General features: G+C 39.3%; 11 protein-coding genes across 24 annotated transcripts in view; 5 read left to right on the top strand and 6 right to left on the bottom strand.

Moving 5' to 3' along the window:
• Positions 1 to 5,715: 5,715 nt before the first annotated feature.
• Positions 5,716 to 10,021, bottom strand: elovl7a (ELOVL fatty acid elongase 7a). The gene is made up of 8 exons (XM_044112651.1): positions 9,942 to 10,021; positions 8,463 to 8,552; positions 8,176 to 8,366; positions 7,739 to 7,819; positions 7,559 to 7,615; positions 7,375 to 7,480; positions 7,156 to 7,292; positions 5,716 to 7,061 (listed from the first exon to the last, which is right to left on the bottom strand). Exons 2-8 carry the CDS (start codon positions 8,524 to 8,526, stop codon positions 6,813 to 6,815), a joined length of 885 nt encoding a protein of 294 aa, XP_043968586.1. The 5' UTR covers positions 8,527 to 8,552; positions 9,942 to 10,021; the 3' UTR covers positions 5,716 to 6,812.
• A 951-nt stretch (positions 10,022 to 10,972) lies between these two features.
• On the bottom strand, positions 10,973 to 24,157 carry ercc8 (excision repair cross-complementation group 8). Its single transcript, XM_044112650.1, has 12 exons — positions 23,761 to 24,157; positions 22,917 to 23,012; positions 22,490 to 22,591; positions 22,162 to 22,285; positions 20,263 to 20,344; positions 19,285 to 19,353; positions 17,909 to 17,975; positions 17,089 to 17,192; positions 15,829 to 15,953; positions 15,087 to 15,284; positions 13,210 to 13,305; positions 10,973 to 12,230 (listed from the first exon to the last, which is right to left on the bottom strand). The coding sequence occupies exons 1-12, from the start codon at positions 23,835 to 23,837 to the stop codon at positions 12,165 to 12,167; spliced, it is 1,206 nt and encodes a 401-aa protein (XP_043968585.1). The 5' UTR covers positions 23,838 to 24,157; the 3' UTR covers positions 10,973 to 12,164.
• A 25-nt stretch (positions 24,158 to 24,182) lies between these two features.
• ndufaf2 (NADH:ubiquinone oxidoreductase complex assembly factor 2) lies at positions 24,183 to 42,327 on the top strand. Its single transcript, XM_044112632.1, has 4 exons — positions 24,183 to 24,420; positions 36,594 to 36,683; positions 37,977 to 38,017; positions 40,276 to 42,327. The coding sequence occupies exons 1-4, from the start codon at positions 24,306 to 24,308 to the stop codon at positions 40,516 to 40,518; spliced, it is 489 nt and encodes a 162-aa protein (XP_043968567.1). The 5' UTR covers positions 24,183 to 24,305; the 3' UTR covers positions 40,519 to 42,327.
• Positions 42,328 to 42,678: 351 nt separating this feature from the next.
• Positions 42,679 to 45,871, bottom strand: smim15 (small integral membrane protein 15). Of its 2 annotated transcripts, none has more exons than XM_044112633.1 (2): positions 45,764 to 45,871; positions 42,679 to 43,072 (listed from the first exon to the last, which is right to left on the bottom strand). In XM_044112633.1, exon 2 carries the CDS (start codon positions 43,038 to 43,040, stop codon positions 42,819 to 42,821), a length of 222 nt encoding a protein of 73 aa, XP_043968568.1. In that variant the 5' UTR covers positions 43,041 to 43,072; positions 45,764 to 45,871; the 3' UTR covers positions 42,679 to 42,818. The 2 variants fall into 2 exon arrangements, with proteins under 2 accessions (XP_043968568.1, XP_043968569.1); XM_044112634.1 differs by lacking the exon at positions 45,764 to 45,871 and adding an exon at positions 43,414 to 43,573.
• A 3,242-nt stretch (positions 45,872 to 49,113) lies between these two features.
• Positions 49,114 to 109,879, top strand: LOC122828770 (zinc finger SWIM domain-containing protein 6). 3 transcript variants are annotated; one of them, XM_044112630.1, is made up of 14 exons: positions 49,114 to 49,710; positions 86,798 to 87,154; positions 89,041 to 89,189; positions 91,268 to 91,418; positions 92,735 to 92,905; positions 93,543 to 93,713; positions 93,828 to 93,974; positions 94,694 to 94,840; positions 95,450 to 95,710; positions 96,619 to 96,754; positions 104,438 to 104,595; positions 105,015 to 105,178; positions 106,205 to 106,286; positions 106,382 to 109,879. In XM_044112630.1, the coding sequence occupies exons 1-14, from the start codon at positions 49,278 to 49,280 to the stop codon at positions 107,245 to 107,247; spliced, it is 3,393 nt and encodes a 1,130-aa protein (XP_043968565.1). In that variant the 5' UTR covers positions 49,114 to 49,277; the 3' UTR covers positions 107,248 to 109,879. The 3 variants fall into 3 exon arrangements, with proteins under 3 accessions (XP_043968565.1, XP_043968566.1, XP_043968564.1); XM_044112631.1 differs by having other exon boundaries at positions 92,735 to 92,914; positions 94,694 to 94,804; XM_044112629.1 differs by having other exon boundaries at positions 49,115 to 49,710; positions 92,735 to 92,914.
• Positions 109,880 to 135,624: 25,745 nt separating this feature from the next.
• Positions 135,625 to 138,222, top strand: LOC122828769 (transmembrane protein 252-like). Of its 2 annotated transcripts, none has more exons than XM_044112628.1 (2): positions 135,625 to 137,202; positions 137,360 to 138,222. In XM_044112628.1, exons 1-2 carry the CDS (start codon positions 136,865 to 136,867, stop codon positions 137,577 to 137,579), a joined length of 558 nt encoding a protein of 185 aa, XP_043968563.1. In that variant the 5' UTR covers positions 135,625 to 136,864; the 3' UTR covers positions 137,580 to 138,222. The 2 variants fall into 2 exon arrangements, with proteins under 2 accessions (XP_043968563.1, XP_043968562.1); XM_044112627.1 differs by having other exon boundaries at positions 135,626 to 137,202; positions 137,357 to 138,222.
• A 1,392-nt stretch (positions 138,223 to 139,614) lies between these two features.
• pgm5 (phosphoglucomutase 5) lies at positions 139,615 to 159,631 on the bottom strand. The gene is made up of 11 exons (XM_044112626.1): positions 159,082 to 159,631; positions 155,866 to 156,028; positions 155,629 to 155,775; positions 155,386 to 155,511; positions 155,105 to 155,295; positions 154,265 to 154,419; positions 148,973 to 149,088; positions 145,436 to 145,571; positions 143,917 to 144,100; positions 140,404 to 140,541; positions 139,615 to 140,031 (listed from the first exon to the last, which is right to left on the bottom strand). The coding sequence occupies exons 1-11, from the start codon at positions 159,337 to 159,339 to the stop codon at positions 139,942 to 139,944; spliced, it is 1,704 nt and encodes a 567-aa protein (XP_043968561.1). The 5' UTR covers positions 159,340 to 159,631; the 3' UTR covers positions 139,615 to 139,941.
• A 2,197-nt stretch (positions 159,632 to 161,828) lies between these two features.
• Positions 161,829 to 164,609, bottom strand: foxd5 (forkhead box D5). Its single transcript, XM_044112620.1, has 2 exons — positions 164,540 to 164,609; positions 161,829 to 163,174 (listed from the first exon to the last, which is right to left on the bottom strand). The coding sequence occupies exons 1-2, from the start codon at positions 164,595 to 164,597 to the stop codon at positions 161,829 to 161,831; spliced, it is 1,404 nt and encodes a 467-aa protein (XP_043968555.1). The 5' UTR covers positions 164,598 to 164,609.
• Positions 164,610 to 164,694: 85 nt separating this feature from the next.
• On the bottom strand, positions 164,695 to 177,787 carry cbwd (COBW domain containing). Of its 4 annotated transcripts, none has more exons than XM_044112621.1 (16): positions 177,633 to 177,787; positions 177,238 to 177,347; positions 176,654 to 176,740; positions 175,879 to 175,975; positions 175,372 to 175,463; positions 173,548 to 173,607; positions 172,948 to 172,985; positions 171,524 to 171,570; positions 170,957 to 171,043; positions 170,810 to 170,854; positions 170,190 to 170,246; positions 168,393 to 168,444; positions 166,510 to 166,578; positions 166,342 to 166,407; positions 166,106 to 166,232; positions 164,695 to 165,148 (listed from the first exon to the last, which is right to left on the bottom strand). In XM_044112621.1, the coding sequence occupies exons 2-16, from the start codon at positions 177,335 to 177,337 to the stop codon at positions 165,075 to 165,077; spliced, it is 1,098 nt and encodes a 365-aa protein (XP_043968556.1). In that variant the 5' UTR covers positions 177,338 to 177,347; positions 177,633 to 177,787; the 3' UTR covers positions 164,695 to 165,074. The 4 variants fall into 4 exon arrangements, with proteins under 4 accessions (XP_043968556.1, XP_043968558.1, XP_043968559.1 ...); XM_044112623.1 differs by having other exon boundaries at positions 177,691 to 177,756; XM_044112624.1 differs by lacking the exons at positions 164,695 to 165,148; positions 166,106 to 166,232; positions 166,342 to 166,407; positions 166,510 to 166,578 and adding an exon at positions 166,662 to 168,313.
• Positions 177,788 to 179,127: 1,340 nt separating this feature from the next.
• dock8 (dedicator of cytokinesis 8) lies at positions 179,128 to 237,484 on the top strand. Of its 3 annotated transcripts, XM_044112611.1 has the most exons (48): positions 179,128 to 179,442; positions 189,450 to 189,549; positions 195,142 to 195,317; positions 195,601 to 195,672; positions 195,788 to 195,896; positions 198,986 to 199,195; positions 199,428 to 199,513; positions 200,179 to 200,245; positions 203,790 to 203,939; positions 204,130 to 204,210; positions 204,373 to 204,538; positions 205,247 to 205,383; positions 205,646 to 205,739; positions 206,082 to 206,244; positions 206,841 to 206,958; positions 207,059 to 207,129; positions 207,573 to 207,717; positions 207,821 to 207,922; positions 208,227 to 208,322; positions 208,464 to 208,698; positions 208,843 to 209,007; positions 209,113 to 209,291; positions 209,724 to 209,816; positions 210,347 to 210,442; positions 211,411 to 211,560; positions 211,832 to 211,945; positions 212,066 to 212,221; positions 212,490 to 212,623; positions 213,411 to 213,574; positions 213,928 to 214,079; positions 215,401 to 215,583; positions 215,782 to 215,908; positions 216,257 to 216,344; positions 216,463 to 216,559; positions 217,604 to 217,738; positions 217,957 to 218,109; positions 221,552 to 221,710; positions 221,798 to 221,898; positions 223,168 to 223,360; positions 223,876 to 224,019; positions 226,428 to 226,559; positions 226,784 to 226,918; positions 227,277 to 227,366; positions 227,927 to 228,163; positions 229,311 to 229,454; positions 231,384 to 231,490; positions 235,345 to 235,515; positions 236,050 to 237,484. In XM_044112611.1, the coding sequence occupies exons 1-48, from the start codon at positions 179,390 to 179,392 to the stop codon at positions 236,099 to 236,101; spliced, it is 6,282 nt and encodes a 2,093-aa protein (XP_043968546.1). In that variant the 5' UTR covers positions 179,128 to 179,389; the 3' UTR covers positions 236,102 to 237,484. The 3 variants fall into 3 exon arrangements, with proteins under 3 accessions (XP_043968546.1, XP_043968549.1, XP_043968547.1); XM_044112614.1 differs by lacking the exons at positions 179,128 to 179,442; positions 189,450 to 189,549 and adding an exon at positions 189,003 to 189,012; XM_044112612.1 differs by lacking the exons at positions 179,128 to 179,442; positions 189,450 to 189,549 and adding an exon at positions 192,354 to 192,508.
• Positions 237,485 to 238,865: 1,381 nt separating this feature from the next.
• LOC122828765 (aminopeptidase O (putative)) overlaps positions 238,866 to 247,486 on the top strand; it is a 93,651-nt gene continuing 85,030 nt past the window's right edge. The window contains exons 1-6 of one of the 5 annotated variants that reach the window (XM_044112617.1): positions 238,866 to 238,934; positions 239,142 to 240,665; positions 242,030 to 242,199; positions 243,661 to 243,880; positions 245,840 to 246,053; positions 246,438 to 246,562. In XM_044112617.1, coding sequence (XP_043968552.1) covers positions 239,986 to 240,665; positions 242,030 to 242,199; positions 243,661 to 243,880; positions 245,840 to 246,053; positions 246,438 to 246,562 — 1,409 coding nt within the window. In that variant the 5' untranslated portion in view covers positions 238,866 to 238,934; positions 239,142 to 239,985. Of the gene's footprint in view, positions 240,666 to 242,029; positions 242,200 to 243,660; positions 243,881 to 245,839; positions 246,054 to 246,437; positions 246,563 to 247,486 lie in introns of all 5 variants that reach the window. The other 4 variants (XM_044112618.1, XM_044112615.1, XM_044112616.1 and 1 more) reach the window with 4 other exon arrangements.

Raw genomic sequence — 247,486 nt, 5'->3', positions numbered from 1 at the left:
TCAACTCACAATTTTACTGAACGATATTTGTCCGTTCATTGTCTTCTGTGCAACCGAGATCAGGTCACAGTGATCACAGATCCAGGACGCAGATGTTCCTGGTCTCCATGACACTCTCAAGTTCATGTTGGGGGATCCAAAGGTGTTCTCAAGCTGGAATAGACATGGTGGGTCTGTCCTGGTGTCTCCTTCCAGGGGGAAGTGGCTGGAAAGCCTTCAAAGAGAGGCGCACCGCAGGGACACTGATTAGATGCCAGAACCCCCTCAGCTCCCAACCTTTCAACCCTGAAAAACAGTGGCTCAACTTCAAACCTCAGCACCCTCCGGCAGGGGCTCATTTGTATTTCATGCCTTCGCTCATGTTCCCTATCTCGTGACCACAAGTGAGTGTTGGAATATGGGCAGACGAGCGCATCAACCGACAGGTGAATGAATAAAGGCAAGATTGGATGACTGAGAACATAGTGCACAGAAAGGTCTCCCCTGGCAAGAATAAAGATACTTTCCATAGGAAACAATGATGAAGTCCTTTTTTAATTTCTCACTCAATTCAGTTATTCAGGCAGGAGAGTTGGTAGGCCATCAGGGAGCAACCAGGCAAATGGGCAAAAGCAAAGCAAGCAAGCAAGCAGAGTGCTGCTGCACCAGTCTGTCTGGCCCCAAGGTTTGTCAAACTCACAGGAGCGGAATGGGTATTACGCCTGCAATATTCAAATAGGTTACAACTTGTTCCTTTTTATTCGCTAATATGTGTAAACACCTAGAAATAGATATTGTTCTAACTCGACTGAAAGTCACAATAATGGGGATTCAAGCTGGGTGAAAGGTTACTTGAATGAAAGATAAAGCTTTTATTACAAGAAATGCATGGAGACCAGAGTCACTCAACTGAAGCCTTCAAGACTGATCAATAAGTCTCCTATGGGACTCATAATACATGGCTGGTGCTGCAGAAGCGGACTCCGTCCATTGGGCCAGAACACATCACGTTTGTTCCACTGCTCTGAACGCAGAGAGCCTGCAGAAGTTGTTGACAGCAACCACCTCCGAGGAGGGGAGAGAGGTGTTCTTCATGATGCGAGGTGAGAGGACACCGTGTTCTGGAAAATCCTGCCCAGAGGAGCAAGCACATGCAATTATTGCATCTAACGATGTAAAAGTGGAGGTAAGCACTTAATGCTTGTGAGGCCTGCAGAACCCACACTGCTTAGACGAATAAAAAAGAGCATCATGCATGTAATACAGAGGTGGCGTACATTAGAATGTCAAACACTAACACAAAGTTGAAATAAAAAGGAAAAAGTTCATCCTTTTTTGTACTGAGAATGTCATGCAGTAATCAGATAAGCCATGCACTGCAACATCTTCAGTTAAGAGTCATTATAAAAGAAAGCAGACTCTGTTAGAGTGGTGCAAGCCGTACTGGCAGTATTTCACTCTCTCACCACAGATATCCTTTACCTCTAATAAGCCAAATTACATTGAAAGTTGTTTTTTACAAGAAGAAGAAGACCAGGTTAGCATTAGTTGAAGATTCTGGAACTTATGATTATCTAAAAATACCAACAATTACTGTCACATTCATGTTCGTAAGTCTCAGTTCAGCAAGTCCCTGGAGCTTAAGAAGATCCTTAGTTTGACCTCCTTTTTTATTGTTTAAACCTTTTAGTCTTTGCAGTCTCCAGCAGCTGCTGTTCTCTCCCACACACTTTGTACTTCTCAATGTTCATTGTTCTCCTTGACTTGTACGTTTCCAGGGTGCTGCCAACCCCTCTGTAAAGATAGAGGCTCAGAAGGCACAAAGACATACACCGTCCAAAAAAAAAAAAAAAGAAGAAAAAAGTGGTCATGATTTGTTCTAAATCACAAAAGGAGCTGAGCTCCTGAGGGTGGCACTGCCTCGGAGAATCGTGATCTGGTAAATTACAGAGTCCACAAAGGCAACAATTACTCTCTGCTTTTCTTTTCTTCTCTTATCTGCAATCACTTCTTCCTCAGAGCAACAAATCTGCCATTTAATATCGCAACCCCACTGTCATCAGAGGACAGCTCAGGAGACAAATGTGTGACGCATCATGTGTATATAAAAAAAAAACATTTGCTGTAAAATGCACAGAAATTGTTGAATATCTTTATTCTATTATGATACGTGATAGACCAACACATATTATTACATAATTATACAGTGGAAGAAAAAGAGAGACATGGCTTCTTAAAATGTTGCATACAGCTGTTCTCAGCCCCTTTTACTCTAATGCCCCTTGGTAAAATCCAGTTTAGTTAACTGCATTCACAAGTTGCCTCCTTAATGAATGGAGTCCACCTGTGTTTAATCTGAGATGTCTGTTGGAGAACCCTTAGTGAACAAACAGAATCATGAGGACCAGCACACAGGTCAAAGAGGAAAGGTTGTATAGAGGTGCTACTCCCAAACTAACAACATCCATCAGAGAAGCAGCACATGTGTCCATGCATGGTCACTCTGCAGAAGTGTCAGGAATCCTCAGCTAAGGTAGAATATGTTGACAGGAAAACTGTAATACTGCAAATGCACTTCACAAAACTACCAGAGGAGCAGAAACAAACCCATCGATGAAAGAAAGCCACGAGACGTCCTGATTTTGGTTAGCCACTAACCACTCAGGGGACACAGCAAGCATGCAAGCCAGATTTAAGCCAGATAAATCAGGCTTGTATACCATCATCTTCATCTTCTCAGTATTCATCTTCAACTGAGAAGATGGATGCCATCTTCTCAGTTAAACATGGTGGTGGCAGTGCCATGCTGTGGCTATGCTTTTCTTCACCAGGGAAACATATAGTTGGTAAGAATTTATAGGAAAATGGCTATAGCTAAAATAAAAAGTGAAACTGACAGAAAACAAAGCAAAAGACATGAAACTGGGGCACAGATTCAAATAGTGTTAAACATACTGCCAGTGCCAGTGTGTGTATCAAAACATGTTCCTGTGTCAGAATTATCCAATAAAAATCAAAACCAATTGAGAATGTTTGGCAAAAATTGAAAAGCTGAAACATATCCTAACATGCAGCTATAGCTTACAGTGAAAGTTCCATGAATACCGACTCAGGACGGCTGAATGCATATACAATTCACAGAATTGTATCTGTTATTATTTTTGAAAACCACAAATCACTTTTTCTTCCATTTCACAATTATCTACTAATTTGTGTTGGTCCATAACATAAAATCCCAAGAAAATACATTCAAATCAGAGACTGTTAAAATATGGGAAATAAGGTATGAATACTTGAACTCTAAGCCCAGTAAGTGACCCAATATAGATTCAAGTAAACCAAAGCTGTAAGTGATATAAAAATCCCCCCCTTGGTTAATCTGACCAGACAGTTTCAGGGAATCCCTTTATAACACAACAGTGATTAGAGACTGACTCTTTATTACTAGAGTTTTTGTTTACATTTCATTATCATTCTGAAGACTTTTTTATTATTTTGTTGCCTTCTCCAGCTCTAATGTGCAGAGAAGGTGACAGTTCATCTGGCTGCAGCTACTCATCAAACAATTAACTTGAAGCCTCTGGCAATTAGATGAGACATAAATGTCACTGAACAAATACAATTAGAACTAGTGGCACTTATTAAAGCAATCAGTTCAACAGACAGAAAATAAAGCTAACTTGAATGTTTATTTCAGCTGCTCTTGAAACTTAACTTAAGTTTGACATGAGATGTGCCACTTTTTTTTGTTCTTTTTTTTTATTTTTTTACAAGTGTTAAAGTCAGTTTTAGTCAAGAGCTGGTCTGGTAATCATTATAGGATTTGATTTGTGAAAGCACTGAAATTGTCAAATGCCATTTAATTCTGTCCCAAGTGGAAAAAAAAACAACAAATAGACAAAACATTACCGTAATTAAGAAACCGTAAAAACATTTTGAGGTGAAAAACAGTAAGAAATCATGCTCATTGCCTCCTCTGTGGGCCTTTCTATAGATTCACTGTGATAATGACCCAGTTCTCTTGCACTAAAACCAGGAGAAGAGCTGGAAGGGTCGCTCGAAGACAGACAGCCGTTGTTGAAACTCATCATTTTATGGAGCGATCATCCATGCCCTTAAACGGCTGAGTTGTCCTGCTGTCGGTTCTCATCCCATGGCTTGAATCCTTTAACCTCTGCACCCAAACTCAATGTTTGTACATATTTAACATGAAAAACAAGGTGGGTCTGGTGCCACTATGAGTTCTTTTCATCTATGAATGGAAGCTCAAGTTTAAAGGACAGGTTTTTGTGTTGCTCTGTTGCAGTAGAAGACCTAGTATGTAAAATGTCGTTCTTTAAATTTTTGGCTTAGAACACTACTTAATGAGATATATTTAAATGTGATCGATATTAAATGTCAGTAAAATCTTTCAAACCACTTTCTGCACTGGTGGGCTTTCGGTACTCATAAGGCTGCATGGAAACAAATCTGTTTTGACTGTAAAAAAAAAATAAAAAAAATAAAAAATGCAGACATATGGACAAGTTTGATTCTTGTTCAGCTATCATTTAGTGTAAACATCTTACAGAAAGTAAGTCTAAAACCTTATTGTTAGAGAAAGGTTGAAATGAAAAATACCCTGTTTAACATGTATTACAGTTATTGCTACTAATTAAAAAATTAAAATGCATTTGAAATTGTACGTATAGCAAAATACATTGGATTGCAGCAAGTTCTAGCCAAGATAATAAATTTAAGCTTTTGTTCATTATGGCTGTAAAGGGTATTGAATCAAACCAAGTTTAGTCTTATAGCACCTCCTACTGGTGACAAGACTTTATTACAGTGACAACTAAGCTGCATTTGTGGAAAGCAAATATTTGAAAAGTTTACCAAGTCAGTTTTAACTTTAACCTGGTTTTATCTCTTGACTTTTACAAATTTTGCCAGAATATTGTCACAGACTGTAATAGATGTCATAGAGATTCAACAGAAATTGCTTACATCCACAGAAGAAAAATAAATGGTTTGCAAACGTTTCTAAAAATGATGCTGCCACCACTATGTTTCATTTAGGCAATTTTGTTTTCAGGGTAATGCACTGTATTAATTTTGTGAAGAGGACAAGAGGACTTTTAAAACAGATTTTCCCTCAAAATTACTGTTTTTGCCACTCTTCCATAAAGGTCAGTTTTTCACACCTAACCTGTGGATGTGTGCACCCAACTTCAGGCCTGTGAGGCAAATGTAAAATTCTCCCAGACTTTTCCCTCAGACGGCAGACGGTACTGCAGGTAATCTTTACGCACATTGAAACCATACATTTACCTTTTCAGGACATAGGTTAGATCTGTTATTAGACAAGAAAAATAAATAAATAAAAAGAATCATTGGATATTCACAAACATTTTCAGAACTCCTTTAATTATGGCCAAAATTGGGTCTTATAGTGTCTGATCAGTTCAAAACTGAAATGGTTATGAGTTCTTTTTCTCATGAAGTTAAGGCACTTTAACCGTGAATAGTGACCACTATTCATTATGACCATGAATAGTGTTACATTCATGGTCACGATTAAGATTGATAAAACGGATATATGCACTTCACTGTTCTGCACCAGGTAGTAAGTCAAACTTAAATTTTAAAGTTGTTAAACGCTGCGACCTAAAATGTGGCAAAAATTTAACGGATGGCAGGACGTCCGCAAGGAACTTCAGGTAATGTGTAATTTGAATACATTAATTGAGAAACAGCTTCAAAGTACAATCATTGTTTATTTTTTACATTAATACATATAAAATACAATATAAACAAGTGTCTTTACAATATTGCTCATTGGTATAAATGGATCTGAAAAAATACTCATCAGTAAACCTTTTGTGAAATCTTCATGCTTCATTAAAAGATGGAACTCCTTCCACACAAAGCTCAATTCTGTGTCCTCGGTCACCATAGCGTTACATTCATGGTCACAATTAAGATCAATAGATATAAAACTGACAGTCAAAGGCACTAACCATGGAAAAACCTCATTAGCACACAGCTCAAAAGTAAGAGTGCTCGGCCTAAAAATTAACTGTTATTGTGCAGTATGCCTCGGTCAAGACTGCAGCTGTGGTTTGATAGGCCTGTTCTGGATCCTATAAGAACCACGGCAGTCCATTAGGTTTACACTGGGGATTCACAACGTTGCTTCATAGGAGAACGGAGACAGGAATGAAAACCGATGCCACTGCAATCAGACTTGGCTTTTCACTGCATGTCTGTTCCATCTGCAGCTGCTGTGGAGAAGTGACCGTACATGCTTTACCAAAAGTAAACAGCGTGTAGCATGCTGACATTGTTGTCAGAGCAAGTGAACTAAACAAACTTTAACATCTCAGTGCACCACTTAAGAACAAATATAATTGAAGTCTGAGGAGAAATGGAGATGAACAAAAAAAAAAAAAAAGAAAAATAGATAGGAGTAAAATTTTAACAAACTCCAGTTGATCTGTACAACTGAGGGTCATCCAATTTCACCTTCAGCAGCTCTATGGTCAGTTTGAGACTTACATTATAAAAAAAACATGGATTTAAAGTCTCTGTAGCAAAATTTCACCTTAAATATAAACAGAAGTCAAGTAAAAGCTTTTAGCCTTTCAATATTGTAGGTAAGGGTCAGGTTTGGCTATAATTTAAAGATTGTCTTTAACAACAGATATAGAAAACAGCCAGCATAAATAGTCCAAAAACAACAACAAAAAAATTGGGAGGCATCCCAATTCACTACAGTGATTTGCTTGTGTGAAGAAAGTCAACTACACAAAAAAAAAAAAAAAAAAAAAAAAAAAAATCACCAGAAATATGCATCACTGGTATTTGTCATGATCTACATTTCCATTCATGACTCCGTTGGTGTGGTGTCCCCATGTCTGAGCCTGCAGCACTTTAGGCAACCTCTTGCCCTTGGTGTAGGCGTGGTACCAGAAATTGAGGAAAAGGAACAGGAAAATCAGGCCGTATAGGCCGATGATGTATATGAAGATGGGGAACTGGTATGGGCAGTCTTCCATGAAGAAGTACTGAGAGATGTGGGTGGTAACCAGGACAAACTGGATCTGAGGAAAAGCAAAGAAAATAAAGTTGGCATCCGGAAACTGGCTGAAGAGAATTTAAAAACGGAATATTTTAACAAAAGTTCAGGGTACACACCAGCTGAATCGTAGTGAGGTATTTCTTCCACCAGAGGTACTTCTGGTAGTTGGGGCCCATGGCGGTCAGCCCGTAGTATGTATACATGATAACATGGACAACACAGTTCAGAAGGGCGTGAAAAGTTCCCTGTCCACCTGAAACAAGGAGTGTGTCTGGATTAACATCACAATATCACAAATACTCTTACTGTGACATCACAGGGAAAATCAGTTTCACCTGCAGAAAAACGAACACCAAACCACCAGGTGAAGGGCATGATGGAATGATGATAGACATGAAGAAATGTCACCTGACTGTACTTTTTCCTCAGCACAAAGAAGATCTGCAGAACGGGATTCAGTTTAATAACAGCACAAAGAAACATTTATCTTGCTATGCAGTGAACAGTTGTCTCATTTACCGTGTCAAGCATCTCAATGAACTTTGAGAAATAGAAAAGCCAGCACGTTGCTGCCATCTGGAGGAGAAAGTTCAGATTTAAACACTCTTACACGAAAACAGATTTACATTGATGAGGAGCTTAGAATAATTGAAAAAAAAAAAGGGAGTTAAACTAGTTGGTGTAAAAAAGTGAGCTTACCCTCACAGCCTGCGGCGAGTCAGAGTAATCAACAAGGTCGCAGCGAAATGTATATCCAGTTCCCCATCCTGACATCACAAACTGAAGGGAGGAAAAAAGAACAGCAAGAGATGAGCTAAGAAATATATGCAACTCATTTTGTATTTAAAAAAAAGAAATAACACAAGTTCGTTGAAAAACAAGGAGAAAAAAAACTAACTAAGAAAAATATTGACATGTTGCAGAGCAGCATTTTCAAGAAAGACTAAATCTGGTTAACAGTTAAATCCAACTCCCCAACAGTGCAACAATGACTCAGAAATCCAAGATGAGGAAATACTCATGTTTACTCATCACTCAGACCAGTACTACAGACTCTGACTTCATTCAATAGCAATTTATTAGCAGTAAAGTTCCAGGGCCGCCCCATGTGAAGAGAAACTGAAGCCCAAACACACCTCATAGCACATGTAGAGTGACAAAGCCACCACACTGAAGTTGTAGATAATAAGGACTCCTTTCAGGTCAAAGCCTTTCCGGTTCTCCATCAGTCGAGGGCCCAGTGAGGTGACGAAGTAGATGTAAGCTGCGATGATGATGGTTTGGGGAAGAGGAGACGACATGAGAAGCCACTTTTCTGTCCGTGAATCTGCAACAGAATAGAGAGATTAGCAAGGCTTACATAAAATGAGCAGACTGAAGATTAAATTATGGGGAAAAGGGAGCATTTATCAGCAAGACTTACCCGCATTTTGGATGAACTCATCATAAATGTGTGCAACAGAGGTCTTAAGATTAAAAATCTCCATTTCGGGCAAGATCCCAGCAGTTCAACCTAAGGGGAAGAAAGGCAAAAGGTTACAGTGTCAGTTTGTTTCCCTCAAGTTCACTGACATTTAGAGAAAGGGTAGAGCATATACATTTTTCTTCCACCTACAAAAAAAAAAAAAAAAAAAAAAAAAAAAAAAAAAAAAGTATTTTCATTTACCGTTAGAATATGCAAGGACATCTCTGTGAGTGATGAAGAAAAGACAGCTACACTGACTACGCTAAACAGTGAAGTCTATAAGAAGTCAGACATACATGGAAAACTGACAGTCTTCTTTCGTTTAATGTAACAAAGACGTTTCAGGAAGTATTTTAGGAATCTGGTAAGGCCTGAATTCTGTTTAGTACCCCATTAGTCACACATAAAGGAATGGAAAAATACAAACCGTCAATGTGTAGGAAAGGGGCATCTTTCAGCTTTCCAATTAGGAAACCGTTCATTTACAGACAAAATGAATTTGTAGTATTTCTTTAAAAGTCAAGTGAATTAAATCCTTAAGTAAATATCCACTAGTTTGTGTGTATTTTTATATCCATAAATACAACAATTCTGTCAATAAGAGTAAAAAAATATATATATATTTTTATGAGTGTCAGCAGCCTGGCATAAAGAGCAGAGTCAGTGAGGCAAACAGCTGTACTTCAAGTTTATCCTGACAGGTTTATACATTATTCCAATAATAAATTATAGAAATTGTGTCAACACTGAACTTCTGCCACTTGACAGGTCAGTGCAACAGGAGGGGGTTAAACAAAACTCCATAGCAACTAATTTACTCTGGTCTAATAAAGCGGTTGGGGAAACTGTAAATCACTGAAAAAGCAAACATCCCATTCAACACCCTTCTGGACAGGTTTCTCAAGGCGTGCCTCCTTGATTGCAAAAGAAGAAAAAAAAGCCTGTCTGAGTCTCATCCTTAACGAACTCAATGACATGTCGTGACACGCGAATTCACGTTTCCCCCCTCCTTTTCTTTTCATGGATGATGATGATGATGATACAAAATGCTCCTGCTGCCATGGCTCGCCTAATTACTAAGATGTGCACAAAGTTCACCAGAAAATGAAAACATTTCAACTTAATGCAGAAAATCTACAAAACATAGACAAACCGACCTATGAATGCCACAATTTGTGCTTTAGCAAAACATATGATAAGCATACATGTCAAGCATCCAAACAATGAATTCACTCGTAGCTCCTCACGTTACTACGGTACTCCTCAAACACTGTAGCTACTGAACCGAGCAACTATTCACAACCATTAAAAATACATGTTTAATGTAGGTTTTAATATATGTTCCTATGATGTCGCGTCAATACCAAAACTTACTTTTTACACACTTTTTAATTTTCAAAAATTGAAAAAAAAAAATTTTTTTTTTAAAGTACACACCTTTAATGAACCAACGCTGAATCCCGTCGAGTTATCTTTCCACCTGTTACCTCTTGGCAAATATGATCCCCTCTGCCTCACAGTCTGGCTTGCACGGTCCTTTAGATCCGGTAGAAAGGGGCGGGACTATCTGTTAAGCAACGCCCCTTAATTTCGTTGATTGGTCAATTTGTAGTCCAACAGGGCCATTCTTGAGCGATGTCTCATAGAAAACTATGTACGATTTAGTGAAAGAACAAATCTTCAAACCACGTAAATTCTGGCTTGCGAAAACACGAGAAAAGGAAAGAGCGAGAGAGAACGTGAGAGAGCGAAAGTGCTTAGTGCCGGTATTTTCCACTGCCTTCTTTCTGTCACAGCACGATGACAAGAAAAGATTGAAGAAGATACGCTAAAAAGTCACAATATCTGATCAGAGCAAATATTCCTATCAGCAGTTTGGGTTTGATGTTTACACGGTCACTTAAGACAAAGTGTAATACTGAAAGGCGTGTTGCCCAAATGAGAGGTTTCAGTCCTTGCTCCTAGTTTCCAGAGAGGTTAACAAAAGAATCTTAGAAACAGATGTAAATTTCCCCTTGAAGGACAAAGGCAGAATTTGTGCTTTTAATGAATGGTAAGTCTTTTCAAAAACCACCTGCAAAAAAGTCATCTGAAAAGACCTCTAGAGTATTGATTCCCCTATTTTGCCCTCAGGTATGACATCATCAGATGGTTCATGGTTTCTTCCCGTGAACCATTGACCTGTCCAGATAGTCACAGTGCATCCTCTTACCCATTCTTTGGAGATAAGTCACCCAACAAAATACACACTAATCTGTCCAACTTGGGGAAAAAATAAATACACTGACAAGAAAGACACATTTACTTTCTCCAACATAGAATGCCTTTAACTTTTTCACATTTTGTCATATTTATTAGATATTTTATGTGAGAGACCAACACAAAATAGAGCATAATTGTGAAGAGGAAGGCAAATGATACATGGTTTCAACGTTTACTGATAAAATAAGTGGATGTTTCTGTGTTTAATTGCTGCCAAAATTGCACTGGTTTTAATAAAAATGGCAAGAGTAGCCATTGTTGAAAGAAATCCTGTTTGCAGTTTGTCCCAAGCCACATAGGGGATACTCCAAATATGTAAAAAAAAAAAGAAAAAAAAAAGGTCCTCTGGTGAATTGATACTAAATTTACACTTTCTTCTCCATATACAAAACTCTATGTGAAATATGTACCATTGAACATCTCTCTGAACACACAGTGGTGAAACATGGTAGTGGCAGCATCATGCTGTTGGAATGCGTTTCTTCAGAAGAGATATTAAAGTATGTTAAAGGTTACAGGAAGGCGGTTGGAGCTTCGCTTTGCAGCATCATCATGTAAACTTAATGAAATTGTTTATATCAAATTATTTTTATGTTAGAATAGCCTGGTCAAAGTCCAACAGACAGTTTGTGCCAAGACTTGAACGTTTATGTTAACAGGACATTAAACATCCAATCTGACTGCACTAAAGTGATCCTAAGTCTGTAGTTGTCCAAAAACGGTAGAAACATAATCTCAAAAATACCTGCAGCTCTGACAGCAGCAAAAGGTGGTTCTATATGTTGTGCTGGCTCAAATGCACACTGCATGTTAGAGATTTTTATTTGTAAAAAAATTAGAAATCCATGTATTATTTTCCTTCTACTTCAGTTAGGCAGTGCTTTGTGTTGGTGTATTACCAAAAGTTATCATAAAATACATTGCGGTCGGTGGTTTTAACATGATAAAATGGAAAAAAAGTTCAAGGCTTTTGAATAGTGTTACAAAGCACCACTGGTTTTCAAAATACAAATGGAAAACACCAAAAACAAAATCAAATTACTTTTGAAAATAACATTTTATTGATGTAAAAAAAAAAAAAAGTGTGAAAATATGGGACTATAAAATGAGCTCTACCTGTAAAAGATCCCTTTGGTGCCACTTTAAAATAGCGCAGCAACGGAAAATGTATAATTTAGTATCAAATGTTTCCAAACATAGCATTGATTATAGTTCTATACAAACAACAAACAAATACTTACATATTTCTACAAGTTTTGAAGGCTGTTGTCTCTGCTGTCGAAGTTCTGACAACAGCAGTTTGCATAAACCCAAAAAGAGAATTCCTTACACTAGCTTTTAATTAAATGCACGTTTATTAGGCATGTCTCGGGTGTCCACACGTTCCGATCCTTCTTATTAATCTTCATCACTGCTCCAATTGTCTTGAAAGGCAGGGTTCACAGCAGAAAGGCTGGCAGCAGCCTGCGAGGAATTAAAATATCTACATCAGCTTCGCAAGCGAAGACGACACATTTCTCTGAATAGAGCCTTTACAAAAATAAGACATTTACATAAAATACACTATACATGTAACTTACGTTAACACAGCAGATATTTGTGACATATTACAACTGATGAGTGTCACCTTGTTCCAGACAGAGCTAACTTGACATAATTCAAATTCCCAGGATGACATCTGTGGTTTCATTCCTGTTCCTGGAACAATGAAACCACTCCAGCACGTTTCTGTACTTCACAGGAGGCTCTATTTTCTGCCTTTATCACCACTCTTCACACAATAACGGTTAAACAAAATTAGATGGATATAACAGAAATCTTTGTAATATCAAACTTGAAATGCCATTTAAAAGATAAATTAGGACACCTGCAGAATTAAATTCAAAGCACTGAGATTCTCACAGGCTTTTCTTTAGATACATTTAATTTTTTTTTTAATTAAAATATTGGCAATAGGCAAACCATGTCTGTAAAAGGAGTGTTGATACTGTTGATGTTTAGAGCTGAAATGTAGTTACTGTTTAGGCACTGAATAAATGGCAAACAAAGGCAGTTGGATTTTCTTATGGGATACAAAAACTGTATAGCATCAATCAAAGTAAGTTACAAGCTGATTCAGGCACGTTGTGCACTAAATACATATGAAGTGTTTAGGGGTTTGTTTTTTGATTACGCACACTGGAAGCTGATTTGGAAAGACCTGTTTAAAGGCAAATGGGAAAAAAAGAAGGAAAAACCTGTTTGACTATTCTCATCTGAGCTTTGAAACCAGACCTACAGCCTATCCTTTAAAAGGGTGGAGATTTTCCACTGAGCTTAAATCTCTGCTCTTGTTAATAGTGAAAACAAAAGCAGACAATAAAGTCAGCTCTATCTTAAACGTTTCTTTAATTTTCAGAATTCTTTCTTCTGGTGACACTTTCAGCTTTTTAACGGCCTGTACCTTATTTTCACCATTGGGCTCTTCTTCCACGTCTGCGGTGCGGACGACGGGTACCCACGCCAGCAAGTTACCGTCTTTACCTCCGCTGTACAGCTCCTGCACACAAACAGCATCTCTACGTGTCACCTTAAAGTCCCCACAACAACTTCCCAGTGGCACCAGGCTTTGGGAAGTTGACTTGGGAAGTCAGTGTATGGGGCCAAGTGTACAGTGATTAAAGGACCTAGAAACATCAATTTGAGCAAGATGTCTCCTCAGAGACATTGAGTTAGCTTTGAGAATGATTGAGTTCAATGCAATTGAACAGGAAGCAAGGAAAAGTACGTTTTAAGGACTAAATATCCTTTCCTGAAACTCTGTGGTGACGAGCTGCTAAACAACATTCTTATTATTCGTCACACGTTGAAAATGTGTCTGTGTCACCGGATGCACAAACTACCAAATAAGGCTGGCATGGGTCAAATGACACTCAGTCTGCGCCCCTCCTTAAAGACAACTAATACGTCTGTCTGTATTATGTAAACAGAAAAGTAAAGACAGATAACTATCATCTGACTTTATTGTTAAAATATATTTAGGTTCAAACAGAAGATTAGCAATCTAGTTGCTCTTTTGATCATTTATCAGTAATATATTTCCGTTTGTTTAAAAGTCCAACATGGTAATAAGCCTACATGATTAATCAGAATTGGTCCATCTCCAAAACAAAACTTTATTGACATTTAATGTACATAAAAGTCAGCAGAAAACTGTTCATGTTTACCAACGTGCCATGCAGTTTTAGAGGTTTTGTACCATAAAATATATGACTGTTACGCAGAATTCATGAGAATATTTAAAAGCTCCAGAGTTGTCTTATCTTTTTTCTTTTTGCCGATTTTTAAAATATACACGCAAAATTTCACAAAGAATTTAGGGGAGATATTTCTACAATGAAAAGACTTTAAATGTGGCAAACTAAAAAAAAAAAAGATGGAAAGAAAACAAAGACGAAGAAAGAAAAATAAAAAAAGGACTTAAGATAGAAATGTCAAAAGGAAATGACAAAGTGAGGAAGAGAAACGTATAGTAAACAATTTTGGGGCTATTTGACAGAAAATAAAGTTTGTGAAAGCACATTAACATTTGTTTTGAACCAAACCAACCTGGAACAATGCATCAACCACTAACAAGTACTTTCTGTACCAGAAGGGTCAAACTATCAAGTTCCAGTTTTTTTGTTTTTTTTTTTAAATAATCCTTTTTAAATGGAAAGACATGAATATGAGCTTTTTGTTTCTATTTCATTTGGTGATTTGCAGCTAAGCTAGAAGCCGAAAATAATTAATAATTAATATTTTTGCCTACAAGTCCAGAACTGCGTTCATTTACTTTTAAATGGCACAATGGGAATTTTAAAATAACACAATCAAGAAAATGATGAAGCATCAGTCACGTCGATGCTCCGTTCATTCTGCTGTACAGTCCTGAACTGTCAGTCAGGCCAAGCAGATGTCAGTTGCAGATCTTAGTAGTGATGTAACAGACTGAAATAAAACTGAAGCACTAAACTTAATGTGTGTGGAAACAGACTAACTGTGGGAAATTATGAACAAACGGGAACAAACGACAAGCAGCCTGGGAGTAACTGCTTCTTCAGCTCCACAGGAACACCTGCATTTAAATTTATGGATGCAAATGTTGACACGGCAGTCTTATCTGTCAAAGGGAGTGGAAGTCACATTGAGAGCTGAGTTGATGGGTTTATGAAATAAGAAGACAGACAGCCTGACGTGAATTTTCCAAGCATACAGGAGAGAAACGTCGGACCGATCCAGAACAAAAAACTGCTGCTGATACGAGGCCACGTGTCGCCTGGTTACTTTGGAGAGTCTCACCTGGTAGTCTGGGTGAAACTCGCAGCAGTCCACGTTGTTGTAGTGACCCCGCAGCATAGTGATCAGTTCTCCTGTGTGCAGCGCGTACACTGCCACCGAGCTGCCGCATGGCACAAACACAAACTCTGGGCTGCAGCCGTGCGACACGGAGAACTGCAGCCGTTTACGGCTCTCATTGCAGACCTTCCCATAATTCACCTGAGAGAAACAAGAAAAGAAACTGGATGTGTGGGATGGTTGAAATATTATACACCGATTATGAAACTAAATCATTCTCCTTGCTAAATGGATAAAAATGTCATTGCACATAAACTAGAAAAATACATACAAATGGGCATAATACATCCTCACCTTTTCTCTTTGGGTCAGATTCTTACTTACTGTAGCTCTGATTCACTCCTTTGACATCTGGCTAAGGTGGTTCAAGGTGTCCTATTACATAATCGTTACTGAAGTTTGACATTTGACCCCAAAATATGCTTCTTTTGGTCGTTAAGTAAAGGCTGTGCCTCAGTTTCATAAGCTTATTAACCATATCACATACTTTTATTTTAGATTTTAGTAGCCAGGTTCTCAGAAAAAGAAAAGGAATGCAGTATGTTTTATACATTTTTACTTGCCATTTGTACATGTTTCGAAAACACGTCCAGCAAGTTAAGCTGGTTTTTTTTCTGCAGCTGTATCTTTCGAAATCTAAATCCAGGTTGGCTACGAGGACAAAATCAGGTTTTGTGAATCTTACCAGTGTGTTTTCCCCTGTGGCGCTATTCCATAGCCTCATGCGGTCATCTGTGCCGGTGGTTAGGAGGTAAAGGCCGTCAGAAGTAAAACACAGACCATTCACTCTGCCGTTATGGGCTGTGTTTTCTAATCAGAAACATGCAAAACATTTAGATTTTAACATTTCCCTCCACTTCTGCTGGACATATACAACAAAGTTATTTTCATTTCATAAACTTGTTTCAATAGAGAACTGCTGGAACTGAATCTCGTTGGGAAACTCAATAGACGAGTCACAGCTGAGATGTGTATATATAGGAAAACTGTGTGTCTGCAAGGTGAAATTAAAATTTGAAAACACTTAGAAAGTCAGCTTAAAAATAAAATCTGTAAGCCTAATTTCAGTTTAGCTTTAAATATTAAACACATTAAATATTAATACGTAAACGTTAGAGGAGAATAAAAAATAAACAAAAATACCACACACATAATAGATGGTGCCCCTTTAGCATTTATTTTTAAAAATTATTAACTTTCCCAGAGTCAAATTTTCAGATTTTTCAGCTAGTCTTTAGGTAATTTTTTTATTTCTCAGTAAAAGCATTCCCTACAGATTTTCAACATATTTATGGGTCACGTTCAAGCTGTTCTAATCTGGATACCTCAAAAACAAAACAAAACAAAAAAAACATCAAAAACACGACAGATTAAATTCATCAGCTGAAACTTGAATTTCAGCTGATGTGAAATTCAGAAGTAAAGACTGATGCCAAAACGCAGATGTATTTAGAATTTAATCTTTTACAAATGTATCTTTTAAAAAAAAACTGGCAAAGACAAAATAATTTTTCTACATATTACAATTTATTTCTCTTCCATATTTATCCAGAATTACTAAAATACTGATAAATTATATCTGCAATTTCTAAATACTGTAGAAATTCTGTTTAACAGAAACACATACCTCAGAGAAATTAACACGAGGAACCAGCTGAGGCATGCATCAAGTTAATGCGGTTCAAACACAAGAAGGAGTCGAGGCCTTTAGGTATTTTTATGGGTTCAGTCATGTGTGCACCCACAGAGCTTTCATAATTACAACTATGCAGTCATTTTCCTATAATTTATATTGGCTTATGATATATTTTTATAACATTTATGTACAACATAGTACGATTGATGGTCAAAAATCACTGGACAGTGAAAATAGTTATGATAATTCTTAATGGTGTCTAAGCTCATAATAATTTACTATAAAGGTTTGAATACTTGGGAGACTAACCTGCTTGTGACGAGGCTTTCGACTTTTCTTCGTTGTGCTGATCCAAAGTGAAAAGACTACCTGAAGCTCGCCGCACATCCCAAACGTTTACCTTGCTGTCTGCACTTAGAGGAAGGAATAAAAGACATTATATGCACATTTACTTTCTCCTTGTTAATCCATGACACGTCAGTCCTAACAAGCCAGTGTGTTTTAATTTCAACTGGCATCTGCATGAAAGAGAAGAAGCTCAATATTGTTTATTTACAACAGTGTTTGTAACCTAATTCTTGTTTTTAAAGGTCAATTTTCTGTTGGGAATTGCCACCATGCTGGCTCATTATAACAGCCGTACATTACTCTAAGCTCCTCGCTGTGCCAGTAGTTTTCAAAATCACTTACAATCCAAAGGCAGAGTGGTGCACCGATCCCACTGGGTTAATTAGCAGGTCTAATGTGGCATGAAAATAGGTGGGGACTGTATCCACCATATGCTAAACTGACAGCGCCACTAAACCACCGCATGGCCTGTCTGGTAGAGATGTGTTACCATTATCCTTGACTCTAAATGTGGCCAGATGGCTGGGATGTCATATGCCACAATCAACTGGGCCACAACATAGTGGAGATTGTGACAATTTAAATTAGCATTGTCTTAATACGATGCTCAAACTGCAAACTAGATTCAGTTTAAAAAAATTATATATATATGTGTGTATATATATATATATATATATATATATATATTTGTATATATATATATATATATATATATATATATATATATATATATATATATATGTGTATATATATATAGGTACTGCTGCAATGCAGAGCTTACCTGGCAGTTGCTAAGATGTTCTCGTATCTTGGCGACCACCGCACGGCCAGTACTTCTGCTCTGTGACCTGGATATGCAAATATTATACTGGTTAACACTTAAATATGGACGCAACCACACATACTGTGCAAATAGACAGCTTACAAAGTTTTAGAAAATTTCCATTAGAGATGCATCGATCATTTCTTCAGAGATTTGAAATGATGGTGAATTTCCTCTAGGTTGACTGATTTGTGATTGCCAAGTCCCATACTGATTTTAAACTTTATTCATCAAATGCCTCAAAACAAACTCCAACCATTTTGAGCTTCTAAATCAATAACCAATAGCTTGTCCTTTGATAAATGTTTTTTGTGTTCACTGTAAATCAGATAACAGATAAGACATATAACCTTTGGTGCATTTATGGGTATAACATTAGAATTCCTACTTCTTTATTATTTCAAAACTGCTACCTGTATCAAAGAATTTGCAGTGCATTTATTTTTTATCTTTTAGACGTTAACAGCTTTTTGGAAAAGAAAAATCGGAATCAGTTAAAACTGGAAAAAAAAAAAACTTAAAAAGAGAAAAATTTGAACTAGTCAGGAAAAACCTAAGATCCCTTTTTTGTGAATGCATTTAGATAAACCTTTAGCCACGTGGCTGGTTAAAGCTCTGCTAACAACTTAAATACCTTTTTCTCTGGTGGTTCCTCGCATTGGGGGTTTGAGCAAGACTGGTTCTTCTGCCTTTCTGAAATGCAAATTAGTGTCCAATACGACTTCTTTAAGGTCCAATAAAAATGAAAGCACTTTCTTTATTATCCTGAATTTAGTCTATGTCACTAATCTATGTAAAAGGATGTCAACTCTGAGAAAAACAATCACCATTCTACTTTAAGAATGTTTATTATTCAGGACTATCAACTATTTGGGTGCTTTCTTGAATTTCTACCGCAAGAGTTCACGAAATATAACATTTGACCAATTCTGACTGTTAAATCTATTTTAATACAGTTCTGTTTATTTACACAGAGCAATGTCGCAAAAAAAAAATTTAATCTCAGGGCTATTCACAAAACATACAAATTAAAACCATAACCAGACGTCTACAGTCCGGTGCGATCCACACTCAGTTTTGATCACTCCAAATATTTAGTCTAATTTAGCTCCAATTACATTTAGTCTAATTTTATCCCAAATATAACAGTGAAGTCAAATTCATTTGATGATTTAATGCCAACAGGTAAAAGTTATTTATTTAAGAAAGTCCAGATGATTACATCAGTTTTAACAAAACAATTACATTCTATGTTGTAACTATGCCTTTGTCTTATGCACAGAAAGATCAACCTTATTTAAAAAATGTTTTAAATTGTATAAAAGAACACAAACCCTGAAGTACGTGGATCCGTGAACCAGATTTCAGGTCACAAAGTTGAATTTTAGGGTTTTTGGTACCAACTAGAAGCACAGACACACACAGGTTTGTCTTAAATTACAACAGTGACAAAAGAGAAACAGATGATAAGCAAAGTATATGATGCCAATCAAAGTTTATTTACATAGTTTCAAAATAACTTTTCTTCCTATTAGCATCCAGCAATTACCCTCATGTAAATTGTCGGAATATTTTTCACAACATTAAAATTCTAGAATCTTACAGATAAGATTTGGTTAAAACAACTGGTGATAAGTGACAGACTCACATGCCCTCTTCCTTTGAAGTCATGAAAAAGGGAAACATAGATATACATCATTCACAAAACCAACTATTGCTTTAGATGGTGGTTAAAATATGACTTGATACAAAACATTAAATACGTGAGATCAAATTGTTTTTCAGGAAGTTTTCCTTAAAAGCCTTTGCTTCCATGGAAACAAAGCCATGGTGTGGGGGATGCATGTAACCTGTTTGACAGGCCTATCACCTTTGGAACACCTATGGTCTTAAACCAAGGAGGCAGGCTGAAGGAACTGGTTTCTGTATGCGACAAGGAACTTATCGGTGTGTTTGTGAGAGCACACACTCAGCCGGCCCGACGAACCTGCTGGTCCTGCTCCGTTACCAGGGAACACCAAGATTCCGACAATGCTTCTCCGCTGAAGTGTGCCCATATGTAATCAGTTTCTGAACCTATTCTGTCCCCTCAAGGTTGATGTCATTTTACAGCCTGAGGTGCGTTATGAGGGGTTCAGGTCTGTGTTGTTTTGTGGAGCAACATGAAGCACAAAACTGAAGAGAGACAGATAAACTAATGGGATTTCTGCCCTAGGTTTTGTGTTTGAACACAATGCAAAAAGTGCAAGAAAATTCTGAGGACATTTCCTGTTAATAGGATGAGCAACAAGTCACGGTGAGAGAAAACACACCTGCGATGAGACTGTGCTTCCTGGCAATGGGCGACAGGTGGTGACTGTAGACATTCCCCTCAAATTCAAACACTTCAGCTGGCTAAAAAAAAAAAAAAAAACAACAACAACAACAAAAAAACAAAGAAAAAAGGACCAATTTATAATCGGGTTTGTGTATATTTAGATAAGTATGTCGAGTGGAAATATAATATAAAGATTAATTGAAGCCTTATGGTTTAGTGAGGATAAATGTCAGCAGAAAATGAGAGGAAAAAAAAAGATCATTGAAAAAAATGAATAAAAGAGGGAAGGCACAGCAGCTCAGCGCTCACTGGGGCAGCCACTGGTGGCTACGATGCAAATTCTTCTGCAAACATGAAAAGCTTCTCTGTGCTCCATCTGTCAGTGAGTGCCAGCACGAGCATGGGCTGTGCCAGTGGGAGGAGGAGGAGAGGGTGGGGAGTGAGGGGGACTGAACAAACACTCAGTCACACACATACAGAAGAGGATCTGTTTGCATACAAATGTCACACACAAAAATAAAAAAAGACAAAGAGAACAACAATGCAAAACACACAACACATTTGAAAAAGGAGACAGCATGCATTTATGTGGCACTCACACACAAATAGAGTAAACTACTTAAAAAGGTTAGTGGGTGCTTTTCTGTCCCTTCTGCGACCTTTAGAGGCAACCGTGGTGCCAGAGTAATTCTAGCACAGCTCTGGGCCTGCCATATGGGACGTAGAATGGTGGGATGCATGAAGCAGAAAAGAAGAACGACAGATCGAGAGGTGGAGGGAAGTGCAAAAAGGGGGACGCAATATGCTGAACTTATTAACGTAAGAGGTAGACGGTGAATATAAAAAGCTTAGAAATTTTCTCCTACAAGGAGAAAATTTGTGGCATAGCAAAAGAAATCAATTCAGAAAATGAACGTGATCTATAACTCGGAGAGCTAAGTTAAAAATCAAACAGATGTTTAAGGTGAAAAATTAAAAAAAAGTAAAGTACTGTTGTTGTTGTTGCATAGATGTCCATGACATTAATATTTGGACAATTTTCTTTGAAAATATTATCCAATTTGTAAACTTCTAAACTAATGGCCAAAATCAAAAGTGAATTTTTTGCCAGTATCAATTGTGGCACAAAATGACTTATTATTATTTTTTTAGGAAGGTAACGGTATGTCAGATTGTGCAGGCATCTGCAGGCATCTACTGTGCCATTTGTTCACTGATTTGGTGATTTGATGCTCCGAATAATTCTTGTGATCACAGATAAAGTTCCTCTAAACAGTTAGTTTTCTAGAAGAGGCCTGGAGGTTTTTTGACTATGTGGCCCGACATTCATAAATCCCTCCACTTTCACTGAGACACCAAATCCAGCTGAAAAACAACTGCCCTAAAGATAGGGCAGCTGATAACAAGTATTTTAGTAATCTATTATTCTATCAATTATTCTGACAATTACTCAGATATAAACACTGGCACATCTGCAGATTTACGGTAAACACGTAATTCAAAATTACATAAAAATTGCAAATAATTTTGTTATTTTTTTAATAAGCAAAACATTGCTGTTATCTAAGGCGCAATAACAGCATTAATTTAGTGAAAACTTGATTATTTGCAGCTAAGTGTGCAACTACAAAAATACTAACATCAACAAGTGAAAAGCTCAGCCATTTTTGCTTGACTTAACCATCAAAACAGTGTAGGACTGGTCTGTTTATTAGAAGGTTTTTCTATTTTAAATGCAGCATCTATATATTTTTTGTAGTTTTGGCTTTAACTCTTGTGGGGACTGATACATTTAGACAATGAGATCTCTTTGATGCGTTGGAAGCTTTGTGCAGACCATAGCAAACACTATGAGGTATTGTAGTAAATAAAGTTTGTAGACATCATAGCTTACTTTTAAGGTCTCTGTGTCCCACACTTTCATGGTCTTGTCAAAGGAACTAGAGACAAACATTCCTGTGTCATAAGGATACCACTGAACTGTCTCCACACTGAATTTGTGGACATGTCGACTTGACCTGTGAAGACAAAACTCATAGTCAAACCCTCCTGACATAACTACAGTAAATGGTGTTTTCTGTTCATGCTTTAGTATTGGTAGGAAATGAAAATTAGTTACTGTGTTGTGTTACATCCTTGCAAACATCTTGTGAGCAACTTGAAAACGGAACAATAATAGATTGCTGCCCTCTAGCGGATGAAATAAATAAGTTGACATTTACCTTCCAACAGTCCGGACAGGTCGGCAGGTGTACTGTTGTTTCCCACTGTGGTTCTGCAGGTCATAGATGACAATAACTCCTTCTGCCCCTCCAGACAACATACTGACAAATGATAAAATATTAATTCTCAAAACAAATTACTTTGTCTAAATATGTATGATTTTTACATGACTCCCATTCCTTAACATAATTCACTGCTTGTAAATTGACATTTAAAAATAGAATATTGGAAACATGTTGCCTTATTGAGATCTTATCACTTTTTCCACTATTTTTTTCAATTACGTTAGCAGACAGCACTGATAAACTACAAACTCAAGTCTTAGTCATATGTGCAACAGTACAATGATAAAACAAAAATTTGAACTACAATAACATTAAACTTGTACAGTATAACTGTAGTAAAATGATGACTGAGTAAACTTACTATCTGCCTTCAATTGCATCAATGTCAATGGTATTAATCCCATTCCCATGGATCCGGTCCACATCTCTGTCGGAATTTAGCTTCAGACTGAGGACTCTGACAGATAGAGAAAGAGTAAAATTGCATGAAACCTGATATTAAGATGACAGATTTTGAAAACAATCTGCTGAAGAAACATTGGGGCACCGAAAAAAAATCTGCAAGGTTATCAGGTTAAAGGCAAAGCTATAAATATTTGCCACAAGATGAACGATTCTAGTCCATGCACGTTTCATAATATTCTTCACACATATACTAATAGTACACATTATAATTGTAAAGCAAGATGATTATAATAATCTAATCATCTAATAGATATTTGATTCACATCATCACTTTCCACAACGATTTTTTGAAGATCTCATTTAATTTTCCTTCAAGATGAAGAAAGTATTTAGAATTCAACTTCGATCATTACAGCCCGACTTTTTAGACAAGGGGTTCCTTCACCTGTCTGTTTATGACTTACAAAATGAAAAATGTATCAGGGTCATGACCCTCGAGGGTATAAGAGCAAAATTATTTCAAGAAAGTAGCAAAGAAGAATTTAAATATACCATTTTGGTACGCTTCCTTTGAAATATTCCAGTTAGTATACAAAAATGTATTTAGCATGATGATTAACCAGATGTTTAAATAGCCACTAAATATCACGGCAAATACTTGAATTGGAAAATCTAATTTATATTAATTTTGAGTCTTTAGAACTTTCCCGCACAACAGTGTTGCAAACCATTTAACTTAACCAGCTATCTACCACAGAATACGTCAGCATATTTAATAGCCATCGTATATTTTCCCTAACCTTCTCGTTGACTCAGCACGTCTAAGTCGCAAAGGGTCATCCACACCGGCCTGTCTTGCTGATAAGAATCCCAACATTGCATCAACGTGAAGAAATTTGGTTGTAGAAATTAAAACTCAAATTTATTTCGACCAGTGGTATCTAAAATAGCTTAAAGGCTAGCATGTCACCGAAGCTAAGGTGAGTTTACAATCCATGCGGAATATATGCGAATTATATAAAGCATTTTATAGCAAAACGATTTGCGTTAAACCATTTTATGCATTTAAAAACGTCTAAGTACTGTAAAGTGCTATTATTGCATTTTTGATTGTTATTTTGAATTAATCCTAACTAGCTTCACATCGGTTCCAAACAATAAGCAGCCATATTGCCTAATGACGCAAAAAAAAAAAAACAATAATAACGGCTGTGATTGGTTGGAGTAATGTGGCTGACCAATCACGAAACGGGATGCTCGCCGTAAAGTGAAGCTGTAGGAGAAGGCAGAAAACTGTCACCAGACAAACCATTGCTCTTCAGAATTCTCGGGGTGTCCTACAAAAATGAGCAGGATTGCTGGCCTTCTACGGCGAAGCTTTGGAATAGTACGTGAACATGTCGGGACAGATCACTTGGGGAATAAATATTACTCTATTCCCGAACAGAAGACGTGGACAGGTATCAACACTTTTGCTAAAATTAGCTTGTCCTAATTTCAAGTATAAAACTTACACATGCAGACATATGAAGTCAACTTTGGAAACCGTTCGGTAAAGCTTTTAATACGCCCTGACACCGAATCAGACAATGTAGGTCTTGCTCTGTTACCTAAGCTTCTGTAGTTTCTGCTCCATTTTAATTATCCAACTTTCATTTAATTCTTACGAAGTTAGAAACAACAATTGTAGATATCTAACTTCTTCATTCTCATTAATGTGTCATTGTTCTCTTGTTTGCTGTAGATTATGACATTACCCTTGCCCTGAAGCGTTCTGTCCTTACCCTTTTACCGTTGTAGTACTCAATTATCGCCGCTAGATGGTGGAACAGTCCAAATAGCAGCCAAGCGGCAGTTCTGCGTCTGATTATTATTTATAAGGAGGCCCTGCTGAAACCTGGTATCACTCACTCCAATCAGGAGAACTATGTCCATTGGAATGTAACAGCGCTTCCAAACTATTGCGAGAAGTAGGGTGAGTTTTTCCAAGCTGAAATTGAGTTTAGGCTCCAATTGTCTCATAAGGTGAAGACATTGATCATGACAACCACAACAAGGTGATTGAATGTTTGTTGGCATTAATAGAGTTCTTTGTTGTAGTTTGAGATATGTTGCAGCTTAGACTGTTAAATTATTTTCAAAAACAAGACAATGCATTTAAATGTAATTGTGAATCCACTGTGGCTGGCAAAACTATTCATTTCTCTTGGAAACATGGATTTTATTGGAATGTTATGTGACTAACCAACACAGAGTTGTGCTAAATTTGTGAAATGGAAAGACAATGTTGCGTGGTCATCAAAACAATCCATAAATGAAGAATGTTAAAAGTAGCATACAATTGCAATCCACTCCATTTTGCTTTAGATAAAATCCAGCACAACCATTGGCCTTCAGAAAGCCACTCAATTAGTCTCAGTATAGATACAGCTGTTCTATCAAGGCAAACATGTGGATGAAGGTGCCATGGTCAGGTAAGGCCAAAATTAAACATTCAGAACAATATGTGTAACTGGAAAAACAGCACTGTACATTAGCTAGAACACACTATGGTCAGTGTGAAATAGTAGTTGGAGTGTCATGCATTGGGAGTGCTTTCCTCTTCAGGTGCAGGGCAGCAACTTTTAGATATTTCAAAAGAGGTGCAAAGACAACAACTCTAAACATAAAGTCAAAGCCATAATGAAATGGTATAATGCATATTAATGTAAAAACAATTTCTTCAATACAATTCAGGAACTATAGATTCTCAAGCTTTCTGTTTGAGAGTCTGCTGCGAATCTTGAACATGGATGTTCGGTCTTCATCCAATCTGACACAAGTTTGTTTATTTTTCAAAGAAAAATGAGAAAATTTCCATCTCCAAATGTGGAAACCTAGTAGAGATGCACCCCTAAGAACATGCTGCCGTGATCACAACAGAATCTGTGAAATATGGCCAGGGGCCCATGCATACCAGTTCTGGTTTTGTAAATAAATATGGAAAGCAATGTCTTATTTTTCTTCCGATTCAAAATTCTGCACAACTTTGTGTTGCTCTATCACATAAAAGTGGTTTTGCAAGGCACTATACATACTTTTTTAATCCCAAGTGAAAGAGCAGGGCTTTTGTATCTTTCAGTCACCCGTTTCTAGCCAGTTTAGAAGAAAATGTTTTGCCATAATTAATATGATTGAGTGGAGTTTGCTCTGTTGTCAGACCAACAGAGAATGACATGAACATATTCTGCAGAAGAAATGAAACCACTATCTTTGCATCCTCTGTTTTGCTGTGGAAGGATCCACCTCTTGCAGGTTAAGCTTCTGCTTTTTTTTTCTGCCTGAACATGACTTTATTTTTTTTTATTTTTTGGTTCACCTTTTCTCAGCAGTTTTTTGTGGGGGAATCTTTCACCCGCATCGTATTTATAATTCATTACAAGGCAGCTCCTCCACCCCTGCCTGTCAACCTATTCAAATGAGACATCACAAAAGCTGCTCTCTAGCATGCTTACAAGGTAATGTATGCACTGTCCCATCGCTGAGACTCACAACTGCTGATAGGCTAGCTGGTCTATGTAAAATAATAATAAAAAAAAAAAAAACTGTTGAGCTAAACATAAGTCTAAGCAGCAGGCGGGCACAAATAAATGCTTGTATTAGCATTTATAATAAACATAGAAAGCAAGTGTTGCATCCTCTTGTCTCCATTCAACCTTGTGGAACTAAATCATATGCATTATTCAGTCCATATGTCTTGCAGAAGCTAGCGTTTGATCTCAGACTGATAGGCCAAGCATGGGCTCAGGGCCTGGAGGCACAGACCACAGGGCTTTTCACTCAAGCGCATAAGTTTTGCTCGAAATAGGTGAGGAGTTTTTCTCTCTTTTGTCTCCCTGCTCTGTCTACCCATTTGTCCATCTCTCCACATTTATCCATGCTTAGCTGCTTCCATTTTCTACCTCTCTCCATCCGTTAACTTTTGAAAACTGGGGCGTAAGCAATTCTATGAGCCAGAGGTAGACTGCGTGTTCGCGCTATAATGGCTGCCATGATAGGAAAACGTTTTACTGTTTGTTTTATCTGCATTTGTCTGATTTGATTTCAACAACTTCTATTTGGGTTGTGCTTTTTTCTTTTTTTTTCTTTGTTGCCCTTCCCCTTGTACTTCTGCCTCTACATTTTTTCCCCCCCTTTGAAGTAAGTCCAGTGAAGATTCTATTCAAAACACTAGTATAGAGAGATAGACCCAGCAGAGAGCCTTCTAAATCCCTATCCTCAGATGTTGCTCCTCATCAAAATGAAAGAGCATGGGTATAACAGGGACTTATAGAGGGAGAGTGAAGGAAAGCGAATCTCGGCTTCTGGTCCAGCAGCTTTAAAGAGCTCACAGAAAGAGCTGCTCTGCAGGCTGCGGGGTTCCTGTGAGTCTCGCCTACATGAGAGCTGCTGACAATGTGGCCACTGGTCTTAGAAGGTCTTTGCCTTGTCGCTGTTTTCACTGTGCTGTGCTGAGAATCTGTATTCTCACCCGTCCTTTTTACGTGCGCGTCTGTCCCCCAGGCCCAGCTCTGCCTCAATCTGCATGGGGGCACCGTGTCACGCTGCCCAGATGAAAGCCTGAGCGCTCTCTGGATGGGCTCATTCGTCTTCAGCGGCCCGACCCAGAGCCCCGACGCCCGCCTTCTCTTCCCTTCCCTTTTTTTTATTTAGGGAAGTGAGAGGCACGCTGACATTATCGGCTGCTGCAGGCACATTTGAAAATAATTGCCTGTATGATTGCTATTTTTTCTTACCTCTTTGAGGAGGTGTAGCCTTTGTCTTGGAATCAATGGCTGCTCAATACCGGACAGGGGAAAGGCAGTTTCCTTTCATGTCTCAGTGAAAGGGATGTATTTTTAGCGCTGTTCGTTTTAGCTGTTTGTGTGTGTGAGAGTGTGTGTGTGCCATGCAGTTTTAATCTATTGGTCCTCTTTTGCTGTGTGGAGAATGGAAAAGATTCAGAGGTTCTTCAGAGGTGTGCCACGCAGGCTGGAGAGAAAAGAAGCATTGACTTGTCGTCCTATCACTATCTCCTCTCTCTCTCTTTGTCTATTATTTATTAGTATCCCCAGCTTGGTTCTATGAAGTGAAAAAGTACTCAGTTCTGCTATTTTCAGAACGGGGCGACTCTTGGGGGCCGAAGAAGGAGGTGTGTTCTTTTGTATTAGTGCATGTGTTAATGCACCATGACAGCTGCACACCTCAAATTTGTATTTTTAAAGAAAATAGAGAGGAGGGAGGGGAAAAAATATCATTAGTTGTGTGTTTTCTCTCCACTTCATGCCCTAACACACTTAACACAACAACAGATGGCTGTGTGTCATCAGACCGTTGATTCAAGCCTCATATTTCCACCCAAAGACTCACAGCGGAAAGAGACGAGGGTCCAAATGGCTGTTCATTCTGCCACAAGTCATCCCCTGGGTGTGATGAAGGAAGGTCTATCCCGCCATAGGACACCGAGTCAGTGTTTACAGGAGCGTCAGTGTCCAGAACCGCCACTGTAAATCATGCTAATTGATCAGCGGCGATGCAATGCGTGGGGGTTTAAATGAAGGTTCTTTAATCATTATAGGGTCTAGCTCATCTAGCTCTGTGCGCCCTGCCAAGAGCGTATTTGCATGCGTGTCTTGTGGCCCATCATGGAGTGACTTTGCCTGTTCATTAAAAAGACATTTGAAGAAATAGATGCTGAAAATGAGAGAGTGGCCACATATATTTTCGATGGCGGAACAACCCAAGTGGGCTGTGATCCAGCAATGGGGGTTCAAGTGTTTTGGAGGTCCATTAACTGCTGCCTATCTGCAGTGCAGCTGGAGTTATACAGTGCCTTGCAGGAGTTTCCGTCCTCGTTGGCATTTTCTCACCCTAGAACGACAAATGTCAATGGAACTTATTAAGATTTCATGTAGCAGGATCAACAAAAAGTTTAACGAAAGGATAAAGTTAATGTAAAACCATGCATGGCTTTCAAAGATTATTTTCCCCAAGAAAAAAGTAAAATAAAAATGAAAACCTTTTAAAGGCAACAGCAAGTTTAATACTGATGAAGGTAAAGCCAATTGAAAATTGATATTCACATATGCTGACTGAGCTTGAACTTAGTCAACCTACTTTAATCTAATATACATACTGACATATAGTCTACTTTGTGTCAGTGTATCATATAAAATCCCTATAAGATACTCAGAAATGTAATTTATGAAGTTTTTTTTCTTTGTTCCTTTTTGTAGCCTACATTTACTGTATGATTTACAAAGAAAAGAAACCAGAGCGTTAATGTAAAAATAATCATATTCTGCTAGGCTAGATGTGTTTTGACACCCGAGGACTCTTTGTCGGTCAGAAACTCAACCTGGAACACTGACAGACAGGTAAGGCACAGCAGCAGACGGCTCCTGGAGCCTGCCACTCCTTATTCAAGTCAGAATATTTTAATAAAGCAGACAGGCAGAGAGAAATCAGGCAAAGTGGCAAAGGAAAGGAGAAAAGATAAGACCAGGGGAAACTATTGGAGGGTGGAAGGAAGAAGGTGGCGTACATGGAATGAGTGACAAAGAACAAAGAAGGTGCTGACATATTGGGGTGAAATTATAGAGCGGAGTGGAGGAAAGAATGGATGGAGTAAAAGTGAAAGGAGGGTTTCTTGACAGGGTAAAATGAGTAGGTGGATATATGGAGGGGGGAAAGAGAGGTGGTAGCGATAGGTTAATGGTGAGAGAGTGGTGGTTTTTGAAGATGTAATGGAGGGAAAGGGATGGAGGGAGCATGGAGGATTGGAGGTGAACAGAAAGGGGTGGACAGCTAGGTTTGTGAACAACACGCACATGGGCCTCAGAGGAGATGTGGAGGAAGGAAAGGAAAGGGGGTTCCAGACCGCTCCAAAGCCTCACAAAGGATTCTGACTTCCTGCCTTACCGTAGTTCCTTTTACAAGCCATTTAGGGGTTGGTGAGTAACTTTGTAAGGATGGGTGGTCTCAGACAGAGCAGGCCAAAGGATCACTGCCACCTTTGTGTCTGCCCGCCCTTAGGTATATGGTAACAAACAGACTAAATTGGGGTTTGTATTTGAAATTAATAATTCTCCTACATTTTATCATAAATTGCTCAAACCTCTTTGGGAACAGGAAAGCCTCTGACAAATTAAACTGATCATTACTTTACACTCAAGCTCCTCCTCTCTGTACAACTGACGGAAAACAATGACTGGCATTTTCCTTCTAAACCTCATCCCACATCACTAGGCTTTAGTATAATGGGTAACCATGGTTACAGGCTTCACACATGCCTTCCATGATCCCCCCCCCCTCCTGGAAAAGAGATTGGGAGGGAGAAAAAGAGGGTGTCCATATCGGTGCATCGTCACCCCTATGTATCAGTGATGCTCATTGGATCTCTCCATCTTCATAAGGCTGTCTGTTATGATGCAGGCATTCACCCATTCCCCACACAAGGCTCAGCTGGAGATAAATAAACTTGGCTGAATGCGACCTGACAGGCCTGCTCTGTCAAGGAGGCTTATTTTTATTTTTGCTGCTTTTTTTTTGTTTTGTTTTTTGTCCCAACACTGTGAGTCCAAAACCTTCCCCTGAGAATGCCGCTTTCTATTGAGAGATGGTAACATTGAAGTTGAATGCTTTTAACACTAAAAGTTCTTATTTAGACTTTTCTCCCCTTTTTTTAAAAGAAAGTTGCACAATGTTTAAAATCAGTCTAGATCACTGTGTCCATTAGTAATCACAATCAGCAAGCAATTTAACATATTCACGCTTGGCATACCGCTAAGGTTTATTGAGTACATTGGATGGGCTTTGACTGATCTGGACAACCGGACCTGAGTAGGGGCCAACTCTCATTAAGAGCGAGAAAAATGTGGGTTTACCACAACCGATATGGTCCTTGCAATATCACAATTGCATGTTTTCTTCATATATTGCAACTATATTTACAATAAACATGGACAAAAACTGCTGCCTCATTCTTCACTTTGGAATTGCTGCTTACAGTTTCAGGAAATCCAAATGATCAAAATAACTCAATCAGTGGGTGATTCAGGGGAGTCTAGATCCAGAAATTATACTTAGTCAAGGGCAAGCCGGGGTTGAAATTCAGCCCTGGAGCTGGCCAGATGCGTGTAAATTGGAGCAACGAACCCGCCAATTTGAACAACAAAAAAGCTGCATTCAGTTTGAACTTCTGCCCAGGGTAGGAGTGGCTGACTGGACTACAGAACTGATAGAGCGGCCGCCTTGTAGCATTTCTCCATCAGGTTTGATTGGAAGCAGTCTGCTGCTGAGGGGAGGGATGGAGCCAACCCATAGTGAGACACGAAACGAATGCTATGAAAGAGAACAGCTATTGAAAGCTTTTCAAAAATGTTTAAAAATGACTAGATATCTACACTAAATACTATCTGGGGGAGTTGTAGCCAAAATGTGGAAATGTTCAACATAGGAAATGATTGCAAGAATGTTAGGGTTGTGTAGTTAAATTTACTACTAGTGAACTTATTGCACTACACTTCTGTTAAGGTATCAATGCTTATTTTATGCTAAATTAGTTTGTATATGTACAGTACATATGTATGATAAACTTATTGTCAGTAAATTGGTTTTCATAAAGTTAAGAATAAATCATATGTTTTATGTCATTTGCTTGTACTGGTGGGGTTTGTAATTGAAAGAAAAAAAAACAGTGGCTTGTGAAATGTCTGTGTGGCCGATGGAAAAATTTTTATTTCCACCCCGGCTTTAATCTGATTACACAAAGGAAAAAGGTGGAAACATAATTTTAAGACAAATGTATAAATACACTATATTTTTCCCAACAGTCAAAACTACTGCATGTTCGTGTTTAATGACAAAATTTAAAAAAAATTTAAATATATTATGCATAATATCATAATGTAATGTTATTAGAATATTAGGGAACAAAAAAGTCCCCAACGTTATAAAGACCTATTACATCTATTAAGGGAAATTATAGAATTTTAGACCGTTTCAGATCTAATAAAGTTTGGACCACAATCCTTTGACTTTAAAATGTTAACACATAACATCCCAAGTTTGCGACAGAATGACAGTCATGTAAGCAGTGCTTGCTAGTCATGCTGCTTGTTTCTAGTTTTGTCACTGACTTTGCCCCCTTCATCACAGAAAGTATCTGGTAATTTGATGCAACTTGTCGAGTCCTGCAGTTTTTTGTTCTTTTATCCCAGTTTTTCAGCCCCACCAATGTTTTCTCCTTACTTTTTTTTTTTTTTTTTTGACAAATTGGAAAGGACCGCTCATATCTCCATTTAGTATGGAAACTATCAAAACTGCCTATGAAATGCCAAAGTGGTCGTGCTGATGGGCTTTATGGTGTAAGAAGAAGCAACAGGAACAAACCACTCTTTTGGGAAGCATCATGAACCCCTGTACTTACAACAAAAAATATATATAAACAAAAAGTTAGTTTCAGTTTCCTTAAAAACCAGCCCCTTATTGTAGTTTTTTTTTGTATTTTTCTTCCTGTGAGCTATATAGGAATTTGTACGGAATTCCAGCTGTGCAAATTCCTATACATATATTTCTTGCAGGAAATCTTCCTGCAAGAAATTTTTTGTCTTGCAAGAAAATTTCTTATCGAGTTGTTTGTGCTCCTCTGTGGAAGTGGTCATTTGCATCTAAAAGGTAATTTATGTATCTGGTAAAGGTTATGTCTGAGAGCTACGCCAGTTGGACGATGACAAGGGTAAAGACTAGGTGAGGATGGTCTGATTGGAGTGGGATGTTGCGTTCTGGTACAACACAAATGAACACGGTGTTATCAGCTGTAGATGTCAGTGCGCTGATAAAGGGAGGGTGTGACAGAGTCCACCTGTTGTGGTCTGGTGCAGAGCGTGTTTTCAGGAATGTCTTCCGCAGTTGTTGAGCGACGTGTTTTCCCCTGACATCTTTCTCTGCAAGAAGAAGTTAAAAAACAACAACAAAAAAACCAAGACACAGCAAAAGAGATGGCATGAAGATGCCGGGGATGACATTGTGGAGGTGAACAACCTCTCTGGCCGCCCCCAGCGGTACTCACCTGGGAGCTGATGTGTGAGATTGTTGGGGGGAGAAATGGGGAGTGAGGGGTTTGCGTGTTGTAGCAGGTGATGGAGTTTAGTGGGGTGTGTTCAGGGTTCAAAGAGCAGCCCTCGGAGCGCATCATGTCTTATTTTAACGAATGGGAAGGATTGAGGTACGGCTGCCACGGCAACCCCCTCAGCCATCCTGCTCCTCTGCTTCCATCCTTCCTTCTTTCCTCCCTCCCTGCCTTCCTTTTCCTCTCCCCTCCCCCAGGATTCACAGCCAGCCTCACAGATGAGTTGTGCTCAGACAGGTGAGATGGCTCATGAATATTTATGCCGTGGGATTTCATTCCTCCCTGCCGCTGGACCCTCCCCCTCCTCTCCAAGGCGGTGCTGCGTTTGTCCTTCACGGTAAAGAGGCAGCGTCCTCGCTCCTGTCCCTCAGGTTAATCTGCCTTGCTCTCTAGCCAGTTGTGTGGTGGTGTGTGTGTGTGTGTGTGTGCGTGTACAGGTGTGTATTTGACTAGTAAATAGGCTTCCCCCTAGTGAGTGATGAGAAGGCAGACATGTCACAAGGGGGCCCACTGAGATTGTGAGCTCCTAACACCCTTCATACCTCTCTGGGTGTCTTAGTCAAGGTGGAGAAAGAACTGTGGAGCAGACAGATTACATATTGATGGCTGGATGTGACAGGAAGAAGTTATTCTACCATCAAAACATGCAATATTAATATTTAGGTATTAAGATTTATTCATTTATTAGATTTGGGATTCTTTTGATGAATCAGATGTGATCCAGAGACATGAAGAGGCAAAACTCAATGAGCTACATTTAAAAATCCTGGGCACAACTTCCTCTGTAATTGCATTTCAAATGAAATCTGTAATATGTTGTTATGAAAACGTTTAAATGCAAATTCACTGGTTCTGGGAAGCAACCTTGAAAAAAACCAGCACAGTATGGTCTGACCTTAGTAATTTGTGGATAGATGAAAAGATGTGCAAAACCCTTTAACTTATTCACTTTACATTCTAGAGCAGTGTATTTCACTGGGATTTTCACTGGATTTAGTGTGACAGACCAACAGAAAGTAGTTCTTAGTTGTGGAAAAAGAAAGTTTCAACAATTTTGAGCACAAATAAATCTGAAACAAGTGTACATTAGTATTCAGGGTTATTACTTTTGTAGAACCACCTTTGGCTGTAGTTCCAACTGCGAGTCTTTTCAGGTTCGTCTTCGTCAGCGTTGGAAACGTTTTTTGCAAAATTTTTCTTTTGCAGAACATCTCAAGGTCAGTCAGGTTGAATGGTGAACTTCTATGAAAATCAGTTTTATGACTTAGCAAAGATTCTCAGGATGTTTTTGCCGGTTGTCTTGCTGGAAGGCAATCCAGCAAGACAGTTTAGCCCTCCAATCCAATTTAGCTCCTCTTATCTTCGTCTAAACTATGCCTACCTTTTACACAGCATGATGTTTCCTCCACCATGTTCCATTCGGGCAAATTTTTCAGGTTGATATATAGATTTGCTTGGGGTTTTTTTTGCATGGAAGGACAAAAAGAACAGTTTTGGTCTGATCTGATTAGAGAACCTTTTCCAGTTTATTATCAACTATAGACTCTGCAGGTTGAACTCAAGATATGAAAGCACCCAATATTGTTTTATAAACCCATCTCTGTATTAAGTCTTTCCCAACTCACCGGTTTGTGGTTGGGGAAAATGCAAATCCAAATAAATACTGTTTGTACAATACTATTTGTTCATCACAAACATGATGGGAGGATCCAGAATGGATGTACAAACAGTATTTGTCACTAAAATCCTGGGATAAAACCTGTATTGGAAGTGGGGTTTAGTCATGCCGCAAAATCATCATTACAGGAGTGGAAGCATGTTGGCGTCAAACAGGAAGGGGGGAGTGGGAGGGGAGGGAGAAACACAGAGGAGACAGAGAAAGGTAAGCTCTTCTCTTTATGCTTATTATTTAGGCATTAGCTCGCTAAGCACATTGCATGTGGGAACTTTAATGCAATTTTCCATTTCATTCTGCTGCCACCCACTCCTGATGCAAATATGGATATGATCTGTTTATAATTAGCATACCTGTTAAACGCCTTAGTTAGTATTGCCTAGAGAATCGCAGCCTTTTGTTTGCAGGCAGTTGTCTTTGCCGTGCCATCTTGGGAGAATTTCAAGGAAGCATTTTCCCGAGAGACATCTAAGATTGGTTTTTGCTAGCTAATTGAAGGATCACATTGTTCATTTTTCTCCTTTTTGCTGTAATTTAGCAGAACAGGTGAAATCTGGTGTTTGGATATCGGCGAGATCCATCTGCGTGCTGAGCAGGAGCCTGCGAGGGGCCTTTTGTGACAACCTAGTGGGAACCAAGGCAGAACTAAAGCATTACTAGCCTAATTAGCTGACCTGATTACTGTACAGACTGGATGGAGTGTGGAAAAGAATCATCCTCACAAGACATAATTACAGAACAGCACACAGGCACTGATTTTCGATGGGGAACCGAGGGCCGTGAACAGAACTCGCTTCGTCACTTTGGAGAGCCATCGTTTATCCATCCCAGTGCCAGAGCTATATGTTATGGCTGAAGTAAACATTAAGGCCATCAGTCTGCGCTGCTTGCATCCATTTGTCTGTGTCCAGTGAGCTGCGGAGAGACTGTGATGGAATCCTGACAGATTGTCTGTGTTTTGGAGCGTGTTGTTTTCTTTGCCCATACATTTTTCTTCTTCAAGCCATGTTTGCCATGCATCATCACGCTCTCTCTCTCTCTTTCTCACTCACTCTTGCTGCCTCCCTGCTTCTTCCTCCTCCCTCATCGCCTCATCCTTTCTCAGATAGACATCTGACTACCTGTGAGGAGAGAAACTATGGAAACACAGAACTTGTTATTTGTGAACACGACTCATGTGAAGACGACGCGGCAAAAACAGTGGGCTCTTTCTTCTCCTGTCTCTCTGTGGTTCCCCCTCCCCTCCTTCGGTCACCGTCTCCGTATCACTGTGTGCCAGCCAAACCTGTCTAATCAGCAGATTTGACCAAAATAATTGGCAGTGGCCTTGCTGCCAGCGAGCATCGTGCTGTATACAGATAGGGAGAAGGAACGCTTAATATTCCAAGCAGCTCGTGCCTCTCCTGTTCCCTCTGATATCTGACCTCTTTTGTCTCATGCTGGGCTTGATGTTGATTTTGGAGGGCATTGTTAGCCAGGGCGCTGTGATTGGAAGAGGTACCCGGTGGAGGGGGGCCGTGGTTGGTTGGGTTAAAGGAAAAGCCCATTTGCATAAAGGCTTAGCCCAGATTTGGAGCCACTCAGCAAGATCTGAGGAGAAGGGCCCGAGGGCCGCGAGGTAATCATCCATGGCCTGTCACAGCGCTGTCATCCCCGCGTGGATTTGTCTGTGTGTCTGGAGAACATTGTGTCTGGACTACTTTGTGTTTATTTCCCTTTGCATTTGGTGTGCAACATTGGCGAGCACCTCCATCAAATCACACTTGCTGTCTTTTTATTTTTTATATATATTTTTTTTCCCTTTCCAGGGAGGCAGATCCGTGCCAAGCGGATGGTGGAGCCAGCCAATTCTGCAGAGTATGAATATATGGAGGGCAGCATTCCGATGGAGTGGGAAGGTACGTTTGGGCTGCAGAATCTGTGCCGCATATTGTACTTATCACTAATTTTAAACAAAAAAAAAAAAGGAGCTAAAATAAAAGAGAATAACAGATCCATGGCTTCATCTTCTGGGACCTTGGCTAATCCAATGATTTAGTTTTGTTTTTTTCTCTCCCTTCATCTTGCAAGATGGAATGGGGGCTGGGAATGAGTCTATCAAAGATGCCTTCTGCCGGCGTTATACAACCGTACCATAAAAAAAGTGTTTTCTACAACTGGATACAAACTGTTCCCTGTGTCTCAGACTGGCTTTATCCACCTTAAACCCCCTCATCCTGCCTCGCCCCATCCCTCATGCATTTTCATCAGGATGCAAATAAGAAACGGATAAAAGAGGCCCAGAATCCCCATGCTAGCTGGAGCAAGAGTTGCAAAATCTCTCTCTCTCTTTTTCTGGCTCCCTTTAACCTGCTCTGCTGTGCAGCCAGCTCAGCCTGAATAGAGCTTCCTCAACAGAGGGAGGGAAAAGTGATGTGATGGAGAGAGTTTTGCTGAGGAGTGGAGGGAGGGATGGAGGTGTGTATGAGGAGTGACGGAGCATGTGCTTTAAAATCTGAAGATCACGGACGATGGACGTGTCTCGCTGACCCGGTTCTGCCAACACAAAATCCGAACTGAAGTCTTGTATTTATCATAAACTATAAACTTCTTTAAAAAGTTGAATAGTTTTCCACATTACGCCACTTCATATTTACAAATTTCTGTTTTTGGTTGGTAATTTTTTGCGGCTGACAAACATTTGTGATTTTTTTTATTTTTTTTATGAGATCTAGACAGTATTTGTGTTCACTCCGCTTTTACTCTGACCCAGCTGAATTAAAAAAAACAGTTCAACCAACTGCATTCAGAAATCGACTTTATAATACATAGTTCATTTGTGAATAATTTCAGTGGAAGTCCATTAGTTCTGTGAAGGCTTCACGGAACTAATCCCAATGAAACGCAGACATTTGTTGTCCACTAAATGTGAAAAAAAAAAAAACATTCAAGCGATCAGAAGAATCCTGTTACAAAGCACAGCAGTTCTGGGCGCTTCCGGTTTACAAAGTCAGATAAGACGAGACCAAGTAAATCAAAAGCTGCGTATCAGTCCCCAGCAAGCATGGCAGCTTCCTCAGTGATGCCGGAGCTGCAGCCTTTAAATATGACTGCAGGTTTTGTTTGTGCAGCGTATGTTCGTGTGGGTGTTCTCACTCTTGTGTTTTTTTTTTTCTTCTTCTTCTTCTCCTTCCTCTCTTCTCTCCTTGCAGCTTGGATCCGAGGTAGACGGAAGGAGCCTCCCTCCATCGAGGTACACTCTTCCCACCCCTCCCACCCCACAGTTTCCCCGCTGTGCTGATGGTTGGACTCTGGGGGACTCGTTCCAAGGGAACGGCAGAAGCAAAGCTGGAAAGAAATGGCTTTGATTTGTTTTATCGTACTGGATCCAGGAACTTTAGGGGACAGGTGTTAAAATAAACAGCAGCTGAAGTGCCTTGATGGTGAGACTGAGAGCAGAAACAGCCTCCGAACAAGGAGGCTCACTGACACCGTGTCCCAGTTTACGTTCTCTTTTTCCAACATTAGCCTCCATCTCGGCTTTTTGTATTTTATTTCTGGCACTCTCCGAGACGGCAATGGTGAAAGCGTGCAGTTTTTTGGTGTTTTTTTTTCCCCCCCCAACACACACTCCCTGCTCCTCTCTCTGGGTTTATTGCTCTTTAAATGCGAGAATGCTGGAAATTATTTGGCTGGGAAAATGTGGGCCTATAGGAAATCCCTTGGAAGGCCGGTGCTCAGGCACTCTCTCTGTCCCCCCCGTCCCCTGTCCCTGCCAGTAGCCGGTGCCATCTCCTGCCTTTCTTTTTGCCAGAACATTCTCTTCCAATTTTCTGCCTTACTTCTGCCCAATAGCTGCCATCGACAGCTGGACGGCGGAGATGCGGCCAAGGCTCCACTCCCAGCACATTACCCTGCCCCTTGTCACGCTCCCTCTTTTCCTGGTCCAAATCGACATAAATTGATTGGATTAAATCCTGTCATTAACAGGCTGGAAAAGCAGCTCAGTATGTTTGTCTCCCTCCCCAAAGCAGGACTTTTTGGCCATAGATCTCCCTGTTTCGTTTTTTTTTTTTTTTTTTTTTTTCCAGTCCTTCAGTTTTGCCAGCACACAACAGCATCATGCCCAGTCCTCCCTTCCTCTTTGGCTCCCGCAGCCAGGGCAAGGCTAACATCACTGTGAACACTAGATGCAGGGCTCAAGTGGGTAACTATTCCACCAGTGGACTGTTCATTTTATAAGCGTTTCCAGGATTTAAATTGGTTTCCGATAATGCAGTATAAATGCCTCCTGTCCTTTCAGTTTACCAATCTGTTCCAAGTGCTACATTTTTAAGTAGTGGTTATTGTGTTGCTGCAGGTTAATGGAAAGTTACACTTCTGGCTCAACAGAAACAGCTTTTCATGCAAGGACTGGATTAAAACTTAATTTCTCCTCTGATTTGGACAAGTGCGAATCAGATGCTCCAACAATAAAGAGAGGTTCTTGGTTAAGGAGGGAAACTATCATTACTTTCATTTGAATGTTCCGGCCAGTTATCTTGTGGTCACTATTCTGATTTTCTGCAGCGTTTTTGTGCTCTCATTTTCTTAGAAGTTGGAAGCTCAGCACTTTAACCAACACAGATATTTGTTTTATGATGAAAATTAATGAATAGTCTCAAGATGCATATGCCAGATGTTTGAGTTTTTTGTTTTGCTCTTATACTAAGAATAATGGGAATTAAAGCTAGAAAAAAAATAGCACTTGTTGAGTCATGCCAAAAGAACATTTCAAGGAACATTACATTTATTTTCTAATGTGTTATTTTTGCATTTAAAAATCATTGTTTCCAAGTCATACAACAAAATGTTCTAAGATTTCTTTTTAAATGTTCTGATTATTAAACTTTAGTTTTGTTCCTAAAAGAGAGATGTAAGCATCTTTAAAGCAGTAGTGTTCTAAGTAATTGGGATTGCTTCAGCCCGTGAACTGCAGCAACTGCAAACAGTGCTAACCTACAGTCTAAAAAAAAAAAATCAAAGTTACTTCATAATTTCCTTATTTAAACAGCCTGAATGTATTTATTATGCACCTACGAAGCCTGACATTATGACTTTGTGGTATATAGGTCCCAGGTTTGCTGCCAAAGCAGCCCAGATCTCTCAGGGTTTGGACTTTACTGTCGATAGATACAAATCGCTGCAGACTGCAAACCCTCCACCCTCCATATCAGCTCCGATCCTTCCCATTCCCTGTTTTACCTCCTAACACAGAAACTTTGAGCACATTACTGCCCTATATATTTCATCCACTAACGGGTGTCAAGATGAATCGGTCTAATTCATCTCACACGTCGGTCAGCGTTCATAATGTTTTGCCTGACCTGTCATTATCAGCTGAGACGTCATTACATTCCGAGACGGTGAAAGTGATTTTACGCCGCTTTCTTCTCTAGAAGATTTTAGAAGTGTTTAAATGTTCCTGATAATCTGTGTAAAGAATGTAAACGCATGTGGTTTGCTACTCAGGAGCTGATGATGCATGAGTCCCAGAGGAACGAGGTCAAGCTGAAGGCGAAGGAGCTGGAGGAGAAAGATCTGGCACTACAGGCTAAAGACTACGAGGAAGGCCTGGTGGCGACTCCTGCCAGGACTGTGGCCAAGGGCCACGCATCCGCCGCCATCTTTGGCAAGGAGGAGCTCAGTGAGGAGCCAACCAGCACTGCAAACAAGTTCCAGCCTGGTTCCTGGATGCCCACCTCAAAGAAATAGCTAGAGACCTCCACAGAGACTGAGACATGAGGCAGCGCAAAGTAAAATACAGTCCAAACGTTAGCAGTGAGTACTTTGATAGAAGTGATACTCTGTTATCAAATTGAAGACTATTAACTAAATATACAATGATCTGTTTTGAAGTTTAAAGAAAGCCTGAAAGAAATGAGTGTGATTTTACTTTAAAACTGATTGATAGAATCAGTCATTCTATCACACTTTATTTATAGAGCACTTTTCTTACACTCAGGTGTAACACAATGCTTTATAGATGCTAAAAACAGAAAGAAGGGACAACAGACGCAATGAGATTTATCAAAATGATCAAATCAGCGCAAGTGCAGTTGTATAATTATATTGATAAATCCGATTTAAACAAATGGTCTCCATATTTCTACTACCAGAACATACAATAATATGTCATTATAATTTTCATTTCATTCATTCCAGCAGATTTCTCTCAAAATTCAGCAGAGAATCAATTGGGAAAAAATAATTGCAGTTGGAGATGTATGTATTCTTTTGTAAATGCTGCCTAAAGATACAAAAATAAAGTTTGCCAACTTAAAAATTGACAACAGATGCACACCTCGCTGTTTTGGTTTTTAATGACAAGTACAATATATAATTATTTGAAAAAAGGCTTGGATTTTTAAAATAAAATAGTTTTAAATGTTGTCTGGTTTCCCCTTTTTTTTATCATAACTGATAGGATTCTGTGCTATAATGACAAAAAGGACAGGGGCATTTAATACAAATAAATATGAAAATAAAGCAGCTGATGTGCAAAATGAATGTGCTAAAAGCATAAATGGTTAGCTCAATTTATAAAAACCTGAATGTTTTAATAATTGCTTGAATCAAAATGTTACGAGTTAAAAAATAGGTTTTTAGAATTAAGTAAATTTAACTTTAGCTGCACAACTCATGAAATATTGCCGTGTTTTTCAGCACTGGTTCTCAAGACAAAGGGCCATGCAGGTTCAAGCAAACCTGATTTTAATTGATGGCTGATTAACACGTTTTTGCTGAACTGGAATCGTTTGAATGAGGTTTTGGAACAACCAAAAGCCGTGCAAAAATGTAGAACTGATTCTGTTTTGAAGGCAAACGGTGGTCATTCTAAATATTGTTAGGTTTAGATTTCTCTAATATTCATTGTTTGAAAGATTTTCATCCATCCATCCATTACAGCTGCTTGTCCTTAAGCACATCTGGACAGGTTGTTCTAAATCTTCTGTTTTTTAATTCCATAGTTTTTCATATTCAATCTTCAAGATGTTTTCTGGTTTACTTTTTAGACACAATAGCTGTTGTGATACAATTATCTACCAGTCGTGTTTTATTAACAAAAACAGCAGCACTGAGTCAGCAGTGTGATGAAGGGCGAGTTCACAGGGTTTTATTAGCAGGCCAAATTTAGCTCAATTAAAACCCAGAATACAATCAGAGATCAAAATCTTTTCTAATTTCCACAGGTCTAACAATACAAAATATTTTTTATATATCAAAACTAAAAACTGCCGTCGTTTTCTGTCAAACACTTTTACAGCTTTTAAGTAAAAACTTATTTTTTTTTAGTTTGATATTCAGATAGAGGTTAAAGATATTTATATTGATGCATAAATGGGGATAATCTGTTAATTCATTTATTATCCTTTGATACAAAACAGTTTTCTTTTTATATTCTCCTTAAAAAAAAAAAATTAAAATAGAGTGGTCAGAGCAGTTAAAGGAAACCCAGTATAAGAACCTTAAACAGTCAGAAATAAAACGATCTCCGTCATCAAACACATACAGGATGCTCCTCTCGATTTTATCTCCACCTGGATTTATTTAGAAATATTTTTCAAAGTATATCTTCATTCAGATCTGTGACTTACAGGATCAACAGAACCAATTATTAAAGGCATTTAATTCTACTAACCATGAACATTTTATTGATCAGAAAGTTTGAGTTTTGGTAGCAAGTAACTAATACAAGACATCATCGTCGTCATTATCATCATTATTATCAGGTTAATTCAGGAGAGCAGGGATGTTAATATGGAATGCAATGCTTTAGCTGCTGCACAGATAAAACCATTGATCTCTGTAGAAAAAGTGAACCAGAGGACCACTGGGCTCCTGCTGACCAGAGTCCCACAGGGACAGCACTGTCCACTGTCAAGTTCAAGGGGCCAGCGTCCTTCCTCTTGGACATGAGGCATAGCAGCCCGGTGTTGACAGCAGGGCTGGGGTTGAGCTCTCTCGCTTCCTTCACGCCGCCCCCATCAAGACCCCCCGTTCCTCCAGCGCCTTCAGTCTTTCTTCCTCTTGGCCTTGTTTATGTTTTCCTGACGCTTCTGCTTTCTCTTTTGTTCGCGGTCACGTGCCTCGATCATCTTGGCCAGTTTCCAGGACAGCAGCGCGCTGGCGATGAACAGAGGGGTCAGAGCCAATATGACGGTGGTGAGGAAACCGTAGGGGTCTTTGGCAGCCCACTCCACAACATACTCTGCCCATGCTCGCACATCAATCATCCTGCTCAGCAACGGCCAGCGTCAACTCAAACCTGAAACAGAGACGACCGTGAGCAACAAATACACATAATCAGCTTTCCACAACAAACTTTAATATATTTTACTGGGATTTCATTAATAGACAAATATGAAGTAGCACATCGCTAAGAAGAGGAGTAAAATCAAAAATTGAAAAAAAACAAAAATAATTATTCGTTTACAAATGAAGTTTAAAGCAGGATTAGATTATAAAGCAATATATTTAAAAAGCTCAGAAAAAACCCCCCAATTTTTTTAAAGTTCAGTCATGCAAGTATGTGGAAGAAGGTGATCCTAGATGACACCAAATTTAATACCGAATGCAATTTTCAGATGCGTCCCTGTCCCAATCTACCTGAATCAAAATGACTGACTCATTATCAAGCCTCCGCAGTAATCAATTAAGCACCGGAGCAGCGAAGCATCTAGAGGTTTTCACACAGCAGCTTCCGAGGAGACCGGAGTTGGAAAGCCCTGATTTGTGTGTGAGCATGTCCATTCAGTCTGGCTGAGCTCAGGCTGTTTTGCAAAGAAAAATATCACTCTTTAGATATGCAAAACTATTAAAAGACACACCTCCAAAGACTTGCAGCTGTTAATTTACAGAGGATGAATACAAATGCAAGCCTCACTTTTCAGATCGTTTTGTTGTAACGTTTGAAAACCATGGAACCTTTTGCTTTCGCTTCACAATTATGCACAATTTTGTGCTGGTTTGTCACATTAAATTCCAGTAAAACACATTGAAGTCAATGGTAGTGTCATGACAAAAATCAAAAGAATGTTTTACGACACTTTTTTCCAGGACTCTGTATAATGACCAAATATGCTCAACAAAATAAATGAAAAGCAGTTTATAGATAAGTAGAACCGTGATTTATTCGTAAACGGAAAATCTACACACAAAGCATGGCTAGAAATGTGTTTATAATCTGTATCTTGTTGAGAGTAACTGCAAATCAAATAGTTTCGGTCTGTGTGCTCAAATGTGTGGGTTCAGCTGAGAATCAAGCTGACAGAGCTACACGTTTTGACAACTAGTTTAAGTAAATTTAGATTTGAGAAACATCTTTGTTTGTGAAAGAAACAACAAAACGAGGATTAACAGGTTCTTTGTTCTAATCCTCAATAAGAAGCAGTCAGTAAATTTTATCAATAACATAATATGATGTAATAAAACGAGCAATAAAGCCTTACTGCTTCCAGACTATGACTATGAAAATTAAAAATGTCAAATTTGAAAGAATGTCAGTTTTAAACCTAGAATTAGTCGTAATTAGGAGTTTGTCCCACTATGAGGAACAGGCAAACTGAGTCAGGTGTACTGCACAGCTCACCCTCGGACCCCTAACGACAGGCCCTATTCCTCCATCTGATTCTGAACAGGATTAAACAAAAAACAGAGATATTCATCACACCTAACCTAACATTTAGAAAGCAGTTTTGGTAAGTAAGTCACGGTGCACCAGTACATCAGCAAACTTGGGAGTTGAAGAGGCGGCTGAACTTGAATTTGACCATCAGATGAGGACATTTGTGAAGTCCAGTTTTTATCAGTTAAGGGAGTTGGCCAAAATAAAGAAAGCTGTATCTAAGAAGGACTTTGAGACAGTAATCTATGCTCTCATTACAAGGTGACTGGATTACCTTACAGGCACTTTATGTGTGGGTTAGTGATTACCATATTACTCAGCTACAGCTAGTACAAATTACTGTGGGATGTTTTTTTTGTTGTTGTTGTTGTTTTTTTACAATTATTATTTGTTGGTGCTAATATGAGAATATCCCTCTCTTTTTAGCCTCACTCCTCCATGTCAGTTGATCAGCTACTCCTGAGTCTGCCTGAAACAAGCGGAAGCTAGCGGGGAGCATGCTTTTAAAATTTTATAATGACTTAAAACTGCACATTAAACAGGCTACTTCACTGTCCGTTTAAAATCACGCCTTCTTCATATTCCATGTTGTTTTTAAAAATTTTATCTTTGTAATGATTATTATTTTATGTATTCTGTGCCTTACTTTCGTCCCTCTAACAATGTAAATTAAGTTGGACTGGATAACAACTCGAGCTCTAGGCCATTTTCTTTTACTTCTAGCTGCTTTTATTTACAGCTTATTCGAACAAATATTAAAGAAGAATGCATAGCTAATAGTCTTGATTATCATGAAACTACCGTGAAATCATGAAAAATTCGTATTACAATCCAAACTCCTGTGTTACTAGTCTTCCTAAAGAGAAGTTAAATAACTTTGCTTATTAAACCTGACCGAAGCTTAATATATGTAGGCATGTATGACAAATACTGTAATTTTTATCAACCAGCTTCCTGCTAATGTTCAGAAAACACATGACGACCATTTGCTAACTAGCATTATCCTACGTGGCTGCTAGCATTTGCTTATCAAAAGCAGAGCGGTTCTATTACACTGGATTAAATCTCCAACCAACAACCCAAAACCGAAAAGAATCCTCTCTGTTATGAAGACTGACTACGGATTTTATTAATTTGATGAAAAATTGTTTAACATTTGCACTGCGACTACTATCGAAGCTAATAAGGCCAATCTGCAAGGCCCCATCTTTAGAAAGCAAAATCACTGATTTTCGGCCAAGAAGCATTGCAACATGAGAAAATATTATCTATTTAAGATTTCACAGTAGTAATAATGGTTTAAAATCCAATACAAGAAATAAATTAACTCACCAAAGTGCATAAATATGTGTTCACATCCGCGATAATAACCACCAGCTCCTCCCTGTTTCGCTTAAACCGTTTCAACATTTGGGGCGTTCAGGAAATTTCCCCAGCAAGGGGAAAATCAACTTACTTTTTTTAAATTATGAGCGTTTCTTGTATTTTGTTTAATAATGAGCACTTATTAAACAAATAAGCACTTTTTAGGTATTGCATACCTTTGAAACATGTACCAATGAAAATGGTGTGATCTTTAACAGAGATGGTGCATTAGTGTCCAAATTGTGAGAACGACTACAATTTTAGGAAATCCGTGCCATAGTTTACCAAGAGGCCGTGAATGCAGCACAAGTCTTCACTCGTGATAGGATATGACCTATACCTTGGCTGATGGGCAATGTAGTCCTTTAGCTTTGAAAACTAAAAATATTAACAAGTAACCCTAATTTTACCTTTTTCAGCGTTTTAGCGTTTCATCATCACATTCTGTCAAAACAATAGTTTAAATGTCTGGAAATAAAACGTTCATTTATTTCAGAGCTTATAAAGAACAACTTTTACGCCCGCTTCCAATGTTATAAGTTAGCAATAAACCCAGATGTTGGGTCTAATAAAATAAGCTTTTTCAGAATATGGTAAATGTAAGAATCAGGGTTGTTTTTTTTGTTGTTGTTGTTTGTTTTTGTCGGTATAGAACATCAGGAGCTCTGATTTACTACCAATCACTGGAACACCATCTCACTTCTGAATTTTGGAACCACAAGGATATAAATAAAGGAAATCAAAAGTGTTTTGTTTAATTTCTTTTTAGGAAAAAATTAAGAATTTGAACATCTGTGAACTAAAACACAAAGTGTGTGTTTTTTTAGTGAGTCAATATACTTCATTATGTAGACCATAAGTGTGACAAAATAGTTTCAAAAACAGGATGATTACAGTCTAATGGTACACAAGACTTAAATAACAGACAAGTGAATTTTCCTGCACGACACTGAACAGGATAACATTTATATGCTGCTGAAACATTGAATAATCTGTGAAACAGTTTTGGAAAAGTTGAAAAAGGCAAATTATATAGCAACAACTGTAAGGGAAATAAACATAAGGCTCCAGTGGCCCTCTGAGAAAAATTACTAACATAACAAAGGAGGACCTGCTGGCTTTGTGAACTTCCTGTGGGGAAGTATTGAAACCAAATCAGGTTAGGCCACATCTGCTCTGTCCATACAGCATGGATCACTTTCAGAGCAGTTCAAAGGCCAGCCTTTTTAGACTTACTCAAGGAGGATGGAGAGGGGCAGCTGAGAACACATGCACCAGATAGAGGCTCTGCATGCACACATCCTGGTTTACCAGCATAGTTTTGGCCAAGTTTATAGACAATTTAGAAAAACATCCCCAAGGTGGTTACTTTTTATTTTTTTTAAAGTTGCATTCCTTTTAGCTTCACATGTCTAACCACACAGTAAGATCCAAAAGGTAAGCAATGCAAAGTCGCCCCTCCCTATAGATGTTGGTTAGTGTGTTATTAACACAAAAGTGAGGCTCTTTACACTATCAACATCATTTTAATAATTAAAATTAATTGATCATGTTTGGATTACTGGATCTAATGGGTAAGTATGGGTAAGTAGAAATGCTGCACTTTGAATTGCAAAACATAATGCATTTAAACTGCCTTGCAAAGAGTACTTAAACCCCTGTAAATGTTTTATTTTGCAGAAATCATTGTTATTGTACAATGTCCTTGTCAAATAAACTGATAAATTGAATAACTGAAATTGACTATCATAGTAATTGATTCAGAAGTTAAAGGAAAACTGTTTGTGATTTACTAAATTTTTCATGAGTGGAAACCTGAAAGATGTGGTTCACATTTGTGTTTTGCCCTTCTTAGTCAAGACTTTGCAGACCACTTTCATGGCAATTGCAACTACAGATCTTCATCTTGAAACTCCTATGCCTCCGAATGCCTTGATCTGAATCTTTCCTTTGTACTTCTGGCTATAGGGTTTCTGCTGACTTGTAAAGCGAACCTCTGCCTCAGTCTTAAGTCTTTTGCTGCCTCAAACAGGTTTGCCTCCAGGATAGACAAATCAATTTTACCAAGGACAATCATGCCACAGGATGGTGCTGCCACCACCAGGGTTTATTATGGGGATACTTTATTTAGAGTGATGTACTGCCTTAGTTTTCCTCCACTACATGTAGCACTTTGCATGTAAATTTTGGTCTTATCAACCCAGAGCTCCTTTTTTTTTATTTTTTATTTTTTACCAATATTCCCCTGACTTGTGAGAATGCAACTTCTTTTGGGACAATGGCTGTCTTTTCCTATCTCTTCCATAATAGGCAGATTTGTGCATAAATAATGATGACCTTTATCAACATATTGTCTCTCCTGACCTTGCAGAGTTACTATGAGTCTCTTAGTGGTTGTTCTGATAAATCTCCTGCTTGCCTTGTCAGTTCAGTTGAATGGCTTTGGAATGGAATGGTTTGAAATACTTTCTCCATTTTCAAATAATGGATCAAACTGTGTTCTTTGACATGCTTAAAGTGATATTGTTTTATAACTTTTATAGCTTTACTTTATATCCAAACAAAATATATTGAAGACTGTGGTTGAACCAGAATGAAATGTGAAAATTTTTTAGGTGTGTGAATATTCATATATATGCACCAATCTTTAAAACCGTCAGCGTGCAACCCATTTTGGTTTCTGAAGATAGAATGGTGACTCCTTTCAAAACACATGTTCTCACATGGAGAGTAGCTGTTGAACTCTTTTTCTTATTTAAATCACTGTTTTAAAGCAGTCGGAATGAGAATCTATCTCTTTCTTGGTTTCTCGGCATTAACTTTTTAACTTTAACTTTTTGCAAATGGAAATAACAGTGTACCAAACAGCTGACCTATATATGAGTGATGTGACCAAAGTGGACAGGCGTGTCCACTTCATATCTTAATGTTTCTCCTCCTCCTCCTACGCCCTTCTATCTCTGACAGCTGAAAGTCCTTTTAAACCCAAGCTAGAAAATCAACCATCAGTTATTGAAGAAACTGGAGCTCTGGGTGATAGCTGATCCTCCAAAGATGGGGGAAAGAAAGTCAGTTTTCTTGGCCCCTTTTACCCCTGTGGGAAACTGCTAGGCCGCCCCTGGATTAAGTCCCCGCCTTTAAACTCAAATAAAAAGGAAACTTCAAAGCCCGTCGGCCGCCGGGGCTCCGCCCTCGCGCTCCCGGACGGCTTCACAAAGGATTTGCCGACGTTCGGGAATTCCGCCTCCAGTTCCTTTTATAGCGCCACTCGTGCGCTGGCTGCCTTCCAGGGCCCCGCCCATCCTCGTTACTTTGACAACACAAAGGACTTCACGGAACTCACAGGGTCCGCCCACTTCTCCAAATAAGGGCAGCCTCTCCATGTACGGCAAACAATCGGTTCGAGATTGCCCTTTTCTCTTCCTTATCCCGTTTATATGATCGGAGAGGAACTGCGCTTCAGGTTGGAAGCGGTGCGATCATGGCCGAGCGAGTCCAGCAGCCCCCAGCCAAGCGGCTCTGCTGCCGGCCCGGCTACAACCCGGCATGCAGGCAGGGGCAGCGGGCTGGAGGAGTCCCGTGCGGCGGCGCGGGGTCCGCTCCAGGAGGGTCCGGGAACGGGAAAACGCACAACCCCGAGTCGCTGCTCGACATCGCGGCGCGCAGAGTCGCGGAAAAGTGGCCGTTCCAGCGGGTGGAGGAGCGGTTCGAGAGGATCCCGGAGCCCGTCCAGCGGAGGATCGTTTACTGGTCATTCCCGAGAAGCGAGAAGGAGATCTGTATGTACTCTTCTTTCAACGCCGGGGGAGAGGAAAGTGGATCTAGCGGGGACAATAATGACGAGACCCAGCTGCCTTTTCTGCGGGGTGTCACTCTGCTGGAGGGTGGCTGGGTGGACAACGTATTGCAAGTCGGTGAGTGGACTAAAGCGTCACAATAATGCAGGAAAAACAGACTGTAAGAAAGAAAACATATCTCACTCGCCCTGTTTGCTTTTTCCCGTGGACCTTCCACGGGGTCTTGTGTTTCTTTTCCACAACCGTGCCTATTATAAACAATGCAGGGTATTTCCACACCAGTCTACCCTATAGCAGTGTGAGAAAAGCCTATTTTCAGATAAGCCCGTAATTTTAGCCCACTTCTCCTTGTTTCTAACCACTGAGCTGTGCGCATTGAATGGCCCCCGAGCAATTCCAATTGGAAGCTCAGGACTTTGTTCCTATTTTTGTGTCTTTCCAGCTCTCCATGCCCCCACCAATGGGTACGCAGACAAAAGCCCCCTATATCTTTTCACCGCTGGCTAAATAGACGATATTTAGAAAGGCTGGGGAGGGACGGCGATTTAAAGCCACAGTGCTTCTATTTTGTTTGCCAAACATCTTTGTGAGATACACTGAAGCTGATTTTTCTTTCTTTTTCCCCAGCTTCTCCAACATTTATCTGAAGCCCAAGCTGCATGCACCTACACAGACAATGATATGTTGTTGTTGTTGTTGTTTTTGTCTTCCAGCTGCGTTATTTGTGGTACAGCTAGGAGTAAACAGAGGTGCTTCAGGCTCAGCAAACCCCCTCTGATTCCCTGCCCCTCTTGGCTAGCTGGCTTGTCTTTGCCAGAGCCCGAATATTTCACTAGATTCGTCAGCGCAATAGACTCAGCTGTCAATCTGACTCCCCACCCTTGGAAGCGGTTCAGGATTCTAATCCCATTACCCTCCCCAGTTCATCTGAATCTTAATGCATTCTGTAAACAAGATTTTATGCATGATCTTCCTCCCTCCCTGCCTCTCTCACCATCTCCATCTCTCTCTCTCTCCCCTTGTTCCCCCCCTTCCCTTCCTATCTCACTTCTTGGCTTACTATCTCCCCCCTAAAGAATCTGTGGAGATGGCTTCAGCTCTTGTGGGCTCAGAGAATGTGCAGTGCACAATAGTAGCCATGGAGCAGACAGACAGGCAGGCAGCTCTCCCTCCTCTCTCTCCCGCTCCCTTTCTCTCGCTGGCCTGTTTACCAGATTCCCCAGCATTAGGCTCATTTATGTGCTCACTCTTTTTGGGGCTTGAGGAAGCTGAACACTCAGCCCGGGGTGAAATAAAAAAAGTATGAGGCATCACTAAGTAGATAAGTGTGTGTGCTTTGGGTTATGTAGTCAGAAAGAGGGGAACGAGGTCATTTGCAACTAGAGATCCACCGAAGCGTCGTCCAGAGGCTGGAATCAGCCAAGTTTTCCCTGTTTGGTAGGTAAAATGTTGTGGGGGGAAAAACATCAACACCAACAACATATTTCTGGTTTTTAATTGATGCATTAAAGCTAAGAATTCCCACCTACTGTGCTCTTTAAATGCGTCGACTATGTCCGTTTGTGGACACACTTTTTTTTTTTAGTAAAAGAAAACCTAGTAAAGACTGAAGATGTGTTTTGAAGCATACACAGAGGGAGAATTTTCTAAATCCTTTATTTTCTGTTGGTTTCAGAACTGCCACCTCTACACATGACTTTGCCCATGTGTTATAGTGTTCAGATAAAGAAGAAACAAACAAAATCGGAATAGATGAGTCAAAGAAAACCATCCTGATCAGTCCAGCTTCGCCGTTTACCTATTGTTTTGACTCTTCTTTAGGATTGTGAAACTAAATGGGAAAAACACAAAAAAGAATCTCGACGGCTCGTTTTGGTAATTGTAAGTTAATAAATCTTTTATCATTGGATCTCCATGAGTTCTCAGTTTGGATGTATTTTTCTTTCCTTTGACCTTTTTCAATTCAGAGCCAGTCCTGCCACCAGTATTTGTCACAAGAGAGGAAAAAAACATTGTTGACACTCCGTTTGATCGTCCAGAGACTGGAATCAGCTTCCCCCCCATATTTCAGCTTTAATTGGTGATTGGCAGATAAAATGCTGAAAAATCTGACTTTTTTCCCCCCCTTAACTTTAAAGCCCATCAGAACCAGAAACTCTCACTGTTTTTGGTTTATAAACTCATCAACCCGGAGCGTTGGTGTTGACACCCTGTTTCTGAGGTCAGTAAAAGCCGATAAAGGTTAGGGAGATATGTGCTTTAAATCATGAATGATTATAATGTAATTCCTTAATTATCAGTTTGATTCAAAACTACAATTAATAGACATCTATCAGTAATCAGGGTCAGCAGGTCAGATCGAAGAGAACATCGGTATCGGCCAGGAGGAGCCGGATCGGTGCAACTCTGTTTTCTGTGGCCGTCTGTGTGGTTCTTCCTTTTGAAATATTTTTGGTGAAAACACAGAAAGAGGTTGTGCACACACTCGCACACACGCACGTGTTTGCCTTCATCTGTGCGGGCTGTCAGTCTCATCCCGCATGCTCACAGAGAGTGGAGAATGACAGGCGAGAACACAGCAGGGAGGAGGGCATGTTATGCTGATTGCGATTTTTGCCCCAGAATTTCTTACACTCTCTCTCTTTCTGTTTTTTTTTTTTTTTTTTTTTACTAGCTGGGGAAGGATAAAGCCAAGGAAGAGCAAATGATAAATAAAAGATGCAATCTACTACAGGGGACAGGCAGCCACTGGAGGATGAGGGCTTAAAAGCAGGACGAGCTCGGGAGGGTGGGGACTGGGGGACGAGTGGGGGCGAGAGCTGTGTGTGTGTGTGTGTGTGTGGATGTCAGCCACATCACACACCACATGTATTGGCCCCATCAAACACATCCAGTGGGTCTGGCCTGTAAAAGAAGCATGGGCTGATTGCGAGGGTGTGTGCAGGCGAGCGTTGGTGCATGCGTGGCTTTGTGCGGTTCCTCCTGTGTGTTTGTGCTGTCACTGGGATGGGGTTCAGCACTGATGATGAAAGACAGTAGCGCAATAGAATAGACGAAGAGGTTATTGTGTACGGAGGTGGGAGGGGGGAACTAATATACTTGAATGGATCTGCTGTCGCCGTATTGCTCTCCTTCCTCTCCAGTCTCCTCCTCCTCAGCCTCCCTTCGCTCCCAAGTGAGCAGCTATAAAACTCTCCATATTTACTCCCCTAAGGCCAACTACCAGCCCCCAGTCTCCTGTGATTATTTATCTTTTTTCTCAACGACATTAATCACACGCTTTTTCCTTTTTTTCTTTTTTCTCCCTTTTCTTTTGCTCCATCTCTTTCCATGCATCAGTGCCGCGAAGAAAAGAGATTGGAGGGGGTAGCTTTTTTTTTTTTTTTTGCTTTTTTTTAAGGAGAAGAGCAATAGATCGGGTGATATCAAGAAAAAGAGGGGAAGCCTAGAGGGAAAATGTGGGTGGAAAATGCAAAAGAGGAAAGAGAGGCATTGAAATGGTGATTGCAAGTGAAGGGAATGTATGAAAGTAAAGAATGAGGCTCAGAAATGGGGAGAGAGTGAGATAGATAGCTTGTTCTTTCTCCCATGCGAGCTCATCTGTTCCAATGCCAGCCTTCGGGATAAATATTCATATACGAATGCAAAGTGTTATCTAGCAATCCGCTGCTCCTCGTTTATAACGGGCTCATACAAGCCAGCTTCAGCCCACTCTTCCGACTGTCAGATCACTGATGAATTTGTCACCTGCCGAGTTGTGGAAGCTCAACCTTAACAAGACCTGGTTCCAAAACAGATTTAACTCTTGTTCATAGTTCACCAAACATTTCTGGAGCCTAGACATAAAAATAATTCATGTTTATTCCTGTTTTCTTTCCCCTACAAATATACATTAATCACTTACTAGCATGTCTAGTAAGTTATTATGCTTTGACTGCAAAGCACTTTGGTCCACATTTGTTGTTTGTAAATGTACACATATAAAATTGACCGCTTGCATCTGAACTCTGGGCTTTTCCAGTTTACTTTTTCTGCTGACCTTTCTCCTGCTCTCCTTCCTCACTGAAACTGTATTAATTTGGGCAGATTCTCAATAAAGCCTTTTCCTCGTCCACATATTTATATCCTTTAGTTGTCAGAAGGCATATTAAGTCTGAAGTTATAGTATACGTTTGGCAGATCAGACTATTTGCAGCCTCCCGTAAAGCACCACAAGGTTGGTGCTCCTCTTAAATAGAGTCCTGATTGCATTTTAACAAGCTGACAAAATGTTCACAGCAACATTTGAGGTATTTTTTTTTTTTGGCCCTTATTTACCTGTGCGATTGTCAGAGAGAAAACTCAGAGGAATATGAATGTGTTAAAGTGCAGGTTTGTTCCTGTGCTAGCCTCTGCAAGCTTACAGCTTGACTCACTCTCTGTCTCCCTGTCAGCAGCAGGCTCCCACACAGAACAATTACAAATACTGTGCAGGCATAACTTGCAGATTGGATGCTTTGGGCATGAGCCTTCTTTAATAGGGAGAAAGGCATGCATTACACCCATGATTATCGAAGTGTGGTACAAGTCCCCCTGGAAGAACTTGAGTTGTCTGTAGCTTTAATCAGTAGAAATTTAGATAAATCAAATCTAATTAAAAGCCAAAAAGATGAGTTGTGCAGCACATTCACCTTTTCTTTGAAGAGAAACTTCTCAAAAGAGAGCTGCAGGGGACGATATTTCCAGATATCTCAGTATAAACTGAAAGATAACAGTGAACAAGTAGCAAGTGTTGGTGACAATATATTTACCTCATAAATGCCACCATACCCAACCTACCTAGTATGTTCTAGTTGGAAACCAGAGCTAAGCTACTTTTAGCAACACTTATTTATACCAGTATGTATTTGTATGAAGTTCAATAGTATTGGGCATTTATTGTCACTGTGAGAACTTAAATACATGTTTGAAAACCCCCAAAAATGACGGTGTTGTTGGGATTGTTACTTTTACCATTTTCTCCACTGTTGATTCCAGGAGAGCGTAAATAAATATAATTAATTTGAAAAACCAAAAAATATGATGAAATGCAATTATTGTGTCCAGTTTACTGATTAAGAGAATCACACCCCTTTGGCTAGTTATCTAGTTATCTGCTCACACAGCAGTTGCGAGTTGTATTTTTGCAGCAGTGTTACATCAGTAGGAGAGATGAACAGGGATGCTTTACTCCCATGCCGTGTCTTTCTTGTTATTTTGTGACGTGAAACATTTTCAGCAAGCCAAAGTAGTATATCATCTAAGCGAGAAAAAAGTTTAGAATTCTTCTTTCAGCCAGCTGACCAGCAGCGCACAGCAACGGGTGAGGGAGGGGCAGTGATCCATTATTCTAAGCTCTACACAACTAGAGAAAATTATCACTCTTGCACTTTCTCTCGCACGATGTCGTGTAAACTTTTGTGCATTTTTGAGTCTGTAACTTTAAAACTTTTTCATGTACTTTGATACCAGTGACCCACTTCGTACCTGGACCTACCAAGCCACCTTGTAGGAGGAATTGTCATGAGGTGATCAGAAATATGCTCCTGTTTCTCGCCGAGTTTCACCTTTTTTGAACTTATCAGTCAGTCCGATCACTGTGGCAGCCGAGCATCAACCCACTGTTAAAGCACAACTTCAAGACCTGCCTGCTCTGATCCCAGCATCTGTTCTCCTCTTCCTTTGTGCAGTTTAGAGTCGGCGGCTCATCATGCTTGAAAAGAAAGGCTAGCATTACGGAGCCCCATCCTCTAATTATAGAATTCTAATCCTATGGCTCTAGCATGGCATGACAAAGCATGTTTGCACTTCATTACCTTCCTTCCTGTTTCAGCCCTCTAGTCAGGGTCAAGTTCATCTCCTCTTGTCTCATTTATTCAGAACATAGACAGCCCTGCTCCGCCTCCTTTTGACCCTTCATCTTCATATCCCTAACCCCCTCCCACCTTCTTTGTTCTAAGAGGTTAAAAAAAAAACCCCATAATGCCAAGCATCACACACACACAAACACCCACACACACTCACGCATACACACACACCCTTACTATCCTGTTACGGTAAGCCCCATGTCCCCAAGGAGTGACATACTGATGCCTGGCATATGTCGCTCTCTGCCATATCATTAGCATAGGCTACATGCTACAGCCTATTTATCCAGTTTTCCCCGTTAAGCTAATTTTTCACATGAGGCTGCATGTCATTTTTATCACGTCGCTGCCCCAAATCAGAGTGATGAGGTGGACACTTCGAGGCTGCTTCAAATTCAAGTAGAACGGAGAGCAGAGTCGCATATCCTGTCGACTATTTTTGGTGTGTTTTCCACGGTGGTGTTGCTGGAAAAGATAGCCTGTAATAATTTGCTTCTCCCCTGCCTAAAATATCGCTGGATGTCCATGGCGGTCATGCCTGTTTGAGTGTGAATGTCATCCTCCTCTGCTCCACCTATTTCAGAGACAAATTGGTGTGTGTGTGTTGCGTGTGAGCAGATCTGTCTTTTGCGTCTGCATGCTCATAACTCAGGTTAATTTGTTCACGCTCTGGAGAATCTTAATTAGGTTTCAGCGTCATCTACTCCAGTTCACCCCCTTTTCATCATGATGTCAACGGGATTGTGAAATAACAAGCACAAGGATGCTTCTTTTTTTTTCAGACAGTTTGTTTTTAAAGTCGTTCATCACGTAGACTTCTCTTTGGTTGGATTTCATTTTTTAGGGTTGTCCTCATCTAAGCCCTTCTCCACTTATCCCACGGCATTTAATTCAGGTAATAAATATGAAGTGCTCCACCTGGTACATTATTTGATCCCTCTGATTACTGCATATGGATAGTAGATATGTTATATAAACATAGCACTAACCTGCATGAGCTTCTCATCATACGATACCTAAAAATACCATGATTTCCCTCTCTGGCAGTTTTATGGTATTTAATTGCTTCTAGTTAAAACCAGAAAGCAAAAGTTACTGGTGCAAAAGTTGCATAACTTATGTCTTGCAGGTATAACAATACTTATTTATTACACTTGTTTATTATTATTTTTGATTGTATGCAAAAATGTAGAAGAAAAATCCATTCAATGTCTTGCTGAGCAGAATATTGTGTATTTTTTGTTGTTTTGCTTGAGTAAACGGGCTGATATTAAGTACCGGTAGTTGTTTTATTGGGCTGTCTGCTTGGGGAGCCATCTTTAACAACTAACTGTAGCTTAGACAGTGTTATAATAAGAGTGAAGGGTTGTGCTCAAGAAAAACCAGTCATGTTTTTCTTGATCAAAAACAAAAGAGTATAATTTGTAAAGGTGCTGTACCATTGCTTTGCATCTTGCTATGTTCCGTGAGTCTAAATGTAAGGAAATGAAATGGACTTTATGGAACTTCAAGCCCTGTCAACGTTTGTAGTGTGACAGAAAAGGTCATGTTGCTTTTGCTATGCTGTCAGTTACTTATTGATGTCTCCCCCCCACCCCTAAAATTTCTAATTAAATTTCAATGTTCTGTGAGTGTACACAATCGGCCAGTTAACTATTAGTTGAGCTAATCAGAAAGTAGGCCATACCTTCAGTTACACAGTCGTAATAAAATTGATACCATAACGTAATTCAGCATTAAAATGCAAGTCAGTTGCACAATAGGGTTGTGGATAAAAGCATAGAAAACATTTTGTAGCCTTCTTTCAGCTAGCTGAATGGCAGGGTGCAGCAACAAGTTGACACCAATAATCAGCCTGGGCCTCCCGACAAGATATTTGAGACAGAGAAATATGGCTTTATTTATTTATTTATTTTCAGTTTTATTGTTTTCAAGAAGAACTGAAATGATAATCATGGCTGTTATGACAATAAAATATTTTATACTAAGGTATAGTCAGTTTGTTTTTTGTGTGTTTTTACTGTTTAACAGTAATTAGCTGTGACACCCAATATGTTATTTTGTTACCTAAAAGTTAATTGAGAAAATATTCATATTTGAAAGGATTTTTGTGAGTACAGCTCTTATTTCTGAAAATACTTGTTTAGGGCCAACAAAGATATTTCCCTCTACCCTCCCTCTTTGCAGAAACAATAGCAAAAGTATTCCCCTTAGAAATGTGGGGTTGAAGACTAAGAATGACGGACAATGGGTAAAATGGGATTCAACATAAAACTCTTATTCATCTAGAAGGAAAGCTGTGAGAACACATGCCAAGCTTTGGCGTTCAGCATTCTTCTGAAGATATATGGAAGTTTCTGACATTGTAATACAGCATGAAGAAAGACAACAAAACAAAGGAATGATGAAGAACACTGTGCAAACTAGTTGGTTATTGTTTGTGTGAAAAAGCTCTAAGCCAAATGCCAAGGAGAAATTTGGCTTCCGAAGTTAAAGCAACATTGAGCTCTTTTGTGAAAGAACACATTCAATTTCCCTAGCAAGGCTTTCAAAGGGCTTCTTGAGGACCCATATTGACTTCTGAAGCATTTTGCTCACGAAGGTGCAGAATTTGAGATCCAAAACTTGAATCTTGCATGAACATGTCTTCTACACAACACGGGCAGGCTATGCAGAGATTTTTGTGTGTGTGTGTGTCTGAGGGCTTATTCTCCCTGTTTGTGTGTGGGCTGTTTCTTTGTAAGTGGGTGGATCTGGTTTTGTTTTGCTGTTGGACTGAGCAGTTCTTTTATCTTTTTACAATGCCCATTGAGAATGAGCCCACATGCCTACCACTGACGACAAGGATATAGAATGCTGTAAAACATTCTGTTGTCATGTGGGAAACCATGTTTTTCAGGGACAAGACTTGTGACATTGGAGCTAAAGAAATACTGGCATGCTGTGACGTATGGTTTGGTAAAATATTGACAACCCTAATTGGATCTTAAATATCCTATAGTCAAGAGAACAGATATAACCTTTAGACACAAGTCCATGTTGAGCCTGTGGATGTAGCAATTTGGTCCAGGATCTGGCGCCTCTGGTCTTCCCTTAGGCATGTGACTAACCCTGAGCTTGTATCCTCATGGAAACATGGCTTAGCCCAGAGCAACTATAAACATCTGGCCGTCCAATAGCAAGGGGCAGCAAATAAATGCAAGCGAAGGTTCTTTAGAGAAACTGTCCTCTCTGTCTGGCTCTGTGTATCTTAGTGGACGGGAGAAACAGATTCCAGGCCTTTGTCCCCTTGGGTTGGCTGAATGGAAAGACGAGGGGATACCTTTCAGCTGTTGTGTAATGGAAACACATTAGCCCAGCCTGGCTTTGTGTCGGCCTGTCGGATCCTGCACATGTGGCTGTGTGAATGTTAAAGTATGTCCTCTTTATGCTATCTGTGAATTAGTACTTAGTTTTTAGTATTTAGTTCTAGTTGGACATAATTATTGTTTAGAAAACATTGCTCTGCACAATTATCTTGTGTGTAAGAAAGTATTTAATTCATTCAAAAGGAAATTAAATATTTCCAATCCAAAAAGAAAGGCATCTAGGAGTGACTATAAATCTGAAAATGTATGTTTAAAATGTAGTTCTGTTGCATAAAATCAGTTTGGCTAACCTTCCTAACCTTTCATAACATTAAGCAAATTTTTTATGACAATGCCACATTGCATATATTGAGGATAAATGTTCCAGAACATACCAAGCTTTCTCTGCTTTGTCCCCACAACCAACAACGTCAAAATACATACATTAGAGAAACTGCCTCATGATCAAGAGACTTTAAACTCAGTGAACCCTAACTGTGGACTCACTGGACAGAAACTCTGGATTAGCTATTTTCAGAATCAGCGAGAGACTTCATATGTAAATTTGTAAACACTGATCCATAATAAGTAGCCTGTAATTCAGTCAGCCTGATGGTATGCAAGAGACAGCATGATTTTCAGTAGAAAACATGAGCAGCGTGCAGCAAAGTGTCTCTGTTTAATCTTTTTGAACTTTCAGCCTCCGTCATGGAACATGCTGAATTCTGGAAATGCTGGCAGTTGTTTGGAAGTCTCAACTTTACGTATTTACACACTGAGAGTGGAGTTTAATTGTTCTTGCCATGCTAATGTCAATATAAAGTGCCAAACACAATTTGAAAAAAGGAAGACAAAAATATTGTGACTAATATATTATGTTGTATTTCTAAATAACTAATCAGAATGCACTAAAATTGGTTTAGGCAGCTGTGATAAAGTGGTGATCTGTCCAGGAGAACAAATGATGAATGGAGCCATCATTGCCTCTCTCTCAATGATGGATGGATGGATGAATAGATGGATAGATAGATGGCGTTACAAAAAGCAGAGATTAGAAACTTGCTAGAAACATTTGGTCAGTGCACCTCAGAAATGCCTCTGGTTATATCCTTCCTATTTCAAAATGTATTATCCTGTAGAGTGCCTTATTCACTGTTCTACAATCTTTTCCTCCTGTTTGTATTTTCAGCAATACTCTACCCAAGACATACAGTTAGACAGCCCTGGCATCCAAATGTATGCCAGGGACCACAGAGACCAACGTCTGGTTCCCTTATTTTCCCAGCCTGTCTACCTGACGGGAACCAACCTCTGTCCCAGCACTATTCCTGGTCCCAGACATAGTCATTGCCTCCCTTCCCCTCTTAAATCATCACTCTGAAGACCAAGCCTATCTTCCTTGAATCTGCCACACTGCAGGGCTTTTGCAACCAATGCTTGAGGACCTCTCCAAACACACACTACAAGAGTTGCATGCATTAGGCCCTAATTAACTAAACCAGCTAAAGTAATAAAGTTCCAGCCTGATCTCTGTAATGTCTGCCCACGTCCCCTACCCCAATCCAGCCTGACTTGTCTCCTGTCCCAGACTGTGGCTGCTGGGTGTGCGTCAGCACAGCTCTTCGGCTGGCTGAGTCTGTCTAGGAATCCAGTCCTGCTTCCACAGAGCTGCTGCCCCTCTGGTCTCTGCCAGGCATTGAGGCACAGGGAACAGAGGATAGAAAGGCTACTAAATTCACAATGACAAGGGCCCTATTAAAAGACGTTTTTTTCTATTTCATTTAATGACTTTTATTACTAGCCGCCCCTCTCTCTTCGATTTGGCAATAATAACAACAGGGGAATGCAGCTCTCAGCATTCTCCTATCTGATTCTGCCGTTTGCTTTTATTTTATTTTAATGAATTCCTCTTTGCACCAATGGGATGCTGAAATAAGCACAAACGCCCGATACTCTACCCACTGCAGCGGAGGATTCCTGCATTTTTAAAAACTTGATATGTATGCACATGATGACAGTATATGTCAAACAGTAAACACTTCATATTCTTTGACCATTACCAATAAACATCCTCTCTACTTGGTTTAGCTATTTTACCTGAGGAGGCAGAAAACCCCCCAAAGGTTATAAATGTTGCTTGAATTTTTTTTTACCTATATTTTTAAATTACATCCCAATCTCTTTGCTTTTCTTGTCCACGGGTAAACCATTTTGTGCACATTTACTTGGCAATTGAATATGACTTTATTTTTTGTATATTATTATTATTTAATTTAAAAATAAATGTACATTTTCTAATTGTACGTTTCTGAAGTATGTCCTATTAGTAATGTGCTTGACTCACTGAACTCAAATCAAGCCTAATAAAAGCAAAATACCTTTGACGACCTCTTGCTGGTAGATAATATTTATAGGGGTCCCATAACCTATATTGTTTTGTTTCCTCCTACTTTTGTGTGAACTTTATTCTTCTATTCTGAGGCTGTTAATGGATCAGTTCAAATATGCCAGAGGGACCTTTTGACAAGCGATGATTTAAAAATAATTTTAATTAGTTTTTTTTATTTATGGTTTATTGTAAGGAAATGCTGGCATTTGATTCCAATAAATATCTGTCAGCAGAAGGTCACTTCTGTGATCGGGGGCTATAATCTTTCATATTTCATAAACGTCAACTGGCCCAAACATCATCGAAAGGTAATGTGCAATATTATTAAGCTTACAAAAATAATATTAAATTCAATTCAATTATACATGAATTTGAGCACTGGCAACATGCCCAGGATGTATTCTCTCTCTAGTCCAATGACTGTTTGAGATAACCACTGTTCAAATCCCTCACCCGTCCCGCTCACGACCCTGCATGGATAAGTTGTTATAAAGGGTGGATGGATGGAAGAGATTCAAGTGTGTTTATGATCTACTTAAATCACAAAACACTCATAAAAATACACAGTAAGAAAATGAATTGGAAATGGTTTGCTTTCCCCTATAATACCAGAGCTGTTTGGGCATTTGGTTATTGTGGGTCAGAATCAAGGCTCATCTGAACTCTGGTTTAGACAAAAACTAATGAACTCTAGTCCACCTGAAAATGTTGGTCGCATTTCACTTAAACCAAAACCGTGACGTAATTTGCTTTAAGTAGGTGACATCTCCTAGACGTACAATATGATTTATGAACATATATATGAGCTGGAAAAATTTAATAGTTGATCAGTGATTTTAACATTTAATGGGTAGGAGGGATAAACCAATTATCTATTATTCTGTTTTCTGGAAATCAACATTTGATGTTTTCAGAATTGTTTACTTCCGATGCCCAATGACCATTTCAGCTACCTCAAGAATTAGTATTATCATTGTCATTAGCTGAAACTAAATTATTAAAAGGAGGAACTTTCATTTCAGGTATGACTTCAAAATTAAAATAAGAGCTAGTTTTTTTTTGTTTTTTTATTATCACTAAATGCTAAACAGATTGCCATACCTGTCTACTGTCTCCTCCTCATGCTGGGCAGCTTTTTGTGATTGAGCAGCTTTAACTGCATTAAACCATCCAGGCAGTTTGGTTCCTTTCAAAAGTGCAGTGTCAAAGTGAACCAAGCCAAATGAATGCATGACATTTTTTGGCAATAATTCCTGCCTATCAAAACTATTCCTCTGAACTATTTCAGCGTGTAACAGTCCAGAATTGCTGTAATTTAAAGCTTTGTCCCATTTAGGACAATAATTTTCTAAGTAAAGTAATATCTTTACACAAAATATCAATGTTTGTATTTGTGGGTGGATTCATTTAGTACCTTAATAAACTCTTTCAAAGACTCACCCAGCTGAGTAAAGTTAGACTCTTACTGTTTATTTTACCTGAATTCAAGCATGTGAGTTTATGAGTCTGTGCTAATGGCTCGGTGGAGGTGTTTATGGCCGTGAGTGTGTCAGACTGAATGAAGGTGAAACATGTTAATGATAAGAGGGTGGATGACATTCCCGTCTGTCATCATTCCCACCCTATCTCATTTCCACCCTTGTGTGCACACTCTTGTGCCAAAAGGCTTTAAGACACACACCAACGAGGCGCCTCAGAATAAACACCGGCTGAGGCCACGAGTTTACCTGCCACTGACCCTCTCTCTTTGATGGAGGTGTTCACTCATTGACTGGCCTCTCCCCCGGTTATTGAGCTGGCCCAGTGCTGACCTCCTCACTTGACCCATAGGGATTTACTGAAGTCAAAGGTCAAGCTGGTCAGACTGTCCCTCCAGTGGCTGATTACTCTGCCTGAAAGACAGGCCTGTGCTTCCATTATTGTTTTCCAATGAATAGCACATGACCAAAGGCAAAGATCACTTGCATGATTGAATGTTGTGCTTTGCACATCCCTATAAGCAGTTCTTCACCTGAGAGTTCAATCTGGCAAAGGACGATGGGTATGGCGTCTCCGTTTGTGAAGCACTCTGGAATCTAAGCCAGATTGAAGTGGAGAGAGAGAGAGAGAGTAAGGGGTGTTTCACCCCTCTTCTCTTTTTTGCTCAGCAAGCTCAAGTGCCATGTGAGCTATGTACTGTAGACTGAAGAGGAGGAGGTCCTGGGAGTGGAAGGTGCCTCTGGCTGTGCCTGGTCCAACGATGTCGTGGCTGTGTGGCATGTGAGACATGCATTCATTACTCCATTGCAGAGCCAGGCTGAATAGAGCTGGAAAGGCTCTCTAGCCATGAGAGTAATGGAGACAAAAAGAAAGAGAGGGATTCAACAAGAATGAGGTCTAGGATTTCAACTGATGAGGGAATTTAGTTTGCCTTTCTAAAGAGTTTTGTCTTTAAGGACTTTCTACAAAAAATTCTTTAGTCATTTGCTTTTGTACTTAGAGTTTTTGGGCTCTTTAATTCTCTTGTCATGTTCCTGCCTTTTCTTCTCCTCCTGATTACTTCATTCCCACCCTTCCTACCCTCTCTTGCATCGCCTCCTTGTGTTTACAAGTTCTCATGTTTGCTGTTCATCCTTTGTTTTGATTTTCCACTTGTATTTTCGAAACTGTAAAACAAAAACTCAGTGTGTAAGCATGGCTTCCATCTAGACAGAACATGATCCACACTCTGTCTTCTGTCTGCGCTCCCCAAACCAGGTTAGTAGCCTCGTTGCTCTCAGTGCTAGTCTGTATCCAGACCTCTTCTTTTTGTATGTTCTTTTTTTTTTATTTCTCCCACTTTATTTAATAATCCTGAAATTACTGGTTTCCTTTAAAATTTGTGGCTGAGTTTCTTGAACATGCCAATACAGATAGTCCCTGAACAGGATCTTGATTTCTGTTCAGGGAGTATCATTCGTAGCACAAAAAATATGTCTGTCTAGTCTTCCTATTGTAAGTCATTAATTTTTAGGAGCAAAAATGATGTCATACTGTGTCTCTCTCTGTGTGTGTGTGTGTGTGTGTGTGTGTGAGAGAGAGAGAGAGGAATAGAGTAGTTGTTCACCCTTCATGTTATCTGTTACAGATTTTGCTCTCCCTTGGTCTCTCCCATCCTGAATGAACCATCTCTCTTCCTGTCACCTGCCTTGTCGTGCCATAGAAAATAAATTTTCCCGTTCAACAGTTTTATATCCCATTTGTGCTTTTTATGACTTAGTTTTTAAACGCCTGAATGGAATAGGATATTAGTGTCCATATGGAAGAGTGTTATCAATATGACTTAGTTGTTTTTAGGTATGGTGGTTACAATGATCGGAAAAAGGGTTTGATTTTTAACTGAATACAACTTTTTACTGTAAAACTTTAAGACTTTCTGTTATCTGCTAAAATTGGCAATGGATCAGTTTACTCTTTTGACAGTTCTACAAAAGAACAAACTTTTAGCACACCAAAAAGTGGAGTATGAAACAATCAAAATCACAAAGCACAAAATGGCAAAAGAGAGAAATGACTAGAACTTAGTTGAATCTAGCTTTCTTTCATAACAGCTTGTAGAAAATGTGGTTTCCTTTTATATGGTTTCTTACATCCGAAAATAAATGTTTTTATTTTTATGTTTACGGATTTCCCAGATGCTCTTATTCACAATAACTCACAAATCAGGTTATAACAATGCAGTTAATATCAAAACAGTAAACAGCTTAGAAGCCACTAATCAAGTTCTATCGACATGACAGGTGTGACAGTGTAGACATAGAGTGCAGAAAGAAAGAGCAGTAGGATGGATGACTCAATTTTTACATACTTCATTGACAGTTAAAAAGGTAAGTTTGAGTCTTCTATCTGTCACAACTTCAAGACTAAACTGTTGTTGCCGTCTGGCAGAGCTTATGTATTGTGCACGCACTAATTAGAAAAAGTGTATTTTCAACATTTTCTGACCAGTTTCATTTTAAATTTCCTCTTAGAATTTCTGATTCCTCTAACTTAATTTTAAAATACCTCATTTAGACTTAAAATATCTAATTTCCAGCCTTCTTCCCTCAGTAAGATCTTCCATACCTAATAGGGTTGTTGCGAGTGCTAACTGGTAGACCACAAGTATGGTAGGGTCAAGGGCTGCATGCACTCAGGAAAATATTTAATTGCAATATTAATGCTGAAAATTGAGATTATAATATTGATTATTATTGACCAACATTTTACTGAGAGTCTCCTTTGTTCATTGTTTCACAGCGTCTACTTGTGTTTTAGCATCTCCATTAAGATAGAAGTCAGGTTGGGCTGTTAAAGGCAGTCAGAGCCACTTCAACTGGCCAAATATATCATCAATATGCATTCAAGAGTGAATATCTGAGACTTGTAATTCAATACCCTGTGAAACACTGTGTCCAAGCAGCCTTTTGAAATTGTAATCTAACATGCACTGAGATTCTGATGATGGTTGGGATTTGATTGATATAGCAGTTCTAGTGTGTTCGCTGGTTGGAAAATAATCAAATGTTTGAGTTTCAAACCAGCTAATCACCAAAAGCTCCCAATTCCTGTCACCAGCATATTTCGCTAGTGACTCTCTAGCTGTCCTAAACTCTTTATTTTTATTTTATTTTTTTTTACCTCAAGTGCATAGTTCAGCTACTTTTTCAGTGAGTTATAATATAGCAGTTGCTTAAAATTTGAGGTATACGTTACCAAAAAAGGGCGGAGGTCACTTTCTCCCCTCAGTGGTTCATGTGGAAATACATCAAGTTGAATCTGTGCCATGTTTTGAAGAGTAAGTAATTTCCATTATGGTGGAATAAACTGATGTTTTAGCTTGGCTTTGGAAAGAAAGACTGTCTGCCACAATGTGTCATTACCACTTTGTCTGCATTTTTGCCCAAACCCCACTATCCTGGCCTGGCTGTCTTTCTAGCCATGAGGTGGCTTGCTGCTGTCCCTCCTGGGTGGCTACATCATTTACCCCCACCCCCCACCCCATACCCTCCTCCACAGCCAGTGACAGCCTCAGCCCAGGGAGACATGGGTAATGGTCCCCTCTGATGTACACCCTGACTCAATTGAACTGGATGGCAGACACACGCCTAAAATAACAAAAGGAGAGGAAGGAAAAAGGGGGGGTTGAGTGGGAAGAAGGGGAGGGTAGGATCCAAGCGATCGATAAAGCAGGGACACACTGCCTAATAAAGATTTATTTCTTTTTGTCCCCCTCGCCATTCGCCTTGGCAGGGCTGAGAGGGGGAGGAGAGAATGTGATTAGTGGACTTCTTCTCCCAGGGTGCCTCTGATAGCGTGTGCATCTGCAGCAGTACGTTTGCCCCGATGCGTTTTGTGTATTTTTACATCTCTCGTGAGTTTATCACATGTGTCTGTCTCTCATCCCAAGAGCTAAGGGGGTTAAAAACAGCCTCTGCCGTTTGTTCAGCCAGCAGTGGCACTAGCAGCTGCAGCTGTGTCCCTGCCCCTCTCTGCCTCTCTTCCTGTCAGCTAATATTTAGTTAATCTTTGGTCTGGGACCTACGGGACTGGCCGGAGCTCCTGGTGCCCCATCCATCTCGCACTGATCTATATTCCACGCTGGATCCCTGTGCCATTAACCACCACCGAGGGGGAAGATGGAGCCGCAGAGAGGTAGAGCACCGAGGAAAGGGCAGATGGGTGGAGGTAGAGCCGCAGAGAGACAAGAGAGTGATGGAGAGGAAACTATAGAAGGAGGAGGGGAGCATCTCAACACTAAATGAGAAGAAAAAGCTATTTCAGTTATGGCGGAAACCTTTACTCCTAATATTAAGGGGATCTCTGTGCAAAAATAGTGTACTTGGTTGCGTTTTTAAAGAATTAAAATCCTATTTCCACTCTGGGAGGGAATGCTGCCTCATTGTGTGCGAAGGAGCAGGTGAAATTACAACCTGAAGCCAATCTTAAGTGTTTTTATGCACGGTCGGGTTACTATTATCCAATCATTCAAAGATTTTAAAAAGTTATTTTTCTAAACCATTATAATTATGTGTTCTGCTGCTCCTCAGGTTTAATGTAGTCAGTGAGAAGCCAGAGAAAGGAAGGAAGTTTTTCAGACTGTATGGAACATAGAGTAACATGGCATTGCCCCTCCGCCACCTGTTGACACACACTGCCAGTCAGCCACCAGGAAAAAAACTTTACTACACATTTCTCTCACATATAAGTAAGACAAATTTGACATTATAGAAATACTGTCGGTCCCAAAGAACATGCAAACCAAAGCAACACATTCCATCATTCATTCTAACCTAACTGGTACCATGATTGAGTTCATTACAGTTGACCATTTCTAATTATAACATACACAATATATGTTTTTTTTTTTGTTTTTTTTAATCAGGGCAAGACAGATTTTATTTATTTATTTATTTATTTTGTTTGTTTGCTTGATCTGCAGACTTTCATTTTGACCAATTCCCACTTTTTGGTTTCTGGGAATATCAGATATGAAAGAAAACCTGTTTTTAGGTATTTTAATATAGGAAGTGGATTTGAATCCAGTAGAAAATGAAGGAAGTACAAGCTCGTTAGCATTTTTATCTCCCTAATCTGCTAAAAAAAAACAACAACAAATTAAACTCAAAAGAAATTGCATCAAATCATGTCCTGTTAGTTGATTTGTTTATTATGTGAAAATGTTAGGAATTTTACGCTTTGATGCATGAGACGATCTTAACGGAGCAGAGGCAATCTAAGGAAAATTGCCTGATTCTGACATCTGGCTGATTGATTGGTGGCTTTTTGTTTGAAACTACAGTTGGCAAGCTACGAACAGCATGCGTGACTGCAAGCTGGCTACCTCAGCAGATAGCGCGACTAATTCAAAAACTGAAATTAGCTTGTCATGCTTCTTTTATAGAGTAAAAGAAGGATAATATTCCATGCACACGGTGGCCAATTCCAATCCTCAAGACCCAGTTGGCTGCATGTTTTAGACGCTTTTCTTGTCCAACACATCTGTATCAATTGAATGGCTTATTAGCAGGCTCCTGCAGGATGTGAAGACATGTTAAAGGGTAATTCAGTCATTTGAATTGCCTTTGTTGGAGCAGGAAAACATAAAACAAGAAGAATGTTGGACCAGGCCCTCGAGGGCTGGAGTTGGCCACCTTAGTTCCATGAGTAGAAAAACTACTTCTAAATTTAGCTGGTGACTTTTTTTTTTTTGCTGAAGTCAATGTGTCAAAAAAACCAACTAAATATTATTGATGCTGCATCAATGAAAATGTTATAACATTTTAATAACACAAGGAGTATTTCTAGCTAAAAGCAAGGTCAAGTCATACATCTTTGTTTTAACATTTCTGCAAAAATAAAGGATGATACTGTGATACCACAAGAACCCTCATGCAGGGTGACACCTGTTATTGAATTATGTTATGGAAGTGATTCCAGGTGTGACAGCCAGCCTGGGAACTAAAAGGAGCACTTGGCATTTACAAGTGGATACTATAAAGATGGAGGCGGAACAAGGAAGGCGGAGTTGGACCAGGAGACGGAAAAAACTGAGGCAGAGAAGCAGGAGTGCATGGACTGTGTGCAATGAGTGGGCCACTTGGTTGATATGCATTGTGCAGTTATCAGAGGATCCACCTGCGAGGGCTCTAAGTGCTGAGTCACTTATGAAGGTGAAGACTTAATGCTTCTCTGCCAGATGCATGGTCCATCTCAATGGAATATAATAGGCTGTAAAGTGCTTTGTAAGCAGTGACTGCTAGCCCCATGGCTAACCCTCGACTTTCACTCTCTTGAGCCCTGCTCCAAACCTCATTTCATCACTTTTTATGGAAGCACGGTGTGTATTTTTTCTCTTGTAATGACATTTGTTTTCCATTCCCGTTCGTTTTCCTGCTTAGCACCCCAGTCGCCCACATGGAGATGTCTCTTCTCACGTCTTCATTCTGCACGCCCCTTTCAATCTTCTCTCTGCTGGCTTGTGCACATGTGTTTGAACGCAGGCACCTGTTCGAGATCTTAGTGTGTATGTGTGCGTTCAGGGTCATGCCTGCGGGTCATGCGTAATGAATAGCAGGGCTGTTGTTGAGGCACAACTGGCTGAAAAGGCAGCAGCCAGAGAATAGCTCACCAGTGACGGAACGTGAGGAGGAAGAGGGGGTGGCTGGATGCAGAAAGGGAGGAAAGGAATGAGGGAACCAGAGAATCACAGAGGAAAGAGAAGAGCGGTTGCAAAGCCACTGAGCCCTAACCACCTTCTGTCAGCCTGTCTGCTCTCAGCGCTGTTTTCTCTCTCATAGGAATCTAATGGCTTTTCCACTGTCCCCTTTCCAAACCTCCACCTCCCTCTTCTCCTCCTCCTTTTTCTAGTGCTGGATTGTTTTCTTCCTTATTCCTCCCCATCTCCTTTGCCAGCTTGAATTCTCACATGCAGTCTATGTGCTGCCTCCCCTCCCATTCAGCCTCTTTTTGCGTCCGTCCAGCTGTTGGCCAGGGGAACAGCTGACTAAATCTAAAGCTTGGGGCCCCCGGCTCTGGCCTGGGCTCCGGCCCCAGCTCCGCTCCCCCTCCACCTCTGGCCTACAGCCCTGGCTCCTCTCAGCAGCCTCTGCTCAGCCCTGGCCCTGCCTCTGAGCTTCGACTCAGAGTTCCCTCTAACCCGCCCCCTCTGTCCCACCTTGTGGCTAAGAAACCTCAAAACCCTTTATCCTTTGACCCTGCCCTCATTTTTGTCCCCACTTCCTACTTTTTTGTACTTCATTTGCTCTCTCTACCCTCTGCTTCCTGCTTTGACAGGCTGTAGCTGGGCCCCTGGTACTGTCCCAACATATCTGGACCTAGGCCTCCTCCAGGCTGGCAGCAGTTCAGTTCTCTGGCTCCAACAGTTAGCCACTGTAGCCAAGCATCTTTCTCTCTCTGGCTAACCACGGTAGCTCGTTGCTTTACTCTAAGCAACACTCAGCTTGCGCATTTGGTTAATTCTGGCTCGGCATTACCCCGCAGAGCTTCCCGACTCTCTATGCATCTCTTTGTTTCCTCCAATCTTGTTTCTCTGCATCTCTTTAACTCGAGCAGACAGGCTCAGCCCCGGCACAGGCACAGAAGCGTGCATCCAGCGAGAGTGCAAAGCATATGACACATGATTGGCAGCAGGGGGAGGACGGGGATGAGCAGTGAAAAGGGGAAATGGGCCTTGTCACTTCTCCAGACGAGCCGCGGGCTTGAGTTTGATCGCTGCCCAGGGAAGCGAGCCTTTGTCCCTCCTCCCCAACCTCTGCGGCTGTCAGAGCAAATGGAGCAGGCTCGTGTGATTAGGTGCAGGCCCAGGTTCTGCCATCATGCTTTGCGAACAGACACCTTGGATGAAAGACACATGTCAGAGCCCTTCCTTCTCGCTGACGTCCAACTGCTCTGAAATGACTGACTGAGGGTTGACAGACTAAGGTTCAGAGTAAGCCCCTTCAGCTACGCTGGGATGCATGTTCCCTTTGATTGAAAGTGGGACAGCCGAGCTCAGGCAAGAAGATACGTTCATTTGGCACAAGCTGAACCTCATCAGACTCTTCCATTGAAAACCTCTTGGCTGTTCACAGTTTGGAGTTCAGCTTCTCCCCATCTGTCTAATGCCTGGCATGGCTTTTCCTCACCCGTGTTGCTACTTTTTGTTGCTGTGTTTTGTTTCTACATACAGTAGGTTTGTGGAGAAGAAACTTGGAAGTAGTAAACAATTTTCTTTTGGTGTCACCCTTTTTTTTTTTTTCTTTGACTGACAGATATGGGGAAAATGAAAGCAAACCACAGCATGACACTGACTTCAAACATTCCTGTATTTCAACATTTATTAACAAGGATGCAGAACAATCTGAGGTATAATGGGACATCAAGACGTTGCAGGATTCTAGTCTTTTTTTGAGGGGGGAACTGGGAATAGTTAATGTGAACTTAAAATTTGCAAGTTGAAAGTTGGAAATATTCTTAGAAATAATGCTTTTTAGGATCTTATATTACAGTAGTTAGTTGGACTGCTGAGATGAGTAAATAGAAAATTCCCCGGTTTTCATACTTACCACTAGAATAAGATTACAATGTCATTCTCAAATTCAGACATTATGAAGTAAAGGAAATGCTGGATAAGCAGCCAATATCACTTGTTTTTGGTCTACTGCCATTAGCTTTAGTTCATTTTGAAAGTTCCCAAAATCTCTTTGAAAAGGTTTCACACAAAACAAAGATCAGTGTGCTTGATTAGCTCATCTTTTTGGTTGGTGGTGGTCACTGAAAGTAATAAGGCCTTATAGTTCAACCTTAGGAGGTTGAGAATCTGGAGCTATTGAGACCAGATAAAAGCAATTGAAAATACTAACTTCTTGCATTTAAATAAGTATAATAAAGGTTCCATAAAGCTCAAATATGCATGAGAATCTCTATTCAGTTTTGAATGGTCCAGTTCAGCTTTTTAATCAAATATTCAACAAATTTAGTCCAAATTCCTTAAAAACAATAAAACAGCTATTTGCTTTGATGCTTGTTTGCTAGCAGTTAATAGGCAGTGTTGATATTCTCCCAGTTCTTACAAATCATTCATATCTTTTCTTTCACTCAGTTTTCTTGTACTTCACAGAAAAGATTTCAAAGTGGTGAAGGCTTCTTCAATACTTTGTAGCTAAATGTTATTGGCAGGCATGATTAGCAATATTTATTAACTAACTGTATTGTCAATTAACAATTCAGGAACTGCTTTATTCTTCACGGTTTCAGGGAAGAATAAAGCAGTTCTTGGCAAGCCACCAGACTTGAAATAAACCATAGTTGGTTTATTTCAGGTTTTTTAACCCTATTTGTGTATTTATAATAATGTCTGTCAATAACACATGATTACCTAGAGATATTTTCACATTTCCTGTCAACTTCAAATGTAGGTTGCTGGATGACTGCCCTGGTGCCTCTACTATCAGGCTTTGCAAGGTTCTTCGGGGAAACCCTGATTCTTCATTACAAAATAAAAGTCTTAAACATATATATGGTGCCAGGCTCAGAGCATCTCATTCGCTAGATACATTAGGCAAACTTTTATGCTGACAACAACTGGATAGTGCCGTCACTGGAAAAATATTGTGTCATTTTAAATATAAGATGTTGTTGTATTCCTAACAGCCCAAATCAGGCAGGGGAATGCAAACTTTCTCATCGACTTCAGATGTGCTCCTATTCTGATGCCAAGGATGTTTTACGGACCAGTGGAACATTAATTACCTTGGTGTAAAAGCCAACATGAACTAAGCCGCTTGGTCACGCTCTTCTAACCTTATAGACTTTCCCTCTGTCTTCCCTTTTTATGCTGTCTCTTGCTCAGGATGGTATCCATTGACTGCCACTGACCTAATTTGGGCAAATTTGACTGACCTACTTCATGGGTGAATGCTGACTTGCAGCGGGAGGTGATTCTCTCACCCACATTCACACGTACTATTCTCCATCCTCATGATTATCATGCGGCCCCTCAACCTCCTGTTGCGAATGCTCTACTACAGGGCAATTTGTGTGCTTAAACACACCCTCCTGTTCAAATTTCATCTGCACTGTTCCCTGAGCAATCTGCCTTCCCAAATGGATGTAATGAGGATCTAAAAGTCCAAGCACATCATAAAAATACAGAAAGTATTTGACTTTTGTTTCGGATGGTCTCAGAGGTGACATAGTCCTTCACTTCATGAGTCACCCATGAGACATAATCAGCATAATTGTGTGAGGATGTGATTATTCACTGGTCATCTGTGCAAATGCTAATTTGAACAAATTTAATGAAACAGTCTTGAGAGCATTCGAGGGTACAGTTACAATTGAGGTAATTCTTTTATGAAGTTGGAAGTGTAAAGACTATCTATCAGACATAGTAATCCCATTGGATGATTGTATTTTTAACCGCTTAAAAATTAATTTGTGGGTCAATTAATCTCAATTCTCAGAAGAATGGACATGTTAAATTTCTGGAGTTTTCTTATTTTTGTTGGCGCATTCCTCTCAACCCCCAGCTTTTTTATATAAAAGCCATAAAAAAACCTGTTCAATATTAATGGAATACAACCCTAAGCCCTAAACTTTCCCACTACTGCTTACTGTGCTGGATTGGCACAGTAAGCAACAGTGAAGCTGTTATGCTGCTGAAAGAAAAACTACATCTTTGACTGTAAAATAAGATCTTGAGGAAGTCACATACTGTACAAATAAAATAAAAGCACTGAGAATACTGAGGTATTCTTAATGCCTACTGGATAGCAATGCAGTCTGGAATTAATTCACACAGACCACAGTGAACGAACCAGTCTCAAAGAGTTTTAGCATATTTGTCACCTTTACCAAGTGCGGCCATAAAAGACAGCGTAAATCCATCTAACAAAATTCATTATTTGCAAGTTCTATTTAAATGCATGATATAAGACATAAAGTAGCCTTATGTCTTATAAGACTATCTTATAAGACATAAGGAATGTCTTATAAGGTAGCTAAATCCTAATATAGCAGTTAGGATTCAGTGTATTTTGTATATTTAAATTATGTACAAGATATTAGCATTTCATTTGATCAAATTACATCTACGATGTTATCATAATTGTCTATAGCAAAGATGATAAACTGCACAAGCAAGAAATGGAAGTGTCAAGATTGGTGCAAAAATAAAAATAGATTATGAAGAGAATTGACTCAGGGCGACCTAACTCTGTTTTAGCTGTTTGCTATCATGATGTATTTAATATCAGCATCATTGCCTCTTGTAAGCGCAAGAGAAGTGTTGCCCAATTTCTGACTACAATTCCAGAGATTGTATAGATGTTTTCAAAAACAAGGGAGCCCAAATCTGTTTCACTTAAACACAGGTAATTTCTTCCTGGCCTTGTGGAGCCAATCTAGTTCTGTGTCCGGAAAGAAAAAACAAAAGAAATTTGTATTTTTGACTCGGCATGGACCTGCCTGCTCTACTTTGTACTGTAACATGTATGCACAATAGGAGCATCAACAAATAAAAACATATGAATGCAAACAAACTCATGTATATATACAGAATCACCCCGGGCAGATATGTGTAGTCATGGTAACACGTACAGATGATAACAAAAGAGGGGAGGGGGAATTATTGTCTCCCTCTTGTCCAGCAGGGTGCAATTTATCTTAATGTAGCCCATGAAAGGCAGCTATTTACATGAAACGAGAGCTGTTTCTGGGAAATCGAGGTCTCTCTGAAGGTTTTGATGTCAGCTGCCCGCTTTTAGCTTGAGAGTGGAAACCCTAACCATCCAGTGAAGGAGAGGAGTAAGAGCTGTAAACCTACCGAAACGGCTTGCTTCCCTTGTGCTGCTCTTCACCCCTGAAAGTCTCTCATTGTTTCTCTTCGATGCACTAGAAAAGGGGCCAGGCGTTACGTGTGATTTCAGGCGCTTGCTGTTTGTACTGAGCGAATCTAACCCTCTTGCTTTATAACTTATCCTTTGGAGAGTGATGCTAACATCAACGTCAATATTTACAGGAATCGCCCGCAGGCAAGCAAATCGACCACCTCCATTCAGCAGAGACATGTTCAACCTTTTGCCCGCTCCCCCTCCTTTCCCCTCTCTTCCAAGCCTCACTCGTCTTCATCATCCTGTTTTCTGCTCGACGACGTGGATTTTCTGTTGTTTGCTGACTTTGTCCACTTGTTCTGGTGAGGTGCGTCCGGCATGCACGTGCGAGGGATTTCTGATGGGGCCACCATGGCTTTGAAACAAGGCTGAGCAGCTCGCTGTGAGATGCTGGATGACGCATGTCAAGCGATATTAAGCCTTTCCTCCTCCCTCATTGAATGCCCCTGCGCCCATACTCCGTCCTCTCGCCATGTCTGCCATGGTTAGTGTGAGCTATGACACTTTTCACTGGGGCTTTTCGGGGAAAGAGGTGCCACATCTGATGCACAAGGCCTCACGCCTTTGTGGAAGGGACAATTCAGCTAGCTAACCCAAACATCTGAAAGGCAGACCTGGGAAAAAGGTGGAATTGGACAAAATTGACGTCAGATGTCAAAGTAAACCTAAAATCGGCACAGGCATATCTCATTACTTCACAATTTCTCCCCTAGATTTGCCAGAGTATAATAAAAAGAGGTGGTGATACACTACCTTTGCCTTTTTTTGAACGTTGAGAACTAACAACAGTAAGTGTGACCTCATTGACTCCAGAGAGGGAAGGGTTAAACACGAGTCGGCATCGTTGCGTTACGCAAACTGGCGGCTGGCTGGAGCTGAAAGGGGAAGTGCTGAGCTCAGAGAAACACTGGCTCAGAGCCATCCCTCCCTCCCTACTCTGAAACTCCCCTCCTCCCCACCACACAACCACCCTCCCCCCACGTCCTCCCCGCCTCCTCGCTACAGCTGAGCGCTCCCCATGCTTCCCACCGCCAGGCGTGGTGATGTGTGTTTCTGTGTCTGTGTGCCTGTGCAGGAATGCAGCTTCCCCCTCGGCTGGGGCCTTGCATTTGTGTGTGTGTGTCTGTCTGGAATGATGCCTCCCCTTGTCTACTGTGTGACGTCAGTACACACAACGGGTCAGCTTAGGGCTAGGCAGCATTCTGCGTGTGTGTGTGTGTGTGTGTCATGGGGGTTTGGTTGGGGGGGGAGTCTGTTACTGGAGAGAGAAAAAGGAAAGAGGTGGCACTGTTTGTGAGCAGAAGGAGGCTGACTGCAGGGAGTCACTGAGGCCAGTATGTGTGCATGCATGAAGGCACCGTGAGTGTGTATCAAAGGGTGGAGCCATGTGTGTGTCTCTGTCTGGTGGAGTGTGTCGAGTGACTTTCCAAATGAAATGGGAAGGGTAAAGAGTGTAAAGTTATTTCCCCGGCATGGAAAAGTAGATGTGAAAAAGTGCACAATATTTTATATGTGCTTGAGACCATTGTTGTTAGCGGCCTGGCATGTTATTATGCAGTAAACTACCGTTTACTTTTAGTGTCCTTTTGTGTGCTGTGTTAACTTAACTGATGTATTTTACTAGATCTTGTTACGGTGTGACATTTTTAAGATCTTTGGCATGAGGCTGTATGTGTAAGGCTTCTAAAATAATTTTTTTTTTTTTTTTACAGCTATACTAATATTAAATTTTTTGTTGTTTTGATTTGATATTTGGAGAATACATGGAAAGGGGTTGATGTATTGGCACCACTCTGACTTGCTAAAACATGGGTTTACCTTGTAAATGTAATATGAATGCTGTAAGAAGCTGATGTTCTGAAGGAGCTGAGCCGGTGCCAAAACACTTCTTGGAGAGAAGACATTAGCAGAAATACTAGAAAAACAAAAACGGAAAAAAAAAAGAAATCTGTTAGGCAAATATACAGCCGAGAAGAAGCTGAAGCATATAATGAAGAAGCTAAATTGAAGCAGAAACTCATTATAGACACGATAAAGGAAAGTAAATCTGTCAAGAAATGTTTTAAGTAAATATTGCCGAAGCCTGGTCAATAGCAGGAGCAGTAGAAATCCAAAAATGACAGAAGCTGAAGTCAAAGCAGACAGGCTGAAAGGTTTTCAAAGTAGTCCCGGGTTCAATCCAACCTGGGACTACTTTCTCTTTGGACTACAAAATGAAAGTAAGATCAGCGGCAAAAAACTTTGTTTCATTAGTATACTTTGGCAGCAATAAACTTGATTACTGTATAAATAATTGAGGGCCAGAATATATTTTTAATATAATAATTATCTGATTTTTTTTTCTTGCTTAGTCTTTACTATTTTAAAAGACACTTCCTCTATCTTTGACTATATATCGGTACCATCACAGCTAACTAGCTAGCACAGTCTGGTCTGCTAACAATGGCATATGCTATGTGGTAATATTGGCAAGTTAGTTAATGCTAATTTACTTCATCTACCATTGTCACAACATCTTACTTGTTATTATTAGCTAGCATGTTAACATTGGGGTGTCGGGCAATGTTAGCATGTCAGCTAACTACTTTCAGCAGAGGAGCTTACATGGATTTCAGAAAACTGGAGAAAGATGTGGTGCGTTTCGTCTTTTCTGGTGGCATGTAATTAAAAGGAATTTAAGCCACAGGACGTGTTGGAAAATTTAAGCAAGTTTGAAATGAAATATCTGTGTGTTGTGATACTCTGTATTCGCTGATGGCATCTTACAGCTTTACAAATTTCACTCTGAGACGACTCATTGAAGAATTTATTAGTAAAAATCCCTGCACAGCATCAGCTGCATAGGTTTGTCATTAAATGCATAACCTAGCCCTGAAGTAGCAGACAATGGCTTTTCGATGGATCCCATTACCTTGGCGTATAGGATGCGTAGCTCTACTGGGCTCGAACTTTGCTAATTGCACGCATTTATTCCCAGCCAGCTATAATTTCATGAACCTTGGACACGGTCGGGCATAATGTATAGTTAATGCACATGCAAGAGATGGAATTAGCAGGCATCTGGCTTCTCCAGTGTCAGAAATTTGTTGAGCTGCGACCTAGAGTGACACAAGCTACTAAATGGTAAAATGAGATGAAATTGTTAAACAGGTCCTTACAGGTCCCTCAATAGCCCAAGTCCCTGATGTTATTGACTTTCTATACTGGTCAGCTTTCGACAGGCGTTGTGATCCATCAGCCAAGCAGTAACACCACCCCTGCCTGACAAGCCCAATCCAGCAAAATTAGAGTCTATTTTGCAAGTGATAGTTGGGGAAAATTGCAAGTCATTCCTCATGTACTGCATGGCAACTAAGTGGCAGCAGCCAAGCAGTTGACTGTCATTTTAACCGCCAGCTGATGACAACTCCAATCACCCACACATCCATCAGTGCATACACAGACACATACACACATTCGAATATTCCCTGCCATCTCTGTGAATTGCATTCAGACTTTTTTTTTTTTTTTGCTGTCAGAATCTCAAGCGGAAGTAAAAGCATTGAAATTCATAGAATATCTCAAAACATTAATTTATGCTTGCCTCTGTCTGTCAGGATAACTGTGAGGGTGTGTGTGTGTGTGTGTGTGTGTGTGCGTGTGTGTGTCTGTGTGGGTGATAAGAACGCACCCACAGAGGGGAAAAAACGTATCACTCCACCAGTGGGTTCAAGGCATAAATACAGCAGCCCCTGGAGCTTGCCGGTGTTATTCCAGCCTGTCCCACACCTAGGACACACATGCACACATACGCCTGAAGCAAGGTCTCCTGCAGAAAAGCACTGATCTCTGTTTATGGTCTCTGTATGAGTTCTTCCTTATAGGACCACACACGCATGCAAGTATTGTTGCAAGTATTGTACAGACCAATCCTCCAAGATGCTGAAAGGCCTTGTCTTGCCTTTGTACCCTTAATAATTGGGACAGTTCAAGGAGCCGCCATGCAGGAAATACTCTCTTTAGCTGTGGGTGGGATGGGGCTTTGGAGGTGGTTATTGGGGGTGAATGTTGGGGCTGCCAAACAGTTCTTGACCCTTCCTCGACCTACACTGGAGCCTTGCTTTTCTTCAATTGTGGTTCAGATCGGCTTTCACTGGGGCCTCTCAGTTCAATCCAACCAAATGGATTAGATTCCAGTCCAATAGCCTTCCCTCTGTGAGGTTTTAGCAGGCTGTCTTTGGTCAACAGAGAGTGGGATCCAATGTTAACGCTCCAGCTTCCGCAGGTGGTCCCCTTTGGATCAGAGAATCAGTCAGATTTAGGTGTTGATCTGTTTTTCTGACGTTCACAGGGTAACTTGATTTATGTAGAAAGTTACATTTAATCCTTGCAGTCGAATAAGTCCTAAATATAAACACTTACCAGTCAGTATATTGGGCATAGTTGTTTATTTAGTCAAAGATAAAAATGAAAATCAGGCAATCACATGGCAGCAATGCATTTAGCTAGTTATCCAAGAAGGCAACTTGCTGAAGTTCAGACCAAGCACCAAAATTGAGGAGAAAATGGACTGACTTTAAATAGCATCATTGTTGGTGCCAGACTGGCTGCTTTTAGTATTTCAGAAACTGTTCATGTACTTGGATTTTCATGCAGAGTTTACAGATATTGGACCAAAAAACTATCAACTGGGATGAAGTTGTTTAGATGTAAGTGCCTCGTTCAGTTGAGAAGTCAAAGAAGAATGGACAGATTTGTTTACGTTGATAGAATTACACTTGCACAAATAACCACTGATTACAGCTAAGTAATGCAGAATACCATCTCTGAATATTGAACTTATTAAACCTTGGAGAAAGATGCACAACATCCACAGCAGCAGAAATCCACACTGGGTGTCACTTCTGTTAGTTGAGAACAAGAAATCAAAGCCGCAATTGACATTAACTCACCATAGTTGAACAATAACTATTTGGAAAAATGTTGCCTGGTCTAACAAGTTTCGAGTTATGTGTGGACATTCAGATGGTGGGGTTAAGGACTCAGCATGCTCAGGCCAAAATTGAACTGTTGACGTGTAGTCAAGCAGTTGCAGAACATTTGTTTACATACACACTCTTCAAGGTTCACAAAACATATCGAGCCATGCTCTGGTGAACCCGGACATTCAGATGGTGGGGTATATGCCAGTATATAGTGTTTTGTCATAAACGCAATTTACAAACTGTATTGTAAACACAGTGTCCATAGCAGAGAGGAACGACTATGATGAGTTCTCAACTTTGAACAAAATAATGATTCTGTTCTTTTTTTTTGGGCAAACCTACAAAAAAAAAAACCCATAAAGCATCGGTTGGCTTTTTGCTTACTGTCTAGTATGAGAATTGAGTGGAGACACTTCAGTGTTTTGATCTAGCAGTGTGTACTTCCTCATGACCTCGGACAATTATTTCTCAAAACTATCCGTGCTGAAAAACCGGCTTCTTGAAGTCTAGTAATTGGGACTGTTTTTAAACATACCCGCAAAATTCTCACCAATCACTCAATGGTTTTGCACGAAGGAGGTGAAAAGTTTGCCAGAGGTTTGTGACAAGTAGGGGCGGACGACATGAGGCTGAGAACAAAATGATGCAAATTTTGTCACGCAACTGCAAAGATGTGAGAATTAATTTTGGCACTTCTGCCCGACCATGGAGAGGGCTTTGTACCAACTGAACATCGTTTTCACTCTTCCTCAGAATTGTTGCTGACCATGTCTGTTTCTTTATGACCACAGTGAACCCACCTTCTGATGGCTACTTCCAGCAGGATAATGCACCATGTTAAATGTAGGTGACAGTCACTCATAAACCAGTACAGCCAATAAACTAAATGACATTCCCACTGTTAGGAGTGAATTTTCTCCATTGACTTGGAATCTTAATGTGGTTGTGGAAATATATGTATGTTGCAGAATCGAATTTAGTTCAGTGATTTTGCTGCACTGGTGAGCAAACCTCTGAGGCCAGACCCTGATTCCTGCCTTCATGTGGGAAGCCTAATCTTGTTTTATAAGGATGTTATGAAAGTCATACTCTGATACCGGTGTTGAACTTGCAGGTTTCGGGTCCTTCTCGTTCTTTTAACAATAAGAGGAATCCAACATTTCTAGAGCTTTTTTTTTTTTTTTTTTGCTGAATGGACTGAAGTGCTTTAAGCAATTCGTGGGTGCGGTACAAAACTGCAGTAAACACTCATTTGTAAGATTTCTCTCATGAGGGTCCCTTAAGAAGTCGGTGGGCCACTGGTATTTGTGGAATCTGCACACGGGCACACAAAATACTGTGCAAAATAATTAGGCCACCCCTAACATTTTAATACTTTGCTTTAGAGGTGCCTGGCTTTCTTGTAGTCTTTTGAAGTGGTCTAACCAATAACTCTTCTGGCCTTCTTTAGGTCTTTCAGAGTTCTTCACAGTGTTTTGAACAAGTTGTGAACAAAATAACTAATTTCATGTTCATGAAAGTCATGTCTTTGAGACTGAGGAAATAATACAGCAAAGACCTGAGACAACATTGAAGAGATTCATCATGCCTATTGTCAACTGTATGCCAAGTTTTCAGTTAATAGCCCTTTGGGAATGACCTTATTGGAGAGGATATATTTGTTTCTCTCTGTCAAGCTGTGGCACTTTTGAAAAAAAAGTTCCATATACAGAATTTGGGGGAAATATAGTATTACTTAGTGCTAGTCATTTCATCTCCCTGAGAATTTGAACTTTTGTACTTCTGGTTGTCTTGTACCTCTTTTCTTTGAGTGAAAAAAGAAGCAGTTTGCAAAGGAACATTTTATACAGACCTTGAAAATCAGTTATTTGTGTTATTTATTACGTGTACTTGGAAGTCAGGTTTTTTTGTGTGTGTGTGCTCCAAGTTTGAAAAGGAGTGAAAACATGGGCAGAAGTTGTAATCAAAACTGGAAAAGTTGGAGGTCTCTGCTTCAACCTTAATATCTCTTATTAGTGCTACTTAAATAAAACGCTGTATAAAGTATTTATTAGCACGTTTGACAGTTTGCCCATCTTTTTACACGAGTGACACATCAACTGTTTTGTATTTATTTATGTGCATATTGTTTTTTTTGTTGTTGTTGTTGTTTCTTCTTGAATGGATAAAAATGACACAATACATTGTCATTTTACAACTTGAGTGAGTCTTCCTTCCCAGATTTACTACAATCTACTCCCAGTTAGGGATGTCCCTGTGAATCCATTGACATTTTGCAGTGGGATATTAAATAAAGTCTTCTTTAGGATGATCAGGAATTATAATGTCATATATAATAAAAGTCACCATTGGCTGAAATTTCAAATATAAGAATCTCTCAAAAATCTCATTTAAAATATTTTTTTTTTTTGTTTGCACATTTTTAGCCCTGTAAGATTTAAAACGTTGAACTACCAAGAGAAATTAAGGTATAACAAATGGCAAACAGTATTTTATGGGTGACAAATGTCAGAAAGGGAGCACAATATGGTAAAGAGGAGAATTGACCAGGATTTAAGCTCCAACTTTTCATATTGGGTGAAAAGACAGCCAGATTTTCAAGATACTTTTTCAAAAAGATCTTCCAAGGGTTTGAAGAAACATCAAAATAAGAGAAATATGGATTTCTTAACTAAAAACACAAAATGATGTGGCATGACGCAAAACCTTAGCATCACAATGTATAGCCCACATCTTCTCCATCTCGCTCCTTCGGTCACACGCTGTTCTTGCAACCTTGCACTGTGCTTTGTGCCAAGTGTGATTTCACCAGGGCGGTCAGAAGGGGTTTCTAGGGCAACCTCACAGAGGCCTCGTTCTAAAAATGGCCACCATGGTTACTTTGAAAGCCAACTCTGGCCTCTTGAACATGTGCTGAAAAGAGCCGAGAGCGCCACTCTGGGAAGGGAGCTGGGTGGATTGGGTAAGGGGGAAACCAGGCTCTCTAATAGCTAGCACATGAGACACTGAAGGTTTCATACCCACCCATCCAGGAGTTATGGGAGGTGTGTGCATGAGTGTGCGCGCCTAAGCAGTAATATCCCTGTACTCAGCGCTTGGCTAAATTAAAAGGGCATTTCTGGCACAAGGGGCATTTTTTGGTGCCCAGACGATTGGACGGGGAAAGGCGAAACTCATTACCTACCCATCTGTCAGAGAGTGAGAGTGAAAGAGCTGTGGGAATGTGGACTGACGGAGGGAGGGATGGAGCAGGGAGGGGTTGGAAGGTGAAAGAGTGAGAATGTCCGATAAACTAGAGGGAAACATGACAGAATCACCCCCCCACACCACCACCACCTCCAGCTTCAAACCTGCGAGTCTTTTATCACCGGTTAGAGTTTCCATGTGTTTTGAATTTTACAGTGCATCGCCGTTAATTTTCCCTTTGAGAAAGAAAACATTTGCAAAAGAAAGTGCAGCTGCCTTTGTAACCTTCTGCTCAGAATGTGTGTGTGTGTGTGTGTGTGTGTGTGTGTGTGTCTGTTTGCTTGCATCTGAGGGTGATTTTTCTTTGAGCTCTCTCAGCTCCCACATGTTTTTGATGTTCTCTGTTTCTTTTTTCCTCTCAACCGGGGGCCACTCTTGAAATTCTCTTCACACAAACAAACACGCACTTGCAAACACACACATATCCATACAAAAGGTATCACTGATTATCAAACGCTCATTTTGTCATTTGTGAGTCGCGTCGCAGTAAAACGAGTTTTTTTTTTTTCTTTCTCTCCTCCATGGGCCAGCTGCGGCATGTGAACCTTTTTGTCTCGTTTAGGATTGTTTCAGTGCGGCTCCTTGTTTCCCTCCGTCTCCCGCAGCTGTAGACATCCAGGCTTTGATCACAGCACATGCGAGGAGCTGCCATATTCGATCCACACCCCTCTTGTGTGGATATTGTTAACGAACATGTGCTTCCTCTGCCAGCTGGCTTTCAGAAGGGGAATGCATATCTCTGTGGCAATGTTTTGCGGCTCTGCCTTGCATCATATTTGCAGCCAACACTTTATAGTTCTGCGGATAAAGAATTAACAACCAGGCTAACTGGCATATTCTGACAGTGCAGTTTATATATAATCCATCCATAAATTCAGCCATATTTCCAATAGTCACTAAGTCCTTGCAGTTCTAGCACAGTGGACAAGAGGGAGTTTACTCTCCAGATAGGCTTGGAGCTGATAACTGAAGAGATACATTGTGGGACTTGGGGAGGAAGCTGGAGTATCCAGAGAAGATGCATGGATGCCCAGGGAGACATACAAACTCTGCTCCAAACAGTGTATTGCAATTCTTTTTACTGCTTAGTAGAAAACTCAGTGAGAACGTTCAGAAGACACACAAAGTCTTGCAAAAGTAATTGGGATCCTTGACCACTTTTTGCTGCCAAAAGCTTCCATTCTGGGATCATTTTATGTGAAACCAACACAAAGGAAAATGTGGTTTTGAAGTCAAAGAAAATTAGTATTGGCTTTTAGTTGTTTTTATTATTACAAGTCAGAAAGTTGTGATGTGGTTTTTCTATTGAGTGTCCTGAGATGGACACTTTGTAGAACCACATTTGTTTTGTTGCTATAGTCTATTATTTTATACATCTAGATGTACATTGCGAGAATTTCTATTCATAGTACTTTGCATATAGCATATGCATATCTTGTTGTAAACTGCCAGTGGAACTTCTTTTGGTCTATCAACCAAGGCTTTCTTCTAGTCATTCTCCCATAAAGGCCAAATCTATGAAGTCTACCCCTAATAGTTTTCCTGTCAACAGATTTTCATACCTAACATGGGGCTCTGTATAGCTCCTCCACAATTTTCATGCAATGGCTTCTTCCCAGATTAACAGTCTTCTTGCATGGCCTGTTGCTTTGGATTGAAAGCCATGTTTTGGTAGGTTTGCAGGAGGAGCACGCTCTTTCTGTTTTCAGATGGTGGATGGAACAATGGTCCGTGAGAAGTTGTTTTATAACCTAACCTTGCTTAAACTTCTCCAGAAGGTTATCCCGGTCCTGTCTGCTGTGTTCCTTGGCCTTCATGACGTTGTTGGTTCACTAATGGTTTCTTGCAGTGTCGACATTCTTAATAGGACAGCTGCATTTAAACTCGGATTGAATTACTCACAAGTGGCTCATCTAAGCATTGGTAGATTTTAGGGTAAAATCTGAGTGAAATGGGCTAAAATAAGGGTACAACCACTTTTGGGGAAGTTTGTGGGGTTTTTCTTTGTAAAATATCCACATATGTTTTTCCTTCTAGCAATAAAATATGTAGAAGGTTTTGGTTTTTAAAATTACAATATGTGCAGATGTTTCCAAAGCAATGTATAAGGTCCCTCAACACCGTGCTTTATTTTTGCGTGCAACCTGAGGGCATAAGTAAGGGTTATGATCTTTTGTTTACTCTCCTTTTTCTCATTCTTCACATCCACCAGCGTTCTGACTGCATCTCTAAAGCACAGAGGATGGAGAGCCACGTTGACCTGACCTCCGTTTAGCTTGCTTGTGCACTCATTTCCATCTATAACCCATGAAAAATTCAACCCTTGCTCCTCCCCTCTCTCACCAGAAAAAAACCCGCCTTTGATGTAGATGCATTAACACATGCTTTACATCGAGGCTAGTCAGCGCTCAGCCCTTTGATAAACACATTAAAGATATGTGTGTCTTTGCCTGGTGCACATGAATTGCACATGTTTCTCCTGAGTACATAAATGCATTCATAAAGCCGCACCAAACCCCTCCCATTATTAATAAGTCATGATCTCACACTGCGTCCCGGCACTTGGGCGCACGCCTCAATCTTTCATGTGCTCACGAGTGTGTGTTTTACGACACAGCCGGGGGAGCCCACCTGGCTCATTCATATTCATCCCTGCATAATGAGTAGCCACACCTTCGGATAACGCAGTCAAAATGAGATCAAACAACATTTTGGAACAAGAGGCTGTATAATTCATGCTGGTACAGGCGTGCTCACCGCTTCGTTTCTTTTCCCAATTCCACTTGTCGTTCATCAGAAGTTTCATCCATCTGGGTGGATTTCTGTCAGATGAATCTTGATTGTCATATACAGGTGCATCGTATTATAATCTAAATATCAACAAAAAGTTGAGCTGTTAGTTCAAAAGATGAACTAATAGCGCACATTTTATCAAGCTGTGATTAATGGGCGCAGAGCTTGATAAAACACATTGGACCAACATCAGGAGATGAAATGGCTCCAAAAGTTTTTACTGTTTGTGGAAAATTCACATTGAGTCTAATGCAACGCAGACTGTGTGCCTCTTTAGGAACTAAGGCATTTGTTTGGAAATTTCTTTGAAATTTCCAAACAAATTTCAAACATTAGACTAAGCTGAAAACAAGACTTTGGATTACTGAACAAAGGATCTTTTTTTTTTCAAATGAGATGTTGCTGATGTCTCTGGTTCAGGAGTTGTTTAACACAAAAAAAATAATGGGATACAAATGTGTGTGGTGGCTTTTGAAGCTCTGGTTCCAGCCCAGTCCACACTTTGTAAAGCTCCCCAAACTTTTGAATGGCTTTACTACACAATCATCTTAAGTCTACAGTCATACTTGTGAACTTTTTTCTTCCGTCTAACTTTCCATCCAAGTCTTAGGATGTAGCAGTTAGCAATGCCCTTTAGTGATTTGCTCCCATTGGGGAGAGTGTCAATAACTATCTGTTGAACATCTGGACAGCCAGCTGTCCAAATATCACGTGCTTTAATATTTTCACAAAAATATTCCTATCTTAACAATCAGTAATTTTATGCAATATTCTAATTTTCTTATAAAATATTTTGGTCATCAATCATCAGAATGAATCGAAATAAAGACCTGAATTATAAAACTCTTTATGTCATAACTTTTCAGTGCATTCGAAATTGTTGAGCTGCACCTGTATTAACACCCTGAGAGTGTTTAGTCTTCAATAATGTCACTTAAAAAAAGGACACATTCATTGAGTTGATCAAGCGATTCAATTTGCAGGTAACTGATTCTGGATGCTGTGCGAACACAGACCTCCTGACATTATCGAGCTTCTGCCTAGAAATGATTGGTTCAAGCAGCAAATGCAGCAGTAGGAGTAGAAACTGGTCCTGAAAATCACTTCTAATAATAACAATAACAACCCCCATCTATTGAAAAACATTATTTCTATAAAAATTCTCCTCCCTCTTCCGATCCTTCTCCAGGTTTCCACCTGAGCGGCACGGTGACAGATCCCGCCACGCCCTCGTCCCCGGAGCTCGTCTGCAGCGTCAGCGTCAGCTTCGACCGCTGCAAGATCACCGCCGTGACGTGCACCTGTGGCAACAAGGACATCTTCTACTGCGCCCACGTCGTGGCGCTGTCACTTTACAGGGTGCGCAAGCCTGAGCAGGTCAAGCTGCACCTGCCCATCTCGGAAACGCTGTTCCAGATGAGCAGAGACCAGCTGCAGAAGTTCGTCCAGTACCTGATATCGGTCCACCACACCGAGGTGTTGCCCACGGCGCAGAAACTGGCCGACGAGATCCTGTCGCAGAACTCTGAGATCAACCAGGTTCATGGTGAGGAAACCAGTGTGCCTTAGAGGATGGTTAGGATAACATGCCCATCTGCAGTTGACGTGTACCTTCCTGCCCCTACAGTCATAGATATTGATTGTCTGATGAAGGTAAAGTGTGTCAGGATCAATGTTACTTATTAATGAGATCCATGTAGCAGAGCAGAGACTGTAATCAACACTGTATACCAATTTAGGTCGTAGAGAAAGAGGAGGAAAATAAAAAAGCAAAGCAAAAGATGGAAAGAGAAACCCACAGGGGCAGGAAACATAAGACTACTAAGAAAGAAGATGAGCTACTGCTGAGTAGCTCTGACGAGAAAAAAGAGACATTAGAAATAAAGACACAGGAAACTGACTTGGAGGAAGGAAATATGAGGAAACCGAGGGAGGGGGCCATGAAGAAAAGAGTTGTCAGAGGAACAGACAACATCAGCAAAGAGATCAGCGAGACCAAAGAAACCTTTTAACCTTCTGAGAAAATCTCTGTAAATGCAAACCAAAGGCATTTTCACAGTCTGGAGAATGAGTTTCTGTCAGGGTCCAGAGCTGGCCTGTCACACATGTGCAAGGGATTAGGAGATTGTTTAGTTCAAATGCATTCTGCAAGCTAGAAACAATCTGTCTTCTCGTCAGAAGAAAATGCCGGATCCCACATGATGCTTGGCAGTACGTACTTTTAATTGCTTCAATGTCTACCATCTAGCACTGTACTGTACATATTAACTTCTCAAACAAAACACTTTATTAGCATTCTACAAATCCACATGGAGGAAACTACCAACATTTTGTACTTGGAAGCTGCCAGAGTAAAGTCCAGTCAGTGGATTAAACATATTTTCAATAAAATTAGAAAAATCAAACTTTTAAAATGAGTACATTGCTAAAAGAAATTGTCCCATGTTAGTTTGTCTTTTTGTTTTGTTGTTGTTGTTTTTTTGTTTTGTTTTTTACAAGAATGCTAGCACCTTATTTATTGGTGTCCCTAAACATTCCTCTTAAATAAATATAGATTAACCATTCTCATCATTAACAATTTTTTGGACCAGAGAATCAAGTAGCCTTGTAATAAATGACTTCCTGTTTCTCTGGGTTGTACATGTGAGATGGCAGAGTCCCACTTCTTTCACATACTCTTCAAAATGGGAAAGACAAAGAAACAGAAAACAAGTAGGTTATTTTTAAAACAACTAGGTTTGTGACAAGGAAGCCTGGACAAAATGTTAAAGGAGGCAAAAACATCCAGGTCACTGTTGGAGAACTGCAGCAGATAGGAGGATCCCGGATGAACAAAATGGCTCAAACAGAGACACTGAAGCAACAGTTAACAGTTTTGTGAATTATTTTATGTTGCTGTAATTTTAAATCAGATGAATACATGTTTGGATTATTCTTAAATTGTATTGTACTTCTAGTTTTAAAGATGTTTCTTTTTATTTGTAGTTTTAAAACTCACCAAGGACGTGAACTAGACTTCAGACAGAGTACTTGTGGCTAGGATTACGGTTTTTTTTTCATGAATGTTGCATTGTTTTAGAAATTGATCAAATAAATTCTAAAGAAATGAATAAGCTTGACATCGCCAAGTCTCCATAACAAAAATGTATTTTACAGGTCTTACACATCTTTACCAGGGAAGGCATGGTCATAGAGATCATAGAGATCAATGCTGGTGAAGTACAGTACATTTAGGAAAGCCTTCTGTTTCTAGGTTGCTGGGGGTTTTTATCTTTAAGATCAAACAAAAAATATGCAACACATATCCTGCCCTGGTGTGAAATAACTTACTCTCCACCTCTGAAGCTATATTTGTCATCAAAACAAAAAGCTGTCGGGGATATCCAGGTGCTATGTGCTTTAAGTGTGTATGTTTTTTTTTTGCTCGTACAGGGGCCCCGGACCCTACAGCTGGAGCCAGCGTCGATGACGAGAACTGCTGGCACCTGGACGAGGAGCAGGTTCAGGAACAAGTCAAGCTCTTCCTGTCCCAGGGAGGCTACCACGGCTCAGGAAAGCAGCTCAACCTGCTCTTTAGCAAGGTTGGAACCGTGTTCAAGTTGATTCAGGCAGAGTCAGAACAGAAAACGCACTCACACACAGCCTGTGTAGGTTTACGTCCCTCCTTTTGAGCTTTCTGGGGTCCTTTCAATAGATATTTTCTCCCACTCGCTTGTGCATTTGCATCATCCTTCACTCCCTCAAGAAATGGGAATAAAAGAAAGCACATAATGCACATACATTAAAGGGCAGGCCGTGTCTTAGCTCAGGCTAATTGTAGGAGTGAGGGAACAGAAGGTAAAGGGAGGGAAAAAAAACAAGGTATAGAAAGTGGGAAGCCTTGCACTACACACTGTATATTAAACGCTTACATGAGAGATGTTTGCCTCACTCAGTTGCCTGCTATTACAGTGGCTGAGCAAGGCCAGCATTAATGCATTGTGTGCTATGTAAAGACCGCAAGCCAAGGCCATTATCATCCAGCTCGCCTGGCTTTTAGAATGTCTCTCAGCTTCATGCACTTTGAAGCCAGTTATCTTCTTTAATATAACACACACACACACACACCCACACATTTACACACAATGACAGGCACGTTTTCTCAGCCACCTTGCACAGATCCTCAAGCGCCCACACAGAGCTGCGTCTGCACACTTGTAATTCAACAGCATCCTCCCCAAACAAATAAGTGAGTAGCAAAAGTTAGGAATCTGTTCTCTCTCTCTTTCCTTATCCCACACCTTTTTTTCTGTGATCTTTTGTTTTAAAGAATATACAAACTCTCTGAGAAATAATAATAGATAAACAACAACAACAAAACAACTATTCAGGCAAATCTGAAAAGGTGTTTGAGGCTTATTTCAAGTAAAGCAGAAAGGAAAAGGCAAGGACAAGGCTAAAGAGCTCTTGTGAACAAACCCAAGCTACATAAAATGAGAAGAATTTAGTCACGAGACTCCTTGAACAATTTTTTATTTCGCAGAATAATTTACTGACTTGACCATGAAAGGTCCTGAAAGCTGGCATGTATTTGATGCAAATTTTGCACCGATTTTGATCAAGACTGACAAACTTTTTTTTTTTATTGGTTTGTTTGCAGTCCTCAACAGCTTCAACATTTTTTATTAAAACCAAAATTAAGTCAAAGTTTTTCTCACTCTGTGAGGTAATTTAATAAATTTCCTCACAAGTGGGCCTTGAAAAAACAAACGCACAAAAAAATAGCACCTGTTTTCTACTACTGAGCAGCAGCAAACAAAAGTACCACTTTTTAACATATGAAGCTTCACGCATTCGTGTTTTATGTGTTCATTAGGCATACAGAGTTTTCAGGATTTTAGAAAGTTTTAAAACTGCATTCTGGTAGATTTATGCCCTACTAGTCAGAGAACACAGAAAGTGTCTGACAAGGAGATTTCTCCAGCTACCTGAAGCATCACAGCTCCTCCTTGTTGAGCACTGCCGGTCAGCTGGTTGAACGAGACCCGCTACAATTTTTTGCTTTCAAAAAAGCTTGTAATAGGCCGTTTGGAAATGTTTCTAGTGACATTCAAAATTTCAAATATTCTGTCTAACAAGAACGTTAAAAAAAAAATACATTTGTCAAGTGTTCTAGTGGGATAGCTGTTTTTTGGCATTAAAACAGTCAAGTGCTTCTTGTCACAACTAAGAAGTAGTTAGTTGTGACAACTAACAACTAACTTCATCTTTATCCTGTAGCTGAAATTCAATAATAACCTATTTTTTCATATCACACCATGATAATCTCATACCAGCCCATCTAGATTCAAAGTAAAGTAGGATTAATTGAACCTTTGGATAAAGTCTGTATTGTTGTTGCTATTTATTGGAAAATTTCAAAACTTATACCCAGCAACGTACCATGAACCCACCATAGAAGAGAAACCTCAGAGGAAGAGGGAGCTTATAAATTGCATCAAACCTTTACAAAGACAATAAATGAAGTAAATGTTCCAATATTGTTTTCCTAGTCTAAATTTAGTCATTGTAGCTGAAGCATGACTATGTTCAGCTATCATGTCCGCTGCTTGTTGTGCATGTCCTGGTATAAACTGTGTGTGCGTGTGTGTGTGTTTCTGTCCCCTCCCTTCCTGTGTAGGTGAGGGAGATGCTGAAGATGCGCGACTCCAACGGAGCGAGGATGTTAACACTGATCACAGAGCAGTTCATGGCCGACCCTCGGCTGGCGCTATGGAGACAGCAGGGCACCACCATGACCGACAAGTACAGACAGCTCTGGGACGAGCTCGGTGAGGGGGCCGGAGGGAGACGACAATAACATACACACACACACACAAACACACACCTCTTCCCCTGTATACACAGGAACTGACAGATTTAGCAAGATGGGTGATCGAACCCAGACGTTGACACAAAGGCACACAGGCATGTTTTTGTTTCTGTTTGTTTTCTTGTGCTTTTATGTCCAAGAAAGCCCACAGTCTCCGATGCGCTGACTCGTCGCTGACAGCCCGGTTCCTCTCCCTCCCTCGCTGTGACTGTAGCTCTGGCAGCTCTAGATGAGATCTTCTTGAATTAAAAGCCGTTTAATGCAGCACACAGAGCCTCACCTCTGCAGTGTTTTCAAACATCTCTCATTATATTTGTGGTAGATGTGACAGAGAGCCGCTCGGCACAAGCCGACACGGTTTGAACCCTACAAGCCCGTCAGCGGGACGGCAGCCGCAGCGTCTCCCATCATTGCTGCTCTCCCCAAGCGCTCCTGTTGTCGCCGTCGATGATGAAGATGGTGTTTGTCCTCCTCTACACTCTGTGAAGACAGCGCAGCAATCTCATGTTTCAGTCCCACGTATTTTTGGACTCTTTGAAGTCCGCACTTCAAACCTTTCTTCCAGAGTCCTTATCACTCCACCTGATGTGTGAATACTGCCTCTCGGCATTGCAATCCCCGCTTTTGTCTTTCTCTTCTTTTGAGTCTCAGCTGAGCCACAACCACTTGTCCTTGCCCATGTCTCCGTTATATTTATTTATTTAATTTGCTTTTTTGTGTTGCAAATCATTTCCACTCTTGTTTCTTGTGCTCTTCTGTCGCCATACTCTGCACATTCCGTGGGTTTCAGCCTTCGCATCCCTTCTCTTGCCGTTGTTTTGGGTTTTTCTCCCCAAAATGTTTCTGTCTGTTCACCCGCGCATCTGTATCAAAATCACACGCTCACCGTAGAGCGTACGCATCTCTAGCACTCTTGAGAGTAAAATCCCTGAATGTTCTTGCTTCCCCTGAGACTGTGCCATTTTTCACATTCTGTTTGTTCCAATTTACTCCAAAATGATGTGTGTGCAAGCAGCGTTGCCTCTGGATAACCAAGTCTCATTCTATCTGAGCAGAAAATGGCGGCAGCAAAGAGAAAGAGTTCGAAAGGATCAAATCCACTGGTTTTTTTTTTCCTGAAAGGCAAAGAAAATACAAAAATACTGCTTTAAATTTTTGACCTTACATGATAGCTGCTGAAAATCTATTTAAAGCTCAAAAGGCACACTTTTCCACTTATGCCGATATCATCCACATATACATTAGATTAAGTCTGTCCGTTTGCTGCATGTACAGGCGCCCTGTGGATGTGCATCGTGCTGAACCCCCACTGCAAGCCTGAGCAGAAGTCGTCGTGGCTGCGGCAGCTGCGCCGGTGGAACAGCGTGGACGTCTGTCCCTGGGAGGACGGCAACCACGTCAACGAGCTGCCCAACCTCACCCACTCACTGCCCCAAGGCGCTCACGGTAACCAAGGTTAGAAATCTCATGTGTCACATTGTCACAAGATTGGTACAGATTTCATCACAAACGTCAAAATATTACCTTGGGATTTTGTGTTATAAACCAACAGAGAGCGGCACCTTATTGTGAAATAAGAAGAAAATGAAAAAAGCGACAAATTATTTCCAAAATCTTAAAAAAAGTGTGGCATGCATTTGCGCCCTTTTATTTGGATATTTTTAAATATGATCACTTTTTGTTCAACGGAAATAAATACTTTCCATTGAACATTTCATTGAAATTAAAGGAGTTATTCTTCAACCTTAGTTTAACCACCAAGTTAATCAACCAGGTTATTAAATTTAACTCAATTTATTCATGAAGCATCAATTCAGTTCAACCACACATACAACTCCAACTCAAACAGGTCTGAGATTTTCTTCTTTCACCCTCAAAATATTACCATAATCACAAATATTCTGTCCAGGAGTGACACTGAAAAACTAGTCCGTTAACATGGTATTTCATTTAGATTTTATTTTATTCTCATGAAAATTTAGACATTCTCCCTAGAAACTGATAAATGCACAGCGGCATAAATAAGCAGATTTTAAAATAGTTTTGAAGGTGTTTGAGCTCAAACTGTCTCCTTCCTCTGCAGAGATGCGTCCCCACCGGACTGTGTTCACGCGCGCCATCGAGGCCTGCGACCTGCACTGGCAGGACCGACACCTCCAACACATCATCGCCAGTGACCTCTATGCCAACTACTGTTACCATGACAACCAGGAGGGCTCCCTCTTCGACTCACGCGGCTGGCCTCTGTGGCATGGTGAGTCTGCATACATATGTAGGTTTCAAATGACTTATTTAAACACTGAAATTGGGCTCTGGCCATCAAACAGCGTGAGCCGGATTATTAAGGTGGGATTTGTCTTTTCCTCAGAACACGTCCCTACAGCCTGCGCTCGGGTGGACGCCCTGCGCTCACACGGTTACCCCAGGGAAGCCCTCCGTCTTGCCATCGCCGTGGTGAACACGTTACGGAGGCAGCAGCAGAGGCAGCTGGAGCACTTTCGACGACACAAAAAAGGTAGCTGTGGTGCTTTCTTTATAGGTTGAAAATGTCAAAGCTGCTTTAAATATTCACATTTACACCCGTCTCTAAATTAGCTAAGCAGAAATTTAAAGCTTCTCTTCTGAAGAACCACCTTGCTGAGAGGATTGTTTTTGATTTGTGTGTGGTTTCATGCTAAAACACCAAGTGATGAGTAGAATCGAAACTGATGATTTGGATTAGGACAGAGAAAAAGATGCACACGCGGATCGTAATTCCCGTAATTCTGCTGCTCCTCTGCTCTTTGGTGGTTTAAAAAAAGAGCTGAAAACAAAAAAAGAGCTAAGCTCTCGTTTTCTCAGTTCATCTGCAATCTTTCGATGCCTAAAAGAACGAGATGCCTGATAAGAGCAGCTGAAATTAGCTTTCACTCTGGGATGGTTGGACTTACCCTTTGAGACAAGGTGAGGACATCAGAGCATCAGGCATCAACATGAGTCATCTGAGGTAATTCAGGCATCTGATCAGGATGTTGGGGGATTTTCCAACTGTAAAAATAATTTAAAAAGGAGACCCAGTGTAGTAGGCCTCAACCTCTATAGACTATATGTCCCTTCTGGGCTTGGACCGTCAATGGAATGATCTATATGGTGTCAATTTGGAGAGGATGGATGGATGGATTTCCAAGTAGATCTTGTATCACTTTATAAAATAAATCCCAGTCATTCAGCAATTGCTTGAATATCTGTTCACAGAGTTGCTCCATAAAGGGCACACTTCCATAACGAACATGGAGGGCTGGGTGGGACACCCTCTGGATCCCATCGGCACCCTGTTCAGCACCCTGACGGAGTCGGGACGAGCGGGTGAGGAAGGCTCCAACACCTGCTTAGACCTCTCAGGTACTGATGAGTCACATGAACAGAATTAAACACTAGTTTCCACAACAGACCCATAATACGTCTGCTTTTATGGAAGCGTATACAAGACCATGTGCATTACGAAAAACGTGTGATTTCTATTGAGGTTTTCTATTTTAAAATGCACCAAACAGAGATGGGCGACACAGACTTAAAGTTTTATTACAATATTTTGTGGCACTATTGTGACAATAAGAACTATTTATTTCTAACTGTTAGACAGTTGGTAGGTAATCAAGCAATAATTGTAATTTAAATTGGCAACAATAAATTTAGATCCTTACTATGATAAGAAATGTATCACAGAAAGTGTGTTGTTTCATCTTTATATCCGTTCTGGGTACTAAAACTCTTCTTTCCTACGCGTGTGGTTGTTCAGTCCCTTGTTGCCTCCTCTGCTAACAGAAATAGCCCTCTACACTAAAGAGGAGCAGTTAGCACAGAATCCCTCCTAATGTGTTCATATGCATTTTAGATGCCCACTTAGCGCTCCTTTCGTAGGCTCTGCAGGGAATGTTCATGTAGACTAGAGTCATCTAGCATCCAAATCCCCCAGAGAGGGACACAGACATCACGACGTTGTGTTCGCAGACTGCTCCAGCGTCGTGAGCCGAGCCGATCTTCAGCGGATGCCCGTGCAGCGGCTGCTGGGAGACGGCGAGTCGTACATGGCGCTGGCGGTGGAGACGGCTCTGATCGGCCTGGGCCAGCAGCGGGTGATGCCCGACGGGCTGTACGCTCAGGAAAAGGTGTGTCGCAACGAGGAGCAGCTGTTGGCCAAGCTGCAGGAAGTGGAACTGGATGACTCCCTGGTCAAAATCTTCCGTAAACAGGCTGTGTTTCTGCTGGAGGGTAAGGAGACCCACAGATTGATTCTTTCAGCTTCTTTCCGTCTGTTGATTTTTATTTCCCTAAATTTCCCTGCAGTCCGCTCTGGTACGAATGCACACAAATATATACACAGCAACGCCTCCTCCCTGTCATTTCATAACCTACCCACACACGGAGAGCCAAGGCATTCCTGCTAAAACAGGAAAAACACATTTGACTCTGTCTCACTATTTATTATCCTTTCATTTTGTGGCGCAAATAGAGGCTGAGCCGTCCTGGGCCAGACCAAAATGAGCTCTTTACACAGCAACGTCAGGGGTATTGTGTCAGCACACATATGCCGGTACACACAAAAGTGTGTGTGCGTTTACAGGAGCTGGAGCTGGAAGAGAGCGAGTGGGTTGTGGGGAAGAGGAAGGAGGGACAGAGGTGGTGGTGGTGGTGGAACCGACTGACTCTGCTGCAGTCCCCACCCAAATCCCAGCCCTGCCTCGTCCCCGGCACGGCGCGACCACCCACCTCTGGCTCCTTCGCTAATAGAGCAGCTCGGGTCTGAGGCCGCTGTGGGGTCCCCAGGAGGCCTGCAGCCGCGCCGCTCTGTGATGTGGTCTGCGGCTTAGAGGCCCGTGGGGGTTTAAAATAACCCACCAGAGATGAGGGGACGCGTAGGAAGATGCGGAGGGAAGGAGGAGGGCACGAGGCCAAATCCGCACACACGACCATATGTGTTTTGACGTCACGGTTTAGTTTAAATGCCGCGTGGCTCCCCTGCTTCCTGTCTGGAAGGGAGCGTCACTCCTCAGCATGCCACAGGAAATCATGACTCAGTCTTTTTTATCAGCATGAAAAGCTAAAATTCCTTTAGTCTTGGTTTGCCACAAACACATTTGTTCATCAGCGTGTTGCCTTATGTCGGTTCTTCTCCACAGCTGGTCCGTACTCTGGCCTCGGAGAGATCGTCCATCGAGAGAGCGTCCCCATGCACACCTTCGCTCGCTATCTCTTCACCTCTCTGCTACCTCATGACGCTGAACTGGCGTACAAAATTGCACTGAGAGCCATGCGGTAGGTCTTCTTGTAAATATCGTTATTCCCTGTGAAGGTTCATTAAGACTTCAAAGTTGGAGTGAACTCCTAAAACAGAGTCCTGCTGGGGTTTTTAAAACCTAATGTGAAAAATAATTAAAAAAAATATAATCAAAACAAAAAGTATTAAAACCTAAATTAAACACATATATCTTGTTTTTGTGTAAATAGTATAAAAACGTGCTATTTCATTTTTTGAAGTCCATTGTTTGTTCAAATGGGTTTGATCAAATAGGAAGAGAAAAGTTGTTTGGTACAGTGCTAATACCCTTGCTACGACCAAGTTAAGCGGAACCTCTCTCCCTATGTTTAAGCTGAGCTCACATCAGAGCGGCCTTTCCTCCGTTTCCATGTCTGTTCTACGTTGAGCCAGGGACGCCCCTCTTGGCTAACGTGTCCGCATGATGTCCGTCTGAACTCTCCATGTTTAGCTCCTGTGTGCTCTCAGCGGTGGACGGCGTGCGGAGCATGCGCGCGCGCGCGCGCGCTAATCGCCCTGCGCTGCTCTGTTTTGATGTTGTGACTTGTGGGAGATGGATCCGTGAATATTAATTACATTAATGAGAGTGTAATTAGCGCAGCTGTAATGAGGAGGAATCACACGCACAGATACTCGAGTACACACGTCGAGGCGACGGGGGACAGAAGGTGGGGTGTGGAGGGGGAATGTTTGTCTTTCCGTGAAGCTAAGCCGAGCTGATCAGGATAGTAGGAAAATAAACGATCATTTTAACGGTCTTTCAGACTGACTCAATGAAGGTACTGGTGAGAAATGAAATGTTCTTTTCTCGTGTGATTGGAGATTCTGACGTTAGTGCAAATTCATTTGTTGTTCTTCTCGCTCCTCCCAATGAGCCGGGACTCACAGCCGGCCAAATCAGTGTCCATCCCAGCGGTAGCGGACAGGTGGTGTTCACCTCTCCACACGTAATGAGCGCTTGAATCACTGCTGGCTCATCCCTTCAAGGCAGTTGCGTCACTTTCTCACACTGCTATTGACAGTTATTTTCTATTTTTGCGAAATATATGGAACAAAAATCATTGACGTTTTACTGCAACATGTTAAAAACAAAGCCAGTATAGAGAGAAAAATAGAGTAAAAAGCTAAAAAGAACACAAAATGAATGTGTTCAAAAATGCTAACCTTTTTCTCTTGGGTCACTTTTACTTTGTAGTTTTAAAACGTTTTAAAACTCCAAAGAACATTAACCCCCCATTTTCCACCTCTTGGCAAAGATCATTGCAGTGGTAACACTTTATTTGACGGGTTGCTGATAAGACTGTCATGACACTGTCATAAACATGACATAACACCTGTCATGAACATGAGTAAGTCTTCATGAATATGTATGACTGTTTTCATAAAGTGTCATTTGATAAATCATGACACTTTTAATACAAAGTTGACATTATTCAAAATGTCTTCGTCATGACAACTTGAACCAAGAAATCATGATCTGACGTAAATTTGTTCTAAAAGTATTACTGATTACACTTTAGCTTTAATAAGATAAAGCTACATAATTTTTTTAAAGTTTAATAAAATGTTACCATTGCAGTTACATAAAATTTGAACATTATGCAAATGATGTGATGATGTCATTTAGTAACTTTTGTGCAGCTGAGGAATTAGCAACTCTGGATCAGGAGGTGAGCGTCTTGAAATATAGCAGAAGGATGACAGACACTTCTACACATGTTAGTATATAGAAAAAATAACATCCTCCTTATAGCAGGCTGACAGGCTCTGTGTTTTATCCAGCTGCTTGCCTTCAAACCAGAGTTCCCAACCTGTTTTTAGTGAGTCGGTCGCTCTCTTTCCATCCTCACCACTTCCCCTCACCTTTTCCTTTTTGTCCCCTTGGCTCCTCCATCCTCACTCCTCTGGTGTGAAACCGGCGATTTAGAATAATACAGCCACTTACGGGCGCCCCTGGGAACCAGAGGTGTCTACTCAGCACATAATGAATGTGTGTAATGTAGCGTAGTGTAATGTGATAGCATATACCTCCTCGCTCCCACGGGACAGCGGACAGTTAAATATAGAGGAGGAGGTAAAGTAACCAGGTCTCTTTTAATGGACCTATTATAATACTATCATTGGTAAAAGAGGAGACAAAAGAGTCGAGCTCTTCCTCGACTCACATTGTTTCCCCCCCGCCCCCCCCCTTTCTCCTCGCTTTTTTAAAAATTTGTCTTCTCTGTCGCACTTGCTCCACAAGTAACTGTCTTTTTAAATGAGAAGTCGAACTGGCAAAGTATGCGGATTATTCAAAGCGCTGTGTGTGTTGCTGCGTCTTGGATGAGGTTAATTAGTCGGTGTGACACCAGCATATGCCGGCCGATGGCTTGGTGCGAGTGACCAGCATTAAAATAAATAAGTAAATAAATGAAAAGAGGATCTGCCTGCTGGTTCACAGGCTGCCCGCAATTTGATTTCCGCCAGAGAAACAGAAGAAAAAAGTCACTGCCTCTTCAGACTGTGCTCATCTTAACTGTTTGTGAGCCAAAGAGAAGAGACCTGCTGTCATCGTGGGAGAAGTCCAAATGAGATGCAAGTTTTCCAGATCTAGTAGTGCTAGATTTTTACTGCATAATACATGGTCTTTAAGCAGGGGGAATGTTTCCTACAGATTGCCAGAATTCTAAAGCCAGATATCATAGGCCTATTTAAATGTTTACTAATTTTAAATAATTTGATCTTGTTCCAGTTTTGGCCAAATATTTGCGATATTAAATGGAACAATCAGAGTGCTTTTGCATGTTTGCCAGGAATGTATCAACACTTTGCCAGGATTTGTAGTTCATCCTAAATACATACACTGCCTTGCACAGAAGCATAGTCACTGAACTTTGGATACATGAGCATGCAGTCACATGATTTCATCCTGCACTTTCTTTCTTTACAACTGCAAATATTAATATACTTAGTAAAAGAAAAAATGATGCATGCATTTAATTCCAAGCATTTGTATTCAATCCATCTTTACTCTTCTACATGTGTGATATGTCTATTTGTTTTGCACCATTCATAAACAAGGTCCTTTAAAAGTGCTTTGCAGAAAAATAAATGAGCAAATAAAGAAAACTGCCGCCCGGTGCCATGCGAGCATAGCAACCTGCTACAGCAGCTCTCATGAAGAAGTCTGTCACTGATGGAGCTCTAAAATTCACCAACTGTCTCCCACCACCCATTCTTCCATGCAAAAAGCTGTTGTTGAACTGGAAAGCTCCTTCAGTGACAGACTGTTGCATCCTCATTATGTGAAGAAGCGTTACCATAGATCCTTCCTCCCAGCAGCTGATGGGCTTTATAACTATCAGTGCTTCCAACAAACTCAATAGGTGTTTAATTCTGAAATTTGCACAGTTTTTGTCATTTCAAATAACATTTCTGCTGGTATTTCATTTGCAGTGTTTTTTGAAGTGTTTGTTGTTTTAAATGTGCAATTACACAAACACATTTTGTAAATTTATTTTCAATTATCCTACTCGGTTGCTCATTTCTTTGAATTGAAGTACTATTTTTAATAACTACAGTGTTTTATGTTGTAATTTTTCACTTCCTGTACAGCAGGTAATTCTTAATGCTGATTTTATATTTAATTTTTTTCTACACGCTTTAATTGCCTGTCAATTTGCTGCTGTTGGACTGACATTTTTCCCCACTTTGGGACAAAAAGGGTATATCTAATTTATATATCTGATGAAATATCATCTGATTCTTATGGGAAAGTTGCGGTAAACGGTTGTCAGTCTTGATTTGAAAGAGCCATCAGTTTCTGCACATTCTTGCTGAAATAACCACTTATGCTGTATGTGTTGTCCTTCTGCTTTTAAAGAAACTTTGTAAAGGCTTTTTAGTCTTTGAATAAAACGCTGATGACAAATTGCCGTTTTAATCATCACGTACACTTTGAAAAAGCAAAAGAAAGATATTCCGTGTTTGGTCATGTACGACTTGGTCCTTCTTGAAATTCTCCCCTTGAAAGAGTTTGTGTATACAGTCAAGGTCTTCCACCGGATGTGTCGCAGGTAGCTGATAGATGTGCGTTTGATGAATGGTAAAAGTGAAGGCTGTTTACAGTCGGAGGGGGAAACGCAGCATGAGGTAAAGAGGTCAGTCGTCATGGTGATGCAGAGCAGAAACCTAAAGGGCCTCAGGATTTAGGTAAAAGCTATCAGGACTGCTTTTTCCCATCATCTCAGTTGAGCCTCTTTGCTACAGATTTTCCTTATAGTTGGTCCTGTTTGTGTCCATAAATAAACTTTGGCCATCAGCAGGCTTACTATTTCGCCCTCTATTCTCCTACAGCACTGTTTATGAAATGTCTAATTAATGTGTGTATCCTTGTCCAGGGACTGCCTCTGTCTTTACTAGGGGTCTAATCGTACGTCCAGCTCACAAATACCAGAGGTTGAACGTTTCTGTCTCACAGGCAGAGAAAATATTCCACTTTGTTTTAAGAAATCTACAATGGCTGTCTCATAGTCTTGTGCAGATTTGGGTACTCTGTTTTGTTTCTAATTCTGAAGTGGTCCTTGTGAATAAAATATTGAATTTCACATTGTTTCTGTTTCACTAATATTATAAAGGCTTCATTAATTTAAAACCGTAGTGTCAGGTTAGTCCTTCAGCTTAGAACCATTAGGAGCCTCTGAAGCAAATGCTAACTTTTAGTATTGTTAGCAGACACCAGGGTCAAACCTTATTTCTATGACGAAAAAAGAAGTTGAGGTGGTGGAGCATAAATGCCTCGGTTTTCACCTGAACAACAGGCTGGAATCTGCATGAAGAGAATGAGCACAGTTTAATTCTTGAGAAAGTGTATGTGCTTCAAGATTTGTAACAAGTTGCTATGAAATACTCTACATATCTCTTGTGGAGAGTGTAATCTCTTCAGTCATTATCTGTTGGGGGAGCTGCGTCAGAGTGAGGAACTTAAAAAGGCTCAACGACCTGATAAAGAAGGCTGGTTCTGTTCTCGACTGTGGAAGCTTTGGAGATGATGGTGCAAAGAAGGATTTGACATAAAATCAAGAAAATTAGACAAGGCAGTACTGGGCGTTCTCTTCATGAGACTGCTACACAACAACATTGTCTTCAGTCGTAGGCTTCTTCAGAACCACTGTAATACTGACCGCTCTTTGAAGGTAATTGTGTAGTACGTATATTCCCTCTGGGATTAATAAAGTATTTTTGAATTGAACTCATCTGAATCATCTCAACTAAGATATTTCAAAAAAATCTAGGTTGTCAAGTTCACATCATTGCTTATAGGGGCTAAGAAGCAGATTCTCACGTTAACATTGTTAGCACCTAACAGTTATCTACTCGCCATATTTTTAGTGCTCTACAAATCATTATTAGTTTGGTTCTCATTCTGTTCCTTTTTAATTTCTTTCTCTGAGTAACCAAATGCTGCCAGATAAAGGTATCAACAAAGATTGTCAGCATGTTTATTAGACAACTTTGTCAACGCCTCAGTGGTATAACTCAAAAAAATGCTACTTTTTGTACTTCAAAATAAGTGTCTCATAAATGCAATGTATCAAGTTTTTAAAGAATCTGTTTGCTGTTAAATCAATAGTAATGATGGCAGCTCTGATTCCAAAATTTTTTTTTATCTTGTATGTCACTCTATCATTTATTTTTACTTACAGATGGATAAATACAGTAACCAAACCAAAAATATTATTTGCTGACTTCATCAACACAACAGGGCAACATTTCAACATGTGTATAAAACATAGACACAGGCAGATTTAAATAATCTGTTCTTGTTCTTGGTTCTTCAGCCTTTTAAAAAGTCCTCTGACAGATGATAACATTAGCATTGTTAGCTGCTAAAATATTAGTCAGTCACAATACAGAGATTTAGGATTAAAGCATTTACTTGGACTTATTTCAGCAGATGATGTTATGTGCTAGCAAATGTCACTTTGACAATATAGTACTTTAATATTGCTTCCATAGTCTTTATAGTTATTGATGACACATTTCTATTTCAGCATGTTTGTAAAGAAAAGCGGATTTAATTTGTTTTCATCACACTTGTCAATGACTTAAGAGTTTGTTTGGCAATGTCCCAGCGTTTAAAACGTGTAAGCGCTGTCTGGCAGGGGGTGCAACATGCTCAGTGAGAATGCATCACTGAATAAAATGTCCTTGTGCTATTTTATCAGGCAGCCCACAAAGACTTTTTAAGTCCTTTTTGTAATCAGTTTTTTCTTTTGTTTTCTCCTGAACAATAACCTGGTACAGCTTTTTCCTCCCAAACCTTTTGAGGAAACTATTTTTCAGTTCTCTCAAGTTCTTATCCAATGGAGGCCTCTGGCTCTCTGGTGAAAACCAAACAAAGACAGGAATGTTGATGAGGCCTCCATCTTTACTCAAGGCTCTTTTTTTTTATACTCTGCTTTGCTTTGCAGTTCTGCACCCCAGGAATCTTTCTGAAGGCCCCAGTGTGGTAGAAGCTTTTAGCAGCTCCTCAGTTCTATGTGGCGTGAACTGTGCCGTTGCTGGAGCTCGCAAGCATCTCCATTTTGCAGCATGTGCTGGTGTTCACACTTTTGTTTTGTTTTTTTTTTCAGCACTTTTGCTGTCTGAGAGCTCGGCCCTCCCCTTGTGCTCTTGTGGGCAGAAGTGAGCAAAAGACAAGACTGTTTTGTTTTTTTCTTGTTCTTGTACATGCCTTTACTCACGTGGCAGCAAGATCACATGCACTTTGCTCTGAAATTGAAACTGGCATTTAGCATCACGTTGCTTTTACCAGGCAGCTTTGATGTGTTTTCAAAAGGGCAGGTGTGTGTGGGTGTGTGTGTGTGTGCAATGTGGGTCTCTTTTCACTCATGTGTGTTGGTATTTGTTTGATGTGTGTCCAGCCTTACAGGGCTGGAAGGTGAATTCCTTAATTTCCCCATGGACTCAATTAGCTTTGTGATTGGCTGAGAAAAGGCCAGGTTGTGCCGTCTTCTGAAGGAAAGAAGACCTTTGAAACTGAGGTGGGAGCGGAGAGAGGAAAGAAAAAAAAAGTGAAGTAGAATAGGAGATGAGCAGGCCACAGTGGTAATCGAATGGGGCTCCTCATGCTCCAGAAGCCTCGGCCCCGTCTGGATTATTATAATAAGAGACAGAAACCTGAGAAGCTCTTCCATCCTCCAGCAGGTGTTGCACAACTCTGACTTCATTATGACCAATTAGAGTGAAGAAAATACTAATTATACTTTAGTTTCTAGGTGATTAAATGGTAGGTTGAAAGTAAATTGCAGGGATAGGGTAACTGAAATCCCCCCGGTGGCGACTTGAGTCATTTTCATTTTGAAGTCACACTCAGAGCACCATAATGAAGACGTTTTCTGTCTATGCAGTATTCCTGTCTGACTGCTTGTTACACTGGGAAGAAAGAGGTGATTTCATTATGATGTTGATCATTTGAGCAACTTTAATGTGGTTCTCTCTGATCACCAACCCTCATTTATACTTCTTCTGCTTTTTCATATCCAAAGTTTTTTTTTTTTTTTGTCCCCATAATTTTGTGAAAGTTTCTAATTATTAAAGTAGCAGGAAAACTTTAAAAGTAATGTCATATTTTTAAAATGAAAAAAGTATCTCACAAAGAACACCCTTTTCTTTTTTTTAAAAATGCGTCTCTCCCTCAGGTTGCCGGTGTTGGAGTCCACGGCATCGTCCGGTGACCTCTCGCGACCTCACCACATTGTGTCTGTAGTTCCCAACCGCTACCCGCGCTGGTTCACCCTGAGCCATATAGAGTCTCAGCAGTGTGAGCTGGCCTCCACCATGCTCACTGCAGCTAAAGGTGCAAATTCACTTGCTTCAAAAAACAGGCTTACTTTCTTGTAGGCATTTCTTTATTTACTAAGATAGAGACACACCTAGCTTACTTGAAGGCCAACTTCTCTTGGCTTTCCCATTTTAAGAAATATGGAACTTCTGTGTTACATCAAAACTATACCCAAGAAAAAGAGGAAGTAAAGCGTTGCTAATTAAAAGCTTCTACACCTTCGGAACCAATTTAATTTAGACACAAATTGCAGTAATGTCTGAATAGATTAACGGTACCAATAATTGTGGCACAGCTAATTTTGTTGACAATTACTTCTCAATCTTTTGTCCCCTACCAAATGAAAGTTAAATAACAGTCCGTTTAAAGTTTAGATTTAAGTTGATTAAGTGATGATCCTACTCTAACTTATTTCTCCGCTTGTATCCTCGTAGGTGACAGTCGCAGGTTGGAGACGGTCCTGGAGTCCATCCAGAAAAACATCCACTCCTCGTCTCACATCTTCAAACTGGCACAGGACGCTTTCAAGATCGCCACTCTCATGGACAGCCTGCCGGACATCACTCTTCTTAAGGTTTCTCTGGAGCTCGGACTGCAGGTGTGCAGACACATCGTCACTGGTGGTAGAAATGATGACCGCTTCTAGCAGTAATCACAAATCAGACGGTTGGTGGCTCACTTGTGTTTGGCACCTGAGGCTAGTGACTGATAAGCAGGTGAAAGGGGTTTTATCTTCCTAAAAGTTCCAGTTTTCTGTAATTCCTATAGTTCTCTCTCTCTTAACAAAATAAAAAAAATAAAAAAATCCATCTCCTGTAAACTGAAATGCATTTGTACACACACACACACATTAGGAAAGGTTATTTTTTTCAATGTCTGGACATGTTCGTGCATGGTTTTAAAATTGTGTGTTGACTCAGTTATTTTACCAGAATGACTTCTTTTTTGTAGTATTAATTTGTTGCAGGGCTGCGTCTTATATTCACCAGTTGCTGTGAATGATGTCATCATGCAAATTCTGCACTGATTTGTTTTGCTATTAGGAATATTTGTTCTAGAAATTCTACCAACACGGTTTTCCTGGACCATAAGCCTGTAATCATAACTAAGCAAATACCTTTCTATTTTATTTCATTTTACCCTCAATATGTTTCATTTAAAATTATTTAATTCCTGCCTCGAATGAACATGGGCATTCTGGCACCTTGAATTTATTTTTATAATAATTTCTTCAAATATTTATTTTATGTGTCAGTTCTGTTTTAAATGTGTTTATGTATTTTGCTGGAAGAAAATCTACGAAATAATGCCTGAAAAAATAAGCAAAGATCATAGCAACAATGTGTTGCAATATCTAAATCAAAGTGCAGACGTCAGTTTCACTGACATTAACCTCTATGAACTTAATCAAGGTTGTTAATGAGATTAGTTTGGACAAACGGTAACAAAAATGTTTTTCTGCTTGCAATGTTCTTATGTGTTTTGGCATTTTATAAATCCATCTGCTTCTGCTCGACAGTCTGCTGCAGAAAGAACATGAACTGGAAAGAAAAAAGTTCAGCCCTTCAGATAATGAATTAACTCACCTGTCACTCCCTTCTCCACCACTTCTTGCCTTCTTTAGGTCATGAGAATAACTCTGTCCACGTTGAACTGGAGGAGAAGAGAGATGGTTCGCTGGTTGGTCACGTGCGCCACTGAAGTTGGTGAGTCTTAATCCGTCATGAGCTAGACCTGCCATTGTTCTCCACATTTAACCTCATCTATCATTTTTACTTTTCCTTCAAAATGTGTCCTCCAGGTGTCTATGCACTGGACAGCATCATGCAGAGCTGGTTCACACTCTTCACTCCCACAGAAGCCACCAGTATTGTGGCGACCACTGTCATGTCCAACAGCACCATAGTTCGCCTACACCTGGACTGCCACCAGCAGGAGAACCTGGCCTCGTCCGCCCGTACGCTCGCCCTGCAGTGTGCCATGAAGGACCCCCAGAACTGCGCCCTCTCCGCTCTCACACTCTGTGAAAAAGACCACATTGCCTTCGAGACAGCCTACCAGATTGTACTGGACGCTGCAGCAACGGGAATGAGCTACACGCAGCTGTTCACCATTGCGCGCTACATGGAGCACCGCGGCTATCCGATGCGAGCGTACAAGCTGGCTACGTTAGCCATGGCTCACCTGAACCTCAGCTACAACCAGGACACGCATCCGGCCATTAACGACGTACTGTGGGCCTGCGCGCTCAGCCACTCACTGGGCAAGAACGAGCTGGCCGCCGTCATCCCCCTGGTGGTCAAAAGTGTGAAGTGCGCCACCGTTTTGTCTGACATTTTGCGGCGGTGCACGCTGACCACCCCGGGCATGGTGTCGGCGCTGCACAGCCGCAGGAACTCTGGGAAGCTGATGTCGCTGGACAAGGCGCCGCTCAGGCAGCTGCTGGACGCAACCATCGGGGCCTACATTAACACTACGCACTCGAGGCTCACGCACATCAGCCCGCGGCACTACAGCGAGTTCATCGAGTTCCTGGGGAAGGCCCGGGAGACGTTCATGATGGCTCACGACGGACACATCCAGTTCACCCAGTTCATAGACAACCTGAAACAGATTTACAAGGGCAAAAAGAAACTGATGATGCTAGTTCGGGAGCGGTTTGGCTGAGGGTGCGGCTCCTCTTCCACTCTAGTACTTTTCTATTAACTTGAGTCTGCCTTTTGAACTTCTTTTGAACTAATAGACAGGTAAGAGGGATGTGACTTGTAGAATGAAGCAAAACGAGAAAGGAAAAGATGACAAAAAATCAAGAGCCACATGCGGTATTATTGTTCTTGCTGTTGTTATTGTTATAAACATTATTGCTATTATTATTATTATTATTATTATTATTATTATTATTATTATTATTATTATTACTATGTGTACAGAAGCGTTTTTTATTTTTAAGGAGAGAGGAAATTTGTCACATTGTGAATGTTGTGTGTACTTCTCTACATGTGTGCAAGATGAAAATGAAACGTGAAATGGCTTTTTGTTTTCTATATTTTTTAGGATTTTCAAGCATCTTTTTGCTCCCCCGCCCCCATTCTCAATGTATATTGAGTTTTATGTTAATGAGTGGCTGAAGCCTTTGTACAATAGCGCTCATGTTTAAAAAACAAACAAAAAATCAAAAAAAAAAAAAAAAGAAAAGAAAAAAAAAGCAGACCAATTTCAACGTCTCGGTATCCTCAAAGAGAAACTAAGGCTTTAAAATGACACAGAGCACCTCCCTTGGTCTAGGCCCCTTCTGATGGGCACTGGGCAGCATTGCACAGCTTCGCTCAGCTCGGCACAGCTTGGGTTAGCACTGACTTAAAAAAGGCACCATCAGCATTTCCTACCACACAGCAGCAGCACTTGAGCAGCCATTAGCTTTCTCTGGGTCACTTCCACACAACAAGGCTCTTAGCTAACTCTTGTCATTATTATTACTGTTATTATTATTGTCGTACAATTTTACCCAGGCGCCCAGTGATGACACATCAAAAAGTGAAGTATTATATCTACATTATTGCAACGCGGTGCAGGTGGAGTTCTTTATTGCTGAAACTGGACTGCGTTATGGCGCTTTTCAAAAGAATTTATACCTCCTGAGCTTTCTCGCATTTGGATAGTGTTAGAGACGCAAACGTCAATACTTGATTTTATGGTTTTTGGCCCAGCACAAAGTTGGGCATATTTGTGAAGTGAAAGGAAAATGATTCGTGAGTCTCAATTTTTTTCCGAAACAAATATCTGAAATGTTTGCCAGTCATATGCATGTATTCAGCCTCCCTGAGTCAATAATTTATGTAGAGTTTGTTTTGAGGTGTGTCTACCAGATTTATGCATCTGGAGATGTTTCTTCTTTGCAAAATATCTCAAACTCAGTCAGATTGAAGGAAGCATGTCCTGAACAGCCATGTGAAAGTTTTGCAGCAAATTATCAGTTAGATTTATGTCTGGATTTTAATTTGGATTTGAATTGAACCATTGGTGTTGCTTAAGATCTTTGTTCTGCTGGAGGGTGAACCTCTACCCAAGCCTCCATCTTTTATTTCTTCCAGAATTGCCCTCTATTAATCTTGGTCAATCTTATCCACTCTGTCAGTTTTCTTTTCCTGTTGTCAGGATATTGTTCATTGTCAGTTTTCTGCCAGAGATAGTGTTTTAGATTGCAAGCTGAATGTTTGATTTTGACCTCATCTGACCACATGTTTTGGGTCTTCCTCCATGATTTGTGGCAGATTGCAGCTGGGACTTTGTTTTTATGCCATTCTTTCAACACTGGCTTCCTTCTTGGCACTCTTCCTTAGAAGCCTTACCTTTGGAGTGCACAACTAGGTCAAGGACAGTTTTACATAAGGTATTTACATAAGAATGTTGTTCCAAAGTTTTTCAAAAGTCAAACATGTAACTACTGAAACTGTATACCGGACACATCAGGGAAACTATAAAATGTTTAAAAGCAGAGACTTGAATTAGAACAAAAATATAAGGAAGAATCGTAGTTGTCTTGTCTCCCACCTGAGCTGTGGATCTCTGTATCTCCTCCAGAGTTTCCATGTGCTTCTTGACTAATTCTCTGAGTAACACTCTCCTTGTCTGGCCTGTCCGCTTAGGTGGATGGTCATAACTTGGCAGGGCTGCAGCTGCACCACTTTTTTTCCCCCTCTTTTCAGATGTTTGAACCTTGGAAATCTTGATTTTCCAGAACTTTATCCCTGACGTGTCTTGTGTGTTCCTAGGCCTTCACTATACTCTTTGTTCAACACTGTCCTCTGGCACTGAGTAAAGAGGGGCTGAATACATATGCACACCACACTTTTGAGACTCAGAGTCAAAGGGTATGAATCCTTTTGTAAGCAGCTGCAGTTGCGGTTATTTTGTGCAAGGAATTCCAGGAGGGAGAAGACTACCTCATGATGCGGTATTGAACCTGCTCCCAGTTTTTGCTGTCAGAATATTTATTCACTATGATAGCCGACAGTGTTAATAACATTTTTTTTTTTTGAAATCCAGCGTTAAACGGAAACAGAGTCAGAATCCTCTTGAAGACCCTTCTATGCTCTGCTGCCCCTTCCTCTTCCTCGCAGCCCCTCACTGTAAGTTGTTTTCAGCCGAGGCCAGTGTCACTCCGCTCTGTGCATGTGAATCACAAATATTTAGACTTTCTACTGTTATACTTCGTCACGTGGAACATTCAGCAACCGGAACGTTCTCAGGGATTTTCTCTACGCAGGAAGAAAAAAAAAAAAAAAAAAGGTGGAACAAATCGAACGTCTCACTTCGAGGATGAAAAAGGAAAAAAAAAAGAAACACGACATGAGCAAGCATTTATTGTACTCTGTATATATGCCATAGTATATGTCTGAATATGGAGGATCTGAAAGTATATGTTAACTAATTTATACAGAGTATTCTATGTAATGTGAAATACTTGAAGCCGCTGTAGTTTGCTCTCTCTCTTTCTCTCTCGCTCTCTGGCTCTCCATCGCTTTCTCTTTTTTGTCTTTTCTTTTTTTTCTGTTTTGTTCCTCTTCTGTTCAAATTAACATATCAGAAAGACTAGCATGACCTCCTTGAAGGTATTTTTTTGGACTTACAAAGCCACAAGTGTTCATGTTTGAGACCCTGGATTTTTATCAGAAATGCAAGATTTCTCTCAGAGAGGATGACTGTACTTCATTCCTGCTGATTGATGCGTAGAACGGGGAGGGATGCAGACTGCTTCAGGTTACTGGTCTGCACAACCAAGAGGTTGTGAAGATACTGAACCATTTTTGCTGTTATACCATAAAATTATTTTCAATGGCATAATGTTTTTGTCCATGCATTTCAGAATATTTCTCACCTCCATCTCATTTTGGAAAAATATAACAATTGCCAGAGCAGTTTTGTCTAAAGAAAAAGTATTAGGATCCCTGTCTGTAATCGTACACAGGTTCAGAGCTTCAGTATCACAAATCTAGCTTTTAGAAAATGGAGTCTCCTCAGTTCTCCCTTCAGTTGCAGCAGAATTTCCAGAGTCTCCTCTGCAAAGTTCGCCGCTCTTGTCCCATAACTAGTTTTGTTTGGTTTTTTTTCTTTTTAACCGTACTTCTGATTTTTCTGTTTTTATTTTTTGTCTTGTCTGTGTTGTGTTGATTAAAGATAAAAACAGCCTTTTCTCTTGCCTTGTCTTAACGCTTTAAGGTAACCAAACAGAAGATCTGTCTAACAACCAAACGCGTTCGAAAGAGGTGAGAGACAACCAACCTTTTGGTCCGAGCTTTAGTGTCCTTAATTAGTAAGTGAATGGCTGTGTAACTCCATGCTTTAACAAAGCAATTCCTCACGCGTGTTTGATGGGAAAAAAAAAAGAAAACGTCGTCCAGTGTCTCTTGTTCTCTTTGGAAACAGTTTCCTCTTGAGTCGTCTAGCTGTTTTTTATTTTCTACTTTTTTGGTTTGTGTAGGAATCTTCTGCGCTCTCATTTTATTTATTACAATGACCCATGTATACATGCTTATGAAATTAAGATTTGATACACCGATATCAATTTATTTATGTAACTAAATCACTGTTTTATAATCTTGTTAATGAGTCAATAATTGATTTGTTTTTTGTTTTAATAAAAGTTAGTTTTTTGAACTGTAAATTGTTTTAAAGCATTTTATCTTGTCAACACACTGTTAAAAGAAAAATGTCTCTAATGTACGGTAAAATACCAGCAGTAAGCCGCTTTACATATCTGCAGCTGGAAAGTGGTTATTTACTATAGCTTCAGATAATTTAGTTAAGCCCAGGTGACAATGGGCTGATTCACCAAATTTGAGTTAATTGGAGGCGCGCTTTAGCATGTGTTTTAAGGCAACAGTTCATTCCCATTGCTGTCCTGTGCGACACTATTGAAAAATGCAGCAAAGAGATCAAGCAACCCAATTTAATCCTTGGGTTAAATTTCCAAACAGCTGAAGTTTCCAAGTTCATCTTTTCAGACAATTAACTGCAAGGGAAAGTTCATGAAGGAGATGAATTCTGTGTCCCATAGATGAACCGATTTGGTGCAAAATGAGTTTATATCAACCCCAAACTGAAAGCCAGAGGCCTTGAGAAGATGCTGGCTATAGATGTGAGATGACTTTTTAAAAGTATGTAGATCTTGTAAATCTTGGAAATGGATTTGGTCATCCTGAGCTATTTCAGAAGTTTTTATGGTTTTATTTGACATGCACTTTTTTCTTGAAGAGGTAGGAAAAGAGAAAAAAAGCAGTTTTCGAGAGTATTTGAGATCTGTTGGTATATGTTGGGCACATTTTCCTGCACTCACATTTTGTTTCACGACAAGTATATAATACAAAGCTAGTGTATGTCTAAACTGGTAATTATCCATGGCTTGTTTGAAATATTACGGGTGGAGCAGAATATATCCTCAAATTCTGGAGTAATCCTGAACCTTTTGTGAATTAAACAAAAGCCACAGTAGATTTCAGCTTGTGCATTCAAATGCATCACTTATTCATCATTCCTGGAATTAATGAAGAGATATAAATTTGTAATCAACACCGTAACATTTTGTTTCAGAATGTTTGTCACGGAGAATTATGGTACGCGGCCTTTGAACCCACAGGCTCACGCTGAAGCCAGAGCTGGTCAGGTCTCCATCACACAGCCGTGTCAGAAATAAAGGCAGAGATGGATCGCTCTCACTGGCAGCGGCTTTCACACTGTCATCTCAGGCGAGCTCATGAGGAATATGAAATGTATCAATTGATATTCCCATGGTCTTTGTAGCTTCTGTCAGGCAGCCAGGCTCAGCCAACCACAATAACCTGTTTACACATTTCCAGCACTGACAGTGGTGCCACAGGATGACTAAATCAGTGTATGCAGTTTGTCAAGTGTGTGCCCGCTTGTGTAGACATGCTTTTTGTGTGCTGTTTTCTTGTTTGCATGCCTCTGTATGTCTGTGTATGGTTTAATATGATGTGTGTGTGAGTCTCTGTGTTTAGGTCTTTAGGGAACCAATGGGAACAGGTGGTAGCTCCAGACTAAGGGAGCTCCTGACAGCAGCAAGGTCCCCAGACTCCCAGCCCCTCATTAAACATTGACACAAAAACACTGCAACTGTCTGTGTGTGAACAGTAATGAAGCGCAGACGGCTACACCGGTGTACACACTGCAACTTAGCGCAGCACGAGCCCTCGACTATGGGTTTGCCTGCATGCGTGTGTGTGTGCGTGTGTGTGTGTGTGTGTGTTGTCCATCTGTGGGTACTCATTAATGAGGTACATTTGTCTACAGAGGTGTCCACTCAGATATTGAAGAATTTGTCAGGTTTAGTAACAAAAGCAGGAGTCTGCTGTCGGACGCCAGACAGGACTGTCCATTTCTTATGTGACGGATGCCTGCCTGTGAGAGATTCTCTTTGTGTATTGATGTGAGTAAGCATACACTTACTTTGTGTGTGTGTGTCTTAGCCTACTTCCTGTGTGTCTGACCTGTACTCAGGTCCCTGCTCACTTCCAGTTGGTAATGACGTCCCCTGGGTGCAGCACAGTACAGCAGCCTCCTCCAGTCTGTCTTATTCTATACTTCTAATGACATCATGATCACACACTGGGCCCTTTCATGACAAAAGCCCTCTTCCTCACCATCACCATCAAAACTTCTTCTATCTGGAGCACTCATCGTCGCTTCTCTTTGACATACACTCTCACTGCACCATGACTCTACATCATCGTCTTGACATTTTCTCATATAGTAGGTCCTTTATGTTGCATGCTTCCATACATAGAAAGCATCCATTGTTTAGAGTTTCTGTGCTGCACTGTGGAAAAGTGTTTTGCCCTTTACAACTTCCTTTTGCTTTTTTGTTGCATTGAAATGTTTGAGATCATCAAAGAAATAGCAAAACGTGGGTTAGAATGAAGTACAGTTTTTAAATTTTAGTTTCTTTTATTAACCAACCTATGCAAAAATGTCTCTTGTTAGATCACGAATTTACTGTGATTAGCAAACTTTTGGAAAGCTTCATTCAACTTCAGTAGCTAACCATAGCAACCAAGAAAACTCTTAACAAGAACCTACCTGACAACCTGAAGTAGACAAAAATTCCTCAAAAACAACAAAAAAAGAAAGAACTATTAAAAAATTCTTTCATTAACATCTATCAGTCTGGAAATGGTAACAATCAACTGCTTTGAGAAATCGGCTAATGGTTTAATGTATTTGTGTGTAATCTAATCAGTATAAATCCAGCTGTTCTGTGGAAGCATCTGATGTTGTTTATTAGAGAACATTAGTGATAAAACCGCATCATGAAGACCAAGGAACACTGCAGACAGATCGGGGATAAAGATGTAAAGAGGTTTAGGCTAGGGTTAGGTTAATAAACAATAACCGAAAAATTTATCACACAATCCATCATATAAAAATTAAGATACTATTACAAAGATTTACATGAAACAATATCAGCATCATGCTGCGCAGAAGCTTTTATAAAGCAGAGACAGGAAAAAATTGGCCAGTGTAGAATAGAAGACGGCCAGAGGTAAATTTAGGACAGTATTAGAACAGAAACCTGCAAATGACTCTAAAGTCTAGACTCAAGCAGAAGCTCCCCTTTCAGCAGGACTATTACTCAAAAAACACAGCAGAGCTCCCAAGTTGGCTTAAATAGAATCATATTTAAAGGCAAGAATGACCTAGTTGAAGTCAAGACCTAAATCCAATTAAGGATTTGTGACAAGACTTAACAGACGGTCACAGACACTCTTCACTCAATCCAACTGATCCAATTGAACTTTAGCAATTTTTCAAAGCAGAATTGGTAAAAAGCATGTCCCAAACAACTTTCAGGCCCGTTACCACAAAACATTTTCTACTTTTTGCTAATCTGTAAAGTAGAACCTCCTTGAAGTCTGTGGTTGCAGTGAGTGAAAAAATGTAAAAGGGGCTTGAATACTTTTGACAGATAAGGTCATAAAATGCATTTGATGCATTTGACATTGAAGTGTTCGTGGCGTCTTATCCTGCATGAAAAGCACAAAAAGCCTCAATGTTTACCATGGTTCCAAAGTTAAACTGCACTGTAATAAACCTGAAGAAACAGTTGTATAAAACTGTTACTTGTTAAATATATTCTTTCCATATAAAGAAGGAATAAACAGAAAAATAGTAAAAAATAGTCCAAAACATAATTGAGAGTGAGTCCCACAGGACACCTCGGTGAAGTTCAGCATTTGCATTACCCAACTAATCATATAGGAAGAGAAATCAGTTTTGGTTTTCAGATGTTTTTTTGCCCTTTGAGATGCTCTCCTTCTTATTCCTTTCACTGAAGCATGCCTGAACTCCATTTTCCAGGCTGCAGCTGTGAGAAGCAGTTTAGATTTTAGATTCTAAAGTGCTTTCTGCCTCTTACAAACTTTTCATCCTTGCAGGCAAACAGCAGAAATCAGAGGGCTACATAATAGCTGTTTGTTGTTGTAGGTGGATGGAAGTCATGCATTCTAAAGAGGAAGCCCTCGGACCAACTGCAATCCTGAAAATATTAGGTTCAGTTCAGTGAGACTTTAAATGTCTGCAGCGCTTCGACCTTGTAATTATCACAATTCTTACCAAGCTATTATTTTTCTGCTTCTGACACATAAAATCAAAGAAAATGTAATGCTTCCTTTCATATACCGCCCACCATCTAATAGGTGGCTAGGATCATTGACATCTGTGTTCAATATGTGCCTGATGGGTGTATACAATGTTGACAAAGAAAAGCCTTAGGCAGGGCCAGCCAAAAAACTCATGTGCTCAGGGCCTCCAAACCAACAGGGGACAAGCAGCATTGCCATGCTTACAACTGCAGATCTTTCAGATCATTTCAAAAATAAATCTTAACCTTAATAATTCAAATGTCAACAGATTTTGGCTGAAAACCTTGACTATTCTGCTACTACTCCCCACCTGTCTGCAATCTTCTCATTGTCTGCTGAGGATTGGAGGCGCTATGAGACAACCTGTCTTCACCAGATGATCAGTCTTTCTGCTATAGTCAAGCACAAGTATGCCTACCTGTTGAGTAGTTTACCATCCTTAAGCTTCTTCTCTCCTTGCTCCAGTTTATCCCCCATGCTATCTGTGCCAAATCTCTCTGTGCCAGATCATCATCCCCTTCACGGCTGTCCACAGCAGCTTTTTCATTCTCAGCTATCATTTACCTGCCCACTTTCCAACATACTCTGTTCGGTAACCTTCAGAATCTCACATATCATCTGCTTTGTTTGTGGAACACAAACTTTCACCAAATACCTTCTGCCAAGATCTCCTTTTCCCCTTAATATTAGATCACCTTTCCAACACTAGAAGCCATTCATCTCCATATCATTGTTGCTATTTATAACTGCTCTTCTCTTCCTCCAGATCCCACCAAACAGAGAATCAAATCTTCCTTTGTTGTGGATGTTATTTTAAATAAACATTACTCTCATTCTGAGAGCTGCTTGTCAGGAAATTACCTGGAAACCTGAGAGGTTATGCTGGATGTACATGGCATAAAGGTTTGAATTTGGATGACATAAATAAGTTGTTAGTTGAGTGGTGATGATTGATGTTTTCCTTAAACATGACACACTGTTGTTTCCTCTCAGTAGTGGTACTTACATGAATGGTATGTCAAGCACAAGTAGCAGTGCTTGAGTAGGAATAGGCCTACCTACTCCTACTCCAACATCCCACAGACATTGGAGTAGGAGTAGCTCCAATGTCTGTGGTCCCAAACTAGTTAAAATCTTAGAAATTGTGAGATTCTGATATGGGGTAAAATACAGCTTGGTTCTGCAAAAAGCATGAAACATATTCTACCTTTTCTCAACACAAATGGGTGCAAACTCCCCTTTCAATTATGCATGCAGGTATTAATGGTGAATTTGTGACATTGAACTGACTTTAAGCGTGAGTATGATTGTGCATTGACTGATGACCAGTACAGGGTGTAGCATGTTTTTGCACAATTGCTTCTAGAATATTCTCTGGGGCCACACCGGGCAGAATAGGATGATCAGGTTAAGAAATTGATAGATGATTCATTGAGAGATGATTGCACTTTAACGGAGAGGTTCAGAAACCCACGAAAAACAGACATACAGAAAAACAGTAAGCAAATTGTGATATTAAATGCCCAGGATCTTGATAACTCACTTCAATTCACAAGCATTCAATGATTTATGCAAAATCAGAGGGATTTTCAAGCACAAGGGTTTTAGAATAAGCTTTATTACCACCAAATCCTCCAGAGTTTTATCCTTATCACTGCTCATTCACTGATCTACTGAAGTCTAGCTAGGAAAAGCTCTCAGCCAGAACAGTATCTGCGAGTGCAGTCTATGTTCATCCAACTCTGCCTCTGTCGACAAAAGGTCCAGGGCCTTTTCGGTGCTTCGAGCTTGCTATCATTACAGGAGTACAAAAAGAGGATCATAGACATGTGTTCTTCAGCACAGCCTCCAGCATCGGCTCAGCCACCACAGGGACCGTCTCTCTTTGCTTCTCTTCACACAGAAGGCCGCTAGAGTTTGATCTCCTCTCTCTTCCCTCCATTGGCCCCGAGGCGTCTGATTAAATGCTAATTAAAGCCGTTAGCGCTGCTATCACCGCTGCTATCACCGCTGCTAACTCCCCTCTCTCTGTCACAGAGATTAATGCCCCTCGTTCATCATCCTACCTCTCCCAGCCCGAGTACCTGCCTTCCTTGCAAAACCTGATCAAGTCATCAGCTCCCCCAAAACCCCTTCTCCCTACGCCCCAACCCGTCGCACGAAGATGGACGAGGGGTTTAAATTTTAATTTGAAAATTGCCCTCAATTACTTCTGTGCCGACCACTTGCCGGAGCTGCTCGTGCACTCGAGTGGGAAGGGGTTACAGCAGCGGGTCAGTGGCCGTGATGAGCGATAAGAGGACATTAATAAGAAAGGCAGAGGTTCATTTAAAAGCAGAAAGGACAGTGGGAGCAGCTTTCTCATTATTTAACTCCCCCAGCTTTATTTAAAGGACTTTATTTAAGGATACCAAGTTAATGTGTCCTCCAGGACAGACGGTTAAAGCGCCTGACAGAGTGAGAAAGTTACAGCCATAACTTACACCCTGAGCACACACTGCGGTGCCATCTTTTTTTACCTCTTCTGACATTCTCACCGTTTTCAGCCAGAGCACAACGAGCCTCAGAGGGACATAAAATCTCAGAACAAACTTATACACGTCATTTAATTTTATTCTTTCACAATTTCTGGCCCACAAATGTTTTACTGGTTCCAGTACTGGTAATTATTATAAGCTACTGGAATACACAGAGCTTTGTGTGACAAGTCAGCCAAAAGTCACTGGAGCTGCTCTTGTATTATGTGAGGTTTGGCCTGGAATATGCTGTTACTCTGAAGAGCCTCATCTAGTTTTTGTTTCATGCATGTCAGCTTGTCTTATCTCCACTCAACTTTCCTAAATGATAAAATTTCTCTCCTTTTATAGTCAAACTTGGGTCAAACAGAGTTTTGTTTGGATTGAAGAGCCACAATTAGCTTGAATGAAGCTTTAGTTCAGAAAGTGCTTTAAAGGAAATTTTTTAGGATTTTTTAAAGTGAGGAGTGACATTGCCACTTGGCGAAATAATAAACTGCCATTAAATTTCTTGTCCAAGAGAAGTCTGTCTGAACAATTGCCTCAAAGGCCTCCTACCGCATTTTTTTCTGGTGAAGTAAGAACAGTCGTAACCATCATTATTAAAAAAAGAAGGACTGAAAATATCAGCCTGTATGTAATTAATAAGGTTGAAACCAGATATTTAGATACACCAAAGAAAAAAGACAAACACACTTTTTTATTGTCTGAAGTTAAACCATACTAAACTTTTATTGTTTTAAGTCATTTAGAATTACCTAAATAATTTCTATTTGCTAAATGGCTGAACACATGAAGTAACCATTTTTTAGGGACTGTTTTGTAACTTTGTTCAAATTCAGAAGTGTAAGTACACTTTTAATTTAGATGATTAGCTGCTGACGTCATAGAGATGTGACAAAGACTGTCCAAATTCAAAGGCTCTTCCAAATGCACCCTACAAATGCATTCACTAAATATAAAAAATGCATCTGGTGTATCCTTTGTAACCTACCGTATTGCAAGATTAATCTCAGGCTGAACAAAAGAATTTTGTTCTTGTTGTAATGATGGATGAAGGAGGAGAGGAGTACAGTTTTAAAGATAAGTATATTAAAAACTGACAGTCCAAATATAAGAGCTTAAAGTAGTTGTGTTGTTCAACTTTCGCATAGGCAAATATGCTCTATGTTTGTGAAACATGCTGAGAGTGAAACATAGAAACTGTCAGATACTAAATTTATTAAGCAAAAATGCTATGCCACATTATGTATACTCTGTTTCTTCAGTGAAGTTTTTACAATATCTTACCTATGTATCAGACTGCTCATATTATGTGTTTCTGGAGTTTTCAGTCTGAAGACAGCAGAAGACCATTAGTTTCATCCTCCGGTAGCAGGTTATGCTAAGTGTAACCTTGTCTTCTGCTTGTAAGATATTAACCTAATAGAACCTCGTGTCAAAAATCCAAAAATATCCCTTGTGTCATGCTTCACATTCTCCTGCACCTAGAAAGAAAACCGTGCCAATAATTTCAACATCCAAGTGTTTCCAAAGACAATTAACAAATATGGAAAGATTTATGCACCTTGCCTGCTCCCAACCCAAAAATATTTTTCATATCTTGCTGTTGTTGCCAACATCTTGCCGGATGGCTGTCCAGAGACCCTAAATCTATCTGCCTGTGTTTATATGTTGTCACACTAAAAGCTGAAAAATGGAGGAAAAACCCACTTCACTCCTCTTTCCCTCTCCAGTACAATATTCCTTAGATACAAAACATAAGTGGAACTGGTTGCAGAACATTCATTTCTGTATTGTTGACCAAAACTTCATATTTAATATGACCTGAGACTGCTTACTGCTGCATTAATCGCCATCAGGGTCAAGGTGGGAAGGCTCCACAGGAAGAGAAAGTCCTAACATTCCAGTGCTAGTTGATTAAAAGCCTAAATGGGAAGCAACATAATGTCCCCGGCTCACTCCATCATCTCCTCGCGCCTTCTTCTTCCTTTCTATCCGGCAGCAGCTGGCAGCATGTGTCCAGCAAAAAGGGAACAAAGAAGGAGGAAGAGGGACGGGGGGAAAAATAGAAGGATGGAGCGACAGGAAGAGGAGAGAATGAGAGCATATATCAAGGCCGCTTTCACTGACATTTGTGCTCTCGGTGCGGAGAGGCCCTATGAATATCAATATGAACCCATGGAGAGGAAACATAGTCCTTTTTTCCCCCCTTCTCACTGAGCTATTCATGCACACAAGAAATCCATTCAAGTCAGCGTAATGGCCAGTCTGTGAGCCTGTGCACGGCTGTGTGAACAGTGCTGCTTTGCCTCAACAGTTTCCCTCTCATGACTGTGGCTTGTGTTAGTGAAAAACACTCTATGTCAAGTGCAACTGTGGTGAGCACTACAGTATGTAAATCAGGTTGGATTAAATAGATGGCATGAGTTGCAGAACCTCGGCTACAGCTAGCAGCTTTCTCTGTGTATTTTCTGGTGCATTCACACACTCGTTCCTCTCCTCTTCCTCTGGTGCTCAGAGATATACAGTCAAAGGGATGCAAATCTACCCACATCCTTCCTCCCACCCTCACCCTCCCCCATCTGCAAGCAGATAGCCCCAGGCCAGTCCCAGGCCTTTCTATATGCAGAACCAGTGACAGGAGTTATGCACTGTTCTCCCCGGGTAACAAACTGCTCCTTCCATAACAAGCTGCAAGCCCGACTCTCTCTGGGCGGCACATACGAAGCCGCGTGTGATTGGTTTTGCACGGAAATAACAACACAGGAATTGTGGGATTGCTGCCTCCGCCCTGTCGCATTTAGATCTTTCCTTTCCCCTCACACCTTCTGCAGCCGTAAAAGCGTGTGCAATTTTGTGATTGCCGACGTTCCAATCCAAACTTGTTACTTTAAGTTGTCTCCAGTCTTGCTACTAATCCCTGCCTTCTTCAGGGAGGGATAACGATAATACAACAAGATCCAGAGCTCCTAATGAAGTCCTGCAGGGTTCCTGAATGTGGGAGAAAATGAGAGATACTGAGAAGCGTGAAGACTGAGAGAGTATTGATCGCGCGGAGACCAAAGCTGGACCAAGATTGGAGGAAATGATGGGGGAACGAGAGTCCGAGAAGAGGGACCTGAAAAGTGAGTGCATAAACAGATACAGAGCGTGGTGGAAAATAAATTAGAGCGTAAACGGACGTAGAGGAGAACAAAGGCGAGCTCAAGAGTGGATGTGAAAGTTGAGCGCAGACACAATGTTTTGCTCTTCAGTGACCCAGCATAACAGCAGCTGAAAACACATCAGCCCTGACTCGAATGGGTTTCAGACCCAGACCGATTCCTCCTCCTGCATCTCCCCCGCCAGACCCACAGTTCGCCCCTGGGATTGAATTAGGCCTGGCCCATTATGCTGTTGCCATGGGGACCCTGACACCTCCACTGACGAAGCGAGAGCCACGCAAGACAGAGCCGCTGATCAGAAAGTGTGTGAAAGTGTGTGACAGTGTACGTGGGTTTGTGTCAGTTGCAATCACTCAGAAGAAGTGTGTGTCTGTAGATATCACTCAGTTCGGAATAGACTAGAATCAGTTGCTCCTTTCTGATTCATACATCCAGATTTTTCACGCTTTAATATAATACACAACTGCCTCATCAAAACCCACTTTATTCACATAATGTCATTCAAGACTGTTTTGCTTTAAAGCACAACTAATTAGGTTTGACATTTTATGATATGCAACAGGAAAATCAATGAAAATCCCACTGAAACGTATTATTTTTCATAGAGATGTCACACTTTGAGTCCTGCCATTATTATAGCAGTACGTTTAAATTCTAGACTGACAGCAAGCAGCTGAAGCCACATAATATCGCCAAGCATTTGGTCACAAGAGTATAACTATGCATGGATTAAAAAGCACAAACTGAAGTTGTTTATTTCCACTTTCACCACATGCTTAGTCAGAATGAAGGATTGCTGCAAAATCAGTGACATGATGCAGTTGGCTCAGCTTCCTTAGATAACAAACGCTTTATCAGTTGGCGTCATTAAGCAAATCTGAGTGCATTATAACATGACTTGGATTAAACTGGATTGTATGAAGATAGATTGTGATGGACGGATGGGTGGGGTCAGGAGGAGAAGTTTGTCAGGGCATCATTTGCAGAGGAACCACCACGGATCATAGCTGTGAGCTTTGCAGCACAGTAATTGTGTGATTTTGGGGTTATTGTCTACAGTTTCTTGATTATCCCAGTTTTTTGTTGGGGTTTTTTGTCTCATTTTGGTGATATCCTCCTGGTCTGATTTTTATGTTGTGATATTTTGTGACCATGTCCTGTTTTATTTTGTGGACTCTCTTCCTGTCATTCCTTAAGAGTTTTATTGAATCTAATTTTTATTGTATTAACCTTCATCAGCCTGCCTCAGGAACCTGGGTCTGCAGTAACTGAGCATACCTCACATTACATATCTGACATCTGTCCAAGAAACTGTGAAAGTAGTGAAAGTGGATCAATAGATGGGAAAAATGCGACATTTTTAGAAGGTTTCAAAAGATAGCAATCTTTGATCTTAAATTACTATATACATAACATTTTATGTTTGCTTTAAATCTTTCGGATCTATTGCTTGAATAAAAATTTGGGTTTTTTTTTCAAGCAATTAGCATGCATTTGTGTTCAACTCCCTTTCCTCTGATGGCCCTGAATAACATCAAACTTTTTTTGAGAATGCAGCTGTTCCTGTGAATGAAGACAACATTAAGCAATCCAAACATGTTTAGTTGTTGTAAAGAGGACATTTTGTAGTTAAACAGAGAATCTGTTAACTATTGTGCAGATCCCAGAGGAATTGTGCTTATAACATTTAGTATTTAGTGAAGATGCTGCACAACCAATTCACTTTTTTTTTTTTTTTTTTTTTTTTTTACAAAATCTACATGTATTCATTACACTACATCTGTCCCCAAAGACTGCATTTGCGGTACACATCCCAGTTATCCACATTTAATGTTGTCAAGCCACTCACTCACACGCACACACACCTATACACAGTTGGATGAATTCTGAAAGTGGAAACCTTGTCTGTCTTTCCTTATTGGAATCTTGTCACCAACGCAGTCCTAATGGATGGCCAGAGAAAGGATGCCACCCACAGCACCATCTGGCTAATGCCCCATCCTCTGCTTATGAATTACGCTAAATTGTGCCCAAGAGAGAAAAGCCACATGTTCATTATGAAAGCTGCAGGGGTATTAGAGATCCCCAGAGTCGTGCCAAACGAGCTGCATGTCACAGGACGCCGTGACACACAACATGGCGCCATGATGGGGAGGAAGTGAAAGAAAAATCACAGCCTCCACTGGTTTAATAGGATGCATTCATCAGAAGACCTTGACTGAGCTCTGACAGGGTTGGTTTTCCATTGTTTCGATGATGATCAACTGCTTTGTCAGGGCTGAATATTTATCGTGGCCATTTGGAAAGTCATGTGGTTTCACACTCCACCTGGACTGTTGTGAGTTGAAATCAAATCAAGTACACTTTAAATCCTTGAACAGAGTTTATGCTGCATTTTATTTCAGTTGGAAGACCTTCCTGGACTTTGGATTATGCCGCACTCACATTAACCCTCTTACTCATGCAAATCCTATTTGCTAATGGCAGGGTTTGTACCCTGAGTTTGGTATTCTGATGCAAAAAATCAGAGGTTTTTGACCTCAATGCACAATAAGGCTGCCTGGTGAATTAGGTATGGGTCATTTTGTCATGAAAGGATGAAGAGCAGAACACAAATCCAGGGAGCAAGCAGATGAATTTTTTATTTATTTATTTATTTCTAAAAGAGGAAAGTCTCAGGAATACAGGGAACAACCTGGTGGCAACACCAAGAGGATGTGACACTGAATGAGAACCAAGAAGCATTTGAGCTCATCAACATAAAAAGGGGAATTCTAGAGAGGTGAGTTAACAAGCGGATGGGAGACAGCTGGGGAGTGCAGGCAGCTGAGACTCTGAAGGAAGTTGCCGCGTAGATCAGGGAATACTGAAAAACAAAACGAACAACATACTAAGAGAAGTAAACAGAGATGCAAACGTAAGAATACACCAAAACACAAATACTGTACAGCAGACTGAGAGATAAGTGGTGAGAAATGCTAAAGTACAGAAAACAAACACAATGAATCTTAAAACAAAGTAATGGGGTGTCAACCAAAGTCTTATAATGCTAGAAACGATTAATATTCTCCAGCATATTGTCCCTCAGTTAAAAGTCCTTTTGATGATGCCAGAGAAAATTGCCCTTAAAAAAAACTGCCCCAAAATTTGGTATTATTCCTTCAATTTTCATCAAAGTTCATAAACAAGGTACATTTTTTCCATCTCTTTCTATATATATATAAATATATACACATATTGGCTCTTTTTTAAATTGTGTACTCAGACTACAGGGTACACAGGTTGTAATCTAAAAGGCTTTGTTGTTGATGCAAACACATTTTGTGCCCTAAAAAACACAGTGTCATTACTCAGGCCGCAGGCAGGCTCTAAACTGAAACATGATAGCCATTTTGAAGCACGATGCTTACAACATAAGCCAGTGTAGGCAAACCACCATTAGGTGTCTTTATCTGTGCCCAGACCATCGTGACACCAGCCCAACAGCATCTGTCAGTCCCTGCAAAAACTCCCCTGGCACCATAAAAAACCGAGCCTCCTCAGCGAGAGAACCGAGACTGGAGAACCCAGTGGGGACCCATACGATGGTAGGGAGAGAAATAAAATAATCTTTTGCTTTTTTTCCCTTCCACTCTTTTCATTCCACCACAATGTGCACCATGCATCGCCGTGAAGGCAGATGGGGGAGGTGGAGGTGGAAATAAAACATGCATGAGTTGCCTGCAGCCCAGGAAAATAATTACTGTCATTTAGCAGACATGTAGAGGAGAACAGTGCAGCCCAGTGTGCCCACAGTATATCGCCACGCCGCCTGCATACCGATGAACTGGAAGGAAAACTAAGAGGTGGGATGCCCTGAGTAGGAGTGTGAGTGTTTCCCTGCTCGATGGTAATGGACGCCATTGTTTATTTATGTGGTTGTTTTCTTATGTCAATCACATATGATAGAATCCTGCTGCAATCACTGGAAATTTGACAGACTTTTCTTTTTATCTGTTGCTCTGACACATTACGGTGAACTGCTCTGGCTCCGGAGGTCTCACAGGACATGAGGGGTGCTGTATATTTTTCAGAAGATCAGAGAGAGAAAGAGAGAGAGAGATTTGACCTTTGTGTCTTTGCCAAGGCTAAATCATCTGCTCTTTTTCTTTCTGTTTTCCTCTGTCACTCATCTCTTTTCTGCCCCATTCCTTCACATCTTTCCATCTTCCTCCTCTTCTTTCCTCCACCATCACTTCTCTCTCTTTTTTTGCCTGCAGACAGAGCACACCAAAAAATTTATAGGGGGTGGAGGAAAGCCAGCGGAGGTCAAACGCGTGAACGGCTTCCCGTCTGCCTCTCCTATCATTCTTTATGGCCGATGTAGTGGCAGAGCCTTCATTACCCTGAATTATACGCTGTGATTATTACCTCTCCCCCTGGTCTATGCAGACCTACCCTGGCCTTATCATCTTATCATCTTACCCAGGAGGAACATAACGCACCCAGCTATGGATATATAACACAACATCTGCCTTCAACATGACTCCGCTGTGTTTCTTTGAACTTTACAGGCTTACATCCACAGCATATGATGTATGGGGGTGCATGACTGGCATGGGTTTATTTACAGAAAGCTATATTGGGCTGCAGAGGCAAATTTCTGATGCGGCTGTGGGACTCACTGCTGTGTATAATCTATGGGTTAAACAGATCCCCACATGACTGGAAATTTGAAGTTTTGCTCCCTGGTGCTAAAGTGTAAAACCATTCAAAGTTGTTCCACAGTTCTCTATGATCTCACTGTACCTCAGAGGAAATTGTATCCAGTTCCTACCTTAGAGTGGCTTGAAAAAGTACTTGCACCCATTGTAGACTGTTTTATTATTATTATTATTATTTTTTATCACATTTTAATGTCACAGCCGCAAACATTACATTTTCTTAGGGTTTTTATGTGATAAACCAAGACCAATGTATTGTATAGTTGTAAAATGATAATACATGGTTTGCATTCAGTGCCCCTGAGTCAATAGTCTTTAGAAATATTTTCTGTTGCTATTTCTGCTTCACTTACTGTAGTGCTGTGTCTCAAACAGAGTTGCCCACATCACGTTTTTTGCACAAATTCTCCATTAGATCTAGCTTGACAGGGTCACGTCAATATGACTGGATTTGTATCTCTGGCTGTTTGTTTCCAGTAAACCTCTGCTCCAGTCAGAAGTCTTTTCCAGGCTCTAGGTTTTCATCTGTGACTGTACTGTATTTAGCTCTGTCCATCCACCAATCTACTCATCATCTCTCTTGAATAATAAAGAGCTTTTTCAAGGAATGATGCTGCCACCACCAGGCATCACCATGTAGATGTTGTGTTTTGGATTGTGTGCCATAAGGGTGGACCAACACTTTAGTTTTCATTTTGTTTGGCCAGAACACCTGGTCACATGTTTCACATGTTTCAATTATTGCAAACATTACTTTTTATTGCCAGGATCTCCTCTCACCCCTTAATATCAGTTCACTTCTTTGAAACAACAACACTGAACTCTGATCCAAGCCTCATTTCACTGTACACATTGTTTTATCTCTGTAAATATCCATCCATCCATCAGGAGAGTTACTGGTGCCTATCTCCAGCTACGTTCCGGGTGAGAGGCGGGTTCACCCTGGACAGGTCGCCAGTCTGTCGCCGGGTTCTCTGTAAATAAACTTTATTTATTTTTTGTTTGTTATTTTTCTCATCTTGGTGTATTCTCAGCATTCTGCTTGTGGTTCAGGATGTTATACAAAAACATGCAGTGCTTCCCTGTCTTCAGGATGCTGTTTGTTCACTGATGTTGTCTAACAAACCCTCTGGGACCTTCAAAGAACAGCTGGATTTATACAGAGATTAAATTACGCACAGGTGAACTAGGTAGGTATTTACTAAATAGACGATTTTTATTATGCATGTTGATTTTTAAATTCAAAAACACATTAATCACATATTTGTTTCTTCAACTTCACACTCAAAAAAAGCAGTGACAAACAAATACATTGCAGTTTGCTGTAAAGACGCACAATGTGAAAAAGGTTTAAGTGGTATGGGTAGTCCTTAAAGGCACTTTATAGGCTTTGTTTTGTGAGATATTTTCCACTTGGACCCACACGGACTTCCATTTGCCTGTTTGCAGTTGTTTTGATTCTCATCTGGTTTTGATGTTTATGAGAGAAATACAGTGATGATCCAACGCCAAAGAAATCTGGCTGAAAAACTAAAAGTCTTGTTCCTATTTGTGAAGAATTTAAGAAACTGTGCAACGGTGCAAAATCAGAAGGTCTGGACTCATGTTCTTGTTGCTCCTTCCCTCATATTTGTTTCCACTACTGAGGAGCCTGTGTGAAGTCTGATAATGTGGGAAATCAGCGGGGTGCTCAGTGAGCAGCGAGCTCCGGCGGTCCTGATATAGTGTACTTTTCACAACTCATCTTTTGAGTGGGCACCCTGAGAGAATCAGTGTTGTATCAAGGAGCACATATCAATGCAGACACAGGGAGGGGTGTAGCTGTCAAAGAATAGATGACACAGACAATGTGGTAGACTTCAATATCAAGGCGAGGTACCAGAAATACATCTCTGGGTGAAGATTTGTCTTACACACGTCAATGTAATATAAGACAAACAGGATCAAAAACTGTGGGCCTCGAGAGGTTTGAAAACACACCTGGTGCAACTTTGTGTGTGCTTGTATTTGCTTTTCTACATGGAAAAGTGTCATCCAGCTGGATTTGTAAGTGTTGCAGCTCCAGGGATGTAAAAATTAATATATTTAACTTGAAAGTATTCATCATATGTAAAAAAAAGAAATGATCTATCTATCTATCTATCTATCTATCTATCTATCTATCTATCTATCTATCTATCTATCTATCTATCTATCTATCTATCTATCTATCTATCTATCTATCTATCTATCTATCTATCTATCTATCTATCTATCTATCTATCTATCTATCTATCTATCTATCTATCTATCTATCTATCAGTCTTTATAATACAACATTTACCAAAAACATGTGTGAGGATGGCCTTTTTGGATTTCAGTTTGGCCTTTAACGCCTCAACCTCAACAAGCTGGTGGATCAGAGACTTTAACAAACAGGCACCAGTGTGTCCACATAGGTTATCCCACCTCTTCCAACCTCACACTCAGCACAGGAAACCTCCAAGTGCTCAGTTGTGGCCTCTGCTCTCTGTTTACCTATGATTGCAGGGCAACCGCAACAGCAACATGACAGGCCTCATCAATGATCACAAAGTTGGGGTCTGCAGAGAGGAGGTGGCTGGCAGTCTGGTGCAGGACGGACAACTTGATCCTGATTACTAAAAACAAAGCAGATGATCTTCGGGGACTTCAAGAAAATGAGGACAATCCATTCAGGTTTGAGCACAAACAGCCAGCAAGTGGAAAGAGTCAGCAGCTTTAATGTTGGGGTCCACATCTTGAATGAGCCTTAACACTTTACACCTGATTAAAAAAAAGTTCTAGCTTCAACAAAGCTGCCTATGTTATTGGCAAAGAAGCTCCTGACTAGATTCCACTGATGCACAACTGAGACTGACTTCCTGTTGCACAGTGTGGTACTCTGACTGCACTGTGGTGGTGTAGAAGAGCCTGCAGTGAGTGACTAAAATGGCCCAGTGGATCATCAGATCCCCACCGCCTGGCATTGAGAACATCTACTCAGCACGCCTGCACAAGGATGCAAATAGCATCCTAAAGGACCCCGCACACCCAGGATGCTCCCACTCTTCCGCCCTCCCATCCGGCAGAATGAGGGCTCACAGGACACACACAACCCGGCTCAGAAACAGCTTTTAGATGGTAGATACTGTGTTAAAACAACCACTTTGAAAATGGATGAGTGAGAAACAGAGGGCAGACTTGCTGTAACTCTTAAATATGTGCATCCTGCTTAATTTATATATTACTTTAATGTATAGAATGACACAACTGTCGTTTTAATTTCATTGTATTATCCTATACATAAAATGATAATAAATCTGTTTATCTGCTTACCTGCCAATTAGCAAACTGCAGTTACCAGTTGCAAATAGTAGTTTATACCACTAGATGTCAGTCCAAAGCTCAGCACTGTATGGATCGTCATCTTAAACTGCCCATTTGTAATCGGCAAAAATACAACTGACATAACTTCTAACAATGGAAAATATTAAGTGAACCACATGTTTTAATCTATTTTTTAATAAGTAGAACCACGTTTATCAAGACACTTTTAATGAAAAGCCAACTTTCACACACAAATCAGCTTTTATTTTCATTATTAAACTTGACTAAATATAGCAAGCATATGAAAGGAAATAACCCAAGTCTTTCTTATAATTAAAAATAAATTTGTTCAATGGAGCCCGAAATAATTTAAAAACCTAAAAGGTTTGGACGCTTCCTTTAATAATGTATACCACACATTCTGTCATCTTATTTTCTCATATGGGAACAGAATAGCAGATCACTTTTCATAATAATTTCTTCTCCACAAATATGTTTCTTTTGTTCATCAAAGCTGTGTGAGGTACGTCTTCTGTAACTTTCTTTTTGCAGGGCCTTTATCATCATGTTTACTTGTAATAAAGATGAAACTGAGCTCAATATGGTGCTTTGCTGCACTCACAAGGCAATCACCTCCATCAGTGAGTGCAATTACCCAACGTGTTGTGCTGTATCATGGCCAAAGTGTAAGTACAGACTCAGCGGGGCTCACAGCCATTATTTAGGATGGCCCACACACACACACACACATGCACACGCTGTCGTCTGCCCCCCCAGTGCGGTGCTATATCAGGCAGTCAGGCAGGGAGTCAGGGTGCAGTAACAGGGCTATTAGGACTCCCAGGGACCCTATCGATCTCCTCATTGATCCCCTCCTGCCTTGGCCGATCCAGACAAGCATGTGGGCTCACACGGCTACCATCTGAAAGAGCCATGAAGCACCACAGACAAGAGCACAAGGAGCACCTGAAAAAATATTAAGTGAGGCTTGAGAGTTATCTGTTCAGGGGGCGTGAATGACAACTTTTCAACATTTTGCTGAGTTGTCATTGAAAACATCAGTTGTACTCTATTGAGATTTTATGTGAGCAATCCATATAAACCAATCCATAATTATGAAGTGGAAGGAGAATGATTAATGGTTTTCAATGGCTTTTACAAATAAAATACATATTCAACCCCCACTATTGTGATACTCCTAAATAAATATCAACCAACAGCCTTGTGAAGTTACCTGTTAAATCTCAATATAAATCCAGCCGTTCTGTGAAGGAGTCAGAGGTTTGTTAGAGCTGCTGACATTCACAGCTCAGGTGGGAGAATCTGTTGAAAGAGCTGCACAATATCTGGCATTTATATGCTGAATAGTAAAAGAAAAAAAAAACATCAAAAGTTCTGTTTGAAATTATCCACAGGTCACGTAGAAAACACATAAAACATGTTGAAGAAGCTGGTTCAAAGCTGAATAAAATTCACGTACATGCAGAAAACATTACGTGTAGTAGGAGAAAGTGACTAGACTAGATAAATGAACAAATCATGTCACAATAAAACATGGCTGTTTAATCAGGTTGCATTTTATTCCACCGAACAAGAAAGCTGTTGAGAGTTAATGGAAAGATGGATGGAGCAAAATACAGAGCTGTTGAGAGGAAGCTCAAAACTTCAACCAGGACAAAACCCCTAAACATAATGCCACGGTACAATGAAATGGTCTAAGTGAAACCATGCACCATTCAAGTGTTAGAATGGCTCAGTCAAAGTACAGCCCTAGATCCATTTGAGGATTTGTTTCATGTTTGAAAATATATGTTCACATTATGCTCTCCATCCAATCTGACTGAGCTTCGGCTAATTTGCAAAGAATAAGCAAAATGAGACCTGGAGAGACCTCCCAAAGTGATTACAGCAAATGATTCAGGGTGCATTTGTAAAAAAGAAAAAGGTTTGAAAATGCCCTTCCACTTTACAGTTATTAGCTAATTTGGAGATATGTTGAAGTTTGTAAACATAATGTAGCAAATCTAAGTAAAACCAAAACGTTTTAAACCCTCATTTCCGCTTTTTGTTATCTCCCAATCTCCTCCCTTCCTCTCCTTCCTTTAAGAAAATCTTCTAAAATGTTTCTTCCTTCATCACACATGGCTCTGATTTGATAAAGCTGCTATCTGAAATCATCTCCAGATCCACAAAGTGACACTGCTGATTGAGACCGGAGTGAAAGGTTTCACCATAATAAAGATGTTCTCTTAAAGTTGAGAAGATTTACAATCTGTGACAAAATGGGCAGGAAAAAACTTGGCCACAGTTTTCAGAGTGAAGGAGCATCCTGGTGGTTATTGAAACCAGGCAGGCTGGAAACTTCACTATTCCTCAGGCTGGCTCATATTAACTTACATACATAACTGAAGGCATCAGGTATACTTTAGCACCTCAAAATGAGCTCATCAAGCTGCTTGAGGTGGGGGAAAACTGCGTGTTTCAGACAGTTGCTTCAAATCATCCCAAACCACATGATTGCCAAGCAGCACAGAAAACTTTCCCTCTTGCATCGGCGGCAGTGGTCAGGGAAAAAAAAGTTAATGCAACACTGCCACAAGTGGAGCATCAGTGCAACTACATCTGTACCTCTCCTCCGGTCTTGCACACACTGTGATTTATGTGCATAAATACAACACCATCGGCTAAACAATCAAATTGCTGATATGTATTGAGTTAGTGACCATATAACAAGTGAAGTTGTGTTCTGCTGAGCATGCAGTCTGACCCTGATTGATGACGGGGGGTGGCAGGTCCTCATCAGGGTCCATCTGATTAATATCCGGCCCTTCACTCCTTTCCTCGCTACTAATGGCTCCCTGCTTCATCCTGTCTATTATTATCATTCAATAATGAGATCTAAAAGAAGGTATGTGTGTATGTGTGTGTTTTGTGTGTGCGTGTGCAGTTGTGTGTTGCGCATTGAATTTGTAAGCAGTGTACAAGCATCCACTTTTGTATTAGAACACGCTAATAAATTTGATCATTTCACAACTATGTGCAAAATTGATGTTTAGATATTTATTAAAAAGTTCACTGTTAAAAAAAAAAAGGCTGAATACTGAGGGTCACTTATAAGTCACCAAGTAAGGAAAGTATATTAAAGGAGCACCCTAAATTTGCGTATTAGTTCATTCCAGCATTGAGAATTCATCAAGCCTCAATAGGTAAATACATTCAGAGTAAATAAACAAACTCAGAGGACGTTATTCTTTAAAACACAATACTCCAGAGGGCAGGGCCGCACAGTGGAAGAATTGTTAGCAGTGTTGCGTTGCAGAAAGCAGGTCCTGGGTTCAGATGCCAAGTTGGAGTCTTTCTCTGTGGAGCCTCCATGTTCTTGTTGTACACGTGTGGATTTTCTCTGGGTATTCCGGTTTCTTTCCAGAGTCCACAAACAGTGTTTTTCCTCATGTGTCTTTGTGATGTCCTGTGAGGGAACAGGTTGCTATAATCGATTAATGTATTAATTTATTTAGATATGGTATCTGCCTTCAGTTAAAAAAAAAAAAAGTAAAATGAATTGTGCATGTGTAATGACTAAAAACCCTACTTACAATTGTGCTCAGATACTAAACAAACAAACAGTCAGGAATTGACAAAAAAAAAAAACTGTGCTGAGACAAAATGTTTCTTCAGTGCAGTCAATTAAAATGTACATTCAGATGAGCCTTATTTGTCAGATTAAAGTAAATGTTAAAATATTATCCTTTAAGCAGGTATTAAACGTAGTTTTTAAAGCCCACTTTTCTGTGTTACATTTTTTTCTTTATTGTTCTGATGCTATTTTCCAATCTTAAATGTTTGGAAAATTGCTTTAAATGTTAAACTTCTCCACTTTCAGTAGCTGGAGGAGAATATTCTTATTATAATAAGGAGCTCCTGAAATATATACATTTTTCAATAATACTTTCAGTTTTTCGAATATGACTGTTTGTACATTGTATGGCCATGGTTTTATTTATTCATTTACTTATTTTCACAGATTGTTTTGGCTCAACTGTCCTGTATTAGAGCCCGGGCATGGATCGTACACTCCTTCTTGCACCACCGACATTTTCCATGATTCTATAACTTAATGTGCTTTATGATATCTCATCAATTCAAAAGTGGCCATCAAAGCCTTAAAAACAAAAGCTCCAACTCAGAGCTTTTCCAAATAAATAAAATAAATTCACTATGGGATAGGATTTCTCACCTGCAGTAAAACTGTTGTAATGATTCAGACATCAAAGTCCCTCTAAAGACCCACAAATTCCCAGGAGAAATCAGATGAAACTTGCCTCTGAATATGTGCTTAATCTGTGGTATGAACAAGCAGAAAACTGCAGCATCATTCAAGGATTCAATTTATGTCCTTAGGGCAACTGACCAGGCCAGATACTATGATAGCTGTGCTAAAGATAAAATAAGTCGTCATCATCTTCAAAGCACTGTAAAGTTCCTGGGCTGTTAACCACAGCTCAGTATCGCATCTGTCATGATTTTATATGCTGCACCAGGCTGCAGGATGTGTGCATCAGCAAGTGATGTATGGCTTGCTTAGCAATAATTAATGCCTTGATTCAGACTTAATGTTTGGCAGCTTCTGCATAATCTGGTACTGTGTAGAGTGTCTTGTCAAAAGTCTTCAAGCTCCTTGAATTTTTCCAATGTTTTCATGTTACAACCAATAATGGATCCATAAGAGGTTTCATTTTACCACGTTTTCCTTGTTTGTTGTTTTATTTTTTTTTTGAGTCATGTAAAGCATTGCAAATTGCCTTGTTGCTCAAATTTGATATATAAATAAAATTGCCTTCAAGTAACACACCATCACTGTGCATGTGTGCACATATGCACACATGCACATTTGGTTGCATGTGACACACCGTCACTAAATGTGTGTCACATGAAGTACACTCTGCACTGTATCTTTCTGCAATGGCTCCAAGCAGCAAACACATTTTTCCCCGGTTTTCTTTGAAAAACAGTTCAAACTCAGATTGGAAAGACAGCAGTTTTGAACTTTTTCCAGATGTACTCAATTGAATTGTGACTGTGGCACAGGAACACATAAATGGGTTTTGATCTGTATCTGTCCATCGTGGCTGCACGCTGTATGTGGTCCTGCAGAAGCATACATACATCTTCACCCCAATCTCAAGTCTTTTCTCATCTCAAACAAGTTTTCTACCAGTTTACGGAGGGACCCATGTGTTGGTAGGTTTACAGTTGTGCCAGAGCGTGGATATAGTTTTTTAAAATTCAACACCACCTCATTCCTGACTTGTTTGCTGTGTGGTTTTCTTGATGCACTAATGTTCTCCAACAAACCTCTTGGAGCTACGAAGAGCATAGATTTATACTGAGATGAGAACACACTCACACACACACTCGCACATATGCACACATGCACAATTGGTTGCAATGTAAATTTATTTAGAAACATCAAAGTTTCTTAACTTTGATGTTCTAAACTATGAATTAATATCCCACATTTTAATTTGTAAAAAATACCCATTTAAAACAATTTTCTTGCACTTTACTACTTTACACTTTTCTTTGTGTGTGTCTCTCACATCAGTACAAGTCATGCTCATCATTGCATCAATGTGTGCAATATCACAATCACAAATGATTACTTGGATGCAATATTTGGTGGGTTGATATATTTCAAGTGCCCTGTGCACCAGTTCTCCATGCCAGTGATATATTTGTCCTGTTGTGTGGATTTTTCATTGTCATCTATCGTCACAATGTTCAGCAATTCTATGGTAATTACATGTTTCCCTTACATTATGCAGCCCAAATTCGAGGGTTTGGACTTGTGTTAAATGGTTTCTATTTTCAGATGATTAACTGAAGATTGCGCAATATGAAGCTCAAGGCTTAGAAATTGTTTCATAACCTAACTCCACTTTAAACTTCTCCATAATCTGATTTCTGAAACATCTTCAGTCTTCCTCAGTCTTTGTGAAACCGTTTAATCACCGTTGTTTTCCAGCAAACCTGTGAGATCTTCACAGAACAGCTGGATTAATGCACAGATGAAATAACACCAGAAATATCACTTATCAGATTGTCTGATTTGTTGTCTAATTTTCCTCCCTCTTCACAAGAATGGCCTGCTTTTTCTTAATCAATTGTATGAAACATATTATGTTTGCTGTTGCTAAGTGAGAAAATTCTAAAGTTTCAGTGGTCTGAATGCTCTTACATGTCACTGAATGTCACGGTCCTGAAACACTGGGGTGTGTTGATTAGAACGACATTGCACTGATGCAAAATCAAGACATTTCTCAAGCTGGACTGCAGTCTGATATGATTGATAAAGTTTAATGAGCAATCAGCCTCGATGAGCATTGAGGAGGGTGGCGACATTTCATTCATAAACATGAAACTATTGATGAGGGCTTGAAATGATACCATGATGATATTGTGCAACATACCAAGAGCAAAGTGCTCTACTGAACGCAAATGACAAGCAATGAAGGAAGGATCTGTATCAAATATGTAATGCTTTACAAAAATGTTATCCACAAAACATCCCAAATAACAAACCCCTTAAGCGCTGCACGGAGTATCCATATTTCTGCAGAGACTCATGACAGCAACATAAAACTTGTTAAACTGACTTCATTTTTCTGCCACATATCCTATTTAAATGTTTATTACTGTCTTTTTTTTGTATGACAAAAATGTTAGAAGAGTTTCAAATGGAATATGTAACAAGCATCAAGACCAAAGGGTCCTGAGGACTTCATTGAACATGTTGGGTTTGAGTAACTTTATTTAAGGATGCAATTAAGAATACACAGAGTGCAATAAAAAGAATAACAAAAAAAAGAAGAAAATACATTTATAAAAAGGTTAAAGATCTTTAACATAAGCATTTACAATCCAACCTCAAATATATGCTGACAGATAAACCAAGTGTCTTCCCAGTCATCAGAGAAGCTGGAAAATGTGACCTTTGGTTAATGAAAACATGTTTATGGAAACATTACCCATGACCTGTGCAAAGTGTTGTGTTGAAGTTCTTCGAGAAAAAAATGTTGTGCAATTCTGTGAGAGTTTAAAAGCACAAAACGTCTCAACCTGACAGCTTTGTGGCAGCTGTGGAGCTGAGGGGACAGAAAAAAAATCAGTTTATTGAACTTGGACCATGTACCATGAGTATAAACTAGATTGATAATTGTATTTCTGTCTCTTTATTTGTATTATAATATTTAGCTTACCTGTTTTGTAACGTACAGACCAATACGTTTCAGGTGTTATAAAACCAGCAGGATATTAGCAACTGAGAGCTTAAGATGGAATATTGCAATAAGAAAAGATGCATCTTTATCCTTCTTAACAAAATTGGCAAAAATGAAGATTCATAACATCTACCAAGTCAAAACAATTGAGACCTTCATTGACTCTTGCTCCCCACTACCTCGCATGCACACTGAGCCACAGTCACACTTGTTAGCCTTTTAACATCAGTAAATGATAACCTAAGTAAATGAAAAGCAGTTTTCAAATGATAAAAAAATATACCAAGCTAGGGAATACCAAAGAATAAGATTAATGCTAAATGACTAATGAGACACAAAGTCATTAGAATCAGCATTTAAGTGCTTCACAGATATAAAAGAAATTGCAGAATAAAACCACATCATTAGCAAACTTTAGCCTTTAGCACTAGCATTATTGTTTGTTTTTTCCCTTTGTGTTTTTGCCAAACCACAGGCAATATCTCTCTCATACTTGTGACCTCCCTGCGTTAATATACAGCCCAGCTGGGAGGATCATTACAGACACTTCCTTCTACAACTGAGGAGGATTAGCTGCTCAATGAGAGAGGTGACGAGACATTTTTTGAGCACATTCATTTATCTGAGATGTGAATGCACTGTTATCATTTAGAGGACATCTCCAACTTGCACCGAAGAAGCAACATACAGAACACTTCATCGATCATGGATGTGAAGAAACAGCTGTTGTCCTTTGCCCGCATGTTCTTACCTTCTGTGGGATTTGTATTCACATGCATCGGAGCATACCTGGTGTCCCAGCAGAACAGGCAAGGCTTTGATCACAGGATGGTCCCTGTTTACATCATGATCGTCTTCGGCTTCCTGGCCATGCTCATCGGGGTGTTCTGGAGCCTCTGCCACACCATGAGGAGCAAGATGTACCACAGAAGAAGACACGACAGTGACATCCAGATCTTCACAGTTGAAAGGTGAAGCAGCCTGTGAATGCTTGCAGTGATATTTTAAAAAAATATCTTTTTTGCTCAATCTTTACGTGATCACATTTGCATGTAAAAGAAAATAGTTAAAATTGTTCATGTTTTTGATAAACCCACTCTATCTGAACCTGGATCTTCTCTTCAGCAGGCCGAGCTCCTTTCCTCCTCCGTACGAAGAGTCCCAGAGTCCCTGCCACGTCTGTCCAGGCAGCATGCATGAGGTGGTTGTATCAGTTGATGGAGTTCCCGTGGGTTTGGGTGTAGCGCCTCCACTGTACACCCAGAACAGTTCAGAGAGTCCAGACTGCAGGTGGAGCTGGGAGCAACCACCTCGATACAGTCAGGTGGTCCATACTGAACCCAGATAGATGGATGCATGGGAAGAGATGTTGCATCCAACACCAAAGGAGAAATGGGTTTTCAATCAACTCCCTAAGAGCAAAAACCACTAACTAGGAGAAGGTTCCTAAAAAATTATGGACATCACTAATTTTGTGACTTTGCTTTACTGCAAAATGACATCAGCTGCTGTGTCAACACCCAATCTGCACTGTCTCAGTGGACACTGTTTTCTGGGAATTACTGGGTGAAAACCTGTTGCGTTGGAACTGAAATGTGTGTTTAAGTTACTTGAATGATTTTGATTCTGGATCCAAAAGCTTTTTTAGCTTTTTTAGCAGTCCATCTTCAGTGCAAGTTGGACTGTTTGGTTTTGTAACAAGTAAGTCAGAGAACTGAATAACACCTCTGTTATATTTGAGACGTTTTACAGAGTAAGATCATAACATTTCCTAAAGATGTTGCACACTGTCGTACTGCTTGTTTGTGTAATGATGCATATTTTGTTCCTCAGATGTTCTTTTATCAAGGCTCAATATTGTCAATGTTTTTATATTTATTTTTAAAATTTTTATGTTGCAACACACTAAAAACAGTTAAATTGTCTTTAATAAATCCTGTTTTATGTTAAACCTGAAGTTACTTTAATTAAAACAAATCAACTACCTTATTTAGGCTACAACTAAATAACCTCTAAGTAACACAAATATATATATAAGTCTGCATTAAGACTAGGGAACAAAGAAAAAAATAAACAAAATACTGACGCTGAAATGCATGAGTGAGATAAAATTTAATATATTGTTTTGTTGGAGGATGTTTTGTTTTGATTCTCAATCAATTTCACATAAATAGGAACAATACAGATAACTGTTTTCAACCTGTTACTTTTAGAAAACATAAAAAGATCAGATGAACCAAGCAATCCAGGGAAATGATCTGAAACTTTGTCTCAGAGTTCAGCTGAAGGGAACGTTGGGGAGCTAAAAAAGATCATTTTGTTTATGAATAGTCCCACAAAATGACTATGTCTATATTGTTTAGTCAAGTTATTCAAGTCAAAGGTTGCAACCACAACATTATACAAGCAAAGAAAAGATTAACTAGTATGTCAACAGGACACCGCAGCTCAGCAGTGTTTGTAAAGAAACTTCAGGAAGTGTCTCATGAATTTTATGTATTTAATTATATCTCCTTCAAACATCACACCATTTCTGTGCGTGTGTCTGTCACGAACACCAGACAGGGCGCTTAGGTCCAAAACACCTGACGGTTCACTTCAGCTCAATAAACATTCAGGTGAAACAGTAACCAGAACTTCATAGCCAACATGTTTTTATGAACTGTGAAATGTGATTAAAAAGACTTTTTTTAATTACATGATTATATTAAAATATCATTTTATAACGTTCCTTATCATTTACACGCTAACATAAATTTTTTAGAATAAAGGATTTGACTATTAGCAGCACATTCAATAACACCAGTAGTGACCCCTGATAAATGATAAATGAGTCAGATGGAGCAATAACCTGTAGGGACCGACAGCTACAGTCTGTGTGGCTGAGTGAAATCATTCTTTTGAAAATCCACTGGCTTTATCCTCAAATCAGAATGACGGCAATCAACATGTTTATGATGTCCTGCCCTCAGCGTCTCATCTGAGCGGAGTAAAGATCAAACCTCATAACTTCTTATCACAGCTCAACAGCTTCAGTTTGTTTCCTGTTCAGCTGGAAAACAAGAGCTGCAGCAAATAAGTCCAGCAATGAGGACACCCATTAGTGAAATCCCAACATGCCAAAGGGCAACAAGGAACTTTGAATATGTTTTTACTTCCTTACAATCTAAATGTGCACAAAGGTTGATTCATGAGAAAGCTATAACTTTTCTTTCTGGTTTTGGTAAAGAAATTACTTGTAATGTGTAATAATGACAAATTATATGTGAACTGTAAAATGTTCAATATGAGTAAAAGTAAAAAAGAAACAATCTTGTAAAATGAATAAACTCACACTGAGTAAGTTGTAATCCAAAAAAAAAAAAAATCAAGAAACTTTGATATTCTGTCGTCAAGTTTGTGTTTATTGCTTTTATAGCTTCCACTGTGTAACTACTACATTATTTAATTTTGCTTCATGTTTATCAATATCTGACTTTTTATTGTGAACAAAAATGAACATAGATGTGCAGCTGTGACATTTTTGTCTTTGAGAGACAAATTCCAGCACACACACAAAAAAATCTCGGGTTAATAGCTGTTTCAAGCAAAGTGAAGCTGCAGAAATAAGTATAATTTATCAGTGTGGGCATAATAGATGCAAATAATGGGTGTGTGCGTGTGTGTGGGTGTGTGTAGGTGCGTGTGTATCTCCCTCATTCTCTTTTAACTCATGTGATGACGTTTGGGCCGCGCCGTCCTGTCCTCTCATGAATGTTGGAGAGCTTCAGGGCGATGGCAATGAGAGGACCCAGCACCACCTGCAGAGAGAATATTTATACCAAATACACACCTCCAAACATTTCACAATACTGTTATTCCTCAGTGGTAGGAGCTTAACTCCTCTTCAACAAATGAATAAATAAAAAATGGATAGCAAAATAAACAAATAAATGGCAAAATTAATCCACGGGTGATTTGGTTTCTTATTCGTGCATAATTCTTAATCTCTTAAATGATAATAATCCATTCACGACAGAACAGTTCACGATACTGAAGTCAAAACAAAATGTTTTAATGAAGACAAAGTAGTTGTAAAGCGCTTTGCCCCTGTTCTGAGTTGCAGGTGTGCGCAGGTCCTTCTGCGTGTGTAAACAGAACAGGTATAGACAGATAACACACAGCTCCCCTACCTGGGTCTCTCTGCTGTGTCTCTCAGGGTCTCTCTCAAAGCTCTCAGCATAAATGCGTATGGTGGCACCCGTCCCTCCACCGCTGCCGCTCATCCGAAACACAAGGCGGGAAGAGTCGGTGAAGATGATCCTTAAACCCTAGAATAAAATAATAATAATTATAACCTTTTCATTACATTTTTCCAATTAATTTAAATGAGTCTTTCTGACTGGTATCTAGGTAATTTTCTTTCGTTAGCTTTATAATTCAGTTTACAGAACATATATAATTAAAGGCACTTTAACCAGGATTCCTTATATCTATTTCTACAGTTGCCTCCCTGATGTGCATTGAAAGCAAATTTCCTCTAGATGTCGCTGTCACCGTGCCGTTTGTTGGTAATGAGTCATTTTAACCATGTTCAGCAGTTAAACACAGCAATATTTTTAAATGATATGGTCCTAAAAAAATTTCAACTATGATGCCAGATTTTTTGGAGCTACTGAACTAACTCCAGTTTTTTTCTTTTCTTTTTTTTGTTTTGTTTTGAAGAAAAGACCATTCAGAGACCCATAGTTTGTTGTCGTCATCTATTGAGCAAACAGGATTTGACTGTGATAGGTTAGTAAACCATATCCCCTGCATGGTAACACAAACATAATAAGTTTACTTAAAGCATTATATTTGAGAAAAAAATTGCAAGTACTTCAAATTTTGTTTCTGTGCTGGTACGTTTAACAATAGAACACCTTTATTTCATCTGTTAGCTTTTCAAAGATTTGTCAACCATATTCCCCACCTCAGGCATCAAAATGTAACAACAGTTCAGTTCAGTTTTATGGATTATTTTTAGAACAAAAGTCACATGGGCTCTCCATGCAGTCAATGAGGGGAGAACATTTTAGACCCTTTGCTGATAAACAGAAACCTCTAGAAAACTCCAGTTCTTCTCCTTTATCGTGACTCTGGATGTTAGGAGGGAAGTGGAAACAAATGTTAAAAGAGAGTCGGTGATAATGAGAGATGTCCGCCTGTCTGTCTGTATCTGGGAGTGTGCCGGCTCATCGCTAACAATAGAGCAGCAGTTATCAGCGGGCTGTCAGACTAATGCTTGTTAAAAACACGATCTGCTCCAGTGCTCAGAGGTTACGTCTTTAAATGATGTGGATTTTTCAAAAGATATTCACACCCATCAAGATTTTCCACATTTTGTCATGTTACAACCACATCTTTCAATGTGTTCGATTTGGATCTTATGTTTTTACGGACAAACGTTTTCCCCACCTTACCCTGATACTATAAATAAAATCTAGTGCAGCCAATTGTGTATGAAAGCACCCTTCACCAGGCACAAAAATTGTAAATAAAGCCTACTAGTGTGACATTTAATCTCAGTTTACATCTCAGAGGTTTGTTAGAGAACATTAGCGAACAAGCAGCATCAGAAAGATCAAGGAACACAGCAGACTTCTCAGGGAGAATGTTGTAGAGAAGTTTAAAGCTGGGTTAGAACTAGCTTTGAATACTTCACAGAGCACTGCTCAGTCCATTATCTGGAAATGGAAAGAGTTTGGCACAGAGGCCCACATACCCAGACAAGGCTGTCCACCCAATTGACAACTCTAACTAATGCATGCTATGACTTAAGAGGCAGGAAAACAAATCTAGTGGTCGAAAGAAAGTCAGAGTGTTCTCTGCTTTTAGTACCCATGTAATTACAATGACTTGCTGAGAGATTATGCAACCTTACAGTGGTTAACTTAAAACATCCAGGTGAGCAAATACAAATCAAAGTAAACAACAAAAAAGCTGACCCGCCAATGCAAATGCTTTTGTCTAAGACGAGTTGATTATAAATTTATCTTGTGGAGATGAGAACTGAAAGATGAACATGTCGGTGCCACATTTCCCAAAAACAGACAGCTGAATCTAGGGGCTTAAATCCATCCGTTCTCTGTCTGATATGCAGGCAATGCCAGATGAATTCAGTAGCCAACAACAGAGATGCTGCCATGCAACTGCGGTGTAAATCCTCCAAGCATTGTCTGGCACATTTCTGTTTGAACGCGTTTGTCTCTGCGCGCCTACTTCCTCCCCCCTCCGTGATGGAGACACTGAGAGAGACGACAGCTGATACAATTTTGTCTTGAGAGGAATGTGAGTCATTAGGGGGTGACTGGGTTGCTGGGGATTTGCCATTTTGGGGAGACTGACTAACTAGTGGCAAGACCTGCTGTATCCATACTGAGATGTGCTTTTGCTTTTGTAACTCTAAAGCGAAACGCTCAGAGTGTGTGCATGTATGTGGCTTGACAATATTCTTGTTGGGAGGAGCTAAACCTGCTGAAAGGAGATCGGGTAAGTACTAGTTGTTGTAACATTAGTTTCTAAGAAATAAAAATGATCACACCTTTATCTGCGGAATAAGAAAGGGAAAAGTCGATTGTGAAAACTTGAAAGACAGCAGGTGAGTTAAAAGGGTTGTGACAGGAAGGATGTACTAACCAAACATGTTACCAGTGTGTGTGGAGACCTAAACTGTATGCTGTGTGTATATGGACGAGTTTATGATTTAAAACTAAAGATAAGATGTGCATATCCAAACAAAGCCTCGCAGTGGGTGGTCTGCAGGGTGGGAAGAGGGAGAACAAGGGCAAGTGTGAGACCTTCTTGGGCCCCTTTACATTTTTTAAGATGCTTTTTAAACATTTTATCTTGTTTCTCCAAACCCTTACCAGTATATACATAAACGTCATAAAATGTGGTTGAGTTGTGTATTATGAATGCAATTTTCATTTCACTTTCCACTTTTTATTTCTATGTTTTCAACATGCAGTCTGTGTTCCTTGTAAGTAACACTTTCATTGAAAAATTATTTTTGAATAAACAACCTTTGCCAATGGATTTCCGTTTTAATTGTTTTTAAGAGGTTTTTTTTATTTTTGTATGAAAGAAATGCTGCCAAATCACATTTTAAAACTCAGAAAATATGACAATAAAGCACTTTATTTATTTATTTATTTATTTATTTATTTATTTATTTATTTATTTATTTATTTATTTATTTATTTATTTATTTATTTATTTATTTTCAGAAGGGGTTCAAAAGTTAGAAAACATATTATTGCTTATTTAAGATGAGAGCAGAAGTTAATGATGGCATTCACAAAATGTACTTTCTGTTGCTGTCTTTAAAAGAGCCTTATTTGTATCCATTACAACCACTGATTGGTCAACCAAATAATACTCTTTAGACTGTCATTATGGCAACTGTTAGGATGAGATATATTAGGCCGTATCCAATGAAAACCAGATGATAACTGCTATGTTTCTTCCCCTTTGTTACATATAAATTTTGTCACACCTTATGGTGTATATTTTTAATAAAACCTTATTTGTTTTAACATTTTTGGGAGTTTTTTTTTTTTTTTGTAGTTTGCAACTATTCACAGTTTACATTTCTTCAGTGCTCAGTTTTATCTCAGCTTATTTTGTCATGCGACATCCTACATCTGGAGCTGTCTCACACTGACCTGGTTCCGAGCGACTGTCCCGTCCACTGGGTCAATGTACTCAAAGTTCTCTGCCTTCTCCACGCTGTAGACATGATCTCCAACAGCAAACTTCTGATTGCTGAAAGCCTTGTCTGAGATTACTGTCTCCAGATCCCTCATCAGGTAAAAGGCTGCACGTGGGTCCAAGCCTTCATAGTCAAACCTGAAAATCACAAACAAATGGACACATATATTTAAATGAGACATCGCTAGGTTCAGGGGGCTGAAAAAAACTGAATTCTCAGAGATGATTAATGAGGGTGAATGACTTATATTTTTTCCAAATGCTGACAGATGTTTTAAAAATCATGATCGTGCATGGTCCTTATCCTAACTCATTTATCCTTGCCATTTATGTCTTGTGGGAAATATTCATCAGTTTATAAAAACCTTCTGTGGGAATATGCAGTACAAAGCTAGAGCAACTATCACTGGGGACGCTTTCTGCACAGACTGTCACAGGGGGAAGGGTGAAATAAGGACAAATTACATCCAAGCGAGACGTTGGCGTACAGTACTTAATTAGCTTTGGTAGACTGGTAGGAGAATCGAAAGCATGGTTACTTTAAAAATAAAAATAAAAATAAAAAAAAGAAATTCTTGAAGAGATTTTAATGGACCCCGTCACCTGGCATCACCCTGTCACTCCTACACCACAGTATAGGGGCTTTGGTAGTGAACTTGGCCGAGCAATTCTGTTTTAAGTCAGAGATCATGTTATCAATAGCAACCAAAACACAAGACTTTTAGCTATACATTTTAAACATCAGCAAACCAGCTTACATTAGCATGCTGCTATTAAAATAGTCTTGCAAAAGTAAAAAAATGCCTGACATACTAGAAATATCTGATTAAAAAGCAAACTTTGAGCTAACAGAATTAAGTTATGCTATGTGCTATGCTAACATCAACTAATATCCTTTTGCTAAACCAATAGAACCCGATATTCCATCATTAGTCTCACCTTTTAACTTAGACAACATTACATCTAATATTGTGATAGTAGCATTTATGCTATCAGTGACCATAAAATGCTAACATAACCTACAGCAGCAGCATTAGCATTATGGTTAACACGTTAACATATGCTTCAAGCAGATTTTTTACTATCAGTTGCTTAAGATGCTAAAATTAGCAAACAGCAGTGTTACAATACAGTGTAATACTGTATGTATTAGGTTCTGTAGATCCTTTCTGCCAAAGCAGCACCGTCCACAACAAACTTGAACATACTTGGATTATGTGAATTATAAAACATTTAGTTTTACTTCAGGATAAATAAAGTATTATTAAATCGAATTCAATGTGAAATCCATTCCTAAAATGTTGACATTAGACTTTTGGATTTGAATTGCAAACATTTACTTGTTAGTTCACAATGCACTGATTTGCTCTCGAGCCATTGCTATAGCATTCACAATTTGACTGAAAAGATGAAAACACAACATTATCACTGCATTCAGAAACAGATGACTGAATGTCTTTCAGAGATCATCACCTGCAGAAGTAGTTGCGTCCAAATCTGGCCCAGTGCTCCCTGACAACCTGCTCCACGCCTTGTTTCCTGGCTGCTATGATGGACAACCATACCAACACTGACCACAGGCCATCTTTCTCACGAATGTGGTCAGAACCTGAGGAAGAAAAGGAAACAGAATATCACATTTCTTGAGAAATTTGTTTTATAGTTTCTGACAAAGCATCCAAAGAAAAGCATTTGTCTCCCATAATCTTGATGTTAAGCAAACTATGGAGAAACAGCTTATGCTACCCTCATTAAGATAAATGACAATATTTAAGCAAGAACGCAGCCAATGAATTCCTTTAAAACATTGTTGATACAGTCTGCATTAGATTGCAGGGTGCTCGACTGCCCAATGCATGGGTGACTTCCATACATCTAAAGAAGTCACAGACAGAAAAAAAAAATATTGAAATTTTTGAGAAAGTCTGAGATAGATCCATGGTTACTTTAGTAAAACATTGCGAAACCATTTTGTTTATTTAGAACAGGCAGGGTCCATAAACAACCTTCCTGTGTCAGGCCAGCCTACCTGCAGCTTTTTTCCAATTAAAATATTACGTCTCATCTGATATAGCCGAATGCTGAACATGGACTTAGTCGAAATGGTGAGGGGCAAATCTACCCATAATCACTCTCTGTTGGGAGTTACAAAGAGTTGCAAAAGACAACGCCAAACATGCCAACACAAACAAAGTCTGCTGCTTCCACTAGATAAAGACACACACACACACACACCAAGAAGAAGATCACCCCCAAAGTCTCTTTCACAAGAAGGCTCTCAAGAGAGACAGCTGCACCATAAAGGTATCTCAAAGGTTAAGAATGTGACAGTAATGTTTCCATGCTAGAGCTAGAAGTGGGAAAAGGACTCCAATGTTTATGGGTGTCTTTCTAAGTTCATTACATCTGTGAACAGGGAAAAAAAGCATCTTTCTGTCTCTTCTACTCTGTAAATTAGCCTATACAGTTATTTTCCTCGTCACGGACCGAAAAGATGAGAAGAACTGTTGATCCCTGTGTCCGGCTCCATCAGCATACAGTTGTTAGGAAACTGACAGTTGTGATTATCTAAGCCCAGCTTTACTGTCTGTCTACCCTTTTGTCTGTTGCTCACTTTCAAAGAGGGTCACCCTGTAAAACAGATTCAAGATCTGTATCGTCAAAGCACAGCTGCACTCATTAATGAGCGCTCGTTGCTGCAGCGATTTTCTTTTTAGCTCAGCTCTGCCCCTTCATCACCTGCTGCTAAATAGCCCTTAAAAACATGTTAACATAACTTTTCTCCAATGTTTTGACGAAAATATTTTTGCACAAACTCTAGCAGATGATTCATTAATAGTTTTGCTTTTTTTTTTTATCTGAAGATCAAAGGCCTGGATAACGAGAATCCCAGTGTGCAGGAACGTTGCAGTTCATTCTAGTGAAGAGCGGGAGCGGTGCACAGCTCTAATGATTTACTCTGCAGGGCTCTCTCGAAGCTTTTTGCCTTACAAGGATAGACAACGAGTGAGCTCCCAAAGTCCTCTGGGCTCTCAAACTCTCTGCTTACTTTCCTCTCATCTCGGTCGACACGTCTTCAATTCAGACTCAGCCACCGTCTGTTTTCTTCTCTCATGTTCTCACCTCCTAGAACCTTCTGCTTTTACCTCCACGGTTTTACTCTTTGACCCATAAAATTGAGTTGACCAGAAAAAGACAAAATAGAAATGTACACTATAGTGGGTCAGATTTAAAATGACAAAGGTCAACAGCAACAACGCTCATTATTTTCAGAGTTTAAATTGCTAAAATATAAGTTGGAGTTAAAATAATTTCAGGCATCTACAGTGTGTTAACATGCCTTTGAATTTGCATTTACTAAAAAACATTTCCTGTGGGGGTCTGTCGGCATGTTGCGGTGATTCACGAAGCCCCTGTCTCCTTTTATAGCAGAGGAATGAGGATTATTTACACATGCGGTGAGGGTCACAGCCCTATCATCTATTAGAGTTCTCTGACTAGGGCTGAAGGCGACCAGGATGTACTGCTTACAACTCTAGACCTGAAATAGACTGAAAGAGAAGCAAAGCTGTGACTCTTAGGCTGACATATGATATCACATATCACTTGCCCGTTTGGCTGTTCCTGCACTGATTATTAGATCCCATGCAGTGCTTTGCAAAAGTGTTCATATACATACCTTGAACATTTGCACATTTCCTCCAATATACAATCACAAATGTCAATGTATTTTTCAGAGCTTATGTGGTAGAAGAACACAAAGAAGAAAATAATTGTGAAGTGTAAGGAAAATTCTTTTCAAATCTGAAAAGTGTGGCATGGTGTTGTGTTTAGCCCTTACTTGGATACCTTGTGTAAAATCTAACGTAGTCAATTGAACTCAGAAGTCAGTTTTGAACATCTCAGACCTCTGTTCAATCTATTAACCAAAAAGATAAAAAGTATGACACAACTTAAAACCTACACTGTGACCTGGGAAAGGAGTGAGGCAGCCAAGAGGCCCAATGTAACTCTGAGGGAGCTGGAGAGATTAATAGCTCAGGTAGACAAAGGTCAACTGACTAAACCTCCACTCCACAAACCTGACTTATAGAGTCAAGAGAAAAGTTCCTTCTTAAACTAAGCTATTAAAGTCTCCTCTGAAATATATTGTTTAAAACGTAATGGACACAGGAATGGTGGAAGATGATCCAATTGGAGAAGACAAGAATTCAGCCATCTGGCCAACTGCAGTAACACAGTTTGATAGAAAACTAAGCTTTGGATTCAAATGTATTGACAGGATTATTAGTTATTGCATTCTAAAAATTCTGGCAGACTGGAAAGAAAAAGAAGAATAACTGAAAGAAATCCATTTCATTGTCTATTTTCAGTCTTTGCCACAAGCCGTGTAGAGAACATAGCATGCATAGAGGAGAAACAGGTGAAACAAAAATCTGAAATGTTGTCCTCAATGCAAGCAATGGAAAACAAACTCTTCTGAAGTCTAATCCTATGCTGGACTCTTGGGACTTTGATTCTTCTGTTTCCACTGATGCAGATTGTCTTATGAGGTAGTATTAAACAATATAAAGCAGCAGAAAGACTTTCAGAAAACCTACCAAACTCCTGATCAAAACTCAGAAACTTTACAAGAAAGTATATATCCTTAGATGAAAAACATATCCGATTAAAAGAGGTTGAAGACTTCTGCACAAGTAAGTAGTAAAGTAAAAACAACTCTGTAGAAGCTGATCAGTGCAGTACTAAAATGTAGGATTGTTTTTAAGGCACCTTGACAATAGTTGATCCACTAGGAAAGGGGGTGAGGGGAATTTCTCAAGCACAAAACTTCACAAACTCTCCAAGCCAATCCACAGATTTGCATCTATGATCCTTTCTTTCCTGTCCAACAGTCCGGTTCTGCTTTTCTTTTTTATTATTTTAACTGCACAAGACATTTTAGCAATCACAAATCTCTCTTTATGAGCCTTTTATGTTCGGAGTGTGTCCTTGTGTGCTAGATCGTACCAGTTCCAAAGCTCTCCTCCCCACATAGGGAACAGCGCCCAGAATCCATCAGGTTCCCATAGTACCTCCAGCCTGTGGGAGTCTCATAAAGGGCCAGCTTCATGGCTTTGGCTACCCTACAAACAGCACAGAAGAGAGAGAGAGACAGAGAGAGAAGCAAAAACAAAGTTTGTACCTTTGCTTTTATCAGATCAGAAGGGTGAGTGTTCAAGCAAATCCTCTGACCTTTCAAATAAAGCAACCCAAATGCTGCATGACAGCAGTTATCTGTCAACGGTTCGTCCAACAACTTAATAAGGCAAAACACTGCAGGAACAAAATGAGTCAACCTTTCACTCTATGTTCTCTGAACACAGGCCATGTAGTCACCAAAGAACAGGAGAAAAGAGGGATTATGAGCCTGCATGTTTATACATCCTGTAATGGGGTCATGAGGAGTGAGCTATGTGTGTGTGTGTGTGTGTGTATGTCAAATATGTGCAAAAAAAAAAAGGCAAAGGAGAATCAGGGGCTTTCCCCAATTGCAAACCGTTTTCCCTATGAAATGTTTATTTCTGTAAGAAGAAAATGGCAAATTTCTGGGATTAATGTTTCCAATTACAAAACTGAAGTCAAATAAAAATTCAGAGTTGATCAAGTTTCAAAAGTGCCAGAATTCAGTAAATAAATATAATGCTAATTAAATAATTATGCGTGGTCATTTAAATAAAATTGAAACACACTGCTGTACAAAAATAAAGTCGGGAAGCTAAGAAATGTAAGAAGTTATTTAAATTTAAATTCTGGCTTTAATTTTTATGACATGTATATGGTTCTTTCAGGCTGTGAGAGAGAGCAATACTTCAAGCCGAAAACAAGGTGGCAAAATAAAATATAGCAAAGTTTGGCGACAGTAGGAATAATAAAGTACAATGTTATCATCAATACTACTTGTTGCTACCCACACACCACTGATACGTTCTCTATGATCACAGCAGAACGTAAACACACATGCCTTCTCCAAAATTTCTTGAAGCAATATTCAAACCAGCAAAACAGATGTTTCAACCAAACGGGCAAAAATGTGAACATGTCAGTTCTTGAAAACCCACTGGACTATTTCTGAATGTGGGTGGCTTTTAGGGGTTTTAAGTGGTGGTGAAAACATCTGCATAATAATCTTAGACATAAATAAATCCCTGCAGTGTTTGGTGCAGTTGTTTACAAGTAGAAGGGATGAATTACCAAATATGAGTAAACCAGCTTGATCTCCCTTTGGGGATGCAAGCACTGGAACGGAAAGCCTGGCATTCCTTAAAAGAAAACAAACAGGCCCCTCTGATGAGCCTGTGCCGTTTTAAATAGCACGTCCACCGGCCAAAATAAGCCAAGAGTCTCAATGCAGGGGGATCGGCTTTCAAGCTAAATTGAAGACAACAACAAAAAGTGTGAGAATCAGTTCTCTTTTGCCCTTATAGCAGCATTGATTGACTGAGAAAAGAAGTCCAGAACATAAACAGCTCACAGTTAAAGTAACTGCACGCCCCTTCGGTCACCGTGGTGCGCTCAGTTTGAGCAGCTGATGAGTGAAGGCAGAGCTCTTCATTTTGCCTTGAAAGAGGAGCAGCAGCTGGTTCCGTATCTTATCACACATTTCCAGCACCATCTTCAGGGTTGTCTCTACCTCTTATGTGGCTCTGGTTTCAACAGCGGCTTGATTATATTGTCCTGCTGCACGGCCCCAAAATCAGGAACCTTTGAGCCAAGTGAGCCTTTAGGGCGGGGTGGGGGTATATCTGCTGTATACCACCTTAAGCATATTTGACAAACACACCATGCTATTTTAGTCAAATAAACAATGTTTGTCAAAGAGGAACAATAGAAGGTTTCTATTTACATATCCAATCGTCTGGTGTTATTTTGAAACCAGTTTCTCACAATAGCAAAGGATATGCTATGAGATAAACGTCATACGTGATTTTGTTTACACTGGTTGCCAAATGTGCACATGCATATTTTAAAATTTACAGATTTTGTGATGTAGAAAATGATACCCAGATAAATCTTTTCAAATGCAAAAAACAAAACAAAAAAAAAACAAAACAGTACAGACCAAAAGTTTTGGTCTGTACTGTTTATAAAAAAAAATTGGTTGCAGGGAAAATACTAAAAGATAAAAAAAAAACAACCAGGATGCATAATCATGCACAATCTTAAACAATATTTTGTCATCCTACAGATCTGCTGTCAGATATAGTTCTTGATCTCATTTCAAAACTGTATTTTCTTATGGTCACGTTATTGCATTACTTAGGAAAAATAATGCTTGATCACACTGTAGAGTTGAAAAACAAAATAAATCAAAGGTTTTGGGTCAGATCTGGCAGGAAATCAAAAACTATTCATCAATTTTAACCAAAAGAGTGGTACTTCCACCACAATGCTGCTCTCGCCATTTTTCACAGTGTTCATGTTATTCCTTTGCAAAAGTACAGTGTTCCTTTTTGTCCCAACAATACAGTTTAGAATTATGGCCAAAAGTTAAAGTTTGATTCAATCAGACCATAACTGAATTAAGGGAGGTTTTTAGTCAGACCTGGATGTTTTCTTTGTAAGAAAAGTGTTTTATTTTACAGCCACACTCCCTAGACCAGATATTTGAACAGCTGGTTGTTGTCACATACAGAGAACCTGTATTATCAGGAAGTTTATGCAGCTTCTGTGTCTTGTCTTTTAATCAATTCTAAAGGAATGTCCAGCTTAAGACAACATTGCACACACTTCTGTTGACAAACAAAACAAGGAAACATTTTAAAATTTTCAATGGTTTCAGGAGTTGATAATACAGAGCACTCAAAAAAAAAAAAACACCGTTTGGAAGACAAGCAGACCCGCAGTATCACACATCCTTCACCATACAGTGGGCATGAGGTGCTTTTTAAATGACATATTGGTCTAATTGGATAAAAATGAATGATTCCAGGAATAGTCTAAGTAGCTCTTAACAAACTCAATATGTATATTTGTAAGGATAAAGCACTGCAAACAGCCAAATGGCATGTAGGTAATTTAATTTAATTTAATTTAATTTAATAATGCCAGTTGAAAACTGGAAAATGGCTGTTAAAATTTAAGTGGTTGTCTCTCTTCTAGAAAGATTTTGTTCCCTCTTTTACCATCCCGCTCTATCTGGCAAGATAAATGTAAATCCTCATCGAGCCCAATGACCATCGATTAAAACAAGAGAACCTCTGTCTCGTCTCATATTCAAACTCTGAGAAAAGAGAAAGACGGATTACCAATTATAAGGTCCTAGAAAGTCTGATCAAAAAACAAAAGTATATACATTCTAAAAATCTCTTCAATTACGTTCATTTGGGTTGTTGAACATAAGATTCCCCTCCTCCTCCCACTCCAAAAATTGAACTAACGTGCAGAGTTAGATCATGCTATTATAACAAAAGTGTCATGGATTTTAAGTGTGTGATTAAATCAGAAAGTGAATAAAAAAAACTTTTTTTTTTTTTCATAAGTTGAACCTGATCGACTTGTTGTAAAATCTTTCGTCTTAAGAGCCAGCTTGTTGACAAACAAGCTCATAAAATGCCACCAATAATGCTTGAGTGTATAAAGCACTGCTTGGACTTAAACCTTACAATGTCACCCAAACAAAAGCTGCAGCAAAACATGAGCCCTTTTTGAGCTTGATGTGAAACATGTGCCTCGACAAAAACCTTCACTAAACCTCTGGTCTTATTGGCCGTTGAGCTGATGGACCACGGGGTCAGGAGCAGGGAGAAGAGGAAGAGAGAAGGAAGTGACCCATAGCAGGCACAACACAACGGTAAGAAAAACTTTAATTTATGAGATGAAAGTTAGGAGGATACAATCGCTTTTTCTGTTGTTCTTTCATTCTATGCTCAGGATGTTTTCCTGTGACACCCAAAATGGTTATTCTTAAGGATTGCTATAAAACAAATTAGAAATATTTTTAAATTTTTTATAAATTTTGTGGTAATTCAGTCATCCCCGTAGGGGTTAAAGTAGCTAGAAAAACATGTCACCTTTTCTGGCAGATAAATTCCTTACGTTTCTTGAATATGACTGTACATTTTTCAAAATATAAACAATTGCACACAGAATGAACACGGTTGCGTTTCTACAACACTGTGCTTGACTAGCCAGAAACACAGAGCGGGTGTGTGTGTGGGGGGGCGGGAGGGGTCTCAGTCGAAACTCCCAGAGACACTATCCTAAAAAGGCTCACACTTGGGTTGACTCCAACATTGCACACACCACACCACCAGGCATATCAACACTTCCTGGAGTTTGTCAGAGACATGCAAACTTTTCCCTGAGTGTTACATTAGGAACATGAGAGGTAGCAGTGCAACTGAGAGCTGAGCAAAGTGAGTGTTGCAAGTGTAGTGGGTATAAAACTATAGGTATGTGCTGCTTTGTGAGAGCACAGTGCAAAGGAAGGTAAATTATTCTAAGGGATATTTCTCTTTTTGAAGTACACAAGAAGTTGCATAAATGCATTGCAAAGATGAGAAAATGGGCTAGCATTTTCTTTCACCGGTACTCATTGTTGTCTATTTCTTATTCAGCACAACAAACACTGTCTCTAAAACCACTTTGAAGCTTTTCAAGGTCAAATTTTAAATAAATGCTTAGCTTTACAGGTATTTCATAAATATGAAGGTCCACCAAACCCATAAGGATAAGATCAAATATGGTCTTGCTGACAGGGACAGGATGTTTGTATTAAAGCAGGACATGATCTAAAGTTCTTGTTAAAAATAATCAGTAAGAGTTGAGGTTGTATCTACGTTTAATTACAGAACATCGGCCACTCATCAGTTTTAAATGATAAAGACTAAGGTTTTTTTGTAGAGTTTGCAGTCAGTAAATTAGATTTCTACTAATCTTGTTAGAAACACTGTTTTGTGACTATATTTATAGGTCTGACTGCCTGACTTGTATCCCTTCTGATTAGTTAACTCTATAACAACCAGCACTCAGAGGAGAGCTCCGCTGGGACTTCTCCAGCTGAGAAAAACATTAATGGGGATAACTTTAGCTTCATCACATGCGTTCAGTCAGCACTCTTTGCTCGACTCTTGTTTTAAATGACAGGCAGTATTTATGGACAGAAATAAAATCAAGAGTTTGTAGGAGATGGGGTTTTAAGTGGACTCAACATGGGGAGTATCTCTTTTTCAGATTTCGAGCTCCTTAAGAGTTCATGTAAGAAGCCATTGTATCCTCAGACGACTCCTTCCTTAGTGTGGGTTTGTGTGTTTGCTGTACCTGTCGAGGGCTGTGCTGGTGGCCATACTCCTAGCAAAGCCCCTGGTGCCATGTTGTCTGAAATAAGGGATGGTGGAGAGGTTCGCAGCTATGACTGCAACCGAGTCCGAAGGGTTCACAAAGAAGCCATTTTCTCCGAGGATCGTGTACCGGTCCTGGTACAGACACACCATGCAGAAAATCAAGAGTCACATTTAGAAAATACATATTATCTTTTAACTCCTTTTAAACAAAAACTGCAAAAATTATATGCATAAAAAACGAATCACCACCACACAGATCAGATCTTTGATGCTCAGACACTGATTCAGCACTACAAAACTGGCTCCTTCTGTAAAGTATTTTAGGTATGACCTGGGCAAGCCATCTGACTGCCATAAATACTTACCAAATATGTAACTGAAAATATTCCCTCCATTTATTTATACCATTCATTCTCTGCTCATTAAACACAGGCTTGTATAAAGCTAGGAATGAGATATGACTCTGTATTCCTCCATACAGGGCATAATAGCTACATTTCAATAAAACAGAAAAGTCTAACGAAGGAGAATCTACCCTGTCAGATCTTTGAATAATAAACAGCACAGATATGATAGAAATTTCATTATGATGTGATAAACAGAAAATTTTTTTTTGTATTATTATTGACAAACCCTCATTGGTTTTTCTGCCTTTATGAACAAGCAAGCAATTAAAAATAAGCATTAATTTCTGTTTTGGACCTGTAGGCAAGTGACTCTTGTCTCTGTCTGACTTAAAATAGTCAAGTCTGATCACTATCAGACCTGCAGCTGATTTCGAAGCCAACAAGTTGGAGTGTTGATATGAACACCTTACCCCATCTGCATCAAACGCCGCTCCAAATCCAAACTCGCCCCCTTTCATAGCATCTACCAGAGAGGTGGCGTAGGTCAGGTTAGGCTCCGGTGGTCGACCACCAAAGTCCTCTAGGGGGACGCAGTTGACAGCAGAATTGGCCGGTGCCCCGAGCTCGTCACACAGAATCCTTCTTACATAGGGACCCATCACTATGCCAACCAACAGAGGGAATATGTAAAGCAAGTAGTGAAATTATCTTGATTTGTTGTAAAGTTTATTACACTGGGTGCCTAACTCACCTCCATTCATGGCATCTATGTGTATCTTCAGCTGATCTGGTCCTGTGAGGAGACTTTTAATGGCAGAGAAGTCAAAGATGTTTCGCAGCATTTGTAGGTAGACTTCAACTGAGTCTACGATCTCCACTGTAAAGACAGAGGAAACTATGTAGGACTGTGCAGAATTGATATCTGACTTATCTCAAATACATATTATTCCACTTAGAGGAATATATATTTGCACATCATGCATGAGCTTTGTACCTCTAAAAGGTTTGAACTTGTTCTCAAGATCAAACTCTTGTCTTCCAAGCCTTGAGAGATCAATGCGCAGATCTGGGCAGATGGCATACTCCTCCAGAGTCCGGCTCACCTGAGAGATTCTCTCCATCACCGTGTCAGTAGACGGCCCTTCCAGGCAAAATTTTTTATTCAACTTAACACCCCAAAACCAATGGTTTCAACTACTTCTGATGTCCAAAACAAATGCAAAGTCTTCACCTCCGTTAGCCACGTTGAACTTAATTCCAAAGTCTCCGCCAGGACCTCCGGGGTTGTGGCTCGCCGTGAGGATAATTCCACCAATTGCCTTGATTTTCCTTATGATGCATGACACGGCAGGAGTGGAAAGAAGGCCATTGAGACCGATTACCAGACGACCAATCTGAATGGAACAGATGGCCGTCAGAAATAAAACATCTGCATTTTACTTGTTATACAGCACCTTGAAAACTGTTCATCCCCTTGAACACTTCCAGATTTTGTTGCGCTACAATCTCAAACCTCATTGTATTTTGAGGGGACTTTATGAGACAGACATCAAAGTGCTCCATAGTTGTGCAGTGGAAGGAAAAGAACACAACAATTATAAGCATGTATTTTGAATGAGTTTTTTTTTAACTGATGTGAAATAAAAGAAAATGAAGATAGAAATGTGGGAGGCAAGAAAGGAGTGTGGAAGTTTTTTTTTTATCATTAATGTTTCTAGACATTTTTTTGTTGAGATTTTACAAAGACCACCACACATTTATCCATAATTAGGAAGCAGAAGGAAAATGAAACATAGTTTCAAACAATTTTTTTTTCAAATAGCAAAAATAAATGTAGTTTGCATGATTAATACCCACCAACATGCATCATAATAGGATGGTGTGTCCAGTGTGGATGGACAGCGGTAGTTTTTCAACAAAACGTTTGATTTTCCATGTATTTAACCAGAACACACCTCCTCATAGTTGTTGTGTCCTCTTCATCACTTGTAACAAACCATGACCAATTTTCTTTCAACAACATTTTTCTTCTTGCTGCTCTTCCAAATGTTGTCCCGTCATGAGATTCATCCACCAAAGTTGTGGATCTCTTTATTTCCTCCAGAATTACTATGGTCCTTGTGGTCACTTTTCTGGTTAATGCTTTCCTTGACCAACATGTCAGTTCAGGCTGATGCCAAAGTCTTGATCAGTGATGGATCAAACACAAATCAATTTTTCAGAACTTTACCCCAGACCTGTCTGCTGATGATACCATTTCTCAACTCATGCTCTCTAACAGACCTCTAAAGTCTTCGGAAAACAGCTGGTTTGATCTCTTTCTCTCCACTTCTCAATTATGAGCTACTTTGTTGGTCTGTCACTAAAAAGACAATAAAAGTTTTGTAGTTGCAATACGACAACATTTGAAAAAGCTACTGTTAATACTTTAAGAAGTTACGCTATAACATATATCTACGTAAAAATCTTTGTTTTGACCCAAAAAGGTTTAAAAGAAAGAGCTCCCAAAATTGTATCACTTTACAGAGCCTAATTTACTGTAAGCTTTATCAAGTAAATGATCTCCATCCAAGTAGGTGGGTGGACACTCTCTATTTATACTTAGCGTGCTACTTATAAAGTGCTAATACCTACATCCTGCACATCAGCTGCTCTAAATAAGAGAGCCCTCAACACAAAGGAATTCATCCTCCTGAGAAAAAAGTTGATTTTATAAAGGATAGCTTGGGGTAGTGAAAATCTGAATTGGTGTGAACTCAGCTATGAGAGTAAATTAGAAGGAAATGGAAGGCCTGCGTTTGTGTGCCAAGTGGTGATGCTTCATAGTTGGGTCTTTTCCACACTCTGTGACAGGGGTATCCCCAGTGTGTACAGTTCAGCTGTGGAGAGGTGTGACGGTGCTGCGGGGGCGAGCTGCTGGTGCGGCCGAACGTAGGCAGGAAAAGGAGCAGGATGGATGGAAGTGCTGATAAGGCTGACATCAGGAGACATTTGGCCAAGGTTAGCAGAAACATAAGGACCGATGTCAACAAAAAATTATATTCCCTTTAGCTCTTTTTTTTCCCCCTTTGGAAATAGTCCAAGGTAAACTTCTCACAGCACAGAATTTTGGAAGCGGCTTGGGGAGTTTCCTCTGAGTTTTCTTAATCTCTCGTCGTATTTTTGTAATCAACAGCTGACATTGTTACAAGTTTCTTCTTGTTCTGTAAGTGTTCTCTAAGACACCTCAGACACCTTCACACAATAGCTGTATTTATATTGAAATTTACTTACACAAATGAGGACTCTGTTTAACAATTAAGATATTTTTTTATTACAATTCCTTGAGCTAGATTTTGTTTGTGTCACCTAATCTGAGTTTGAGGACAGACCAAAGTCCAGGTTGTAGGTCAGGAGGCTTATGATAAAGCATATTTAATTAATGATAATAATTTAAAAAAAGTAATCTGCAATTGCTTGGGAAGAACACGCAAGGAGTCAGGTCACCAGACCAACAAAGGGACACCAAAACAACAGTGCAAAAGCAAGAACCCAGTAGTGTGTGACGGAGAAAAAGGAGCTTAAATACTGTGGAACACGATTACTAGACGAAGAAAAGGCTGGAAACAGAATGAGGCTGAGGAGAGACTAAGCAGGAAGGTTGAGGAAAGGAGGTAAATATTACCAAGGGAGAAACACTGAGCAAAAGAAAAGCAAGAATGAAAGCTTAAACAACTAAGTGATCAAAAGTGGAAACAGAAACAAATTCAAAACCTCAAACACAAGATCATGACAGTTTGGGATTTTCAGAGTAAATATATGTCTCAGGTTTTTTTTTTTTTTTTGGTTGTCATTTTTTCTTTTTGAAAAATAATTTTCTTCCCACCTCACATTACTCACTACTTAGTATTTTCTTTCCTCCACATTCCTTAACGAACACATTTATTATAAATAGGATAACTAAATGTGAACCAACCAGCTGTGACACAATGTGGGACATGTGCTGAAAGGTGGTGTGAAAATTTATGTTTCCAGCCTAAAAATAAACACAATCGACAGGCCATAGTCCTTTAACACTAAAACCCACAGCCAGATGATCTCGGTCTACTCATTTACTTTTAGTGTAGCGATTGTTTAGGATTTTATTATTATTAATCTACTTTATATTTCCTGATTAATTTTATAGCTTTTGGAGGGATTTCATTGGTTATTGTGCTTCCAGGATTGTGTGACTCCATTTGTTTTTTCGTTTTCTAAATGTTGGCCTTTGGGCGTTGGAGACTTCCCTGCTTTATTCATTTACTGGATATTAGCCAGATATTAGAACACAACTTATTCTTATGTGCTGCTTAAAAAACGTAGAGCCAATAATTAGGTGGGACATAGTTTGAACAACGGACCAAATGACTTAAGTACTGCACACCCAAATGATGTACAATATTTAGTGAACTTCTCCAGCCCTCCTTACCCCATTGGCAGCTGCCATCTGCACTATCACCTCGATGGCAGCCCGGCTGAAGTAGCGGCCGTCGCTGCCCACCACCATGGTGCAGCCCTGTCTGTCCCGCAGGTCGATGGAGGACAGGAGGCTCTGGATGTAGTTCTGCAGGTAGTTCTTCTTTCCCTCAAACACCGCAGTCTTCCTCCGCAGCCCGTTGGTGCCGGGCCGCTGGTCCTCAAAGGGGGCGGTTTGGACCGTCACCACCGGGATGGGGCTCGTCTCCATCCTCCTTCTTGTTTTCTATCGCGACCCAGCGGGGCTGTAGCAGGCAGCTCGGAATAACCGATTACGAAGTAAAAAATTAGGAAAAAAAAAAAATAATAATAATAATGAAGTTGGAAAGCAAAAAAATTGTGGAGTCCAAGTGGCTGCTTACAGCTGAGGAGGAGACCGAAAAAGTTTATTTTCACCTTGACAACTAAAGCCAAGAGAGGAGCATCCCTCTATCCTGACTGAGCCCAACAGCAAAGCTCCCTCTTTTCCTAATAAGAATGAACAACTGACGACAAGAGGAGAGGAGAAAATCAGGGAGGGACTGAGCTTTCAGTGTTACAATCAGCTGAGCCTCACGCCAAAAATAGACATCTGACTGAAGGGAGTAGAGGAATTGTGCTGGGGCCCGGAGTGCAACCGGACACTATATCTGTGTCTGTACTGTCCTGCCACCCTGGTGAGAAAACACACTTAAAAAACAAGCGGTTACACCTTAGGCAAAAAAAAAAAAAAGGAAGACTGTCACGTTTTCATTTGAGTTGTGAGGCTCTCCACTCAGGATGGCACTGCCTAGGAGCCCCATAAAACGAAAAATTTTAAATCATCAGGGTTTTTCACCAAAATTAGTTTTCTTTACCTTATTTACATGTCCAAGCATTGCAAATGGGCATCTATAGAATAATATTGCTATGGGCATCTATAGAATAATATTGCTATGGGCATCTATAGAATAATATTGCTATTCACCTCAAGTGACCAACGGCCCTGAAGTTGGTATCTAATTTCCAGCTTGAGATTTCGCCCCATATTAAAGGCTTCCTTCTGTACGCAGAGAAACTACACCCATTTTAAAAATGTATACTGGTCATACCTGGTCATCTCAAACAGTCTTTAAAGCACTAGCTATTTGAGATTTATTAGCCCCGTATTCTATTGTTAAAACACAAAACTAGCATTTGAAAAGCTCTTTTGGCATTTGGATTGATCTATTCTTCACTGATTGCAGATGTTTGAAACATAGTTTCATTTATTATTGTTGGGTAGAGCTACTTTGGTGGTGAGATCAGTGTGGCTGGTTGTGTAGAGGAAGGGACTTCCCCAGGACAGCATTCATCCAAGAACCACTTATGTCTTTAAAAATGTGAATACTTGTTACTTAGATTTGAGTGAATATTTCTTTGCGGAAATTTTGCAGTTTTACCAGCTAATCATAAATCCATATACCTTGCCAATATTTCAACAAATTGTTAACAAATAGTCAAACATAGCTTCTTTAACAGTTAAGACATCTGAGTTACTTATCTCCTAGTCTAAAGGACTGACAGGTAGCAGGAATAATAAAGTACCACCATCAACACAAATAAGTCATTTTCACTGTGACATTTTGGTTTAAATAAACTCACAGATGTAGATAAATGCAAGAGGAACAGAGTGAGCATCCAAGAAGTTGTTCAACCTCACAATATGCGTGAGAGAATATAGCAGTCCGCAAGGCGTGATGGATCTAACAGTGAGGAATATAGATGTTTTAACTATTTTATGTCATTCATTTTTGTAAAAGTTAATGCAGCAACGTTTTTATTTATTATCCAGGGTTTGTACCCTGGCCGCTCATCTTCAAATCTATGGATCTGTTTTAAGAAACAGTGCTACCTAGTGGACGATTAGAAGAAGTGCATCTTTTTTTCCGTTCAAAAAAGATGCATTATTCAGATTGGCTAAATGATTTCCTAAAACCCAAACAACACTGAAGAGTTTATTAAAATCTTGCACTTCGCTGTCTAATTGACAAATAAAGTATAAAAACGAAGAAGTATGGCAGCTAAAACTTCAAGAAAAAGCTGGTAAAGACTTGGGAAATCTAGCAACCTCTGTAGCCAGAATGCAGGTTAAAATGGTTTATCAATGCTTCTGTTTCTTCTTTAACATAAAGGCATGAACTTACCAACTTCAGTTCTTTCTCTTTTTTTCATTTTTGTGTTTCAAACTTCATCACATTTGCATTTGGAAATATTTTTTGATATTTAACTGTGTAGTTTTTATTCTGTATGTTCTTGTTTATGAGTAGGTCTCTGTATGTGTTTTCTATTTAATCATTACTACCATTGCTTCTACATACTAAAGTAGTAAACACAACAAATATATTTCTAACTTTTCTCTATTTTTTCCACATCAACCAAATAAAAACCAACTCAGAAAAATATTTTATGAAACAAGAACATTTTAATCATAAATATACTTACAGGCTTTAAAAAAAAATTCCATATATATATATATATTTTTTTTCAAATCATCACGAAACCAAAACATACTTCTCAAACATTTATTTTGACACCCTAGTTGGTAGGAAAACAATAAAACAACTATTTTGTATCACCATCCAATATCACAGATATATTACCACTCTTCTTATTTACATAATAAAGCACATAAATATCATGCAACCAAAAAATTTCTTTAAGAAACAGACAAAAAAACAGTGTAAAGTGTCTCAGGTGGTCTCAGCATTGAGGGACAGAATGTAGGAGATGCTCGTTTATTAAAGGAGCAGTGCTCGGCATTGCAGGCCTGTAGTGCAGGTGAGTCTTTAAAGGCTGCAGGAACGCTGGTACCAAACGGGATGCCGGGTTTGACATCAGATGGCCAAATTCAAGGCCGCCGTGAAGAGAGTGGAGTGGATGTGGGTTTTGTGCACCGCTGGGAGATGGTCTGCTCATGATGCTGTCGATGCTGAATGAGCACTTTGCTTGAGCGCCAGACTTTGGCTCTGTTACGCACGGCTGCGCTCTGGAGTCTTTAGGCCCGCTGCTTTTCTCGTTGGCGTTTAGAGCACGCGGTAAAAGATGGTAAGAAGAAGGGGGCATCATAGTGACATCCTGCAAGGGTATGTACCGAGCCGGAGCAGCGGGTAAGAGATTTACCTGCCCCTGTGCGCTATACGGCTGTCCGTACGGTCTGTAGCTGCTCAGGTTAGAGTAAAACAATCCGTCTCTGCTGAATTCCGGCTGGTTCCTCTTGAATCGCTTCCTCCTACGCAGGAAGCTGCCGTTGTCAAACATATCCTCAGACGCAGGGTCCAGAGACCAGTAGTTACCTTTCCCCGGGTTCCCGGGCTCCCTTGGGATCTTGATGAAACAGTCATTGAGAGAGAGGTTGTGTCTGATGGAGTTCTGCCAAGCTGGGAACTTCTCCCTGTAGTAGGGAAACTTGTTGCTGATGAAGTCGCAGATGCTGCTCAGCGTCAGCTTCTTCAGTGGGCTCTGCAGGATGGCCATGGTGATGAGGGCGATGTAAGAGTACGGAGGCTTTACCGAGCCACTCTGAGCCTTCCTGGGCGTCGGAGCGTCTGTGCTGAAGCTGCTCTCGCTTTCCCCAGAGGAATCGGGCTCTGAGGAGTCAAACTCAGCACCAGATTCTGTCGAAAATCCGGCGTCCGTGGAGCACTCGGTCCGGAACACCAGCTGGTGGACAGGCTCTTCACTGCCCACTATATCAATCTCATGCTCTTCCACAGACAGTCTAGTTTGGTGAGGCGCCTCAGATTCACCGGACAGAATCATAGTCGCGCCTAAACTTTGTATGCCAAAATAAGCGTGACGGTGCGTCGTGCGTAAAAGCGCGTTTGTGATCTGCCTGTCTAAACACAAGGCGGTTTGCTGTAGTGAGCGAAGAGGTTTTATAGACAGGGATGCTTCTGCCCTGCAGGCCAGTCCCATTAATCCTTCGGACCTATCAGAGCCCCCTCGCTGCAGGGGGCCACAGCAAGATAGGGCGGAGGGGAATGCCTGGTTGGTGCGAAGGGTCCTTTCATCCCAAGAATGGCCGAGTGAGGCATTCTTTAGGATACCTGTTAGTTGGGAGATAGTTGGAACAAGTTGGAAGAAAGAAAGTAATTACTAACAGAGTCGCATCCAGAGGGTAGCAATGTTGGGGCGCCTAACAATGCTGAAGGCTGAGAAGAACAGAATTTTGTAGTTAAGGGAAAAATCATCAAGTTGAAATTACCCACGGGTCACAGCATTTTTTTTTTATTTAGTTATGATGCAAATATAACTTAGTTGTGATTTTGTTTTGTTGATCTACTCAGGAATTAAATGGACATACAATATTTTATGACACAAACTGACTGTTGTAGGGTGTTAAATTAACCAAGTTCTACTTACGCTTTCCCAAATAAAATAATCCCCCCCCCCCCCTCCTTCCTTATTTGTAACAAATTTTGATTACAAATTACCACACTATTGAGGTGAGGAAGGTGAGCATGATGGAAGCGCTGGGTGTTAGTGATTCGATGGCGACATGTTCTTCCACTTTGGAGTTGCCATTGAAAGCAACAATACACTGTAGGCCTCAGTAAATAACATCTTCACATCTTGGCCATTATAAAGAATAATGTTTTGTCGTGATACTCAGTTATCACACAAGAAATTCTTTATTGTCCTACATTTTATAGGCTAAGATCAAAGGCTTACATCTGCAAAGAGGATACATGAAACCAGTTTCTCTGCTTAACCTCTTAAAAAATAATAATAAAAAATAAACAAATCATACACCATATTCAAGCGTGAGGTGTTCCAGGTGGATTTACAACCTCATACTTAACTCGTGATAAGAAACCTACTGTAGCCTACTGCTCAGTTTTCCACCTCTGGATGCCCCGCGGGTGGTGTGACCGTGAAAATGGTGGTGGGATGGGGCTTCCTGCAGCCAGCGGAGAGAACAGGCAGTATTTGCTCTTAATGAGGCCATCAGCATGAGAATCAACAAGGAAACGGTTCAGCTGCGTGAAGCGCTCCGCGGTGACAGGGCTCGGGTTCAGCTGAAAGGCAGTGTTCAAAGCAAGGAGCTCCAACAGCGCCACCAACACACAAAAAACGAAGAAAAACACAAAAAAAACAAACAAACAAATAAAAAAAAAAAACACGCTGTTATAGTATCTGCATTGCAATTAATCAACGTGGAAGGGCTCCACCCATTTCCTACTGGGCCTGTTGTTATTCTGTGCGTGACAGGGCTGATTCTCACCTCACAAACCAATGCTCCCATGAAGAGCAAGGGGGAAATTATTTGCAATCACAAACATACAACCAGCATGCATGTATGTGATTTAATGAAAACCTGCAAATGTCTGTAGTCCTTAATACACCAGATTAATAAAACAGAAAACCTGCCATTTAGTTCAAAGAAATCATCTGATTTGCTTTTACCGTACAAGCCCTGGAGATCTCTCTGGTCTTCTGATGGTATTTTAAGTGAAAGCTGAAACTCATTTTTTTTGTCACCTTTAGAGCAACTTTCTTTCAGAACAAAACTTGTTCAATATGATCATGTGATGAGGATGGAACAAAAAAGTGACAGAACACCTGATTTAGAAGAAAACTTTATTTAAATTAATTCAGAAATACAGAACTGATGAAAGTCTGACTTATGGATACAAGTCCAATTGAGTATCAGAAATGTAAATACTGACAAGCTCATTTAAAGTTTCATTTAAAAAGTGAAATGTTAATCACCGTCTTTAATCCTTTACGAGTTAGACATTTTTTCCCACTATTTCCTACTCTAGTTTTTTCTTTACTAGGGGTTGTGATAAAATATCACAAGTTAAAGAAGTTGCAGTTATTTTTACTTTTTATTCTTCCATTAGGTCATCCATAGAAGAAAATAGAGTTGGAGAAGCATAATCAGTTCTATGAAATCTGACATAACCTTTTTACTACACACGTTTTCACAAAGGAGCTTAAAAGCTATTTTTTCACTCCACCCATCACAACAGTAGAAATAAAAATCTCCTGCAGGATGTTCTTGTCCAAGTTCTTTCCTGCAATTTAAAGGAAAGGCAAAAAAAAATATTTAAGACACCAGAATAAAGAGACAATCATGTCGAAAGACACAGAACAAAAACCTCAAACCTTTTCTCATTTCTCCTACAATAAAATACTTCAATGTATTTTGGGAAATTTTGTGATAGTTTGACAGAAAGTAGAGAAGAACTGTCAAGTAGAAGAAAAAAAAAGTTATTTTGAAGCTCTGGATTAGCGCTGTTGTCCTGCTGGAGAGAAAATCTCTGCACCTGACTCAAGGCTTTAGTGCAGGTTTTCATAGAGGATTTACCTGTATCTAGTATGATGCTGCTACTGCTGTGTTTCATTATGGTGATAATCTGTGCAGGGTGATGTGCAGCACTCTTCTATGAAGGCCAAATTTAATTTCACATTTAAGTAGCAATGTTTCTACAATTTTGAGAATCTTGCACACTCTTTATCTGGAATGACAAAATAAATCTGAATTTGGTTTTAAGCAAACAACAGTTTGTCCCACTGACAGATTCTCCCACCTGAGATCCAACGCTCCTCCAGAGTCAACATAGACCTCTCATCTGCTTCTGTGGCTAATATTGTTCATGCAATAATAAACATTTAATTCTAGCTTGATAAAATGAGAAAACATTCAAATGGGTCTGTGTACTTTTGTACCTGCAAATCCAACCTTCATTCTACAACCAACTATAATGACACTAATCAGTGTAAAAAGTAACGTTAATAATAAAGTTATCATTTAGGATGATTTAGTGGGATATGTTTTAGGAAGCCAAAGACTACAGTAAAATGACTAAACTGTATTATTGTGAAATAAAATTGAAAATATGTCATAAATTCACTGAAACCCCCCAAAAATGACTTTAAGTTCCTTAACAACTTTAATACATTTTTTTGACAACGATGTCTAAAAAGGCATCAAAATGTGTGTGTACATGTGTGTGGGTGATCTTGCCTACCTATAAAGACCAGCCTGTTTGTGTGCGGGTTTTCCTCCCAAAGTTGTGGAGTCTCATTTAACTCGTATAGCTCATGAACCCCCTGCAGCATTACTTGGTGCGCTTTGCCTGCAAATGATACTATACCCTGAAAACACACAAGTCACAAGTAAAACATTAAGCTGCCTCAAATGAATAGTCTAACAGGAGGTTAATTGATAATAAAACCACCGGGGAACTATTGTGTTCTGCCGTACCTTCAACCGGATGACACTCATGGGTTCCCCTGCTTTGTTACAGAACTTCTTTTCCCAAAGAAGATCCTGTCACAGTGGAAAATGAGTGTTTACGTTTCAAAGAGTGTAATGGTACCAAAACTAATTAGCAGTGGCAACAGGGACAAGAATAATAGATTGTGTCTTTACTTGGATGAAAGTATTTAGGGCATCTTCACAGAGGTCTCCCATCACCTCAAACGTCGCAGTTAAAATACTCTGGAGGTGATAAAAAAAAAATATATATATATATATATATATATATATATATATATATATATATATATAAATACATTACATCACAGTTATTATATCCACAAGATATTAAATTTACTGGGTAGAGAAATCCTGCAAAATGGCATGGAGTGGATGAAAAGCAGGTTTATGTTGTTTTTAAAAACATAAATAGTAACCACGACAATAAAACTGTATATACTTCCATATGAGATGCAAAGCTCTGTCTGTATTTGATACAGAATTTGTTGAATAGCACTGCTGCTTTCATAACTTGGGATTCTTATTTTCAGGAGCTAAACATTTATTTACAAAGATGTTTTCAGTTTAGTGAGACTAACGGTGAGCTCTGAACAAAAGACGCACTTTTTACGCCCCGGCTGAGGACTTTGTCAGTGAGCGTGTCAAAACCCACAGCCCCATTTGGCACCCGAAATGGAGCGACAGTGTCTCGCTCTTTGCATCTTTCTCACACACACGCTGCCCCTCCCTCTTTGATGCTCCCTCGCAACATTAAAAAGGACACCTTGCAGATATTCGGGGGAGGTTTAGGTTTTAGTGCTGAGGTTACGCACTTCCTTGTCATTTGGTATAACAACAGAGAAAGCGGCATTCTCATTTACATGAAAAGAGGGGTGTGATGGAGGCAGCGGTGGTGGAGGTGTGGTCGTGTGTCAGGGGGGTCTGAGGGATAGTGGAGCTTCATGCGGGAAAAGGAACTTGAGAGAAAACACACAAACAATGGTGTTATTTACCCACCCGAATAACCCCGGTCTATCCTCATCCTGTGATAAAAGTTTATGTGTATAAAGCACAACTAACTGCAGCAGAGAATCATTTCTCGTGGTACTGCTATGTGAAAAAAATATTAAAGAGGCCCAGAAAAATGATGGCTGGCAACATTTTGAGGGCCTTACAAAAAAAATATTTTGTTCCCTCTGAACTTTCCGCATACTTTCCAAAAATACAAGAAAAAAAATCTATGTATTTTATTGGGATTATATACAATATATCAACATATCCATATTTTCCCTATGCATTACTGTACAGGTCTTTGACATTTCTGTTGGCGTCCACATATCTCTGCTGTTGCACAGTCGCTTTTTGTAAAAGTTCTTTTGTTTTTTAAAACTCAAAAATACATGCACATTCTCAACTATTTTTGAAAAGTTAACCTACTCAGTTGCATATTTGGACTACGCTATTCTTTAATAACTATATAATATTTGTGTTGAACTTTTGACCTCATTGTGCAGCATTTTATTCTTTATTTTCTTGTTACATATTTAATCTTCTATCTTTGTGTGAACCTACTTACTTTGATTACCTATCACTTTGCTGCAGCAGAATTTCCCCATTGTGGCACAATACATACATTTCTATTCTGTTTTATGTTAAATAAACCATCCTCACTGGGAAAAGATAATGCAATATCTTGCTGTAGAGACTGAAATTTGTGGTTTCAAAGTTACAATTATCTAAAAAAGTTTAATGTGGCCGGGGAGCTCTTGTTAGTCTAGAGCAAAGGTGCTACAGTGCTTAGGTTGTTTTTAGCTCAGATTGACTCCATTTGTAATCCAACACAAAAACATCAAACGCATCAAATTGATTGCAGCACAAAAAGTGCAGCAGGGCGGGAGTTTTCACTGAAGTGTTGAAGCCCCGGGGTAATGCAGGGCTCTGAGATCGCATTCCGCTTTATCCTGCAGGAAAGGATGTGCTGAAATAAATTAACAAACTGAAAATATAGTAACACCGTCAGAAATGCACAAAGCAAACTCAGATCGCTGTAAACAAACCTTGTCCAGGTGTGGTCTGGTCGGTTGCACAAGCTGGAGCTTCTCAGTGAGTCTTTCAGATCAGAGAAATAAATAGACATGAAAACTTGTTTCAAAATGTCAGCCAACAATTTCACCCAACGTCATTTTTAAACACCTGACAACCTGAAGAAACATTTTGAAGATATTAGGCTGTTAGACTTATTAACGAGCAGATAAACCAAGCTTTTGTTTCTGATAGTTTGAGCTTTACCCTGCAACTCATGTTTCATCAACTACCTTTAACATTAAAGATGCTTGCTTAGTTAAAAAAAAATATATATATAAAATACATTACTTTTTTAAAATTAAAATGAAATTCATTTAAAATTCCCACCTACAGAAGAACTTTTTCTTCCGTCTTTAATCTCTACTTGTGTCGATGCTTAATGACATCCCTAAATGGAGTTGCGAATGCTTTAGAAATGGCAATTAAATCCTTTGGAATACTGACCACAGCTCCCAAACAAACTATTACCCCCAGTTCCCTCTGACCTCACAAGGAGGCTAAATGTTGTGTCCAGCTGCTTTAGCCCTCCGTGCTGCTAGTACCACACAGGCAGAACTGCGCGGGGGGGGGAGGGCGCTTCAAACGGCCAGCATGGGGCTGAAAAACGAGGAGGGGCCAAGACTCAAAAGGCGCTATCTGTTGGGACAAGGAGGACTCACTGGGTGCCAGTGGACACACACAGCTCTAATCCTCTGCAGCTGGTCAAGAGACACTGACTCAGGGCACGTAAGGGAGCTTTAACGCGGCGGCAGGTTCATTCATATGAAGGGACGAACACCGATTCTATTCATGGGAATGAGACACAGCTGGGGTATACAATATGATGACCGTCCTGCGGTGTGATGGGGGGGATGGTCAGTCAAAAAAAAAAACAAAAAAAAAAAAAAAACAAGGGAGTCTGTTAATTAGAGAGAAACATAGCAGCAGTATCAAAGGCTGCTATCAGACAAACTAGTAACAAAAGCTAACAATGGAATACAAATATTTTTTACAAGAACGCCATACTATTAGTTCATATGTCGCATAGTTTTAGAAGATAAAAATCGAAGTCACATGATACATAATTTTCTTTAGTCGCGAAGCATTTCTCAGACCTTTTTGTTCCCACAAATTAAGTGTATCAATAAAAGAAAAAGTTGTTGATACATAAGGGAAAATCAAATATCTTCACACTGACTACTTTGTTGAATCCAACTCTCCTCTGACAGATGTCAGTTTGGGGACAACGCTGTGCAGAAAGCAGCTGAAATACAACTTATTAAATTTGATGAAGTCAGTTGGATGATGCAGCAGAACAATTTTTCCTGTCCATTTTTTGTGTACACAATTAAAAGTGAGCTGAAATTTTTTACGAGCAGACGCATTCAGCTTGTGCCAAAACAGAGTGAACAAGCTACCAGAGTCCTAGCATTTTCAGAAATCATGTTTTCTGGTTCATGGAAAGACCATCAGCAGAAGACAGATGTAAATTTACTGAAGATGGACACAGATATCTTTTTTCACAGAAAAAGAAAATGTTAAATGCAGTGCATTATTTTAGTGCATGTGAAAAGTTATTATTTTAAAGAAGTCAGTACATGTCCAATCTTAAGTGAGTCAGATCATCATCAGGAACACTTTTCAATTTAGACATCCTTAGTAAATATATAACTAGTACATTACTGTAGCAGAGTTTGTAAGTAAGTAAAGCTTAAATCGTCCATTAATTACTAAATTGTACACATTTTTCTCAACAACAGTAAAATAAAAAGGTGGTAAACCAAACTTACTTTGTTCCGTCCTGACAGTCGAATGAATGCAGATCCAGAACGTCGCAGAGATCCACTCTGCAAAGAGGACAACATTTTCTTCCATTTCATTTAAACTTAAAACGAACCACAAGAATAATTTGAACTTTGGTCCTAAACTACCCTTAAAGGTAACAACGAGAACTAACCAACAATAAATGCCTCCACAATACTGTTTCAATTAACCCCTCGCTGAACGGCCTTTCATCTGTTCACTCAGGTCTGAGCTCTGCAGGAGGGCGGCACAGAGTCCAAACACACCCGACCTTTCATTTACACCACCGTGTGTTCGGCCTCTGCGGGCTGCTACACACGCATCTGTGTGTACGCACATTCAACATGGAGCCACCCTGCAGGCCCCGGGGTCAGAGGGCAAAGACTTGTGGGTAACTGGACACCAACGTGGGGTTGAGGTCTGCTCAGGGCGGTGTAGTTGGTGTTTGCTTATGTGCACGTCTCCTTGTCTGAGCTGCTTCATCTTTGATACAAAGATCTGAGCAAGACTTATGATGAACACAGGAGGATAGTTGGACCACAGGAAAAGCTACTTAACCTCATCTCAGAGAATGACCCTTTATTTGTTTGAAAAAGAAGGGACTCACCTTGATCTCTGGGTCTCTAAAATCTTAACAAGACCATTTATAGACCTGAGGTGAGAGAAGAAAAATTACGATCGTTCGAATTGACAGCTCTGCCTTACTTTTAAATCCACATCAGTGATGGAGGATTGGTTGTAGGAAGTTGTGGACCTGACAGTGTCTCGAACTCGGTTCAGTTCCTCCTCCTCCACCAGATCTGTCTTATTGATAATGGTGATGTCAGCAAGAGCAACCTGTCTGAGAAGATATTAAGCAAAGAAGAGTGAATAAGGCAAAGGTTCCTTTACCGTCAACAAACCTTTATTCTGAAAATTCAGAAACACTGTTCTAGTGGTAATAATGGACCAGGATAAAGTTTTGCCCAGTCATGTTTGTAAACTGTTTTTTATGCGTGTTAGCAATAATTGACCTACTTTATAACTAGATGGTTGAACTTATTTTTGCATAGTACTAAAAAGAGTTCTTATTATATTGGCATTTCTTGCAAATTAACTTAACACACTGAATTTCAAACTCAGATCAGTGCTGCTCATTATAGAGAACTGGTGTGTGAAAGACACACTCCATCAATATTTCAAAAGCTGGACTACTGAGGATTTTCAGTTTTGACCAAAATATAACTATTGCTCTTTTAATTGTTTGTATTGGAAGTATTTAGTGAGCAAGAGCAACAAAGTGAAAAAAAGAGCAAAAACACCTAAACTTCAGTAGACAGACCTGGATGCTTCATTGACAAGTCCTTCTGCTTTTTCCTCTTTTAGTTGCTATGAAAGAAGAAATAATAAAGACATTACAAACAAATTCTCAAAATTAACTTTATCATATAATAGGAGACATCCCTACAAATACCAGAATTGGGATTTCATGTGATAGACCAACACAATCTGGTTTGTGTCAGGAAATCTTTTCAGATTGCCCGATTAAACTAGTGTGAAATTATAAAGTGGAACCACAAGGGTATATTGTTTTCAAAGGTTTTTGCAAATAAAAATGTGTGTAATCAGAACCACCATTTGCTGGAGTTACAGATGAAATTCTGCTGGAGTATGTCCAGCTGAACATACATGGAGGCTGAAATGTTAACCCATTCTGCTTCGCAAAATACCTCAAGCTCAGTTCAATGTTTGCAAGGTTGAGAAGTCTTAGTAATTTGGCAAGACACTGCGATAACAGAACATTAGGGCTGCATGAATCACTAAGATCACTGTGATGATCTCAGCCACACAGGGCCAGAATAAGCCCGCCCACTCACCTGATTAATTTTCAAACTCGTAGTTTAGCAATTTTATTAACAACTTTATATTATTTTACTGTTTTGTAGATGGTTTGGTCAAATCGCTATAGAAAAATCTTCTATTTTCAGTAGAATTATATTTAGTTGTCATTTTTATGGGTCCACTGATTACCTTTTGGGATTTTTGAACCATTGGAGTTTTTAATCCACAACTTGAAGTGGAACTTCAATAGAAAGGCGAGCCCTGTTTCATCGAACCCATACCATCACAAGAAAAACACAATATGTTAGATAGATAGATAAATTTCAGGGAGGTGTGGGCGGAGGGTGGTATTTTTAGATCAACATCAAAAAACAAATGCAATAGGAGGCAGGTAAGAGGACATGACAGCCCTATAGCAATGGTCATTCCTCTGATATCTATTACTCTGCCAACCTGAGTTTGATTCCCTCCTATCCGTCTGGATTCCCTTCATCTTGCTTCACAAAATGCCATGAAATGTGTCACTTCACTGAGCATGACACCTCTAAATTAGAGCCCATTATCTGGGTGTCACTTGTCTTGTTCCTTTTAAGTAGCACAAAAGAGGCAGGATGTGTTTGTTCACTGAAAGGAGGGGAAAGAAAGAATCTCTGAGGTTAAGCAGACCGCTGAGGATGTAAAAAACAAAAACAACAAAAATAAAATCTCATCTCCTTCTGCCACTGCACCACAGTAAATATAACTAATCTTTTCAGGTTGCCTGATTAAACCTGCAAAATTGCCATTTTTTTCTTTTTCTATTGTGAAAGTTAAAAAAATAACTACTAAACTAAAGAAATTACTGCAGAATAATCTTTTCTCAAATGAATGGTTAAATAGTTTTTATCTTGTGTTACTATTAAAACAAACATCTCCATCACATACCTGAAGCCCATATTTGGCATCAATGACAGTCACAATCCCTGCAGCAGGACAAGCAAAAAAAAAAATCAAAGCATGAATCGAACACTTTTTGTTCTGAACCAAAGCTCCATTTTGGTGTCTGTCAGTGATTCTTTGAGTTGTTCAGTCTGAACAGAGGACTTGGTGAATGAGCCCAGACAGAGAGAACAGCTGAACTCATTCATTCAAATACACAAGCATCCCGAAATGAGGCAAATAAACAAGAAAAGTAGGAATTGAGAGCAAACTAAATATAATGTAGTGAATATTGAGTTAAAACTGTGGCCCACCTATAACAACTCAATATTACTTGTTCTAATGGTTCCAGTGAATAGTTAATACACTGCAATAAATTTAGCTGCTTCACACAAACATTGAACTGTAAAGTAAAGCAACAATGTTTGGATGACTCTGCATGAGGTTTTCAAATCCAAGATCTACCAGCTGTTAAACAAGATGGAGGTGGGATCATGCATAATGGGGCACTACCTTTGGATTCTCAATCTTCACCCCGCATCAACAGGAAAAAGAAACAAAGGGGCTCACAAAACAAGGAATTAAAGTACAAAAACAGATATTCACCGTCTAAGTAGACATCACTGCCGAGCTCTGCGTCGACCCAAAACATGGAAGCCACTGCTCCTGCGAAGAGGAGTCAGTATATTAGGACGGGGAAGAAGGAGGGAAAAACGGGAAGATTAAAGCTGAACTAGAGTGAGAACAGAAATCTAATTCATACATAACCTTGCTAATATGCTAATGTAATATTCCAGTGTTATTGTGTAAAATTATTTGTGCACATTATCTCAGAAACCAAAGGATTTGTATTAATAAATATAGAAATTGGCCTAAAATTTATGGCAGAAGCAAAATTTTTATTTCCTGATTCATTTAGATTTTAAAATAACAGAAGAGAAATTGCCATAACTTATGAAAATGACATCATGTGCTTCGTTTGATGGACAATACTTCAACACAATGTAAAAAAATTTAAAATACCAACAAGAAGAAATGCAACTGGAACAAAATAGAAAATATGACATTTACTTTGGTTCTCACTTGCTTGCTCTTATTTAGAAATTAATTTACTTTGGTATTTTCTATATCCAAACTTTTTTTTTTTCATTCAGAGCCCAGAGAACCAGATAAAAGCAATTTCAGAAGCCATCAATTGTTCACGTCCTTCTGGTACATTTGGTTTGTTTCCATTTCGCACTTTTGTCAAACTGTCAGGTGAGGATAAGTAATAATTGCAAATATTTGATGGATGCATAATGCAAATACAGTTTTTGAATGGCATGTTTCATATAAGTCATCCAACCTCCTCCTTGAAAGAACAGAGGAGAATCCTCCCTGGAGTCTTTATGATTGACAGCGCTGCCGGAGCCAATGACAGGCCTGTCACGGGCCATAACGAGCCAATGACCAGGAAGAAGAGTCAGGCCAGCCCCAGTCTGAGTCTGCTCTGTTTGTTTTGACCGAGAGCTGGGGCAGCGAGTGTCTGCCTGTGAGGCTACCTCCTGACACCTGTCACTTAGCGACACGCCAAAATCCCCCCCCACTTTAATAGCCTAAAGCTCATTTCCAGATTGACAGCAAAGAGATGAACAGACAATTAGATGCTTTTCAAGATTCCCCTTGGTGTTGCTGTCACAGCAACATGACTCTGATCTTCGGCTTGTCAGAAAATGTCCCAACTTTTGATGTGAGATTTACAATGTATGCGGAGAAACTATCAATTTGGACACACAAACAAAAAGAAAAAAAATAACATAGTAAAAGATGGATTCAAAATTAACTGAAATGAAGAAAACACACAATTTTCCCCTTTTGTTTAACTCTTGTACAACTTGTAACATGTGTAAGTTAATCTTTTATTCCAATAGTATTAAACAGAAAATTTTAGAAAATCCAAAGCTTTAAGTGCTGATAGGAGATGAAAAATATAATGTAAAATTAAGTTTTTTTTCACATTTAAAATAAAAATCTTCCATATCACCCTTAACATTCCCTTCAAAATAAATGCAATTAAATGCTTTCTTAATTTAATCTTTCCTCTTTGGAGTTAATCACCACATCTGGAACATTTTTATGGTTTCAGATAGTATAAACATCAACATAGAACAAAGACAAGAAAACATACCATTCAACTAGATACAGATTGGTGTCTGTTAGCATAGATAAGTAAAAAGGTACATTGCTGCATTTATATCAGTAAAGTTAAGTTCCTGATGTCTAACTAGACTATATAAACTGTGAAAACTAAGGCTAGAATAGGAGATCAGTGATGGAGAACTCAATGAACAATGTGACATCCTGGGGTCATCACTTATATATAACACAATCAGCCAATCAGGAAACACAAATTTATAACATCTTGCCTGAATTTAGCTTTAAGAGCGTTACCTGGATCAGCAAGTCCTGTTGTTTCCAAAAGAATGTAGTCAAACTTTCCTTTCTTCTCCATCAGGTTTTCAATGGCTTTGAGCCCGTTGTCCCTAAGGAAAAATAGCAAAAGAATCAAGCAATAACAATGAGAAGGTAAAAGCCTTGATTTGAAAAATACTGAATAAATCATCTTTTTTTAAATAAAACAAGAAAATGTAAGTACAAAAAAAATCCCAATAACAGTTTACAGTTTTTTTTTTTTTGTTGTCGTTGTCTTTGCTAAGAGAAACTATTCAACAAATTCTAGAGGTAAACATCTTTTTCTTTCACAGTATCATCACTTTTTAAAACACATGATATACATACACAAGAAATACCAAGCTAAAATATGTTTTAATGTTAATAAACAAGAATATAAATATTTTTATTCTTCCATGTCTTTTTTTTTTGTTAAAATATATTTGTGACAAAAAAGTCAATATATTTATCAGTGAATTTGAAATGAACTGCAGTTCCAAAGCATACTTGACAGAGCAGCAAAGGCAACCATTTCTCAGCTCCAGCCACTCCTCATACAGCTCCCCTGCTTGACTCACTGCCAGCGACTTCTCAAGAGCGCTCCCTGCAGGAAGGGGAAGGAGGTACAGGGGGGAATAGAGGATAGGCAGCTTTCAGAGGTACTGTAAAGGCTTAAATGACATTTCTAATTATTTTATCAGTTTTTAAACATCCAGTTACTAAACCATTTACTAAGACAGGTTTTTCTTATCTGTGTTTTCCATAAACACAAAGACTCAAATCTCACATTGTCTAGAGCAGGGATCTGTAAACTTTATAATACAAATGGACATTTTTGCCTGTACGTCAGCTACATAAAGTTTGTTAGGTTTAATAACCTTTCAAAAAACTAAAATAAATTTTAATAAAAACCTGCAAAAAATTTGTTGCAATTCTCATAGAACCACAATTTTATAGGTTTTAAAAAAGAGAAAAAACAACATATCACTCAGTCTTCATTATGAAATCCCAAGTGAGCTTTCTGCTCCTAATCACAGTTGCATTTTCCTGTAGATAAGTATTCATGTGTAAATCCTAGACATTTCCCTATTTTATTCACATGTGCTAGCTCTAACCTAACACACAAATCCCTTTTTAGTTTATATTAGTCCAATAGAAGTAACATACTTATTTCTTTGCACATTAGCTCTTCATAGCACAAATGCAAATGTGACTCAACCACCTACTAAACAGGCTGCATATGTTTCAGTTAGGTTTTACGTCACTTCTTCTCCTCAATTACCTTCTCCAAACTCATTGAGAATGACAGCAATCCGCTTATTGTGTTGTTCTGTCAAGATATAATTCAGCAGTGTGGTTTTCCCAGCACCTGTAAAGAAATGGATTTTATGTTAAGGTTTTGTGCGCACACAGTGGTACGCAAGTCCCATCAGTCATATTTATTGTTTCAGAGACAGAGTCTGTGTTTAGAATCTGCTAAACGCTTGAGATTGGGGAGGAGGTTCACTTTCCAGCAGGACAACACTAAATATAAGGGCAGTGTGACGATGGAATTGTTTATATCAAATAATGCTCATGTCTTAGATTGTCCCAGTGATAGTCCAGACCTAATCTGTGGCAAGACTTGAAAAGAGCTTTCACAAAGACTGAATATAGATTTTGATTTTTTTATAGTAAAAAAAAATTGGACAACCACAAATTACTTTTTATTGGCCCATCACATAAAATAAAATGATAAACTATAAAAAAAAAAGTTCAAGGGGTATGAGTACTTTTCCAAGGTGCTACATGATATTAAACGGTCTGAGTTAACAGTCCTGCAGCTTTGTCCGAGCTTTTAATCTTCTTATTTAGTCCACAACTCACCCAGGTAACCGGTGATGATGGTGACGGGGATCTGCCGAGCTGGGGGACCAGACTGGCTGTCAATGGGCACCAACTCTGGACAATCATCCTCCTCCTCCATTTTTGTAAGCCTAATTGGGAGTAATGAATGAAAAAGTTACATTAATTAGCCTCATGAATGTAACATACGTGCATTTATATACAACTTACATAAAAGTTAATATCATAAAACAGTTGGAATGAAGATTTTTTTCTAATATTACTCAAAATGAAGCTTAGTGTTTCTATAACTTCATTCCAGGTAAGGCTGTTAATAAATGCAAGCCTAAAGAACTCACTCGCTACTATGTTAGTCAAAATCGAATCAATGATAAAACAATGATAATAAACGCTACATAGAGAGATAATCATCCTACCTGGTGGGTGATCACGGAAACATAAGATATTAATTTACAAAAAAACGTGAAAAACTACCTCGGATTAACAACTTTGCTCCCACAAAGAGCTTTTCGATTTGTAGTTATGACAGCGTGCTACGTTAAATATTGTCCGGTAAGATCTTCAAACACCAGCAATGGTTCCGCCTTTTTCTTCTACTAGTAGTTTTACAGTTCCAGAATCACCAACTACTAAAACTACTCATCAAAATGCAATATTAGCTGCAAGTTTTAAAAATCAAAACTTCATTTCGAAATTAAATACACGAGAATTTCGTTTTTCAGCTTGTTTTGGCAATAGTTTGACAGAACCAACGGACTTAATCAATGTACACAGTGACATAAATCAACCAGAAGATGTCGACAAAAACATTTTTAATGATCTTACTGAACTCATTCTCATGGCAGGAATAAGCACTAAAATGATCGGGAAATGTGCAAATATTGTTCTCACTAATACATTATAATGGTCTATTAATTACTTTCAAGGCATTGCATAAAAATTATATTTATCAATCACAATTACTTATTTCAGTTTGTCATATTTAGTTAAGTTATTTCATTATTTATTTATTATATTATTTTTATCTTTAAAATAAGGGAGTATCAGCAGTCAATCTAAATATAGACATTTTAACATATGATGATAATAACAAAAGTGCTACATATAAGAGAGTTCTTTTTTTCATTTTCTGTAAACATTATTTACTTTTAAAATTCAACAGTGACATTAAACCTTCAAATGTGGTTTGAATAGGAGGTTAGTATGATGCTATTAGGATTACATATACAACTCATACATTGCAGGTCAGTCAAGTTCAAAACAATTGTTTTTATTAGTTCATTATTTGTTTCCTTTCCAGTCTTAAAACGTGGCTGAAGTTGGTCAAAATGATGTTATAGGTTAACATATGCAACACATACAGTATGAAAATTTGAATGAATATAAAGTAAGATAACTTACAGCTTCTTATGGATATTTGTGCCTTCTAAGGGTCTTCTAAAATGTTTCTTTTAGAAATAGTTTCAACCCATTAACAAAATGAGGGTACAAAGTATAAAGTAAAGTGGGGATTTAACCAGGAGCCGTTTAAAGCTGCAACAATCCACAAAAAAGCAGTCAAAATTTGCGCTTAATCGCAAAAACTCCTCTTGAGACGGTAACATGTTTGACATTAAATGAGTATTTTGGTATTTTAGTCTAGCTGTGTTGAGGACTGGAGTAAATCATTTCAAATAAATGAATCTAGTACATACATACATACATACATACATACATACATACATACATACATACATACATACATACATACATACATACATACATACATACATACATACATACATACATACATACATACATACATACATACATACATACATACATAAATAAATAAATAAATGTCTGGTAACGCTCATGTCAGCAGCGAGGGAGCGCATGTGCCTCATGCATCCACCCTTGTCTGTCCCATTCTCTTCCTCCTCCTCCTCCTTCTCCCTCGCCACCGGTGTCAGTCTGACTCCCTCTATCTCTCACTCACTCCCTCGACGGGATACCTCAAAGCACATGCGGAAGTTTCCACCCCGGACAGCTGCTGCTGCCGCCGCCGCAGCTCAAATGAGCTTCTGACAGTTGATCAGTAGGAGGGGAAGCAGTGACAGCGAGGAGGTGGGCGAGGCGACACCGCCAGGAAACACCACAGCCGGATCCGCTGGACTGGACCTCAGACTCGCGCATGGCTTCTCTCGGCAGCGCAGAGCGACGGGCTTTCGCTCTGAAGATCAACAGGTAAGGAAAAACTAAATCCTCATGATTTGTTTTGATCCTTCGGGATGAAAAGAGTGAATGTAAAGCTGCAGAGAAATAATGGGAGGGTGCAATTTGTTCAGCGCGGAGCAGGCAGCCACATGTTGTGAATAATAAAAGCTGCAGGTTGTTTCACTCTGTCCCGGAAAAAGGCAGCCTGAAGGGCTATCAACTATCCCAACTTTTTTTACAACTTTACTGGAAGCCTTATTAAGACCTGTTACAACAGGCTTGGTAATATTGACAATATTACAAAGTTAACTCTTATTTAGATCTTTTTTTCTGTCCCAGATAATGGTATAAATTTAGGAAACAAACCTTGTGCTTTACATCTGTCCATGAGTGTCATTTCCTCTTCTTGACCGTGCAGATTCTAATGTGATCATTTCCTGTGGTGAGTTAGCTCTGACAAGTCCAGAGAATTGGTATAAATGAGGGATGTGTGATCATAGTTCCTACTGTGAAGTTGACCAGGTGGGAAGGAAGTATGCATATGGAAGTCTATTGTGTCCTATTCCTTCTCTGCTTTTGACTTCTATTATGATTAGACCTGCAGTGACTTGTGTGTTTTGTGTTATATTGCAGAAGTCTGACAGTGCACTGGAGTTCATTCACATTGTGAAAGTGGATATAGAGGAGGGGTTATGTTTTCTTTGTATTGATCCCAAAGTATTTTCTTTTTTCCCTTTTGGTTTGTTGCAGTGAAAGTAATAATTCTCTGCAGTATTTGCAAATGAATGACTTTGTCAGTGGTCAGTGGGATCTCTTCTTTGTTTCACCAGGCACAGTAATAATAGAGCTGCATTCTTGATTGAAATAGCGAGGAGAAATCGTGGTTCTCTGTTTTTGTGCTGCGCTGTGCAGAGCTGAGCTCAGCGGTTGGGAGATCAGAGAGAAGTTGGGCCAGAGCCTGAATGCAGTGATGAGCCAGCATCTGGGCTGGCCAGACCATGTGATACTGTAGCATTGCAAGGTGTTTGAACAGATTTATGTATTGACTGCGTAGTTTCACTAAGCCTTACTGAACCATTTGAATGCAATAAAACTCTGCAGTTTGCACCGATTAGCAGTTGAGATTTTTAGTTGTTGCGGTTTCATAATGTTTTATGTTGCTTTAAATCAGCTTTCTCTCAACGAAGGTGTTCTTATTGCAGTTGTTCTATAGATGGTTATTAGTAGACTCACATTTATTATTTTGGTGACTTCTGAAGTCACCAAAACCTTAACCTTGCACCTTAAGGTTTTATTTAGGGGTGTTAAAAAAATTATGTACCTGTTTCCTTTACTGACTGTGCACTGTGTACCTCTCACATAAAATTCCAATGAAATAAGCTATAGTGTAAAAAAGTTTAAGGTGAAAGTATATTTTTCATCTTTAGAGCACTGCAAATACCTCATGTCATAAAGAAAAACAACTTAAGAGAGTGCTGATAAACTCTTATCAGTGACCAAATCTGTAAAAATTAGATAGAGAAGAGTTGTCAGATAATGGAGAATTCATTTCTTCTAGGAATACTTTCTAGAATGTAACCTCACATGGTTCCTTGTGATCTGTTTGGAGATGGTATAGTGCAAAGAATCTAGAGGAAATATAATATGAGATAAGGAAACCTCTGATAAAGGCTGCAAACTTATATGTTAAACTATTCATGCATCTGCTGTTGCTTGAGCAAGGGCTACTAGTATTGGTACTATAATGGAATTTGATTACTGATCGGGAAGGCCAGGTCAGTCCTAGGATTCCCCTCTTGACACAGTGGAGGTGGTAAAGGGTATAGAATAGGAAGTCCCTCCTGGACAATCTCTCCCACTCGTTGCATGTTACAGCACTGGAGAGCTCCTTCAGTAACAGGCTTCTGCATCTTAAACGGACATAAGAGCATTATTGTGGGTCTTTCCTCCCTGCAGCTGTTTCTCACTCAATAAGCTGCTTACATTTCTGCTCGTCTTACACAGGTTTCAATAACCAACAATTAAACAGCACATTTTGTATTTTTTATTTTTATTTTATCCCAATCATCTGTACATTCCTTAAAATCTACATCTTCTACATTTGCTATTTAAAAAGAATTCTAGTTATCTTATGTTTTTTTGTTTGATATTACTATACAGTTTCTATTTTATTTATTTATCACTGCGGTTACAGTTACATTTTCCCACAAAGGGACAGCTAAAGGATTCTATTCTATTCTATTCCATTCTATTCTATTCTGTTTTATTCTATTCTATCAGAGTGATTTATTTGTATTCTAACCGTCTTGACCAATACCCATGAATCAGACACTCAGTTTGTCTGCCATCACATCCATGGCCATGTGATAGGAAAATGGTGCCTCTGACTTATGTAGTGCCACTTCCTTGTTGATTCTGTTTTACTACTTAAGGTTAGCCTAATGTTTACAAACTACTACAGTGGGTTAAAATAAAGCATGATAAAGTCTATGAAGTGTAAAATGTTATTGCAACAAAAAAGATTTTATTCTGTGTAACTATCATGCTCTCACATTATGAGGACACTTTTGGTTTACTCTGTGTTACATTATTATTTTGGTTCCTTGAGGTTTTCTGGTTTAGCCTTGCCACAGCATTTCATTCAGTTTGTTGTTGTGTTGACGACCCACTTTTAGCCAAGAATTAGTTGTCAGGCTTTATATGTTAAGCGTTATATTTAGATATCACTTAAAGTCTGATTTCGAGATGAATTAGCTACTTGGCAACTGTTATACATTTTTACCACTTATAAATAATTTTTTCTCATTTTAGATCAGATTTAGACTATTGGGAAATTGTCTTATAGCTATCTCCGGATTATCTAGAAGCATGTTGGTCCGAAGTTGGCATACGTTTCCTTAGTTTTTTTCTAGATTTGTCTTTGAACTGTATTGCTTGGGTCTAACATTTTGAATATCCTTCCACAAGCTTCTCACAAGTTTGCTGTAGTTGTGTCATTTCTTATGACAGAACTGGTGCAAGTGAGTCAGTTTTGCTCACACACACATTTTCAGCAACACCCAGAAACATTCCGGGTGTTGCTGATTAAAACTTTGTGATGGCAACTTTAAAACCTTTATTTCCTTAGGCGTCTTTGTAACTTATTTGGTAGTGTGTTTATCACAGTTGTTTACTTTGAAGAGCTATTTTTCCCTAAGCTTATCTTGAAATGTCTCAATACTTTCCTACAATGATGTCTCCTCATGATGCCATCTGTTTTGTGAGGTGCACCAGTCCTTCCTGCAGGAAAACACACTTACAACATGATGTTGTCCCCTTCGTACCTGACAGTTGGGAAGGTGTTCTAAGTCATGCAAGTTCTCCCTTTTCCTCTCCAGATGTAACAAATATTATCAAACACTTCAAATTTAGTATCATCAGCCCACAGGACATGCATTCACATGTAGCGTTTTTGTCCCCGAGTTCAACTGTAAACTGTAATCAGGTTTTTGATGTTGTTTTGGGAGTAGTGGTCCCCCTGAGGGGCCTTTTAGAAGTTGAAGTTGATGAACGAAATAAACATATCTCATTGATTTAATTTTAAACTTTGGGTACTTTGGTCAAATGGCTGCTAGATACAGCAATAAACCAAAGGGGACTTGGAAAGCCAGTCACAAAGAGGAACAGCAGACACAAGTCGAAACTCTAGAGTTAGAGTAAGATGGAAATATCTTTTTCTTATCATTTACACTGACACACATTTGTAGACATGGTTCCATTGTGCTTATCAGGCTGAAACAATCTTTTGCTTATGCACCTCATAAATATTCTATAGTCTCAGGAGCACCTCCTTGCCTCCACATCTTTCTATCAGTACAGCGTGTGCGAAGGAAATCCTGCAAACTGAGAACACACCATCACTCACTGGTATCACTTCACTTTTCAGTGTTAGGACAGGAAATGTGTATATTGATATAGGCACCGAAAAAAGGGGAATGGAGAAGAAGTTTGCCTGTTAACAAATGCAAGTCATTCATCATATAAGAGATGATTGCTGAGTTTAACTGGAAAAAGTAGTAAATATTTAATAATCTCCATTTGAACTTGATGTGATTTAAGAGCATATGGTAACAGGTGTGAGGACAGCTGTGGGCATGCAGCCTCTATTGTTCAATACTTCTAAGTGGAGAGGGGGGCTCTGGATTGTGTTTCATCTGATTTCCTATGGGTTTTCGGCAGATGTCATCTGTTGACCACCAGGTCTGTTGGTGGGCTGCTCTGGTACTTCTCAGTAAAAGACTGAAATAAACATATCTCTTCAAATCCAAGAGACTTTAAGCAAATTCTGCCTTTGTTTTTATGAAATTCTCTTTTGGACTCTTTTCACTTGAAGCCTCCAGTGACACAATTCTTGCTAATGATGGCTATGTTAGTGTGTGCCTCCCTTCGAGAGGAAGTTGAGTTGTGATGTTGCCGATAGCAGGAAGACCCATTAAGTCTGGAGACATATGATAGGATGAGACACCCAGATGGGGCCATCTATTTGGTCCTCTCACTTCTCTTGTGTATGTCACTCTGCTTTTCTTGATCTCTTGTCTTTTCTTCTTGGCTTAGATTAAAAGAGAGAGCTTTGATTCTAAGGAGAAGGATTTTAAGGTTTAGGGAAACACTCCTCTTGTAGACAAACAAATAGGACTGCAGACAGTTTTCAGAACAAATTCCCTCAGCTGACTTGTTAGGAGTAAAATTAATTAACAGAAACAGACGGGTAAGTGGACAAATGTTAAACTCACAATTTAAAGAAATGAGTCCTTTAGCATTGTGTAAAGTAGAAGGTTTAAGTCATTCTCCCCAGGAGGTTTACCGTTTTTTAAATGTGTGTGTGACTAAGAAGCCTGTGAGTGGTTTAAGAAATATTTTAAATGTTTTTGTTCAGTGCCTCAGGGAAACTGTAAATGTTAATTAAAAATCATATCTGATTTACAAGTACCTAAATATGTGGCAGTAGGATGAAGTTGTATGTGGAAAAAAACACACTTTAAAGGACCACAATTGAAACTTATAAACATTTTGTAAAACAAAAGCCCCAAATAAGCAGTGATGGTTCACATTCAGCTTGAAGGAGAGATTTGGGAATGATGCCAGAAATGCTGACAGGAACCCACCATACACTCAAGCAGCAAGTGTAGGCCTGCCATGTGTGACATAATAAAAAGCTCCCTGCTTGTTTCTACACAGATGTATAGTAGTTGATTTTAGGCCCACAACATATGCTGAGATGAGGTTTCATGGAAAATTTCCTGACACATTTTGAAAATCTCACCACTTTGACGACGGATGATCATTTTAGGAATTTGTCCTCCAGTGACAATCTCATGCTGTCATTATCACAGCACTGGATTTCACAAGCGGGTAAGCTTACTAGTTTGAAACTAGGGAGAGGTGAAGGACATGGTCTACATGCCATAAATATTTCACATGAAAGCTGTGCATACATTGAAATTATTGTTAAAAATGCTTTGCTCTATTGCACACACCCAGTATATTGCCATGAGGCTCCCACATGGTCTGAAAAAATCTTGAACGAATGGAAAAATAAAAAGTATCTTTCAGGTCTAATTATTTATTCAGAACAAAAATGGAGCATAAAAATATCAGCATTATCAGACATCATTCCTTGTCCCGTTCTCTAAAGATCCATCTGTCTGTTTAAAAAGATGAGCTTGTATGTCTTATTGTCCTGAAAAACAACATTGAGATTGGCCAGAATTAGCAGGTCAGACCTCATAATCAATATTGGTCAGGAAAAGGCTGATTGCTGCATCTATTGACTATAACTGAGTCCACTGTATACAGAATGGTGAGTGCTGGAGCAAGGCAGTGATTTCAGATTTCAGGGACGGGTACTCCAGTCTGAGACTTGGAGGATGCATTAGGCCCCACAAGATGCCCTCCTGGGTGGTTGCCCTTGTCGCACATATCAGAAACCCACTGCCATAAAAGACTGTAGTTCATTTGTGAATTCCTTTATTGTGACTTTTGTTTCTCGCAATAAATTTCTGATGACAATATTGAGAAATATGGTAAAAAATTACATACAATACAAACACGTAATGCAAAATTTTGAAATTGTTACACCCCTATTACATATAAAGTATTGCAGACATTAAATACATACCCTGTGGAAATGAGGTATCTAAGATTGACGTATTTTCAATTTAATTATCTAGTGTTTAATTTGTTGAAAGATTCATGTTTTTATTACTTGAAGGAACAGTGATGGAGTGTATGTTTTAGAGAGTGCCATTTTGACAGTTTTCAGAGATTTGCAGTGAGGCAGAAATTTTGTGTTTTGATGAGGTTCAACAGCCCAGGAGCAGCTTTTGTAGACCAAAGTGGTTAAAAATTTTTTTTCTTTGGGCAGTTGGGTTTTGACCTCCTTTATAGATTTTGTGGACTTCTTGTTCTGTCATCCAAAAGCTCCAGATGTACTTCTGATTGTCAAATACTTCTTCACTTGAAGTCTTGACTCTGGGTTTGGATCCTCACAAGAACTTATGTTTTGGTTTTTCTTTTTTGAGAAGTTTCGATGCAAGCTGCGTTTGGTAAAATGACAAAATCCAAAGCTTTTGTTTTTATCCTCTTGACTGGAGCTTAGCTTTTATGTGACAAAAGATGCCCAGGGAGAGGCCCGCTGAAGAGAGAGACAGCTGTTGCCTGCCGTCACAAGCTGTTTGCTTACCAGTGGTAAAATAATGTCAGCTTGGTTCTACTGGCAAGAGCTGATTACAGTTTTCATTCCCTGGTCTTTTTATAGACAGGCCCCTAATGTCAGTCATTGTTTGTGACCTAACAATCTCCTTTGTGTATGCCTGCAAGATTTTCTGTCTACAAATTATACATTTTGTACATGACTTGTATTGAATTGTAGGTTGAATCATTTTGGTCTTCGTAGGACTGATGAATCATGCAGAAAGGAATTAATGCCAGTGTTGTTAGGAGGTTACTTTGTTCTGAGGATGTCTTCTAAGTGAGTTATCTTATAAACCGTCTTTCAGATTTTTAGTTGTCTTTTATAAAAACTCAGCTTAAGCACCAAAGAATAAACCATTGTTAAAAACATGCTGTTTTTGTTTCTAAGTTTTTGTGTTAACAGGATAAACTAGAAAAAATAACAAGTCCAAAAGTATACATTTTCATATTGATCTGGTAAATTATACAATCAGCAGATTTATAATTCAAAGACAAATTAGATTGACTAAATACAAGGAAAGTCTATAAAAAGTATTCACCTCCCTTAATGTTTCACCCTTTTCATTGATTTTTGCAAATTAACCACGATCAACAGAATTTGCAACAAAATCATTTACAAAATAACTATGAATATTTGACACAAAAACAAGTAATTGCCTCACTTCCTATCTTCAGAATGACTGACCTAATTCAACAGAGGTCCAAACAATTAGAGCGAGTGCTTTCACAAGGGGTTGAATGGAGATTTTCTGAATGCAGTGATTGTAGTCCAAAGACATCTGTGTCTGGAAGGTCCATGCACTGGTTAATCAATATGGCTGCGACTACAGAATGAAGACATCAGAACACTCCAAGGAGATCAGAGAAAAGGTTATTAAAAGTATCTCTCAGGAGATGGATACAAAAAAATTAAATTCTAAAGCCTTGAGCACCCCATGAAGTTCAGTTAAATCATCAAGAAATGGAAGGAATGTGTAAATCTGCCTAGATCAGGGGATTGATACTTCTCATAAGCACTGTATGAGTCTTGTAGGGCACAAACCAGAAATTACTTGAATCTTTCTTAAATTTTAGTTTTCTTAAATATTCAAGTCTCTTAAACTTTTGCGCTTATTTTGACATTACAACCACATACCTCGGGGTATTTCACTTGTAATTTCTGTAATAGAGCAACAAGGTGTGTACATACTTTTGTAAGGGACTAAATGGGTTGTGGCATTCCTCTCAGAAATCAGAAGCATAAGAAGTATATGGTGAGCTTGAAGAGCATGATGAGTTCCTGATACAATCATTAGCCGGTCTGCTTTGGTGCAAGGTGCAAACATGCTGCTTCAATAAAGTGACCAACAGCATTCTGGTTGTTTGCAGAGTCAGGTTGTGAGACCGTGTGTGCACACTGTTGTGGGGGGCGGTTCTGATGACTTCAAAGCAACTTTTGCATTAGTACAAGCTACAGAGTTTCATTGTTTGGCCTTGTAATTGCAATGCACCGAATGATTCTTGTGGAAACAGGATGTGTGTTTATGTGCTGTTATATGTAATAGCTTTATGATCCCATTTTTGGTGTATTTCTTGAGCTTACCCCATACAACTGTTTTGATCTTAGTTTCCAGTGCTGTTTTGCTAAATGTTGTCTTTAATCTTTTTATTCAACCATTTTATTTCAGTGGCAGTGTGGCTATATGTTTGAATAAATACCACTGCCCTGCTGGACTTTGCTCTTTGTGTAGATTTGTTTGCACACCACCCATGCCTTGACCTTACTGTTCTGACTCAGCTTATATCGTGATTTATAGGGACAGTGGAACAAGAATTGAACACCTTCAGTGATGTTCAGCAGTTATATTGTGAGAGCAAATATGTCTAAAAACTAATAAGCAATATTGCATCTTATATGACATTAACTGTGTTCACATTCGAATGAAGCAGAATGAAGCATTCTTTCTGATCTGCACATAATGTGTTTTACTACAGCTTCATAGGTTTTAGTGTTCTGAAACTCTCTCCTAACATTTTGTTGTCTATGGTTTGTGGAGATAATTAGTAACAGTTATGTTACAACAGGCTTAACAAACTCATGAGACTGACCACAGGGGAAGCAGCCAGCAGTGTGACCCATTTGCTGACGTCTTTTGCCCTTTAAATATTTGCTGTGTGGATGTAGCACAGTAAAGCGCTTCTGATATTTGAACATTAAAAAGAGTCACAATCTCTTTGTTGAAATGAAAATGCAGATCAACATAGCAGCATATAGTTATATATATATATATATATATATATATATATATATATATATATATATATAAAATCCTTTACTTGCATGAAACAAGTAAAGGATTTTTTTGTGGAAGGTTTGGTCAATCTCCTGTGACATGGTAGATTAATTATGAAAAAATAGACGATGAACCCACTCTGAGGATGTGGAATGTGAGGAACAAACTGGGGCACTGTCTCCCAGTTCTTGTTCTCCCTTCCTTTTATAGGGGTAGCTCTAGGAAAGCACAGACAAACACTGTCTACCCAACATTTCTGAATACTCCTTTATCCGTCTGTCATGTTGATTTCCTGCTTGGTTTGACCCTTGAATCAGAACGCCATCATTTAATCCAAAGCTGGTTTATTTTCAACTTGACAAAGCATTTCAATTTAAGTGGAAATTTGCTAGTGAAAGCAAAAGCTTAGATAATCCAACTCAAAAATTAATGGAAGGCAAGGTGTATTAGACAAAAATTGGATCTAATATTATTTAAAGATACATTGTTTCTGAAGGAAGTGGACAAGGTTTTTTGATATTTTTTTGTAAAGTCTGTATCAAGTCAGAAATACTTGAACAAGAATTGAACATCTCCCACGGCCTACGTCAATGTGGTGAACATGTGAGATTTTGTGACCATTTTTTAACCAACAGTCGTATTTTCTTTATCTGTGGTCTTCAAAATCGATTTTTGACCAGCTCCAGTTTTCTTTTAAGAATGACAAATAACAGTTGAATATTTGTTTTAGTAAACTCTCGTAAAATAAAAGTCAAAAGTAAAATGAAACAACAATTTCTCCCAAAACAGCTTGTTGCCTTGTCTGACTTATTTTAAACAGTCCACAGATGACGAAAGTCTTCACTCAGTGACAACTTCCAAACCAGGGAGTGTTGTTGTTAATGCAGCCTAGAGTACTTGCATATAGTGTGTTGGCTGAACAGAAGCTAATTTCTTGGTGCATCTACAACACAGATAAATGATGCTAATTTCCTTTTTTCTGCCTTATGATCATAAAACCTTACAAATATCTGTTTCTTATTTTTATTCCAGGCACAGTTCTGCAGAGGTTAGACGGAACTTCATTGGGAACTATGGCTTATATCACAGTCGGTCCAACTCCAATTCATCTCCCACGGCCTACGTCAATGTGGTGAGTTTCGTTCTGTAGGAAAATAATATATTAGTGTTTGAGTTCAAACCTAACTCAAACATCTGCTGATATCCCACATCATCATCTTAAAATATGCCTTTGAAATATTCAACTAATTCTGAGGTAGCATAACTGTATGCAAGGAAATGGATTTTCACAGTTTTTTTTTCAATTGTTTTTCCTGCTATTTAATATAAACTGTAAGGATCAACACACTAAAACACTGTAAATGTAATCTGTTGTAATATTGTTATGGTTTGCAGAATTTTCCCCCCTAATGCAGCACTCTAACATGCTTTAGCATTCGTAAGCGTATCATCCTCACATCCTCTTTACTGTCATTAGCCTGGAGAAAGACTGACTCAGTGCAGTGTCTAGTCTTAGAGATTATGCTTTAAGTCCAAAAAATCTTCAACAAAACAAGAAAATGCCTTAGTAAAGACGACCGTATGAATAATCACAGTGGATGGGAATAAGCAGGTGTGTCCAGTAAACATGCAAAATAATTAAAACGTAAAGTTATTTTGCCAATTCAATTTAAAATACACAGCTCACATATTAAAAGGACTCCTCATAAATAGAGTGATATGTTTCAACTGTTTACTATTGTTCATTCACATTTTTATGAGTTAAAGATAATGATTACACAATATCTTGTTTCTAAGAAACTAGAATGTTTAATCAGACCACTTGAATGAAAGCAATTTTTTATTATTTTTAATGATGCAATATTGTCTCTTGTTCAGAAGATGGCAAATGAAATCCTTCAGAAGGAGAAAAGATGCCCTTGCTAATTGAGCTAGTTGTTCAGAGTGCAATCCAAACATTTTAATTAAATGTTGGATGCAAGAACAGCTTTGGTAGAAAACAGCCTTTAGTAGGTTGTGAAGCAAAAGACCATTTTAGAGTTCAGAGGAAATTCACAAAATGTGGACTGGACTGGAGTCAGAGCCTTGAGAGCCACCACATACAGCTCTGTTCTGTTCTGCTCCTTCTGTTAAATCACTCCTGAAGCAAAGATGTTAGAAGTTCCTCATCTGGTCTCAAGAGAAGAAGGAACAGACTGTTTCTGAGTGATCCAAAGGTCTTTTTTTAGATGAGGGTACATTTTGGTCTAATCTTTGGGAGCTACATTTCTGAGAGGGACAGACAGTTTTTACAATCCATGATGGGCAAGGGAGGCAGGTCATCTGCTGTTGTTGATCCACTATGTCGTCTTAAGTACAAATAAAGCACAGACATCTGTCGGAAAGTTTGATGTTTCTCTCTGGCAAGCTACATATAAATGCTTATTTTCACATTTTCCAACAGGACTTGACACCTACCCACTCTGCCAAAAGTACTAATACCTCATTAAATGAGGTATTAATTGACCAGCAAATTTGTCTGACCTAAAATCCAACAACAATCTATGAAATAGGCTCTATGGCATATAGTCAATCTGAACCTCCATTACACCTTAAGAGAGTCACAGGCTAATCACCTCCATGCCACACTGTGTTGTTGCATTAATTCATGTAGAAGAAGCCCCAACTAGTATCATTGTCCTGTGTTTCTGTATCTAAGATCCTTTATTTTTTGGTATCATGTATTTTTGGCATTTGCTCAGAAACTGAATTTTTTTTATCATTAGTTGTAAGCCATCATTATTCAAAATAACTGAAATAAATTCTTTAGGATATATCACACTGCGTAAAAAGTTTCTGAAATATATTACCTTTTTCATATTATTGTAATTCAGTGAGATGTACCTTGATAACAATACATGTTTCCTAAACAAGGTTTGAAAAACTCTGGATTTCCTTCTACAAAGGAGTGAACAGCATCATTGCAGGTTGGAGCATAGCAGGTTGTTATCACAGTTCTTCTGAGCAAACAAACAGAATGATGTAGTCTAATCCTGTGCAGCGATTGGTTGCCACACTACGCTTCAAGACTTTCTGTGGCTTTGAGTCCCTGTCTCTGCCTTCCAGTGTTTTATCTTCCACTTCCTCCTTCTTCTTTTTTTATCCTAGCTTTTCTCTGTCATTTCATCCTACTCCGGTGCTCTACATTTCTGTCACTCAAAAGTTTACTAAAGCTCTTAAGTGCTAAGTCTCCTGACATATCTGTAGCGTGACTTAGCTGAAACCCTGTTATACTTCCCTGGGTTTGATCCTTGAGCTTCTCAGCTGACGTGGTTTCGGTTGCACTACTTAGACCATTCACCCCACTCTTCCACCTCCACCTGCTGGCATCCCGCGCTGTTAATCTGTAACCTGCTTGAGTCGGGAAATGGGTCAGCATCTAGGCTGCTGACTGGATGGGGCTGTTTACCTTGCAGCTTATAAGGGGGAGCAAATGTTTAATATGTCTGGATTTGGCATGCAGGGAGAGAGATTTTAATGCCATAATCTCTGGGACGGTGGTTTTCTTGTTATTCAGCAGTGAAAGCTGAGGGATGAGTGAGGGATATTCACTGTGGCAATTGTGCTTGGAAATCTGTGTGTTGCCAGTTGAGTGTTATTTTAGTTTTGCTGCAAAAACGAAGAGATTAAACAAAAAGCTTTGCATGATTTTGTGTGCTGCTCCTGTTTGCCCCTGTGCAATCTGTTCCTGTGTTGAAACACTGGTTGAAAATGGGTGCGCTTCCGTGATGTCACTTCCTACAAAGTGTCAGTGGTTTTTAAGCATGTTCAAGTTTTTAGTCTGAATTTAAGCTAATAGAAAGCAGATGGTACCATCTTTTGCTCCAACTGGTCCTGATGTTGGATGTTTCCCCTCCACAGACCTCTGTAGTTTTCGTCTTCTATGAATAAGAGGATGAATGTAAAGAGGATCTGTTCGCTAGCTTGTGGTTTAGTTTCAGTAAAAAGCAATCAGCGTCAGTAGAAACAAATAGTAGTGCAGGTTCCCATATCCGGACTGCGCCATTTTGTACACTTCCTCTTTAAAGTGGCACTTTTCACTTGTGAGCAGGGTAAGTCTAACATATCTGTTTGAGTCGTGCAGGTACTAACAGAGACTTTAAAGCTATGTAAAAAACGCTCATGTGCCTGTGGTGAGGTTAAATTAAGTTCTACGTTTTAAAAATGCCCCTTGTCTACGGTTTCTGTTTGCGTTCTCACCTGCCTTGACAAGGTGGATTATAATAGCAAAGTGTTGGAAGATTGATCAGTTTCTTGAATAATCATATCTGATGTTTGCTGAAAATGTTTAAATCAGAGAATGCATATGTTAAATCTTGGAGCATTTTTTCTCTTTTATTGTAATAATGAAGCATATGAAAGGTTGCAGTTTGTATCATCTGGCCAATCCGTTTTAAAAAGTAGATTTTGCAGAAATATGATCGTCATCATTGAGAGCTGATTGGATAGTTAAGGAGTTTTCATTTCTCTCTTGTATTAACTCTGCAGAGCACCATTCACAGATTACAAGCATGCATGTATTAGCATTCATTGTTTTTTGGGGGGAGTTCATCCTCTGCACTAAGATAGAGAGAGGCAGTGCTATGATGGTTGTTCTAGTTCTGAGTAAGAGTGCCTAATTTGGAATTTTGTTGAGGCACACATTGTCTCTGTAGAATCAAGGTGCGTCACCTGTGTACACAATATTATACAGCATAGCTCTTTTTTTAAATTGCTACTATTTTGTAGCTTACTTACACAGGTGCTCGTGTCATTAGTTTTGCAGAGAAATGCGCTTCAGGGTGCGCAGATGTGCAAAAACATGTCTGCAGGCGGACAGAATTTGCTCTGCCTGTAAGAGTTGCATAGAACAATGACTCATGTTGTTGCTGCAAATTTCCCCACCTCTCCTCTGTGCACATACTGTTCATGAGTGCGTGCATGACATTTGCAATAATACCTCTGTACTTTTGCTTTTCTCTTTTCCACCTCCTCTATACATAGTTTTAAAAATACACTTTACTAAACGCTCATAGGAGCATAAGCAAGATTAAAAGCTAAGATGTTTTTTTGTTAGCTGTTCTGAATATTTATATGCAAGAAGATGCTGTTTGTCTTTTTTGTATTTGTGCATTGTCTTTGTAAACTGTATTTAATATTTCAGAAGGAGACTGCTGTGTTTCTGTAAGCTGTCTGTTTCTGTACCCTGTTAACAGATTGGAAATCTGCCCAATTTTCTGTTACTTTCCTGCAGGTTCCTCTTTTTACCAGCATAACCAGCTTAGCTTGACTACTTTGTCTTTTCTAATCAGTTGGACATTTTGCTTCCAGTTGCCTTACAAAAAAGGCTCTCTTAAACATTGATCTTGGGGATTTGTTAAAGTGTGTTTTGAAGTGGTTATGTTAACTATATGCAGAATTGCCTTTATCCCTGTATGTTGAGATAATTATAGATTTCCTTTGGATCTGCCTGAGAGGAGATTGGGGTTTTAGAGTTTCTGTCTAAAAATAGATTCACTAAGAGCAGAAAAGGCCCGGCTGTTTAATACAAGCCAAGTTTTTTCCAGTTACTATTTATGTCTGTTTGTGTGTCTTTTATTCCTAGACAGGTATGAGCTATTAGAAAATAGTCATGATTCAACTTGTTTGGTCCTACCGCCTCTTAAAAAAAAGAGAAAAAAAATTCTGCACTGCTTACAGTGAATTACACAAGTATGAACCTTTTCACATATACTTGGATTATTACCATCAACTTCAATGTATTTTATTGCCAGTTTACACAGTAGACCAATGTAAAGTAATAAATAACTATGAAGTTGGAGGAAAATTATCCATGGTTTCTCTTTTTATTAATACAAATATAAAAGATGTGATGTGAACAACAGACTAGCATTGTTGATTTATTTTATATCCACCTTTGTAATCTTCCAGATATTTTGGGGTATGTCTCTACTTCCTTTGCAACATTTTCACCCATTCACCCAGTTGTGCTTATTCTTTGCAACAGATATTCCCACCTGAGCTGTGGATATCTGCAGCTTCTCCAGAGTTACAGTGTTCCTCTTGTCTGCTTTTCTGATTAACTTTTTCCCTGTCTAGATTAGACGAAAGTCTGTGGCCCTAATATTTTCTTGCTTTAATGTTGTTGAATGTTGCCATGGTGATCCCACTTCTCACTTTTTAAGCTCACTCAGATCAGTATTATGTGAGGGTGTGAAAGTTAGCTAAATTAGCTAAAGGGGTATTTATTTTGACATCAAGTTGCACACAGCAGACTCTTAGCCATCTTCTGAACGTAAATTTGTGCGACGGTGCTTGCTTTCATTTCAAAGTAAATATGCCATAATACATTTGCAAGCTGCACTTTTCAGATTTAGGAAGAATTCTGTAGGTATTCTTTTCTTTCATCTTCACAGTTGGTCCACTGCATTACTTCCATGTAAAATCTATTGAAAGTTGTGCTTATAATATGACAGAAGTCCTGCACAAACTCATTGGCCAAAATATGAATAATTTATTTGTGTCTTTAATCCTTTACAGAAATCACATATAATAATTTTTTGGTAAATAATTAATTTCTCTGGCGATGCTTTAGTGCTTACTTAAAACATTTAATTATATTTGCTGCTAAAATGCCTTAAGATTCCTTTAGTCTCCTTCCATCAGAAAACATAACTTTCAAATCTATAACCTGTGTATTTCTCAGCCTCCAGCGTATGACGCAGTGGAGCCATTGGACCTGGAGGAGTTCCTGATGTCACAGTTAAGAAGTGAAGATTCAGATCTGATGCATGAATTTGGAGACTTCCCCGACGATGACCTGAAGGTGGAGCAGGTGGAAAAGGAGCGACGTACCATCCGGCACTCTGTCCCAGAGGATGGGTGGGTTATGAGCCAGAAAACATCAACTAGGGGAAGATTTATATAATGGCCACAGTTTCATAATCTCTTAGCGAAAGAGTTTAAGACACAAGGAATGTTTTCTTTCATTTCTTAAACTATTTTGTAATTTTATCTTTCTAAACATGTGTGTCCTCACCTTGACCATGACTTTCAGATAAGCTAAGCAGTAGAATTAATGGTTTTCAGATGTCTCTGAATGTCTGCTTACATATTTGCGTGTCTACATATTTTTTTTTTTCTGTTCTCATTCCTTTCCTTTCAGAGGCGACTTAGATCCACATGTGAGAGATTGTGTGAAGAGTTACACCCAGCCATGGCTGGTTGTTTCCAGGAGGTAAACTCTTCAACTTTGTTTCAGTCCAGTGATCTCTATGTTTCCCTGAATGACAAACATCAACGTTCTTTACATCGCATGTTAATCCTTGTTGTCTGTGTTTGTGCATGTAAAGGTGCCAGGGGGACGGCTGGAGTGCATATTCAGAGCGGGTCGGCCTGCATAAAGTCCTGCATAAGCAAATTTTTGAGTCTGATTTCCAACCAGAAAACAAAGACATACCAGTAAGAATCCTACTTACTTACAGCACTCCTTGTATAACATTTTAATTCCAGCCTCTTTTGAATAGTTTAAGCACCAAATAGTCTGCTAATCAAGCTAATGTGATAGACACTAATATTTGTCTGATTAACCTAGGTTTACGGAAGGTTTTTGACATTTGTTCTCGTTTCAACAATGAACAAAGTTTGCCCAGAGAGGCTCAATGCAAATGTAATATTCCAGACATCACAGCAGCTGTTTTATCACATGACCACCTAGTATGAAAATATATTTGCATGTTGGCCATTGAAAATAGCTGACAGTCAGGTAGACATGAAGCCTTTGAATCATCTCTGCATTTAGCTGATGTGATAATGCAGACTTCGCATAATCTTTTTTCATGCATGCATGATTAGATGTCTCATTTGGAATTTTTAGTAGCTATTGACCCTTCAGAAAGATGCCAATCTCTGCACACTGTGCTACTCAGCATTCACTCAACGTGCCACAATTGTTGCTATTCACTTTCACATTGTTATGATGCCACTTGCAGTTGACTCTGGACTATTTAGTAACAAGTGAACTTTATAACTGGACTTAAACAGGTGGCATCCTCCCATAGTAACAAATTTGAATCCCCTGAGCTCCTGAGGATGACCCACTCTGTCACAAATGTTTGCAGAAGCAGTCTGCATGCTAAAGTGCTTGTTGTTGCACCTATGAAAGCAAAACGTCCCTCGTTTTTTCAGTTAGTACACACAGCTGAACTGATCTCTCAAAATCCAGCTTGCTCCCATGTAGATGTGTATGGATAAATTCATATTTGTCCACTTTCCTTGTAATCAGACTGTTTTTTTAAAGGAGCTGGAGGAAAAGCATAGTCTCTTTATTTAAAGTGTCTTTTGTTGAAGACGCTTTACTAAGAGCAGTATGGCAGTCCATACTGATGAAGGCCTGAGAAGCATGAATGTGAAAAGCAAGGGGGTGGGTTCTTTAATACTGAACACAACAGTGTGTTGTTATTCTTATCACTCCCTCCACTGTGAGAACGGCTCTTTCAAGTTTAGTTAGCCTTGTTTACACATAAATAAAACTTACTATTTTCCCAATTTGCTCAACGAAATAAGTTGTAAAATGTGGAAAATTGGAAATTCACCAACTAATAATATGCTGCTCAGGTCACTGACTCATTTTCCTAGTGGTGATTTATTAGGCCAACTTCCCATGCTGGCCTCTCTGTAGTTTTTCTGTCACAGAGTGACCAAATCCCTGGCTCCCACAGTTAGGCAGTCCCTGCCACCCAGCCCCCTTAAAGCACCACTTCCACCCACTGCTCGCTCTGGTTAATCATCCAAACCCAAAGGCCCCCTATTAATGCTGCAGGCTTCCCATCATGTCTATGCCAGAGAGAAAGAGAGAGAGAGGAAGAACAACACTATTGTCCCCTGTCCTTGGTCCAATCTGTTTCAACAAAAGCCCCGGGTATATGGTATGATCTACTCCTGGAGCCTTGACAGGGCTAAGTTTTACCAGGGTGGCTGCTCGGTCAGTCCTACCCTGTAGTGTAACAGCTTGGAGCTGGGCTTGATGGATGATGAGAGTGAAAACGACAAGAAGAGGGGGGTGGCATGAGAGAAGGTCCTCGTCATGCAGTGTGGCTGCAGAGGAGTCATGCCATGCCCAGTAGCTTGGTGTTTGTGCCAGGAACAGAACTTTCTCTTTAAATACAAAAGTTATTGAAATTAAAGAGTATTTTTTGTTAATCATCTGATCTCATCATTCTGATTAAACTGATGAATAAATTAATTTCATTACTTTGCATGTACATCTGCAAAGAAACTGTTAAAAAAAGATGAATTGTGTTTTTTCAACTCAGGCTTGTGAAAATGTAATCTAAAAACATGGCCTTGCTTCAACACACCGTCTTCTGGTGTTGAAATCCTGGGGTTGCTCCAAAGAACTCTTGTGTAAACACAGTTTAGGAAATGACCTAGCTATGATTGAACATCTTAGGAAGGTTGTATTATTTTAAGAAGGCTTCAACCAATCTGGAAGTACTTTGATACTGCAAATGGGTTTATTATTCAGACATGATCAAAGATGACTCTAAAGGGCCTCCGAACATATCTGTATATCAAAAACGGAAATTAACTTGATTAGTGGAAGTTCCTGATGCTTTCTTCAGTCCAGATGTGTTGCTTGGAGTGTTTTGGTTGTCAAATAATCATCAACTCCAGAAATAAATGATCAGATCAGTTCTGCTGCTCAGGACAAATTGGCTACATACCTCCAGTGTGTCTGGAGAAAACAGTAGAGACAACTATCTTATTTTCCCTTACCTTATAACAGTGGTTCTTAATTTATTTGACTGAGAAACCGCTTTCTTACATTTGTACACATATGTACTCATAAAGTTAAGCGTAGTAATGGAAAATGCAGCTAAGCACGAGCATTTTCTGCAGCTAGGAAAAGAAAAGAAGATGGCTTGAAAGAGAGCAGTAGCTTTGACAATGACTTCATTCAGAAAAGAAATGGCACTAAACACAGAAGTGAGCCACCAGTACTTTTTATGTAGAAAGAGCAGAAAACGAGTACAGTAGAAAAAGTGCCAGCAGCATAAGCCCATAGTGTCATATTGGTTTCTCTGGATATTCAAATTCATTTTAACTTATCAAAAAAATAATTCTTTGGAATTTGAGCTAGCTTAGCATTGATGCTAATTTTTAGCATCTGAATGCTGGGTCCAAACCGATGGGCATACTTTGGCAGGCCCCAGTTAAATTTCTTCAGGAATTTTCTAGTTCTGAAATACTGTTCAAGCAGAAAATTAATGTTTACTGTCTAATTATAATTTAAGAGGAAGTCATATCTAAATGTCTTTTAATAAGACTTTACATCTAACTGTAACATTTCAGTTTCATTCAGTTTATGTATATAGCGCCAATTCACAATAAATATTGCCTCAAGACACTTTACATAAAAGAGGGTCACTTTTTATTCATCCATCATTTTTATCTCAAGTATTTTCATTCCTGTCTCATGAATGTGATTCTGTTGCGCCCACCTGGACCACGCCTTCACACTAATGTGTCCTCCTCCATCTTTGCCTCAGGTCAAGTCCCCAACTCTAGCAGGGCTGAGCGACGACTCCAGCCGGACACTGACCTCGTGTGATTTTAATTTGCGAAGCCTGGCTCCGGACCAGAGGGTCGAAGGATTGCTGGCCTTCAGCAGCCACGAGGAGCTGGATCGCTTCAACCAGGAGGCGCGGCATGCAAAAAGACACCCAGAGGTGTTTGCGCTTTACCCGCCACCTGATGAGGTGAAGTATTCACTATTTAGCTATTTAAATATGTATAATTCACATATTTATATCAACCAAAGCAGTTCATCGAGGTTTTATTTGTGGAAACGTATACAACTTTTGATATAAATGTTAAATGTCAAAATCGGCACATGCATTGTGCAAAAAACATTTTTCTGAAAATATCAATTTTCTTCCGACCCATCCACATCTGCTTTTCATTTTTTGCTTCTTTTTGTTTTTGTTCTAGGACGATGCGGTGGAAATCCGGCCCATTCCCGACTGCCCCAAAGAACACACTGGAGAACGCATCTTGATTCGATGCCAGGCCATGAAGTATGTCATACATTTTCATTATCTTGTGGGAGGGAGAATGGTTCTATCATTTCATCAGCTGCTTTCTGTTCATTGTACACGGTGGGCTGAGAGCCAGCAGCTGCTTGTTTTAAAGTGAAAATCTTCAAGCACCCTATTATGTATGAAGTAAAACTTTTCTGTTTTATATAGCAAATAAGACACTGATGGATTTAACATCTGATTGTTACTTATGAGTCCAAGTAGATTAATAAAAAGAATTTATTGACACAAAGCAATACATCAGGGTGGAGGACTGCTCTGTGGAGGGGTTCCTCCCTATAAAGTCTGTATTCCTCCCTCTACTTGCTGGATTTTTCTCTGTCTTACACACACACACAAACACACAGACCACTCACATTTTTCTGCCTTACACTTTTCATAATCCTTTCCCTGTGCAGCCCATACAGCTGCAAAATGTCTGGGTTAATTTCTCAAATTGCAGTGGTTTGGCATCATACTATCTGACCCCTTTTTTTGATCCCTCAGTTCAGCATGTCATCATTTAGCGTCGGGACAATTGGTTCCTTCCTGTCATGACTGCCGTTTACAGGAAGAAAATATATTTTGAGCTCAACTGTAAAAACAGAGTTCCACTCATTGGCCATACTTAATTTGCATATTTCCTCTTCTTCCTTCACTTCAAGGTTTGAAATTGACATTGAGCCCATTTTTGCCACCATGGCCTTATATGACCTGAAAGAGAAAAAAAAGGTAAGGAAACTCATTATTTTTGGGGATTATTTTTGCTACTCTTCTTAGGTAGGACTAGTCTGCCGGGTGTGTCCCAGTGTTCTCATGTCTACGTATGTACAATGGTATTTCCTCACATTAATTCTAATACTAGGGATAGTCAGTCAGTTATATCCTTCAAATCTTTATAGAGATGTAGGACATGGGAGGAAGTCTCACTTTTCCATCCAGTTTGACTCAGTTTGAGCTACTTCGTATGACAGAATGGGGAGAAAAAAAAAAGTCTTGAGAAGAGCAAAACTGATAGAGATATCCTGAAAGATCTGCAGCAAGAGTTGCAGGAATGGTGATTGTACAAAATATTGATTCCAGGTAGTGAATGCAAATGTGTGTCAACATTTTCAAGATTTTTATTTGAAAGTCCAAAACCATTAATCCTTTCCCTTGCACTTCACAATTATGCACTGCATTTTTTATCTTTGTTGATTGAACTTGTGCTGTTCCACTTTGGCCTAATAACACTGGTTTTCACACAACTTCATTAAATTTGCATTGGGAAATACCACAAAGTAAACCTTTAACATCTGAAGTCAGTTTTACTGCATGGATATGTACTAAAAACAGAAGCAAACACCAAATATCATGTATTACATGAGCATGCTTTATGGAATATTCTGTAGATAAACTAAATTAGAAAACTGAATGCTCAATACGACATATAGGAAAAAATATATAAGCTGTTGCTTAAAAAAGAAAACCATATTGTATGGCAATTGGCAGCAATGAATTGCTTCCAGTGATTTTAACAGAGGCAATATGATCAAGTAAATCTTTAGCTTTAAAATGAATTACTTCTTGTAAATGACTAGATTAAGAGACGTCTGGATTTACACGAGTTAATATTTTTTGGGAGGTAAAAGAACGGAAAAATTATGAGCATATTGACCTCTAAAATGAAAATTTTCTATTGACTTTCTGCTGTTCTGCTCTCATGGTTTTTGTCCTGTTTTGCAAGATTAACAGCTTTGTGATATTCCAATGGATAGAAGAGAGGAACTGTAAATTACCACCCCAGAAGGAGATTTAATGGCGTATATTTCAGAAAGATGCACCAAATAAATGCTTCTTATTGTCCACCATAGATTAGTAAAAAGCCTGAGAACAACTTAATGTTTTATTGCTGTTGTATGCAGAAATTGTATGTAGAATTGTATGTCAAAGAACATTTGGGAAAAAAACGAGACCCACTGCGTTACAGATTCCACACCGTACTCAACAATAGCTATATACCCATCATTCAAATTGCTAAGTATCTGTTTCTGAAAAGTTTAAACTTGGTCTCATCGAACCAAAATGAGCAATTACATTTAAAAATACCGCAGTGTTGCGACAGACTGGCAACCTGTCCAGGGTGAACCCCGCCTCTCGCCCGGAACGTTAGCTGGGGATAGGCACCAGCAACCCTCCCGACCCCATTAGGGACAAAGGGTGAACATAGAATGGATGGATGGATGGAATACAGCAGTGTTTAGCAGACGCAGCCTGTTTATGTTTCTGTTTCTGTCCTACAGAGCGGGATCTTTCCTGGTAGGTCTCTCAAATAATCTGTTGGCATGTCAACAGCTGGTATTTAGACTATGTGACACTCTGATTGACTTTAGGAAATAAAGGTGTTAAATCAAAAATGGGGAGAGAGGAAATTTTAGGGGTCCCAACAAATGTGGCAATACCCTCTCACCTTAAATAAATTATATTGAAAGTTGGTTTTCAAAATAATAGTTAAGAAAAAGCTGATTTTCTTTCTAGGCTTTTTAAATTCATCTTCACCAGGAGCACCAATAAGTATAGAGAACACATTAAGTTAAAAAAATCATTGCAAATAATGTGAAGTTGCAATTCTGATAGTGTATCTTTGTGGCAGTGAAACAACTTCCTGTCTATTGATATGAGTAAAAAGTGAGGCTGACTGTTGAACAGTTATGAAGCATGTCTCTATATACATGTTAAAGAAACTGTTGCTCTTGTTTTGTCAGATGTGATTACAGCTGAAACTACAAACCGATCACTTTTGACATACTTGTCTTTAAAATCTTCACCAGGCTTGTTTAGCCTGTTTTTCTCTGTTTTCAGCGTCGTAGTTAAAAATAGGTTGTTGCTTGTGTTGTGTTTTTTCATGCACCTCTCAGGCTGTTTTATATTTGTGAAATCTGCAGCAGATGTTCATAAAATTCCACTTAATACTCTGGGTTATTAAAAAATGTCCTTCTTAGAGCACAGAGGCAGGCTTTGGCCCAACAAGCGGCCTACTTAGGATTTCAAAACAGACAGAGGTTTTACATTAGACATGCAAGCAAATGAGCTTATTTTTACAGCAAGACTGAAATGGATTCTTTGGAAGTATTCCTTGTTATGATTGATGACCTTTGTTATTTTGTAATGAACTTTATTACCAAGATATATCATTCCTTAAGAACATTCCTCTGTAGTCAGCAGTAAAAGGTCAGACTCATGCAGTTTATGCATAGAAAATAAATTAGCAGGCATACTAGAATTTTTTTTCCTCCAGCAGTTTTCACAAAGATTTGTTTTGATTGAAGCGGATAGAAGAGGAACGTGCTACGCAGATGCTAATTCAAAAGCACCAGCTGTTCTTCTTCTGACAATGCAAAGCTTGTTGGTGCAAGGCGGACACATCACTCTGTGATCAGAAACGATGTCATGTTGAAGAGGGGTTATTACATTCCACGTGTCTCATTTCATCACAGTTTAATAGTGATTTGCAGTAATGATTCTCTCTGAATATTAACATAGTGAACACCGGGCCTTTGCTTTACTTTTAGTGAGTGATGCATGTCTAACTGTAGAAGACAGCTGGCTCATATTAGCAAAAGATGAATAGTTTTTCAAAATGTTTCAAAGTAAAGGGAGAAAAGTATTGCATGCAGTTTATTCATTACATTTTGTCTGATAACCTGAAATAAAGTACAGTGCAACTAATTACCTACAGAAGTCCATCTCCATTGGTTATAGGCAGCAGCCCTGAGGGTAATCCTGCATATATAAATGGATGGATGTCTTGCAAGAAGGCATATTTGCCATGAAGCAGAATAAAAAACAACATTTGCAGTAAAACCAGTCAATATGCTATGAGGTGTTTTGTGATTGATAAAACAGATTAGACAAAAAGACTGCGGCAAAAATACTTATCAAAGCATGCAACCTGATCAAAGTTAATCTTGATGATTTCCTGCTACCAAACATGGAGGGTTTGGTTTGTTTGAGTGTTTGCTGCTCTGGTCAGTGCAGCAGAGGTATGTGCAGTATTATGGACGGAGGTTAAAAGCCCTGCAGTGAATAGGATCACATGACACGCAGCAGGTCCGGTCAGATCAGAACATTTTCTTTCTGCCTGCAGGCTGTAATAAAAAAAAGGGAGATGAGAAATTGCTGAGTGCTGAGTCAGCAATGCTTTTTGATCAATTTATTGAGACTGCTGCTTGTCTAACATACTACTTTTCTCTCTCTTTTTTTTCTAAATCTATGTTTCTTTCATTTGATCATCCAGATATCAGAGAACTTCTACTGTGATCTCAACTCAGAGCAATTTAGAAACTTCTTGAAACCTCACACTCCATGTGTGGATCACTCCACTCTGGCTAGATCTGCCATCTTCTCTATCACTTACCCATCCCCTGATATATACCTGGTCATCAAGGTAAGAATAAAAAACAATGTCCTTTAACAGTCATGTGGAAAACAGCAGCATTTTAAAGAAACCCCATAGTTGAGGCCTAAAATATACTGCACACCCTGTAATTCAATGCATTGTGAACCTTTGCCAGTAAGATATAGATTTTTTAGAGGGGCTTCTCTGATTACTTGTGTACTTCCTGTTTGTGTTTCAGATTGAGAAGGTCCTCCAGCAAGGAGAGATTAGTGACTGTGCTGACCCCTATTTAACAATGCGGGAGAGTGACTCTACAAAGGTAAAGTAGCAGAGCAATCTGTTTGTTGTGTCACCAGACTCACTTCACAGAAATAAGGTGGCCTGTTTCTTTCTTCCCCCTGTGAAACCAATGATTCTTGTGGGTTTATTATTTTACTCTAAAATCAAAGTGAAGATTTGTGGCTTTCTTTCTTTTTTTCAGAACAGAGACAAACTTGAGAAACTGAAGAGCCAGGCAGAGGCTTTCTGCCAGAGGCTGGGCCGCTATCGCATGCCTTTTGCTTGGGCAACAGTTAACATCATGGAGGTCATCTCTCAAACTGTTGCCTCGGACCGCGATGTCACAGATTCTGACAGCGTAAAAGGAGGTGTGTATGAGTTTGTCCATAGAGGAACCTGCTCCAAACTTTTGTCATTTCCTGCATGTGGTTTTTCATTTTGGAGATTTACCAGAAGATCCAGATTATGTTTTATTCTAAATGAGTACAAAGTATTCTTGGGCACAACTTCTTAATGCTTCCTTCACAATAGATTCACATATTTCATATAAGAGACACATTTTTCAAATGAGGATTTCAAATAAGCATAGAATGTCTTGTCAAATACTTCCTGTTGACTGTATCAGTATATTGCTGAAATAACAAAGGAGGAGAATGGACTAGTGGGAAGAAATGTCAGACCAAAAAGATTTCTGAAAGTCATGTCTTAAAAAAAATAAAAAAATAAAAAAATAAAACACAAAAAATCCCAGCGAAGAACAGCACAGGAACTGGTGAGATGTGGGAATTACTGCAAAGCCAAGATGGAAAGGGAATGGCAGTGATCTGCAAACAAAAGCAATTGTCTATAAAACTATACACCCTTTTCTAAATTAGTACATCTGGATATTCATAAGTTATATCATAATTTCTCAACAAATCATCTCCTGCATGTCAACTTTTCAGCTAATTCCACTCACTTGTTCTCTGGCAGTATTGAAAAGTGTTTCCACATATTATAAAAAAAAAAAATCTATCATAATGGATTCATTATTTGGAGTTAATATTTATTCAATCTTTCTTTTTTCTTTCCTGAAGGTAAATCCAGCAGCATGGACCGGAAAGCGCAGCTCCCCAGGAGGAACTCCGAGCGTTTCACTAGCATGGAGGAAGCTTGTTTTAACGTTCACACTTTCAAACCTGCAACCATCACTATTACTACGATTTTCAAACAGGTTAGACAGCCAAACACAGAAATCAGGTTTTGTTTTATTTTAAAGCTGAACTCGACAAGATAAATGTCACAAACACGAGGGCGTGTTCCAGCTTGCCCCTGCAGCCTATTATGAAAAGAAAAATACATTGTAAATGCATGAAGCTCTTTTAATGTTTCTTCTTTGTAGTTGCACTTTTTGTATATTAATTATCTTTAGACTTTTTCATTCTTGCCATTTATGTACATTTATAAAACTAACATTGTATGTGTCTATGTTTCAGGAAGGGGATCGTCTAAGTGATGAGGATTTGTTGAAATTCTTAGCTGATATTAAGAAATCCTCAACTCCACAAAGAAGGATCAAGACAATACCAGGTTTTTTTTCCTCATTGCATTTAACTATTTGATCTGTTTACTGAATCTCATGCAGCAGCTTTTATTTTTTTCTTTACAAAGTGTAAAGAGGAATAATTCAGCTAACGGTTCTCCTTAACAGTTCTCCAATTTATTGCCAGTCAGACTGGCATCAAACTGATTAAAAATGTTGTTTTTTTTTCTAAAATGGAGGTATTGATCTGATATTCATGGCCAGAAAGTGCATTTCCCTGAAGGAGTATTTTTTCCCCTCTCCCTCTCTAATTATTGGGTGTCTGTTTCTTGGCTGATGCAGTATTTAATGTGCCGTTTAAGCAAACTTTAAATAATCATGTCTTCCAGGTTGCATTAAATTGGACATGTCTCCCATCCACGAGACGCCGCAGGCCTGCTTGTCCACTGAACTCATCCCACTCATACCTGTGGCTGAGAAAAACATCCGTCCCATCAAAGAGGTGTTGGAGTTTCCCTCCAGTGAAGTTTACGTCCCTCACAATATTTACAGGTGTGTTTGGCGTCTGTTAGAATAGAAAGCTTTTATCATAATTGTATACAACAAATCTTGTTGGAAGCACAACAAGATTCAAAGGCTACATCAAAGTGCTGTTTGGCTCTACTATCTGCTAAAAGTAAAAGAATAAAAAGTGCTGTTTTGCTAACATGCTTTGCTCTACTGAGGCAGTGAAGACTCTGATTGCATTTTAGAGAAGACAGACTGCAGCCCATGATCTTTTGCTCTTTCTTGATTGCTGTCTCTTTCAGTTCAAGGCACAATAGGTTAGGATGATCTCTATGGAGGACTGGCAGAAGGTTATCAGCAGCTTCTGGCCGATGGTTTCCTTCTTGAGCAATCTCAGGAAGTGCAAATATTGCATTACCTTCTTAATAACCCCTTAATAACCTCCGTGGTGTTAGCAAACCATGAGAGGCCGGGAGAGATTTTCTTCAACTTACCACCAGATGGCTAAGATATATTTGCTACAGGAGCGCCATCTAGTGATTTGTTTTGTAATTGCTTTCTTTCACTTGCATATTTCTTAGGATTCTTTTCTCATGTTATAACCAGGAGGTCTCATCCTCATTTTCTCTGTTTCTCTGTAGGAACCTGCTCTTTGTCTACCCTCAGAGACTGAACTTTGTCAACAGACTCACATCAGCAAGAAATATCACCATCAAAATCCAGTTTATGAGTGGAGAGGACCCCAGTTGTGTTCTGCCTGTGAGTGTAACTGTTTAAAATCATTAAACACTTTGAAAGTTGACATATTGCAAAATGCATTCATGTTTTTATTCATTTTTATGTTCCTTTTTATCTTTAGGTTATTTTTGGAAAATCCAGCTGCCCCGAGTTGTTACAAGAAGTTTACACACCTGTTACATACCATAACAAGCAAGTACACATTATTGCGTATAACCCTGATTCCTTAAATGTTGGGCTTCGTTGTGATATGTAAAAAATATACATGCAAGTATAAATGAATAAATAAATAAATAATTAAAACTTGAAATGTGGAGATTTGTTACTGTAGTTCATCAGCATGTATGTTTTGAAATATTTAGTCCATAAAGCCTATTAATTTCTCAGTTGTTTATTTTGTTACATCATCCCCTTTTAGTAATCCCCTGCTTCTATTTTGTCTCTGTTTTATAATATTTGTTTCAAAGGACTTCAGTCTCTGTCCTTACTTCTCCCCTCACTTCGCCCTGCTTTCTTTTAATACTTCTTATTTGATAAATCTTTTTATCATGTAAGTGTTTGTGGATTTCATCTCTCTTACCCTCCATTCTCATCTTCTTTTTTTGTGCTTTCTCTTGTTTTATTGTCCTTCTCAGGTCTCCAGACTTCTATGAAGAGGTGAAGCTTTTCCTTCCAGCCCGTCTGACGGAGAGGCATCACTTGCTGTTCACTTTCTACCACATCAGCTGCCAACAGAAACAGAACCAGAGCGGCAACTGCGAGACCCTTATTGGATACTCTGTGAGATTTAGCTTTTCTCTGATAACACTCCTCGCTTCAGTCTTGAAGTCTTCAGTCTCCAACTATGCTGATCTAATAAATCTGGTGTTTGCCTTCGGTGCAGTGGTTGCCCATCCTGAGCTGCGACCGGCTGCAGACTGGGCAGTTTTGTCTGCCCATCGTTCTGGAGCGACTTCCTGTCAACTACTCGCTACACCCTCCAGAGGTACACACAGTTAAATATGTGAACATACCACTTGAACCTTTTCACATTTTGTCAAGCCGCAGCCACAATCTTGGTGCAATTTATCATGATAATCCTGGAAAGATGCATCGTTTCAGGCACTAACACATTTACTTTCGAGTTTATTGATTTTCAACATGTAACAGAATAAATGGAGCTAAATATTAATTTAAAGGTGTTTCTAATACAATTTTTTGGTAGCTGTAATGCATATCTATTTAAAAATAGCACATTAAGAATGTTTTTGCAACTGAAATAAAAAATTGTTCTGCTGTGTTCCTTGTAGAAACTTCCACCCCAGGTCCCTCCGGTCAAGTGGATGGAGAGCCACAAAGGGCTTTTTAACCTTGAGGTCCAAACTGTATCATCTGTTCACCCTCAAGTAAATACAAATTTCAAAGTTTTACTTGCTTCACAGACCAGATAGATCATCTTCAATTACAACCTGTTTTTGCTTTCTAATACGCTTTTCTGCATCCTTTTTTGTGACTTCTCTGAAACAATCATCCCTTTACTTCACCAGGACAATCACTTGGAGCGTTTCTTCACCCTGTGTCATGCGCTGGAAGGTGGAACCACATTCCCTGTGCGGATCAAGGACGAGAAGATTCCCGAGAACAAACTGGAGCATGAGCTGAAGCTCAGCATCATCTCTCTGTCCTCCTCTAATTTAGAGCCTCTGGTGCTCTTCCTCCACCGGGTACTGGATAAACTTTTCACCCTCATCATGCAGCCCATGGTCATAGCTGGCCAAACTGGTGAGATGCTACTTAAAATAAGATGTTTCTCATATTTTTGTCATAGTATAACAAAATTGTTTTATCTTTTTACTTATATTTTCTGATTTTAAATTTCTAACCATATCTATGTGCATATTTGTGCACATGTCCCCTTTTTTTTAGCCAATCTGGCCCAGATAGCCTTTGAATCGGTGGTGTCTATTGTCAACAGCCTTCATAACAGCCAGGAACTATTCAGGGACCAGCTGGGAAGAAATATCCTCTTAGCAACCTACCTTTACTGGGTCTTTCGTCTTCCTGATCCCCCCCGAGACACGCAGAATGCCGGTAATGTCCTCACCATTTCAGTCACTGAAGCATATACTGCCAAAATCATCCCTTTACTGCATCAGATTTGTGATTTCTATGTTTTTTTTGGGACCTTGCCCTCAGGTCCAGGAGGTTCAGCTCCATCATCAGACAGCCGCTACATGACCATAGGTCCAGCCACGGCCGCCAGAGTCGGCAGCATGCTCCTCCAGTCCCGGGCCCGCAGCAGCAGCAACCCCGACATCCCTGCTCAACAAGCTTCTGATGAAGATGCAGAGATCAAAGACATTCTCTCTGCAAAGGTAATGATTAATTTGACCAAACCAGATGGAATTTGAAGTGTTAAGTGATCTACCTCAGTTTTCAATGAATGTATATCTTTTACCTGATTGTTAGGCAGACATAAACGATCACAGAGTATGGCATGTACTCTGAAGAAAAATGATAAATAACACTCAAATTGTGACATAAATATTCTTGGTAATCTCTGACCTGAAACAGCACTGGTTCAGACTGATTTAATGTGAAACAGTTAGAGGAAAAAAAAAAAAAATCTTATGCAAGTTTGACAAAGTGTATGTAAATATCTGGTTCTGTCTGTAAACACCCCAACCTTTCCGTTTATACAGAATGTACTCTTCAGCTCCTCTATATGTTAGGTATTGTAATTGTCCACCAGTTAGCCAGTCTAATGAAAACATCCATCATAGTTTGATGGAACATTTTGTCTGCAGGGCCTCAACTACCCGGGCAGCCGCGTGTCCACTTATGTGGAAACCAGCAACTATCAGAACTCTGCAGGAAGCACAAGGCCCTCCAACAGAAAGGTACCGACTGAAAAGAACAGGCTGCAAAGCATAAAATCTAGTGTGATATACATGTTAATTTCTTATACGGTTGGTTTATTTGGAGAATTAGCAGAAGTGAGAATTGTTTTGGGGGAAAATAGAATAAGGATAGGATACAATACAGAGAGTTCGAACAGCAGCTACTGGTCATCTGAGGACTCATTTCTTGTTCTTGCTACACGTTACTATTATCAACAACTATGTAGTAATTAAAACACTACATTGTTGTAGCATTTTAATACTGAAGATTTAAGTCCTCTTGTCCTTTGTGTTGGACAAGAGGACTTAACTCTTTTAGGAAATGACAGATTTAAGTTATAATCTGTACACATGCAGAGGAAAGGTATGGAAAAAACAAAACAAACACCTACAGTCTGGAAAACTCACCATCCATTATCCTGTATTAGCCACAAGGTGGGAGTGTAACATTGAGGACATTGTGGTTGGTCAGAGTTCAGTCAAACTGTGGATGCACTAGTTTTCACTACATTTTATTTTCTCTATTGCAGCAATTTCACGAGGAGCTGGCTCTGCAGATGGTTGTCAGCACTGGCGTCTGCAGAGAAAACGCTTACAAATATGCCTGGTTCTTCTTTGAGCTATTGGTCAGTGTCAAATTTTTCTCCATGTTTGAATTTAACTTACAGGGCAAAAAGTTAAATAAACATATGACTTCAAATATTGGTAATAAATGGGGTTAATTGCCGTTTGGACGGTTTTAGTATTGCACAGCCTGAGAGGGGGGACATGGAGCAAAGAAAAAAGGAAAATAAATATCTTGTGCAGAATAGAGTTTTGTATTGCTCATACACATGTCCAATAAATTCTAAAGAAAATCTTCCTGTACACCACAGGTGGCTAGCAACATTGAAATTGGTGTATAACTTGCCGCTTAAAATTCAGAACCAAACTGTTGTTTCTTTTAAGGAGTCTACAATGTTCTTTAGCTCAAAATGTTTAATGTTCAGAGCTAAACTGAAGTATTTTATTTGTAAGAAATTCTTTCATTAAAGCAAGATTTAAGATTTGTCAACCCTTTCTTGTAAAAAAAAATAAAAATAAAAATAAAAGATAAAACAAAAGATAATTTTTCAAACTTGAGCTGAATTTTCTATTGTGACTGCACATGCTGTAAAAGTCAGTGTATATGTGAAACCACAAATATACACTATAGTTTATTACAAGTATTGTTAAAATTATAAAATATTTATTATTTAATATCCTAATTATATTATAGTATGTATAATTGTACATACTATAATATACATAGGGCAACATTTTTGCTGGGTTTGCCTCTGATAACAGGAGCGTTTAAAGGCTCTTTATAAAATTTTTAATGCCTTCGGTGTTTATTTTTCATCAAAATGAAGGTGTTTCTACTCCCCTAAAAATGGGAAACTAAAATAAGACAATTCTAACGTTTGACAATATGGATCTTAAAATCTCCATGGTGTCAACCAATTTCGGCATACTGATTGTGTGGTTGCTGCATGTGTTTGGCTTTTTTTTTTCTCTCTCCATGTTTTCCTGATGTGTGACTCCTGTTTGTTTCCTGTGTGGCTTGTGTAAACAGGTGAAAAGCATGGCTCAGCATGTGTCTCAGCTAGACAGGTACACTGTCCCCCGACGGAGCCGCTTCTCTGACAGATTCAAAGATGACGTCACCACCATCGTCTCTGTGGTCACAGCAGAGATTTGCACAATCCTTGTCAAACAACAAAAGGTGACAAAATATAAAGACATCTATCACCTGAGCAGATTCCCTCAACTCGAGTCCCAAAGTTGTTTAATAGAGGATCCCCTCCACACCTTCTGATCTCTTGAGTTGTGCTGTTTGAGTGTTCATCTTCTCTGTGTCCTCTAAACAACAGGGAGCTGGAAGTGCTAATTAAATTTGTCTCTGTGGTAACAAAAGCTTGGCTTGCTCAGCTAGATGCTTGTCGAGATCCGGTCAGTGCAGCTTACTGATTGCTGTTTGTTGACTGTTGTTTCAGGAGGTAGAGCAAGCAGAGAAAATCAACATCAGTCTGGCCTTCTTCCTCTACGACCTGCTGTCCCTCATGGACAGAGGGTTTGTTTTCCAGCTTGTGAGAATCTACTGCAACCAGGTGAAGTTGCACTCGGACGCAAGCAGAAGCATCATTTTAGATTTAATATATCCAATTTTATTTAAAATAACATGCCTTAAAGGTAATATTGACCATTTCTCTTCTTTTTTTCACTTGTAGATGTCCGCTAAGAGTGTTTCAATGCCAACTTTGATCAGCATGCGCCTGGAGTTCCTGCGAATCCTCTGTAGCCATGAGCACTACCTCAACCTGAGCCTCTTCTTCAGCAACCCGGCTTCTGCGCCCGCCTCTCCCTGTCCGTCCATCTCTTCGCAGGTGTGCCCACTCGAGTGGAAGATTTCAAATTTGTATCTAAGGCCATCGAATTTAATGCAGTTTTAAAGCAAAGCACATATTCTGCATAGCACATCATGGCTGTAAATGCAAAGTAACAAAGCTGCAGACTACTTCATTCTGGAAATATAAAGAGGAATTTTTCAAAACATTCAGTCAACATGTTTTCAAAAATTGCAGTTACTTCTGGCTTCTGACTGCTTCCCCTCTCATTTCATTGTTTTTTTTTTTGCTTTTTTTTTCCATTCAGAGTTCTGGCTCCTACCAGGAACAGCAGAGGATCTTGGCGTTGTTTGATCTGTCTCAGGAATTCAAGCAACAGCATTACCTGACCGGTCTGCTCTTAACGGAACTTAGCGCAGCACTTGACATGGAGTCAGAAGGGTAGGGAGGAACTCTGTCAAATTGTTTCCAATTGTTTTTTTGCTACTTTTAGTTTTTTCATTCAAAATCTGCATTCTGAATCTTTATCAAATCAGAAAATGTTTCACTTTTTGTCACAGTAAAACCAAAAAACCCTGAATTTTAAATGATTGTCCAGTACTGGGTAGTGCATACTGATGACCAAATGAAATATAAACCTTTTTGCCTATAACTCGGTGTCGCAGAAAAACTAACATGGGAAACTCCTTAAATTGCTTTAATACCATTACCAGGATGAAACATGGTGGTGGCACCATTATGGTGTGGGAATTCTTGGAGAAAAGTTACTAGATGTTGCAAAACACTTCCAGCAGGACAGTGGTCCTAAATACATACAGAGATATAGTAGGATGATTTTGTTGATGCATATTGTACTGAGTAGCTCAAAGTCAAGACTTCAGTTTAGTAGAGAATTTGTGGATAAACTTGAGACTGAGTGTTTACTCTTTTCTCTTCTGGCTGAGCTTGAAAACAATTCCACTGATTAGTTGTGTAAATCTGGTTCAGATGCACCCCAAATTACTTTTAGCCATCATTGTTGCAAAAGATAATTTTACCAGAATGCTGGTAACAAAAGCATGCCACACTTTACAGGTTTTTGTCTGTAAAAAGTTGTAAACCTTCACTATCTTTTGAAATTATTACACTACTTTGTGAAGGTCTATCATAAAATATGCTTTTTATGTTTGTAAGGAATGTGAGGAAATGTAAAAAAACACAGATTGACCTTTTTTTTCTCTGCTTGCAGGGGAAAGGTTCAAAGAAGGGCCATCAATGCAATTTACAGCTTGCTGTGTTCCCATGATCTGGATGATCGCTGTGTTAAAACTGATGTCAGAGCCAAGGTTTCTGCTCTCTACCTCCCCCTGGTGGGCATTATTATAGAGTCGACCAACTACCTGGATTTCACAGGTATGTGGAAAAGTCTCCTATCATGGATTGATGACAGTTTATTTTCAGTATTTGGGATAAAAGACAATAAAGTACTCCAAGTGTTAGTGATGGAGATACTGTGAAACCTCCCATTAATGAGGTTTAACAAGGTGGAAGGTTCATGCCTTTAATCATCAATTAGATACAATGAAATAATTTTATTTTTCTAAATACCTGCGCTCATCCATCTTTCTTCACCCTGACACAAATGTGTTAATGCTGGACCCTATTGTCTGTCTTACTTAAGACACGGCAGTACTGAACTTACAGCTGTAAGTCCTCTCTGCTTCACTTATAAGTGAATAAGCCTGGCTCCTGTTTGTCTCATTCAGTTTGTGACACACGCGCCAGCAAGAACAAGACCGGCGAATCTGAGGATGACCTTGAAAACGTGCCGCCTATCAATCAGTCTGTTGCCATGGCGATTGCTGGGAATCCCTTCAACACGTTGGGGCGTAACGTTCTCATCTCCATGGCATCCCTGGTAAAGTTTATGCTCCTAATTGCAATGACGATTGTAGAGTTTTAAATGGGTTTAAAAACTTTTGGATGGTTTTATCTTGTGAGTGTTTTGCTTCCCAACAGGTGAGCTGGGCAGATGCTGATTGATTAGCTGTCAGAGCCACACATGCACTTCATCCATCCTACAAAAAAGGAGAAAAAAAAATCACTCATTCACATAAACACGCACATCTGTGGAAGATGGTTTATGGCCAGGCATTGCCGACATAAGTGAACAGGGCCGTCCTCCTTGACAAACACATCCATCAAGCTGTGGCTGCAACAACAACAGCACAGGCACCAAAACTGAGCACCGCCATTCTCTTCCGCTCCAGAACATGAATCAGTTCCCTCCGTATGTTGTTACGAGAAATGCTGTTGTGGAAAGAGCGGTTTTCACGTGAACGAGCCCATGGCCTGGTAGTTGTCAGAAACCGGAGGAGCAGCAGCCAGAACGCTGGTTCCTCATATTCAGGCAGCTTGCCTTCAAACAGAATATTCATGAATCATTTAGTCACTGCAGGGGAATTGTTAATGTACATATTCAAATAAACAGTGACACGCGTTTGCTTACATGCGACGGTGTTCAGTGTCGGTTCTGGAGAGCATTGGTTCAGTTCAACTCTGGACAAAAAGAGACTTGAGTAACCAGGTTGTAGGTGGGACACATAGGGCAGTGGGAGCTTAATGGCTACATTTATCAAAACTGCCACACAATGAAGCGGCAGTAGTCATCCGCAGCAGTGATTCATCATCACACGAATGAAGCTAAATTAATCTGCAGGAGATTAAAGGCCTGTTGAGATAGGGAGGAACCATACTTCTCTGAAGCCAGAGTGAAAGAGCTGACCAATCACTTCACAATGGGGTTTAAAGAAGCTTTTGAATGACATACTATTAGATACACTTATTGATGTACAAGGAGTGTGGCATGATTTTGAGTTGGGTTATCTATAAAAGGGATGCCAAAAGATGCATGCATAGACTTGAATCTCATAAAGCATCCAAATGGGGATCAGAATCAGAATAAATGGGAGTGGTACTTAAAAATATTTCAGATGATAATACATAAATATTGTCTTGAATTCAATTTGATGCTTTATCCATCGTGTTTGTTTCGAAAGTGCAGCTCAGACAGAACCAACTAATGGCCCGAGCTGAACTCAGTTTATGCACACACGTGCTGCTCCAGACTCCAGCCTGGGGACCCTTTAGACATATAAATATGTTATAAATCAAACTTATGTTTTCCTTTATTTGGTAACGAATATAATTTGTATCTGTCTGTCTTCATCTGTTCCCAGCAAGGTAAATCTGTTGCCACCCTGGCTGCAGACACCAGTCGCCACCTGCTAGTTTGTTTCCTCTGGGTGATGAAGAATGCTGATAGAAACCTTATCCAGCGCTGGACTGTGGATATGCCTCCTTCACAACTCAATAAACTGCTGGAGCTCCTCACTATATGTGTATCTTGCTTTGAGTACAGGGTCAGTTATGGGCCTTTTTGTTTCTTAGTAGCGCAGATGGAACCATTTTCCTTAACTGTTATTTAAAAACAAAACCAAAAGAACTTCATTCTAGTTGTATTTTTTTTGTCTGCATTTACATAGTTTTATTATAAAATATTCAAATTGTATGAGTTGTGCTTTCAAACTGGTGATTTTGGTTTTAATGTGCATCTGCAGGGTAAGCAGAGCAGTGACAAAGTGAGCACACAGGCCTTGCAGAAATCTCAGCAGGCCAAGCTGCAGCTAGAAGAAGCCCTGCTGAGAGGAATGGGAGCCCGTGGAGAAATGATGAAACGGGTTGGAGGTAACACATTTGTTGTTTAAAAAAAAAAAAAAAAAAGATATTTTAAGGAATACAACATTTATTTGATATTTTGTTACATTAAATAAAAAAGCAGAACAAAGCCTAAACAATTTTTACATAAACTCTCTTCAGCGTTAAGGTTTAAACATTTTTTTTTTTCCAATTAATGAATTTTCAATTGGGGTTTTTTTTAAACTCAAGATAGGCCAGTGTAGGATTGCAATAAATATGCATCTTACATACAAGGACGGCTTCATATAGTGAATAAAAAGCGTCGCTAAGTTTGTTTGACAGTCTTCTTACTTTCTTTTCCTGTTTATTCATAACCTCCTTTTGGATTCCTGACAGGAATGGACAGAACTGTGGGTCAGAGAGAGAACCTGCGCTGGAGGAAAGACCTCACTCAGTGGAGACAAACAAACGATCGACAGGATAAGTACGATTACCATACGTGACTTCTTGTTTTACTCTAATTACCAACCCTATTTCCTACAGTCAATATGTTTACTTTTTTTAAAAAATTTTTGTCTAACCTTTGTACTATCACCTTCCAGAACAAAAGCAGAGTTGGACCAGGAGGCTCTCATCAGTGGGAATTTAGCCACGGAGGCTAATCTTATAGTTCTGGACCTTTTGGAGACCATAATACAGGTTGGAAAATTATCTTTTCATTAGGACTGTCACTCAGCTTACTGAAGTAATATAATTTACGGCAAATTATTTCAAGTACAGATTCAAAGAATTGAAGAGAAGCAAATTTATAAAAAGAAACATTGAACTGGCATGAAAACAAGGAAACAAGTTATACAACTGCTGATCTAAAGGATTTTAAAATGAAAGGCAGCTTTTCCAACCAAATAAATTAGGGTTAAGATTTTCTATAATTATATGTAATTATTACATTTGGAAGTCTTTTGCCAGTTTTTTAGCTCCAGTGAAGGCATGGAAATGTTTTTTGGTGTGGGTGTCATCTCTTCCCTTATTTATGTCATAGCATCTTCAAAAACCTCAAAATCAACATTTGGATAAAATCTTCCTATTTGTTAATGTGCAATAATTTTGGCAAAAAGGTTCACAGCAATTTGCTTGGATTCAATCCCATTTTATCCCTTTTCCCTTTTTCTTAATACTGACTGGATATGTTTGTGCTATAAGGAAACCTCTGTTAGCTGAAGCTTTCTAGCCCTTAGAAATGTGGGAGGAGTGAGGCTTTCAAATACCGTCACAAGCATATAAAAGTAATTAGAAAAGTATTTTATATTTTTATTTGGGAATTAATTTATTGTGCCCTGCAAGTACTTTCAAATGTACAAATTCAGCACACGCTACGAAGAGTTTCGACACCACCGGTCTACACTCACCTGGAATTTCACCACAAAGTAGAACATTTTAAAGTATAAACTACGTTTCTGTTGCACTGGCAGAGATCAAAATTGTATGTTGAGTCTGATCATGATGAGCTTTTTGAAGATGATACCAAAGTACAAGGAACACCTCAAGATAAATGAGGGTAAACCATCAATTATTCCAAATAATAATAGATAACAGTGTAATTGACTCACCCGATGTTTTAATCTCATTTTCACATAGTCGGCTTGTTGTGTTGTGTCCTCTCAGTGTTTATTTACTGGGTTCCACCCGCAGGTGTTTCTATCTGCATTTTATGACTGATTTCTCCATCTGCTCTGTGTGCAGGCGGTGCCGCTAAATGAGTGTAAAGATAGCGTTGTCGGCGGCGTGTTGAAGGTGTTACTCCACTCTCTCACCTGCAACCAGAGCACCACTTTCCTCCGTCACACCTTCAGCACACTGAGAGCACTTGTCGTCAAGGTAGTTGCATTATCATAATCGTGTGTGTGTGTGGGTCTGTGTTTCTGAAAAGCATGCCATGTGTGTGGGTTGGTGTCATTACACAAACATTATCTGAGTCTAAATTAGATGTTCTTATTTGTTTGTGTGGGTGTCAAACCGCTGAGGTAAGCTAGAATTATAGATGTATGTAAGCACACCGCCTTGTAGAGCACACCTGATGGTTTGCTTGCGTGCAGTTCGGAGACCTGTTGTTCGAGGAGGAGGCGGAGCAGTGCGCAGATCTGTGCCAGAAGGTGCTTCAGTACTGCAGCAGCCCCGTTGATGAGAACAGGAGCCAGGCATGTGCCACGCTCTATCTCATCATGAGATACAGCTACAGTAATGCCAGCGTAAGTTAATACACACACACACACACAACAGTGCATCCCGTAAGCTTTGTAAAAATCCTGCTTTAAAGGTCTCCCTGTACAAAGATTAATTCATAGTTAGTATGTGAAGTTAATTTACAGTGCCTTTCAAATATTTTCATACCTTTTGAGCTTTTTTTTTACATCTGATACCTCAACATGAAATATTTTATTCATATTTTATTTGATAGGCTAACATAATCTAGTTTGTGATTGTGAAATGGAAGAGAAATTGTGTATTTTTAAAATAAAGTTTAGCAAATCAAAATCTAAAAAGTGTTGGATGCTTTGGAATTGACCCCTATAAACATCCCTACTGCATGTCTGTGTCACCACCATGTTTTACAAAGTTCTGTTCAGGCCTCCGCTGACCAGAGCAACTTCTTCCACAAGTTTGTTGCATCCTCTGTATAGCTTGTGGAAAGATAGTATTTCTTATTTCTTTTACTTAACAATTTGTCCATCTACAGTCTGCCCCACCTGAGCTGTTGACCTCTGCAGCTCCTCCAGAGTTAGATTGGTTTGGTTGGGTATCTGCAACCTTTGCAATCCCAAAGAATATTTATAAATATCCTCTAATCTAAATTAGCTAATGGACTTTTTAAAAACTATTTATTTGCCTGTATTTTTTTTTTTGTCAGACTAAAGAAAAAACTTTAAACTTTAACAAAATGGTAATGAATACAATTTCCACCATTGAATATTTGTGGAAATTACATCAACAAAACACATAAGTTGTGACCAAAGGGCAAATGTTTTCTGTACTTAGTCATTCTGTTGTGTAAATTGCAAAAATCACATGAAAAGACTGCTGGGGTTAGAATTTCTAGCACCTCATTCCTCAGCTTTTTAAAATGTTTGGCCAGAGGTGCCATGTGGTTTTGAGATAGAGCAGACACACAGTATGGAGGCTATAGTTCTTGATGCAGCTATCCCTGGGTTTATTCCAGACCCCCAGTTATTTACTGTATATACACTCCTTCTCCCTCTGCTCTTCTTCCTGTCAAGCTATTCATGAATAAAACCCACTAGTGCCATAAATTCTTAAAAAAAGAAATTAGGCTGACATTAATTAAAGCAAGTGTTAAGGGCCCAAAGAGTCACCTGTGGCTGTGCAGCAGTAGGCTGCAGAGCTGTGTTTTAAAGTGTAGAAACATAAATTACACAACCATAAATAAATAAAATTCTATAACTCCAGATTCTATTAACTTGTCCCTCCGATAACTTCTCAAATGTTTAAAGGCCACCAAAACACTTTGTAGGTTCTTTTACTTCTACTTCACAATTATGTTCTAAGTTGTATTGGTCTAAAACCTCAAATCCCAATAATACACAGAGGAGTTTGTGGTTGTAATGTCACAAGTACTTTTTGCAAGGCATTGTAAATTTTGTGCCAGTGGGAATTCAGAATGGCGCCCTGCTTCAGACCCATTGAAGCAACGAGTCACTCAGATCTGTATCCTATCTGCTCTTCCTCTCTGCTCAGCTTTAATGTCTTTTCCATGTCTATTTTGAGCGTCCAAGAGAAAGTTCCTGGTGAAGGATGTGTCTCTTTAGTAGAGAGCAGAGAGATATGTTACTGTCTGTCTCCCCATGTTCTTATCCCTCTTTAACTAATGACACCCCTTCTATATGTGTGTGTGTGTGTGTGTGTGTGTGTGTTTCGGTATATATATATATACGTGTGTACGTGTTTGTGCCACATGGGGAAGGAAGAGAAGGAATTTCAAAGGGCCCGGAGAGAAGAAAATCTTGATGAAGATAGAGGAGTGTTTGTGACAGAAGTGAAGCAGCAATAGTGGGAAATGAAAAAGACAGATCTAAAAGGAGTAGCGAGCATAAGACAGAGTATCTTCTTTCATTTTCTTCACCGGTTCGATAACTGCTGCTACAGTCGATATTTCCTGTGTTTACAATCTGTTCACTTTAATCAAAGTCAGGCACCTGTCTATGGAACATGCTTACACGCACATACATACAATATATCCACTTTCTAGGGAGTCTTGCCCTTCTTCGTGTTTATGTTTATTTATACAATGTATACAGAAGGAGCTGTGATCTGAATTAGCGTAGCAGCCAAATGAGTCATCCATACAATGTTTACCATCTACCTCTTTCTTTGTTTATGGTCTGATCCTGTTTTCCACCCACATTTTTGCTTTCCATCTGTCACAGACACCTATTTTTTCATCTCTTACTTACTCTTCTTTGTTTAATTTTGGATTATAACAATAAAATGAAGAAAATACCAGGAACACACATCCATTTCCAGTTCTGGAAAAGTGAGAATAATACCCAGAAGTAGAGGGAAGAGGGCCAGGTGAAGCTAAAAATAAAGAGAAAAAGAAAGACAAAGTGGTTTTATGTGTTGACTTAAACTGTCATTAAGTCCGTATTGTAGGGCAAACACACACATGCACACGCCCACACACACTGAGTTAGAGGGCAGTGATGAGTGGTGAGACCCTGGCTCCATGCTCAGTTGAACAGAATGGGGCCGTAGAGATGATCCATGGGTGATTATGTCTCTGCTAATGGGAGATCATTTCCCGCTTAGCCAGTCATGCTGGAGATGGATGGGACAACTCGCAAGCACGGGCACCGTCTCTTTCGCACATTTGCTCAGAAGATGGAAGAGTGTTTGTCAGGCTCTTGTTCTTGGACAGGTAGTGTGAAAGAGAAGGGGGGAAAAAACAAGTATTTGTTCTTACCCCAACTGTTTTAAATAGGTTTAGTTCATAACTGGTTGTCGTTTCAGTCATTTATTTACAATTAAGTTAATTGTAAGCAGATATAGATTTGAAATTATTTCCATTCAACCAAGAAATGTTTTTCTTGTAGAAGATTAAACATAAAAAAAATAGAACAGTCTAACTGGATTTTTGAACAAAATTATGCATTTTACTAAATAAATTACATGATATTTTATCCTCTTCAATAACCAAAGGAAGATTTCTATATTGTCATCACACCAATGAAACCCTTGTTAATTCTTTACCAGTTTTCTACGTGCTGTCACTGGTATTTTAACAATTCATCTTTTGCGGTGAGCTCCAGTTTCATGAGGTTGAAAGGCCCCTCTTGCCATCATTTCAGAGTTTTGCTCCCATTGATTAGGATGTTTTGAAATGACAGCTTAGTGGTGATTAAGGTTTATGTTTTTCTTGTTTCCTCTTTAGTTTGGATCTACTGGTGATCCATTTCTTTGAATCTGATTCAGTAAATTTATTTCTAATAAATCGGCTGCGTTCAGATTTAGTTGGATCTTCGCTTTTATTCATCCATTTATTATTTACATAGTGCAGACTTTTGTTTTTCACATGAAAGTGAAAGAAAAAGCATCTAATTCTATCAATATTCGCTGTAAATCCATGGATAATTCACATTGTATGGTTAATTGTTGTGTGTTTTGCGTTCTTCTCAGAACTTTTCAAGGGTGAAGATGCAGGTCACCATGTCACTGGCCTCACTGGTGGGCAAATCATCAGACTTCCAGGAGGAATATCTAAGGCGCTCCCTCCGCACCATCCTGGCTTATGCAGAGGAGGATGTCGAGATGCAGAACACCCAGCTTCCCTCACAGGTGAAGGCTTAAACGGTGTCAGAAACCATGAGCAATCCCGATTAAATGTTCTAAAAAGCATGATTTTACTTATGTCTGGATGTTCAGGTGGATGAGCTATTAAGAAACCTCAACAGCATCTTGTCAGACACTGTGAAGATGAGAGAGTTTCAGGAGGATCCTGAAATGCTTATGGATCTTATGTATAGGTAGGAATGAGAAAGAACCTGATTTCAATCTGCCTCTCTATATCATCTGTTTTTATTTTGCTTATCGTTCTCTTGCTTCTTCCAAACCCCTCAATGCTGGTGCTTATTTCTCTGTGGTCTGCGTTGTTTAGCCCCCATTTGCTGTCTTCACTATGGTAACCATGTGGTAGCAGTTTAGTCCTCTGATCTGGTTTTGTGTATATGCAAAACTAAACAGTGTGCATACAAATGCGAGAGTGCTTGTGCGTGTTTGAGAAGGAGCAAGTGGGGGATGCATCGAAACAAAGAGGGCATACACGTGCTACTGATGAGTCTGGCACGCTACCTTGTTGTGACTCAGTGATGCTTCGTATCTTACTTGTCATGCAACTTTCTGTTCCGGTTTTGCTAGTCACCTGGTGAGTTCCTGTGTTGACAGTCCTGCAGGAGGACCTTCACATACTAATTTTTGTTTTACATGTACCTAAATCTGTGCACTTAAAGTAGGTGATTGATAAACATTTGAGATGCAGAATACATTTTTACTTGTAATATATATATATATATATATATATATATATATATATATATATAATATATATATATATATAAAATTAATAAATGAGACATTTCAGATTCATAAAATCATTTTTTTATTTTTCTTGATACCACTTGACTATAGTAGCTGAATTTTATGTTACAGCTCCCACACTGGTCCACATTTTGCTCAAATATTACCAGTAGACTTAACATTTACTCATATTTTCTACATTTCATTATGAAGACATTTGATTTATTTCTGTCTTTTCTTTACTTTATGTGTAGTGGACCTGTGTCATGCTCTTTATGTTTTCATATGAGGATTTGAACTGTGAGATATTTAAGATGATTATTATTTTCAACTTAACAGCTGTGAACATCATTTTAGTCTACCTCCTAAAATCACAATAAAACCTTGAAATTTGGGATTTTAATGGGATGAAATGGGGGGGGTGGGGAGGTTTAAGAGGTTCAAATATTTGCAATGTGTAAATGCAAAACCAAACAGTGTGCATACAAATACAAATTTGCAATAATTGCAGTACATTTGCAATGTACTGCAAATGTGCTTAATACTGTATATACAACATGTTTCCACTCAGTGATCTTGTTTGTGCTGCATAGTAGTTTTTTTTTCTCAGTTGAGTTGCTCTCAAGGCAGATTTTAATCTTAATTAGACTTGTAAGTGATTTAAATTAAGGGTAAAGAAAAAGGAGGGAAAACGTATGCTCTTTCTCTTTACCCTCCAGGATAGCAAAGGGCTACCAGACGTCTCCTGACCTTCGTTTGACCTGGCTGCAGAACATGGCAGAGAAGCACAGCAACAGGAAGTGTTATACAGAGTCAGCCATGTGTCTGGTTCATGCTGCTGCTCTGGTGGCTGAGTACCTCAGCATGTTGGAGGATCACAAATACCTCCCTGTTGGAAGTGTCACCTTTCAGGTATGCAGAGAAATGGCAAGAAACACATTGAATGATACTGGAGGAAGTAATTTTAACAAATAACGTTAACCCAACAAAGGGACATCCTAATCAAGACTTTGTTATTGACACCTGCCCAAGTCATTTTGGTTAGACATTTGTCAAGTTGGTCTAATTAATGTATTGAAGTCCTAGGGGGGAGCGAAATGTTTGTCTTAAAAAATGAGGGAGGACAAAAAACCTAAATATGCTCATTTTGCAGCCAGCTGACCTAAAGTGAAAACAAATGGAAAATAAATGGCCACAACGGTTCCAAAAATGATGCCACCATTAATGAGGCGTTTCTCATACAAGACCTCTGTAGCACTCTAATAGCACAGGACACTGAATTCTGTATCAGTCAGCAGTTTATTGATTGGATGATAATCCAGATGGTTCCCTCTCACCACAGCTGGACACATCCTTTTAAGTCACTTGATTGATTATTTGATTAAGTGGGCTAACTAATTGATTCGGCGACTGATTTTTCTTCACAGAACATTTCCCCCAATGTGCTTGAGGAGTCAGCTGTGTCCGATGACATCCTGTCCCCAGACGAGGATGGCGTGTGCTCGGGACGGTACTTCACGGAGAGCGGCTTGGTGGGATTGCTCGAACAGGCTGCTGAGCTTTTCAGCAATGTAAGACAATAAAGCTATAGCAATGCGAAATATGTACCACCATCCGATATCGTTGTAAAAATTACTGTAATTCTTCACAATTTTGAAAATATATGGTTACATGTGTTCTAAGTGAAATGCAAATATTGATGTTGTTAATTTCATTTGCTAGCTCTTACAATTAATTATATTTTATAAACATCATATAATCTCAGCCTTTAACCAGCAGAAAAAATTGTGAGGACAAAATATATATATATATATATATTTTTTTTTTTTTCAAAACATCTATCATTTCCTTTAAACTAAAAAAATAAGTAAATAAGGTAATTGTAGTTAATGGGAACTTTTCATGAATAATTCACCACTTGTTATTTTTATCCATTTGTCAATCTGAGAGATGAGGAGCCTTTATCATTTAGCCTCTATTTACACTGAGATCGGACTAGTGATTGAACTGCATCGCAGAGTGTTGTTTTGGGGTTTAGAGTTACCAAGTCTCCATAACAACCATCGTAAACTAACTAATAAAAATAAATAAATAATAATAAAAAAATATTACTATGTGACGAAACAAATGTTTCACAAAACAACTGTTTCGTCAAACAGTTGTGTGTGAGGGAAACATGGAGTTTGTTGAAGTCTGTTGTGACTTGAACTGGAACCATGTGCATTGATAAGAACAAGTCTTTTTCTAATGTAGATCCCCAATAAACATGTAACTAAAGAACCCCCATTGTGGGGTCAAGAGGAAAGCTTTTAGATCATGGAAGAAAAGTATGATATGAAAGGGTCTTAAGATATAGTTTTTCAGCACCAGACACTCTGGGGATCAGATGCAGTCTTGCTTCTATTCAAAAGGGATATTTTAAATAAAAATCTAGTATGCCATAACAGTACACTGAAAATGGGTCTTCATAGGATCCTTCAAGAGGATAATTATCCAAAACTTGTAGTCAAATCAACACAAAAATGTGAGTTCAAACTCCTATGGCCTTATTAGTACCTAAACCATATTATTGAAAGAATGATTCCTCAATGATTCCTCTTTCTGTATGATCCAGTCTTGTTAAATGTTCTAAATCGGCGGTTTTCAAAGTGTGAGGCGCGCCTCCCCGGGGGGGGCGCCAGAGCACTTTAGGGGAGGCGCGGTGCGAGGGAAAAAAAGTAAACCGGAAAAGCTATCTGCTTGCTGTCTACTGATGTGAGAGAAACGTTACTGTTTACGATCATCAACTCTGTGGATTTAGGAAAAGTTGGTACTGGAGCGGGATCAGTGGAAATGTTTCCTTAGAGGATGTTTTGGCCAGTGATAACGTTACTGACGTCGGACCACTTTTTCAGTAACTAGGTAATCTAACGCATTGCTATTTCAAATCCAGTAGTCAGACTACAGTTACTTATCAAAATCATTTTATGCGTTACTATCTTCTTTGTTATTTAATCGTATTTCCTCTACTCGCCTTTGTCGAAAGTGACACGTCCTCTATGCGACAGAAATGTAAACAATGGAGGGAGATGCTTTATAAGTCCGATTTTTATAAGCTTTGGGCTTCATTTTTTAAAGTCGCTTGCAGATTTAATGAGCGGCGGGTTGCGTCTTTTTGGGCTCGTTTTTGAACGTGAAGTTGCTCATTTGGGCTTGGAAATAAGCAGAGACTCACAATAAATCCCAGAATTTGTCCGTCATTAAGGTAGTTTTACTCCGTCTCTCCCTGTTCATCATTTCCAGGATGATCCGTCCTGCTGTGTCTTTGTTAATGTCAACTTAATTTATTACCTCTGAATGATGTCGAGCCGCCAGAAAACTGCAAACATCGAGACCAATATGAACAGCGCAATAAGCGTGAAAACAGCCACGAATAAGCGTGTCCGTAGTTGGCAATAGATTAATATTACGGTAAGTGTCGCAGCCATCGGAGCTGTGGAGCTGCAGGAGGAGCTCTGTGCGCTGCGACATCAAACTCAGGGGCGTAACGCAGAATCTGGAGTCTGGGGTGGGGGGGCTTTAAAATTCTTAGAGTTTTCCAGACAACAGTGGACCACACAAATTACTCATGTTTTTTATTTTTTGTACAATCTCCTCTTCAGTTCAACCTTATCAGTGGAGACACATTGTTGATGTTACCATTATAAAATAACTTACAATTAAGTATTGGCAAAGCTCAATGTGATTTTCAGTTAGTTACTACTTGACTTGAAAGTAAACAGAGTTTATCCTCCGACCCCCTCCACGGGGAGGCAGGCCTTAAGCTCCTTGAAAGAATGATTCCTCACCCTTTCATACTTTGAAAACCCCTGTTCTAAATAAAAGCCTGAGTGACATCCTGTTGTGCAGGATGGGTGCCAACAACTGAGTCACATGTGACCTATAAGTTCTTTATAGATATACGGTTCATCTTCATGGTATAACGTGTGTTTTTTATTAGGGTGGTCTCTATGAGGCAGTGAATGAAGTGTACAAGATCATCATACCAATCTTGGAGGCTCGAAGAGATTTTCGCAAACTGGCTTCCACACATGACAAGCTTCACAGAGCTTTTGATAACATCATCCAGAAGGTAAAGACTATAATGAAACTTCTAATTTATTTATCTAGGTGATGTTAAACATACAATAGAAAACCTTTTTGTGAGGCTGGGAGCCATTTTATAAAAAGCTTCTCATAATTATGGCTCTCAAAATGAATCCTCATGTAAAAATAGTATTTGACGTAATAAAGAAAACATGGCACACGTGCCATAGTGATTAAACTGATTTAAACTCTTCTTGTTTTCCCCATCAGGGCCACAAGAGGATGTTTGGCACCTATTTCCGTGTGGGTTTTTATGGAGTCAAGTTTGGAGACCTGGATGAATGGGAATTTATTTACAAGGAGCCTGGAATTACGCATCTGCCCGAGATATCACACAGGCTAGAGGTACAAGGGACTGGACTGTATGTGTGCTTTGACTGAAATGAAATGGGAAGATGGTGCCCAGCTGGACTGGTAGAATCCCATAACAGCAGAGAGACTTTGAGTGAACAGCATGAGAGAGTGCAATAACTAGCAATTATCCATCTGTTTTTCGTGAGCCTTTTAGGAGCATGGAAAAATCATTTACATGCTTGTGAGGGGAATTAACTCCATATAATGTCAGCATCAAGCATTCATCTCACCAGGGAATCGGCTATGCTATGCATTATAATATCTTTCAGACATCAACATGGATAATCCCAAAATATCCAGTATTTTATAAAGATTATATTAAGTTAACAAAAACTTTCCCTCTTCTCAGAACTTCTATAGCCAGTGTTTTGGAGATGACACGCTGGTAATGATTAAGGACTCCACACCTGTGGACAGAAAACAGCTCAACCCCAGCAAGGTAGGTCACTGTACTACTGTATTACAGTTTTTCCACTGATGTCTGTCAAACATCAGTGAGTAAGTATGAAGTTTAATGGTTACCACTGATCAACAAATAATAGACACTAAGAATTGGCACTGCCAAACACTTTTCTACTTTGTCTTAGTTGTTTTGCTTCTTTCCTTTCCAAAATAAACCAAATTTATTTTTCATTTAATTGACTATCCTGTCCTCACTCATCAATATATTTTTGTAAAGTAAATACAAAGTCTTTGGTGTGTGTGGACTGGATATCTGGAGGGGATTCAAGACTATGGCCCAGTTTGTGCATGGTCACTCTCTTGAGCATTTACACATGCTCACTTTCTAGGCTAGTCAGGTGTCAATATAGCACCCTCCTACATATATACATAGGTAAAGTATTCCTTACCCATATGTAGTCCACACTCAATTTAAACTATTCCATCAAGAATATCTTCAGTTTTCAATGAATGCGATGGAAAACATCCAAGCAAGAAAGAAGAAAACATACAATGCACTAAATCTCAGTTCTCAAACAAACCACCACTTCTGTCTAGGCATATATTCAGATCACATACGTGGAACCCTACTTTGATGACTATGAGATGAAAGACCGTCTAACGAACTTTGAGAAGAACTTCAACCTGAGGCGGTTTATGTACACCACGCCCTTCACCAAGAGTGGACGACCTCGGGGTGAGCTCAACGAGCAGTACAAGAGGAAGACCATCCTCACCACCATGCACGCCTTCCCCTATGTCAAGACACGCATCAATGTCATCCAGAAAGAGGAGGTCAGTTCCATAAAAGGGATGGGCTTTTCTAAAAAAAAAAATTGACAATGTAAGTGGACAGGAATGAGATTTTTACAATACAAGTACCTTGAGTAAAAATATGACCATGACAGTGTATACTGAGCAAAAACAGTACACACTGAAAACTGTTAGTCCTAAATTTGCTAAGACGGATTAAAATATTGAATTAATATTTGTCATTTATATCATGTGTTTATGTGTTCTGATACAAAGACTAAGTAGTAGTTTCTAAGCACTTCCAGCACAAAATGCTACACATATTTGTTCTGGTCTTTGTGGAGTAACAGAAATATGATAAACTGATAGCATCAAGTTAATTAGTCTGGCTAATTGCACGGATGAACTTCTTGGGTTTGACTTATTTACAGACACAATGCTTTAAACTTTCTACATGTAGTTTTAAATCATCCAGCCATTATCTAACATACTTATGCTTGTAATGTTGCGAGGGGGGACTTGGTATTTATCTCCAGTGGCGAGAGGTGGGGTACACCCAAGACAGGACGCCAATCCATTGCAGGGCAAAAAAGGAGACAGGACAAACAACCAGCATACACACGCTCTCACACCTAAGAAAAACTAAGAGGAATCATTTAACTTAACAGTGATGTTTTTGGATTGTGGGAGGAAGCCAGAGTACCCAGAGAGACCCAAAGCGTGCATAAGAAGACCGTGCAAACTCCATGCAAAAAACCCTTTCCAATTTTCATGTGATGGGTTGGGGTCCTTCAATTTGCAAGTAATGACTGTTTATGTTTTTTGGAACTGGAATTTTTTCCAAGCAGCTTAATTTGTCTTTCTTTTGGGGAAAAGCCAAGTCAGTTTGTCCAGCAGCTGACTGACAGTGCTCAATAACAGGTATAAGAGGAGCAGTACTGCATGACCTTATAGCACCATACTGCTGGAATAAACAGCAGTTATTACAGCCCTTAATCATAAAAATGTTAAATCATAAGAGACTTGTTTCAAAAAAGCCAGTCATGGCTTTTTCACACAGTCATGATTGGCATGAATGTGTGAAACTTTATTGTGGGTTGGTCTTCATACCAAAGACCAGCCCATGCATGTTTGACATTAACACCATTACATTACAATAATCTTACCTCTCTATTCCTATTCCTTCTAGTTTGACCTTACTCCTATAGAGGTGGCCATAGAGGACATGCAGAAGAAAACTAGGGAGCTTGCAGTTGCCACACATCGGGAGCAACCCGATGCTAAGATGCTACAGATGGTGCTACAAGGCTCTGTGGGAGCCACTGTTAACCAGGTAAGCAGGGTTTCAGATTTATTTTTGAATTAAAATAGCCCCTGGTCTGATTTAATGCTTGTGTGTACATATAAATATATCTATATATAGCTATAGATCCAGATATAGATCTATATCTACATATAGATATATTTATGTATATATTGCTAATGATCAGTGTAAATGCCCTGAAGAAGGGGAGTATTTTAATAAAAGAGCTGGACACGGTGCTTCTGCTCCAACGGTTATTATTAACTTAGTTTAACTTACAAACATACACAATGATATCAACGCTGAAACAGCAGTATATTAGCAACGGAGCTAACAACAGAATTTGTTAATCTTCGGCGCTAACAACTGAATTTGTTAACATTCGGAGAATAAACTCATTTACAATATACAGGTCTGTATATATAGAGAGAGAGTCATACCTGAAGAAGGGGAGTATTTTAGTAAAAGAGCTGGACACGGTGCTTCTGCTCCAACGGTTATTATTAACTAAGGAGGAAGTTCCGGTGCTCTTCATTATAGCTAGCGCAAGCGCTAGACTTGCGCTAGCTAGTGGTCAATCCTGCTGGTTGGATTTGACCACTGCTTCAGCAAAATCAGACTTGTCAGCCTCTGAAATAACCAAATTTCAATCCATCACATCAGCAGCTTTGTAGATATAGAAGTCCACAATAAATCCTTACATTTAGATTTTCAAGATCTTTTTAAAATAATAAAAAAATGCTAATAAAGAGCTTTACTTTGCTATTATGTTTTAGATTGTTAAATCATACATACCGTTATTGCTGTATAGGTGCTAGAGCTGCAGGAGATGTCAAATAGTGTGTGAGAGAATAGCTGGTGTTAGACAAATCTGTAGTGTGTTTCAAAACAAAATTATTTTAAACAACTGTTAGCATCTAAAATCAGGTTTACCATGATGGACATTATTGGTGCGGTTGGCAATAATAACTCTACATACCAGTCTCTATTTGTAAAACTTCTGCTCTGTTTTGTCATACAATGAATGTATAACAAACTAGATCACCTTTATTTCTATTACATTTACAATTTTCATCTTAGTCCATGTCTTCATGTCAGACAAAGGACAGTGATCACACATCAAAGCTTTCATCCTATCTTTAACCTTAATCCTTCCTTTGCTTCCTCTTGATCCAGTTAAACGTCAATCCATGGACCCTTTCTCCTTTCATGTCTCTGCTGCGTGGCGTGTTGAACCGGAGGTCTCTTTGATCTGATAGCTTCCAGGTTCTGCCAGCATGGCGAATGTTGGAGTAATGACAAAGCAAGCTTCAATGTCTCCGTTTCCTTTCCCCCCTTATGTTTTATCTTCCAGTGTCTTAATCTGACAGTTTCTCTCGCTCTGACTTGATGGTTGTATACATAAGGTTAATGCTCAGCAGCTTGGTAAACATATAACTCCTGATTGTAATCAGTGCAGAAGGCTGGATTTCTGTGTGTGCGTGAATCTGTAGCTCAGACCCAGGACTGAGGCCCAGACCCAATGCATTTATGATGCTAATCAGAGCTGTTTAACTGTGCCTGTCGTGAACTTAGTGTGAGCATTCTGTGGTTTTATGATGAATATAAGTTAGGATAACAAGATTTCATGCTGGGGAAATGGCAGCCAAATGGTGGCGGTACGCAGGCTTGGCGGGGCCTTTAGCCATTCAGTACGCTAATCATGTCTCCTTCTCTGATCTGATCTCTTCCTCATGCTTTGGTTTAGTGCCTTGTTTCCTAGTTGCATTAGACAATAAGTTCATTTCCCCCCATTTCTAAACGAGAACCATTCTCATCCCTTCTTTTGTTCATATGCTCCCAAGCACTTCCTCTCATTCCTTCCTCTGCTGTGTTTTCCTTTCTCTTCCTCCCTCTCTAATTTTGTCCCTTTGTTTTTGTTCCTTCCCTCCACTCTCTCCCTCTCCGCCCATGCTGCAGGGCCCGCTGGAGGTGGCCCAGGTCTTCCTGAATGAGATCCCGGCAGACCCCAAGCTCTTCCGTCATCATAATAAACTGCGCCTATGTTTCAAAGAGTTTATAATGAGGTAAGACAGGAGCAAATGATCACCACCTTATGATACACACCACAGCAGATTCATGAAAAAATTGAAAAAGGCACCATAAATATACTCTACTTACCACCACCAGTGTGTGAATGACTGAATGTAGTGTGACATGCTTTGGGCTCCTCTGGACTTGATACAGGACGACAAAAGCACAGCTCATTTATCACAAGTTGATGCTTTTTAGGTGATTGATAGAAGTTCATGAGCCCTTTTTCATTTCACCAGTCAGTCTGTTTAGTGTTTTTGGTTAATGGCAGCTGCTGACAAGATTAAAAAAAGAAAAGAATCAAACTTCAAAGAGACTTTCTTTGTAGAAATGACAATATTTTTTGGTGTCGACTTGAAGAAAGTAAAAATCCTCACTAGACATTGTGTGGTCTTATTGCTTAAATTATGTTAATGCAGAAGGCTAAGGGTTTTTCTAGATTAAATCAAGTTATGATTAAAAGAATATAAATTGACAAGAATTAAGTTTTAATTCCTGCCATTCAACTTTCTAAACGCAAGTTTAAATTTGGGTCAAAGTATCAGTAATCTATGATAAAAAGAAAGGCCTTTAATGCAGCAGTAAAATCTCACACTGATACATTTGAAGCATCATATCTTTATTAGAGGACAACAGTAAAAGAAATCCCATGTTAAGAAGTAATTGTTTTTAACCAAATTACGAGTGGAATAATTGTTTATATCACAGCTTTTAATGCTTGGTGCAGTTCCCTTTTACCAAATGACAGGAATTAGTGTTTTCTCACAAGGTTGCAGCATTCAGAGGAAGAGGCATTACTTTATGTGGCCATTCCTCTTTACACAGTCTTGCTGGGTTTATCCAGAGTCCACTCTCTTTGCTTTTTCTACTTTTTTATTATGTTGAAAAACATGTTTTCAGTTTTCATGCAGAGCTCACCACATGTTTTATTAAAATATCCTGCTATTTCAAATAGTCTGTAATATCATGAACTATGAAACACTTACTGGAACCTCTGGAAGTGAAACAGACTTCTAGCACTACAGATCTTGTCATACAATGACACTTTTTGCCTTCCTTGCTTTATGTGATGGCAAATAAAATGTTTCTCATTCAGCCTTGTTTGTCACAGTTTTGTTTTGCACTTTTTGTTATTTATTTTTATAGTTGTTTACTCACAGCTATGGTGTCTATGAAGGTAGACACAATAGCTGTACAATATATTGCTAATATATCGTTATGGCAACTTCAGTTTGCACATTATCCATATTGCAAAGGACTGTTTGGAGTGTTATATTCAGCCAACAATATATTCCAAGTAGTGCAAACTTTGAATTTTCCATGCGAATGTAATATATACATTTTGAAATGCCAAGATCTCTCAAATTTTGAACAGTGACTAGTGGTTGAACTCCTCCCCTGGTGAAGCTTTATGAAAGTCAAAACTGATTCTTAAAAAGGTTCAGTGTGAGATTATGTTGCTGAAATAAAAAATAATATATTGTAAGACTTATTACATCTCTTTGCCAGAGGTTGCAATGTCTCTGAAGGGTTCTGGTTTTGTCCAGACAATTTCAAATTTAGTTAAAATGTAGAGTTTTTTGATATGTTATATATTCTAAATGTAATCTTAACCCTACTGATGGTGTCAAAGTGACACTGTGGATGTTTGTGTACGGGTATCTTCATGTTTGTGTTTTTGGCCACTCATCTCCTGTCCATGTGTGAGTTGCCTCCAAAAGATGGTTTACATTTTTCTAACCAACATGTTGCATCCAGCTGCCTTGATTGCTGCAAGCAGGTTGGCAAATATTTACACTAATTTCAGAAAGGTTTATTTTTCTATTTTAGATCCAAATCCAAACAAGACCGCGTAGAATGATTAATGTCCTAATCTTCAACAACAAAAAGCTGCTCTTAGTTTGTTGTATTATTTTTACTTCCCAATAGATTTAATGTGTTGCACCTTAAACGAAATGTTATGGTTATGAGTTATAAAACCAGCTCTAGATATAAATTACAAGAGTATGCAAACAAAAAACAAACATTTAAATACAACTGGTTAATCACATGCCCACATTTTTCCTTAGCTAATAAGCAAAGGCAAAATGTTTTTTGTTTCTCATTATAACGTCAAAAGCTGCTCCCCTTCTTCTCCTTAGTGCCTCTTAAAAGCAGAAACTTGTTCTAACCTGCTCTTGTAAAATGCATAATTGTAGAGATTAGGACTTAAACAACCAGGATTTTAGCGGGGCGTTGATTGATTAATGAGTATGGACCTGTCTGTCTCAAGCTTTGTGTCGCTGTGACTGGTTTGTAAACTGCCTTTGGTATTAAGCTATTAAGCTGGAGGATGATGTTTGACGCATAATGCAACAAAACGACTTTTCTTTCAGACCTAATGCTATTGACTTAAAAAAAAATTACCATCAGTAGTCCCATGATTACTAAATCAAGCCCTGCTGTGTGTAATTTCATCTCAGTATGCGTAGCGCTTTTATTTTTTGAAGGGTTCAAATTCTTCTGGGTATTAAACATTTGTGAGCAAATACAGCATCATAAATGCTTTATAGAATCCCAGAATCCCGATATGGGAGAGCATTAATCAGAGAAGCAGCCAAGAGGCCAAATATGCAGCAGTTCTGGAGCGAAATCTTGTAAGAAGCTTCAAAAGACTTGAGACGAGGGCAACAGATCACCTTACAGCAGGGCATGAACTCTCCACATACACCCAGAGTCAAATAGTTGTTTTCAAAATATATGCAAATAGTAAAATGGCCCAGTCAAAGTCCAGATCCTTGCAAAATTTGAAGCATGACTTGAAAACATGCATTGTGTCTTCAATCTGTCTGGGCTGAAGCTGTTTTGCGAAGATGAATAGGTACAAATTTAAATGTAAACACGTTCACGGAGTATAAATACTTTTCGAACAAACTTTTCCTCCATTTTGATTTTTATTGTGAGCTTGCAGTGCAGGAGAATTTTTTTTTATATTTTTAATGTCACCTAAGAAAATACAAGGATGATGCCTGAACTTGTGCAAGCAGATTTTACTGTAAAAGACCATCCTTATCTTTTGATTTACTGGCAGAGTGATGCCAAATATCTAAAATGTTCATCAGATGGAACGTTGTTTAGTCAGTCAGTCAGTCAAACACCAGCAGATGTTTTGTGACTCTACCATCATTACTGCTTTTACTGAACATTCTTACGCAACCCTAGTTTCCATATTACCTTCGTTAAAAGCTAAGAGATAAACACAGACATGTGTTTGCAATCAGCGCCTTCTTTCTTATTTTCTACATAGGGCTTTGTATGTTGGCCGTTAGACATGTCGTGATAGAGCACTGTGGAGAGAAACCACACTCTCTCTCTGCTCCAGATCCTTTTAGTGCTTTCCTTCATAACAAGGCTTTGTCCTTTTTCTAGCACATGAGGGAGACCAGAATGTTTTATTTGTTGGTTAGTTGTTTTTCCTCTGCTCTGTTTAACTTTGCTCTGGGTCATGCGCGGTCTGTTTCACATTTCAGCAGGAGTACTTGGAAGGAATCCAATCAACATATGGAAATTCCCAAGAGCCTAATAAACTGGAAACCCATTTAGAGATCTGGTGTGGAAAGGAGTCAGATTTATGTCAAGTAGTTACAGGACATTGTTAGCATGGAACACTGCAGTTATTCTTGAAGGTTTGAGTGGGAGAGAGGGGATTATGAATAGATCGGGTGCTCAGGATTACTTCTGGAGCTCCTTTTAGCTCTACACATTCAAAAACATGCAGTAGCGATTGAACTTGTTTTTCATTTCATGCTGTGGAACCAAATTTTCCTTATAACGGCTGTCTCATATTGTTTTGCGCTCTGTCTTGTAGGTGTGGTGAGGCTGTTGAGAAGAATAAACACTTAATCACATCAGACCAGAAGGAGTACCAGCAGGAGCTGAAGAAGAACTACAACCGCCTGAGAGAAAACCTGAGGCCCATGTTGGAGAGAAAGATTCCCGAGCTCTACAAACCCATAGTCAGGCCCCGGCTGGAGAACAGGTGAGCTAAGCAGGTATTTTTTAAATATGTAACAAGGGAATAAAGAGAGACATTTTATTTCAAGAGTTTAATGTATTTTCACCAATAATGCCAACTTGTTGAGATTTTGCATCAACACCAAATTACTTTTCAACCACAGTTTCAATAAAGACTGCCACTCATTAAGTATTTTTAAAGTCAATCATCATAAGCTTAGTAGATCTTTCACTAAAATTCAGTGAATTTTAGTGTCCATGAGACCGTTTCTCTATCGAAACTGCCAGGTTTAAATGTGCTAAAATTAGAATATTCTCCTGATTGTTAAACACAAAAATGTGATTCCTCATTTTTCCCCTGGCTGTAACTAGAGAAGTTAAAGAAAGGACCTTTTCAAAATAATAAAATAAACCTTTTGCAAGAAATGGATATTAATATGGCCTTTCTGTGAACTGATATTGCACATCTTTATAAATCCCATTATATTTGCTTTGTAATATTTCTAATATTATTCCTTGTTGTATCACATTTTTCTTGTCTTTTCTGATCCTTTGTCAGGGACTCTTTCAAACGCCTGAGTTTCCGCAGAACTGTGGAGGAAAACTCCTGAGGTGCCTCAGCTTGTTGGGAAGTGCTGCAGAAAGGAGACGAAAATTGTCACAAAGTCTAAGGCATAAAAGAAGATGAGCTGAAAAAAACTGCTGGTGACACCTCGGAAAGTATCTGAGAAAAAAGGCGTGTCAAAATGGAGTACTCACTTTTTTTTTTTGTAAATTCAGCATTGTGCATACATGCATGACCACTTTTATAATGTCATGTATGCTGCATAAGGACAGAGCACAGAAAAAAGGGTAAATGGTTATCCTTAGCAAAGTGTAGCTTTTTAAATATTTCACTGTAATATCAAGTCCTGATAATGCTGCAAACATTTTCTCCTGGTCAGCAAAGCTTTTTTACTGACCCAGTGTTCATACTATGTATATTCTGCTAATGATTGTGTCCTGTATGTATGTACATCTCTGAATGAACATGCTGATTGGCATATGGCACAGAATTAAAAGATTTGAATGATCAACAATTCTGGTTGGCGCTACAGAACTTCTGGGTATCTATGCATGACATTTTTTAGTTAAATGTTTAGTTTAATTATTTATAAAGTTCCAGTAATGGAACTTTATAAATAATTATAAAGTTCAATTATTTGAACTGGATGGATTATGCACTGGAGAAATATGTACAAATTTCTGCTTTAGCTTGCATCCCTGTATTGCCTCCTTACTTCTGGACATCCAGCATTTAATGAACAAACAGGAGCAGGAAATCTTCGCTGAGGTATAAACTGCAGTCCGCAGTTTAAAAATGCCACTTTTTTGTATATAGTTCCATTTACAAATATAAAAAAGTATTTTGCATTTTATTTGATAGCAATTTAACTTTTGTATGTATAGCAGTTCCAGTGCCAAATTTAAAGTATTTCTTTGTATCATAAATGAGAAACTTCAGGAGAATTGCAATATTTTTGAAAATCCAGCCAGCACAGGCTATGCTGAAATACTTTTTCAGTAAAGATTTGCAAGACCTGCTTTTGAACATGAAATATTGCTAATCTTATTATTAACATACATGACAGCTCAACCTTTTAGTTTTATGTTCTAGGTCCCAATGTATTTAATGTAAATGTGTTTATTTTTCATAAATAGAAATACATTTTAAATACATTATCATTGCTCAATTGATTATTTGTTTGTATTTATTAGCTGTTAGATTTTTTTAATGGTTTAGTAAAACAAAGTCATGGAACTTGCTGTATCAACTAAGTATTAAAGTGCATTTCTATTTTTGAACTAATCTAAACATGTGTTGTAAGATACATTTGTGGCATCCAAATCTGTTGTTTGTTGTGTATTTGTTCATACAATTTGTTTTACTAAATTAGGAACATTTGTCAAGCACAGTCCTTTTGCAGAAAGTTAATAAATTTAACATATGCATATTTCTTTTATTTCTATAAAGTCCAGTTTCTTTGTTGGTATAAAAGCACTTTGAGTTCTGCACTAAAAATTACTCTAGATTAAATCTTGTAGTGTTACGGAAAAAAACGTGGTATTAAAAGGAGCATGACTTACTACTAAATACATTAGTAAATAATTTTTTTAGTGTGTCCTAGGGTGATTGAAACTGTAAACAAATTAGCAATCATTTACTAAATATTGGCTATTGATAGCAAAAACTATTTTAAGTATCTTATTTTATCATTTAATGATTTCAGCCTGCAGCACATAATAAATGTATATTATTCTCAGATCTGGAACATTTGTAGCTGCTAGTTGAATAATCAGTAGGATTTTGTATTTGTGTAAAACAATGAATATGGATTCAAACAGTGAAAGAACATGGTCGCAGATGGAGGCTGTACAGTGTCTCTCTGGTTTAATGAGATATAAATCACCAGAAGTACTAATAAATAGTGTATATTTGCATCTTTCTCTATAATTTATGTGCTCAACTGCCATATCTAAAATCAAACTGGGATTGATGAGCAACCTCTGACTTTGGCAGGAGAGTGATCCTGTTGTACTGCTGAACAGAAACTTGGAGAACCCAACTTGTGGGTGCAGTAAGAATACACCATACCATTACTCATGAAGTCAGTTGGAGGGGCTAACACTGCAATTGAAATATTCCAGTCAACAAAAGCTGTCTGAAACCTGTCAACCGTTTAAATAATTTTATAGTGCATTTCACTACCACAACAAAGGAAAAACTGAAATAATTGTACTTGATTTTAAAACAAAATAACTTACTATTCAACAAATTTGACATTTATATCAGAATTATAAATAACAGGTTTAGTTATAAAATGACTTATTTACTAAGTTTGTACTTTATGATGTATGGAAATATCTTCTTCAGTTATTTATGAATGTAGCACTTTGAAGGCATATTTCCATCTAATATAAAAAAATAAAGTCATGCTGAAATAAAATAAGCCGTTTTTGTAAAGACACTAATAAAAAACTTTATTAGCTGATTTTAGAATAATTTATTTAGATTGTGACAGTAGTGTAAAAGCTATTAGAAGCTAGACACAAAAAATATAATTATATAAACTATCCAAACTCATGAATCTGTCACTGATTTTAACTTTTTGTTTCAACTTTTTTATTTCCCAATTAAAATTAAAAATACTGTCCTGATGAACTATAAACAAATGAAGATGTTAAAACAAGTTTTCTTTTGAGATTTTAATGACTTAGACGCGATTTTAAATGTTTTGGAGTGTCCTTGACGTGCTATGCAAGTTTGATATATTAATGTTCTTCTTTACTATGAACGTACACGCTATGAATGGTATAGAACTACGAGACGAGATCTGTGCCGTGGAACTACAAAATCTGCTGCTGTCGCTTTATGGTGACGACATCACTGCTGGACTTCGACAGGTTTGACTGCTCGGTAGTAGAAGTCTTTCACGATAAGCGCGTTCTTGTTATGCTCTGTGGTATGGTAGTAGCTGTTTCCAAATTATTGCTGTGCACTGTTATATAGTGGGGGCGCGAATAAAGCTTTAGAGTCGCAACAGTTCTAGTTCTGTGCACTTATGCGATAAATGATCGGTTTGTGATGTAAAGTTAGCTTTTTCTCTGCAGGTAACTTCACTGTTTAGTCTCCACTCAACAGTAATAACACATCATATGTAGTTCCTGTTGCAAAGAAGTCTTTTCTTGTGATTTTGTGCAACCCCTAACAAGGTAGCGTGTTTCGTTTTTATATTTCCGCACATTAGCCATTATAAAGGTTGTTATGAACTTGTTTCACATTTTGTCACGTTACAGCCACTATTTTTTATTGGATTTTTTTGTTGTTTGACAATGACAAACCCAAAGGGAAGTATTTTGAGAAGTAGAGGTTGCTGCATAGTTTTTGAAACGTTTTCACATAGAATCTGAAAGGTGCGGTGTGCATTTTTATTCAGCCTCCTAGTCAAGTTTGGAGATGGAGAACTACTGTTAGGTCTCCATTTCTGTGCCCCTGTTAAACATATTCTAGGTGTCTCCCATCTTGGCAGAATTACCTCATCAGCATGTCATTTGGCTCAGGAGAGGCCTGGTAATGATCCATTCATTTGATCCAGTTGTGTTGGAGCAGAGATGTATCTAAATGTTAAAGGATAATACCTCTTGGGCACTCTTATAAAACAAATTCTAACTAAGTAAAGTTCATGAAACAACTCTGGGTGCTGATACATTTTTAAATGGAAAATTGGCATTTTTCAATTTAGAAAATACTTCACATTTTTCACTATTTGAGCTGCAGATCTGATTATAGAAAAAGGGACTGAATCAAGGATCGCAAGACTCTCAGACTTGGTGTTTTACAGAAGATGGGTTATTTGGAGATGTAGAAAAATTTTTTTTTAACAAAAACAGAAGTTTAATATGTCTACTGTGTTTTTAGCCAACTTCTGCTCCACCTTGACCTAATTTCTGTGACATGGAGCCAGATGGGGAGCTTAACCCGGACACAGATGACCTTCCTCTCAGAGCCAATACTAACCACATACTCGTCAGGCATTACGTGCTGGACCTGACCGTTTGTTTTGACAAGAAGATCATCAGTGGTAGCATTGTTCTGTTCCTTGAGCCTTGCTCTGCTGAGATGGCTAAAACTAAGGATGATATTGGACCAGAAACTGGAGATGGTGAAAGGCAGGAACCCAATGAGGAAGATACAAAGCTTGGAAGTGACACTCAGAGTTCAGATTTATTTCAGAGCTCCAATGCTGAGGATTTCACTTTAGTGCTGGACTGCTGTGACCTTGAAGTGTCAAAGGTGGAAGAGGTGGACACTAATTCTGTATCAGCGGCATTGGGTTTTCCACTTACGGCTGCATCTGAAGATATTTCACTGGACTCACAAGCAGATTTTATTCAGCACCTTTTCTCCATGCCCTCTTCCCATTGGAAGGAAAAGCATCGGCGCTTTTTACTATGCAGCCGGAGCCCTGGCGTCCAGAATAGCAACTCGCTTCACTTCCACACAGATCGCTGGAGTTTGAAGCTGAAAAAAATGGGGGTCACAACTTCACAAGGCTTCCCCCGTATTATTAGGATCTACTACATGACAAAACCACTGGGAGGCTCAGTGAGGTGGACCAAGGACCAGGACAACAGGTTTGCTTCTATGCTTCATTCTAATGTTAAAGATGATATTACTCATTCATCCACATATCGGGAGAAAGCTAATCTAAATGATAGAAACAATATTTGTTACCTCAACAACACCCAGCTTCAAAAGTAAGCAGCTTGATTTAAAAGAAAAAAGAAAACGTAATTAGATCCTAACGAGGCATACCGGTGCAACATGGCCCAATGCACACAAACCATCAGAGTAAAACCGAAGCTCTGCCCTTTCCAACAATACCAGAATCACCACGCTACGTGCAAAACTCACTGAACGAAAGCTAAAGAAAATAAAGGCTCATTTCACAAAGCTAAAACCATAAATTCAGTCCTACCGTTGCTGTTTTGTGGTCATAATCCATGTTAGGATAAATATTTCCACTCAGGTACTGTAATAAATTGTCCTTGTGTCACACTGATGTGGTTTCCACTATTTTCAACTTTTCTGTCTCCATGGATACCTCCTACAAACGACTTCCTTTGTTAGCGCACAGCTGGAGCTTTCCGGTCATTTACGCAAATATGCGTTTTAGCTCCTTTGTGATTGGTGAATGATAATTCTATGGGATTTTATAATCCCCCTGATTCTATTGGCTGTTAGATGTGTCAATCACCCAAATCAACCAATGGGTTACAGAAAATCTGCGCTGTTTGGTTTTCCGCCCACGACTGTGCTTTTTAGTAGTAAATCACTCTTATATTGTTTAAAAAAATAACTGCTATTAATTGCAAATAATATTTATTAGAAGGTATAGGTTGGGGGAACAAATAAATAAACAAGAGATAGAAATTTGTAATTGCACACATAGTGCCAAAATGTTCAAAAATGGCACATTTGGAATGTTCGCCTGGAATTCTATCAACCAATTCCTTTCTAAAATGTCTGCTTAATTTTTTTGGAATCAAATTTGGTCCAGTAAGTGGTCAGAACCTGTATTGTGAATTGCGAGAGGTTCTGGGTTTCCACTACATGCTTTTAAGAAAAATCCACATTACGTAAAATTAATTATTTTTATTTTGTATTTTTTCTATATGTGCCATATGCATTTGCTCTTACTCAGTAACGCAAATGCTGACTTTTAGATTTCTACGGTATTCTCTGGAATATTACCTTTATTTTGATACCGTACCTGAACCAGTCAAATGCACCTTGTAGTTCCTGAGATATATGGAATTCTTTTTGGGGGTGTCATTTTCGAGAACTGTCCAAAAAGTCTACAAAAAAAAAAGAAAAAAAAAGACCTCAGACAGTTTGCAAACTATCTTCTGAGAGACGGGAGGTTTTCATTGCTTGTGTGAGTTTTGTTGTCCTGAAAGGAGGTTTGTTTATAATTTACCTTTGTTTACCCTTCCAGGGAGTGTGTTTACACCGCCGGCTCTCCCATCAACAACCGGGCCCTCTTCCCCTGCCAGGAGCCTCCTGTTGCCATGTCAACGTGGCAGGCAAGGGTACGGGCCCCCAGTGACTGTGTGGTGTTGATGAGCGGGGAGGAGGAGGATGTTCCAGCTGAGGACGGGGACACACGTAAGCTTTGAGACCCAGAAGAAGTCAAACTGATTTTAGTTATCAGAAATGCTTGTTAATTGTGTGGTGAAATATGACACTCCTTGCAGTCTCTTTCAAAAGCATTTGTGACTTTGAAGTTTGGAGCTGCGTTATTGCAGATTCTTCCTCCCAGCAGCTATAAAACAGCATAAACATGACTGCCCCCGATAAAATCAACAAGCCTTTATAATTCTGTTTTCCCACTTCCTGTAAATATAAGTCAAATCAAGAATCTGTTGCAAGTCTAGAAAAGTGATGTTGAAAGATGCTCTCCTTTCAATCTGACTGGGTTTGTTCCAATTCACAAACAAGAAGAGTAGAAAACAATTTCCTTATGTCTGAATGTGCACAGCACTTCTGAATATAAGCTGAACATACTAACTTTGAAAAAAAAGACATATATAGCCTGCACTCATCTATAAGCCGCAGGTGTTCACATTGTGCACATCTGGAGGCTTTTTCTTGAGTTTTAAAATGTATACATTTCATTATAATTATTTTCCTATTAATTTTTCTCCTTTGATTATTAACAAATGTGTGTGACATAAAACAAAAATGGCCTTTTGTTTCAAAACGTCCTGTACATACATTTGTGTATGCAATACCCTGTATGTGTCCCTGACCACACACACTTCCTCTGTCTTCTGTCTTTTCTTGTAGTTCTCAATATCCCTTTTGTCCTCTTCATTATGCAGCAGACCAGAATTGAAACCTGATGGTAAAAACACCTTGCACCTTGTCCATTAATGACAAAGCATTAGATGTCTTGGTCACCAATAAACTAAAAAGGTTTCACCTATCTAGTCACATTTCAGAATGATTCCTTGGTGAAACGGTCAAGTCACTTGAAACTCTTATTTTGGTGCAACATGTCTGGTCTTAGACTTCTGGCATTCATGTAAGAATGTCAGATTCTTTTAGCCCATTACAGTGGCTCCGTGAAAACATCTGTCTCTCCCTAGCAAGACTGACAGAGCTGCGGGTTTAGATTGCTAAAGGAAGGAACCATTGTCATATTTTCTGTGACAATGATGGGGGACAGGGGAAAGTACTAAAATGTCAAATTTAATGTGAGTTAGATTAGTTGTTAAAAGCAGATGAAGAACTCTTAGTGTCTCAGTGAAGAACTGTTAGTTACTTAAACATATTTTTCCACCCTGTGCATGTTTTTACGACCTGAAATTTCAAGATAAAACATGCACCTACCTGGAATTTTTTTTTCCATGATCATCACAAACTATTCACTTCCATTCACTCTAAATGTGTATCATTTAATGTTTAGAATGATGGCAGAAGATTGAAAATGGGTAGCAAAATCTGAACTGAATTATTAACTGAATGTATTAAAAAAATAGTAAAATGAGCAAATGTTCTATGTTTGCACATCAGTTCTTTTATACGTTATAACTGTGGATATTTTTATTTATTGTACCTCTTTAGATTTCCTGACCTGGAACTATTACGTCACAATGCCCATGCCTGCGTCCACTTTCACTTTGGCTGTGGGACACTGGTGCCAGGTTCCTACAGAGACTCCTTCAACTCTGGAAAACGAGGTTGAAGACGGGGTGGGCTGCAGCTGCCTCAAGGCTGAGCTTGTGTCAGAACTTGCAAAGTCTCCTGGTGAAGTAATAAGAGGCGCTCCATGTCAGATTGGCAGGTATTTTAATGGTTTTCCTGTGTCCTTTTCTTGTTGTAGGACCTTCTCTTCTCTAGACTGCTATTAACCCAAGTCTGGCCTTCAGCATTCCTTGTTGAAACTTTCCTCTCACCAGACCAAAAATGGTTCAGTTGAAGTTAGGGTGATGGATAGTGTTCAGAGCATAATTGGCTTTTTATGAGAAATGGGTTAAAGGTAGAGCTGCAGATCATTGCATTTACTGGCTACGGGAAATTATCTTTGGAGAGAAAAAACTAAAGACATCATATTTTTTTTATAGCAGTACAGGAAATAAAGTGTAGGTTGGAGCCATTAGTCAGCTCCGATTCCCACTGGGCAGGGCAGGGTTGTGCCGGTGTTTCCCTCTCCACTGGCTGGCAGGTTGGCAAGTCTGCCAGTAGTTTCCAGTAATCCTCCGCCTCTACTCATGGTTTTTCCTCCAGTAAAAATGTAGCCATAGCACAGAGTCTCTAGCTACTGTACAAGGGACTTCTTTATGCTCATTGAATGGCTGGAAGGAAACTTGGCTGTAGCTCGGTACCAATGGAAAGTTCCTGAGGACGAGGACGGAGTAAGTGCTAAATATTGGAATAGGGTGAATGAGACTGCATGTCAGCACTTAAATATTTTGACATATTTGTGGTTTGACTTTATGCAAAAGTATTCATACCCCTGAAACTCTTCCCATATTTTGTCAAAATACAACCACAAACTAAAATTACGTTAGTCTTATTTTGATTTGATCTAAAAGACCACCACAAAGTATAGCATAATTGCACAGTACAAGGAAAAATAAATGTTATTCAAAATGTTTTACAATTAAAAATCTGAAGACTGGCATTCAGCTCTATTCGGCTCCCTTTACTTTGACATTGCCACTTATAATCTAGTACAATCACTTTCCACTGGAAGTCATCTAATAAATGATGAAACATTGTAGTGTAGTCCTTGGCATCTCATTTAGCAGTCCATCACCAACCACAGCCCTTTCCAAGAAGCACCATGGCGTTTCTGGAGAAGCTACCCGAGATCTGCAGCTCAGGTAGCAAAATGTGTTGACAAGACTACTGTTAGTTGCTTAGTGTTTTTCAAATCTGGCCTTTATGAAAGAGTGATAAAAAGAAAGCCATTGTGAAATCTGGAAAAAAACCAAAACAAAACAATAACCTGCAGGAAGTCCTGTTGATAGTTCACTAAAAGACATATATGGACAAACTGATAGAAGAAAGTGCTGTGGTTGGATGAGATGAGTATGAAACTTCTTGGCCTTCTTGTAGAACAATAAATGTGGGGAAAAATAAAACTACATTTGATCCTGAACACACCACCCTCAGAGAGAAACAGGGTGGCAGAGGCATTACACTGTGGGATTACTTGACTTCAGCAAGGACTAAGAAGCTTGAAGCTTTCCTCAGTTATTGAGAAGATGGATGGAGCGAAATATAGGGCAATAATGCAAGGAAATTTGTTAGGTGCTGCAAAAGGATTTGAGTTTTGGCCGGGACACCAAAGATAGAGCTGCAATGGAAAGGTTTGGATCTTGCCAATAATCATGTATTAGAATATTCCAGTCAACCAGAAAGGTGGTTCTACAAAGTGATGATGACTCACAAGAACTGATATACAGATAACACCTTTCTGATTTTATTTTCATAAAAATGTAGAACCATATCTCTTTTCTTTCACTTTGCAATGACACACTTGTTTGTGTTGGTCTATCAGATGAAAGGCCAATGAAACATTTATATCTCTATAGTTGTTATGTGATCACCTTTTAAAACTTTAAGTAGTATAAATACTTTTGCAAGAGGCTGCAGGTGTTTCCTTAATTATTTCAAAGGAAAATAAATCCACATAATGAGTTACATCCCTTCCAGATTTGAGTATACTTAAAATGATAAATCCAAAGAAATGGTTAATAATTTAATTTTTTTTTCCTTTGTTTTTTATCTACCTCAGCAGAGATGAGGCCACCAGCTCAGACTCTGCATTCTGTCACTCTTCCCTTGGGCATAAGGAGCTCTCTTTAACTGATTATTCAGGCATGGAAGATGACGGCATCTCTTGTTCCCATGGCGACTACCCTTGTCGGTTTGCTGAGCGGTCGGCTTGGTCCCAGCGGGTGGTTCCACACCGTGTATTTAGCCCTGCCTGCCTGCTCCAGAAGGCTCAGGTGGGGTTCTGACAACTCAGCTTTGAGACTTTGGCTAATTAGACTTTAAAAGATTAAGGACTGTTACTGTTGGTTAATGTTTATGTCAGAGAGTCATGTGTTTTTTTTTGTTTTTTTTTTTACTTTTATCCCGTCAGCACAAATGTTACTCATTTAACACATTAATTTGAAACATTCTTCTCGTACACAAATCAAAAGAGCTGACTTGACACAGTGTTTTACGAAACTTAAGTAAAAGGTGGTGGTTAAAAAGTACAGCATATTTGCAAGCTTTTGCATATCTCATGTATCATTATGTTACATAATTAAAACTGAGAGAAGCATGGGTTTGAATCTTTTTTTTGTTTTGCTCCTATGGCTGACATAATTCGTGTTTTTTGGCAGATGGGAATCCTCAAGCTGCTGCCTCAATGCTTGGCTGCAGCCCATGCGGTTCTAGGAGTTCACCCTTTTCCCCGTCTTGACGTCCTTATCGTCCCAGCAGGATTCTCCAGTCTTGGCATGGCCAGGTATTCACTTGTCTGTCTTTAGATAATCAGAAATGGCATAAATTTAAGGTGAGCAGGTAGCATGCTGTTATCTGAGGTTGATTGTACTGGTTTCCTACACAGTCATTATTTTCGAGTTTTGGACATGAATGAAATTGATAAAAACTTTATGGAAACCAGACCAGAGTTTTATTCTTTTTCTCTCGCTTCTTGTTCCGTCATTCCTCCTTTGCTTTCTGTTCTTTCACCTATCCCACCTTGTGTCTTTTGTGCCATCCTTGTCGAACCTTTCGTCTTTGTGACCTGAATCTTGTTTTTTGTGTCCTTTCTCTTTTTCCTCTCATCATTTCTTCATTCTATGTTGTATTCTTCCATGCCTCTCATTTTTCCATTTATCTTTTCCTTTATTCTTTTAAACTAAATTGTTGCTTAACTGATAAAAACTGCACTGACCCCCTATAAAACTGTTCATGATAAAAATTGCACACTTTCTGCCAAAAAGGCCTGGTTAAATATCAGACAGAAACCAACTAAAACTAGTTAATGGTTGTAAAAAGTACATAGCTTCTCTGTTACGGGTCTTTTACTCAAATATTAATGCGGGTGTTTAAGCTTGTATGTATTGCTTATAACCCAATTATAACTGATTTGTATTTTTTTGTCCCTCTTTATTCAAGTTTTATTTCACTTGTATGATATCCATGTCACTGGTAAGTAAATATAAACTTCCAACCACCAGTGTATCTGCACATTAAATTACAGACTCTGAAGCCAAGGGGAAATAAAGGTTTCCAATAATCTTTTGCATCCTTGTTAATAGTTGTGTAAAAAGAAAAGAGACAGAGCTCCTTGACAGAAGGAGCATCTCAAAGCCAAACCACTAAGCCTGCTTAAAATGGCCACTGTGTTCCTTTAAGAACAGATAAAAAAATTACGATTCTACTA

This window comes from Gambusia affinis, linkage group LG03 (assembly GCF_019740435.1).
Source record: "Gambusia affinis linkage group LG03, SWU_Gaff_1.0, whole genome shotgun sequence".
NCBI lineage: Eukaryota > Metazoa > Chordata > Actinopteri > Cyprinodontiformes > Poeciliidae > Gambusia > Gambusia affinis.
This window is presented reverse-complemented; position numbering and strand designations above follow the sequence as displayed.

Excerpts from the sequence above, each read along its gene's own strand:
- foxd5 (XM_044112620.1), bottom strand. The coding sequence starts at position 164,597 with ATGAGTTTCAGCTTTCACTTAAAATACCATCAGAAGACCAGAGAGATC. Across the intron at positions 163,175-164,539 it reads CAGAGAGATCTCCAGGGCTT|GTATCCTAAAGAATGCCTCA; the intron begins GTACGGTAAAAG and ends CCCAACTAACAG.
- pgm5 (XM_044112626.1), bottom strand. The coding sequence starts at position 159,339 with ATGGAGACGAGCCCCATCCCGGTGGTGACGGTCCAAACCGCCCCCTTT. Across the intron at positions 155,776-155,865 it reads GTTCAACGTGGCTAACGGAG|GGCCGTCTACTGACACGGTG; the intron begins GTGAAGACTTTG and ends TTTGCCTGGAAG. Across the intron at positions 149,089-154,264 it reads ACCAGCACAGCCCTCGACAG|GGTAGCCAAAGCCATGAAGC; the intron begins GTACAGCAAACA and ends TGCTGTTTGTAG.
- smim15 (XM_044112633.1), bottom strand. The coding sequence starts at position 43,040 with ATGATTGATGTGCGAGCATGGGCAGAGTATGTTGTGGAGTGGGCTGCC.
- elovl7a (XM_044112651.1), bottom strand. The coding sequence starts at position 8,526 with ATGGAGATTTTTAATCTTAAGACCTCTGTTGCACACATTTATGATGAG. Across the intron at positions 7,481-7,558 it reads TCATTGAGATGCTTGACACG|ATCTTCTTTGTGCTGAGGAA; the intron begins GTAAATGAGACA and ends CCCGTTCTGCAG. Across the intron at positions 7,062-7,155 it reads ACCTCACTACGATTCAGCTG|ATCCAGTTTGTCCTGGTTAC; the intron begins GTGTGTACCCTG and ends GCTTTTCCTCAG.
- LOC122828769 (XM_044112627.1), top strand. The coding sequence starts at position 136,865 with ATGCACTGTTATCATTTAGAGGACATCTCCAACTTGCACCGAAGAAGC. Across the intron at positions 137,203-137,356 it reads CAGATCTTCACAGTTGAAAG|CAGGCCGAGCTCCTTTCCTC; the intron begins GTGAAGCAGCCT and ends TCTTCTCTTCAG.
- cbwd (XM_044112621.1), bottom strand. The coding sequence starts at position 177,337 with ATGGAGGAGGAGGATGATTGTCCAGAGTTGGTGCCCATTGACAGCCAG. Across the intron at positions 171,571-172,947 it reads ATGCCAAATATGGGCTTCAG|CAACTAAAAGAGGAAAAAGC; the intron begins GTATGTGATGGA and ends CTTCTTTCATAG. Across the intron at positions 170,855-170,956 it reads CGAGTTCGAGACACTGTCAG|GTCTATAAATGGTCTTGTTA; the intron begins GTCCACAACTTC and ends CTCTCACCTCAG.
- dock8 (XM_044112611.1), top strand. The coding sequence starts at position 179,390 with ATGGCTTCTCTCGGCAGCGCAGAGCGACGGGCTTTCGCTCTGAAGATC. Across the intron at positions 179,443-189,449 it reads TTCGCTCTGAAGATCAACAG|GCACAGTTCTGCAGAGGTTA; the intron begins GTAAGGAAAAAC and ends TTTTTATTCCAG. Across the intron at positions 207,718-207,820 it reads AGACCCTTATTGGATACTCT|TGGTTGCCCATCCTGAGCTG; the intron begins GTGAGATTTAGC and ends CCTTCGGTGCAG.
- ndufaf2 (XM_044112632.1), top strand. The coding sequence starts at position 24,306 with ATGAGCAGGATTGCTGGCCTTCTACGGCGAAGCTTTGGAATAGTACGT. Across the intron at positions 36,684-37,976 it reads CATTCCGATGGAGTGGGAAG|CTTGGATCCGAGGTAGACGG; the intron begins GTACGTTTGGGC and ends CTCTCCTTGCAG. Across the intron at positions 38,018-40,275 it reads AGGAGCCTCCCTCCATCGAG|GAGCTGATGATGCATGAGTC; the intron begins GTACACTCTTCC and ends TTTGCTACTCAG.
- ercc8 (XM_044112650.1), bottom strand. The coding sequence starts at position 23,837 with ATGTTGGGATTCTTATCAGCAAGACAGGCCGGTGTGGATGACCCTTTG. Across the intron at positions 22,592-22,916 it reads GATGCAATTGAAGGCAGATA|TATGTTGTCTGGAGGGGCAG; the intron begins GTAAGTTTACTC and ends ATCATTTGTCAG. Across the intron at positions 15,285-15,828 it reads CCACAGGGGAAAACACACTG|GTGAATTATGGGAAGGTCTG; the intron begins GTAAGATTCACA and ends TGTTTCTCTCAG.
- LOC122828770 (XM_044112629.1), top strand. The coding sequence starts at position 49,278 with ATGGCCGAGCGAGTCCAGCAGCCCCCAGCCAAGCGGCTCTGCTGCCGG. Across the intron at positions 89,190-91,267 it reads TCAACCTGCTCTTTAGCAAG|GTGAGGGAGATGCTGAAGAT; the intron begins GTTGGAACCGTG and ends CTTCCTGTGTAG. Across the intron at positions 91,419-92,734 it reads ACAGCTCTGGGACGAGCTCG|GCGCCCTGTGGATGTGCATC; the intron begins GTGAGGGGGCCG and ends CTGCATGTACAG.